Genomic DNA, 262,500 nt, shown 5'->3' on the forward strand with positions numbered 1-262,500 from the left:
GTAAAAAAAAGTGTAGAAAAAAATCTTGACATTGTTACATGTTGTTGACAAAATCTTGGCAAAAACTTGTTTTTCGAAGCTGTCGGCGCCACTATCCAATTTGGGTCTAAATCCGGATGCGGCGCGACCCTCACAGTCTGGACATCAGACTGGGAACTCGACCCGGGCACCATAAATTACGATACTATTTATTAGAGTGCATTAAAAAGTGGCGAGACAATTAGAGGAAGGCTTATAGATTGAAGATAACCTTGATATATAAAATTTTTCTCCCAATGCTGCTCTGAGATCACCGAAGCCGATCTTAGTAGAAGACGTTTTTAAACAAAACCGTATTATCTCCGACTTGTAATAAGCCTTGATATGAAATGGACTCATATTAAGCTATATCCAACGTTTTTCTTACAGGAATACAACTAGTTGATTATTTTTGAAAACAAATAATGAATTGGTAAGCAATCAATTTGGTATCGTGTCGTGACTAAAAACAGAAGCGTTCAATAAGCACGCAAAAAGTGAACATTTATTTTTTTGGTTGCAAAATTAACAACAAATGAAATGAAATGAATTGGCAAATTAGCTGCGTCAAATTTCATGCGAGACATTACATGTCTAATTCACATGTTTTCTTCACATACTTCTTTATTGAAAAAAACTAGTATAAATCATCCAAACAGGATGTGAACGGTTATTACCAGAGCAGCGATAATATTTTACATATAATTTTTATAAAAATGTTTGTAGCAAAGCGCTGCGTGGTATGTTTTTTTTAGCACAAGAACAGGGGAAAACAACCGACTAGATTTCCTTCAAAAAATTCAGACTTTTGAAGTTTTGTAAAAAAGGTCTTTTGCTGATTTAAAGATATTTTGCCACAATGAGTGAACAGTTGCTGAAAAGTAAAAGTATTTTTGCTGTATATTGTGAAGTAACACTGTAAAGGGATACAACCCACGAGAAATTCTCCGAAACTTTTCGGCTTTTTGCTGTTTTTTTGATCAAAAGTATTTTCGAGCCCAGTGACGGCCAATAAAGAGCTATCTTCGTGGAATACGGGAGTGATTCAATTTTTATTACGTGAAGGCTGAAAAAAATGATACGATGATTCATTCAATCAATCAGTTAAAAAAATCTGCTTTTTGTCCATTTGATTGATAGTTTGAGCCATTTGCCCATTTAAGTAACAAATTCTTTAAAAGCTCACCATTAAAAATAAAAGTGTAAAAAAATGACATGTTATATGTTCTAGACAAAATCTTGACCAAAATTTGTCCTTTCCCAATCATAAATTTTTCCGCAGTTTATTTAACTGAAACAACAAAATTTTACTGAAAACGCTTAAAATCCAAATTCTCTCGATTTCAAGTCTATTTCAATTCCAAAACCAATGGGTGTATTGGTGTACGGAGCCAATTACAATGAGTTAGGGAACACTGAAGTCGGCAACAAATTTTTGGCAGTTTAGAAAAACTGCTTTCAAGAATTTCAGAGGAGACGTTTCAGATATCTCATTCAAACCGTTATCCTTCAGGAATTTCACCTAAAGTCTCCTGTTAGCTTGAAATTGGCCAAGAGACAGTTGGATACCCCCGGACTCCTTAGTGGGTTCGAAAAAGGCGCGACACCACGGATCCATACACGCAAGTGCACTCGTATTGAGATGAGAAGCTTCCATGTCAAGGGAGGAGATTGATTGTTTTATTGTGGACAAGTCCTTTTTAGGCAAAGTGTTCCAGCGACATTGCATTTTCGCATTCTCCAAATCAGACAACGCCGATTGTTTTCATTTCTCATCTGCTGTCAAAAGTTTTTAAGAACTTACGCATTGTTTTTTAATTGGATACACCCTTTTAACTTGACAAAAAACTTTCAAAAAAAACTGTTGTTGGTTTTTATTTTTTGGTTTTAGTGTCTTAACAGCTAGTTTAGTGTTCTAGCTTGAGTATTTGGCCAAATATGGGTGAGTTCGGAGAATTACACGAAGAGGTATGATTAACTTTTTTTACACTTTTTGTGTCATCCAATTCCCACCACCCCAAAAACTCTATAAACATCAATAGCGAGTATCGTTCAAATACCAAAATGACTAATTTTTTTAAAAAATTTCTTGTGTTTGTGTTAAAATTTTGATTGCTGAGGTGGGATTTAATATAAAAGATTTTAATGATTTAAAAGATAGTTCAATATAGCTGGCTCGGTTGAATTGTTAAAATTAGAACACGAAAACTGTAGAGATGCACAAGAAACACTATTCTATTTAAATGTTTTTTAATTTAAATTTGTTTTAAATGTTTTTTAATTTATTTAGTACAAGAAACACTATTCTATTTAAATGTTTTTTAATTTAAACGAAATATGAAAAAACTGTCGCAGCATATTTGAAGAGCCAAAGTGAAACAGAGCATTCAAAACCGTATTTCCGTCTTTAAACGGGTAGTGGCTACTTTTTTTTTCGTGAGTGAATGGGCTTGAGTCCCGGGAAGGGCATAGTGCTGGAAATTGTGAAACTAATTGGCAGACATCCTCACAACTGCTAATTTCTCAACCACAAGAAGCAACTCTTTCGCAATAAAATGAAATAAGTATATATTTTATTATAGTTGCAATTGCTTCTTAATTGTTCTGATATAATATTTGGTTACCTTGAATAGATAACATTTCAGCCGTGTGATTGCTTGGAAAATTCAGTAGTAAAGTTGTCAGAGTTTATGAAAAGAGTACCCAAATGTTTTGAAAGAACTTTCGAAGAAAACAGCTTTTAAAATCAATTTAAAAAAAACTAAATTAAAACGTTTAAAACATAACTCCTAAGAGACTGATCCGAGTGGCGGGACGGAGTTAAGAAGAAGACGGCTGACTAACAGGTGGATGAGAACAAGCGGGAGCAGCAACTGCGGGACGAGTTGATGCGTCGGGTGGCATACCTCGCATTGGAGAAGAAGAAGGTTGAAAACAACAAGTACATCCGGGTTGATCAGAATGTTCAACTATAAGTCGCACCTTGCATGTTTCCCTGGAGGGTATGAAAAAATTTCAACGTAGTTTTATGTTAACATAACACATTTTCCATGAATGACGCTACGTATGTTTGAACATTTTTTTAATGAGGGAGACTTCAAGTTAAACAATATTGATCATTTTATCAGAGCTGTTAACAAGTGGTATGTCATCATGGACACCAGCTAACTTACCGAGGAACCATAAAAGACTCAATGTAAAGAAATTGAGAAATTAACTAAATTCAGTTTTATCTTGGGCTTCTAAAAGTTGCTCTGAATGACCTTAAAGACATTTTCGTCAGTCAGAGAAAACAGTATTAAAACTTACTTGATAATACAGAAAATTTTACATGATGATGTCAGAAAAGTTATCTGGTGACGCTTGAAAATTTGTTATAAAAAAGAAAACAAACATTTCAGATACGCACGAAATGATTCATGCACGTAACAATATGTATGATTAAAATATTTGAATTTTCTCCAAAAAAATGATAAAAAGCACAGATACAAAGCACAAACCAAAACTACAAACTTGATCAATTAAAACCACTAAACAGGGCTATGGATACCAAATTGAGACAACTGATGTACTACAATAAACAACAGTTTTTAGTGCTTAGATAAAAATTGTTTAAGAATTTTTCGAAAATTTTATTCAATAAATTTTTTGAAGCAATTTTTCGGTAATTTTTTTGTTGCAGTACAACAATTAATAACAATTAAAGGCGACTAAACAGGTTGCAATTTAGTTTTTGCAAAAAAGTTTCGTAGTACTTCGATAAAAAATCGAACCAGAAATTTTCGAAAATTTTGTTCAGCAAAACTTTCATGCAATTTGTCAGTTAATTTTTTGATGCAGTATACCAAGTTAATACGACTGAAGTGCTCCAATAAACAACAGTTCTTAGCGCTTAGATAACAACTTGAAAAAATCCCTAGAATTTCTGTTAAGTCCCTATAAATGTTTTCTTTCTTTGAGATGTTCTCGCTTTCTTTTGGAAGTCTGAAATCTGGTTGGCTGATTTTTTTCGCCCACTCGGGATTTCGCCTATGAAAAATTCCGCCTAAAAATTAATAGAAACCAAAAACCAAAAATTCTTTTCCGTTCAATTAGCACTGATTGTTCGGAAAACGCTTTTAAGTATTTCGATAAAAAATTGAATTACAAATTTTTGAAAAATTTGGTTCCAAAAAATTTTCAAGCAATTTTTCAATAACATTTTTGATACAGTATATCAATTTGAGGTGACTCAGAAGGTTGCAATTTAAATTTTGCACAACTGTGTTTCAATTTTTTGATAAAAGTTGAATCAGAAATTTTCAAAATTTTTGTTCAATAAAATTTTTGAGGTATTTTTCACTTAATTTTTTTGATACAGTAGAACAAATTAAAGCGACTGAAAAAGATGCCGAAAATTTTCGAAAATTTTTTTGAGTAAAATTTTCAAGCATTTTTCTGTTAGTTTTTGATACAGAATACCAAAAAAGAGTGCAATTTAGTTTTTGCACAACAGTTTTTTCAGTGCTTCGAAGAAAATGAATCAAAGTTTTTAAAAATTTGGTCCAAAAAAATTTTCAAGCAATTTGTAAGTAAGTTTTTTGATGGAAAATTAAGGTGACTGAAAAGGGTACCTTTTAGTTTTTGCACAGTTTTTTTTCAGTTCTTTGATATAAATTGAATCAGAAATTTTCAAAAATTTTGTTCAAAAAAAATTTCCAAGCTATTTTTCAGTTAATTTTTTCAAAACAGTATATCAACTTAAGAGGATTGAAAAAAAAGCTTGAAATTTTCAAAAACTTTGTTGAATAAAGTTTTCAAGCATTCTTTAAGTTAATTTTTTTACAGCATACCAAAGGGTGCAATTTTTTTTTGCACAACAGTTTTTCAGTGCTTCGAAAAAAAACTGAATCAGAATTTTCCTAAAACTTCGTTCAAAAAATTTTCAAATAATTTTTCAGTAAATTTTTCTTTACAATATACCAATTTAAGGCGACTGAAGTGCTACAATAAACAACAGTTGCTTAGTGCTTAGATAAAAAATTGTTTATAACTTTTTCCAAATTTTTGTTCAATAAATTTTTGAAGCAATTTGTCAGTAATTTGTTTGGTGGTGCAATTTGGTTTTGGCTCAACAGTTTCTTAGTTCTTCGATAAAAAATTGAATCAAATTTTTTTGAAAACTTTTTCAATAAATTTCAAGCAGTTTGTCACTAGATTTTTTTGATACCGTATACCAAAATAAGGTGACTGAAAAGGGTGCATTTTAAAATCAAAAAATGAGCGGTAGTGGTAGTTTTACAAGTGTTAAATTTAAAGTGGAACATAATTGGGAGATCAGCGTTCTGTCAAAACTGCGTGCATTTAGTCTGAAACTTGAAAATATATAAATTATTTTTTCTGGAGGCAGAGGCTGTTTTTTAATTTTTGGTTTCCATTTCTCGACTAACAAAGGTGAAGCTGGCTAATAACAAAAACATGATGCCACAATTGAGTTCATTGAGGCCTCTCTTCAGTTACCTAAAATTAGGGTTGGGTCGAACAAAACATTTTCCGGTAAAATTTAGCCAAAACTATTTGATGCTCGAAGTTAAAGATAATCATATCACAACCAGTTTAGCCTTTTTTGTGATTTTTGCAACCAAATACACACACACACACACACACGCACATATATATATATATATATATATATATATATATATATATATATATATATATATCATAAACATGTAGTGTAGCTTGGGGCTTAGTAACAACCTCAGATGTTTAAAGGCACTAAATTTCATGCTAAAATTCACTAGCGTAACGAGGGAGAAGCAGCTTCACACATTTCTAGTTGTTAAATTTTTGGCCGTTTTTTTACGACAACCGTTTGTGGCGAATAATCAGAAAACTTTTTAACGAGAGCCTGCGGCGCCAAAAGAATTTACGTTTCAGATGAGGATTGCTCTCCGAAAAAACGCGAACTTTTGTGAAAATTTTTCAAAATGCTGAGAAGTTTTTTGATATTTACTTTTTGCATTCAGTCTTCACTTGATAAGGTACATAATTCTTGCTAGAAACTCAAATACAAAAATTGAAGTACTGAACTGTAATGGATGGGCGTAATCTTATGATGGAGGGACCGAATGATGAAAAACTCTTAAGCAATTACAATCGTGCGACGTTTTTATTTGCTAAATGGTTTTGCACAAAACCAAAGTTATTGCTAACATTCATTGAATTGAAGCAGCACAGTTATGTTTTGCTTCAAAATTTGTGCAGATTTTAAATACACTTTTTGTTCATTGTTTTAAAATAAGTTTCAAGTATTTCACATTTCCCTTCTTCGATTTAACACTGATTGAAAGTCTTCTCATTTAATTGGTCAATTTCAAATTTAATGGCCTCGTTTGATTTGCTGTTTGATTTTTTTTCTGGGAAATTTTCAATTACTCAATTCTGATTGGCTGAAAAAAACTAAATTATTTTTTTTTTCAAAATTGGGCCCCTTCATCTTGAGGTGCCCACCCTAATGATTTAGATATAAGCTTAGAGAATGCGTTATAGATAGCAACTTTAGCAACAACTACTATTATACTGTTAGTCTGAGACGTCGGAGATGTACACACGGAAAGTCCCTCCCTCAGGTAGAGTCCTCAGAGCATAATGCAGTCCGTCGTCTGTCGAAAAAGTAATCATATCACCCTCTTCGTCCTTCCATTGAAGTTTAACGCTCGAACTAATTTGTAACGTATGCGTTGAAATCAATAAGCCTTCCTCCTACAAGAAATGAAGAAAACCTCGCACTATTTATTTCAGTGCTCCTGGCGCATTCCCGCGCTACATGTTCATGACTGCTGCTATCTTCATACACTTGGGGGTAGGGGAGGGGGATCTTTCTCATGGTCGTCTAAAATCTTTGGGGGTTACGAGGGCTAAAACCGGATACGATCTGAAAATGAAAATTGTGTGATATCATAAACATTAGCGGGTTCTTCGTCTGATGAAAATTTTTTGATCCATGAAGTTTAGTCCTCCTTCCTTAAGTTTTATCCGAGACTTTCCAAATTACAACGTTCAAAGCTTGAAAAAAAATGAATTTCAAATATAACGAGTCTATTCATTTTTTAACGAGAATAAAACTTCGGTTTCAGGCACACCTATTTTAATTAATTTTTTGTCCGTCTCTTTGTGTTTTTCCTAATTGTTGTCAGTTTTGATCAAACAATTAAAAACCTAAAAATCTAATTGTGGAAGCCCACAAAAAGTTCAAAAAAGTACACTTACTATAAAAAAAATTGTCTTTTTTCTCCGATAATAAAAAAAAATTTGATTAAGAAAATCTTCAAACTGTACTCTCAATAGTTTGAAAAATGATACATCTGTTGCAAACTGTATTGTAAAAACTTCTTGTTCACCATCACTAGTTTCATATACATTAGGTAACCCGAAAGAAATACACAAAAACAAGACTTGAAAATCACAGTAAAAAGAAACGCAGAAAAACAAACTTAGAATTTCTTGCACTCTTAGAAGAACAAAAAAAAACATTGAAAAACAAAACAAAACTCACCTTAAAAAAAAAACTAATTCTCTTTAGAAGCTGCTCTTTATGTTTCAAATTACACAAATCTTTCCATTACTTAACTACAAAATTATTTCAATTTCTTTTTAGTGGCAATTCCATCGTAAAAAATTTTGGCTACTATTGTCTTATCAGACTCATCAACTATTCTTTAATCATTTTTTATTTTCAATGAATTTTCTGATCCTTACCCTCTTATTGTTATCAATTTCAAGGTGATTCTTACCCTCTTGTTGTTATCAATTTCAAGGTGATTCTTACCCTCTTGTTGTTATCAATTTAAAGGTGATATAACAGCATGAAAAAAAAAACAATTATTTATGATTATTACTGTATCAAAAACCAAGCTAGCTTATTTTTTATGATCATTGTGATCACCCTCATCAACAGCATCTTCATCAAAAATTTACAAAGCATAATTGACTTTGATTTGTGCATGATTTTCATGTTTTTTTGCTGAATTTTTTTTTGTTAGTTTTTGAAGTTTCATGGGCATTTCAGCGCCCGTTAGATTTTTCGAACTCCTGCTTATTATTCAGGTACAAGGAGTTCCTAGCAATTGTACACTCTACGATTCATGGTTGACATTTTTTATGTATCAAACTCATTAAAATTAGAAAAATCGAACAATCAGAAGAAAAATTTTTTATCAAAAACCAATTTAGTTATTAGTAGTAGGCATTTGTTTTTTTTTTCGCTTACGTAATTTGCCTCTTCAGTTAACTGTTCCTTATCGTTAAAATCCTAAGTCCTATGTCTTGCTATTCAAAAACAAGAACTGAAAATGAAGCTCCATTTTCTCCTGGTTTTTTCTGTAGACCCATTGTTCAACCAATCATATTAGGTTTTTCATTTTTTGACTTTTTGCAATTTTTAGAGATTTTGTGAGAAAATTGTTCGCAGAGTCCTGAAACTTTAAGAAAAATACTTTTTCACTGAGTTAAAACTAACTTTTACGAGTTTCTATTTGGAATCCTGAATAGTGAGTTCGCGTGTCAAATACATTTGGTTTTTTCGGTTTTCCAGTAAAATTTTTGGTGAAATGAAGTTGATCGTAAAGCGCTCTACCGAAACTGTTTTTGGGTTTTCCAGTTTTCCAGTGAAAATCTTGGTAAAATGAAGTTGTTGGTGAAGCGCTCTACCGAAACTGCTTAGCAGAACTTGTCAAGTATTTCCGAGCATTATGCTCTAGTTTTTGAAGGGAGTTAAAGCCGAGTTATTAAAAAATTTAAATGTATTTGTTAATCTCAGAGAAGTAGCTTATACTTATCGTATTAACTAAATTTCTAACAATTTTTTTTTCTAATTTCATTTTTAGCATGACTGTAAACTCAGTTTTCTTGCAAAAGATAAATTTTTAGATTTTTCATTTTTGACGAAAAACGGGATTTTATTCAAAATAAACTTTATGAACAAAACCCGCGGCACCCGCGAAGCAAAACCCGAGTATTTTAATTACTTATAAAAAAAAATTTTTCAATACAACGCAACTGAAAACTAATTTTGATGATTGCAGCTCTCAGCGTTTTTTGTCAAGTTAAAGATGATATCATGAACCATTCTCTTTCAAATAGAAAAACGGTTCAGTTACTTACCCGCACTGAAGTTTCATGGATACTAATCGATTATATTGAATTTTCATTGTCAATCTCTATAAAAACAACAAAACTAATCGATTATAATCGATTGAAAATGGATTATAATTGCTACTTTTTAAGCAATAAAATCCCACTATAATCGATTATAATCGAGTACTTTCAAAAAATTCTATCAAAAGAAAAGAAATCCATTTTAATCGATTATAATGGATTATAATCCATTTATTCAAATCTTTTTGTGTGTTGTTGAGGGGGGTGTAGGTTGGGGGGGGGGGGTTGACCTGAGGAACTGGTCAAAAATGCTGTTTTTGGTCACTTTTCGGAAAATTACTACATATTGGCCGCCCCTGGATGAACGTGTTCGTTCGAGTTTTGCAGAAAGTTGCAGGAGTGACAAACATTATTTACAAAATTTAATCAATGTTCATAGATTTTATGTACAAAAAATACTCCATTATATTGAAAACTAAAATTGATTATAAACGATTATAATGGGTTATAATGGATTTAAATTGTTCCAAAATAATCGATTATAATCCATTAAAAATCGATGACCTAGTCTAAATTTGCCATGATAATCGATTATAGAGACAACATTTTAGTCAATGAAAATCTATTATAATCGATTATTCCCCATGAAACTTCGGTGCTGATAATGATCTTTTTACACAATTAGTGGACAATTTTGTTTTGAATTTATTATCTTTTTGTACCAGTGATCCAGAACACTGGGACAATCTATTATTATCTGGATAGTAAAATCCGCTAGTAACGGAGAAGTTATTATGCTTTGGTTTTCGGCTCAAACTGTTCTGTGCCCCTCCCCTCCTAAAATTTTCAGGTTGGTCCCTCTCCTTAAAAATTACCGAAAAGCCCATGGTGGATCCCTTGTATACTCTCATGTATTGTTTTGAAAACTGCTACGTGTTCAAAATTGTGCCAGTAAATTTCAGACTGTCGCGTCATGAAGACCAATTTTGAGGCTATCGAGACCAAAAATCGAGATTTTCGGGTTTTTTCCGCAGCTAGAAAACTTGTCCAGGCTCAATGAGTTTCCGTGACGCGGTTGTCTACCTACGTAAAGTTACTTCTCGGTTCAATAAAGCAAAATTAAGCATTCAAAACACACGCATCGATACTTTTATACGTCGAAGCTATTTAACAAAATGATGAAAAGCGCCAAATCAATCAGAGGAAGGCTTAAGTTGAATACATTTTTTCGACGGATGTATCAGGAAACGCGTCTACTAAATCTCGACTGAATGACTGAAAAATGAACCCTCGCGGTTAGAATTGAAATCGTCGTATCTCCGTTTTGTAATAAGCCTTGACTTCGATAAAAGACATTTTAAGCTCGTCAGCGTTTAACTTACACGATTAACTAGATTAACTGAATATTGATTATAACTAAAAACAACTAACAATCTGCTCGTTTCAAGGCAAAGCCCTGAATGTTCCGACTGCCAATTAAAATCTATGGAAAATTTAGGCTTTAAGAAAAACTGATGAAAACAATGACAACTTTTTGAAAATTTTTGTATGGTTTTTTGGAGCTTGTTAACTATTTCTCCTCTATTTCGATTTTCAGAATTTCAACTTTGGCTTTCACGTCTTCAATAGCTTGAGACAATTTTCAGAAAATATAATTAATTTTAAAAAAATTTGAAGGTACGATATAAGTAGTAGCTAATACAAATACGAACGCTCGAAAACAAAAGCCCAATTAATTTTTGACACTTTTTAAATGCATATTTTATACAAAAATGCATGTCAAATAGAATACATGCATAGAGGGGGGGGGGGGGGGGTAAATAGTTAACAAGGTCCGTTTTTTTCTCGAGAATCATCCCACCAAATGCTATCTAAAACACAAAGTGATACATGAAATGTATGTTTCGCACTATCAAATAGAACAAATAGCTTGCCTCAATTCATTTTGGAGCAATTGTTTTTGGACCTATCTAGGCGCTAGGTGAAAACTTGAGACCAAGACAACAACACCCTAAACCCCCGCTAAGAAGTTAATAGCACGAAAAATATCGCGCGTTAATTGTCGCAGTTGGTCAAGTTAAATTGGTAGTCTTTAACCCCATAACTATACGAAAACATATTACAAATGAAAAAGCTTTTTAAAAAAACAATGCTTTTCTGATTGTAAAAAAAGTTTTGTTAAAAATAGCTCGTTAAAAAGTCGAAGTTTATCTGCCGAACATTCAGAGCGCAAATAATCCACCATTTTCTTCAGAAATCGGAGCATTAACTGAATATTAACTGCAGTTGACCAGTATTTGAAAAGCGTTGAATAAAATTGAATTTTTCTGAAAAATGTAAACAGGGCTGTAGTTAAATCGAATACGAGGTTCACTTATAACAGTTTAAAAGAAACGGGTTAGTAGGAGACCGATTTTTCACACAAAAGAGAAAAAAGTTTTCTGATTGACCTATTATTAAATATATTGACCAAATAGTACATTGAATGTTGCATGAAAAAGAAAAGCGCATAGTTTACGGCTGAGTTTACCTAATTAAAAGGGGCAGTACAACAGTGCCGAAAAATAACAGTGCAGAAAAAAATTAGTTCAACAGTGCCAAAAATGAAAACTTTGCTCAACAGTGCGGCAAAAATGAACAAATCTCGCGGGCTATTCTCATGCGCGATGAACCGAATGCGCAAAAAATTCGTATGCGAAAGACCGAAAACAAAATTAGCCGAAAATCAATTTTTAAAAAGAAGCAATTGGCGTTCAATTAAAATTAATTAAATGAATAAGCAATTTTTTGCTTCTTTCATTATGGAACCCTTGAAATCAAAAATGTGTCCCAATTTTGCGGCGCTCAATGACAATTTGAAAATTTTGTATAATTCTGCCGTTTTTATAATCAACCAGGGGCTCCCTCTCAAAGTTAGTATATATTGGCGCCAAAGGCGCCTTTAGAAAAATTTAAGGGTCGGTCGGCCAAAAATGGATTTCTGAAAAAGTATCAAAGGGGGGACACTTTGGGTCGGCAGGGGGTCGAATCCCTGAGGGGTGGCGTCCGATCTCCCCCCACCGCCCTCCCCCTAAATCCGCCCCTGACTCCTGTCCCTGGAAAGGTTTACTTTCTTTCCAAATTTTATACGGTGGCGTTCCTCATGCTTGAAGGACCGAATGCTTGAAATTTATTTCAGCTTACTTTCAGCTAGTAAGAATTGAGTAAATCTCAAAGTAAATCTCTTGTAATCTCAAAGTAAATCGTGAAAATCTCAAATTAATTAGTGTTATTACTGACCGATTAGATAATAAGCAGATGAGTTTTCAAGACTGAAAAAATTTTATGAACTTGAACTCATAAATATCGATGTTTATCTGAATCGTTTTGCGGTTGTAACAGGCAAGTTATAATTTTTTTGATAACTTTCCACTGATTTAAAATATTTTCTGTTGATATTGACTTCGATTTTGTGAGAAAAGCATTTAGCGATTTTGACTGGTTGAAACTTTTCAAGCATTCGGTCCTTTAAACATGAGAAAACGCCCCCTTTTATATCACTGAAATCTGATTGGCTGATTTTTATTTTTGCGCATTTGGTCCTTCGCGCATGAGGGATTCCACCCAAATTTCAACATATTAAGTGCGGCAATCAAAAATTAAACGGCGACCGTTTACAATCTTAAGTGACAGAAAAAACTTGCAATTTAGACTTTTGGCGCAAAAATAAATGTTTAATTTGCAGATGCAGACATTTTGGCGCCAAAATTGGAGTGACTATCTTTGTTAATTAGCGTCAGTAATTTTTCCCGCTTTTAGAAAATGCGTGTAAATTTTTCTGAAATTAACCTGCCTTTTTCGGCACAGTTGTACTTCGGCACTGATGAACGCCCCAGTTAAAACAATCAATTCACAATTTTTTAAGAAAAACCCAAGAAAAAGGAACTAGTTAAGCAGCAAATTCTAATTTAACTGCACATTTTTTTTGTACCCGACATACCACAAATTTTTCTTAAACAATCTACGTTTGAATTTAATATTGTGACTTCACAATTATTTTGAACCTTCTAAAAAACCGGTCTGCTAAAACACGTTTCCAAAAAACCAAGCCCTACAACTTAAGTAATAACAATTTAAAATTGAGATATTGACTGTGGGATTATAATTCAAAACCAAATGAAGTGAGAAAAGACAATTTAACTAAATTTGTAATTTTTAAAGACAAGAAGGGTGTAGAAATGGCCAACACAGAACAAAATTAATCTTTTCTTCTGCTTGTTTTGTAGATTACAAAATCCGCGTGAGAATAAATGAAACTGTTCCAGTTTGTGACAAAGATTGTTTGACAGCATTTGATAAATATCCGTCATGCGCTATCGGGTTTCAAGGTCAGTTGTTGATGTGAAATCAACTGCTTTTGCATTCCAATTTAGAGCATGTTTCAATTCTTGTATCTGGAACCCAATTGCTATTCACAACAGAAATATGTTATTCATTTTCATCATATGTATGTGATGAAATGTATCAGAAGAAACAGGCAGGGACAAAAATGGTATCGGATCGATTTAAATTGATTTTAAATCGATTTTAAATCGATCCAAATTGATTAACAATGTACATTTTACGAACTTAAAATGTACATTGAAAATTTTAAATCGATTTAAGTGTCTAAAAACTCGATTTAAATCAATTTCAATGGATTTTCCGACTCATTAAAATCCATCCAAATCTCACTTAAATCTATTTTTAATCGATTTAAATCGATCTTTCTTCAAATCTTTCGATCGATTTGAGTGTCTAAAAAATCAGTTTAAATCGATTTCGATGGATTTTCAGACTCACAAAATTCACTTTTTTTTGCTAACACGGCGAAAAAGCAACCCTTTAAAAAATTGTTGGAATTTGATACTCTCGATTTTTTGAAAACAAACACTCGTGCCAGATGTTATAGAATTCAATAAAATGACCCACATAAATCAGATTTTAAGCTCGAAAACAGGCAATGAAATTATAGAAAACTATTTTAGATCAGATTCTGCAAAATCTTATGTAACAAACAAAAAAATGGTCAGAATGAATTAAAATTTGATCTCATTATTATGCAATTAAATCATAGAAAATTTTGAAGATAAATCATATTTTGGGCAAAACATATAAAACGAATCAGGAAAAGTATCAAAATAGATCAGTTTTTGAACACAGAATATGCAAGAAAATCATAGAATTTTATCAATTTTTTTGGTGTTTTTATTTGATCTTTTTTATTCAACTGATATGGATATAAAATGAAATATGATAGGCAATGAATGAATGCAATAAAACTTCGAAACACTGATAAATCTCGAATGACAAAAATCGTTTTAAATTGATTTAAATCCGTTTTAATCCCCTTAAATATAAAAACAAACTCAGACTGGAAAAAAAAGCGATTTGGATCAATTTTTTAGCTGGGATTTAAGATCAAATTAAATCGATTTTAAATCGATCCAAATCAATCTTAATCTTTCTTATTTAATCTTCGTACTTTTTTCATACTAAAATTGATCTAAATTTAATCAATGTACTTTTTTCATACCAAAATTGATCCTAATCCATTTTTGTCAGTGCGGGTAGGCTAAATCGCACCGCTCGCATTTTTTATATCAAACATTTATCAACAAATTCTCAAAAAACAAAATGTTTTTCATAGTTCTGTAGTGTTGCAAATACTACACGGACATAAAAGACTATTGTTTTAACTGTTTGCATAAGATTAGAGTGGACTCTTTTAAATTGCCAATCCTTTATATATTAATTCGCATTTTTTCATTCTTTCAAAGCTGAATTCTTTTTAAAACATTCAATAGTTTTCCACAGACAATTTTTTTTGGATATCAAAAACAAATGTGTCGCCATACAGGCTGACCGGTTAAAATGCTCTGCTTTGAAAAGCAGACATTATAGCGATAAGAATCCGGTCTTTGGAGCCTAACAAAGACACAAAAAATAAAACACCTGCAAATCAGAGATGGAATGAATAACGGCTTTTTAATATTAAAAATTTCAAAATTGAGACTACTGAAAACTTTCCAAAGACCTGGAAGATGAAAGATATCCGATGAAACAAAGTCTTTGGAGATTAAAGTTAGACAAAGGTACTTTGAAGCGTTCTTGCTTTAAAATTGGACCTGTCTAAAATCTTCATAATTTTTTATTCCACGCTCATTTCAACTCGCTCAGTCGAGTTAATTTTTTCCGGAACAAATTTATTTCTTTCTTTTTGTTTCGTTTGCTTTTATAAAATTATTAAGATACGATCTTAGAATTTTTATAATTTCCCGAAAAATAACAGCAGCAGCACTGATGACCCAATACTCTGAGAAGCATTAGGTGGACAAATAAATCAGCAATCTAGACGTGGACTACAGGCAAACGAAGTGTTAGTTTAAATGTTAAAACTAGGTTTTGATCCCATCCCCATTGGTACTAAAGACAGTTGTTCATTAAATGCTTAAATCATTCATACTCAACTATCCATTATATAAGTTCATAATATTTTCTAACTAAACTTTTAAACTATAACTATTGTCAAGAAACAAGGTGAGACGTATAATTTACGATAGATTACTAAGCAATCAACCATTAATGAACGCTTAGTAAAGTTCCTATTTCTCTGTTATGAGACTGGTGCATCCAAAAAATCGTACGAAGAAATTGGATGAGTATATAATTTTCTGGAGTTTTTTTTTGGAGTTTTTATTTTAGTAATATCTTTATTTTATATTTTCTATTACAAAACAATGTGCATCTAGTAACTCATACAAAGAACCTGGATGAATATACATTTAGATTAAATTTTTTCAGTACTATCTCGGAAAACTTTCATTGAAGAAGTAATCAGTTGTTTTTTTTGCAAAGTTCTCAATATTTTTGCAAATTGCTTGTCTTGCAATTGTACTGGCAGGGTAAATCGTTACGGTCGCAAAACCAATTATTATCAAACTTTGTTCTTACCGTCAAAGACTCAGATAAGAAGTTTGTATTATTACGAATTGCAAAAGAAAACTACTTGATTGAAAAACGTAAAACTGAGAAAAAAGACGACAAAATAATTAGCTTGAGTTTAAAATGATTTAAAGTACAATGCAGACAAAAAATGGAATAAAAACCCTTTTACTTGAATAAATGGTTGATAATTTTTTCAATGATAATTTGAGATTGAGCTGACAATAATCTAGTACATTCGTCATTTTTGCCCTCGGAAATGTTCACAGTACAACCCTTGTTAGTCAAGTTTAACTAAAATTACTTTGATAAGTTAAATTTACTTGGAGAATGACAAGGACTAGTCAACCTCCTTCGACAAGAAACTTTTAAAAAACAACGACCAGCCGATGTCCTTGATTCATCAGATGTGAATTCCAGTCCGGGACATGATCAACATAAACAATCGACCAACTCCTTCCATCAGCAGACTTCAAGTTGCTTTTCCGTAGCCAAATTTTCAAAAAGTGACCTCAGGACAACCGATAAGTCTCATCTTGGCATCATACGAAGCTCATCTCGACAACCGACGACTTCAATTTAGACAGCCAACTCGACAAGCTAACACACTTTGCTTGACATAGCTTTTACTTAGCGATATTTTCCGCAGCTATAAAACCTAACAAGGTTAAATGAGTTTCCATGGCGCGGTTGTCTACCCACGTCAAGTTTCTTCTCGGTTCAATTAGGCAAAATTAAGCATCCAAAACACACGCATCGATACTAATATACGTCGAAGCTATTTAACAAAATGATAAAAGCGCCAAATCAATCAGAGGAAGGCTTAAGTTGAATATATTTTTTCGACGGATGTATCAGGAAACGCGTGTGCTAACTGTCGAATGAATGTTTTAAAGTAGTTCAAACTTTGCGGATAGATCTGAAATTGTCGTATCTCCGTTTTGTAATGGGCCTTGACTTCGACTAAAGGCATTTTAAGCTCGTCAGCGTTTACCTTACACGATTAACTAGATTAACTGAATTTTGATTATAACTAAAAACAACTAAGAATCTGCTCGTTTCAAGGCAAAGCCCTGAATGTTCCGACTGCCTATCAAGTTTTATGGAAATTTTACGCTTTAAGAAAAATTGCTGAAAACAATGACAACTTTTTGAAAATTTTGGTATGGTTTTTTAGAGCTTGTTAACTATTCCCCCCTAATTCGATTTTCGAAAAACTCAAAATTGTCTTTTACAAATTCAATAGCTTGAGACAATTTTCAGAAAACATATTTAATTAAAAATTTTTATGAGGGTACTATATAAGCAGTAGCTAATACAAATACGACCGTACGAATGCTCGAAAACAAAAATCCAACTAATTTTTGACACTTTTTAAATGCATATTTTTTACAGAAATGCATGTCAAAAAGAAAACATGCATAGGGGGGGGGGGAGTAAATAGTTTACAAGGTCCAAAAGGGAGGGACATAGTTAACAATGTCCATTTTTTTCTCGAGAATCATCCCCCCAAATGCTATCTAAAACACAAAGTGATACATGAAATATATGTTTCGCACTATCAAATAGAACAAATAGCTTGCCTCAATTCATTTTGAAGCAATTGTTTTTGGACCTATCTAGGCGCTAGGTGAAAACTTGAGACCAAGACAACAACACCCTAAACATCCGCTAAGAAGTTAATAGCACGGAAAATATCGCGCGTTAATTGTCGCAGTTGGTCAAGTTAAATTGGTAGTCTTTAACCCCATAACTATACGAAAACATATTACAAATGAAAAAGCTTTTTAAAAAAACAATGCTTTTCTGATTGTAAAAAAGTTTTGTTAAAAATAGCTCGTTAAAAAGTCGAAGTTTATCTGCCGAACATTCAGAGCGCAAATAATCCACCATTTTCTTCAGAAATCGGAGCATTAACTGAATATTAACTGCAGTTGACCAGTATTTGAAAAGCGTTGAATAAAATTGAATTTTTCTGAAAAATGTAAACAGGGCTGTAGTTAAATCGAATACGAGGTTCACTTATAACAGTTTAAAAGAAACGGGTTAGTAGGAGACCGATTTTTAACACAAAAGAGAAAAAAGTTTTCTGATTGACCTATTATTAAATATGTTGACCAAATAGTACATTGAATGTTGCACGAAAAAGAAAAGCGCATAGTTTACGGCTGAGTTTACCTAATTAAAAGGGGCAGTACAACAGTGCCGAAAAATAACAGTGCAGAAAAAAATTAGTTCAACAGTGCCAAAAATGAAAACTTTGCTCAACAGTGCGGAAAAAATGAACAAATCTCGCGGGCTATTCTCATGCGCGATGAACCGAATGCGCAAAAAATTCGTATGCGAAAGACCGAAAACAAAATTAGCCGAAAATCAATTTTTAAAAAGAAGCAATTGCCGTTCAATTAAAATGAATTAAATGAATAAGCAATTTTTTTTCATTATGGAAGCCTTGAAATCAAAAATTTGTCCCAATTTTGCGGCGCTCAATGACAATTTGAAAATTTTGTATATTTTTGCCGTTTTTATAATCAGCCAAAATTAACACTCCTGTCAGGAGCGGATCCAGGACTTTCTCGAGGGAGGGGTCTCGATCGGATTTTCAAGAAAAATTGGAAAATTTTGACGACTTTTTTTAGGTCGACCAAATTGGTTTTTCGAGCTCTGACAAAGCACTGATTTGCCCCTATTTTGGCTAAATTATCTGCACCGCAGGAAAATGTTTGAAAAAACAGTCAAAAAAGCCGTTTTTGGGCTTTTTTTGAAAAATTTTGACAAAAAAAATTCGTTTTTTTTTTTGGCGGGCGCTCCCTCTCAAAGTTAGTATATATTGGCGCCAAAGGCGCCTTTAGAAAAATTTAAGGGTCGGACAGCCAAAAATGGAAATCTGAAAAAATATCAAAGGCGTGACCCTTTGGGTCGGCAGGGGGTCGAATCCCTGAGGGGGAGCGTCCGAACACCCCCCACCCCCACCCCTAAATCCGCCTCCGACTCCTGTCCCTGGAAATGTTTACTTTCTTTCCAACTTTTATATGGTGGCGTCCCTCATGCTTGAAGGGTCGAATGCTTGAAGCTTATTTCAGCTTTCTTTCAGCCAATAAGAATTGAGTATTCAAAATCTCGAAGTAAATCATGAAAATCTCAAATTATTTATTGTAAATACTGACCGATTAGATAATAAGCAGATGAATTTTCAAGATTGAAAAATTTTTATGAACTTGAACTCAAAAATTTTGATGTTTATCTAAACAGTATTGCGGTTGTAACAGGCAAGTTGTAGTTTTTTTGATATTTTTCCACTGATTTAAAATATTTTCTGTTAATATTGACTTTGAATTTGTGAGAAAGGCATTTAGCGATTTTGATTGGTTGAAACTTTTCAAGCATTTGGTCCTTCAAACATGAGAAACCTCCCCCTTTTATATCACTGAAATCTGATTGGCTGATTTTTAATTTTGCGCATTTGGTTCTTCGCGCTTGAGGGATTCCACCCAAATTTCAACTTATTAAGTGCGGCAATCAAAAATTAAACGGCGACCGTGTACAATCTGAAAGGGCAGAGAAAACTTGCAATTTAGAATTTTGGCGCAAAAATAAATGTTTAATTTGCAGATGCAGACATTTTGGCGCCAAAATTGGAGTGACTATCTTTGTTAATTAGCGTCAGTAATTTCCCGCTTTTAGAAATTGCGTGTAAATTATTCTGAAATTACCCTGCTTTTTTCGGCACAGTTGTACTTCGGCACTGATGAACGCCCCAGTTATAACAATAAATTCGCAATTTGTCAGGAAAAACCCCAAAAAATCAACTAGTTATGCAGCAAATTCTAATTTAATTGCACATTTTTTTTGTACCCAACGTACCACAAATTTTTCTTAAACAATCTACGCTTGAATTTAACATTGTGACTTCACAATTGTTTTGAACCTTCTAAAAAACTGGTCTGCTAAAACACGTTTCCAAAAAACCACGCCCTACAACTTAATTAATAACATTTTAAAATTGAGATATTATCTGTGGGATTATAATTCAAAACCAAATGAAGTGAGAAAAGACAATTTAACTAAATTTATAAATTTTAAAGACAAGAAGGGTGTAGAAATGGCCAACACAGAACAAAATTAATCTTTTCTTCTGCTTGTTTTGTAGATTACAAAAACCGCGTGAGAATAAATGAAACTGTTCCAGTATGTGTGACAAAGATTGTTTGACAGCATTTGATAAATATCCGTCATGCGCTATTGGGTTTCAAGGTCAGTTGTTGATGTGAAATCAACTGCTTTTGCATTTCAACTTAGAGCATGTTTCAGTTCTTGTATCTGGAACTGTTCTCATTATAAAATGAAAAATAAACCTAAATTTTTTGTGCTCACAAAGCGTGACGCCGCCGCCACTATAAAAAATGTTTTTATCTCTTTGAAAAATGAATGGGAAAGCAATTGGAAAAACCAGTATAACGTTTTAAGCCTTGAAAATTAAAACGACTATTCTCTTTAAATACAAATACTAACGATTCCTCTCGTAAACACGAATATACGAACGACTCTTCTGGTGAAACAAGAATGTACGGATAACATTCACGAGAAATTACGAAGTTAAAAAACAAGTTCTTACTTGCTACGAGATTTCCCAATTAAGTATAAATAGAAGCTAAAAACTACTGAAACTCATTCCAACAATTTTCAACAAAAAACCAGCAACTTTCTATTCAACCACCCTTTCCTATAAAATACTATCCATTTTCAGTCAAAATATTTCAAATTCCACTCTTGAAAAACATATTGGGTCAGAAGGCAACTTGCAGTAAATTTCAACTTCTTTTCTGATAAAATTATTCTCAGCAAATTTTAGATTTACTTTCTAAGACCAAAATCTTAGACCTATTTGCAGTTCCACTTCCTATTCTATTGATAAAACTCCTAATCCTTCTACTAGTCGATCTGCCACCGCCGCCACAATAGCCGCAGTATCAGTCCTAACATTAGTCATTCAAATGAATTTGGCAGCCGCCACCCCAATATTACAACACAAAGTAATATTCCCAGTCCCCTGATTTCTTTCGTTTATCTGAATCATGAAATAGCTTTGCTGAGAGAAAAAATATCCTCATAGCTCTCAGGAAAGCTTCCATGGAAACACCTCGCGCCGCACTTGGACAACTTTTAATCAAAAAGACCTAAACGGACAACTAGTCCTACAAACTTTTATTAACTACTATTCCATCTAGTCTAATTGGTAAATTTAAAAATAGATTTGAACATTAACTGTTTATTTGGCCAAATAAATGATTTTTTTATACTGTTTTTATGGCTTTTCTCTTTTGTAATAAATCTTTTTTAACAAAACACTAAAAACTCAAAAACAATTTATATACATTAAAATTAAAATGTTTTTGTATAAAGTGGCGAATTTATATCCGCAAAGGATTTGTTATATTTCAGTGCTGCCATTTTTTCTAGAGAGTTCTCCGCAGCATTACCCAGGCTTCTCACTGCAAACTGCAAAGCTGAATAAGGCTGCCACCATGCTTGGTAGCTCTCCTCCATCATTATGTCAAATTGCACTTTTCTTTTGAAGTCGTCTTGTCATTCAGGCAATTTAAAGAGTTCCTCTTGAAGTTAAAACAAAAAAACACTCTTTATATAATTTTTTTGTTGTCGCCTTTCCACTTAGAGAAAAAATTTTCTATGTAATTTTTATTATGGATGGATAGCTGACGAAACTTACATCCTGTCCAAGATTTAAGGACAAAAAATTCATTGTCTCCACTGAGACTAAATCAACTGCGATCCACGGACTCCATACCTTTTTCGCGTGGTATTGACTCTTGAGTGAGCCCAGCTCGAACAGCTCCTCAGAACTTAAGACAGGGTAGCTCGGATGAAACTCCTGTTCATCCAGTGCATCGTCTCTATCGGTGTCAACTTTGGACCCTTTCTCACCAACCCATCGTAAATACAAACCCTCTTTTCGACTTTCTTGTACTCCAGCAAAATCTTCGTGAGTAAAATCCAACTCCTCTCTGAAATTTAAAAATCCCTCAGGAAAATAAACTAATTTATCTTTAGGCCCGACAAAATTCATTTTTAAAAAAGAAATAGTAAAATTTTTTTCATAACAACAGACAAATTTTAAACAAATTAGCTGAGAATGATGTTGCTTTTAGTTCTCTTTTTTGAAGAGATGCTTTTTTTTCTTTCGTCTTCCAATCGGGAAGTGTTAATGAAGTTGTTACAATTTAACAACCGCAAAAAAAGAAGAAAAAAAGTTCAACCGCTGCATCTTAACAAACCGCAAAAACGAGCAGAAAAACCACGATATTGAACACGAGTGGAAGAATCCACACCATTAAAAAACTAGTGCCGAAGAAAAAACGTCCTAAAACGAGTCACCTCTGAAAAAAAGCCGAATAAAAACGTCCACTTACAGCTTAGAATTGCGAAAGAGCAAAAACAGCCTATAAAAACTAACTGATACATAGTCACTTTCATTCCAAGTCAATTTCATCTTTTGCATTCTAACCTCCTCTCTCCAATAAATAAAGCTCCTGAATTCCTCAACTAAAAAAATCAATCTAACTCAGATTCCTCATCGGAAAAAAAATCCACAAAAAGACAAATCCTAACATTGAACAAGAGGAAGGTGAACTGATGGATCAAGAGCCCAATCTAACAAACATCAAGTTTTTGCTTTATATGAGTACTTTAAGAAATCCTTAGCTCTCATTAATCACCAATAAAAAATGACAACAAATTTATTTGGTTGGTCGTTTAATTTTAATACTCTATTATATCAGACCTCAGCTTTTGATCCGAAAGAACAATTGTATGCAAATACTGCAAATAATCTTCGGGTCGCTCATTTTGATTGTCAATTAATGACTTCTAACAAAATGTTCTCTCTAAACAAAGTTGCCTCTTGCAAAATTCAACCAGAAAATATTAAAGTAACCCATGCTTATGATACTCTTTATCAGAGACATTATCGCACTAAAGTAAATGCAACAATGTGTCGAATCAAACGCCAATCAACGCGTTGGTTCTTCAATTCATTTGATTTGAGTGGTATGGACGCTCGACAAAACGTAATCACTACTGATCTCTCTTTATCTGCCGATCAATTTAAATCGGCCGCCGACAGAGGTTATCTTAATCTAATGCCAGTGTTGGAAGTATTCCTTCTAAATTCAGCGTTAAAACAATAACTAATGCCCATGCTGGCAAAGTTGACGGTGTAAATCATAATGAATGTGATGGCCGTTCATCGATCAAACTAGACTCTTTTGAAACTTACCTGCAAAATGTAACTTTAACTGTTAACATCAAAGATGGAACAGTCAACAATTGGCAAAACATTCCCTTGTCCTGTCCAGTGTCTAGTAATGTATGTGAAACAAAATTCGTAGATGCATTTCCATATACCTCGGAAGAACCCAAAAATTGCGTTTTCACTGTTTTAAACAGATTTCGTGCTAAAATGATTCGAAACGAAGAATCTTACTACATAATGAAAGACATTTCTAGCCCACCTCTTCACTCTACCCAAACAAGGAACTCTCAAATATTACCGTATAATCAAAGAAATTTCTAGCCCATCTATTCACTCTACCCAAACAAGGGACTCTCAAATAGTACCGCAAGCTCTTTGTGGCTATCCCAGAAATATGTATCCAACTTTATAAGATTCACTTTTTATTGCATATGCTGAAGGTCTCAACATGGATACTGGAATCCAAGTTAAACCACCCCAGAAACGGGAACTATTCATAATGGCGTCAACCAAATTCTAGTTTTCTCACAACAAGTGAAGATTCGCCGCCACGTAACTTCTTAACTAATCAAATTGACTACGAAGCTCATAAAAGAAACAAAATGGACTATATTATGCAATTTCAATGTGAGCTAGAACGCTCCTCAATCTTATATACCTTAAGGCTTTCAATTGAAAGCTCACGTTTGACTGGCTACATTTTAACTCAGAACGGTTCTATGTTCTTAGAGACCAATGGCAATGTTGCCAGGCTCTACCATTGTCCAAAATTTTATTCACCTTTGCAACTGATGGATCGATACTATATTCATACTACCATAATGTATAAGGAAAATATCCAACTTGTCGATCCAATTACGCGACAACATTTCAGTCGGCAGACTTACAAGACTGTTCCGATAAACATTTAAATCAACAAGATGTTGATTATGACCATTCCTGGATTGAATTAACCCACCAAATTTCATGGTCTACAGGAACATATCGCTTTAAACCAAAACAGATAGTTCAGCAAACTAAGCATTCTTTAGCATCCAGTCGAGGTGCTTCCATTTACACTTATGCTCAAACGCAAAAGTTTTGGAATATGATTTCTGATCATTCAGAAATGAACGTGATACTAAAAAAGTATCTAGATCCTTTCTAAATGCCCAAAAACTTCTTTTCTCAAAGTATTGTTTGCCGCCTCATACAATATACTTTTCACTTCAGTTTAACAAACTGAGAAACTAGAAGAATTTCATCATAAAGTACAAACACATCTTCTAGAAGAAGTTGATAAAATTAACCAGGATCGCATGTATCCTCATATCCAATTAAGATCCAATAAAAGAAATCAAAACGGGTTCTTGGACATGTCGACAGACATGTCGACAGATTAATTGACACCAACTATCGACTCAACACTTAACGATGACTTGCGAGGTTTTGAGGATCTTCTCTCCCTCCTACCACCCATCAATCCACTGGAATTGCAACAACACCAACTCAACAACCAACTACTTCCACTACAACGGCCTCTACTACACCACCGGCTTCTCCACGATCCTTCACTGTACCACTCCCTAACACAACTTCAGCTGTCGCAAAAGCTACAACTTCAAAGCCACCACTTCTAAAAAATTCATCCCCTCATTTTAAAATACCCCTGGTTCCTTCAAATTCTAGCATTGAGAAACGAACTCAAATATTGAGACCATATAAAAAACTAAAGGCAAATACGCCGGTATCAACTTCCCCGAACCTAATGACCTACACCCTACTGAACTAAATACCAAACTATTTACTCAGTTAGATAGAGAACGCCACATAAATTCCAAAAGTAAACAAGAAGCTTATCCCCCCTTAAAGAAAATGTACTCAATAACCAATTCCCTTCTTGAGTATCAAAAAATATATGTTCCCACAAAAATCCAACGGCAAAAATGCAAACCCCCGAGTTAGAGGAATACACTGAAAAAATCCAACGCAGCCACATACATGAGACCCACCAAATCCGGGAGCTCAAAAAACAAATCAACAATTTAAAAACAAAAACCACCACCACAATTTAAAACAAACACGGTTGAAGGAAAAATTATAAAAAAAATTATCCTACCATGTTATTATAGCCATGTAGCATAGCTACTAATTTGTCTTTTTACCAAATCCGATTTTGAATAAAAAAAAACAACAAAATACACCCTTTCATATGAATAACATTCACGAAAGATTACGAAGTTTAAAAAAAACTTCTTATTTGCTACGAAAAAGCTAAAAACTACTGAAACTTACATACATACATACATACATACATACATACATACATACATACATACATACATACATACATACATACATACATACATACATACATACATACATACATACATACATACATACATACATACATACATACATACATACATACATACATACATACATACATACATACATACATACATACATACATACATACATACATACATACATACATACATACATACATACATACATACATACATACATACATACATACATACATACATACATACATACATACATACATACATACATACATACATACATACATACATACATACATACATACATACATACATACATACATACATACATACATACATACATACATACATACATACATACATACATACATACATACATACATACATACATACATACATACATACATACATACATACATACATACATACATACATACATACATACATACATACATACATACATACATACATACATACATACATACATACATACATACATACATACATACATACATACATACATACATACATACATACATACATACATACATACATACATACATACATACATACATACATACATACATACATACATACATACATATATACATACATACATACATACATACATACATACATACATACATACATACATACATACATACATACATACATACATACATACATACATACATACATACATACATACATACATACATACATACATACATACATACATACATACATACATACATACATACATACATACATACATACATACATACATACGTACATACATACCTACATACATACATACATACACATTTACATACATACATACATACATACATACATACTTACATATATACTTACATACATTCATACATACATACATACATACATACATACATACATACATACATACATACATACATACATACATACATACATACATACATATATACATACATACATATATACATACATACATACCTACAAACACACACACATATATACATACATAGATACTTACATAGATACATACAAATAAGCATGCGTACATAGATGCATCCTTTAGTTCGCACATATACATAGATAATTTTAACCTTGATTGCACTCAACTGCATTTTTTTTGTGAGATGCACAAATTGCTACATTGTCTCGCTAACTTTTTTGGTCAGGCAAAGTCGTAAGATACCCATTTTGAGTTTCATTGATTGCATTATAAGTCCCCGATCGCAGCCAGGGTAGTTGTCCCAAAAACAGCGTCGAGAAAGTAGAGTTTGATATCAACAGTTGAAAATTTGAGCACTTTGTCCTCTCAAAAAGCCCAAAATACAAAATTGACTTCATGTAGTTCCAAATTCATTTCTAATTGAAGGCGCTATTTTCGCTTTCAGCTTTTTGTATCTTGTTTGACCTTTCTGCACCTGGAACTGCAATCAAAATATTTTTGACAAAAAAAACCGCTTCTGACATGATAGAGCATTTCAAATCAATTTCCAAAAATTCGTTTCTATATCCATCAATTTTTGTTGGCAGTTTGAGTTTGTTCTTTTTATCGCAGGAATCAGTAAGTTCGAACATTACTCTTTGGTTGCTAAAAAGTGCTCGAATCAGCCGTTACTGATATGATTCCTAAAAATAAAATTATTGAGTTTAGTGGCCCAGAAATAAAATTAATTTTTTTCCTTCTGATGAATTATTGATGCAGCAGTTAAAATTGAAATGTTACGTTTGAATTGAGATGAGCAAACCGTTTGTTTCACTTGCAAAAAACGAACCGCAATTAGCGGTTTAGTTCACTATCTCAATCTTTCCATTGTCTTACCAACAAATTTATTCAAAAACTACAAAATGTTTTGACAAATGCAATTTTTCCGGGTCTCAAAATTGTTCAGGTCAAGGTTTCATAGTTAAAAAGAGCAAATGGATATGAAACATTTTACTTTTGCGTCTTTTGACTTTTCTCAGGTCAGAAAAAGGCATCAATTAGTGACAAGCGTAATCAAGCTAGTCAAAAAATTCTCCACGGTTTTTCCAATAACTAAAGTTTTTCCAATAAACATGACATTGTATGAAAAAACTAGATTGCGATAAACTTTCTTTATTTTGTTTTATTTATAAGAGTTTTTGCATCGAACAAAATTCAAAACAAAAAGTAAGCCATGAAAATTTAGGTTGGAAACAATTTATTACATGATTAGCCTAAGCTTTTTTGAAGCTAAGCCATACTTTAAAAAAATCAAAATCTTTACCAGGACAAAAAAGTCTTCAAAGCCCACTTGACACCGCGTAGTTTTTCTGAAATAACTAACATTTGGTGCCTCAAAAACACAACCGAATTAAATGGATAACTGCATTCGGTTGTGTTATTGCGCGAAAATTTCAAGCGTACAATTTTTGGGTTCAATTGACACTTAAAAGAAGTATCTGTATTGTTTTACCCTAAATTATTTCCCACCTCTGCAGGCAAAAAGTAGCGGAAATATTATGTGTTTTTTCATATTAGTTCAAAAAGAAACGTGAAAAAAGTACTGACCTAGCACCGAAATCTCAAATGGCGCTTGTGTTAATTTAATGTTATCGAGTCCCGCAACAGATTTAGTTGTACACTCCTAAAAATGTTCCCGTGTTTTTACAATAAATTTTTTACAATAAATTTCGTTCTTATGTCTAATCGAGCAACACGAGCGCCATTTGAGATTTCGGTGCTAGGCTAGGAAACCGATGTATCAGCAAACAAAAAAGGCGAAAGCCAGACCGGTAAACCAAAAAGACAATTTTCAATTAAATAATTGCATCATAATTACATAATTACGTAAATCCGTTTATTGATCTGGTAGTTTGCTGACACATCGGTTTACTGAACGCAGCTCGAAATCTCAAACACTTAATTTGTCTACTAAGTGTTTACTTCTTCTGTAAACTCGAGAACAAACGCATTTTTTTCGGGTTTTTGTAACGTTCACGCTTAAAAACACAATTTTGAAACCTAACAACGTTTTATTTTCAAAAAACGTTAAAATTGAGGTGCACAAAGGCACTCAAGAGTCTCAGAATACAACAAACAAAAAGGCAAGTGAGAACTATCACATCTAATTTTTTTACGTTTTTACAGTCCGCTCGCACCGAGAGCCCATGGATACTAATCGACTATAATGGAATCCGGAGAAAAATTACTCCTTTTTAATTCATTACAGATCTAAAATTTTGACCACGAAATTGATTATATTGCCATTATGATCGAGTATTTTGATGGAAAAAATTCCATTATAATCCATTAAAATTGATTGTATTACATTATTTTTGGCACTGAAATCGATAATTTTTGTCAAGGTAATCCATCAAAAAAGATTATTTTGGAAATAAAATCCATTATAACCTATTCTAATCGATTACATCTATTTTATGAGATCTAATTTTAATTATTTTTGCAGAAAAATTACAAATTTTGCAGGAAGTTTGCAAAATATATGCTATGTTTTTTTTACTGAATGGCATGTCTGAACGTCATCGCCTTAAGTTTTTTTCTACCTCCCCCCAACGCAATTATTAACCCCCTCCCGGAAATTCTATTGATTTAAGGGGGGAGGTTGTTCGCATGGTCCCTATAGTTAGTCAGTTAATTCAGCGTCAACCCCTAGTCAACCCGTGTACCAAATTTCAAAGTCTCACTAGAAGAAAGACTCACAATGAGAAAAAAATCAAAGAGCTTAACAATTTTTTTGTATCACCGATTGCAAAAATTTAAACGAGAAAAAAATAAGGCGCGATAAAATCAAACTCTCTGCTTTCAAATTTCACCATGCAAAGTGAAGCTGAAAAACCACTTTTGACTTCTTTCTCAAAATGACTCAAAACTCACCAAACAGAAGAGTTGAAATTTTCACTCTCGCTACTATAGTAGGGTTTCTTGGAACAATGTACTTCCTGTTATTTCGGGACCTGGAAAGAGGGTGCTGGCTTGAAAAAAGACGAGCAATTGCAGATTGCGTGACCGAAGGTGACTCCTTTCCAATTTATCGACCCCTCGTAAAATTACAGAGATAGAGCTGTTTACAAATTGCTCGTGGCTTTTCTCCATTGCACCCACCCCTTCCCTCGCCAAGCCTGGTTACAGAAAATTACGGTTCGTTTGTTTCCAAGACCCTCTTTGAAATATTTGTTCCCAATTATATTTTCAGTTATTTTTGCTTTTATAAAACATACAATAATAGGTCAGCGTAAGCAAACCAAAAGGTTTGAGTAAATTTTCTATGATGCAAATTACGTTTGAATAGTTTTCAGGCAATTTAATTTTGTAATTTTGCAAAAGGTCAAAAACTGACAACTACAGTCCTAAAACATTAGTGTTTTTGTATTATGGGGTTATGATCTGTGGGGGGGGGGGGGTTTGGGAGAGAGAAGGGAGGAGGGAGGGGGCTATGTCGGAAGCGAGACACTTCTCCAGCCCCTTGTTCCCCTGTTCTGTGATTTTACTTATATGAGGGGGGCCTTAAAAACTCTGGGTGAGAATAGGGCTATAATGAGAAAACATGAATCTTTTCCACTTTTCCACCACATTTAGGCTTCAGGCTTGAAAAACTATTTTTAAGTTGTCCTACAATTGTAAACAGATTTGATCTCCAGACTTAACATTGTAACATCACGCATTTAGCCATAATAATAGTTAAGACAGCTGAGAAAATGGAAAATTTGAATTGTGGGGGGAGGGAGGGGAGTAGAAACGGAAAAATAGCTTCTTTTCAACAGCTAATTCACCAATTTATTTTTTCTGAGACACCTGTGAACAGACTTGTTTTTCCAATGAAACTCTCAAATTGTAAACTTTATTTAATTAAATATCCACAAAGGAACTGCCCGAATACAGTTTCTAATTATGATTATTATGAAATGCTTTCAGCCAGGCGCGGATCTAGGAATTTCTCGAGGGCGGGGGGGGGGGGGGGTTGGGTGTTGCGGATTTTCAAAAAAAAAAAATTGAAAAATTTGTCCATTTTTTTGATTTCCTGAGCTCTCTCTGAAACCACTATAAAGACCCTACATCGCCCAAATTTTCTGCGCCGCTGGCAAAATTTTGAAAAAATGCGTTTTTAGGCTCTTTTTGGAAAAGTTCGACCAAAAAATCGCGTTTTTTGGCGCGCGGTCCCCCATCAAAAAAGTATAAATTGGCACCGAAGGCGCCATTAGAAAAATTTTACGGCCCGTCAGCCAAAAATGGATATCTCAAAATAGTACAAAGGGGTCGGCATTTCTCGATGGAATAACCCCCCGCCCCCTAAATCCGCTACTGCTTTTAGCTAAGTTAAAAAGGAAGACGAACTGGAATATGTTTTTCCAGGTACCTCAGTGAGCGAATGGTCTGTTTGCATTGAGGGCAAAATGGGGGGACCTTACAAACAGTGCAAGTGTGCAGTTGATGCAACTGTTCGATGCCTGTATCACCCCCACTACGCGAAGACGGCGGGTTACCACCAGAACACGGACAAAACCTCCCTCAAATTCTGCTTGGAAGTTGGCGAGACGGTTTACAACAAGGGAACTTGTACTCACGGGCAGGGTAAAGATCAGGACGAAGGACCGGGTTTCATGTCGTCTTCCAAAAAGCCAGTCATTTCCGGATTCTGGTTGGCAGTTAGCCTTATACCGGCTCTAATCTTCTGGAAGTGGTTAAATAAAAATTCTTGAACAACGTAACAAACTATTTGAGGGTCAGAATAAAATTATATTGAGTGCTGATATAATTGAAAACTTAATGTTAATTGAAAAATAAAATTATATTTCCACATTCGAAAATGATTTTTATTGAAATTTAATGTTTAATTGTACTAGTACGGTAGTAGACCAAACTAAACGCAAGTTCAGGCCTTCTTTAAATATAATGCCTAGTTTGAAGGACCACTTTTAAATAAACTTACTTGGAATTCTAGAGCAAATGACAACAATTTACCTTCTATAAAAAACCACCATAAGAGGCAGATATCGAATGTACTTCTCAAAAGTTATAATTCTATAATTTTAAGTTATTTTCAAAAAATCAGCACAAAACTATGAAAACAACTATATTCCAATTTGTATGGGATAGACAAAAAAACGTTGAGCGCCCTTTGAAAGTCTAGAGCATTTCCAAAATGACAAAACTTAAATCAAAAATACTTCTTAATAATACTCTAAAACTAGGTATTCCAAAAATTCTTGATTACTTGAAAATTCAGTTTTTGAAAATTTGGACTCAAATTGTATTTTTTTTCAAGCAAGTTCACTTGAACAAAAATTAATGAGTAGTTACCCTGACCTTTTTTTTCGAGTAGAAAAAATTGAAGATCACCTTTTCAGGCTAATTTTGGAACTTATAGAGGACCACTGTTTCATTTTTTAGACAAAATTTCTCGAGTTTTTTGGCATGGAATTATTATTTTTTGAGACAAAAGAATTTTCTCATTAGATGGAAGACTTTGGAAGATTGTCTTTTCTTTGCCAAATTTCATCAGCTTCAAAAGTTTGCTTGATATCGTTTAACTACTACTCACGACAAAAAGATATTTATCATTGAGTCATACATTATGTCAGTCTTTGTCTGCATGATTCAAAAAATTGCCTGCATAATTTAAAAGTCTAAATCAAAAATTTAGCAAATCACACTGGTATGAATTAAGTTTCAAGATCTTAATAATTTTAAGAAAATTGCTTAAAATCATCATGTTCTTCTCTGATGTAGGTGTTTCAAAATGATTTTCTTCAAACGAGTGGATTTGATTTAAAAAGGAGATATTTGTTCTATCCAATACACAAGGAAATTACATTCTGTCATTGATTGATAGAGTATCAATTTTGCAATAATAACAAAGATTTTGGAATAAATGAACTTGTTGGAATCAAACACCGCTATTTTTCTATTCGTTACAAAATACACAAAAGTTTAGATTTGAAGATTTTAGCAAGAGAAGGACTAAAAGCCTTTTTTTGCAATCAAATGCAATAATTCGCACAAAAAATTTTTGAAACGATTGTCGAACAAATTCGAAACATTTTTTTGCATACTATATTAGTAAAAAATCTCAAAAACCAATTGACTTTTATACTACCGCAGGTAAAAACTTAACGAAAGCTTAGGAAAGAATGAGCCCAAGTTTTGTAGGCATTCAACCATTTATCTGATTACTTACATGAACTCAAACAACTCTGTTGCATAAAAAACTGTCAAACGTATTGTAAATTCTGTAGTTTCCGGTGTTTTTTTCAGAAAGACAAATTAGATCAAATGACTCAAAGTTTTTGTCATATCGATAAAAAAGCTTCATGTTATTTCCATCGACTCTAAGTCTTAACGATTCCACAACAGCCAAATTGATAATTACACAGCAAAACAGTTCAATGACCGATAGTGCATGAGCTAATCAAAAAAATTGCTGCAATAAAACGACATTCGAAGACAGTTATTTAGATTTTTTATGCTCTGTTTTTAAAATTGGCAAGGTTTTTGGTAACTTGAGAAAAAAGAGCCAGCTGATTGTTTGATTACAATTGTGCTTTAACTACAGGATGAAACTCAAACCAATCCTAATAAGAAGCAAGTTAAAACCTATCACATTTGGTTAGCTGGCACTATTTCTATTTTTTTTGAAGAAAAAGTAAAAAATAAAAGGGATTGATCGGCCTCTTAAACGTGCACAACTGGTTTTAAGTCAGGTGTCAACTCAGCAAACTTTACACTTACTTTTCAAAAGAGCACAGAAGACCACTCAGAATCAATTTACGCTCAGATAAATTGGTTCCAGTTGTGGAGACAACAGCTACCTCTGATCTACTTTACAATCTCCCCCCCCCCTTTCAAGAAAGGGAGGAGATTGTTAAGTAGGCACAATAGGGGGGGGGAGGGGAGATTGTTAAGTAGATCCCCAGGGATCTACTTAACAATCTGCTCCTTTCAAGAAAGGGGGTAGATTCTTTAGTAGGTACAATAGGGGGGATATTGTTAAGTATATCCGCTACCTTGAACCTTGACTAAAATCGTGTCTTTTGCAGTTATTCGTATTTGACATTTGATTTTTATAAATTATTTTCTAAAAATTTTTATTTTGTAATTATAATGTTGTTTTTTCCTTTCTAATGCCCATTCATGAAACATCTTTTCACCTGGTATTGGGTATTGATCTTTGTATTGCTACCAGATTTGTAAGTTCTAGGTTTCATTTAAAAGTTTTATAATCATAATACTAATCTAAACGTGAAAAAGATTTGGTTTTGATTTTCTTCAGTGAGTTTTCTTGCAAATAATAATCACAAAACTTCAATGATTCAAATATGTCTTTAATTAATTTTGTACATCATCTTCATCATATCATACAAAACTAGAAATAATTAATCAGTTCTCCTTTGTCGGTGACAAAGACATATCATGATATGCATTTGCTGTTAAATGACAATCGGTTACCAAATCAAATGGAAAATTACAAGAAAAACTTTATACCTCAATCAATTCTTTCTGTCGCTTTTTTAAATCGTTCTGGTTATGGAATATGATCGAAACAAATTTTGGAGGCAAAACAACTTGGATTCAAATTTGTGCAAAAAGTTTGAACCCAGTCGCAGTTATTGAGTGTAACCATGTTTGATGAAGATTATCATATTGTAGTACTTTCTCACGGAAAGTACCTGGTGGAACATGTGATTGTTCCGACCATTGAAAATGAGGAGGGAACTTTGTATTCGGGTAAGTTTTAATTTTTTTTCTTCTTGTTTTCCAGGCAAATTCAGGTACCACAAATAATGATCGAACTGCGTTGAGTGATATATCATATGAAAACCCTAACAGTCATGATTCGAACCGCAATAAAAATTTTCACAAGATATTCCCAGTGTAGAGAAAAACAGGTTTGAAAGTTTCGGTTTTTCGTCTTATTTCGAGCTAAAGAAGCGAGCGAACTGTCTTATTTCAATTACTTAAAAGCTAACGATAGCCTAATTTAAAACTTTACAACTTTGTTTTCATTGGGTAACGTTTTTTTCGTATTTATAATAATTTTTCTCCATTTTTTTCCAATTTGCTTATTTTAGTATAGCTGTCGAATATAATTTATCCCCAGTTTTTCGTTCGGTTCCTTTTATCAAGCCATGTGCTATTTGAACAATAAACCGGTTATGATTTTTGTTTGAGGGAAAAAGTTTATGAATTGATATGATTTTTCTGGTTGATTCACGGATCCTTAATTATTGACATTATCAATTTTCGTCATAATTAAATAATTTTTCAAAAAAAAAAAACAACCGGAGAACGGAGATTATTTTCAAGTGTTTCCAAATTGTTTGGCTGTATGCTGGTTCCAACGTACTTTCAGTTAGCCAAGTTTTTGTCAAACAAAAAATATTATAAAAGACTCAAAACTAATTAGAAATGATTTTGATCCAATACAGTCTCTCTTCCGCAAACATACCAACTTGATCGATCGCAAACCTTAAAATCGCAAGTTTTCTTAGCTCATCTGAACTAACATTGCGTTTATAACCAGATTTCCATTTTTTCATAAATATTTGTTTCTTTTTTAAAATTTGGAATGTGTTTTTGAGGTTTGCCTTTTTTCCCGTCCTCACATTTTTTGTTGCTTCGAACTACCACTAAGTTTCCTGTTCTTGATATACTGTCTTTAATTGCCGCCTGAAAGGAGCTCTTACTTTGTACTTTGATGTCTTCTAGCAACTTCGGTATCCGTAACTAATTACCTCATATGTAATGCTAATTATTTTTTCAGTAACAAAAGAATTGTTTTTTTTTTCGATAACTTGTAATTTTGTTAATGGATAGCGGAGGTTGAAGAATACATGTTATATGATTCAACTGTACCAATCAACAAATAAGTTCAATTCAATCAAGGCTGGCTTCTAAACAATATTACAATAATTAACTATAAGGTAAATGTGAGAATTATAGATTCATTTATGGTTCAGTAACCCCAATGTTTTTGTTACCTGGTAGGTACTAAATCAATTGAGTGTATTAAAATTTTACTATTTGCGACTAAATAGAAGATCAAGTAAAAACTTGAAAAGAAAGTTGAAACAATGAGTCAAGTTACTTTTTGCTGTAGAAAAAATAAACATAATTTAGCAGATGATGATGGTGATGCTGAAAAAGTCAGCGAATGAATCACATCGCTTAGATATCAAACCCCAGAGGCGATGCTTCTATGAACTGCCAATGTGAAGCCGGAAAAATTCAACTTTCCCTATATCCATGAATTTTTCTCTACTACAGCATAGGAATAGGAGTTCTAGATTGAAGATTTCCGCATCCTGATTTTGTAGATTGAGTCTTTAAATCAAATTTAGCCAGCAGATTTCAAAAATAGTGACAAAATTTCTTCAAAAAAAGTTGAAACTTTGAAATTAAATTTTTCTGATTTCCATATTCCATAACAGCTTTTTTAATTTGAAAAACAGGTCAAAGCAGATTAGACAGGCAAAATCCAAGCGCCTTTTTATTTTAATGAACTATCAACCTCAGATTCAACAGGTTAGTTTTTAAAAAATAAAATAAGTTTCTTAAAAACGGTCAAAGTTTCAAAAATTAGACATTTTCTAAATCCATACTCCATAATCTCTTAAAAGGCAGGGCATAGTCGCTTGGCCAAATACGATTCGCATTACTGGTTTTAATTTTCAGTTAAATTCCTAATATCTGATTTTGCAGGGAAGTTTTTGAGAAAAAAAACGAAAGGTTTAAAAATTAACCAAAATGTCAAACAATGAGCTTGTTTGAGGCCATAAATTTTTTCTACCGAATATAGGTAATAGAATAGGGGAGACAAGGGGATATCCCATTATTTCTTTTATTGTAACATTCAACTCTGATTTGTGCACTTAGTATTTGAGACCATGAAAAATTTCAAAAAAAAAGTAGGCCAAAAATCCCCCTGCTGAAAATTTCGAAGGCCGTAGAACGTGAGGTAAAATCAAAAGAGACTATCGAAATATGGCACAAAGAACGGCAGCCGAATTTTCCATTGATACCATTTAATTTAAAATCGGCCCAGTAGTTTTTGAGATTTTTGAGAAAAAATGAAATTTCTGCGGAAAGTGCAAAAACAATTCCAAATTGTTGCAAAACAAAACAAAAAAACGGCAAATCACATACATTTTCATATTACAGGATTATTTAAATAGCACCTAACATAGCCAAAAACAAAGCAGTAACATATTCCATTAAATTGTTCATGCTTAGATAAGACTAAAATATGATTAAATTAAAATATACTTAGAGTGCCACCAAATGAGCATTTTTATTTGCGACTTGGACTGGAAAAAAAATAAGTTTTGTACTAATACACTCGCTTCGCAAGTGTAATAAACAATAAAACTGAAAAAAAAATACGATAAATTATTTTTTCACCGCAGTTGAAGGAAACCATCGCAATCATTGCAAACAGCACAGAAAAAAATCTGACAAATAGTTTAAAATGAATTCACGCATTCATTCATTAAAAATTGCTGAAAATAACTATCAAGGAAAAAAATTCATTGAATGTTGTATCAACTCATTTTCCCTATAGAAAAATAACGAGGGAGCTCCAAAGTTCCATGTAATTTTCTCGATTAAATTTAACAATGATAACATTTAATTCAAAATCAGCTTTGAATACTTTCAAGTGAATACTTTTTTGTACTATTTCCAATGAAACTGAGGGGAAATATTTATTAAACATGGTGGAAGTTTCACAAAAAAAATTGAAAAAAGTAATCAACTCAAAAATTCTTGTTTGAAAATCTTTAACTTTGCTTAGAAATGGAAATATGAACCCCTCGCGCAGGATCTATGTTCATCTAATGACGGCACAAGTGATTCAAATGAATGTGCCAAATCAGACACTGCATTTCAATAGATTATAAATAAGCTATTATCAAGCTATCGAATGATTTAGAAACTTAATGATTATAACTGATTATATATCAAGCAATCAATTTGTCCAGTGAAAAATTGGATGCCAAACAAGGTTCCTGTAGACAAAGTGCTAGATGCAGCCGTAACATAGAGGGCAAGATTACCTATATAAGTTGAAGCTGCACTGCGCAAACAGAAACGAGGAAACATCAAACAAAATAAGAAAAAATATATAAAACATGCTGTGAAAAAAATTGCTATCTACCGGAAGCAAAGCTCCGACCTGGAGGTTCTGAGTTTAATTTCTTCTCATATTTGTCATGTGCCATTCAAACACGTAGTCTCACCAACAACCAATGAGAACATGCGAGTAAAATCACGGCTACTAAGGGAAAGGATGTTTTGTTCCTATTGCCACGACAGACCTGACTGTGTTACCAGTTTAGGCAGCAAAAATGAAAAACTTTGACTTATTTGTCCGTGTTGGGTTAAGAAATATTCAGTTTATAACACTATATTCAATAATTTGCTAGTGGAATGATACAAAAAAAACTATAGGACACGTTTCAATTTTTTTTGCTTATAATATAATTTGTTAGAGATCATAATGCTCAACAATTATATGAATGAACTCAATCAATTAAAAGTCCGTGCAGATTTTCATACTATCATACAGGCTCGGATCTAGGAATTTTTCAAAGGGGGCGCGTTTTCAAAAAAAATTTTGGAAACTTTGTCGACATTTTTTAAGGTCGACCAAATTGGTTTTCTGAGCTCTCTCAAACGACCAAACCACTATAAAGACCCTAATTTAACCAACGTTTCTGCGCCGCAGGCAAATTTTCGGAACAAAATCAAAAAAGGTGTTTTTAGGCACTTTTTGGAAAATTTCAACCAAAAAATTGTGTTTTTTCGGCGCGCACTCCCCCTCAGTATTTTTTTGTACTTGGAAATAAAAATGCGTAGCCACGCGGATGATCCAAGAAAATTAAAACCATCAGTTTAAGCAAATAGAGGCAATAGTAGGCCGATCTAAGTTATGCTAAAAACTGTTCCGCAAAAAAAAAATGATTTTGACAGTGCTTTATCCAGTGCTTTTGACAAAAAAATTTTTACCGACACAGAACTTTTATCGAAAAAGAGCGGTTAAAAGTCAAATTTTCCGGATCAACTTAGCAATCTCCCCTCTTCATGAAAGGGGGGGATTGTTACGTAGCTAAAAATGGTCGATCTTTCTACCAATCAGAACACAGCAAAATTTAAACTCTCAATACAAACTCGGGTGCTATTTTACTGTATTTATTTATAGGGGTGGAGTTTCTTTAGATACCACAGGGGGTGGAGAGAGGGCATTCGATTGTTAAGTGGATCTGAGTTTCTTTTTGATTACTGGAAATATATTTTGCAATTGCTTGTATAGGAATGATAATTTTATCATGGCAGATATGTTGTGTTAGAAAACCGCGGTGTTTCGAACTCCTCACTTTTTTTGAAGTTTAATCGAAAACTCGCGACGATTTGATCAAGCAACGTTTTGATACCTCAAAGACATCTTGCTGAACTATATATCCCATAAAATATCAATTACAGGGACAAACATCAGGACCTACTTAACAATCTCCACCCTTTCAAGAAAGGGGGGGATATTGTTCAGTAGATTATAATGGTCGATTTTTCCACCAATCAGAATGCAGCAAAATTTGAGTTCTCAATAGAAAGCTCAGTGCTAATTTACTGTATTTATTTATAGCGGTGGTGATTCTTAAGTAGGTACAATAAGGGGCGGGGAAATCCAAATATCAATCACAGTGACTTCAAAAAGCCAATTATATCAAAAATCCGATGATCCAAAAAAGCGATTTAACAAAAAAAAACCCTATTGTACGCTAAAAACCAGGCGCGGATCTAGGAATTTCTCGAGAGGGGGTGAAATTCGGGGCGGATTTTCAAAATTTTTTTAAAAGCTTTGTCGACTTTTTTTAGGTTGACCAGATTGTGTTTCTGAGCTCTCCCAAACCACTATAAAGACCTTTATTTGACGAAATTTTCTGCACCGCAGGCAAATTTTAAAAACCAAAAAGCTTTTAGGCACTTTTTGGAAAATGTCGACCAAAAAATCGCATTTTTTCGGCGCGCGCTCCACCCTCAAAACTAGTATAGATTGGCGCCAAAGGCGCATTTAGAAAAACTTTAAGGTCAGTCAGCCATAAACGGATATCTCAAAATAGCACAAAGGGGGACCCTTTGGGTCGGCAGAGGATCGAATCCCTGCGGGGGGCATCCGCTCCCACCCCCCTAAATCCGCAACTGCTCAAAAATGCAAGGAAATCGAAGAATCTGAAGAATTAGTCGCCACACATGCAACTTAAAACTTGAGTTTAGGAGGTTCAGATAAACAATCAACTTCTATAGCACTTACTCAAAACATCAGTTTGAGAAAAATAAATTGAGATAAGGCACTTCTATCTAAATCAAAGCCACAAAAACAAGAGCTTGGACAAACACAATTCAAAGCAGCAATATTTATTTTACAAAGAAGCAAAATTTACAGGAAAGTCAGTTGACAGGTTAAGATCTGAATAAATACTGTATCTACTAATTTACTTTATCATATGCTAAAACTCGAGATGACAAACGGTTTGAAAAATTCAGTAATTCATCAACTAACAATAAATTTCGAGTTTTTATCCTTTCTTAACAACAGAATAAGTAGAATATTTAAACTAAAAGAAACGAATCAAATCAAAATGATTTGATAAAACAGGCGGACAATAGGCCAACTATCAGAGTTTAATTAACAATAAGCGAGGGTCCGCTTTAGTTTGATAAATAAGAGTGATAAATACAGTTTTTTTTCTACTTTTCTTTCTTTAGTCTTCTCAGAAAAGTTCTACGTTCTGATATGAACAGAACTGAGTGATCACGTCTACCAGATTGAACAGCTCTTCTGCAGCTGCATAGTCTCCGAACGAGGGTCGATCAGCGACGTTGAACTTCCAACACTTCTTCATGAACTTATAAATAGCGTCCGGGTAGTCTCTCGTTTTCAGATTGGGTCCCAGTCCATGCGGATCCTGCTTTGGCTCCATTTTGGGCAACACTTTTCCGTCCAACACGTACTGGATGACATCTCTATTGCTGATTCCACAGTAAGGTTTCATGCCCAGAGAGTATATCTCCCACATGACTACTCCGAACTGCCAGACATCTGACTTGAGGTAGTACTTCACCTCACTCAACATCTCAGGAGGCAGCCAGCGCAGAGGCAAGTCTGAGTCATCGTTCACTCTACACAATCATCGCTACTATCAATCATATCACGATTTGATGATATAATGAAACAGATGGCATATTTACTCTAAATAGCTGGATTGCTCGTTGTTATACTTCGAGCACTATTTATAGCTTTAACTCGAGCACTATTTAATACAGTATTCTGCCAGATAAAAGTCAAATTATTTGCAAAAAAGCGTAAATTTGAATTTTTGAATACAATTCTATCTATCTGGCAGAAAAATGTATTCGAAAAAAGTATCTTAGTAGAATGGACAACTGACTGAATATGAAAATGACTAGATTCGTATTTAAATTATTTTTGAAAATTTAATAGTTATCAAAAGTTTCATCTTTCACCACGCAAATTGTGTTAATGTCTATGCCGAAACTTTCCACCAATTTTGCTTTTTCAAAATTTCCCAGGCCACAAACAGACGAAGATGATACTTATGGCTTTTTACACTGTAATCTTATCTTCGGACAAATATTTTACCCTTCAAAAGACAAACATTACTACAGGGAAGGGGGTAAGCTTTAGACACTGCTTTTTACGCGTTCAGATGAGTAACTTTTCACAGCAAAAGGAGCAGTTTTAGGTTACTTAACTTAGCTCAGATTCGTTCGCTGAAAAGAATATTATAAAAATTTGGCATTTACCAGAACAAAAAATCAAGGAGATACTCACTGGATAAAGTCATCCAGAGACTGGAGCTGTTCCGCAAACCCAAAATCACCCAATTTGACTGTAACCGCATTTGCCAACAGACAATTCCTAGTGGCCAGATCCCTATGGACAATTAGTCTCTCACTCAAGTAGTTCATCCCATTCCAGATCTGCTGGCTGAAGCTGTGCAATCTGTAGAGGGAGAGGGATTCATTGTCTCTCTGTTTCTGTCTCAGGAATGAGTTCAAGTTCCCGTAAGATTGATACTCGATTAGAATCTGGAACGGGGCTGCTCGACTTGTGCTCACTACGCCGATCAGTTTGGCGATCTGAAAAAATAGCGAAATAGTTAAAACCACTTTCATTGTGCACCGTTTCAAAATTACTGTTAGATTTAATAATACGGGTAAAAATACACAAATCGACAAATTATCCTACTACTGCAAATTTTGATTTTTTAACTGATATTTGGAGCAGCATAAATTATTACTCATTTGCATAAGGATACCTCGCCAAAGTTAAAGCTTTCAAAAAGACTTTTCCTGCAATCTACAGAATCTTTTTTCCGCAAAAACAAAGATGGCTTTTTATTGCTGTTTTTAACGCGAGTTATCCACGTGCGAAAGGTCCAATATTCGAGCTGTTCAGCTCATTACAGCGAATCGCTGTTGTGCCCCTGCTTAAGAACTACATGCAATTTTTTAGGTTATTTTTCTGGGCTGGGTAATGTTGCTTCACCCTCAAGCAACAGATCATGGTCGGCCTCGAACATCCGACCTTTCGATTGAGAAGCGGAGACTTAACCACTTCACTACCGCTTACCATGACCTCAAAGCTCTTTGAGTTCGAAGAACAAGTGAAACTTTTTTTGATAAAAGTAACCCAACTTTAGACAATTGGTTCATAAGATAAATTTATATTCCGCTGGAAAATTCAAAACTAAATCAAAACTAGGCGCTAGGTGTTTTAGCAGACCGGTTTTTTAGCAGACCAGTTTTTTTAGCGGACTCATAACAATTAACGCTAACTTCGAACGCGGCATTGACAAAGTAGCAACCGATTGCTCCGCTACGCTCACATTCGGCACGAGAGATATTGGGCGCGTGAATCTGTGTTTGAAGTGTTTTTTTTTTTTGAGAAACCGCGAGATAAATAATTTTTAAGGGAAGCTCAACCCAAGACTACGCGCTTTTGTACGTCTGACAAACAAGTATGCTTCAGTTGTTTTTTGCTGGCATCTGAAATCCGACTAAGTGAACAGAAAAACTACTATTGAAATTTTGCAGGCGGGGTAAAAAGGGAAAAGAGCAAGGGTAATAATGGGGAAAGAGAGCAAATTGTGAACTGACATTTGGATGTCTGAGAGGGTGCATGATCTGGGCCTCTTTCCTCAACTTCGCTTCTGCCTCTCTGCACTCTAAACTAGTCGAGAGACAACTGAAGTTAGTGGCCGCCATCTTCACTGCCACGTGCTCCCCTGCAACCAAAAAACGAAGGCGGTTAACGCCAAACAGACATATCTGGTGCGACAGCTTACACTTGCAGTAAATTTAAGCAAAGTAGAAGTAACAAATTATAGAGTAAGCGTTTCAGTAAGCGAAATGGCTTTTAGACAAAAACATATGCTTGGGCGCTATTGCAAAAAACGGCTTTTCCAGTTTAGACCCCCTTGTAAAACAACAAAATAAAGCTGTTCAAAAATTGTTCATACAGCAATTCGCATGACTGAAATTTTGTAAAAATTTGCTTAGCGTGCTCAAATTCAAATTGTCACACACGTTATGTCTTAGTAAAGGTCACCTTGCGGACTAGCACTTCGAATTCAAGCAAAGCCTTTTTGAGTCCGGCTTGCGGATGTATCTAAGCAGCTTTATGCAAAATTCATCAGCCTTACCGTACAATGGGTCAATTATTGACACTATTTTGTGCCTATCAATTCTTGACCGGATGCGGCCACCCTAAAATTTTTCTAGTTGAATTTATATTTTTTGTAACACTCGCAGTTTTTGGTCAAACCCTTCGAAATTACCAAAAACTAAAATTAATTTCCTGGCGAACATTATGCACCACTTAAGTCTTTCGTCATATCTTTGGAAACTCCAAGTCTAATGTTTTTTTTTCCATTTGCAAGCTTCATAAAATATCTATACCTGTAGTGGTGATAATAGCCAGAGATACCTTTCCGTATTCGCCACTGTCAAGCTGCCTTAGCTGTACCACTTTATCCGCCGCAAATTCAAAGTTCGGTCCCAACAAAGCATAATCCAGACCAACATACGTTGAAACTGTCCTGTCACTAACCGCATTACTACACAACCTCGAACGGTAATTGTTATTTACTGATGATAATGTGCAGTAGATTTCATTATACGTGTTTTCCGCATTTGAACACGAAGGTTGATGAATTCGATGCATCACAACTACGTTTTGATTATGCAGATCCACAACACCATCACGACGCCAACCTCTGTTACTTTGATAATCATCCGAACCCCTGTTAGATTTCGCTCTCAGTTTGACAAACGCGAGTGTACAAGCCGAAATCACAATGATTAAGAATAGGACAGTAATCACGACTGTTACACCTCCTATTTTAGTTATTTTGTAAGAAGACCCGTCATCTGATTGATGCAGCAAGAATGAAAGCAGAGGCAACTTTTCCTCTCTTGGGAGGTTGCGCAACATACTCTGCTCCTGGATCAGATTTCTGAGAACAAAAAACACCCATAAACAAATTAAAAATATCATTTCTCTTTCAATCACCTTCTAAACTATAACGGCATAGCATAAAAACACCACGGCGAACTTCCAATCTGCATACATTAGCCAGAAAAACTACAAACTCTGAATTAGAGAAGCTTCAATGAATTTCGGGAAAAAAAGATTTGGGTAATTCATGTCTCCGGGATTCGAACGCCAGGTCAAAAGCAATTCAAATAGCAGAAAAAAATTAGGCTTTGAATTTTAAAAAGGAATTTGATTAAAGAAAAAAATGAACTAGCAAATCTTTAAGCAAAATGTGAAAAACTAAGCAAAAACTGGCATAAATACAAGATACTTAGAGGTTTCAAATTTCGTTTAAACCAATTGATCAATGAAAAAAATTGTCCAACAAAAACTTAGCAGACATCCGGACACAAATCATTTTTTCTACAAAAAAAAATAACTAACGCGTGTAATAGAACTCTCCGAGACACTGATATTCGAACCCCGGCCTATAAACTAGGAAGCACTGACATTCAACATTAGAACATAGTTAAGCACATTTTTTTGCATCTACTTTCTTAAAATCTACCGATGAAACCTGTGCGGAGACATGTCGGTTTTGCATTGAAATAACTTCTATCGCCTTTACGTTCGCTACACATTCATTTCGTCGATGCCAAAAAATATCGCAAATTAATTGTCCCAAATTGTCAATCATTAAACCCCCATCACTTTACGAAAAATGATCACAGGCAAAATATGTTTTTTAAAAGTTGAGCTCAAGACAACAATACCTTTCCAGTGATATTTAAGAAAAATTGTCAAAAGTGGCTAGTTAAAGAGCAAAGTTTGCCTGGAGAACAAAACAAAGCCCGAGCACAAATACTCCATCCTTTCTTCGGAAGTCGAAAGAACAGTTTTTCTGGTCAACCATTTTAAACAAAATATAAGAAAAAATAGTTGGAAAAGTGTAAATAAACGAAAGGAAACGAAAGAAATTATTGACTTTATTTGTTTTTTTTTTCATTTTTGAACTTCGAAGAAAACAATAGATGGCTTCAGAGCTCAATGAATTATAGAAATATTTTATCATTGACACTTTTTTTAAAAATTAAAACTCTAAAACTTGGAATCTAATTAAAAAACTAGAAATCGCTAACTTTTTTCTAGCCATTATCACTTTTGCAATTGCAGAGCAATAAAGTCCTTCCTTTAAGCAAAGGAATTTGAACTGAACTTTCAAAAATTTCATACGTTTGTCTCGAATAATGTTCAATTTGTGGAAAACATGTCGCTACATAAACATAACCATCTGAGAGTCGAAAAAAAGTCAAGAAAGCCAAGAAAACAGAAAAAATATACCGACCTGTTTTTTTTTAAACAATCTCAACTTTCGAATGTCGAACACAAATAGATGAAATCAAAGTTCTTCGAATTTCTAGCACAATTTATGATTGACACTTTTTTTCAAATTCAACACAATGAGAAAACTGAAACCATGGGTAAATTTATATTTCGCTGAGAAATCTGATAATTAAATTCGATTTTCGAAATTAGAAGTCGATCACGTTTTTCGTTATCTCTACGCTGTCGCTTTTTGATAGTGGAATTTGCCTAAAAATAAAGAGAAATGAACTTGAAAAAAAATCAAAAGGCAAACAGTTAAGAAGAAAATTTGAGCCTAAACAAATTTTACCTGAAAAAACAACCTTAAAAATTATCACGACCTATATAAGAGTCTGAACAAAATTTATCAACTCTTAATAAACCTAGCGTTAAATAAGCGTTCAAAAATTATCGAGCAAAAACTGAGCCGACAATATTTTGGTACATGCCAGTCAAACCGAATTTAATGTCATAACAAATTTATAGCTGTTAATTTCGTTCCTGTCAGGAAAACAATCGAAGAAAATCTTCTTCTTTTTCAAACAGCACAATATTAGATGACTGATTCGATATAGTATAAATTGAAATCAATGCATAGAAGCTACGCTCGACAAGATGTTTGCATGGAAAACCTCTTTGATCCGATTAAAAAAATCTTGCTAATTGCAAGCTCAATAGAACTGAAAACTGTTCAGTTGTGATTCACAATACCATGGATAATTAGAAGAAAGCCATCTGTTCTAAGATGAGACAAACACCACTCATTTACAATTATCGATCAGAAAAAAAACAGAACTCATTAACTTCATTAGTATAAAAACAACCTATTCTGAAAGCTCAATTATTGTCAAAAAAATTTACAAAAAACTTTCATAAAATTCTGCAAAAAACTTCATAAGTATCTTATCAAAATTATTTATTAATCACTATTGTAATCAGATCCTTCTTTTCTGTTTGCAAATATACCAGTTATCCTTTTTACATTATGATTCGTGTCCCAATTAACTTTAAAAAAAAATCATGAATTTTTTTTCAATATTATCTGAATGATTTAATTGCTTACTTCACGAGATAGTGACACTGACGAAAACGGTTCGCACGCCTGGAAAAGCAAAACCATCGCTCGCCACTCCAAAGACGAAAGCAGTGGTTGTTATCAACTAAGGGTAGTAACTGCTTATCCCGCTCAACCATCAGTCTTGAATCTGTCCAGCTGAGACAGTCGTCGACCTGGAAAAATATGAATTAATCATGATATTTGAAACCCTAAATTATTGATGGAGCCGAAGAAAAAGTATAGCATTAAAATTTTCTGAAAAATCCAGCACATTATCTTAGATGGCAATTTTGACACTTTTCATCGAAATTGTTGCGACCCATCTATCATAATAATTTTCAGAACCAATATATTGAATATTCGGCTGATCAAAAAAGGAAATAGCATAATATAAACTTCGTTCGAACATTTCAGGGTCGACTACTAACACAAATTTTGCAGTTCTAATTACCAAAGCTTAGATAAAGGCACACGTTTCGTTAATCTAATTTGCATTTATAGCTCAGAAAAACTGGCACACATTTATTGACACAGAGGCGATGCTATGAAACTTCCAATGCTACAGATCGTGCTTGTAACAAAACTGCCACCAAATAAGTGAACACTTTTAATGAACACTTTTATTTGCGAATTAGGTTAGAAAAAAAGAAGGTTCGTACTAATGCACTAACGCTCACTAGTGTAAAAAAAAAGATAATTATCAACCATTTCATTCGGAGGTGAAGCCATGTCATCGAATATGAACTCGTCTGCCTGCAGTTCGCCGTAGACCTCTTCGTAACTACATGTATCATCAATATCCACAACCTCAGAACAGTTAAAAGACGAATGTTCAAGCAGCCAATCACAAGTCCTCGAACACAACTTCGGTTGAAACTCCAAATCGGTAGTTGAGAGATTTTTGCAAATGCTGTCTAGATATGGGATCCAGTTAATAATCAATCAAAATTTCTTATTGATCGAAAAAAAAACGCTATATTACTATAATCTTACCACTTTTATATTACAATATTACATTACCACTATTACAAACAGAATATCAAAAAATTGTTTAAATCAGGAAATGCACATATAATAAGTATAAAAAAACCATCAGACTCAACGGGTGTGACGTGTAAAGAATATTGCTTAGAAAGAAAAGGATGATTGTTAAATAGATCCCTAGAATTTTCAAGTATTGAGGATCCCCGACAACCGTTCGATATCTCGGTTGCATACATCGCCATTGTAGTTCAGTCATAGAGAAAACATGATAGAAATAACATCTGAAACTTTTGTCACAATTCTCGAAAGCGACGCGAAAACTTTTCGAAGACAGGTTGTGGTAAGTTTGAAAATCTAAATTGACTTCGACTAAATTAGTTCCAGGTTTCACCGTCCCATGTTTACGTGCCTGCTCGTTAAAAACAACTTCAACACTGCAGGATTCGGAAGCGTTTTGAAAAATAACTTGAGCGCGTGCAGGCCAAGTTGTAAGACTGACTCCATCCAGACAATTTCCGGCAACTGTGGCACCAAAAAAGAAGAGAATTAAGACCAAAGAATCAAACAAACGCATCATTTTGGACATTCCATCTTATGAAAGGTTTTGAGTAGCCTCTTCAATCAATAACTGCCAGACCACATTTTAAAGGATACTCTCACGTGCTATAAAATCAAGACATTAAAACAATCTAAAAAGGGGAACATTTCAAATACAACGGAAGACACACAAAAACTCCACTTGGATAATAAAATCATGAAAATTTAACGCAATTGATTCAAATTTCTCCAGTTTTTCCTATGCTTAAAGCATTCAGCGAGTCGCGCAAACACTTTTTAGTAACAAGTTCATGTGGGAGGATTTTCTCGGGAGGGGGATTTTCAAAATTTTAGTCGACATTTTCGAATTTCTTTAGGTCAACCATATTGATTTCCGAGCTCTCCCAAATCACCAAAAAGACTGTTTTTACCAAATTTCTGCGCCGCTCTTTGGATAATTAGACTAAAAAATTGAGCTCTTCCCCTCAAAAATTGTAGACATTGGCGCCGAAGGCCTCTTTAAAAAAAATTCGGGTAGTCAGGCAAAAAGGGATACCTCAAAATTGTACAAAGGGGTTGGCAGGGGTCGAACTCCTGAAGAGGGGGCGTCCACCTCCCTTAAATCAGCTAACGATTAAGGTTCCTTGCTTGGTATTCAGTATATTTCAGCTCTTTCTGGATGAAACAAATAAATTTGGAGAAAGCTACATGGGGCAACATTAATACACTACGAGAACGCCCTATGCCACTCTTTAATTGATACATCTGCTCTCTGTTTTCTATCTTTTGCATTCTCAAGATAGTTCCACATTGCTTCTTTAAATAGAGGATTTCTTCTTGTTTTGAAAAAAAAAACATTGCCAGTTCAAGTTACATTGAAATTTTATTAGACAGCCGCATATAGGACTCGGGCAGCAAGAAAAATGGTCGGCAGTGAAGTAAAAAAAAATCAGCTTCGCGGCATTTGCTAGAGCTACTCAGCTATCAAGTGCACGTCAACTTCAGAACTCTACTTTTAACATCTTGAACCTGCCGCTTCACAGCTGAACACATTAACACACCGGATCACTTAGAGGTCTTTTCGGTTATACCCACCCCACCCATCCACCCCCCCCCCCCCCCCTCTAAACGATGAAAAAAATAAAAAACTTTTTTTTTAGTAATACCGATCCAATTGAAAACTTGATTTTTCCAAACGGTAAACGCCAATTGAAATTTAATTTAGCGCTTTCTTGACCATAAAAAACTTCAAAGTAAAAATTATTGAGCAAAAAACTCCCAAATATTTTTTTTTGTCTGTTTTTCATTATTTTTTAAGTCAACTGTTCAAGATTAAGCCTAATTGGTTAAGTTTATACGTGTTTGCGCAGTTCTCTCATCACACTATGGACAAAAAACGACATTAAAATGAAAACTAGCCAATCGAAAATTAAAAAAGAGTAATGAACGCAAGTAAACATACGAAAAATTAGGTGTACGCAAGTAAACATACAAAAAATAAGTAAACATACAAAAACTTTCGAATTTCTAAAAAATTAGATGCTCCTTAAGCTCTTTGAAATTCTAGAAAAATTTATGACCGGCGTTTTTTCGATAACATGAACACAACTAGAGAAAACTGGATCAATAGGTAAAGTTTTTATTCCGCTGGAAATCAAAAATTAAATTGCACTTTCGAAACTAGAAAATACTCGTTTTTTCGCGCCATTTCCACGTTCTTATGTGAAGAGTGCTATTTACAGTTTCAATTGAATTCAAAAAGTGCATATATACTTAAGTGCATTCATAAATGCATCAATATGTATGAATGCACATCTGTAGTTATTAGAGACTTTTAGGACTTCTTCCTGAAAAAAAAACCAACAAAAAATCAGCAAGACCTATATAAGAGTCTTCACTACCTTGATTAATCTTTAAAAAAATCATTTTTTGAATTTTTTTATGAATATAGGCGGATCATTCTGTGCTATCCTTGTTAGAGTTCGGCATCATTAGAAAAAAATTAATTTGTTTCTGCAAATCAGTTAATTTGCTAAATAAAAGCGGTTATAAATTTTACATAATTTATAAGCTTGCAAAGCGTAATGTTCAACGAAAACCATCTACTTTGGTCACGCCACCATAATTCAGTAAAGAATAGAAAAATTTGCGTTGAATTCTGGATCATATTATGTTATTATTCTAGAGATATTGCAAAATGTTTCATTTATGACTGGTGTATGTAGTAGCTCGTTTATTTTTCGGCTGGTTTATATGATCCGGGTTCCGCCGGCGATAATTTTTGGTGATTTGAATTGATATGATTTACTGCAAGGTATATTGATTAAGAGGACAAAACAGCTTTCAAATTGTCGTAAAGCTAATACAGTCAAACTGCTCGTGTATTTTCCCGTCACTGTTTCTGATTGGAGTGAATGGCATCGCTAGTTAATTGACACTGGCGAAGTGAACGTTTGACCTTTGCATATCTCTTCAAGTCCCTGAAAAAACTCTTGTCTGACTGTTAGAACAAAAACAGACGAAAACTTTGCTAGTAAAAAGTTATTCTTACAGCAAATACTGGTGCTAATTTAAAATAACATAAAATAACAGGACAAAATGAAAAAAGTTGGAAACTTAAGACGGGTTTTTCTCGCATTGGATTGACATTAGACAAAACTGATGAGAAGAAAAACCTAAGTTGCTTATTAATCTATTAGAATGTGGTACGAAATTATTTTGCGAATTTCGGGCCCATAATTTCAACCCAAAATTCAATATATTAGAATGATGCGCAAACTTAATTTGTAAAACTCAGGCCACAAATTGGATCTTTCAGTTAAAAACAACTTACCAGATCGCAAAATACACCGGGTCATATGGTTAGCAAATTATATCAAAAGGAAATTCTTATCTAACAAACTATACAAAGGCTAAGCTACTAAGTTTTTTTTTGCTATATGCCGGATCGCACCTCGGACCTGGTGATGAAGAGTCTTACGTCCTCGCATCTGCGCCATATTTGCTTGGGATTCACCAAACGTTCGCCATTAAACAGCCGATAGACAACTCAACTGCTATTAAGCTGCCAATGCTACCTGCTCTAACAGCTTCACAGAGAGTAGCAAATGTTTGCGACTTAAGTTTAAAAAAGTGCTTCAGTGTAAAACTACGCTCTGCGCGTGTAAAGAAAAAAGTTATCTTCAAAATTTGCTCAGCTAATTTAAAACAGTTACAAACGAAAACTATTGATATTTTATACGAAAAATGACATTTTATACCAATCAAACAAAAAATATTAATTTATACAAATTAACCAGATAAAACCCTCCCTAAACTCTGTTGAGCTACAAGAGAACCTCGCTTTACTATAATTGGCTCATCAATCGACCCGATAAATTTAGGGCAACTTTTAACTGACCTAAAAGCCAAAAAGGATCCATTTTTGATAAATAGTATACGTTTTTGGACCCGAATTTCGTTAAACAAATCGCAATATAATAATTCGGTTTCAATTAAGCGCAACTTTTGTTCTTATCAATTTTTCTTCAACTTCAACCCAATTTGAGACAAATGCTCATTTCCAATTTCGTTTGTTTTGTCCGGGAAATTTGAATCATCACTTTTTTTTAAACAAAGAAACATTTCGTGGCCACTATTTGATATTCACGGTTCCTAATCTTGTGTGTACTGCAAATATATCTTCTACTATAACATATTCTAAGTACCTATGAAATGAAAAAAGTGCCAGACAATTAGGAAAGTTTCAATGAACTTAAAAAACGATTGTTTATTCTTTAGTTAACTTTCAAAAATTTTCTTTTCAGATAAATATAGCCGGTATGAAAACTCTTTGAATTTCAAGATTCTTCTATGATTGACATTTTCCCAAAACTAAATTGATAGACAAAACTGGATCAGTAGGTAAATTTCGAACCGGCTCGGAAGTCTATAAACTACAGTCCACTTTCGAAACTGCAAGTAATTCAAGTTTTTTTGCTCAATTTCCACTTTCGTAATTAGATAGCGCAAATTTCTTTGCTTTCATGAAACGAATTTTAATTGAGCTGAAAAAAATCAAAGCTCAAATCTCAGAAAACTAACTTTAAGCGTAAACAAATTTCAACTACCGGCAAAACAAAGAAAAAATCATCGAAATCTTTATAAGAGTCTTCCCTACGTTCATTACTTTAAATAAGATTCAAGCTAACCTCTCCTGCGTATGACACCAATGGTGATATCTCGCATTGAATTTTCTGCTGGCAACTTGTCAGTGCTTCAGTGTCGCTGAAAACAATTCCATTAAACTAATTTGTTGAAAAAAATTTATTAACCGTGCAAAAACTGTCCGTCGACTACAGTAACTACACTAGTGGACAAAACTAAGCGCAAATTCAAGTTTTTACTCTCTAAAATGTATGTTTTCAATGTCAATTTTGGACAACAATTCCTTCGAATTTCAGTAAAACGTTTACATAAACCCAGAGCAAATAATCAGAGCTACCCTCTATGAAACTATCAAGATTTGGTTTCGAAGACTTTCCAATGAAATCCGGGTCTGAAATAGCAGATTTCTTCATCTGCACTAAGCTTTGCATTGTAGTGAACTCTTTCTCGATAAGCGGAATTAAAAAGTTGTTCATGTGACACAAAAGATTCTCAGCGAGAAAATTGAAATAATAGGTGTGAGACTTTTATTGAACTTGGCAGTTTCTTAGTTTTTCACGCGGATTGAAAAACTTAGAGCTGGTGAAAAAATCGGGCTTTTTCACACCCGGATTACATTGGTATGTTTTTCAAACCAAATCTTGATAGTTTCATGATTTGCCCTGATCATTTGCTTAGTCTATCTAAAAACTTTTCGGAAATTCGAAAGAAATTTTGTCTAAAATTGACATTGAAAAGAAACATTTAAGAAAAAATCCCGAGTTTGTGTTTAATTTTGTTCACTATTGTAATAAACGTTCTTTAAATCAGCGTTAGTTCAACGACAATACGTGAAACCTCAATCTTTCATTCTCAGATGATACACAAGTATTGGCGATCATCCACATTTAGAAAGATGTTCAGTTTTACTTTGATAATTTCATGAGTGTTTTTTTAAATGTCGCAAAGGTCAGACTACCCAATAAGTACTGTAATCAGCCACAATTTAATAAACTCGATATCATTCATCAACAAACGGATGAGAAATTAAAAATGAGCACATTCTTCGATTAGACAGCCCTTTCCTAAATTCCCTCTTCTTAGTAAAACTACAAAATAATTGTCTGAAAGTGGCATGCAATTTGCATGTAACATTAAAATCTTCAAATCTGATTCAATTTCACACTGTTAAAAATTAATTCAATTTTTGACAGCAAAATTTCATTTAAATTGCAGTTACGAAATCCTACTAAAGCAGAAATCGAAGGGGGTGGAAAATATACGAGTATGACCATAACCATACCTTATCAAAACTTTGGAAGATTTAGCTTCAGAGCAACCATCACCAGAGCTAAACAATTTAAATTAAGTTTTAGTATGCTATTTTTAAATTTAAGAAAACTGCAATAGATACATAATAGCGCCCCAAGAACAGACAATTATGAAAGATTGTTCCGCCATTTTTATGAAAACCTTTAAAAACAAACACAAATAATTAAAAGAACCGCATCCGAAAATTTTCGGGCTGCATTCTATTTGTTTTTTTCTTCAGATATACAACTATATTCACAGGCCAAACTGTCATACTTGTCCACTACGTTAATTCCAGGAAAAACTTACCTAGATGATGGAGAAATTTGGCCTCCATTTTGGATGACCCATTTAGCATGTAGAGACAGTATAGAGTCTCTGGCTGTATTGGGACACTCTGAACCAGCTTGATTGGAGTTCTTCAAGGGAGAAAATTCACATTCTCTATCGACCTCCAGCATTGCGAACTTCCTAAACACAAATTATTTCTCTACACCCGGAAACGCTAAAAAACCTCACAGATCTATTTAGAATTTTGATGACAAGCAATATCAATTAGGATAACAAGTTTTGAAAATTTTTCATCTTCTATTTATTCACAACCAAAATAGTTTCATAATCTCAACTATCGTAAGGAAACCATAAGGTTTTTTCCAGTTTTTTATTCACTCCCCTCAAAAAACTAAAAGATCAAAACCTTACTAACAACTGTTATACCTTCTGTATGTGAAGGCATTTGTTCAAATCTGTTCATTCTTAACATTGACCTGTTTTATGATAATTTAAAAACTTCATTTTAAGAGCAATTCAAAGGTCTTTCGGGGTAACACACTTCAGCATTATACCAAAAAAAGAACTTGAAAAGAGCCAACTTGAATAAAGAATTTGGAATAAATCAAAAACAATAACAAAATTGTCAGGAAACTGAATTTATTTTTTCATCTGTATACACTAAGTGATGGTAATATCGCAAGCCAGAACGTTTGAACACTGAAATTTAGAAGTTTCAAAGATTCTAACTTGGTGAATGGGAAGACATCGAATACGAATTTCTCCCTCTTGATTCCTGTGTTCGTTTCGGGAGCTGCGATTAATTTCCCTGACGACAGATCAACATAGGGAATCTTCTTGCAGGCCTCGTGGTAGAGAAGCAGGGATGACTCATCTCTGAAAAAAAAGCAACTACCTCATGAAATCTTTTTGCATCACTTAATTTTAGCCCTATATGCACTCCTATCGCACTTATATTTTCACACAGTAAACCTCGAAGGGAGCAAAGGGCAAAAGTTTCGAATACACTTTTAAAAACTGTTTCTTTCTGTTTTGATTCGCTTTTTGATTGATTTCCAGGAAAGTCATTCAGTTTACACAAAATTGGCCGTTCAGATATAGATCTTAAAACATTCAGCATTTTCACTACTTCTTAACTTAACATCGCGAAGCCGTCAATACAGGATTCTTTGGGACTACGGAAAAAATGGCACCAAAATCAAACAATCATAGCTAAGAGATTTTTTGGCTCTGAGAAAATTGGGTTACCTATTTTCCTTTTATTCTAATCACTGGAAGTTCCCAAATAGTCAACATTAAAAAGTCAAACTTAAATTTTGAAACTTAAAGTAATTTGCCATTTTCTCAGTTTTCATGAAGAATTTTAGTGTCACTTCGTCTCCCAAATTGGAGAGCAATTTTCATTTGAGCTTACATGTCTAGTTTCAACTGAAAGTCACTTAAGAACCAAAAACTGAAAAAAGAAGTTGAAATGTAATGAAGACTTTTCCGGGAAAAACTTCGCTAATCAACACTTAATGACAATCACCTCAAACTCTTCGTTTTATGAGGAGCCTCGTTTAAAATGAAATTGCTCTCATATTAGCTACCCAGTAAAACATAGCCGCCCCCATAACATTAACATCCCAGTTTGTGGTGGTCTTTTCATCTTTTTTTTTTGTTACTAGACTACGGGTTGTCGTAGAATCCTTTTTCAAAAAAAGAGGGTAGACCCAATGATAAGTAGACTTTAGAAAATTAGGATCTACTTAACAATTGCCCTCCCTTTGGTACCTACTTAAGAATTGCCACCCCTATTAATAAAAGCAGTAAATTAGCGCTAGAGCTTTGTATTGACACTTCTAATTTTGCTGCAATCTGATTGGTCGAAAATGCGTTATTTTAATCTACTTAACAATTGCCCCCTTTCTTAAAAGGGAGGTAATTGTTAAGTAGATCCAAAAGCTACAACCTACCGACACATTTCAAGGGCGAATTGGAAAGACAAGTAGTGGTTGACTATGTTGGATGCCCCGTAGAGCAGTCGGTTGGTCTCAGGGTCCCGCATCTCAGACACTTCCTTCGGAATCTCACTGTACTCCACTACCTAAACACTCATAGTAAGTAAAAGTACACACTCAATTGACCAACAATGAAACATGAATTTTAACATGAATTAAAATTTTGGAAAAGAATCAAAACAAACTATTCTCCGAATGGTTACGTAGCAGTATTTAGACAACTGCGTATTCAGACTCGTCAGTATTTTGACAAATACTGTATTAGCCAATCAGAATCGAGACAAGTAAGAAATGAATAATTATTTATTTCGTAAATTTGCTTTCTCATCTCGATTCTGATTAGTTAATATGATAATTGTCTGCTTACTGACGAGTATGAATACGCGGTTGTCTAAATACAGACCGCACTCCTCTCCGAATTTGGAGGGACCGACCTTTAACCAGACTAAAATATGGACCTTCTAAAACATGAGAAAAAGTTGAAACATGGACCTTTTACCAGACTTGATAAACAATTTTGATTGACAGATGTAATAAAGCCGTTTAGTCTGGTTAAAGACGATGATCTAACGGTTTCTCAGTGAAAGTTTGTCTGTTCTAACCACTTTCTTTTCAAATCTTCCACGTATTTTAGATTATCTTAGATGAATTATTGCATTGTGGTCTGGTAAAAGGTCGGTCTGGTAAAAATCTGGTCCAAGAAGAGACCTAGCCCCCAATTTGGCATCTACAAAGTTCCACAGAGACTTCTCAGATTTCAGATACATAAAGAAACACTCTCGACAATTTGAATCACGCGCAAAAGAAAAAAGACTAAAGTAAATATCAGAAATAAAAGAAATTCATTCATTTATAAGAAAAATAGCAGTTTTAGGTTCACCTTTTCCTAAAGGCAGCAATAAATGCAATTTAAATTTGACAACAATCCTTCGATGTATGAAATTGAACTGGAAAACTGAAAAAAAAACATGCAGAAACTGCAATACAAAACTTGTGCGACTTTGATTGGAAAAAAAATAATAAAATAACACAGGCTCCACTAGATACGGTACGTATTTTTTCAAATTTAAGCAACTCTTTATTCATAACAAATTGAAGAATTAAATGAGGTGTATGTACTTCATTGAACAAAAACAAGAGAAAATAAATGAAAACAAGAATAGCCGGTTACAGTGCAAATAGCAAAAAAAAATCCGACCACAATTAACAAAAAATTTCTATTGCCAAAAGAAACTTTCTCCGCTTAAAGAAACTTCACTAATTTTAATGGAGTAAGACTTAAATTTTCAAGGCTCAAATAAAAGCGTATCCTCCGATTATAAGCATATTCGGTCGCTTAATTCACTCGAAAGACTTAAAATTTCAAAACGGTTTTTCTCGACAGAAAATTGTTCTTAACTTTTTATATTTTGTTCGAGTCACTGCTGAAAGGGCTAAAATATCACTCAACCACGATGTTATTTAAGATGCCTAATTTTGCGTGAGACACGAAGGCAAATTTCCTCCCAGTTTCGGTTGTCAGAACAAAAAATATTCAATGGTTAACTCACACAAGCCTGACTCATATCATTTGCGTAAATGTTAAATTCTTTTTTAAAAACAAACAAACAAACACTTCATTCAAAATAAACCAGAGAAATTGAATTGGTGAATCCTACAATATTGAACAATAAAAAACCGATAAATAATTTGAAAAAAAACAGCAGCACCATCTCAACTTTCGATTTTTAAGACAGTAAAAGCGAGCACACCTTGTACGCGTTGTCTACTTTGCAGACCACTCCCACTTTCTCATGCGGATCTTTCTTCAGCAGCACCTGAAAAATTAAATCATCAAGCTCAAAGAACGTACTCGATAAAACTTCGGCGACATTTAGCTTTGGTTAACTATAAGGGCGAAATTCAACTTACCAGATCCCGGATTTCGACAACAATTAACACATTTTCTGAATGCTTTAAGTGCATATTCGTAATCTGACTTTAAAAATGGTGAAAACTAACAACAACAAAAATTATTCATATTTCCACGTTATTTCAGAGCTGCAAAAATTTTTAAGAACGCTTCAAGACAGTAGAGCGCTTATCGCTCACGCCACATAACCCGACCATATAACTTGGCATCAGTACTGAAGTTATGGACTTTTTTATTCTAGTGGACAAATAACATCATTGTTGAACTATAAAGTTTTAAATAAGTAATTGAAACAAATATACAAAAGCGTAACTAGATGAACTCACGAATATCTATGTCTACACGCGTTCATGTAGTTATGCTTTTGTGTATTTGTTTCAATTATTTATTTAAAATTTTATAACTCAACAATGATGTTATTCGTCCAAAAGAATAAAAGAGCCCATAACTACTCTATTGGTGCCTGTTTTAGTTGTTCACATGCCACTGGCTAAATTCTTTCACGTTCATGCAAATTTTCACGTTTCAAGATATCAACGGTATTTCAAATGAAAATTATTACCGTTTGAAAGCGTTAAAAATTCTTTAAAAAATCTTTTGGGTCCATTGCCAGCCTAAATTTTACTTTTCACTAAATATTACTGCAGGCTCAAACTTAGGCGGCTTTGAGGAGTCTTCTGATACTTGAGAGAATCCGGGATCCGGTAAGTTGAATTTCACCCCTTTTCTTCTCCTTATTGTCATCCAAGTACCTTGTTGGCGCACTCTGCCTGTCTTGTGATGGCGAATCCGACGAACAGGGGGTCGGCCAGCCTGACCAGGATGTTGTCCACTCCATAGATGTTTATGTGCTCCACCCCCCTACTCTGCATGTCCTCCAGAATGCCACACTCCCGCATCGCCCTATACAGACCCCCGTTGCCATCTGAAACAAACAACAGTACTAGTTCAGTTCAGATCAGGGAGGGATTTATGGGAGTTAGGTGGGAGTGAGGGTCTAGATCAGACTTCAGAGATTCGACCCCCTCGCCACCCAGAGGATCCCCTTTAATACTATTTTACGACACCCCTATTCGGCCGACCGACTCTTAAATGTTTCTAAAGGAGCATTAGAAACACTAATATATAGTTTTTGACGAGTATGAAATGAAAGGTTCTCCACTTTATGAGCGAACTCCCTGAAAATTGAAGGAAGATTGTTTTTTTTTTGGATAATAGACTTATCGTGATATATTCGTCGATAACAATTGGTTTAAAACTCAATTGTTATTAACGAAGATATCACTATATCACAATTAAAAAGTAGATCACAATAATGGCCTGTTGATGTGCAAGGAGATTAGAAAGTTCCAATCACAGTAATTTTTGCAAACAAACTATATGCTAAATCATATGCTATATTTTTGCAAACAAACTATATGCTATAGGATCATTTTTTGAATCATTCGAATTTCGTAAAGATTAAGTTAAGAAGTGAATATTCCATACCTGGACTTCTTGCAATTTTACTCTTCGATTCCAGTAAAATTTTCCCTTTCATGTCTATACACGGAATCATATTCTGCTCGAAGAACACGACATTTGTCTTTTCAAGTCCAAAGTACCCCTTGCTCTCGAAAAACTGCTGAGTTGCTTCTTTTGTGTGTTCGGATGTCATGATGTACCAAGGCACTACAGATGTTGGACTGGAATGGTTTGCATGTTTGTCAGCTAACTGCTGGATTTTGATGATTCGCTCGGCTTGGATTTGATACAATGTTTTATTAGACGGAAGGCCGACATTGTACATTCCCTGAAAGCCAACTTTATTATTAAGGGCTAATAATCAAAACTAACTTAATAATGAAAGAACAATATTTCAGCGTTGTATCGGGCGTATTATCGGGGCCAAAAAAACTGATGAAAGCAAAATTTTGAGTGTAGTAAAACCATCACTTGAGAGCGTACCATAAGATTAAAAATCTATCTTCAATTTGAGCATCAGATATTGGCTGCAAAAAAGAAAGGATGTCTTTCGGGCCAATTGAAAAGAAAATTCTTTCCTAACGGTTGGAAATGATGACTGCGAATTAAAAAAAGTTTAGAGTAAAGAAATAAACAGGCGGTTAGTTTACCTTAGGGTAATCGACTCCCAGTCTAGTGCCCTGGCCTCCAGCTAGTAGGAGTACACATACAGAACTAGATGCGATGGCTGATAGTCCTAATGACTTGTATTCGGGTGCCTGTTCGTCGTGCACAGATCCCGTGATGTCTCTTTCTACTGGAGCGAGACGACACGCTTCTGTGACTCCATGTTTCTAAATTATAATTCCGGCTAATTTCATAACTAAAAAATCCGAACGCCACAAAATTTTCAACCAATCAAAGTCCTTCAAACTGTTTTCAAAAACCCTGATTTTCACGCCTCTTTTTACAAATTTTTTAGTAATGATTGGCTGTCGTAACTTTTGAGCATTGGGTCCCGGAGATTCCCCATGTCAAACAATGTAGTCGATTACTTTTTACGATAAGATTATACAACATATCCGCCGTGACAGAACGTAAGACGGTGAAATATTCCACATGCGTGTTAGATTGTGTGAATAAATGGAGAGATTCAGCATTCATCAATTGCTGGACCAGGCCAGAAAGAATTTAGTTCGGATCTATTCAACTATCAGCCCATCCTATGGTACATAGGTAGAGAATAACCGCAATTAGTAAGGACTAGATAAACGGTTAATTATTAGCGAGTAATCTACCCACCAAATGCACCCCTAAGAAAAAAAAGCGAGATACTTACAGATTTTTTAAATTTCTGTCATATACTAATTTAACAAAGATAATGAACTATCAAAATATCATATTATTAACATTTTTCACATGTCATTGCAAAATCCTGAGCTATTTTTGAAACCCTTCTAACTGCTCTGACGTAACTTGAAAAAGATTTAGAAAAATGACAACTTATTTTCATAATTTAGTCCCTCGGTTCTTACCTTTCACAAGGCTTCTTTATTAATCAGCTGTTATGCTTAATAACTATTCGATGCTTTTCAACTGGCTAACTGTTTATTCAAGTGTTCATTTTAAACCATGCTTTTCATTTCATGCTTTTCCTTTTAAACCAAAACATCTACGAAAAACATCAGAAGTTAGAAAAAAATAGACTACCAATTGCCAATTTAATAGTGAAGGAAATAGAGAAAACAATTGGCAAAATTTACAACAGAAAGTTACTCAAAACTAACTAAGTCGTGCAAACTCCCATGCCACATATTACCTGATCGAAATCGACTTTCGCGACCTGTAATGGAAACATAAAAATCATATTATTCATGTTATTATTTTTGGCATTAAAAAACTTTTGATAAATCATCTTTCGCTTTCATTATATGAACTTATGAACTACAAAGCAAAAATTGTAGATTATTATTTCATCACATTTTAATTAATAGCGACGTTCTCGAAGAACATTCTGACATCTCAGAGAAAATTTTGCACCACCTTAGTAAACACCGACCTTCTCAAAGAACTCGCTGACATCTTTGAAGTCAACTGTTGAAATATCAGCCAACAACTTTTCCTTTTCTCCGTCGCTCAGCTCTTCGTAAAATTGCATCAAATGCGACTGGTCGTATTGCTTCAGTTTGGCCCTAATTTCATCTTCTGACATGACTGGATGTGTTTTGTCTGTCTTTGAATGACTATGACCATTTGATATAGTACTATTCGGATGAACAATATCTCCGTTTTCCAACATAATTAACCTGAAATGCTTGATTTCTCAATACAAAACATAGCCATTTGACAGTTGGAAAAGAGAAATGAACGCAATGAAACTAAAACTGAAACAAAAACGGACTTGTTTTTTTTTCAAAAATCTTCAACTTTGAAGAAAAAAACAAATGGCCTTAAAGCTCTCTGAATTTGTAGAACAATTTATGATGGACACTTTTTTGTTAAAAGCAACCCAATTTGAGAAAACTGGATCAATAGGTAAGTCTTTTATCTCACTGGGAAATCTGATAATTAATTTCCATTTTCAATATTAGAAGTCGATCACGTTTTTCGTGACCTTTACATTTTTGCTGTTCGATAGTGGAGTTTGCCTTCCTTTTAATATATGAAAGGGACTGAACTAAAGAAGAAATCATAAATCAAACCGCGAAAAATCAAAATTGCGTGTGAACAAACTCCAAGACTTTTTCCTAAAAACAAAAAAAAATCACCAAGACCTATACAACTACGTTCATTACTCTTAAAAACAATTCTGTATATTGAAATAAGTTACAACGCGGAGAAGCCATGGAAAATTTTTGCAAATAGTTTAACTAAAACCTGTCAGTCAATAGAAAAAAAACATGAATTCATTATGGTAGTCCCTTATTCAAACCCGGCTACAAGAATCTACTCAGCAGCAAAGTTGCACTTCAAAAAAAAACGGCTCTAAAAAGGTATAAAACGGATAAACAAAGAAAAGGTTTTAAAAATCAGCTTTGAAAAATAAAACTTTTGCTAGCAAAGTGCCGGAATTGAACAACCGACCTGAACATAATGAATATCACGTCCTCGCATCTGCGCCATAGTTTATTGAAAATTTTCATTTACTAGCCACTAATAAAGCAGATAGAACAGAAGCTATTAAATTTCCAATGCAATGCAGCAAACGTGCCACCAAAAGAGCACTTTTATTTGCGAGTTGGGTTAGTGTAAATAAAACACAAGCTTTCGAGAGAACTATATAGCCTTTCAACCTCAACTTAAACATTTTCGCAAAAAAAAAACAATTTCGCCTTTCTACATTATCGTAAAAACTGGCAGTTTTACATCAGACAGACGCGCGGTTGCAAATCAAGCGCGGTTGCAAATTCTTTTTTGATTTTCTCCAAACTCTCCAAAATATCATTCAAGCCGAATTAATGGACAGCAATAAACCAGATACAAAGCTATGCAGCAAAAATGCACCAAATAATGATGTTGCTGTAAAAAAGCCACTAAATAAATGGTGCATATACAAACCAGTCCAATACAAATTGGTCCAAAAAATCATATAAGGAAGAAAAAAAACAGTCCAATACAAAACAGTCCGGTTTAAGGTCGCCGGTGGGCGCGCTTTGCGTCGATAACCGGCTCTAAATTTCGTATAACTCCTCTCCTCTGTTGGCAAGCTCGCAACACATTGGCAGGACTGCGGCGCTCACTATTTTGTTCTTTATGTTTGTTGAACAAAGGACAATTCTCGGCCTACCGGCTTGTTAAAACAATTATAGGACTGTTTTGTACAAAATGAGCGTTTTTGTTTGAGAGTTTGGATGGGAAAAATTGGACTTCGCAATATGACACTATGCTCACTAAGCTCGCTCCGATAATTCCTTCGGCCAACAACCAGACACGTACTTGGATAGTAATTACTGGGCAGCAATGCATGCGCTTCATTAAAGCGGATTTAACTCATCCTATTATTTCTCCAAATGTATTATATTCTGTGAGCTAACATTGAACTACAACACAGAAAGTAGCGGCTTCAATTGAAGAAAAGTGGTGGACTTCCCCAAGTGGTGAAAAATTTGTTAATACATCTGACGACCAAAATAAGAGCGAGCCTACACTACGTTCAGTTAGACTTAATACGATAAGTTTTCTTCGCAGCTACAACACTGCTCTTTATTCAGAAATACTAATGGACTATCTGCAAAGGAATTTATCGTTCGAACTCAGTCCGAGTGACGAAATTCGCATTTGAGTCACAAAACTTTGATTTGAAAACTTAATATGTAAATCAAGACTAAGTTTGTATTAGTTTTAAGGCAGACATCTGGAATCCGGACAGACAAACCATGTATTTTATAGTCAGTTTATCACGTGTGTTTTATCTGAACATTGGAAAAACGAATGCGTGTTGTAAATTGACAGGCGGTTTCTCTGGATCAGTCATGGCCTCTTTGACGTCTGTCTCGATTAAGTCCCAAGTGTCCGTGTTCGAGTTTTGAAACTGTTTAGTGTCTGTGTTCACGTGAACATCAACTAGAATCAGCTCGTCTGTCTTCATTTCTCTATCTGTCGTTTCCAATGGGTCTCCAACATTTGCATCTTGGCATTCAATTTCGACCTAAACAGAGCAGCTCAATCCTGTTCACAAATTGGAAACTAGAACTCCACTAATACTTACAATTGACTAAGCAGTGCCAATTTCAATAGTTAACTATTTTTTCATTAATCAGTGATTTATAGCTTTTCTCAGCAAACCGTACCCGGAAATTTCAACATTTTCAAGTCATTTTACTCAATTCATCTACTCTTGATTAACTTTCAAAGCCCGCTGTTTTTGTGAATGGGGGTTCCTGCAAGCGTAGTGAAGTTGTTTGCAAAAGCACAATATGGTACTAACCATAACACTCTTATCCTCTTTATTGGCCTCTTGATCTCTCTTTCTTCTCTCGTCCTCCTCCCTTTTAGTTTTCTCCGTCTCCTCTTTCGCCTTTTGCTCCTCCTTCAATCTATAGAGCTGACTCCTCAGGTCTTCATTGTCGTCCACAAGTTCTCGGTTCCTCGCGAGCACCCCTTGCATCTCGTCACGTGCCTTCTCGAACTGGTTCAAAAGAGACTTCTGTTCCTGCTCCATGCGAACACGATTGGCTTCTTCCTGTTTCAGTCGAGACTCTTCCCAGTTCGATCCTTGTTTCTAGAAATATTGAGACAATTATAATGACGACGAGCAGTTGGCTCACTTCCAATTCTCTTCCCCTTGACTTTTTTTTACGGAACCCTATTTATTAAGACCCCCTTTTCAAATGACATTTCAAAATCAAAACTGCAACAAGGATAGCCGGTTACTATGCAAGTTGCGCAGACTGCTTCGACCATAGTCTTAAAAATACAAAAAAAAACGTTTTTTTTTTTCAAATTATATTCGTTTTTTTTCTCCGTGGTGTGATAAAAGAATCTGAACAAAAAACTAGAGCTTAGGCATACTCGACAGTCAAAGTAAAAAAAAGCAAACTGGAAAACCATTTTTCAAGAAAAATGACTAGAAAAAAAAACAGTTTTTCAAGTTTTTGTTTCCAAAAAGACACTAAAATACTCAAAAAACAAACTGTAATCGAGTAAAACTAAATAATTGTAAGCTTTTAAGTTGATAAACAAAGGCGAAGTTGCACTTAGCAAACACAAAAAAAATGACCGATAACGTCACTGGAAAAAACTTAATGAATATAACTTTGAGTCTACAAAATTTCTTATGTGACACACGCCAATTATAAGTCCACTTAATTGCTTAGTAACGCCAGCCAATTATAACGCATTAGCAGTACCAGTAAATTTGAAACAAAAAGAAATTAACCAACTAACATGCCTCAATTTACAGAGCGGACGCATTTTAACTAGTATACGAAAAAGTTCATTAAAATCATCCGACCCTGCCCAGGTTCGAACCTTCTTATTTTGTCGCGGATCTCCTTCCCTACTTCCCCGCTACAGATCCATGATACATTGAAGCTTAAGTACTATTTGTAACATAATAGTCTGTTAATATCCTTAGCATTGGCTGTACTTAATAGCTGGTTATTGATCAAAACTACTTTCAAAAAGAACACTTTTTGTCGCAACAATATTTTGTACTTTAGTTGGAAAATAAGAGAGTTCATACTATCACACAAGCTTTGCTTGTAAAAACAAACTGCTGTAAGCCTGCTCGCTCAATAGAACTTGAAAAAAAATCAAAAGTTTCAAATCGGTTTTTCTCAACACTCGCCAAGTTTTTGAATTTTTTTTAACTATCGTTCGAAACACGACTGAAAGAGCTTTGAAATGATATATCATTCAACTACCTCCGATGAAAATTTGTGGTAGCTGATTTTGCGTGGAAAACAAAATTAGAAAAAAACTAAAAACACCCGAATACAAAGTTCCTCCCCATTTTTCGATAACACGCGCTGGAAAAATCTCGACTTTATTTTTAGCATGGAGAGAACAATTTTTCACTCAACCCAACTAAACACTAAATCATCAAGCTTTAGCGGGCTTAGAAGACGCACGCCATCCACTTCAGAAATCGACACCGTATCATTCCGCAGCGTCCCTATAATTTGGTACTATTGTAAATCCACTTTTGGCGTAAGCCTTGATTAGATTGAGGCGCCATTATTAATTATTTTTGGAAGGAACGCATAACGAAGAACGCATTTTTTTAATCAAAGCGTGCCAAAAACAGTATTTTTGTCTCAATTTTTACCAATTGTTTGTGAAGTTCTAACTCAAAAAACAATAAAACTTTTAATCATAACTAAACAAAACAAAGCCAACCATCTAAATAACGATGAAAACAAGTTCGTTATTTCACTCTTTAGAAATCAGAGACCATTGCAACGCTCCTCGATAAAGACACTACCTTCCAAAAATTTATCCATTTTAAATATCCTACCTTCATTTCTCGCTCTTTCTGCAGTTCTTTCTCCTTGAACATACTTGCAACCAGAACTAGCTTCGTCTCCAACTCCGAAATCCTCAGATTTAAATCTCTGTTCTCATCCATCGCTTTCTCGGCCTCCAACGCCAACACTTTGTTCATCTTCTCGTAATACTCCACTGTATCATACGACAACTTTTGACTCTGGCGGTAAGTTTCCGCAACATCGCGTCGGGTCGGCTTCGTCGCCGTCGGCGGCAAACCCGTTTCGGTTGTATTGTTATCGTTATCGGATAGTTCCGTAAGCTCGGTTTTCTTTGCGCGGCGAGAATCATGTACATCAGGAAGCGAATCTTTTTTGCCATTTTCTTTTCTGCTATCTCTTCTAAGAGATGAATCGTTATCCTCTGCCGATCGCGATTTGTCTTTTCCTCTTCTAGACGATTTTTCTTGAGATGTTTTCACGTCTGGACGTGTGTGTTTTCCGGATACATCCAACGACAAATCTATCTTTTTGCCTTGCTTGGAATCCAAATCATCTTTGAACACAACTTTAGACATTACAAACAGCCAGTTTTATAATAAAAATGCTTTTTTTTAAATAAACTCAGCTCTTTACATGCTTGCTGTTTATATTCTAGCGAGCAACGTACAGAATTTGGTTCGTTATTTATATATGCTACATTATAAAACAAGTTTTGACTTACAAATTTTTTTAATCCTCAAAGAAAAACCGTTGAGCTGTAAAAATATATTGATAAGAGCAAGCATTATCAAAGTGAACTAACAATTCAACATGAAGCACAAATAAGTAGTCTCAATAATTCTATAAATCTGAGCAACAAAATATAAGCTTGATTTTTTGTCCTCGTTAGCAAAACTGGATCTTCTTCAATAAGTTTCTTTTACAAGCAAGTCGTTGGCCTGAAAGCATCAACTAATACAATCTCATTTACAGATTCTTTCGAACGTGAGCTTCGTCCAAGAACTTTATTAACCACTTCTTTTTGCTGTTTTTTGTTTTTCATGCCTCTCAACTGCGGGTAAAACTCACTAAACAACGAAGTCGCATTTGAGCACGATAGTTTCAGATCTCTCTGCATATCTGTGGCCGTCCCGTGCTTCGGTTTCTTCAACTTAGCTCGACATCTGAAGTTCATAATCATCATGTGGAACTCGGTATCATTTTGGAACTTGTTGTACAGATTCTGAACCATGTCATCGACACCTGTTTCTTTGAACGTTAACGTCGAATATCTCGAGCGACTGCCACTACGACTAAACCGACTGAAAAAAGAACCACGGCGTGACGATTGTTCGTTGGCAGTCGGCGAACCAAGTCGATCTCCAAACGCCTCGATGTCAACGCTTCTTCGTTTTCGACTGGGCGTTTTTCTGTCCTTCTTTCGAAGCAGGCTAAAGAACCTTCTAGATGATTTTCGTTTTTGGGTATCAGTTCTAGATGCAGTCTCGTAATGACTGTAGTGGCTTTCAGGAACCATGGTTGACACGCGAGTTCGTCTGGTTACATCCACTGAAAACGAACTTGATTCCCCGCCTTCAGTGGCATTGTTTTGGTTATCGTCTGAGCTATTTTTCTCTTTGCTCGTTGAATCAAACCCACTAACAGATGATATTCCTGCGTCCATATCTCGGTTCAAACTACCGACCAAAACTTGTTTAGATGTCTGCGTATGATTAGAAGCTGAGTCTAGATCTAGAGATTGCAATGTCGCGTTTGCTTGTAGAAACCTCTCAACACTAACACAGTGCTGTGCTTTGTTGAACACCGCTCTACTAGTTCCTGCATTTCCCACTATTCGCGCAATTTCTGCATAATGTTCGTGATCAAGCGTCGTTAAAGTCCGATTAGCTGTCACCGTGACCGGAACCGCTTTCGGATCTATGACATAGTACTGCTCTTTGATTTCAGCTGCGTCGAGTTCAAGCCTTGCGTTCGGAGTATGTTCTGGAGTTTTAAACGTCTCGACTTCCTTTGAATCATCAATTGACGCTTCTAGTTTCGGCGAGATACATTCCGTGACAATCCAGGGAACCAGAACTTTCCTCTTCGAAGACACACGGGGGAGGATTTTAATAGCATCGTACCGTAGATTGGCCATAACTGAATAGACAATGTGGAATCTGAAGCGTTTGTTTGGAAGTAGACAGGAGCTGCGGAACATCTCGATTGGACTGGGAGCTATTCTCTCGTGCACTTGACATGTAGTGGTGGATTGAGGCAGGCCTCGTTCAGAGTTACTCCTAAAATGTATTAAGTGAGTATTACAATCTATAAAAAAATAGTGATATATAAGCAGGCGAAATAAAATCTTCTGTAAAAATAACTTAACCAGCTTGTGTTTTAAGTAACACGGACATAGACTCTATGACCTGACTCTATAGACTCTACATACACTTTTCAACTGTCATGGACAACATACAGTTGAAAAGTCTAAAGGAACCTAATAAAAAACGAAAAAAAAAACGTTATGTTTTTTGAAATTATGACCTTTTTATATTTTAAAATCTCTTATGATGCTCAGCCAACTTACGCTCCGGACTCCACAGTGTAAACAGCGTGTGATGACTTGTCATTGGAGTTGTCGTATCTGACGCTGTCATAGAGGGACTGGAAATCAGACCCATTGGACAGGGCACTGGCATAGGACACACTGTTGTATTGTATCGAGTACACTGGGGGCGACTTCAGGGCATTCGCACTTGACAAGAGCTCGTCCTTACCACTAAAAAATAATAACTGTGTTATGCCGATCTACAAAATTATTTTATGAAAAATTGCATGGTTATTGATTTACACAGCTTGGAAACAAACTATTACTCAGTAACTGTTTCTCCAGAAGAAAAATGATAAAAAGATTTTCTGATTTCTGACCTGAAATATAGTGTAATCATCTCGTAGAATTTCAGTACTTCACATTCCAACTCTCAATTTTCTTAAATTATCTCTTATTCGCTTTTGAAGAATCGTCGAGAAACTTCCTTCAGAGCTCTTTTTTAAATCACCGAAGAGCTTTCAAATAGTATAAAAGACAATAAAAAGAAAACAACTCGTAGCGACTACTCACTGAAGTGGGCGTATGTTGTCGTAAGTTGCGATCGTATCCGTGATGTGAACAAACTCAGCCAGCTCAGCCGCCGAGTGGAAATCCTGGCCTCCCATCGTGTCCTCGGCAAACTCCCCCTCGGTCGCCGATCCACTTCCCCCCGTCGCCCCACTCCCACTCCCACTGTTACTACCCTCAAGGTCAAATATCTTTTCATCTCCTAAGCATTAATTTCCAGTTTAACACCACCCCACCCGGATCTACTAAACAATCGCCCTCCCTTTGGTATCTACTAAAGAATTGCCACCCCTATAAATAAGAGCAGTAAATTAGCACTAGAGCGTTGCATTTAAAATTTGCAATTGTCAAGTAGATCCCCCAGCCCGTATTAAATTACAATCACAAGTTGCCAAAAACCGTCAATTTTGTTCGTAGGTCAAGTTGCGTTTCGAAACGGTTGTTCAAATCTATTCACATGCAGACACTACATTTGTATAATTTATAGCATCTAATCTTGTTTCAAAACGCCATTTGAGGTTCAATTTAGGCAAAAAGGAAACAAAATGATGGGGAAAATTTGAAAAAATCTCGCCTGTGAAGCCAGCGTTAGACGCATTGGTGACAAAAGACCAATTTTCATAACTCTCAGACGAAGTACTCATTTCGACATCATCATGAGTAAGAAGTCCGGTGTCCAGGGACGGGTTGTCGCCCCGACTTAACCCGCCAGTGTCGAAAGTGCTGTTGGTTCCGAAGGCTGCATTTCCGAGTGAGGTGGTCGAGAATTGTGGTTCGGGTTCCGGTCGGGGAGTCGGAACCTCGGCAGGAGTGGGCGAGGTGAAGGTTGTTTGTTTCTCGTATTCATCTGAAAAAAAGGCTAATGATCTTCACTAAATAAACTTTGAATCAAGTTATCAGTCCAATCATTGTTGCCTAGGTTCTTGGTTGGCATTTTCAGTCTATCAGAATCGAGACATTTAACACGCAAAGCTAAGCAAATTTAATCCAAATTAAATTCTGGGTCAAAGATCTTAACTTGATTTATCTTGATCCTTGCATTTTATGCAAACTAATAATAAACAATCTTAAAATTAAGTCTTTCTTTTCCAGGTAAAAATTGAGTTTTCACAATTATCTAAGCAATTAATTCAATATTCATTAAACAAAAAACCTCTATTTCACTTGTTGAAAAATTGTTCAGATAGCTTTTGCAAGTGAGAAACCAGTTGTTCGTGATGATGACTCATTTTCATTCGTAGAAAACCGCAACAAGTTCCTATTCGCTGAACGCTTTATGTTAAAACAAAAAACGTCAAGCTGCAATAAAAACCGATACTAGAAAAATAACTTCAGCCAATGTGATTTGGCTATTCAAAAATCGAAAAAAAGTGCGAAAATATCAAAGAACGCAAATTAATTCAGAGGCAAAAAACAAGATAGTGCAATAAGGCTGATACGTGTTGCGAGCTTGTCAGAAGAGAATCAAACAAGTTTATGAAACCTCCAGTCAGGCCACATAACTGCATTCTGTCACTTTCACTTTCGTTTTTTTTTGCATGAAGCGTTCAGCGAATAGGAACTTAAAACTGTTTTTCATTATTCTTATAGAAGGCAGCTTTCCATCATTTGGTCACTTCATTATGCACTCAAACGCTTCTAGGGTTTTCAAAAAATTGTAATTACCAAAAATATCAAAACATAGCCAACTGAAATTTGGAAAAGTGTAATGAACGCAAGGAAACAGAAAAAAAGCTGGCTTCCTCGTTCGAACTTTAAAGAAAAACATATGCCCTTAGAGCTCTTTGAATTTCAAAAACCATTTATGATTGATGCTTTTTCAATAAAAGTAATCCAATTTGAGAAACCTGCATCAATAGGTTTTTATGCTGGGAAATCTACAATATAAAGTTCTGTTTTCAAAACTAGAAGCCGTTCACATTTTTCCGCCATTCCTAAGCTTTATTTGGAGAGTGAACTTAACCTAACTCGCAGCCAAGTAATTTAAATTGAACTCAAAATCTGAATGCATTAATACTAGGGGCCCAGCTGAAAGCTGGAGAGACCTGTTTGATTATTTTAATATTGATTATTTTAAAAATGTTTTAAAATTTCAGGTTTCTCAAGTCGATAGCGCCCTTCCTACGCAAAAAAAGTGAAAGAGAAGCTTATGCATTCATTATGCAAATCTGGATGGGTAGTTTTTGAAGAAATCGAAAAAGTTTGAAAAAATGGCCTAAAAACCGAAAAATTGACTATTCCTAAGTGTATAGCTCTTCCCCTAGATAAATTAGGGACGAGCCGTTTGTGTAGGGGGGGTTCCTACAACCTGGTCTATCGATTAAACCCTTAATCCCAAATCTGGACGGGTAGTTTTTGAGGAAATCAGAAAGATTTGAAAAAAGGCCAAAAAAGTCAAAAAAGTGACTTTTCCTAAGTCTATAGCTCTTCCCCTAGGCAAGTTAAGGACCAGCCGCTTGTGCGGGGGAGTTTCCTACAACCTGGTCTATCGATTAAACCCTTAATTCCAAATCTGGATGGGTAGTTTTTGAGGAAATCGATAATTTCCGAAAAAATAGGCAAAAAAATCAAAAAAGTGACTTTTCCTAAGTCTATAGCTCTTCCCCTAAGCAAATTAGGGACCAGCCGCTTGGGCAGGGGAGTTTCCTACAACCTGGTCTATCGACTAAACCCTTAATCCCAAATCTGGATGGGTAGTTTTTGAAGAAATCGAAAAAGTTTGGAAAAATGGCCTAAAAAACGAAAAATTGACTATTCCTAAGTGTATAGCTCTTCCCCTAGACAAATTAGGGACAAGCCGTTTGTGTAGGGAGGGTTCCTACAACCTGGTCTATCGATTAAACCCTTAATCCCAAATCTGGACGGGTAGTTTTTGAGGAAATCGGAAAGATTTGAAAAAAGGCCAAAAAAGTGACTTTTCCTAAGTCTATAGCTCTTCCCCTAGGCAAGTTAAGGACCAGTCGCTTGTGCGGGGGAGTTTCCTACAACCTGGTCTATCGATTAAACCCTTAATTCCAAATCTGGATGGGTAGTTTTTGAGGAAATCGATAATTTCCGAAAAAATAGGCAAAAAAATCAAAAAAGTGACTTTTCCTAAGTCTATAGCTCTTCCCCTAAGCAAATTAGGGACCAGCCGCTTGTGCATGGGAGTTTCCTACAACCTGGTCTATCGATTAAACCCTTAATCCCAAATCTATACGGGTAGTTTTTGAGGAAATCGAAAATTTCCGAAAAAATGGGCAAAAAGTGAAAAAAGTACCGAGTTGTGAAGCTTTTCTAAGACCGTAGGGGGTGGGGTAGGGTAAAAATTGCCCTAAATTTCATGCAGGCAGGTAGGTGAAACGCTACTGAATCCATTGGTACCACTTTTATTAGAATCTGACTGGTAGTTTTTTGGGAAAGCGAATTTTTCGAAAAAGCGTCTCAAAAAAAATAATAATAAAAAAAAAAAAAAAAAAACCAGATCTCATCTGAAAAAAAAAAACGTTTTCATAATACCTGTTTAATAAATCAAACAGGAATGTATGAACGCACATCTGTAGTTATTCGAGCATATGAAAGACTTTTTTCTGAACAAAATAAAAAATGACCAAGATCTATAAAAGCGTCTTAACTTTGTTCATTACTCTTAATAATTAGCGAAAATTCAAAACGTCAAAAAAAACATGAACATAGCTAGCAGAGTTGGTAAAGATTCAACGAACAAGGAAAGCCAAAAATAACGGGTTTTTTTCAAATAATAGCCTAGTGAGACCAAAATTATAACTCCTATCACTTTGATTTTAATACGATGGAGGTCTAAAACTAGTTGCCGCTATGACAAGACAGAGCCAAAAACGATGTTTTTTTTTCCATTTTAATTTTAAGCTATTTGAAGTTCAAGTAATTTTTGTGTATTTTTTCTATAAAATAGCCGAGAGACAGTTGGAAAAGTCTCAATAAACTCTGGGAGACTGAAAAAATGAGTAGATAAATTTGAAACTCTTTCAATTTTTGTTACCAAAAAGTTAAATTTATTGGCTTAAGCTCTTTAATATTTATGAATACTTTCTTTTTGAAATTTTTAGATAAGCTAATTAATTTGAGAAAACTGGATCATTAATTTTTTTTATTCATATGGGAATTCTGAAAAAAGTCGTTCAAGTTTTTTTCGCCTCATATGCACTTTCGTAATCAGAGCAGAAATTGGCTTCCATTGAGCTAATGATACTGAAGTGACTGGCTCTTTTTCCCTTTCATTCCACCTTCAAATTTTTACAAGTAAAATTTTGTTCACCTCATCCGAATGTTACATAATTGGCACGCGAACTAATTAGGTCATGACAAACACATATGGTATTCATATTTAACCTTATAAACTCTCTCGTTACACCATAACATTGATGCTTATGTGAGGTGGGGGCCAATTGGAGCAAAAAGAAGCTATCTAAAAATGATGAATAATTAACACCTAATAAAACCACTCACACCAAATTGTCGTACTCGAAATTTTTCAAGGACCGAAATAAATATGGTTCTAAACACAGTCACCCGAAACCAATTAAGTCCTGTCTATTGGGTCAATCTCAAAAAAGCCAGTAGAAAAAAGCAGATTTTTATAACTTATTTATTCAACTAATATGCGATTGGTATTGAGCTTGAACACTAAACTTATACATTTACAGCTGTTCTAATGCTGAAATGATTATATTTTACCTGGAAGTAAAGGCATTTTGGCTCTTTTCCAGTTTACCCCCCCCCCCCTTTGTTAAATTACAAAAAGAGATATTCAAAAATTGTTCACACGGCAATTTTCATGTTGGAAATGTTGTTAAAATTTGTTCAGCTGTTCACGCTGACACGTTTTAATGCAGTTTATAACAAAAATTATTTTAAAAAGACTTTCATGTAATGAATTTCAGAAAAAATGAAAGGGGGGGGGTAAACTGGAAAAGAGCCGGCATTTTTACTACTACACTTCTTAACACGGTTTCTATCACACTGGCAAGGCTGCACTTAGAAAACACAAGCTCTTAAATGTGGCTCTAAAAAAAATGAAACATAGACGCAAAAACATGCCTAGAAGAATAACTTTCGCCATGAGCAAGAATCGAATCCCAACCTCGAGATTAAGAGTCTAACGCCCTAGAATCTGCGCCTGTGCTCTTACAAAATCAGCACTTTTCCATGGAAGTTTGACTGAAAAAAAAACCAGTATTTAAATACAATGCTCGGAAACTTGTTTTAACAAGCACCAGCTCTTTTCCAATCCCCCACCTTTCAAATTTTCAATTTTGCAATTTTTACATGTAATTATGGCTAAACGCATAAGGTTATGCAGTAAAGCATGAAAAACAAATCTGTTCACAATTGTCATTTTGTTCACCATGCCAAGTGTCATTGCATAAAGACAATGTTAAAGTAGTTTTTCAAAGTTGAATTCGAATGTCGGGTTAAGTGTAAAAGAGCCCAAACACCTACCGATTGTTTTGCAAATACTGGAATACGGATGAAACATCGTGTGCTTTTGTCAGTGTACCCAAGTAATCGCTTTCTACAAAAATTTTCAAACGAGTGAAACCAGATTTCTGAAACTTGATGTAATAGATGACTATTTAGACTTTTTGGCTCTTTTCGTGACAATTCTGAACAGATTTGTTCTTCATACTTTACAACGTGACATCATGCATTTAGCCGTAATAACACGTAAAACAAAAATAAAACTCGGTATTTTGAAAGGGGGGACACTGGAACAGAGCCGACTTTTTCCAGCATATTTGCTCTGGATATCTAACCATTTTAAATGACTCGTTACGCAATAAAGGTAATGGTAATGTGAGATGAAGGATAGGCAAAAAAGCCATCTGTCGTGTTTTATTATAACTTTTGTCGCTCTAACCTACAACAAAACATGACATATCGTCAATCTTAATCAGCGGGACTGCAACTTTTGAACAGCTTTAAGCACAGTTGGAATTGAAACACTAGCAAACAAAAAACCACACGATGTAAAAAAAAGTGTCGTCACTTCGGTCAGTGATATTTGAAAAGCTATTCCAAAAACATATGAGTCTTGCTTAACCATATATCGCCAATCGTTTACACCATAAAGTTGATGCTTCTGTGAGGAGAGATAACGGATGAGAAAAAAGCCCCAAGAACTAATTTATTCTCAAATGAAAAAAATTGTACCTATACTTAAGCTCAGGAGCAGTCAACATTTCGCTAATCTTAAAACTGCCAGCTGAAATGACCAGCATCTAGACTCGATAGCCGAGTTTACTAGACATTCGAATAATGAAAGCAATAGAAAATACAAGAAAACAAACATTTAATGCATCTTGATTAGTAACGGCATTTCAATCGTGTTTTGTGAAAAATGGCATGCAGCGCAGAAATTTTTGGCATCAAGGTGCATTTTTATCGGGTTTCCGGACCTAGAAAAATGTTGACAAAAGATTCTAAAAGTTTTTGGAAATCAACCTAGAGAAAATCCTAGATCCCCTCCAATAAACTACTCATTTTTGGCTGGTTCATATTCAACTCCAGTATTCTCACTAACATGTTGGCGTTTTTTCGTCTTGGAGCAGTCTAGCAGAGATAGGCACTAGCAGACTGGCACACGATTCAACAACTGCAGACGTGCCTACTACTACTTTCGACACCTGGTCAATTTGACCCGAGCGACTCCCGTCGACAACTTCAAACGAGTTGCTGAAGTGACAATTGCTCAAACTCACAGTTGACCTTGACATACTCTGTGACCACTAGCCAATCATAACTTGCATGATAATTGATGATAAATAGTTAGTAGTTATATTTGGTTGTGAATCTCTCTCTTGGTTACTTTAGTCCATGAACTGTTTACATTCTGAGAAGTAGGAAGTCACATGACTTGTCAGTGCTGCTTATTAACACGTGCACAATAACTTCAAAACTAATTTACCGAAACAAGTCAATGAAAAAATTTCAAGTACTTTGCAGAAAATAAAAAATCTTATTACTTGCTAAAACCGCAGTTTTATACCACGTGCGAAAGGAGACAAATAGTTCCATCATACAGCAATTAGAATATCCTCTTCTTCAATCAAACAAATATCTTCGAAAAACCACAGTATTTTAGGCTATCGGCTCTTTATCCTTTAACTGCCTGCAAATTTTGACAAAAAAAATAATTGTTCGCATTATCCGATTGTTATGAAAATTGACACGCGGACTAACTAAGCAATGGGCTCTTTTTCCTTTTCCACACCGGCAATTTTTTTTTTACTAGTATAGCTACTGTTCACATTGTTCGATAGTTATGAAAATTGACATGCGGACTAAATAAGAAGTGCCAAACATACTTGATCTTCAAAATTAACCTTGTAAAACCACTCGTTACACCATAAAAATGATGTTCGTGTGAGGTGGGGCGTGGGGGGGGAGGAAAAAGAGCCAAGCAATGACAAACATATTTGGTCGTCACATCTATCTTTTTTCCTCCCCCCCCCCCCCGCTACACCTCGCGTGATCATCGGTTTTGTGATGTAACTAGTGGTAGTTACACACCACAAAACCGATAATCACGTGAGGTGTAGCGGGGGGAAGGAAAAAAGATAGATATGAAAACCAAATATGTTTGTCATTGCTTGGCTCTTTTTCCTCCCCCCCCCCCCCCCCCCCACGCCTTCAAAATCGTTTTTTTTTCAATAAAAAAATATATAAAATAGCAAAAGCGCAAAATATCCGATTTTTTTTAAAAGACCTTTCTGCGCAACTAAGCTAACAAAAATAATCAGTCAGACTATAATCTAAACTAGACGAAAATTTTGAGTTGCAAAAAAAACAGTTCTTGACTGGAATCGAACTCCCGGTCGTTGTAGTTTTATGCATGGGTGTTACAGTGTAGAATTGGTGATTCTACTGTAAAACATGCAATATTAACCTGAGCGTAAGGTTGAATCGTCATTAAGTTAAGTAGTACAGGAAACAAAGGGTAAAGTTCGAAAAAGTTCAATCTTCGAAGATATCGTCCCTCCTATGCCAGAAAACAAAATTTGACAAAATCGGCGAACCCCCCCCCCCCACCCCCTACTAAATAAGAACTACAGTGGCTAGGTTTATGAAACTCATCGGACGGATACTAGAGATGATTTGAACCGGGCATGCAAAAATCCATAACCCTCTGATCCCCCGGCCCCAAGTGATAACGGTTCCCGGAAGTGTAAATGGCCCTATCAGAACTCGAAAACTAGCGGCGGTGTTGGGCTCAAATTCTAGTATGTTGTAGGCCTAGTTAAGGGGAGCTTAAGTTTGGAAACCCAGACCCCTCAGAACCCCACTTCCGGTTTTATGCCCTAAGTAAACAAACCCACCCCTAACTTCCGGAAGTCGTTTCTCCAATATCGCAGGGAGCTGAAACTTAAAGGGATTATAGGTAGCACTGAAGTACATCAGCTGTTATAATTTGAACCAAATCAGGCGGTTGGGCCGGAAGCTATTAGCACTTGGAAAAACACTCCCTTAGACCGGAAATAGGCAATTTACGCGAAATAATGAGCGAGGGCATACTGATTTTATGGCGGCATCAGATACTACAACTCATCCCCGAAAAAAGACAACTAGCGAGTGAAAACCCTCCGGCGACTCCTTCCGGTGTTAATAGCCTTTTTCTGGAAAAAGTGAAAATGTGTCTTAGAAATGGGATAACTTGTGAAAAACTAATGGGATATGGATGAAACTTGGTAGTTAGAGATTCTGCAGTTGACCTTTAAGTCATTTTGACCTGAAGTTGACCTTTGGTCATTTTGATCCCAAAACTGCATAGAAAACCCCGAGATTACCACCGGAAAGTGGCGTATTCCCCAGCCCAACCCCTGGAAATAAAAAAGGGTTTCCTTGCTAAAAGTTGCGAGGAAACTTGTATATTGAAAACTAGAGCAGAAGCTGAGAGATATATAGTTTACATTGCAACTTTGGAGAAGTAGAGTTAATTCCAAGTGGACTTGGAGAATATTGGGTTCAGTTAAGCTTGGCAAATGATCTATTAATAGCAATTCAATTAGACTTAAGAAAAGTAGTCCCAGAGGAAATTGATAATATGACCGCAGCATGAAAATTAACTCTCCTAAATAGTATGAACGGACGGGGAGTTTACTTGGCTCCCCGGAGGTGACTTTTGGGTTTATTTTGACCCCTAAAAGACGAACTACGTTACCCTGATAGCTAGAAGCTCGGGACTGGAATAGAGTACAGATCAAAATTTTAGATACTTGGAATGAATCAGCTACCCATGAAAAGGGTCTCACCTACCCTTGGGAGGTCGGAACGTTAACGGGATAATTAACATAAAGACCTTGGGATGATTACAGAGTAAATATAGCAAGGTTTGGAGGTTGATTTGAACTCGAGGGCTGAAGTTCACTGAGTTCAGGAATTGGTTGAATAGAATCGTATGACATTTGTTTGCGTGGCCAAATTGCGACAGTTACCGCATACCGAGTATCTAATAAGTGTGAAAAAATTGATAAAAGAAACCAAAGTTGGCACATGGCAGAGTTGACAGGGGGAGGGATATATCCTTAAACATGTGCGGACGGGTGATTTAGGCGGATGTCAGGACTGATAGGGAATGGCGTGACTCAAATAAAACTGAGAGTAAAGAAAGATAAGGAATTGGAGGGTACCGGAGAGCCTTTAAGAGTCAGAACAGTGTTAGCTACCATTAAGAGTAGTTGGTTCTCGTCAGAGAAGAGAACAGTTGTTAGCTACTATTAAGAATAGTTGGTTCTCCGTTAGTTAGAGAGAACAATTTTTGCCAGTAAGTCAGGTAATTGGTTCTCGGAGTAAGAAACCAGTAGATAGTTAGTTCTCATCAGAGATTCTCCAGAGAGAGAGAATAGTTAGTGTTAGTGGAGTTAGTTGGAAGTTAATTACAATTAGGTAATTTGGCCGATAAATCGCGGGCCATTTCCTTTTGACTTGATTATTAGATTATATCCTGGCCACTCAGAGCCTTCTGTAATTGGACATATAATCATGTAAATTAATTTATCATTGGAAACTCTTGCGATTGTATCGAGTAGACAAGACAAGACAGCCGAAGAGCAATACACAGAGGGGCAAGCAACATAATACAATACAGAATTATTGCCACCAAAATAACTCTTTCTGGATTGTAGAAAGTAGTGAATCTCGGTCGCCCCGCTGAATTCACTGCCAAGGGACGACTTTGCAGTGTCGTTAGTAAGGTGAGAACGAACCTAGGGAAGAAATCCCCTAAATATACATACAGCACCTTGATGGAAGCTGAAAGTTCCACAAAAGTCGGGCTACAGCAACTAAGCCGACAAAAATTACTTACGGACGAAATTACTCTGGCTTGCAACAAATCAGGCTTGCAACATAAGAAACAAGCATACCGTACCATAAGAAACAAGCATAAGGCTTTCCGAAGGAATTTTATTTCGCTTATCTTTCAGTTAAGCGTTTTTCTAAAGTTTGCTCATGTCTAAAAAAAATCTGGCTCTCGGAAAAAGAAACCTGGCTTGCAATAAATCAGGAAGCGTTCGAATTCGAACTACAACCCTTCGCCGTTACGCCAGATGATCCGGATCATTGACTGAATTGAAATTTAAAACTACCAAAAGTAACAACGCCGAAAAAACCCCTATATACCGAAACAAATATCAAAAAAATGTCAAATTAAAAATAATCTGTTGAGTCCCTTTTCCCCTAAGAAGACACAAACGCACGCAAAAAATTTTTTCGGCCATCAAACGACGTAATAGGAGGCCACCAAGTTGATATAAAGATAATCGGAAACTTATTAAGCCAAACAAAGAGAAAAAAAATGAAAACTAACAAAACAAGTTCGTAAAACTACAACACAAAAAGCAAATTTCGATAAGGCAAGATAATTTAAATGTTAACATGCTCAGGGCATGTGTGTTGCAACAGAAAAACCCAGTAGTTGAATGAGTCCAGGAGAACAAAATTCTAGTACCTCGATTGCAATACACTTGCTTATTGCACAGTTAACAATCCTCTGTAAACTGAATTTCAAAAAGTCACAGGTGGAGCTGGTAAATCTTACAGAAAACATAAAATTTTTTAAAAAAGATCTTTTTAAATTTTCATGTTTGTTTTAAGCGACACAACGGCTAAATGCGTTTTGAGCTTTCCTAAACCACCTGCAGTTTTTTTAAAGTAATTTTTCTGTTCTTATGTCCAAATGCTACACCTATTGGCATGCAAACACTAATCGGACAATAGTAGTATATGAGTGAGGTGATCAGGGGGGGTGGGTGCTGACCCCCATGTATTAACATAGGCTATAGAGTACCATACAGTATCCGGTCAGCACCCTATGTATTAACATAGGCTATATATTTCCCAATGTATTAAGATAGGAAAAAGGTTTCCCCAATGTATTAAGATACGAGGTTTCAGATGGTAAGATGGTAAGTTTTCTTCGGCGCCCGAATTTCCCATGTATAGATTTCCCTATGTATAAGAATATCATTGTAGGGAATAAGAACTCATTAGGGAATAGATTTCCCTATGTATTAAGATAGGGAATAGGTTTCCTATGTATTAAGATGGTAAGGTTTCAGATGGTAAGATGGTGAAGTTTCAGATGGTAAGATGGTAAGTTTCAAAAAAAATTTGGCAACCGAGTTTTTGAGCTCGATTTTGTCGATACTTGCGTTTCTTAGCTAGCTTCTACGGTTTAGATGTTTTGATTATTATTTTACAGGTTTGATTCAACGAGAAAACCATCTAAAGCTATACTGAAACCTAACGAAACTTCGAGAAAAAAAATCATATTTTTTGAAAAAAAAAAATTGGTTCTTGTGTGGAAATGTCTAGTTTTTTTTGCAAAAATTTTGGCTCGGATGATCTAATTGTTAGTTAATACTGGTTAATTACGTGTAGGTTGTTAAATTAAGGTTATGTATTCAGTTTTCTTGTACATGGTAAGTCAATGGTAAGAGTTTTTGGGCTAAAACTTGGAGTTTTTGTCACAAAAATTGAAAATTTTTTCTAAAAACTTTAAAACAAAATAAGTTTTATTGTAATTCGATCTAATTTATTAGATAATCTTACTTTCTATCTACCTGAATTTATGCCAAAACTTACTGAAACTTCGAAAAAAGTCAAATTTTTGGAAAAAATTGCAAAAAATTCAAGTTTTTGGGAAAAAAAAAACAAAAATTTCAAAGTTTTCGGAAAAAATTGCAAAAATTTCAAAGTTTTTGGAACAAACTGCAAATTTTTGGAAACAACTGCAAAAATCTCAAGATTATGGCTAGTTTTTTGTTGCTTCTGAACTAATTGAATAAAAAGTAAATACGTTTAGAGTTTAAAATTAAGCTCAAATTGTATTTCAATTGGCATCATGTTGAGACACTGATACAAAACTTTGAATAGAAATATGGATTTTTCCAAATTTTTCACACAAAAAATTGACATACGAGAAATTTTAGCATCACTTGAGTAACAAAGCGGGTTAATTAAAGCTCTCAACATTAACAAGAAAGCTCATAAAAGCTGAATCGAAATTGAAACTTGCGGAAGATAGTGAAAATAATCGTAATTTTCAAGAAAGTAAAATAAAAATTATTGAAACTTGTCAAAATTTTCCTTTTTCAACCTTTTAATTGGATAATTAACTGACTTTTTGTCCAATTCAGGTAGAATTGAAAAAGGACTCTCAATACAAATGAACATTAAGAGCAATATTTCATAAAACTTCTAGATTTTTGCTCAATGCTTAACCCAAATTTGTACAAAAATTACAAATTTAGAGAAGTTATTCACCTTAATAGTACAAAAATTCAGATCAATGATGAAAAATGAACAGTTAATTGCTAAAATTGACTAAAATTGAGATAGATTTTTCTTAAAAATTTATTCGATATTGGCTCAAATTCAACGAAATCTTCTTCATAACTGATGATTATCTCTCTGTTGCTTCTGCAACATAATTTTCAAGATTTTCCGTAGAAAGGTTCAATTCTTAAAGGTTATTCTTACTTTCTGTTTAATACACGGTTTCGCTATTGAACAAATTTTGCAAGAAAATTTGTCAGAATTGGAGAATTTAGGGGGAAATTAGTATCAATCGAACGAACAATTTGCAAGCAGAGATGAAATTAGAACTGATTCCGCCTGATTATTACGATAAAAATTGTAAATGTCTTCCTCAAGTTTCCCTTGTTAGGTGCTACAGTAAACTATTTAAGCAAAAATACAACTTATGGGATCAATAACTATCACTTTTCGGGAAAAAAAGTCAGTTTTTCATAATTTTCTCTCGAAATGTTCTATATTTTAAGGTTATTCTTGCTTTCTGCTTAATACATGTTTTCGTTATTGAACATACTTTACAAGAAAATTTAGTCAGAACTGGAGAATTTAGGAGGAAAGTAGTATCAATTGAACAAACAATTTGCAGGCAGAGATGAAATTAGAACTGATACCGTCTGAATATTACGATAAAAATTGTAAATGTCTTCCTCAAGGTTCCCTTGTTCAGTTGCTGCCGTGAACTATTTAAGCAAAAACACAACTTTTGGGATCAATAACTATCATTTTTCTTGCAAAATAGTTATTAAATCGCTTTTTTTTCTTATTTATGAGGGAAGTTTTCTCAAAAATATCCAAGTGAGAAAGAATCGGTGCTGGTTAAAACATTCAAAAAAATATGTAAAAAATGAGAATATAAATGTGTTTTTACAATTTAAGAACAAATTAGGAGCAGCTCTATTAGTTATATTCTGAAAACCTCCGGAAATACGCAAGGGAACCTAGTTCCTAACATCTAAAATATCTAATAACTTCTAAAAGAGCGCGTCTCAAAAAATTGATTTAGCAAAAGAAATCAAGGTGCAAACTGGAACAATCGTGTAATTTTCGGATTTTTATTAAGCAAACGAAAACTCTACATAGTTTAAAAAATATTGAAATGTAGATCTTGAAAGCTATTTTTGCTTTATGCTTCAGGTATCTTCTTCCAAAAGATGTCGGATTGAGTTTACTTTACAAAAACTATCCTCAAAACATCTGATTTTTCATAAAAAGTTACCTTTTATATCAAATGATAGAAAACTTTTCTTATGAATTACACATAAATACCAATCTTTGACACTTTTTATGTCGGAGTTTTTCTCAAAATATGGTTTATAAGTTAAATTTTAGTAAAATTATCTCAAAACTCCTAATGAAATAAATTGAGTTTCTATCTCATTTTCTCAGTTTCTGCTTCATCTTCTATCTATCAAACTAATCCAATTTGAACAAAATTTTTTTTTTGAAAATTGAACTTTTGATGGAAAAATGTATCGTTTCAACGAACGTTCAACAATCCGAAGCTGAATTAAAACCATGAATCTTTTGCTAAACGTCTTTAAATGATTTTAAGGATAATTTGATAATTTTATATTGCTGTTTATGAAACTCATCGGACGGATACTAGAGATGATTTGAACCGGGCATGCAAAAATCCATAACCCTCTGATCCCCCGGCCCCAAGTGATAACGGTTCCCGGAAGTGTAAATGGCCCTATCAGAACTCGAAAACTAGCGGCGGTGTTGGGCTCAAATTCTAGTATGTTGTAGGCCTAGTTAAGGGGAGCTTAAGTTTGGAAACCCAGACCCCTCAGAACCCCACTTCCGGTTTTATGCCCTAAGTAAACAAACCCACCCCTAACTTCCGGAAGTCGTTTCTCCAATATCGCAGGGAGCTGAAACTTAAAGGGATTATAGGTAGCACTGAAGTACATCAGCTGTTATAATTTGAACCAAATCAGGCGGTTGGGCCGGAAGCTATTAGCACTTGGAAAAACACTCCCTTAGACCGGAAATAGGCAATTTACGCGAAATAATGAGCGAGGGCATACTGATTTTATGGCGGCATCAGATACTACAACTCATCCCCGAAAAAAGACAACTAGCGAGTGAAAACCCTCCGGCGACTCCTTCCGGTGTTAATAGCCTTTTTCCGGAAAAAGTGTGTCTTAGAAATGGGATAACTTGTGAAAAACTAATGGGATATGGATGAAACTTGGTAGTTAGAGATTCTGCAGTTGACCTTTAAGTCATTTTGACCTGAAGTTGACCTTTGGTCATTTTGATCCCAAAACTGCATAGAAAACCCCGAGATTACCACCGGAAAGTGGCGTATTCCCCAGCCCAACCCCTGGAAATAAAAAAGGGTTTCCTTGCTAAAAGTTGCGAGGGAACTTGTATATTGAAAACTACAGCAGAAGCTGAGAGATATATAGTTTACATTGCAACTTTGGAGAAGTAGAGTTAATTCCAAGTGGACTTGGAGAATATTGGGTTCAGTTAAGCTTGGCAAATGATCTATTAATAGCAATTCAATTAGACTTAAGAAAAGTAGTCCCAGAGGAAATTGATAATATGACCGCAGCATGAAAATTAACTCTCCTAAATAGTATGAACGGACGGGGAGTTTACTTGGCTCCCCGGAGGTGACTTTTGGGTTTATTTTGACCCCTAAAAGACGAACTACGTTACCCTGATAGCTAGAAGCTCGGGACTGGAATAGAGTACAGATCAAAATTTTAGATACTTGGAATGAATCAGCTACCCATGAAAAGGGTCTCACCTACCCTTGGGAGGTCGGAACGTTAACGGGATAATTAACATAAAGACCTTGGGATGATTACAGAGTAAATATAGCAAGGTTTGGAGGTTGATTTGAACTCGAGGGCTGAAGTTCACTGAGTTCAGGAATTGGTTGAATAGAATCGTATGACATTTGTTTGCGTGGTCAAATTGCGACAGTTACCGCATACCGAGTATCTAATAAGTGTGAAAAAATTGATAAAAGAAACCAAAGTTGGCACATGGCAGAGTTGACAGGGGGAGGGATATATCCTTAAACATGTGCGGACGGGTGATTTAGGCGGATGTCAGGACTGATAGGGAATGGCGTGACTCAAATAAAACTGAGAGTAAAGAAAGATAAGGAATTGGAGGGTACCGGAGAGCCTTTAAGAGTCAGAACAGTGTTAGCTACCATTAAGAGTAGTTGGTTCTCGTCAGAGAAGAGAACAGTTGTTAGCTACTATTAAGAATAGTTGGTTCTCCGTTAGTTAGAGAGAACAATTTTTGCCAGTAAGTCAGGTAATTGGTTCTCGGAGTAAGAAACCAGTAGATAGTTAGTTCTCATCAGAGATTCTCCAGAGAGAGAGAATAGTTAGTGTTAGTGGAGTTAGTTGGAAGTTAATTACAATTAGGTAATTTGGCCGATAAATCGCGGGCCATTTCCTTTTGACTTGATTATTAGATTATATCCTGGCCACTCAGAGCCTTCTGTAATTGGACATATAATCATGTAAATTAATTTATCATTGGAAACTCTTGCGATTGTATCGAGTAGACAAGACAAGACAGCCGAAGAGCAATACACAGAGGGGCAAGCAACATAATACAATACAGAATTATTGCCACCAAAATAACTCTTTCTGGATTGTAGAAAGTAGTGAATCTCGGTCGCCCCGCTGAATTCACTGCCAAGGGACGACTTTGCAGTGTCGTTAGTAAGGTGAGAACGAACCTAGGGAAGAAATCCCCTAAATATACATACAGCACCTTGATGGAAGCTGAAAGTTCCACAAAAGTCGGGCTACAGCAACTAAGCCGACAAAAATTACTTACGGACGAAATTACTCTGGCTTGCAACAAATCAGGCTTGCAACATAAGAAACAAGCATACCGTACCATAAGAAACAAGCATAAGGCTTTCCGAAGGAATTTTATTTCGCTTATCTTTCAGTTAAGCGTTTTTCTAAAGTTTGCTCATGTCTAAAAAAAATCTGGCTCTCGGAAAAAGAAACCTGGCTTGCAATAAATCAGGAAGCGTTCGAATTCGAACTACAACCCTTCGCCGTTACGCCAGATGATCCGGATCATTGACTGAATTGAAATTTAAAACTACCAAAAGTAACAACGCCGAAAAAACCCTATATACCGAAACAAATATCAAAAAAATGTCAAATTAAAAATAATCTGTTGAGTCCCTTTTCCCCTAAGAAGACACAAACGCACGCAAAAAATTTTTTCGGCCATCAAACGACGTAATAGGAGGCCACCAAGTTGATATAAAGATAATCGGAAACTTATTAAGCCAAACAAAGAGAAAAAAAATGAAAACTAACAAAACAAGTTCGTAAAACTACAACACAAAAAGCAAATTTCGATAAGGCAAGATAATTTAAATGTTAACATGCTCAGGGCATGTGTGTTGCAACAGAAAAACCCAGTAGTTGAATGAGTCCAGGAGAACAAAATTCTAGTACCTCGATTGCAATACACTTGCTTATTGCACAGTTAACAATCCTCTGTAAACTGAATTTCAAAAAGTCACAGGTGGAGCTGGTAAATCTTACAGAAAACATAAAATTTTTTAAAAAAGATCTTTTTAAATTTTCATGTTTGTTTTAAGCGACACAACGGCTAAATGCGTTTTGAGCTTTCCTAAACCACCTGCAGTTTTTTTAAAGTAATTTTTCTGTTCTTATGTCCAAATGCTACACAAATTGGCATGCAAACACTAATCGGACAATAGTAGTATATGAGTGAGGTGATCAGGGGGGGTGGGTGCTGACCCCCATGTATTAACATAGGCTATAGAGTACCATACAGTATCCGGTCAGCACCCTATGTATTAACATAGGCTATATATTTCCCAATGTATTAAGATAGGAAAAAGGTTTCCCCAATGTATTAAGATACGAGGTTTCAGATGGTAAGATGGTAAGTTTTCTTCGGCGCCCGAATTTCCCATGTATAGATTTCCCTATGTATAAGAATATCATTGTAGGGAATAAGAACTCATTAGGGAATAGATTTCCCTATGTATTAAGATAGGGAATAGGTTTCCTATGTATTAAGATGGTAAGGTTTCAGATGGTAAGATGGTGAAGTTTCAGATGGTAAGATGGTAAGTTTCAAAAAAAATTTGGCAACCGAGTTTTTGAGCTCGATTTTGTCGATACTTGCGTTTCTTAGCTAGCTTCTACGGTTTAGATGTTTTGATTATTATTTTACAGGTTTGATTCAACGAGAAAACCATCTAAAGCTATACTGAAACCTAACGAAACTTCGAGAAAAAAAATCATATTTTTTGAAAAAAAAAATTGGTTCTTGTGTGGAAATGTCTAGTTTTTTTTGCAAAAATTTTGGCTCGGATGATCTAATTGTTAGTTAATACTGGTTAATTACGTGTAGGTTGTTAAATTAAGGTTATGTATTCAGTTTTCTTGTACATGGTAAGTCAATGGTAAGAGTTTTTGGGCTAAAACTTGGAGTTTTTGTCACAAAAATTGAAAATTTTTTCTAAAAACTTTAAAACAAAATAAGTTTTATTGTAATTCGATCTAATTTATTAGATAATCTTACTTTCTATCTACCTGAATTTATGCCAAAACTTACTGAAACTTCGAAAAAAGTCAAATTTTTGGAAAAAATTGCAAAAAATTCAAGTTTTTGGGAAAAAAAAACAAAAATTTCAAAGTTTTCGGAAAAAATTGCAAAAATTTCAAAGTTTTTGGAACAAACTGCAAATTTTTGGAAACAACTGCAAAAATCTCAAGATTATGGCTAGTTTTTTGTTGCTTCTGAACTAATTGAATAAAAAGTAAATACGTTTAGAGTTTAAAATTAAGCTCAAATTGTATTTCAATTGGCATCATGTTGAGACACTGATACAAAACTTTGAATAGAAATATGGATTTTTCCAAATTTTTCACACAAAAAATTGACATACGAGAAATTTTAGCATCACTTGAGTAACAAAGCGGGTTAATTAAAGCTCTCAACATTAACAAGAAAGCTCATAAAAGCTGAATCGAAATTGAAACTTGCGGAAGATAGTGAAAATAATCGTAATTTTCAAGAAAGTAAAATAAAAATTATTGAAAATTGTCAAAATTTTCCTTTTTCAACCTTTTAATTGGATAATTAACTGACTTTTTGTCCAATTCAGGTAGAATTGAAAAAGGACTCTCAATACAAATGAACATTAAGAGCAATATTTCATAAAACTTAGATTTTTGCTCAATGATTAACCCAAATTTGTACAAAAATTACAAATTTAGAGAAGTTATTCACCTTAATAGTACAAAAATTCAGATCAATGATGAAAAATGAACAGTTAATTGCTAAAATTGACTAAAATTGAGATAGATTTTTCTTAAAAATTTATTCGATATTGGCTCAAATTCAACGAAATCTTCTTCATAACTGATGATTATCTCTCTGTTGCTTCTGCAACATAATTTTCAAGATTTTCCGTAGAAAGGTTCAATTCTTAAAGGTTATTCTTACTTTCTGTTTAATACACGGTTTCGCTATTGAACAAATTTTGCAAGAAAATTTGTCAGAATTGGAGAATTTAGGGGGAAATTAGTATCAATCGAACGAACAATTTGCAAGCAGAGATGAAATTAGAACTGATTCCGCCTGATTATTACGATAAAAATTGTAAATGTCTTCCTCAAGTTTCCCTTGTTAGGTGCTACAGTAAACTATTTAAGCAAAAATACAACTTATGGGATCAATAACTATCACTTTTCGGGAAAAAAAGTCAGTTTTTCATGATTTTCTCTCGAAATGTTCTATATTTTAAGGTTATTCTTGCTTTCTGCTTAATACATGTTTTCGTTATTGAACATACTTTACAAGAAAATTTAGTCAGAACTGGAGAATTTAGGAGGAAAGTAGTATCAATTGAACAAACAATTTGCTGGCAGAGATGAAATTAGAACTGATACCGTCTGAATATTACGATAAAAATTGTAAATGTCTTCCTCAAGGTTCCCTTGTTCAGTTGCTGCCGTGAACTATTTAAGCAAAAACACAACTTTTGGGATCAATAACTATCATTTTTCTTGCAAAATAGTTATTAAATCGCTTTTTTTTCTTATTTATGAGGGAAGTTTTCTCAAAAATATCCAAGTGAGAAAGAATCGGTGCTGGTTAAAACATTCAAAAAAATATGTAAAAAATGAGAATATACCGAGAGTACCATACAGTATCCGGTCAGCACCCTATGTATTAACATAGGCTATATATTTCCCAATGTATTAAGATAGGAAAAAGGTTTCCCCAATGTATTAAGATACGAGGTTTCAGATGGTAAGATGGTAAGTTTTCTTCGGCGCCCGAATTTCCCATGTATAGATTTCCCTATGTATAAGAATATCATTGTAGGGAATAAGAACTCATTAGGGAATAGATTTCCCTATGTATTAAGATAGGGAATAGGTTTCCTATGTATTAAGATGGTAAGGTTTCAGATGGTAAGATGGTGAAGTTTCAGATGGTAAGATGGTAAGTTTCAAAAAAAATTTGGCAACCGAGTTTTTGAGCTCGATTTTGTCGATACTTGCGTTTCTTAGCTAGCTTCTACGGTTTAGATGTTTTGATTATTATTTTACAGGTTTGATTCAACGAGAAAACCATCTAAAGCTATACTGAAACCTAACGAAACTTCGAGAAAAAAAATCATATTTTTTGAAAAAAAAAATTGGTTCTTGTGTGGAAATGTCTAGTTTTTTTTGCAAAAATTTTGGCTCGGATGATCTAATTGTTAGTTAATACTGGTTAATTACGTGTAGGTTGTTAAATTAAGGTTATGTATTCAGTTTTCTTGTACATGGTAAGTCAATGGTAAGAGTTTTTGGGCTAAAACTTGGAGTTTTTGTCACAAAAATTGAAAATTTTTTCTAAAAACTTTAAAACGAAATAAGTTTTATTGTAATTCGATCTAATTTATTAGATAATCTTACTTTCTATCTACCTGAATTTATGCCAAAACTTACTGAAACTTCGAAAAAGTCAAATTTTTGGAAAAAATTGCAAAAAATTCAAGTTTTTGGGAAAAAAAAACAAAAATTTCAAAGTTTTCGGAAAAAATTGCAAAAATTTCAAAGTTTTTGGAACAAACTGCAAATTTTTGGAAACAACTGCAAAAATCTCAAGATTATGGCTAGTTTTTTGTTGCTTCTGAACTAATTGAATAAAAAGTAAATACGTTTAGAGTTTAAAATTAAGCTCAAATTGTATTTCAATTGGCATCATGTTGAGACACTGATACAAAACTTTGAATAGAAATATGGATTTTTCCAAATTTTTCACACAAAAAATTGACATACGAGAAATTTTAGCATCACTTGAGTAACAAAGCGGGTTAATTAAAGCTCTCAACATTAACAAGAAAGCTCATAAAAGCTGAATCGAAATTGAAACTTGCGGAAGATAGTGAAAATAATCGTAATTTTCAAGAAAGTAAAATAAAAATTATTGAAAATTGTCAAAATTTTCCTTTTTCAACCTTTTAATTGGATAATTAACTGACTTTTTGTCCAATTCAGGTAGAATTGAAAAAGGACTCTCAATACAAATGAACATTAAGAGCAATATTTCATAAAACTTCTAGATTTTTGCTCAATGATTAACCCAAATTTGTACAAAAATTACAAATTTAGAGAAGTTATTCACCTTAATAGTACAAAAATTCAGATCAATGATGAAAAATGAACAGTTAATTGCTAAAATTGACTAAAATTGAGATAGATTTTTCTTAAAAATTTATTCGATATTGGCTCAAATTCAACGAAATCTTCTTCATAACTGATGATTATCTCTCTGTTGCTTCTGCAACATAATTTTCAAGATTTTCCGTAGAAAGGTTCAATTCTTAAAGGTTATTCTTACTTTCTGTTTAATACACGGTTTCGCTATTGAACAAATTTTGCAAGAAAATTTGTCAGAATTGGAGAATTTAGGGGGAAATTAGTATCAATCGAACGAACAATTTGCAAGCAGAGATGAAACTAGAACTGATTCCGCCTGATTATTACGATAAAAATTGTAAATGTCTTCCTCAAGTTTCCCTTGTTAGGTGCTACAGTAAACTATTTAAGCAAAAATACAACTTATGGGATCAATAACTATCACTTTTCGGGAAAAAAAGTCAGTTTTTCATGATTTTCTCTCGAAATGTTCTATATTTTAAGGTTATTCTTGCTTTCTGCTTAATACATGTTTTCGTTATTGAACATACTTTACAAGAAAATTTAGTCAGAACTGGAGAATTTAGGAGGAAAGTAGTATCAATTGAACAAACAATTTGCTGGCAGAGATGAAATTAGAACTGATACCGTCTGAATATTACGATAAAAATTGTAAATGTCTTCCTCAAGGTTCCCTTGTTCAGTTGCTGCCGTGAACTATTTAAGCAAAAACACAACTTTTGGGATCAATAACTATCATTTTTCTTGCAAAATAGTTATTAAATCGCTTTTTTTTCTTATTTATGAGGGAAGTTTTCTCAAAAATATCCAAGTGAGAAAGAATCGGTGCTGGTTAAAACATTCAAAAAAATATGTAAAAAATGAGAATATAAATGTGTTTTTACAATTTAAGAACAAATTAGGAGCAGCTCTATTAGTTATATTCTGAAAACCTCCGGAAATACGCAAGGGAACCTAGTTCCTAACATCTAAAATATCTAAAAACTTCTAAAAGAGCGCGTCTCAAAAAATTGATTTAGCAAAAGAAATCAAGGTGCAAACTGGAACAATCGTGTAATTTTCGGATTTTTATTAAGCAAACGAAAACTCTACATAGTTTAAAAAATATTGAAATGTAGATCTTGAAAGCTATTTTTGCTTTATGCTTCAGGTATCTTCTTCCAAAAGATGTCGGATTGAGTTTACTTTACAAAAACTATCCTCAAAACATCTGATTTTTCATAAAAAGTTACCTTTTATATCAAATGATAGAAAACTTTTCTAATGAATTACACATAAATACCAATCTTTGACACTTTTTATGTCGGAGTTTTTCTCAAAATATGGTTTATAAGTTAAATTTTAGTAAAATTATCTCAAAACTCCTAATGAAATAAGTTGAGTTTCTATCTCATTTTCTCAGTTTCTGCTTCATCTTCTATCTATCAAACTAATCCAATTTGAACAAAATTTTTTTTTTGAAAATTGAACTTTTGATGGAAAAATGTATCGTTTCAACGAACGTTCAACAATCCGAAGCTGAATTAAAACCATGAATCCTTTGCTAAACGTCTTTAAATGATTTTTAAGATAATTTGATAATTTTATATTGCTGTTTGATAATTTTATATTGCTGTTTCAACTCTGAATTTCTATTTTGAAGTAAATTTTTGGTTGAGAATGATGTATATTATTATCTTGAAATTTTCAAATGTCAGCAGAAGATACATTTTCCAGGACAGCTATCAATTTTTTTCTGAATCGTAGAAAAAAAGCAAAAGAAAACCATAATTCTTAGTAAATCAATCCCCAATATCTGCTACGCACTATTCTATGATAACTCTTACAAACACTAAGCAAGGAAAACCTTAAAATAGTTACTAGGTAAAACCTTTCAATAAATCAATGTTTTATAACTATCCAGTTTTTTATAGTAATTCAACAAATACTTAGGCACTCCTTAGCATATGTGATTCACTATTACTACAAATTTATCGCAACAAAATCCCCGCAAGCTGGCAACCCATGGAGTTTTTACAGTAGATGGAAGATTTTCGGATCGATTTCCATTGAAAGTTTCAAGACAATTTGAACTCGGTTGTTGCTGGTTTTATCATCAATCAGAACCTTTGAACATGACAAAACAGAATAATGATGATAAAACTGTAAATTTTTTTACTAGAAGTTTTTTAAATTTAGTGTATAGTCTTCAGATTCAGTAAAAAATTATTATTCAAAGTATTTTCTACTATGTTATTATTTAAAACATATCAATTTTACCTTCTCTTGGAGTGTTTTTGAGACTGCTGAGCACATAATGTAACATTATGTTGACAATGCTTCTTCTTGGTATGATTAGTAAGTTCCTCGCTGATATATGTATAAAAGTTACAATTGGAACACTTTAAAACGTCACAGTGCTTTCGATGTCTTGATGCGTGTAAGCGAGTGTATTCTCTTCCACATCAAGACATGCAATTCTTTCGTTTCTATTTAGTGACGGCATCTCAATAAGTAGAAAAAGAAAAAATGGGAGATTTAGAATGTCCCAAATTTTTAGAAAGGAAAAGTTGAATAACCTCAAAAAAAGAATTAAAAAAAGCAAACTTCTTAACCAATTGCTTTTAACAAGAAAAAATCAGAATGGATTTACTATTTAGTCTAGCTGAAATTAAATTTATCCAATCTAACCACGGAGTTTTCAAAAGTTTTGCTATCAACCAATCAGAATCGAGCATTAATTATAAGGAAAATTTGATCTTTTCTGATATCAACCAATCAGAATCGACTTTCAATGGTCATGGAAGTTTCAATAATTTTTATGTCACCCAATCAAAACGGAGTTCTACTTCTCATGTGTTTTTCAACAATTTCAATATCAAATGATCAGAATTGAATATGCTTTTAGTAACACTGTTTGTTGGAAATCATCCTATTAGAATCAAACATTTTCTAAAAGTGAACTGTTTTTTATTATAAAAAAAACTTAATCATTATTTGAAAAATGTCTATCAAAAAACATTTGAGCTTCCTCGAGTTACTTTATAAGAAAAAAGAAAAAATTCCAATTGATTTTCTTAATGATGAAATAGATGTTGACTCTTACTTTTTTCATAATTTTTTGGACGTCTTTATTGTGCAAAATAGAGTTATCCGACTAAGTAAATATCTCTTCAGAGAAACTTACTCAATCAAAGAGTTTACTTGTGATCCACATATTGCGTGTCAAAGCTTCAAATTTACGGCTGAATTACACCTCACAAGGAAAGAAATTTTGTTTTTCTCGAGAATTTGAAAATAATCAAAAAGTCGTACAACAATATATCAAAAAGTCTTTTTATCCCCTACCCAATATCCAAATTTGTAAAAAACCCCCAACAAAGTTCTTTATTCTTTCATTTCTTTAAGGATTTTCAAAGTTCAAAATCCTGCTTGATTCGGTTCGGAATCAGATTTCCAGAGGTTTGCTTTGAAAAATTTATCAAATTTGAGTTATCCTCCCAAATTTACATTAAAATTGAAGAACTTCTACTCAAACTGTTGATTTTTGACTATCTACTCAAAAATCAACAGTTTCTCATTTATTATATACAAAAAATTCAATTATCTTGATTAAAAAAATTGTAGAGATGCTACCTCTTCGCTATTATTTTGTTACTTATATCAGCAATATTTCTTATTTTTATTGCAAACAACTTTTGGTCATTTATTTTTGCAATTGTTTTTGTGTATATTTTTACTTATTTTGAAGATTTAAGTCCTTAAAAATTTCAATGATTGGATACGACAACTAGAACAAAAATGAACATTTTTGTGATTGGAAACAAAAATACCCAAAATGGAGCTATGTTTCCGATGGGACACGACTTTTATCCAAGAAAGCCATAAAAGGAAGTTGAAATCTGATTGGACACGACTACAATCCAAATAAGGAAAATCAATTCCGATTGGCCAAACCCACACATTCGAGTTGGAGGTACCCTTCTCTCTTAACTAAAAATCATTTTATTTTCAGCTTAACTACCGTCAACTACCTCCTCTTTCAGCTCTAAATACCTTGATTTCAACTTATCTTCCGTCAGCTACCGCCTCTCTCAGCTCTTTCTTGTTTTTACTCTTTAACTAAGTTTATTGCTCAAAATGATCTTCTAAGTGCAAAACAGCAACCTCATGTACTCTGTAGAATTTTCGTCTGATCTAGTACAAATTCAAGTACGAGAAACAGTCTCTGGTGTTTTTCTTGCACAAATGGACATCCCAATCCAAGTCTGGCACATGGTGGAAGTGATGCGAAGGGATTTCAACGAACATCATATGATGCAACTTCCCATCACAGAGAACCAACTTGAACAAATGCAAATGATGGAGGAAGTTTCTGATCATGTGGGCATGAACTACCCCGAGATTCCTGACTCAAGATTTGTAGCTCAACCAGTCGAAGACTTCGTATTTCCTTGGGAGTAGGCAGGATCAGCCGAAAACCCCATCACAATAGATGAAGATGAAGGTTTCTCAGAAACAATGACACCTCCAGCTCCACAACAACCACCAGCAATGGAACCTCGTCCAGCTCTGCGTTCTAAAGAGAACCTCCAGAACTCTTCTGCTGCTCGACAGCTCTTTGATTATAAGATTTTGTAAATAATTGTTGTTTGGTATTAATTTTGTTCTTTGTAATTAATTAATTTCTTCAATTTCATTTTAATTATGAGAATAGATGAGAGGTTCAGGGTAAACCATTGAAAAACAATTAAAACTTAATTTAGTGCTCTGAACTCGCACATATGTTAAGAAACTCGAATAATTTTTGCACACATATTCGGAAAAACACTAGAAAAATTGTACACAAGTTAAAAGTTACCTAAAGGTTTTTGCATCTTGTACACACTTTTCGCGCTTTGTAGAAAAAATGGAAACACATTTCGCATTTCGTCAAAAATATTGAAACACTTTTCGCATTTTGTAGGAAACAAGTGAAACACTTTTTGCATTTTGCAAAAAAATTGCAACACTTTCCGCATCTTGTCAAAAAATTTGAAACACTTCGGATTTTGTCGAAGAAAGTGAAACACTCTTCGCACTTTGTCAAAAAAAAAGTGAAACACTCTTCGCACTTTGTCAAAAAAAAAGTGAAACACTTTTCGCATTTGTAGTAAAAAAGTGAAACACTTTTCGCATCTTGTCAAAAAAAGTGAAACACTTTTCGCATCTTGTCAAAAAAATTGAAACACTTTTCGCGCCTTGTCAAAAAAATTGAAACACTTTTCGCATTTTGTCAAAAAAAATTAAAACACTTTTCGCATTTTGTCAAAAAAATTGAAACAATTTTCGCATTTGTACGAAAAAAGTGAAACACTTTTCGCATACGCTTCAAAAAAGTGAAACACTTTTCCCATCTTGACGAAATAAATCACAACAGTTTTTCTTGCACAGTTGATTACTAATCTTTATGAAATTTTTATTCAAAATTTAATCCTTCAGAAAAATAATTTTTGCATGTCTGTTGATCAGAAACAATTGAAAACCAAGGTAATAACATAGGGAATAGCAATGAAAGTCATCAATATAGAAGTTTTCTAAGCAATATGTCAACATGCTTTTTACATCAAAGTTTTGCGTTTTTTGCCTTATCCTTTAAAAAATTAAGTTAAAATTTTACATAATTTTTGAAAAACCAAGAAAAAACGTGCATTTTACCAAAAAAATCTTAGATTTTTTTGCATTTTTCAAAAACTCTTGAGAGAATTTTTGGTACAATTAAAAAAAATTATATACATTTTCATGTTAAAAACGGTTCAGGCTGGAAAAAAATTATTTTTGACAAAATTCTTGTAACAAATATTGAATTATCATAAGAAAAATTATTTGAAAAAGCCATTCAGAGGGTCTGACATGATTCCTCTACAGAGCTAAGAAGGTGTCTTTTGAATTATTTAGGTAATAAAAAAGTAATTCCACCTGAGAAAATGACGTCATTACACTTTAACTTTTATAGAACAGTAAAAGTTGTGGAATATTTCCACCAGAGAAGTTGACGTCATGATTCATTAAGTTCTAGAATCTTCTAATTTTTAGAATCTACAGATTAAATCCTAGAATTTTATAAGAAGTCATTACACATTAACAACTACATTTTTCTCAATCTTCTAAGTTCTAGATATAATCATTAAAACTTAACCAATCAGAATTCCAGAACTCACTCTTAAGGTGATGACATTGATAAAAAAAATTTGTGGATTTTATTTATTTTGCTAGTTTTTTAAATCTAAATAAAGAATACGCAACCAAGGTTGTAAATAATAAGAATAGTTTTCAATGAAATTCTTCTCTTTTGAAAAACCTTAGTCAACAAAAAATTCTTATTTTACAAAATCCTTCATAAATAATTCAATCAAGTGTTGCAAAATTTTTGGAGTTCAGTTTTTTATGAGAAAATCAGCAAAATCTACAGCTGAAAAAAAATTATATTTCACTCCTTTTGAAAATCTCATTAAAAGTCAATCAAGTGTTGCAACGTTTTTGGAGTTCAGTTTCTATGAGAAATTCAGCAAAGTCTACCGCTGAAAAAAAGAATATTTCATTTTATTTGAAAATCTCCTACAGTTCAGTTCATTTTACCAACATGGGAAAAATTTTTAGAAGAAACGGAAATCTATCTCAAACTTTGAAATCAATCATAATAGAACGGGCGAGTTACTGCATCCAGTTTGAAATTGGCACCAAAACTGTCAAGATTCTCAAATTTAATAAAATCTCCCAAGCTAGTGAGCAAATTATCAGAGGTCTTTCGGAATGGAGAGAACTCGAGAGTAAAAGAGTTAGAGATTTTAGAAAAGAATTGGCTATGTCTAAGTCACCTTCGAGAAAAAAGTACGGGTTTTCATATGATTCAGATGACAAATATTTTGATGAAGTTGTGGATCTGGGATACGGAAATAGTTTTCATTTGCTTACAGATGAACATTTACTACAAATGACTATTTTTGAAAAAAATGGTTGAATTTGACATCTTCTACAGAGATCCGAAGAAGTGTTTCAGTCCCTTAAGAAATTCCATACATGATTGGGGCAAAATTGAAACAATTCGTGATAGAAGGTACAAAAAAGAAAAATTGAAGGTTCAACTTCACAACTCAGCTCTGTTTAGAAGAAAACATGGTGTGGCACATGAAGAAGAAAGTGACAAGGAGCTCGAAAATTAAGTCATTTTTTAATTTTTGACACATTTTTCAAGTTTCCCATTGAATTTTAAATTGCTTTTTTTATCATTTGAATAAAGTGTTCCTGAACCAAAGCTTAGTTTTTAAAGATTTATCAGTATAAACTTTTAAGAGAACATTTGAAAACAATTTATTATTTTATCACAAAGCTTACACAATCACTATGCACAGAACCATGACAATCAATAAAGCAATCAATAATCTTAAACAAATCAGATTCATATTTTGAGTTTTGAATTTTTCGAATTCTATCCAGACGTAAAAAAAATTATATACATTTTTATGTTAAAAACGGTTCAGGCTGAAAAAATTAATTTTTGACAAAATTCTTGTAACAAATATTGAATTATCATAAGAAAAATTATTTGAAAAAGCCATTCAGAGGGTCTGACATGATTCCTCTACATAGCTAAGAAGGTGTCTTTTGAATTATTTAGGTAATAAAAAAGTAATTCCACCTGAGAAAATGACGTCATTACACTTTAACTTTTATAGAACAGTAAAAGTTGTGGAATATTTCCACCAGAGAAGTTGACGTCATGATTCATTAAGTTCTAGAATCTTCTATTTTTTAGAATCTACAGATTAAATCCTTGAATTTTATAAGAAGTCATTACACATTAACAACTACATTTTTCTCAATCTTCTAAGTTCTAGAAATAATCATTAAAACTTACCCAATCAGAATTCCAGAACTCACTCTTAAGGTGATGACATTGATAAAAAAAATTTGTGGATTTTATTTATTTTGCTAGTTTTTTAAATCTAAATAAAGAATACGCAACCAAGGTTGTAAATAATAAGAATAGTTTTCAATGAAATTCTTCTCTTTTGAAAAACCTTAGTCAACAAAAAATTCTTATTTTACAAAATCCTTCATAAATAATTCAATCAAGTGTTGCAAAATTTTTGGAGTTCAGTTTTTTATGAGAAATTCAGCAAAATCTACAGCTGAAAAAAATTATATTTCATTCCTTTTGAAAATCTCATTAAAAGTCAATCAAGTGTTGCAAAGTTTTTGGAGTTCAGTTTCTATGAGAAATTCAGCAAAGTCTACCGCTGAAAAAAATTATATTTCATTTTATTTGAAAATCTCCTACAGTTCAGTTCATTTTACCAAATGGGAAAATTTTTTAGAAGAAACGGAAATCTATCTCAAACTTTGAAATCAATCATAAGAGAACGGGCGAGTTACTGCATCCAGTTTGAAATTGGCACCAAAACTGTCAAGATTCTCAAATTTAATAAAATCTCCCAAGCTAGTGAGCAAATTATATCATAGATCTTTCGGAATGGAGAGAACTCGAGAGTAAAAGAGTTAGAGATTTTAGAAAAGAATTGGCTATGTCTAAGTCACCTTCGAGAAAAAAGTACGGGTTTTCATATGATTCAGATGACAAATATTTTGATGAAGTTGTGGATCTGGGATACGGAAATAGTTTTCATTTGCTTACAAATGAACATTTACTACAAATGACTATTTTTGAAGAAAATGGTTGAATTTGACATCTTCTACAGAGATCCGAAGAAGTGTTTCAGTCCCTTAAGAAATTCCATACATGATTGGTGCAAAATTTAAACAATTCGTGATAGAAGGTACAAGAAAGAAAAATTGAAGGTTCAACTTCACAACTTAGCTCTGTTTAGAAGAAAACATGGTGTGGCACATGAAGAAGAAAGTGACAAGGAGCTCGAAAATTAACTCATTTTTTAATTTTTGACACATTTTTTCAAGTTTCCCATTGAATTTTAAATTGCTTTTTTTATCATTTGAATAAAGTGTTCCTGAACCAAAGCTTAGTTTTTAAAGATTTATCAGTATAAACTTTTAAGAGAACATTTGAAAACAATTTATTATTTTATCACAAAGCTTACATAATCACTATGCACAGAACCATGACAATCAATAAAGCAATCAATAATCTTAAACAAATCAGATTCATATTTTGAGTTTTGAATTTTTCGAATTCTATCCAGAAACGCTGAACCAAGAGTTTGTATGGAAGCCAGTTTCTGGTTGGAACATAAATAATGTCTCTTGAATTTTTTCCGATTTAGTCGTTTCTTTGCAATACTAGGCATCTTTTCGGCTCCTTTCCATCGTAAATTATGTTGAACTGCTCGTCTAAGCTGATTGAACATTTCTCCGCTTGATGTAACAATACTTCAATAGAATCTGTGTTTGAACAAATTGTAAAGACAATCAATTTCTTGATGTATATATATAAACATATTTATCTAATCTCTGAAAAATTTGGCTAAGAGATATTCCTATAAAAACCAAATGGAACTTACAATTTTCCAAAGAACATAAAAAGTTGTGGGTAGAGACACAATAATCATGTGTTACTGTATTTTTCGTAAAAATCACTGGTAACGGAAATAAATAGCGATTTTTTACAATAATCTGAATAAAAGCTGGGAAGAGCTTGACACATAGCAGCAGCCATTGCGAAGAATGATTTTTGCTGAGAATTGTGGATTTATATAGGAGAAGTAACGCCTACCTGATTTCGGTATATGTAAACTTCGTACAAAACATTCCTCATTTGGTATAACTTCCTTATATAGAAATCATGATGAGTCATACTTCTTACTTCCATTTTCATTTAATCTCAAAATCATTTTTCTCATTTCTCTTCATCTGATCAGTCTGTTCTTCAAAAATGTACTCAAGAAAAGACACTAGTCCCAATTTTATTGAGTTCTCAAAAAATCAAACACGAATTGGGAGATTTGTTTGGTTCCAAAAATCCTACAAGGGGAAATTTTATTTTGAGCCCTGCTTTCAACTATTAAAAATTAACGATTTGGGACAATTTCAAAAGTCCCAACAAGTCTATCTTAGTGAAAAAGAAGGTGAAGCATTATCGAAAATCCGGAATAATGTTATTCATGATGCTGAAAACCTTGGACTCGTACCTATATATGAAGCCAAATCTGGCAAAGAATCAACTATGGATCAGGAGCTGGAGATCTGTAATAGAGTATATGAAATAGCAACATACAACATGAGGAGAGTTTGTGTCACAATCAAGAAGAACAGTGTGAACAAGCCACCCTACATTCAGATTCGACTCTTTACTGCAAAAGAGAATGAAACAATGAAACAAGTTGCCTATGTCAACTATACATTGAACGAATTCAAAGAACTGTCCCAAATTTTGGGAGACTTTATGTTTGTTGATAATTGTAAGCCTCAGTAAGGCTTCGAAATGTTTTGTATGTTGGTTAATTGAAATATTGTTGGTTCAAAACTATCTTTTGTCACTGAAGTGCACATTAAGAGCTGGGATATCTGAGGAAAAGTAAGACAAAACATAAAAATTTAATCAAAATTGACATAAACACGATCCAATTATCAATAGATTTTCCAGTATTTGTTTAGAAAATTACAAAAAAATTTATTTGATTACTGCTTTTATCAAAAGCTAAGTAAAATTTGTCTTATTTGAACAAAATTACAAACAAAATGTATAGTTAGTTGTAACATTATCATTATTTTTCGAAATTCTGAATTTCATTGGTTGTTTTCAATTGCCCTAATTTGAGGTTTTGATTGGCTACATGAATTTACTCGATACTAATCAGTCTCTAAATAAGGGAAAAACTTTTTAATTTGATTACAAAATAAGTAAAAATGGTTCAACAATTCGAGTTTTTCAAGTTTCTTTGTTAATTTCAGTAAGAAATATGTTTCTATCAAAAGCGTTTTCAGCGTCTGAAATGAACATTTATCAGCTTTTAAGGTTAAACTACTACAAAAAACAAAAAGAGTGGTGGACAGATGACATTGATGGAGATTGTATTAGTTTTAACTTGAATAGAAACACAGAAACTTCATTAATTCTGTTAAAAAGATGGCGAGGAGATTTCAGAAAAGAAGAGTACTGCCAGATTTATCAACAATGTTTTTATTTAGAAGAACTAACTTAAATTGAGTGGTCGATCGGTAAAAAACAAAAGAATGGGAGAGTCTATGAAACAAATTTTGAAGATAAGGAACATCATTTCGATTACTGTTTTGAATTTTATACAAATGCAAAATCTAGATTTGTCAGATTATCTTTTAATCGACTATCCAAATTTCAAAAACTTCCGGTTGTTTATATTACAATATACCAGAAAGAAAACAACAAAAATGTATATTTGGTAATTTCTTTTTTCACTGGTTAGAAATAGAACAAATCGAAAAAATTTTGATTGAAATTTCAAAATTTGAATTGAGCATCGAAAAAACAATATAAACCAGACAAGAAATATCATTTATCTCACTTTGGTGTCAATTGTATATGTTAGTTAGTCATTTTAGAGCAATTCAATTAAATTGATTGATTGGGAAATTTGATGAACATAGTTTGGTTCTGATCTACAAAGTATTTTAAAATCTGTGAAGACTTCATTCTGATTGGTTAATACCACAAATACTACCTGTGAAGAAGTCCTTGATATCTACAAACGATATCAAAATGGTTGAAAAACCCATGAGAAGTAGAACTCCGTTTTGATTGGTTAACATAAAATTTATTGAAAATTCCATGACCATTGAAAGTCGATTCTGATTGGTTGATATCAGAAAAGATAAAAATTTCCTTATAATTAATGCTCGATTCTGATTGGTTGATAGCAAAACTTTTAAAACTCCATGGTTAGATTGGATAAATTTAATTTCAGCTAGACTAAATAGTAAATCCATTCTGATTTTTTCTTGTTAAAAGCAATTGGTTAAGAAATTTGCTTTTTTTATTCATTTTTGTTCATTTTTTGAGGTTATTCAACTTTTCCTTTCTAAAAATTTGGGACATTCTAAATCTCCCATTTTTTCTTTTTCAACTTATTGAGATGCCGTCACTAAATAGAAACGAAAGAATTGCATGTCTTGATGTGGAAGAGAATACACTCGCTTACACGCATCAAGACATCGAAAGCACTGTGACGTTTTAAAGTGTTCCAATTGTACTTTTATACATATATCAGCGAGGAACTTACTAATCATATCAAGAAGAAGCATTGTCAACATAATGTTAAATTATGTGCTCAGCAGTCTCAAAACACACTCCAAGAGAAGGTAAAATTGATATGTTTTTAAAAAAAAACATAGAAAATACTTTGAATATTAATTTTTTACTGAATCTGAAAAGACTATACACTAAATTTAACTTATAATAAAAAAATTTACAGTTTTATCATCATTATTCTTGTTTTGTCATATTCAACGGTTCTGATTGATGATAAAACCAGCAACAACCGAGTTCAAATTGTCTTGAAACTTTCAATGGAAATCGATCCGAAAATCTTCCATCTACTGTAAAAACTCCATGGGTTGCCAGCTTGCGGGGATTTTGTTGCGATAAATTTGTAGTAAAAGTGAATCACACATGCTAAGGAGTGCCTTAGTATTTGTTGAAATACTATAAAAAACTGGATATTTATAAAACATTGATTTATTGAAAGGTTTTACCTAGTAACCATTTTAAAGTTTTCCTTGCTTAGTGCTTGTAAGAGTAATCATAGAATAGTGCGTAGCAGATATTGGGGATTGATTTCCTAAGAATTATGGTTTTTTGCTTTTTTTCTACGATTCAGAAAAGAAATTGATAGCTGTCCTGGAAAATATAACTTCTGCTGACATTTGAAAACTTCAAGATAATAATATACATCATTCTCAACCAAAAATTTACTTCAAAATAGAAATTCAGAGTTGAAACAGCAATATAAAATTATCAAACAGCAAAATAAAATTATCAAATTATCTTAAAAATCATTTAAAGACGTTTAGCAAAGGATTCATGGTTTTAATTCAGCTTCGGATTTTTGAAGGTTCGTTGAAACGATACATTTTTCCATCAAAAGTTCAATTTTCAAATAAAATTTTTTGTTCAAATTGGATTAATTTGATAGATAGAAGATGAAGCAGAAACTGAGAAAATGAGATTGAAACTCAATTTATTTCATTAGGAGTTTTGAGATAATTTTACTAAATTTTAGCTTATAAACCACATTTTGAGAAAAACTCCGGCATAAAAAGTGTCAAAGATTGGTATTTATGTGTAATTCATTAGAAAAGTTTGCTATCATTTGATATAAAAGGTAACTTTTTATGAAAAATCAGATGTTTTGAGGATAGTTTTTGTAAAGTAAACTCAATCCGACGTCTTTTGGAAGAAGATACCTGAAGCATAAAGCAAAAACAGCTTTCAAGTTCTATATTTCAAGATTTTTTAAACTATGTAGAGTTTTCGTTTGCTTAATAAAAATCCGAAAATTACACGATTGTTCCAGTTTGCACCTTGATTTCCTTTGCTAAATCAATTTTTTGAGACGCGCTCTTTTAGAAGTTTTTAGATATTGTAGATGTTAGGAACTAGGTTCCCTTGCGTATTTCCGGAGGTTTTCAGAATACAACTAATAGAGCTGCTCCTAATTTGTTCTTAAATTGTAAAAACACAGTTATACTCTCATTTTTTACATATTTTTTTGAAAGTTTTAACCAGCACCGATTCTTTCTCACTTGGATATTTTTGAGAAAACTTCCCTCATAAATAAGAAAAAAAAAGCGATTTAATAACTATTTTGCAAGAAAAGTGATAGTTATTGATCCCAAAAGTTGTGTTTTTGCTTAAATAGTTCACGGCAGCAACTGAACAAGGGAACCTTGAGGAAGACATTTACAATTTTTATCGTAATATTCAGACGGTATCAGTTCTAATTTCATCTCTGCCAGCAAATTGTTTGTTCAAGTGATACTATTTTCCTCCTAAATTCTCCAGTTCTGACTAAATTTTCTTGTAAAGTATGTTCAATAACGAAAACATGTATTAAGCAGAAAGCAAGAATAACCTTAAAATATAGAACATTTCGAGAGAAAATCATAAAAAACTGACTTTTTTCCCGAAAAGTGATAGTTATTGATCCCATAAGTTGTATTTTTGCTTAAATAGTTTACTGTAGCACCTAAAAAAGGAAATTTGAGGAAGACATGTTCTAATTTCATCTTTGCCAGCAAATTGTTCGTTCAATTGATACTATTTTCCTCCTAAATTCTCCAGTTCTGACTAAACTTTCCTGCAAAGTGTTTTCAATAGCGAAACCATGCATTAAGCAGAAAGCAGGAATAACCTTAAAACATAGAACATTTCTACAGAAGATCACGAAAAAAAGAATATTTTTCCAGAAAAGTGATAGTTATTTATCCCAAAAGTTGTATTTTTGCTTAAATAGTTTACTGTAGCACCTAACAAGGGAAACTTGAGGAAGAAATTTACAATTTTTATCGTAATAATCAGGCGGAATCAGTTCTAATTTCATCTCTTCTTGCAATAGCGTTGAATATTAATTTTTTACTGAATCTGAAAAGACTATACACTAAATTTAACTTATAATAAAAAAATTTACAGTTTTATCATCATTATTCTTGTTTTGTCATATTCAACGGTTCTGATTGATGATAAAACCAGCAACAACCGAGTTCAAATTGTCTTGAAACTTTCAATGGAAATCTATCCGAAAATCTTCCATCTACTGTAAAAACTCCATGGGTTGCCAGCTTGCGGGGATTTTGTTGCGATAAATTTGTAGTAAAAGTGAATCACACATGCTAAGGAGTGCCTTAGTATTTGTTGAAATACTATAAAAAACTGGATATTTATAAAACATTGATTTATTGAAAGGTTTTACCTAGTAACCATTTTAAAGTTTTCCTTGCTTAGTGCTTGTAAGAGTAATCATAGAATAGTGCGTAGCAGATATTGGGGATTGATTTCCTAAGAATTATGGTTTTTTGCTTTTTTTCTACGATTCAGAAAAGAAATTGATAGCTGTCCTGGAAAATATAACTTCTGCTGACATTTGAAAACTTCAAGATAATAATATACATCATTCTCAACCAAAAATTTACTTCAAAATAGAAATTCAGAGTTGAAACAGCAATATAAAATTATCAAACAGCAAAATAAAATTATCAAATTATCTTAAAAATCATTTAAAGACGTTTAGCAAAGGATTCATGGTTTTAATTCAGCTTCGGATTTTTGAAGGTTCGTTGAAACGATACATTTTTCCATCAAAAGTTCAATTTTCAAATAAAATTTTTTGTTCAAATTGGATTAATTTGATAGATAGAAGATGAAGCAGAAACTGAGAAAATGAGATAGAAACTCAACTTATTTCATTAGGAGTTTTGAGATAATTTTACTAAAATTTAACTTATAAACCATATTTTGAGAAAAACTCCGACATAAAAAGTGTCAAAGATTGGTATTTATGTGTAATTCATTAGAAAAGTTTTCTATCATTTGATATAAAAGGTAACTTTTTATGAAAAATCAGATGTTTTGAGGATAGTTTTTGTAAAGTAAACTCAATCCGACATCTTTTGGAAGAAGATACCTGAAGCATAAAGCAAAAATAGCTTTCAAGATCTACATTTCAATATTTTTTAAACTATGTAGAGTTTTCGTTTGCTTAATAAAAATCCGAAAATTACACGATTGTTCCAGTTTGCACCTTGATTTCTTTTGCTAAATCAATTTTTTGAGACGCGCTCTTTTAGAAGTTTTTAGATATTTTAGATGTTAGGAACTAGGTTCCCTTGCGTATTTCCGGAGGTTTTCAGAATATAACTAATAGAGCTGCTCCTAATTTGTTCTTAAATTGTAAAAACACATTTATATTCTCATTTTTTACATATTTTTTTGAATGTTTTAACCAGCACCGATTCTTTCTCACTTGGATATTTTTGAGAAAACTTCCCTCATAAATAAGAAAAAAAAGCGATTTAATAACTATTTTGCAAGAAAAATGATAGTTATTGATCCCAAAAGTTGTGTTTTTGCTTAAATAGTTCACGGCAGCAACTGAACAAGGGAACCTTGAGGAAGACATTTACAATTTTTATCGTAATATTCAGACGGTATCAGTTCTAATTTCATCTCTGCCAGCAAATTGTTTGTTCAAGTGATACTATTTTCCTCCTAAATTCTCCAGTTCTGACTAAATTTTCTTGTAAAGTATGTTCAATAACGAAAACATGTATTAAGCAGAAAGCAAGAATAACCTTAAAATATAGAACATTTCGAGAGAAAATCATAAAAAACTGACTTTTTTCCCGAAAAGTGATAGTTATTGATCCCATAAGTTGTATTTTTGCTTAAATAGTTTACTGTAGCACCTAAAAAAGGAAATTTGAGGAAGACATGTTCTAATTTCATCTTTGCCAGCAAATTGTTCGTTCAATTGATACTATTTTCCTCCTAAATTCTCCAGTTCTGACTAAACTTTCCTGCAAAGTGTTTTCAATAGCGAAATCATGCATTAAGCAGAAAGCAGGAATAACCTTAAAACATAGAACATTTCTACAGAAGATCACGAAAAAAAGAATATTTTTCCAGAAAAGTGATAGTTATTTATCCCAAAAGTTGTATTTTTGCTTAAATAGTTTACTGTAGCACCTAACAAGGGAAACTTGAGGAAGAAATTTACAATTTTTATCGTAATAATCAGGCGTAATCAGTTCTAATTTCATCTCTTCTTGCAAATTGTTCGTTCGATTGATACTATTTTTCCCCCAAATTCTCCAGTTCTGACAAATTTTCTTGCAAAATTTGTTCAATAGCGAAACCGTGTATTAAACAGAAAGTAAGAATAACCTATAAGAATAGAACCTTTCTACGGAAAATCGTGAAAATTATGTTGCAGAAGCAACAGAGAGATAATCATCAGTTATGAAGAAGATTTCGTTGAATTTGAGCCAATATCGAATAAATTTTTAAGAAAAATTTATCTCAATTTTAGTCAATTTTAGCAATTAACTGTTCATTTTTCATCATTGATCTGAAATTCTGTACTATTAAGGTGAATAACTTCTCTGAATTTGTAATTTTTGTATAAATTTGGGTTAATCATTGAGCAAAAATCAAGAAGTTTTATGAAATATTGCTCTTAATGTTCATTTGTATTGAGAGTCCTATTTCAATTCTCCCTGAATTGGACAAAAAGTCAGTTAATTATCCAAATAAAAGGTTGAAAATGGAAAATTTTTGACAAGTTTGAATAATTTTTATTTTACTTTCTTGAAAATTACGGTTATTTTCACTATCTTCCGCACGTTTCAATTTCGATTCAGCTTTTATGAGCTTTCTTGTTAATGTTGAGAGCTTTAATTAACCCGCTTTGTTACTCAAATAATGCTAAAATTTCGTATTTCAATTTTTTGTGTGAAAAATTTGGAAAAATCCATACTTCTATTCAAAGTTTTGTATTAGTGTCTCAACATGATGCCAATTGTAATACAATTTGAGCTTAATTTTAAACTCTAAACGTATTTACTTCTTATTCAATTAGATCAGAAGCAACAAAAAACTAGCCATAATCTTGAGATTTTTGCAGTTCTTTCCAAAAATTTGTATTTTTTCCCAAAAACTTGAATTTTTTGCAATTTTTTCCAAAAAGTTGACTTTTTTCGAAGTTTCAGTAGGTTTTGGTATAAATTCAGGTAGATAGAAAGTAAGATTATCGAATAAATTAGATCGAATTACAATAAAACTTAGTGTTTTAAAGTTTTTATAAAAAATTTTCAATTTTTCTGACAAAAAACTCCAAGTTTTTGCCCAAAAACTCTTACCATTGACTTACCATGTACAAAAAAACTGAATACATAACCTTAATTTTACAACCTACACGTAATTAACCAGTATTAACTAACAATTAGATCAACCGAGCCAAAATTTTTGCAAAAAAACTAGGTATTTCCGCACAAGAACCAATTTTTTTTTTCAAAAAATATGATTTTTTTCTCGAAGTTTCGTTAGGTTTCAGTATAGCTTTAGATGGTTTTCTCGTTGAATCAAACCTGTAAAATAATAATCAAAACCTCTAAACCGTAGAAGCTAGCTAAGAAACGCAAGTATCGACAAAATCGAGCTCAAAAACTCGGTTGCCAAAATTTTGTTGAAACTTACCATCTTACCATCTGAAACTTCACCATCTTACCATCTGAAACCTTACCATCTTAATACATAGGAAACCTATTCCCTATCTTAATACATAGGGAAATCTATTCCCTAATGAGTTCTTATTCCCTACAATGAAATTCTTATACATAGGGAAATCTATACATGGGAAATTCGGGCGCCGAAAAAAACTTACCATCTTACCATCTGAAACCTCGTATCTTAACACATTGGGAAACCTGTTCCCTATCTTAATACATTGGGAAATATATAGCCTATGTTAATACATAGGGTGCTGACCGGATACTGTATGGTACTCTATAGCCTATGTTAATACATGGGGGTCAGCACCCACCCCCCCCCCCCCCTGATCACCTCACTCATATACTACTGACAATGACAAAATATATCGAAAAAAAAACCAATGAACCTATCAATGAGAAACGGTTTGTGCATGTTTATCAGGTATTCTGATTTAATTATAAGCCCTATCAAGTTCGTTATCTTAATATCACTCGTTAACATTCAAGTAAGGCTAAGTTGGGCAATGAATAGTTCGGCTTGTAAAAACTGGGATTCAAGAAGTAGATAGCGTGCATGATCATTTTCTGCAAAGATACCACAATTTACTTTCCCAATTATTTTGTCTATTTATTTTAGACATGAGCAAACTTTAGAAAAACGCTTAACTGAAAGATAAGCGAAGTAAAATTCCTTCGGAAAGCATTATGCTTGTTTCTTATGGTACGATATGTCGCAAGCAACAAAATTGATTTTAAAACTTATTTAACTCAGCTGAAAATAAATATTCTTGTCTTTTAAAACCCAAAAATACTTGGCATGCTCTTTTGCGGAAATTGTTCTCTGTAAATACTACTTTCTTAACTACTCGCCATCTGTTCTATCAACAGTTAGGAAAAAGATATTCAAATAGTCAGGAACTTTCTCTAGTGTTTCTAGCATCGACGTTCATCAGACAAAAATTGATCTTTCTGTTCATAGATTCTTTTTCATGAGCAAATTACATTAAAATCACTTTTTATTGATTTTTTCAAATAATAAGTTAACAAAGAACGACAGCCAATGGTCCCAAAACAGATTTTGTGGCACGCAATGATTGAGTATTTCCCAGTCAGAATAATAATTTTTTTAAGTTTCACACACTGTTTTCAGCCTCAAAAAGCATTCATTTTGCAATATTCCAAAAAAAATTGTTATGGAAATGAAAACTTTGGCAAGATCTAAAAAATAACACTATTTTTTTCATTGATCCATGCTTTTCGAATTCTTTTCGGTAAGAGAGATAAGCTTAAGTGCAAGTGGTGGAAGCTTAATAATGAATTTAGTTTGAAATGTACCATGAAATGTTTTGAAGACAAGCGTTCGAAAATTTTTGATAACTTGTTTGTCACACAAACTGCCTTGTTATTTGATCAAGCTATTTAAATAAATTTTTGAAACAGGTGATATCTAGCAAGCTTACCTTGTTGAAGGCAGCAAAATTGTATTCCCATAGGCCCTCGAGATTTATTTGAAAAAACATGATTTATCAAGTCTGATAGCCAGATAACATCATTTGTGTTCTTTTTGTCAATTTCCAAAACTAATTCGCTAATAATTACTGAATTCTGATTACTGTTTTTCATTAGTTTTCTTTATAAGATTAAATTAATTTCTATTACTGGAAAACTGATAAACTTTTCAATTTGATAGAAAAAATTTTGTCTTCATACTGAAACTTGTAGAGCCCCTCAGTGCACCAAAAAATCATGCCTTTGTGATTGTCAGAATTCAAAGAAACTTGGAATGGTGAAGAAATCAAAAATTGTGAAGAGATTTGTTACTGATACCTTGCTTCGTAACATCACGCGTTTAGCTTTAAAAGCACGTAAAAAAAATTTAAAAACTTGAAAGGTGGGGGAAGATAAAAAGAGCCAATTGTACTTTTTTGCTTTCAGTTTAGGAAAGTATATGAGTCAGATTTTTCGGAAGTTTCTTAGGAAGTTTCTTTCAGAATAATCGGAAGTTTCTTATGAGTCTGAAGTTTATAAACCCTCATTTCCGGAACCACCTCAATTATTTGTTTTACAATACACAAGAAGACAAACATTTGCAATCGCTCAAAATCAATTGTAGCTAGATCAAGAGAAATTTAAGTAATTGCGAATAAAGCAGTTTCAAATTTGTTTTGCATTTTGATGAATCATTTACTTGCATTTTTCTAGAAAACCGGGGCTTCCCATTTTAGTCTCTCAGCAAGTCCCCCATTATGGTAAAATGAGGACATAGAGGTGCATCAATTTTTTGTTACTGGATAAGGTGGCTCTATTAAGAAAACTCCCAAAAAAACCGAACAACAAACTTTAACAGACGATTTAAAATAGAATCGTTTTGCAGTTTTTAAACCTCACGCAATAACTAAAGTTTGAAAGTGATTTCATGACAAAATCTCTTACAATTGTAGTTTTTTTAGCTACACTTTATCTTTAGATATTAAAAATTATTTCTATTTGTACATAGTGATTCAAATAAATAAAGAGATTGCTGAACTGAGAGCTCATTAGAGGGTTTTATTTCTGTTTTTTGTTTTCAATCAAAACTTAGGTTATTTTTCTATAATGAAGGAGTGCCTATTATAGCAGTAAAACTGAATAACTTCAAAAATCGAGAAAAGGTAAGAATTATGAAAAAACTTGATAAACCCTTTAAAAATAAGGCACTGCAGACCGATTGTTCAAACCGACCTGCTATGGTACAGTTTACAGTCAAACACCTTTGAAACAGAGTCGGAGCGTTGCTTCGCAAACACTAGCGAGAACACGCCAAAATGCAGCTCTATAAAAAGCAATAAGAAAAACTAGAAATAAGCCTCGAATTAGTAAATAATTTGCAAATTTTTGCAAATAATAATTTGGAATATGACAAACTGAAGACGTCCACGCTAACTATGCATGATACAAATCGAAAAGCATAAAACCAAATTATGTATAAATTAAGCATTTCAAAAAACTGCGAGATATTGAGTTAGAAAATTTCTGAAATCGAGTTTTCATTATTTTTGTTGTTTGAAACAAATAACTTTTTTCGGTTCATCGAAAAAACCGAAAATGTCGAAAAACTAGATCTATCATAATGAACAAGGCTAATTTTGAAACAAAAACAGGCAGAGAGAATAGAATGAGAAAGTAGCATCAAAAGATAATTTATTGTTATGTTGTTAGAAACAAATAGCTTTTTTCGGTTCATCGAAAAAATAGAAAATGTCGAAAAAAGTAGATCTATCATAATGAATAAGGCTAGTTTTGAAACAAAACATGCAGAGAGAAAGAAATGTGAAATTAGCATCAGAAGGTAACTTACCAAGCAGTAAGAAATACCTTGGCAGAAACCTTTTAAGACGAAAAAAAATCAACAAGATTTAAGATTTATGAAAAGTCCCCCTCGCCCTCAAAACACTTAAAAAACATTATTTGCTCGTCAAATGAAACAATATGAGACAACTAAGCCGATATAATATAGCACGAGACATAAGATGCCCAAAAAACGAAACAAAAGAACACAGCCAATCGAAGATTGGAAAAGAGTATTGAACGCAAGTATACATTAAAAAAACACTGATTTTGTTGAAAAAAGCTCACTTTCGAATTTCAAAGAAAAAATAGATGCCCTTTAATCTCTTTGAATTTCTAGAACAATTTATGATTGACGCTTTTTTTTATAACATTAAGCCAATTTGAAAAACCTGGATCAACACATACCTGAAAGCATTCATAAATGCATCAATATGTATGAATGCAGATCTGTAGTTATTAGAGCATTTTAAGACTTCTCTGGAAAAAAATATATATAGCAAGACCCATATAAGAGTCTTCACTACGTTCATTACTCTTAAAAATTGACAAAAAGTTAGACCAATAAGAAGTTATCAAGCCCCCCTCGCACACAGACACACAAAAAAATTTCGCTCGTCGAAGGACGCAATATGAGGCCGATATAATATAGTCCGAAAACTATCAAGCCGAAAAAGCAAAAAAATGCGATAAAAAAATAATTGTCATGAAAAATTTGAATTATAATTTCTATTAAGATGTTTAGCATTATATTCAATCGACAGAGAAGCATAAAAATATGTTTCCATTGAAACAACTCAAAATTAGGTCACTAAGCCGATAAAAAAGGCCGAAATCATTTGGGCAGAATAAAGTTTTTAATCGATAAAAAAAAGAACAAAAAATGGAAATATATACAAGATTTATAAAAAAAATTACAACGAGGTAAATCAGAATACTAAAAGCAACTATTTTGTTTAAAAAATTAATAATTCAAATGAGCAATTTAGTTGGATGGTAAAAACAAAGCGGAAACTAAGCCGACAAAAAGTAAAACCGAAAGCTACGAAGTCGATAATTCAAAAATACCAAAGAAATTGCATTTAAAAAATTTGGACTGCGAATTTATTGGAGTAAAACTAACCAGGAAGCACAGTGAGAGTAATGGACCAATGAGCGCAAATATACGACCCCAATACTGCATGCATGTCGTGTACTGCATGCATGCTGGAATCTGTGGACAAAGTTGTTTACGGGAAAAGTCTAGTACCCGATTGCAATACTCTTAAGCACTTCGTACATATCAATTCTTCACAAGACTTACAATAATCAAGGCATAACTGTTTGTGTTCGCTACAAATAGCTGGCTCCAGATTTCGGTTATCCACAATTTGATGACCTTTTTTGACATGAATGACAGTTATACACGTATCGCAGAAGATCTCAGGAGGCTTGCTTGTCCCATCTGTCAAATTACACTGTAAACACTTAAAAGAACACTCAACGTTCAGCGGTTCTTCGCAGTGCGAGCAATTGCTTTCACAAATATCTTCACAAGTACCGCCAGTTGCCATTATAGGATGTACATTCCGGTCATCTGAAACGATTTTAAATAGTTTAAATCTGAGAAATTCCGCGGGTGAGTTTGACCAGCTGACCACCCAAAGGTACTATTACACGACATTCATTTTTTGCGGACATGTTTTTCAAAATTTTTCTTCCGGTTTTTCAAAAACTTGCCCTCGATGCAGAAAATTTGGTCGAAATGGGGTTTTGATCGTGTCGGCAAAAAGATCGATAAAAATGTTCAAAAAGTGAATGTCCACCCCACTCGAGAAAATAATAGATCCGCCCCTGAGACATGGCCAAATAAATTATACCCAAACGGCATAACGAAAATTTCTCATGTCTAAGTAAACATTACAACACAGATGCAAAGCAGAGCTTCGCATCACTTGCGATAAAACACAAGCTGCATGAAAAACTAGCAGACAGAACGTGAGTCGAAAGTCGAAAAAAATTTTTTTCAAAAAAACGAGAAAAACTAGATCTACCAAAATTTTTGACTCTTGTCTTGAATATAGTTCTTATAAAAAAAACATGACATAAAAGAAAATCAAAATTTACATTTGCAAAGAAACAAAGCCGACAATTTTTGAGTAGACATCTGTTCAGCTAAAAAAAAATAATTTCAAAAAAAACCTTAAAACTTCCAAAAAAATATTGGGAAATTATCCCTCTAACTACTCACACGCATAGTAAACTTGTTTCGCTTATCAAAAAGCAATATTATGCCACTAAGCCGGTTGAGTATAAACCAAAAAAAAATCAAAATCCTAAAAAATACTAAAAAACGCTTGATAAAATTAAAAATAACAAATCAAGCAAAATTGCGAAAAAATCTTGTAACTGAATTAACTCTACCAATGGTGCTTTGAAAATGGCTTTCAGGGATTTACAAGAGAACTGAACTTTCAAAAAGAGTCTGTGTTACGTGAACTGAGCCGACAAAAATAAGCAGACGGACGATAGTCCGAAAATGCTGAAAAAATCTAATTTGAAAAAAAAACAGAACCCCGTCCGGATTCGAACCTCAAGGATTTGCCGTCTTAAGCATGTGTGATACTTCTACACCAGATGGGCCGAATGGTTGATTCGACTTTCTACAAATCTAAAACAGTTTTCCTGCCAAAAATGGGGGCGTTGATTCTTGCGCAAAGAAAAGTCACACAACGTGTTCCTTCGCTTGAACCTCAATCTCAGATTTGGCAGGATAGTTTTCGAATAAAAAAAATCAATTAAATGGGTCAAGATTCGCCTATTAAAAATTTCGAAAGGAGAGCAAGTCAATATGCAGGCACACAGGCAAGCAGTTGTTTTTTTTTATTGGTACCACTTTATAAAAAAAACCGGTAGAGTAATTCTGAAAAAATGAAAAAAAAAAAAACTTCGAAAGTGTCTCAGATAAAAAAAAATCATGTTAAAAAAGAAAAACTTAACTCACTACACTTCCAGGAATCCTGATGATTTGCAGGAATTTGAAGATTTGATTTTTTGGTGATGATTATATTATGCCAAAACAGCTTTTCTCATGTTTTTATCAGGCTCGGATCTAGAAATTCCTGGAGGCTTGGATTATGATACTTTCTTTATAGCCGCTAAAAAAAGCCAGCAGACATATGGAAAAAAGTCTAAGAACGCAAAGAAACAAAAAAAAAATTTTTTTGAAAAAAAAAACAAATTTCGAGATTTAAAATAAAATTTGCCCTTTTAGCTTTTTGAATTTCGAACAACATCATGCTTGGCATCTTGTTGATAAAACTAACTCAATTTAGAGACAACTAGATTAGAAGAAAGTTTATAATCGGCTGGGAAACCTTATGATTTAAAATCCACTTTCGAAACTAGAAATCGATCACGTTTTTAGTACCTTTACATTTTGCTTTTCAGAAGTGGTATTTTTTTTACTGTTAACAAAGGAAATGAACTGAATTTCAAAAAGAATCAGAAGTAAAACAGCAAAACAAAATCAAATTTGAGCAAGAATAAATTTGTAAGAATTTGCTTGAAGAAAAATTTTAAAATCATCAATACCTATATCAGAATGTTCATTACGTTTAAAAATAGTTGCAGAAAAAAACCGCAATTCTTCGTTACCGAGCAAGGAAGATTATATTATGGCCAACAGACACTTGGAAAAGAGTCATGAATGCAAGGAAACAGAACGAGCTTGACTCTTTTTTCAATTTCAAAATTCAAAATTTTTGAATTTTAAAGAAAAAACAAATGCCTTTAAAGCTTTATGAATTTCTAGATTAATTTATGACTAACTCTTTTGTGACAAAACCAACCCAATATGAGAGAAACAATTGGATCATTAAGCAAAATTTTTTTTCGCTGGGAAATTCGATATTTGAACTCGACTTTCGAAACTAGAAGTCGGTCACGTTTTACGTGACTTTTCCATTTTTGCTGTTCGATAGTGGAGTTTGCCTTCATTTTAACAAAGGAAATGCACTGAACTTAAAAAAAAACAAATCCAAACCGCGAATTTTGATCCTCAATAAACTTTAAGATTTTCTGAAAAAAAAAATCATCGCGACATAAAAAAAGTCTGAACTACGTTTATCGGCTCTTAAAAAAAACTTATAGGGGCAAGTATCCAGAAAAAATGATTTATTTGCTAGGGAAGGACCAACATAGAAGCTGTTCGGCTCTTTGCCGACAACCGCTGTTTAGCACCTGGCTAACTGCATGCAATTTTAAACTTGAAAACCTTTTTTACAAAAATTAGAAAGGCAATTTTATTACACAGCGTAATAAACCTGATCTAAAAGGAAAAAAATCGATCAATCTACAATTTTTTATTACGCTGAGAAATGTAAGAAATGAAAACTAATTCGTAACTTAAATTCAACCACATTTCAAAAAATTTCCAAAAAAAATTCAAAGTTTCAAACTTCGACTTGTTTGGAGGCCATAACTTTTTCTTCAGCAAAATGAGCATAGCCAAATAAAAACTAGGCTTTCAACAACCTGTTGTTTTGATCAAACCTATGATATCAGATTTGGCAGGATGGTTAGCGAGAAAGGTCCAAAAAACGGTCAACAAACCAAAATTTTGACATTTGCGAGAATCATAGCTTTCTGAGTGAAAAAATTTGGCGTAGCCGCTTTTGAAAAAGATATTCACTCAAGCGGTTAATATTCACTCAAGCGGTTAGAAAACTTGAGCATAGAACTCAGAGAACAAGCATCGAATCACAACATCTGTACAACAGATCAATTGCGAAGCAATTGTTACTGTTAATTCGATTGAACCCAAAATCTCAGATTTGAGAAACTTTGTTATAAAAAGGTCAAAATATCAAAATTTTGACCATTTCGAGGTCCAAATTTTTTGGTGTCCAAACATTCGAGAGTAGCCGCGAAAGCAAATGAGCTTCTTACATCTCGTTCTTCGAATTGAATCCAAAATCTCATATGCCAGGGTATTTTTCGATAATTTTCAAAATAATTAACACAAAAAGTCATAAAATCAAAAAATTGACTTTTCCGAGGGCGATAACTTTTTGCGTAAAAAACTTTGTTGAGTGGCCACTTATGTAGGGGAGCTTCTCACTACCTTTCAAATCCATTAAACCAACAATATCAGATTAAAGAGGTTAATTTTCGAGATAAATCAAAATGGTCAAAAACCAAAATTTGACTATTCCGAGGGCCATTATTCTATATGAAAGAAATTTGGGCGCAACCGCTCAGGCAGGGAGCTGTTTAAAAGCATTCTTATCATTAAAATCAAAAACTCAGATTTGAGACGGGCAATTTTCGAGAACACAAAAAAAATCAATATTAAGGGTCAAATATTCCCCCACAGACTTTTCGAAGACTGTAGACAGAGGGGTCAGTAAAAAGAGACTTTATGGAAGTATATAGTCACACAGCGGAGTATGCGATCTTTCAATTGATACCTTTTTTTGAAAATCAGTAAATTTCTGAGAAACACTAAAATTTCCAATAAATTTGGAAATAATTTCCCAGAATGAGAAAAGAAGAAATTTCAATAAACCGATTGTTAAGCAAACAACCAACTTGAAATGGGCGGAAGGGAAGATGATGATTGTGCTTTCTTTGAAACGACCCATAATTAGGTCAAAAGCCGATAAAAAATAGACCAAAATGATTTGGCGAAACAAAAAAAAACAAAGAAAAACCATATGCCTGAGTAAATCAAACAATAAAAGAAACATTGAAGAAAAATGAACGCAGCAAAAAAAACTGATTCCAAGATGTGACAACTAAACCGAAAACAGACAAAAAAATTGGCCGAACCCAAGACCTTTGCTGCCCAGGCACATAAGGTACCTCCAGGCTCCAAGTTGACGGGAACGCATTGATGTTTGTATTCTTCATGAACCAAGATACAAGTGATTCAAGTGAGTCTGTTAAACAAGTTATTAACCCAAAAAAAGTCTATATTTCGGTTTGATAGCGCTTGCGTAAACAATTCTGAAAACAAATATCAATTATTTAAACTAACAATTTATAAACATTAATCAGCACTCAAACTTTTATTGGTGCACATCAACTATCCAATCTTCTTTCACAATTGAGACGCCTCTCATGTAGGTTTTTGTGGTCTGTACCAGCTCATTGTAGATCACAGCCGACGGGAGCTTCTTATGCAAAACAGATGAGGGGTGGATATCCACTTGCACGTGGCCAGCACTGGTGTAGTACTTCTTCTCGCCTCCCAGGAGCGCGAGGCGTTGTCTGAAGGCTTTGTAAAGACACAGTCTGACTTTCTCGAAGCCAGATCCACTGCTCGTTAGTTTCCAACCCAAAGACAGACAAATCTGAACAAAAAAGCCATTAACTAAGATTCAAAAGCAGTTTAAATTTATCAGCTACTTCTTCACTTGACATGTTTCCATTTATAGCGAATGCGGATGAATTAGAATTTTAAACTCTAAACGTATTTACTTTTTATTCAATTAGATCAGAAGCAACAAAAAACTAGCCATAATCTTGAGATTTTTGCAGTTCTTTCCAAAAATTTGTATTTTTTCCCAAAAACTTGAATTTTTTGCAATTTTTTCCAAAAAGTTGACTTTTTTCGAAGTTTCAGTAGGTTTTGGTATAAATTCAGGTAGATAGAAAGTAAGATTATCGAATAAATTAGATCGAATTACAATAAAACTTAGTGTTTTAAAGTTTTTATAAAAAATTTTTAATTTTTCTGACAAAAAACTCCAAGTTTTTGCCCAAAAACTCTTACCATTGACTTACCATGTACAAGAAAACTGAATACATAACCTTAATTTTACAACCTACACGTAATTAACCAGTATTAACTAACAATTAGATCAACCGAGCCAAAATTTTTGCAAAAAAAAACTAGGTATTTCCACACAAGAACCAATTTTTTTTTCAAAAAATATGATTTTTTTCTCGAAGTTTCGTTAGGTTTCAGTATAGCTTTAGATGGTTTTCTCGTTGAATCAAACCTGTAAAATAATAATCAAAACATCTAAACCGTAGAAGCTAGCTAAGAAACGCAAGTATCGACAAAATCGAGCTCAAAAACTCGGTTGCCAAAATTTTGCTGAAACTTACCATCTTACCATCTGAAACTTCACCATCTTACCATCTGAAACCTTACCATCTTAATACATAGGAAACCTATTCCCTATCTTAATACATAGGGAAATCTATTCCCTAATGAGTTCTTATTCCCTACAATGAAATTCTTATACATAGGGAAATCTATACATGGGAAATTCGGGCGCCGAAAAAAACTTACCATCTGAAACCTCGTATCTTAACACATTGGGAAACCTGTTCCCTATCTTAATACATTGGGAAATATATAGCCTATGTTAATACATAGGGTGCTGACCGGATACTGTATGGTACTCTATAGCCTATGTTAATACATGGGGGTCAGCACCCACCCCCCCCCCCCCCCCCCTGATCACCTCACTCATATACTACTGACAATGACAAAATATATCGAAAAAAAAACCAATGAACCTATCAATGAGAACCAGTTTGTGCATGTTTATCAGGTATTCTGATTTAATTATAAGCCCTATCAAGTTCGTTATCTTAATATCACTCGTTAACATTCAAGTAAGGCTAAGTTGGGCAATGAATAGTTCGGCTTGTAAAAACTGGGATTCAAGAAGTAGATAGCGTGCATGATCATTTTCTGCAAAGATACCACAATTTACTTTCCCAATTATTTTGTCTATTTATTTTAGACATGAGCAAACTTTAGAAAAACGCCTAACTGAAAGATAAGCGAAGTAAAATTCCTTCGGAAAGCATTATGCTTGTTTCTTATGGTACGATATGTCGCAAGCAACAAAATTGATTTTAAAACTTATTTAACTCAGCTGAAAATAAATATTCTTGTCTTTTAAAACCCAAAAATACTTGGCATCCTCTTTTGCGGAAATTGTTCTCTGTAAATACTACTTTCTTAACTACTCGCCATCTGTTCTATCAACAGTTAGGAAAAAGATATTCAAATAGTCAGGAACTTTCTCTAGTGTTTCTAGCATCGACGTTCATAAGACAAAAATTGATCTTTCTGTTCATAGATTCTTTTTCATGAGCAAATTACACTAAAATCACTTTTTATTGATTTTTTCAAATAATAAGTTAACAAAGAACGACAGCCAATGGTCCCAAAACAGATTTTGTGGCACGCAATGATTGAGTATTTCCCAGTCAGAACAATAATTTTTTTAAGTTTCACACACTGTTTTCAGCCTCAAAAAGTATCCTTCAGATTTGATGCATTATTGCTTAATGCATTCATTTTGCAATATTCCAAAAAAAATTATTATGGAAATGAAAACTTTGGCAAGATCTAAAAAATAACACTATTTTTTTCATTGATCCATGCTTTTCGAATTCTTTTCGGTAAGAGTGATAAGCTTAAGTGCAAGTGGTGGAAGCTTAATAATGAATTTAGTTTGAAATGTACCATGAAATGTTTTGAAGACAAGCGTTGGAAAATTTTTGATAACTTGTTTGTCACACAAACTGCCTTGTTATTTGATCAAGCTATTTAAATAAATTTTTGAAACAGGTGATATCTAGCAAGCTTACCTTGTTGAAGGCAGCAAAATTGTATTCCCATAGCCCCTCGAGATTTATTTGAAAAAACATGATTTATCAAGTCTGATAGCCAGATAACATCATTTGTGTTCTTTTTGTCATTTTCCAAAACTAATTCGCTAATAATTACTGAATTCTGATTACTGTTTTTCATTAGTTTTCTTTATAAGATTAAATTAATTTTTATTACTGGAAAACTGATAAACTTTTCAATTTGATAGAAAAAATTTTGTCTTCATACTGAAACTTGTAGAGCCCCTCAGTGCACCAAAAAATTATGCCTTTGTGATTGTCAGAATTCAAAGAAACTTGGAATGGTGAAGAAATCAAAAATTGTGAAGAGATTTGTTACTGATACCTTGCTTCGTAACATCACGCGTTTAGCTTTAATAGCACGTAAAAAAATTTAAAAAACTTGAAAGGTGGGGGAAGATAAAAAGAGCCAATTGTACTTTTTTGCTTTCAGTTTAGGAAAGTATATGAGTCAGATTTTTCGGAAGTTTCTTAGGAAGTTTCTTTCAGAATAATCGGAAGTTTCTTATGAGTCTGAAGTTTATAAACCCTCATTTCCGGAACCACCTCAATTATTTGTTTTACAATACACAAGAAGACAAACATTTGCAATCGCTCAAAATCAATTGTAGCTAGATCAAGAGAAATTTAAGTAATTGCGAATAAAGCAGTTTCAAATTTGTTTTGCATTTTGATGAATCATTTACTTGCATTTTACTAGAAAACCGGGGCTTCCCATTTTAGTCTCTCAGCAAGTCCCCCATTATGGTAAAATGAGGACATAGAGGGGCATCAATTTTTTGTTACTGGATAAGGTGGCTCTATTAAGAAAACTCCCAAAAAAAACCGAACAACAAACTTTAACAGACGATTTAAAATAGAATCGTTTTGCAGTTTTTAAACCTCACGCAATAACTAAAGTTTGAAAGTGATTTCATGACAAAATCTCTTACAATTGTAGTTTTTTTAGCTACACTTTATCTTTAGATATTAAAAATTATTTCTATTTGTACATAGTGATTCAAATAAATAAAGAGATTGCTGAACTGAGAGCTCATTAGAGGGTTTTATTTCTGTTTTTTGTTTTCAATCAAAACTTAGGTTATTTTTCTATAATGAAGGAGTGCCTATTATAGCAGTAAAACTGAATAACTTCAAAAATCGAGAAAAGGTAAGAATTATGAAAAAACTTGATAAACCCTTTAAAAATAAGGCACTGCAGACCGATTGTTCAAACCGACCTGCTATGGTACAGTTTACAGTCAAACACCTTTGAAACAGAGTCGAAGCGTTGCTTCGCAAACACTAGCGAGAACACGCCAAAATGCAGCTCTATAAAAAGCAATAAGAAAAACTAGAAATAAGCCTCGAATTAGTAAATAATTTGCAAATTTTTGCAAATAATAATTTGGAATATGACAAACTGAAGACGTCCACGCTAACTATGCATGATACAAATCGAAAAGCATAAAACCAAATTATGTATAAATTAAGCATTTCAAAAAACTGCGAGATATTGAGTTAGAAAATTTCTGAAATCGAGTTTTCATTATTTTTGTTGTTTGAAACAAATAACTTTTTTCGGTTCATCGAAAAAACCGAAAATGTCGAAAAACTAGATCTATCATAATGAACAAGGCTAATTTTGAAACAAAAACAGGCAGAGAGAATAGAATGAGAAAGTAGCATCAAAAGATAATTTATTGTTATGTTGTTAGAAACAAATAGCTTTTTTCGGTTCATCGAAAAAATAGAAAATGTCGAAAAAAGTAGATCTATCATAATGAATAAGGCTAGTTTTGAAACAAAACATGCAGAGAGAAAGAAATGTGAAATTAGCATCAGAAGGTAACTTACCAAGCAGTAAGAAATACCTTGGCAGAAACCTTTTAAGACGAAAAAAAATCAACAAGATTTAAGATTTATGAAAAGTCCCCCTCGCCCTCAAAACACTTAAAAAACATTATTTGCTCGTCAAATGAAACAATATGAGACAACTAAGCCGATATAATATAGCACGAGACATAAGATGCCCAAAAAACGAAACAAAAGAACACAGCCAATCGAAGATTGGAAAAGAGTATTGAACGCAAGTATACATTAAAAAAACACTGGTTTTGCTGAAAAAAGCTCACTTTCGAATTTCAAAGAAAAAATAGATGCCCTTTAATCTCTTTGAATTTCTAGAACAATTTATGATTGACGCTTTTTTTTTATAACATTAAGCCAATTTGAAAAACCTGGATCAACACATACCTGAAAGCATTCATAAATGCATCAATATGTATGAATGCAGATCTGTAGTTATTAGAGCATTTTAAGACTTCTCTGGAAAAAAAAATATATAGCAAGACCCATATAAGAGTCTTCACTACGTTAATTACTCTTAAAAATTGACAAAAAGTTAGACCAATAAGAAGTTATCAAGCCCCCCTCGCACACAGACACACAAAAAAATTTCGCTCGTCGAAGGACGCAATATGAGGCCGATATAATATAGTCCGAAAACTATCAAGTTGAAAAAGCAAAAAAATGCGATAAAAAAATAATTGTCATGAAAAATTTGAATTATAATTTCTATTAAGATGTTTAGCATTATATTCAATCGACAGAGAAGCATAAAAATATGTTTCCATTGAAACAACTCAAAATTAGGTCACTAAGCCGATAAAAAAGGCCGAAATCATTTGGGCAGAATAAAGTTTTTAATCGATAAAAAAAGAACAAAAAATGGAAATATATACAAGATTTATAAAAAAAATTACAACGAGGTAAATCAGAATACTAAAAGCAACTATTTTGTTTAAAAAATTAATAATTCAAATGAGCAATTTAGTTGGATGGTAAAAACAAAGCGGAAACTAAGCCGACAAAAAGTAAAACCGAAAGCTACGAAGTCGATAATTCAAAAATACCAAAGAAATTGCATTTAAAAAATTTGGACTGCGAATTTATTGGAGTAAAACTAACCAGGAAGCACAGTGAGAGTAATGGACCAATGAGCGCAAATATACGACCCCAATACTGCATGCATGTCGTGTACTGCATGCATGCTGGAATCTGTGGACAAAGTTGTTTACGGGAAAAGTCTAGTACCCGATTGCAATACTCTTGCTTATCGCAGGGGTAAGCATTACAATTTTAATTCTACAGATAAGTGAAAGATTTTCATATTTAACTTTTGATTGAAACATTGGCTGAAAATAATCAAAATAAAGATCTATTTTTTCAGATCGAATTACAATGCACAAATTTTCATTTTACAAATATGCTTTGAGGTATGCGAGATGTGGAAAAGCATATTATGCACCATTTCAATGTTAGCGTTGCATTAGTAGAAACAAATTTTTGCTCCCTTTTTCTCCATTTTCTTCACTAGCGATATGTCTTATAACAAAACGAGGGTACTCAACAGGCATTTCATAAACGTTCCAATTGATTCTTTTGCAGTATGACCATCTCTTTTTTGGTGGTCTTCGAAGATAAACTGAAGATGATTTCGATTCAGACGAGTAAGTTACTAAAGCAAGCTCCCTTCTTATGGTGTAGAATGTCGATGTACAGTCAATACTTTCAGCGTATTCATGATTCTGTTTCTCCCAAATTTGCATATCTCCATCAAACGTCACAATAGTTTGAGCATCTCGATCGTAAAAGCAAACGTAATTGACAGATGTTACGGATGTGTTAAATGGCTTGCTGTTGAGTGTAGCTAGCGTGGATCCGTTTTGAAGCGAACGCCCATCCCATCTACGAATTTGTTTGAGCCCACCGTCCCAGCAAAGCCATTGAACTGTACTGTCTCTGCTTTTATTTACATAGGGTGCCAATACTTCTAATTCAGACGGATAACTTATCTGCCTAAAAACTGGATCATATACTGAGATTGTCAGCGCTCGTTTCGATCCATTGATTATGTTGGAGAAAACAATTATTGTCATCCCATCAATCCAATACACATTTTCGACCGATTCTTGCTCAAACCTTTGGGATGCGAGAGTCTTTCTTGCTTCATTTTTTCCAAAATCGATTGTTCGATACGCAACAATTTCATCTCTCTGCTCGATTTCAAAACATTTATCAAAAAAAATTCCAACGACAAATTTAGAGTTCGCACTTCGGGTAAAGTTAATATTTTCGTCTGAAAACAATTCGTCTTTCGGTTTTTGAGGACTCTCAGAATCTTTGTTTTCACTGAACAAACTTGACAATTTTATGGCAGATATTATTTGAAGGATCAAATCCTGACTTAGTGTTTCAAAGTCTTTGAGCTCTTCGAATTTCGAATGGGTCAATTGAAGCCCATCAATGTTTCCATCAGTTTCTCTCAGGGCATCTATGTTTGTCTTCACAATGGGAAATTGACTAATCATTGCTCCGGTTGATACGCCAAGCAAACATCTCAGATCAGTTTGGGTCTTGCCGATTGTTTCCACGCGTTCTTTTGATTTATTTTCAATCTCCTTAAACGCATTCAATTTCGCTCTTATTTTTTCGGTAATGCTTTTTTTCGCTTGATCCAACACCTCTTCAATATTTTGAATCAGCGCACTAGCATCTGTTTCATAATTTTCGACAACAACCAAAATTGATTCGGCAGTTTTGATTGCGTCCTTTTCATTTTTCTCCCATTCCGACAGCAGTTCAAACACTTCTCGTCTAACTTCGGAGCCCTTTTCAGTCAGCGGAACTGAATCGTGCTTTCTATGCAGTCTTAAGCACTTCGTACATATCAACGCTTCACAAGACTTACAATAGTCCAGGCATAACTGTTTGTGTTCGCTACAAATAGCTGGCTCCAGATTTCGGTTATCCACAATTTGATGACCTTTCTTGACATGAATGACAGTTATACACGTATCGCAGAAGATCTCAGGAGGCTTGCTTGTCCCATCTGTCAAATTACACTGTAAACACTTAAAAGAACACTCAACGTTCAGCGGTTCCTCGCAGTGCGAGCAATTGCTTTGACAAATATCTTCACAAGTACCGCCAGTTGCCATTATATGGTGTACATTCCGATCATCTGAAACGATTTTAAATAGTTTAAATCTGAGAAATTCCGCGGGTGAATTTGACCACCTGACCACCCAAAGGGTCCCCATTCGGTACTATTACACGACATTCATTTTTTTGCTGACATGATTTTCAAAATTTTTCTTCCGGTTTTTCATAAACTTGCCCAGAAAAATTTTCAAAAACTTGCAGTGCAGAAAAATTTGGTCGAAATGGGGCTTTGATCGTGTCGGCAAAAATATCGATAAAAATGTTCAAAAAGTGAATGTCCACCCCACACGAGAAAATATTAGATCCGCCCCTCAGACATGGCCAAATAAATTATACCCAAACAGCATAACCAAAATTTCTCATGTCTAAGAAAACATTACAACACAGATGCAAAGCAGAGCTGCTTTGCATCACTTGCGATAAAACACAAGCAGCATGACAAACTAGCAGACAGAACGTGAGTCGAAAGTCGAAAAAAAAAAACGTTTTCAAAGTCGAGAAAAACTAGATCTACCAAAATTTTAAATTCTTGTCTTCAATACAGTTCTTATAAAAAAACATGACACTTAATAAAATCGAAATTTACATTTGCAAAGAAACAGAGCCGACGATTTTTGACCAGACATCTGTTCAGCCAAAAAAAATGTTTTCAAAAAAATTGAAAATTTAAAAAAATAATTAAAGTAAAATTCCGAAAAAACCTTGTAACTCAATTACCTCCACCAATGGTGCTTTAAAAATTGCTTTCAGGGATTTACAAGGAAACTGAACTTTCAAAAAGAGTCTGTGCTACGTGATCTGAGCCGACAAAAAGAAACAGACGGACGATAGTCCGAAAAAGCAGAAAAAAAATCTAATTTGAAGAAAAAAAACAGTACCCCGTCCGGATTCGAACCTCAAGAATTTGCCGCCTTAAGCATGTGTGATACTTCTACGCCAGATGGGCCGAATGGTTGATTGGACTTTCTACAAATCAAAAATGGTTTTCAAGCCAAAAATGGGGGCGTTGATTCTTGCGCAAAGAGAAGTCACACTTGTGTTCCTTCGCATAAACCTCAATCTCAGATTTGGCAGAATAGTTTACGAGAAAAAATTCAAACAAAATGGGTCAAGTTTCGCCCATTAAAAATTTCGAAAGGAGACACTATCGAAAGTTCGAAAGGCACACAGGCAAGCAATCGTTCTTTTCATTGGTACCACTTTTTAAAAACTGGTAGATTAGTTCTGAAAAAATGAAATAGTTTGCAGAAAAATTTGTAAAAAACTTCCAAATTGTCCCAGATAAAAACAATCATGTAGAAAAATGAAGGAATCGAATCCCCTACACTTCCAGAAATCCTGAAAGTTTGCAGGAATTTGAAGATTTGATTTATTGGTGATGATTATATTATGCCAAAACAGCTTTTCTCATGTGTTATCAGGCTCGGAGCAAGAACTTGCTTGAGGCTTAGATTAGGCTACTCTCTTCATAGCCGTTAAAAAGCCAACAGACATATGGAAAAAAAACCAAAGAACGCAAAGAAACAGAAAAACTTTCGCAATTTAAAAGAAAACTTGCCCTTTAAGCTTTTTTAATTTCGAACAAATTCATGATTGGCACCTTGTTGATATAACTAACTCAATTTAAGACAAATAGAGCAGAAGAAAATTGGGAAACCCAAAGATTTAAATTCCACTTTCGAAACTGGAAATCGTTCACGTTTTTCATTACTTTTACATTTAACTCTTCAATAGTGGTAATTTTTTTAACTTTTAACAAAGGAAAAGAACTGAACTTAAAAGAGCATCAAAAGTAAAACAGTAAAACAAAAATAATTTGAGCAAGGAAGACTATAGCCAAACGACACTTGGAAAAAAGTCATAAATGCAAGGAAACAACAAATCTGACTCTTTTTTCAATTTCGAAATTCAAAACTTTTGAATTTCAAAGAAAAAAACTAATGCCTTTAAAGCTTCTCGAATTTTTAGATCAATTTATGGCTGACTCTTTTTTGATAAAACTAACCCAATTGAGAGAAAAAATTGGATCATTAACCAAAATTTCGCTGGGAAATTCGATTTTTAAACTCCACTTTCGAAACTAGAAGTCGGTCATGTTTTACGTGACTTTTCCATTTTTGCTGTTCGATAGTGTTTGCCTTCATTTCAGCAAAAGAACTGCACTGAAATTTTTTTAAAAAATCAAAGTGGAACCGCGAATTTTGAGCTCGAATAAACTTAAGACTCCCTGAAAAAAAGAAAATCATCGCAACCTATAAAAAAATCTGAACAACGTTTATCGACTCTTAAAAACTAATTAATTTTTTCGCGGTTGAAAATCTAAAAACCTAGCTTTCAGCTGAAACTTATGTATTCATATACACACATGCGGACTGTATATAGACAGACGACTTTAAGCATCAAGGGGCAAGTATGCAGAAAAGATGATATATTTGCGAGGGAAGGACCAACATAGAAGCTGTTCAGCTCTTTGCCAAGAACCTCAGTTTAGCACCTGGCTAACTGCATGCAATTTCAAACTTGAAAATCTCTTTGAAAAATTTAGCAAGGTAACTTTATTACACAGCGTAATAAAACTGGTCTGAAAGCAAAAAAAAGCGATCAATATACAATTCTTTATTACGCTGGGAAATGTAAGAAATGAAAACTATTTCATAACTAAAAGTCAGTCAAATTTTTTGCGCGGTTTGCAGTTTCGTCATTAAAGAGCACAATTTGCCTCATCTATTAGCCACTTACTTCGAATTAAATTTAGAAAAAGATCAAAGTCATACGTTAGAAAACATTTTTTTTTGAATAGGAATATCTACTTTCCGATATTTTAAGTCAAATTTAACAGCCTTTAAATATGGCAGGCTTGCTTATTTGAAACAGAAGCGAAGCAGAGCTTCGCACCACTTGCGATACAACACAAACATAAAATAAAATGAAAAAAAATAGATGTTGAACGAAACTAGGTGAATCGAAATTTTCGTATGTTTTGATTTAAAAAATAACAAGGGGCCCAGCAAAAGCCCCATCTTATTGCAATTCAATTCGGAAAAAAACTTGAAAAAAATCATAAATATTTTTTTTCTGCAAAATGCACGCTGCTTAAGCAGAGAAGACTCTCAAAACCGGGTTTCTCGATTGAACACAACCTGAGAAAGTTTCCAAAAAATGTCAAAGTTTTAAAACTTCGACTTGTTTGAAGGCCATCATTTTTTTCTGAAGTAAACTGGGCATGGCCAAATAAAAACTAAGCTTTCAACAACCTATTGTTTCGATCCTACCTATGATATCAGATTTGGCAGGATAGGTAGCGAAAAAAGTCCAAAAAACGGTCAACAAATCAAGATTTTGACTTTGCGAGAATCATAGCTTTTTGTGTCAAAACATTAGGCAAAGCCGCTTTTACAAAAGATATTCACTCAAGCATTTAATTCGATTGAACTCAAAATCTCAGATTTGGAAGTGTAGTTCTCGAGAAAAGTCAAAAAAATTGTTCAAAAAACGGCCAAAAAATCAAAATTTTGACTTTTCCGAGGGCGATAACGTTTGATGTCCGATATATTTGAGTAGCCGCGAAAGCAAATGAGCTTCTCACATCTCGTTCTTCGAATTGAATCCAAAATCTCAGATATGGCAGGGTAGTTTTCGAGAATTTTCAAAATGTTTAAAACAAACGGTCAAAAAAAAACAAAAATTTGATATCTCCGAGGGCGATAGCTTTTTGCGTAAAAAAGTAAAAAAACTTTGTTGAGTGGCCGCTAACGCAGGGGAGCTTCTCACTACCTTTCAACTCCAATAAACCCACAATATCAGATTTGAGAGGTTAATTTTCGAGATAAGTCAAAACGGTCAAAAACCAAAATTTGACTATTCCGAGGGCCATAATTTTACATGTTAAAAAAAAGTGGGCGCTACCGCTTATACAGGGAGCTGTTTAAAAGCAATCTTGTCATTGAAATCAAAAACTCAGATTTGAAATGGACAATTTTCGAGAAAACAAAAAAATCAACAATATGGTTCAAACATTCCCCCACAGACTTTTCGAAGGCTGTAGACAGAGGGTCAGTAAAAAAAGACTTTCTGGTATACATTCACACACGGGAGTAAGCGATCTTTCAATTGATACCCTTTTTTTGAAAATCATAAATTTGGAAATAATTTATTGAAATTGCATATTGAAATGTGCAGAAGGGAATGTAATAATTGTTGCTGTCTTTGAAACGACCTAAAATTAGGTAATTAAGCCGATAAAAAATAGGCCGAAAAAATTTGAGCCGAAGGAGTACTTTTAGCGAAACAAAAAACAAAGGAAATACCATCTAAATAAAAGCTATCATTAAAGAAAAATGCGCGCAGCAAAAAAAAACGATTCCAAGATGTGACAACTAAGCCGACAACAGATAGCAGACAAATAATTGGCCGAAAACTTTAATTGAAACTGAAAATTTTCCGTTTGAAAAAAAAAACAGGTCCTGGTCAGATTCGAACCCCAGACCTTTGCCGCCCAGGCACATAGGTTACCTCCAGCCTAAGTTGGCGGGAACGCATAGAAGTTGTATTTTTTATGAACCAAGATACAAGTGATTCAAGTGAGTCTGTTAGATAATTTATTAACCCAAAAAAAGTCTATATTTCGGTTTGATAGCGCTTGCGTAAACAATTCTGAAAACAAATCTCAATTATTTAAACTAACAATTTATAAACATTAATCAGCACACAAATTTTTATTGGTGCACATCAACTATCCAATCTTCGTTCACAATTGAGACGCCTCTCATGTAGGTTTTAGTGGTCTGTACCAGCTCATTGTAAATCACAGCCGACGGGAGCTTCTTATGCAAAACAGATGAGGGGTGGATATCCACTTGCACGTGGCCAGCACTGTTGTAGTACTTCTTCTCGCCTCCCAGGAGCGCGAGGCGTTGTCTGAAGGCTTTGTAGAGACACAGTCTGACTTTCTCGAAGCCAGATCCACTACTCGTTAGTTTCCAACCCAAAGATAGACAAATCTAAACAAAATAGATTAAATACAAAATTAAAAGCAGTTTCAAATTAATCAGATAATTCGTCACTTGACATGTTTTCATTTATATCTTCATCAGCCGGTATTATTGATTCCTTTCATTGTGCTCATTCTTTTAGAAAACAAACCGATGTTAGTTAGGTCATATTTTTTTGTACAATTTTCGTTTTCAATACATACTTCTACAACCCGTAATTTACGATTCTTGGGTCTTTTCGGCTAATACCTCGTAAGTCATAAAAAAAGGAAAATTATCATTTTTTACTCTCGGCTGAAATCCAAAAAGACTAAAACCCCATACATGCTCGTCTGACATCCCGTGCGTTAAGTCAATTTAGAACTGCGCATCAAATGCAATGTCAAAAACCCCAATTTAAAAAACGCTTGGCACAAATCGATGTTAAATTCAGTAGCTGTCAGCAAACGCAACGTTTCCCAATTAGCGCGTTAAAAAACTAAAAACGAAACAAGCGATTGACTACAAGTGAGTGGAAATCCCTTTGTAAAATATTGATTTCAAATACCTCCCCCCCCCTAAATCCGCCCCTGCCCTTGCTTATAGCAAGGGTAATCCTCATTAATAGGGTAAGCAGAACGGAAAAACAGAATGGAAGCTAAACCGTAAAAATGAAAGACCTAAATACATACTCAGCGAAAACACAAGATCCTGTCATGACTCGAACCCCAGATCTTAGGAATCTCAGGCACACATTTACCACTACATTAAGTCCACAGATGCACGAAATTAATAGATGTTAATCAAGGTCAATTTCTTTTACATTTTGAAAAAAAAATTGTAAATGGAGAAATTCTGGTTCCTGCTGACACTACACTTGCTCTCGCTGAGGCAATTAATTAAATGATATGTTGGTATTTTAACTCAAACAAACCTACCTTTGCGAGCTGTGCTCTAATCAGCATTGCTTGTTTGATACTCTTCGGGTTCAAAAAATTCTCCCAGCACACTTTTTGAAGACTCATTTTCTTTTCGTTTTGATTCACATATCTGAACATCAGCAGCAGACCAATCAAATCACCACTGCCATGCTTGAATTTAGACCAACATTTAACCGCTTCAGTCGCCTCGCCTTCTTCAGATTCCAAATTAAACCTTGAATGAACAGCCTGTTGAGCCGCTCTTCTATTGAACAAATTCTCAACCGAAAGCATGCTCACAATCGATAACATATCGTCCAAACATCCGTCTTCGTTACCAAACACTAACGTCAAAGCGTATTCAGGTCTCAGTGGGAACTTGCTGATAACTTTTCCTAACTTAGTCAATTGGAATCCAATGTCGCTTCCGATTTTACCATCGCTCGTTTTCTCACAAATCGCCTCCAACTCAACTAGCAATTTCAGAGCCGCTTTCACAGAATCATTTGGCGGTCTTTCAATGAAGTCAAACTCAAGAACATTGGATATTCCCAATGAAATCATCAACAAAACTACACTTTCAAGGTTCGATTTCAGTATTTCAGCCTCTGTCGTTTCTTTGAACTCCTTGTCAAATTTCTCTTTAGAAAACAAATAATAACACTCTCCAGGGCCAAGTCGTCCGGCTCTGCCTGAACGTTGTTTTGCCTGTGCTTTTGACTCGTTATTCACCTGAAGCAAATATATCCATTTAAATGAAAAACCAAAACAAAAATGCATTTATTTCCATTGCATGTACATGTAAGAGTAATAAATCTATCCTGAAAATATAAAAATTGCTTATCAAATAAACAAAAATTCCACTACATTATTAATATTTTAATGCTCCAACTAAAAACCACATTAAAGCTACTTTTCATGTCAAAGTGCAGCGAAATAAAAAAAATAGCACCTGCAAGCCGACTTGACTTATCTGGATACAATTTAAATTAGTTTTCATTTCAATTAATGAATTTTTTTATTTAACTACACTGACCTGAAGATATTCCACTCCTGTTTTTGGATTAAAACACTTCTGTTTAACCTTTCCACTGTCAACCACATACTTGATATTGGGAATAGTCACAGATGTTTCCGCAATATTTGTACTTAAGACCACTCTTCTCAAGCCCTTGTCCAGCTCTCGTTTGTCTTTTTGTCTGAATGCCAACATTTGAGCTTCTGGAGACAGGGCCGAATATAGAGGCACGGCTTGCAGACCATTGCAGTTCAACTCGTTCTGAAGGCTCTAAATAGTAAACCCATTTACATTTTTAGGACGATTTATCCTTAAGGGAAAGAATCAATTATGAGCTGCTCAGTTCTTTCCGAAGAGCCGCTACTATGAAGTGCTTAAGAATTCCACTCCTGATGATATTTTGAATATACACGAGGCCTGGCCGGAGCTGCTTCAAACTCTCAATGTTGTTCTCAGTCATCAAAAAGTCATAACAAGCTTGATGCTGTGCAATGTCAAGGGAATCCTAGTGAGACATCAGACATTCAGGTATTACGCACATCTTAACATCTTTCGGCGCAGAGGCACATGAGCAAACCTGAGTCCAAAGAAGAGTTGACACAGCTGCACCTGCTTGCGGGCGTTGATCTCGGGGTTGTGTCTATTATTCTGCGTTCAATGAATAATCTTTGGCGAGTGGCTAAAAAGTTGAGGTCTAAGAAACAGAAAGAAGGGAACAACACATGGAACAAGAAGAGGAAACAGCTAGTGTCACACACAGTGCGTGTTTTTGTGGCAAGAGCCTTTGATTTCTCCAGAGGGACTCGGCTGCTCGGAAGTTTCCTTGACTATTTATATGTTGCGACTGTTTTTCGTTCGCCTTTCTTTTTCATTAGTGTCTCCAGAGGTTCCCGGTTCCTCGGAGGATTCCCAGTGACTCGGTTTTTTCAGTCGCGGCGCCTATTCTGAAAAAAAATTGACTCCTGGAAATACCTGCAACGATACGGCGAGCTTAAGAAAATGCGATGATACCCGTGGACGCGTCACCTTACTGAGAAAAGAGGTTGAGGCGGCCCATCAACAATCGCTGGAGGTTAAGGAAGCTCTGGCGGCAACTAGCGAAAAACTGAAGAAATGCCTACCTGCTTCTTCAGGGCACAACCAACTCGTCTGTATGGCTTAACGAAATTGTACAAGAATAGCAAAATTCTTAGACCGGTGCTATCTCTCCCTGGTAGCTGTTATAACAAAATCAACAAGTGGCTTGCCAACCTATTCTCGAACTTTAAAAGAGCAAAAATCAAGACTTCGATTGCCATGAAAACACGATTTGCACAAGTACAGCTTGATTACTCCGAGGAAGTCTTCACTCTTGATGTCAAAAGCTTATACACAAATGTCCCGGTCAATGACGCGATCAGAGTAGCCATCATTGCCATCTAAACGTCCGACAGTTCGCCTGATTTTGACCGCCATATTCAACCGTGATTCGTTAGAGCTAGCTGTTACCAATGTCCATTTCATTTGCGGTTACAAATGGTACGTACATAAAGATGGCGTTGCAGCGGCCACAGAGATGGCAGTAACACTGGCCCACTTGATGAACCAGTTTGAAGACTGCATCGCCTCCGATGATACTGAAGCTGAATTGAGAGGCAACTGCAATGCCAGCTCCGTTTGCCTAGTATGCGATAAGAATGTTACTCGCAGAGGCTACTTGATTCGCTGCATTTGTTTTCAGTACTGGCTCCACAGGAGGTGTACTGGCATTCCCCTAGAGGACATCCGCACAATGAAAAACTCCGATTGGATGTATCTTTCCCCTTTGATTCCACAGACGAACGCGACGACACGCGCTAAAATCTTGGATCGTTAGGTGGACGCTATTTTCAGGACAGCTGCTAGAGACAAAATTGATTGGAAATTTTGCAATATGTTACCTCCCTGCATCCGAATCTGGATTTCACCAATAAACATCTCGGAGATGGTGGTATCCCCTTCTTTGACATGTACGTGAAATGCGCCGGCTTTCACATTGAGACATCTTGGTACCAGAAACCCACTGACAGGAGTTTTGATACTCTCCTTCAGCCTTGGCGCCGACGACATACAAGCGAAACATCACAAAATGGTGCATCTACCGGTTTTCCAACAATCTCTAGCTGGGCCCAGTTCGATGCGGCCGTTAGGCAAGCTGAAAGTATATGGAAACTAATCAAAATCCGCCGCAGTTCTTTGATCCTATCATCTTAAGCACACTGACAAGATTTATGGTGATGAAAAATTGACTCGCCCAGGAGAGAAGCACCAGAAAAAAGTATGATCTTAATCACCCTCCACAATCGCGGCCCGCGCAGTGGCACTTTCAAACGCAGGCTTTGAAGTGCGGTTCAAGTTCCCGTCATTTTTACCACTCGTTAACTGAAGACAGATCTTCGACGACTGAAATCCAAAACTCAGAGTTACCTATGTAGACACGTGGTTTACCAAATCAATTTTCCTGGTTGTGAAGCCAGCTACGTTGTGCAAACAACTCGACACATGAAAAACCGCATGCATGAGCACTCTCGTATCTCTTCTCCCGTTGGTGCAACAGCGGTAAAATATGAGCAACGATTATTGACAAACCAAGTGACACGGCACGGTCAAATACTAAGACTCGAGCCTTAGATATCACCAATAGAAAGGAGGAGAACTTCTCACGCAAGCTCAATCTGGATCAATAATTTCATTGCCTCATTTTGTTTGATGAAATAATAACTTGTTATTCGTGTGTTATTTTTATGGCTGTATTTTATTTGTCTTTTCATGTAATTTCTAATGTCTAATTGTTCTCCTAGAAACATAAAATTGTACGCTCACACATTTGTTTTTAGAGTGATTACGATCTGTATTGACCGAAAGCGTTTTCAATGAAGATTCCACATTGATCGTTTTCCCTGAGCATCAACATAGTCATACTTCTATATTGATCCTTGCATCCGATTTTCAAAACTTTGTCCTCGTAAAAACCATCGGAGATTTGTCGAAAGCTAACTCTATCGACAGGGTTCGGAAAAAAAAACGTTTTTCTATTGAAAAAATCAATTAAACAGCGTTTTTTTTTTAATTTAAAAAACGTGTTTTATTGTTTCTTTACAGTTTGTTCAGTTAGAGAAACAAAAACTTGCCACGTGTTTGAGTTTCCATTTGGTTTCTTAACTTTTCATACGTGAGAAATAATGAATAACACACGTATACGTTATATCATTCAATCAAACAACCGAATCTAACCAAAAATTGTAGTGCAAGTGGAAAGGGAAGGCGGCTCATACCCTTATCGTAACGGTTCGACTCCCTGACAATGCTGGTTTTTTACGATGAAAATTTTAAAATGAAAAACACCGCTTTTTATTTTCTGTTTTGAAACGTGTTTTAAAACCTCCCCAACCCTGTCTATCGAAGCAATCATCAATGCACTGAAAAATCAAATTTCAAATTAGAAAATCAAGGATCAGCCAACATCCGAATATTTTTGCTGCGACAGAATATTTCGAAACCACCATTGCATTACCGAATAACTTCCAAGGAGTTTTCGGTTTGGGCGACTTTTTGAGATCTATTTCCAGAATGCAAGGACCACTTTGTTTTTGTTCCGACATCGACGACACTTTTGACAGCTTGCTATACGAAACAAGCGACAAGGAAAACTGGAAGACATAAATAGATGGGGATCCTATTAGAGTGCTGTCACTCAGTTCATTCAAAAGTACTCAACGCAACTGGTCATGTTGAAAAACTGCAGCAGCAGTTATTTCGAGACAGTGTTTGATGAAAAGTCAAAATTTAGCCATTGAGTTTGAGACGGATTGGCTGTATTTGGGGAAAGACAAACAAAAACAGCAATCGAAATCGGGCTATCATGAGAAAAGTAGAGACTTCGATTCGAAACAAGTTCACCAGACATTGACACAATTGTTGCCCACTTTCAACCTTATGTTACACTCATTTAGCATTAGTTTTTGACGAAAAGCTTGGCGGATCAGAGTCCACGAGTATACTTAGATATAATTTTCGCAGTGTGAGTTACCTTCCCAAATGTATTGTAAGAAAATTTTGAAGAGTTTAAAAAGAGCTCAACTGTGACGAGAAACCCAATGAAACGCGAAATCTCATAACTGAATGATGAAGTTTTAGGATGCCTGGAGTTTAAAATTGAAGCAGATTTTAGAACGGTTTCATCATACAACCAGCAATTTAAACTGAATAACAAACATACGCCAATAGAACTACGTTACATGCCCTGATTAAGAACTTCATACTATTTTTTGGTTATATTTCTAGGCTTGATGGTGTTACCTTACCCTCAAGCAATAAGCACGGATTATGATGGGTCTTGAACATCCGACAATTCGATTGAGAAGCGGAGACGCTACCACTTCAACGCCGTTCCCCTAACTTCGCCACATTTAGCCAAAATTTCAAATCTTCGGCTAACAACTTTAACTTATATGGGTTATAACAACAATATTACAAAATGAAAACAAAAGATTGTAGACACTAATCTAGAAATCTGTTTTTTTTCTGATAACTCCAATGAAGTAATAATATGCACTCCTTAGACTTAAGAAAACAAATAGTTAGAAGATATATAAGAAGAGAGAGAGAGAGAGAGAGAGAGAGGGGACACTTTATTGTTTCAATATACTTATGCAGTTGCAGAACTGATTGTATAAGAATCTAGTGTACAATATTACGCAATGGTTATATAACATAACAAGAAAAAACATAAATTACTACGAGGTTGAATCAAATATTTGATTTAACAAAATAAATGTCCTTGGATACGGAAAGACTCTCCTTATTGGGTAACAGGGTGTCATCTTTTCCTATGATGAAATTTTTAATCAGAGTTTTTGTCAATGTGTACGGCAGTTTTCGATTTAACAAGGTTCGGATTATTGTGTTAAGGTTCCTGATTGATGTAAATAAGAAAGACTTACGAAGGAAATCAGTTTTACATGTTAAAGGGAACAGTAATGTTCCAGTTCGATGGTTATAGCGGAATTCAGAATTTGGGAATCTTATATGCGTGAAAGCTGGGGCATCGTTTCGGCATAACCTGTGAAGGTAGTGTGCTGATCGGTACTCGATAATATTCCGAGCAGTAGGAATTTTGTGCTGTTTCCTTAGAAGTGTAACGGAATCTCGTTTGCTTATATTCATTATTATCCTGATTCCCCATTTTATTTGTTTTTCGAGTTTCTCAATATTATCTTGCGTACATCCGTTTAAGAGCATGCATGGATAGTGCAAATGGCTCAGTACAAGAGTATTTAACAGGAGAATTCTAGTACGCAGAGGGATTTCGTCACGGATGCATTTTATCGTTTGGATTGCTGTAGCCATTTTTTGTAAAATTTTGTTAATTTCTTTGTCGAATGTTAAGCTTATGTCAATATTGACGCCGAAGAAATTTAACTGTCTCTGTTAAATTAACTTGATAGTTTCCAACTTTCAATGAAAGAGTTTCAGTTAGTTTCTTTTTCGACGGTGCAGAAAATACAATGAACTGAGTTTTGTCTACATTAATCATTAATCGATTTAAGTGAAAATACAAAAGAATTTTATTGAAATTGTTTTCAATGCTCTTTGTTGCTGTTTCGGGATCTGAATGAAAACTAAGCAGAGTCGTGTCGTCGGCATATTGTACTAACGTACATGATTTGTCTATTGTTTGTGGTAAGTCATTTACATACAAGTTGAACAGCAGTGGTCCTAGTACAGTACCTTGGGGAACACCTTGCTCTAATTTAAGCCAATCTGAGTGTTCGCCGTTTACTATTGTCAATTGCTGTCTGTTTTCTAGAAATGACTTAATAAGAGTTGTTGCTGACTGTTCAAAGCCAATGTGACTTAGTTTCCTTTCAAGGACTGAATGAGAGAGTGAATCAAATGCTTTAGATAAATCAAGAAATGCAGCCGCTGCTATGTTATTTTTATCGAGATGGAATCTGATTTTTTCTGTTGTGTATAAAAGAGCATCATTAGTTGAATAACCTGGACGAAAGCCAAATTGTTTTGGATTTAGAATATTGGAATTTGCTAAGAATTCGTGAATTTGGGATGAAAAATTTTTTTCAAACAACTTCGATAGAGTGGGTGTAATAGAAATTGGACGATAATTTACTGGATCTGTCGAGTCGCCTTTTTTGAATATGGGAAAAACGTGTGCCTTTTTTAAGGTATATGGGAATACGGATTTCGAGATGCATTCATTGATAATCATCGTAAGAATTGGGTTTACAGTATTAATGCTGTCTTTTAGAGCCCAAGCAGGGATTTTGCTTGGTCCTAATGGCTTGTTTAAGGGAAGTAATAAAATTGCATCTTTCATTTCTTTGTGACTTATGAACCTGAATTGAAAGTGCCTATTTGTTTTGCTGTGTACACTGTACTCAGTTGGTACATCTATGGGAGGATCTGCGTTTTTGTATTCTCCTAATGTTGAGAACCTGTAGTTAAGGAAATTTGCTTTCTTCTTATTTTCAATTATAGTGTCGCCAAACGAATTCCGTAGATCACCTATTTGCGTTGACTGTTTGCGTGTTCCTGTTTCATGGTGTTCCTGATAGAGTTTATGAAATTCCATTGTTTTTTTGGACAGTCAAGCATTTTGAATTGAGCTGTTTTCTCTTTCTTGTATAAATGTTTTAGATGATTGTTGTATTTATTTCTTATTCGTTTATAGTTTTCAAAATTGGCATCTGTTCTTGATAATTGATATGCCTTTAGAAGATTTTCTTTTTCCTGTTTTAATGGTCTATTGACTGAGTTAAGTACTTTACCAGACAGCTGTAGCTGCGGTTTATTTCGGATATACTTCTGCTCTAGTGGTGCGTGAGCGTTTAGGGCATGCGAGAAAATATCTTCAAATTTTATTAACATTTTAGAGATATCGTTTTCTTGGTAGACGAGAAACCATGGACTCTGTTTAAGTTCCTCGCAGAACCTATTTTTACAATAATTGGTTTTATTGAAGCGAAAAGTTCGAATTCAAAAGTACTCAACGCAACTGGTCACCCAACGTAACCATGTTGAAAATTTGCAGCAGCAGTTATTTCGAGACAGTGTTTGATGAAAAGTCAAAATTTAGCCATTGAGTTTCAGACGGATTGTCTGTATTTGGGGAAAGACAAACAAAAACAGCAAGCGAAATCGGGCTATTATGAGAAACATAGAGACTTCGATTCGCAACAAGTTCACCAGACATTGACACAATTGTTGCCCACTTTCAACCTTATGTTACACTCATTTAGCATTTTTTTTGACGAAAAGCTTGGCGGATCAGAGTCCACGAGTATACTTAGATATAATTTTCGCAGTGTGAGTTACCTTCCCAAATGTATTGTAAGAAAATTTTGAAGAGTTTAAAAAGAGCTCAACTGTGACGAGAAACCCAATGAAACGCGAAATCTCATAACTGAATGATGAAGTTTTAGGATGCCTGGAGTTTAAAATTGAAGCAGATTTTAGAACGGTTTCATCATACAACCAGCAATTTAAACTGAATAACAAACATACGCCAATAGAACTACGTTACATGCCCTGATTAAGAACTTCATACTATTTTTTGGTTATATTTCTAGGCTTGATGGTGTTACCTTACCCTCAAGCAATAAGCACGGATTATGATGGGTCTTGAACATCCGACAATTCGATTGAGAAGCGGAGACGCTACCACTTCAACGCCGTTCCCCTAACTTCGCCACATTTAGCCAAAATTTCAAATCTTCGGCTAACAACTTTAACTTATATGGGTTATAACAACAATATTACAAAATGAAAAAAAAAGATTGTAGACACTAATCTAGAAATCTGTTTTTTTTTCTGATAACTCCAATGAAGTAATAATATGCACTCCTTAGACTTAAGAAAACAAATAGTTAGAAGATATATAAGAAGAGAGAGAGAGAGAGAGAGAGAGAGAGAGGGGACACTTTATTGTTTCAATATACTTATGCAGTTGCAGAACTGATTGTATAAGAATCTAGTGTACAATATTACGCAATGGTTATATAACATAACAAGAAAAAACATAAATTACTACGAGGTTGAATCAAATATTTGATTTAACAAAATAAATGTCCTTGGATACGGAAAGACTCTCCTTATTGGGTAACAGGGTGTCATCTTTTCCTATGATGAAATTTTTAATCAGAGTTTTTGTCAATGTGTACGGCAGTTTTCGATTTAACAAGGTTCGGATTATTGTGTTAAGGTTCCTGATTGATGTAAATAAGAAAGACTTACGAAGGAAATCAGTTTTACATGTTAAAGGGAACAGTAATGTTCCAGTTCGATGGTTATAGCGGAATTCAGAATTTGGGAATCTTATATGCGTGAAAGCTGGGGCATCGTTTCGGCATAACCTGTGAAGGTAGTGTGCTGATCGGTACTCGATAATATTCCGAGCAGTAGGAATTTTGTGCTGTTTCCTTAGAAGTGTAACGGAATCTCGTTTGCTTATATTCATTATTATCCTGATTCCCCATTTTATTTGTTTTTCGAGTTTCTCAATATTATCTTGCGTACATCCGTTTAAGAGCATGCATGGATAGTGCAAATGGCTCAGTACAAGAGTATTTAACAGGAGAATTCTAGTACGCAGAGGGATTTCGTCACGGATGCATTTTATCGTTTGGATTGCTGTAGCCATTTTTTGTAAAATTTTGTTAATTTCTTTGTCGAATGTTAAGCTTATGTCAATATTGACGCCGAGAAATTTAACTGTCTCTGTTAAATTAACTTGATAGTTTCCAACTTTCAATGAAAGATTTTCAGTTAGTTTCTTTTTCGACGGTGCAGAAAATACAATGAACTGAGTTTTGTCTACATTAATCATTAATCGATTTAAGTGAAAATACAAAAGAATTTTATTGAAATTGTTTTCAATGCTCTTTGTTGCTGTTTCGGGATCTGAATGAAAACTAAGCAGAGTCGTGTCGTCGGCATATTGTACTAACGTACATGATTTGTCTATTGTTTGTGGTAAGTCATTTACATACAAGTTGAACAGCAGTGGTCCTAGTACAGTACCTTGGGGAACACCTTGCTCTAATTTAAGCCAATCTGAGTGTTCGCCGTTTACTATTGTCAATTGCTGTCTGTTTTCTAGAAATGACTTAATAAGAGTTGTTGCTGACTGTTCAAAGCCAATGTGACTTAGTTTCCTTTCACGGACTGAATGAGAGAGTGAATCAAATGCTTTAGATAAATCAAGAAATGCAGCCGCTGCTATGTTATTTTTATCGAGATGGAATCTGATTTTTTCTGTTGTGTATAAAAGAGCATCATTAGTTGAATAACCTGGACGAAAGCCAAATTGTTTTGGATTTAGAATATTGGAATTTGCTAAGAATTCGTGAATTTGGGATGAAAAATTTTTTTCAAACAACTTCGATAGAGTGGGTGTAATAGAAATTGGACGATAATTTACTGGATCTGTCGAGTCGCCTTTTTTGAATATGGGAAAAACGTGTGCCTTTTTTAAGGTATATGGGAATACGGATTTCGAGATGCATTCATTGATAATCATCGTAAGAATTGGGTTTACAGTATTAATGCTGTCTTTTAGAGCCCAAGCAGGGATTTTGCTTGGTCCTAATGGCTTGTTTAAGGGAAGTAATAAAATTGCATCTTTCATTTCTTTGTGACTTATGAACCTGAATTGAAAGTGCCTATTTGTTTTGCTGTGTACACTGTACTCAGTTGGTACATCTATGGGAGGATCTGCGTTTTTGTATTCTCCTAATGTTGAGAACCTGTAGTTAAGGGAATTTGCTTTCTTCTTATTTTCAATTATAGTGTCGCCAAACGAATTCCGTAGATCACCTATTTGCGTTGACTGTTTGCGTGTTCCTGTTTCATGGTGTTCCTGATAGAGTTTATGAAATTCCATTGTTTTTTTGGACAGTCAAGCATTTTGAATTGAGCTGTTTTCTCTTTCTTGTATAAATGTTTTAGATGATTGTTGTATTTATTTCTTATTCGTTTATAGTTTTCAAAATTGGCATCTGTTCTTGATAATTGATATGCCTTTAGAAGATTTTCTTTTTCCTGTTTTAATGGTCTATTGACTGAGTTAAGTACTTTACCAGACAGCTGTAGCTGCGGTTTATTTCGGATATACTTCTGCTCTAGTGGTGCGTGAGCGTTTAGGGCATGCGAGAAAATATCTTCAAATTTTATTAACATTTTAGAGATATCGTTTTCTTGGTAGACGAGAAACCATGGACTCTGTTTAAGTTCCTCGCAGAACCTATTTTTACAATAATTGGTTTTATTGAAGCGAAAAGTTCGAATTCAAAAGTACTCAACGCAACTGGTCACCCAACGTAATCATGTTGAAAATTTGCAGCAGCAGTTATTTCGAGACAGTGTTTGATGAAAAGTCAAAATTTAGCCATTGAGTTTCAGACGGATTGTCTGTATTTGGGGAAAGACAAACAAAAACAGCAAGCGAAATCGGGCTATTATGAGAAACATAGAGACTTCGATTCGCAACAAGTTCACCAGACATTGACACAATTGTTGCCCACTTTCAACCTTATGTTACACTCATTTAGCATTTTTTTTGACGAAAAGCTTGGCGGATCAGAGTCCACGAGTATACTTAGATATAATTTTCGCAGTGTGAGTTACCTTCCCAAATGTATTGTAAGAAAATTTTGAAGAGTTTAAAAAGAGCTCAACTGTGACGAGAAACCCAATGAAACGCGAAATCTCATAACTGAATGATGAAGTTTTAGGATGCCTGGAGTTTAAAATTGAAGCAGATTTTAGAACGGTTTCATCATACAACCAGCAATTTAAACTGAATAACAAACATACGCCAATAGAACTACGTTACATGCCCTGATTAAGAACTTCATACTATTTTTTGGTTATATTTCTAGGCTTGATGGTGTTACCTTACCCTCAAGCAATAAGCACGGATTATGATGGGTCTTGAACATCCGACAATTCGATTGAGAAGCGGAGACGCTACCACTTCAACGCCGTTCCCCTAACTTCGCCACATTTAGCCAAAATTTCAAATCTTCGGCTAACAACTTTAACTTATATGGGTTATAACAACAATATTACAAAATGAAAAAAAAAGATTGTAGACACTAATCTAGAAATCTGTTTTTTTTTCTGATAACTCCAATGAAGTAATAATATGCACTCCTTAGACTTAAGAAAACAAATAGTTAGAAGATATATAAGAAGAGAGAGAGAGAGAGAGAGAGAGAGAGAGGGGACACTTTATTGTTTCAATATACTTATGCAGTTGCAGAACTGATTGTATAAGAATCTAGTGTACAATATTACGCAATGGTTATATAACATAACAAGAAAAAACATAAATTACTACGAGGTTGAATCAAATATTTGATTTAACAAAATAAATGTCCTTGGATACGGAAAGACTCTCCTTATTGGGTAACAGGGTGTCATCTTTTCCTATGATGAAATTTTTAATCAGAGTTTTTGTCAATGTGTACGGCAGTTTTCGATTTAACAAGGTTCGGATTATTGTGTTAAGGTTCCTGATTGATGTAAATAAGAAAGACTTACGAAGGAAATCAGTTTTACATGTTAAAGGGAACAGTAATGTTCCAGTTCGATGGTTATAGCGGAATTCAGAATTTGGGAATCTTATATGCGTGAAAGCTGGGGCATCGTTTCGGCATAACCTGTGAAGGTAGTGTGCTGATCGGTACTCGATAATATTCCGAGCAGTAGGAATTTTGTGCTGTTTCCTTAGAAGTGTAACGGAATCTCGTTTGCTTATATTCATTATTATCCTGATTCCCCATTTTATTTGTTTTTCGAGTTTCTCAATATTATCTTGCGTACATCCGTTTAAGAGCATGCATGGATAGTGCAAATGGCTCAGTACAAGAGTATTTAACAGGAGAATTCTAGTACGCAGAGGGATTTCGTCACGGATGCATTTTATCGTTTGGATTGCTGTAGCCATTTTTTGTAAAATTTTGTTAATTTCTTTGTCGAATGTTAAGCTTATGTCAATATTGACGCCGAGAAATTTAACTGTCTCTGTTAAATTAACTTGATAGTTTCCAACTTTCAATGAAAGATTTTCAGTTAGTTTCTTTTTCGACGGTGCAGAAAATACAATGAACTGAGTTTTGTCTACATTAATCATTAATCGATTTAAGTGAAAATACAAAAGAATTTTATTGAAATTGTTTTCAATGCTCTTTGTTGCTGTTTCGGGATCTGAATGAAAACTAAGCAGAGTCGTGTCGTCGGCATATTGTACTAACGTACATGATTTGTCTATTGTTTGTGGTAAGTCATTTACATACAAGTTGAACAGCAGTGGTCCTAGTACAGTACCTTGGGGAACACCTTGCTCTAATTTAAGCCAATCTGAGTGTTCGCCGTTTACTATTGTCAATTGCTGTCTGTTTTCTAGAAATGACTTAATAAGAGTTGTTGCTGACTGTTCAAAGCCAATGTGACTTAGTTTCCTTTCACGGACTGAATGAGAGAGTGAATCAAATGCTTTAGATAAATCAAGAAATGCAGCCGCTGCTATGTTATTTTTATCGAGATGGAATCTGATTTTTTCTGTTGTGTATAAAAGAGCATCATTAGTTGAATAACCTGGACGAAAGCCAAATTGTTTTGGATTTAGAATATTGGAATTTGCTAAGAATTCGTGAATTTGGGATGAAAAATTTTTTTCAAACAACTTCGATAGAGTGGGTGTAATAGAAATTGGACGATAATTTACTGGATCTGTCGAGTCGCCTTTTTTGAATATGGGAAAAACGTGTGCCTTTTTTAAGGTATATGGGAATACGGATTTCGAGATGCATTCATTGATAATCATCGTAAGAATTGGGTTTACAGTATTAATGCTGTCTTTTAGAGCCCAAGCAGGGATTTTGCTTGGTCCTAATGGCTTGTTTAAGGGAAGTAATAAAATTGCATCTTTCATTTCTTTGTGACTTATGAACCTGAATTGAAAGTGCCTATTTGTTTTGCTGTGTACACTGTACTCAGTTGGTACATCTATGGGAGGATCTGCGTTTTTGTATTCTCCTAATGTTGAGAACCTGTAGTTAAGGAAATTTGCTTTCTTCTTATTTTCAATTATAGTGTCGCCAAACGAATTCCGTAGATCACCTATTTGCGTTGACTGTTTGCGTGTTCCTGTTTCATGGTGTTCCTGATAGAGTTTATGAAATTCCATTGTTTTTTTGGACAGTCAAGCATTTTGAATTGAGCTGTTTTCTCTTTCTTGTATAAATGTTTTAGATGATTGTTGTATTTATTTCTTATTCGTTTATAGTTTTCAAAATTGGCATCTGTTCTTGATAATTGATATGCCTTTAGAAGATTTTCTTTTTCCTGTTTTAATGGTCTATTGACTGAGTTAAGTACTTTACCAGACAGCTGTAGCGGCGGTTTATTTCGGATATACTTCTGCTCTAGTGGTGCGTGAGCGTTTAGGGCATGCGAGAAAATATCTTCAAATTTTATTAACATTTTAGAGATATCGTTTTCTTGGTAGACGAGAAACCATGGACTCTGTTTAAGTTCCTCGCAGAACCTATTTTTACAATAATTGGTTTTATTGAAGCGAAAAGTTCGAATTGGAATGGCTTTTTCGAATCGTTTTAGTTTGCTAATACACATTGTTATTAAATGGTCCGTGTTTATAGGTGGTTCTGCTACAATAGTTTCTTTACAAAGAGATTTGGTTGCTATAATGTTATCTAAAATGGATTGGCTGTTTTTAGAGTTGTATGTCGGTATCGACTTATTGGTTATTGACAAATTGTATGGTTTAATAGAATCGCTGAGAAATTTAGCTTCATGTTTATTCAAGTAGTTAATATTGAAATCTCCCAAAATCGTAACATCTCGCGCTTCGGAGGCAGCGTAATCGATACCCTTTAGTGTATCTTCTATAAAAATTTCCTTGAATTGTTTGTGTGGATTGTAGGCAATAGCAATTATGTCTTTTTGATTTTTTTGAGATGATTGGGCTATATTCCACCCAGAGTCCTTCAAAATGGGAGGGACGTAGATAATTTAAATCTTCTCGAATCTTAGGGTTAAATTTTTTCGGAATAAGAAGAAGAGTACCACCACCTGCGTGTTGACCAGTGCATTTTTTGTTACGGTCGCATCTTAAAATTTCATGGGTTGTTTTGCAGAATGAATAAGTTTGATGATCGCATGTTTCGTCAAGCCAGGTTTCCGTAAGACCGATAATTGTGTTTGAGTCAACTATTTCTGACAAGTAACGCATTTCCATGTGTTTGTTCTTTATGCTTCTACAATTTAGAGTTATATATTTGAGGAAGTTGTGGTGTTCCTTTGCTTTGTTTGCCAGGATTTCATATGAAAGTGCGGGACCTGGATTGACTTCGATGTCCCCACATTGAAGAAGCAGGATTTCCAATATTCCAATCTGAAAGGTTAGTATCACAACTGCGCAATAGATGCCAGCTGTGAATCTAAAGTGGCGGTTAGACGTCATGTTTCTAGTTTTGAGTAGTGCGGTGCTGTTGGGTTCATTGTACTTAATGGGAATGCTAGTTAAAAGGGAGAAAATTAGGAGAGTCTTTAAAAGCCATTGGCTAAACATAAATTTGATAGATCCAGATCATTGGGTAATTGACTACTAAAACAGCATTAGTATGGATAGTATCTATTATGGCGTAAGTCATAATTACTACGATTGGTATTCATATAATTGTAGGTTTGATTGTTGCTGAAACCATGGCTCTCAAGACTCTTTGGGTGCTCGGGGCCCCACGAGACTTGGCTTGAACCAGGTTTCATACGATTCCTCTGAGGGTGCGCTGGGCCCCTAGAGTTGGAAGTATTCGGAGAAACAACTCGAGGTGATAAGCTGGATAATGGTAGCACCTTTTCCATGATTGCATTTTTTAAAGTACTAACAGAACGCATCAAATGTACTTCATCAAAGAAGATTGACTGATAGTCGTTTATGCTGACAATTTTATCGTATATAGGAACAATTTGATACTTTTTTTTCTTAAATTTATGAGCAATAAGGCTGTTGAATTCAGTTATACGTTTACCACTTACAGAATCGGGTCCCGATTTCACAGGCGGGACTTGGCATATATTGATTATTGTAGGTGAAAACTTTGTCTCAATTTCACTAATGGTGGCGCAAAAAGTTTCAAATATATCATCTACAGGTTTGTGTAGTTCCCTTGTGAGTGAATTGGTGCCGTCCTGGAAGGTTACTGATTTCAGCTCAGTATCGTCGTACTTTTTCACAACTGATTGTTTCTCGCTGCAAAATGACCCGCGGTAAGAATGAACGGCCACGTCTTTGAGCAGCTCCTTCGTGTCAAACTCCGCTAAAAAACTCGAACCAATAATCAAGTTTTGAGTATCAGTGGGGATTACTTTGGCAGCAAAATCAATAGGTGCTCTGAGTCCTTTTGCGTTTTGATTACTGTTTGGAGGATTACTGGATGTTGCTAGTACATTGACAAGGTTATATATTTGAACGTAGTACGTATCTTTTTGTTCGGGATTGAGTTTCGTGAAGTCGTCGGGCAGCATCAGAAGCATTGGTGTTGACATTGTGTGAAGCCAGGAAAATGCCAGGAATAATGGTGCTGTTGGTGTCAACGATAATATGCTGAAGTTAGTAGTCAGTGCCCAAAGAATGGCAACTAGTGTTTCATCACTCTCTGAAACTATTTAATAAGTTTATCACAACAATTAGGCTATAAAGAAGGGAGTCTTGGAAATGTCGGAGGCTTGATTACAAGTAGGTAGGCTGTGAAAACGAGCAAAATGGTTTGAAAAACAATTCTTGTACTTTCGGGACAGAGTTAGGACTCAATATTAGGCGAAGTCTCGAAAAACAATTGCTCAAAAAATGATGTCTTAGTAGACTTTTTGGATATTTTAGGATGAATCGACCAAATATTGAGGTCATAGAATAGTACCAAAGAGGGCAGAGATCAAACAGACCTATTTTTTACTTTCTATAACACGATAGAGATGCAAAAAAAGCTGTTCAGCTTCACAAGATACAACCCTCAAATTTACCTTCGATACTTCTCGCAACGTTCGCACGGCACTTTCGATTTCCTCCTCGCCGGTCAAGAACACCAAAATATCTCCATCGTTCGGATTAGCTCTGTGAACTTGCACGACTGCCACCATCGTCCTCCAAAGATAGTCCTGTTCAACTTTGGCCTCTTCTTCAGAAATGTTATACGTAGTTACCGGATGCAATCTGCCGTGAACGTATAAAATAGGCGCCTCGTCAAAATATGAAGAAAAAAGATCGACCGATAACGTAGCTGACATCACTATTACCTTCAGTACCATGCTTGAACTGTAGCCAAATGATTTCCGCTTTTGTTGTGCTTTTTTAACAACGCCTAATAAAATATCGGTTTGAAGAGAACGCTCATGAGCCTCGTCGATGATTATGACTGAATATCGTTTAAGTAAAGGGTCTGACATTGCCTCACGCAGAATAATACCATCAGTCGCGTATTTGATTTTCGTATGCTGACTTGTGACATCTTCGAAACGGACTGAGTAGCCAACTAGCTCGCCCAATTTGGTCTGTAGTTCCCCTAAAACGATGAAAACGTTTTGATGGAATAGTTAATTTCCTCAAACAACAATAAATTTCTGGTGAGATCAGGCGTATTGACAACGCAATTTTACACACAGGCGAAGCAGAGCTTCGAATCACTAGCAAAAAATAACGTAACATGGCAGCTAGTCGAAACAAAACTGACATGAAAGCCATGGAGTCGAAAAAAAAGAGAAAAAATCCGGAAAAAACATCAACCATACATTTGTCTCGAAATAAATTTGATTTGACGAAAATGTGTCAATTACAAGAAAAAAATTTTAGCAGCGTTAATTAAGCGTCAATACAAAACTTAGCTGCCGGTGACAAAGCAATTAAAATAAACTAGCGCGTCAATCGCACCTCCGGTGCTACAAAACCATTCTTCAGAAAACTGACAAACCATAATTCTCAAAAAATGAAAGAATTGAGCACTCATACTTGAACACCAGATTTCCAACCCCTGAATGTATCCTGACAGCACCTCACTATAGGGTTGAGAAATTCAAGTTCGGTAAAGTTTTTTTCTCTAAATTTTTTTGGGAAAAAAAGGAAAAATTATTTGAAAAGCCATATCTCAAAAACCAAACAGATTTGAGCAGTCAAACTTTGACGCTAGATTTGCAGCCTTTGAAGATACCCTGATAGCACCCCACTATAGGGTTGAGAATTTCAAGTTTGGTTAGTTTTTTTATATCTAAGTTTTTTGAAAAAAAAAAATGAAAAAATTTTAAAAAACGCCGTATCTCGAAAACTATAAGGATTTGAGCAGTCATACTTGGACGCTAGATTTTTGCAACTCAGGAGTGTACGCCGATAGGACCCCACTATAGGGTTGAGAAAACCAAGTTCGGTTAGTTTTTTTATATCTAAGTTTTTTGAAAAAAAAAACGAAAATATCATAAAAAACGCCATATCTCGAAAACCATAAGGATTTGAGCAGTCATATTTGGACGCTAGATTTGTAATTCTTGAGGCTACACTGATAGCACCCCGATTTAGGGTTGAGAAATTCTAATTCGGCTAGTTTCTTTTTATATCTGAGTTTTTTGGAAAAAAAAATCATTAAAAAAAAATTCATTAAATCATTTTAAAAAATCATAAAAAACGCTATATCTCAAAAACCATACAGATTTGAGCAGTCGTACTTTGACGCTAGATTTACAGCTCTTGAGCGTACTCCGATAGGGCCCCCATATAGGGGGTTGAGAAAATCGAAAATCAAATTTTTTTATATCTTAGTTTTTTGAGAATAAAATGAAAAATCATAAAAAGGCCATATCTCGAAAACCATAAAGATTTGAGTAGTCATACTTGAACGCTAGATTTGTAGCCATCGAGTGTGACCCGATAGCACCCCACTATACGGTTGAGAGATTCAAGTTCGGTTAGCTTTTTTATATCTAATTTTTTTGAAAAAAAAACGAAAAAATCATAAAAAACGCCATATCTCGAAAACCATGGGGATCTGAGCAGTCGTACCTGGACGCTAGATTTGGAGCCCTTTAGTGTACCCCGATAGGACCCCATTATATGGTTGAGAAAATCAAGTTCGGTTAAATTTTTTAAATCTAAGTTTTTTGAAGAAAAAAAAAGAATGAAAAAACATAAAAAATGCCATATCTCAAAAACCATGGGGATCTGAGCAGTCATACTTGGACGCTAGATTTGCAGTCCTCAAAATCACCCCGATAGCACCCCAGTTAAGGGTTGAGAAATTTAAGTTCGATTAGTTTTTTTATATCTAAGTTTTTTGAAAAAATAAAGTAAAAAAAATAGCAAAGACTCCATATCTCGAAAACCAAAAAGATTTGAGCAGTCATACTTGGACGCTAGATTCGCAGCCCTCGTGTGTACCCCGATAGCCTCTCACTATAGGGTTGAGAGATTCAAGTTCGGTTAGTTTTTTTATATCTAACTTTTTTGGAAAAAAAATAATAGAAAAAATCATAAAATCATAAGAAAAATCATAAAAAACGCTATATCTCGAAAACCCTACAGATTTGAGCAGTCATACTTTGACGCTAGATTTGCAGCTCTTGAGCGTACTCCGATAGATCCCCAATATAGGGGGTTGAGAAAATCGAAAATCAAGTTCGGTAAAATTTTTTATATCTAAGTTTTTTGAGAATAAAATGAAAAATCATAAAAAGACCATATCTCGAAAACCATAAGAATTTGAGCAGTTATACTTGGACGCTAGATTTGTAGCCATCGAGTGTACCCCGATAGCACCCCACTATAGGGTTGAGAAGCTCAAGTTCGATTAGCTTTTTTATATCTAAATTTTTTGAAGAAAAAAAAAAGAATGAAAAATCTTAAAAAACGCCATATCTCGAAAATCATAATGATTTGAGCAGTCATACTTGGACGCTAGATCTGTAGCCATCGAGTGTACCCCGATAGCCTCCCACTATAGGGTTGAAAAATTCAAGTTCGGTTAGTTTTTTATATCTAATTTTTTTGAAAAAAAAAAAAGAAATTTTTTTTTAAAAAAGGCCATATCTCGAAAACTATGATGATTTGAGCAGTCATACTTGGACGCTAGATTCGCAGCCCTCGAGGGTACCCGATAATACCCCACTATAGGGTTGAGAGATTCGAGTTCGTTTAATTTTTTTTATATCTAAGTTTTTTGAAAAAAAAATGAAAAACTCTTAAAAAACGCCATATCTCGATAAACCATAAGGATTTGAGCAGTCGTACCTGTACGCTAGATTTGGAGCCCTTGAGTGTACCCCGATAGGACCCCACTATAGGGTTGAGAAAATCAAGTTCGGTTAAATTTTTTATATCTAATTTTTTTGAAAGAAAAAGAATGAAAAATCATAAAAAATGCCATATCTCGAAAACCATAAGGATTTGAGCAGTCATACTTGGACGCCAGATTTGCAGTCCTTGAGTGTACCCTGATAGCACCCCACTATGGGGTTGCGAAATTCAAAATTATGTAAGTAATCTGTGAAAGAAAAACTGTGATAGTTATACGTTGCGCATAAAGGAAAAAATGTAAAGAGTTTTGAAGCATTCGAGCTCCATCAGAATCGAAAGGCTGACTTGAGTAAACTTTTCAACCCTTGCATGTTTTGGCCTTTTATTAGACCAGCATAAGGACTTCTTAAACCTCTGCTAAATGAAATGTTTTGAGCGTTTTAATATACGATATAGCTTAAACGTGCAAAAAACACTTTCGTTAAACATGCAAAAAATAATACGTTGAAAAGTTTAAACATGAAAAGATAGAGTTTTCTTAAACATGTCAACATAGGGACTTCTTAAACATGTGTCACATGAAACGCCAATTAAATAATAGATAGATAGATAGAAGATAGATAGATAGATAGATAGATGAGCAGTCGCCCGTTGAGCCGCAAAAATAGTCAACAAAATTCGGCTATAAAAATTTTGAACATGGAGGCGAAGTGGAACTTCGCATCACTTTCAATACAACGAAAGCCTAGCATTGCAAGCTACCAAACATACAGAGCAAAAAAAATAAATTAAGACGAAAAAGGAATTACTTTGGAAAAATGCAATCTCAGAAAACGGATGAGAAACAACCACTAGCACTAACCAAACTTTTAGCATTTTCCGAGCAATTACTAAACCAACAACACATCGGAGGAAACTATCAGCCAGCGCAGAGAAATATCAATCACAAAGATTGTTTTATCAGGAACATTAGCCAACAGAATGATAAAAATATGTCATGAAAATACTGAAACAGAAGAATTTTCATTTTTCGACAAAAACAATACATTACACTAATACGCTCTTTGAATTACAAAGATATTTGATGATTGGATTTTTTTTCCAGGAAGCTAACTCAATTAAACCTGGGTCAATCGAGTTTTTCTATTCCGCCGGATAGCCTTTAAGTTAAAGCAACTTTCATTCATCAACTAAAATCATTCACGTAAGAACCTAAGCCATTGTGGACAATTTGCCCTTTCGTATTTGGAAAGCTAAATTCGCCTTCCTTTAAGCAAACGCAATTGAATTCAACAAATTTCGCACAATTTGCCCTTTCGTAGAATTTGCCCTTTCGTATTTGGAAAGCTAAATTCGCCTTCCTTTAAGCAAACGCATTTGAATTGAACAAAAACTAAATCAAAAATCAATGTGAACGTGGCAATTTTTACTACGCTCTGCTTCCCTGTGTTCACTGAAACTTAAGAAGCAAAAGACCTCACCAGCCATAAAAGTTGCCACAGTGATTGCTGCGACTCTCCTAGGCTGTGTGCATAAAATACAGCCACTAGATCCGATTCCCGCTTCGTAGAGAAACTCGGGAATACGAGTTGTTTTTCCACTTGCAGTTTCTCCGATCACTACACATGTTGGGGACTTTGAAAAGTACTTCAGAAGCTCATCCTTCGCGGAGAAAATTGGCAGTTGACTACTATGAGGCATTAGTGTCTGAAACCAATCACTTGTCGAGTTAGCAGAAAATTGAAACAACACAGGCGAAACAGAGCTAGAGAAAATTGAAAGATCCTTACGAAAAGCAGTTGAGCCGAAGATCTGTACCCTCTATGAGCTTTGGAAATGCTATAAAGAAGGCAAGTTTTCTGCGGTACTAAGCAGACAAAAAAGCAGATAAAACAATCTTAACTAGCGTGTAACGCACCCCCGGTGCTTCGAAACTTAACAACTCACAGAAAAACCGCATACAATGGAAATAAGAACTGCATCCTTCGTGTGTACTCTGACAGTACCCAACTAAAAGGTTGGTAATTTCAATTTTTGTAAAGTTTTTTTTATTTCAAAATTTGGAAAACCATAAATTTTTGTGAATTTTTTTAATATCTAAGTTCTTTGAAAAACTTTAAAAAGACATGAAAAATCTCACATCTCGTAAAACAAAAGCAATTGAGCAGTCACATTTGGAGGCAAAATTTGCAATCCTTGGGAGTTCTCTGACAGCGCACCCTTACAGGGTTGGTAACTTCAAACTTTATTAATTAATATATATTTTGAGTTTACTGAAATTTCATGAAAAACTGCAAAAATTGTCGTTCTCGTACGCAATGATTTAGGCATTCATAAGTGGAGGCCAAACTCGCAACCCCTGGAGAAATCCTGTCACCATCTAACAATTTAGTGTCTTATTTCCATTTCGAAGAAAAAAACACTGAACTCAAACTGGAAAATCGAAAACAAACTCTGACCCATTGTAATAAAGATAGATAGAAAAGACTTAAATTACTCTTACGAGGTAAATCACAGTCGCGTTAATTTAGAGGGTTCACGTATACAAAATAAAAACCTTGAGCAAGTTGTCATTGAAAATTGTTCAACAAGGGTGAGGGCATAGCAGCGTATGCGGGACTTGAATACCGCAGGTTCTTCCAGAATTGATATGCCAGTCTCTTTGACTAGAGCGTTTGCAAGGAGGGGTGCTCGAACTACAAATTGCTCATCCGTCTTCTTAATTCTCGTTGAGGGAACCTCAAATAGGTGGAGGTTTCTGGATCTCAGAGAGTAGGTGGAATTTCTCTGAAGAGATATCCGTTTAGATGCGTCATAGTCTACATGGCCACGCGTAAGTTTGTCGAGGAGGTCTGAAACCTGATGCTGGAAAGACACAGGTAAAAAGGACAAACTCTTAAACTCTTTAAACGAGACGTGTATCCCGAATGGTTTGAAATCCATCTGGTAGCCCTCTTTTGGAACATTTCTAGCTTTCTGAACATGTCTAGATTCGGCAGCCATACAGGAGAGCTGTACATCAAACTGGAAAGGAAATACGATCTATATATTTGTAGTTTGGTCTGCAATGGCAGGGAAGAAGGGAGTTCTCGCTTTAACTGGATGAACATGTGGTTCATATGTTGAAGGCGATTTCGTAGAAGACATTCCCAGCACAGACCAGATGTTATACTGACACCAAGATCTCGGGTATTCAATCAGCATTATGAGAGAGAGAGAGAGAAAAAGTTTAATTGAAACACCTCAAATGAGATAAATGAGTTTTAAAGTAAAACCATAATGTTCACTGTCTATGAAGGGTTTTCACCAACCGCGTTCTAGTTTGTAGATCCTTGAGATACGAGCAGTTGTCTAGCAGGTGGTTGTAGTTATCAGCTGGAGAGTCACAATATTTACAATCACATGAGCAGTCCGGTTTGTAGCAGCGTTCAGTCTTACATGAATGAATGATATCAAGAGCGCATTAAGGTTATAATGTTCTTGCGAAAGCTTTTTCTTCCAGGATGTGGACGTCTTCGGTCTGGAAATCCTTTCTGAAGGTCTTCAATAGGTTGGCTGGTTTCTGTCCTTTTCCTTTTCGTTTGGGTAGAGTTTGCACGTGTTCGTAGATTTGCTTGATGGTCGTGTCTCGTCGTAATACGTGTCCCAGGTGCTTGCGTCTTCGCTCAGTCACAAATTCTGAAAGAGGTACAGTTCTCGTTACCTCGTACAACACATCATTCGAAATGATTTTCGGGTAATGAATGTTCAGTACCCTTCTCAGGTGTTTTCTGTGAAGAATATCAAGTTTATCGTTCGTGTCCTTGTTAGCATGCCAGGTTGAGCAGTTGTAGGTTAGTATGGACCGTACATACGTCGTGTAAATACTTACCTTGTTACATACTTTCACATACGGATTTTTCCAGATTTTTTGGTATTTGCTCAGGGCAATGGTAGCTAGTTGATTGCGTCGTTTGATATCTGCTTGGTCATCTAAAATAGAGCCAAGTTTTTTGGTGTTGGAGAGGTCTGCTGTTTTGGCTAAGATCGTCACTTCCGTCTTGTCGTTGTTGAGTTTAAGCTTGTATTTCTCAAAGGTCTTTTCCGTGACATCAAGTAGTTCTTCTTTGCTGATGTCCTTCACAGTGATGAAATCGACATCGTCTGCATATTCCATTAGCAGCGGCAGGACTGGAGATTGAAGGCAGTATGTGTGATCTAACTGTGTACCTTTTCTACTTCCGTCGACTTCTTTTATCGCTTTGTCGAGATAGTAGGTGAAGAGTTTCGGGGAAATAGAGTCTCCTTGGGGGACCCCGATGTTTGTGGTAAAGATGGCACCAATTTCTTTACCAATTTTTACTGCGAGAGTAGTTTCGGTAAACAATAGCTTCACGAGGTTTAAGGTTCCCTCGTCTTGTATCTCATCACCGAGCATCGTCAGCAAACGGTTACGGTCCACAGTATCATAGGCTTTCGACATGTCAATGCCTATTATGGTGGGATCAAATTCGCGTTCAATACTGGCGGCTAGGAGGATTTTGTGCGCCAGAACTACATCGCTGGTGCTCTTGTCTTTACAGTAGGCATGTTGGGATCTGTCTGTTGCCTCATCAAGCTCTGGTCCAATCCTTTGCAGAAGGATGAGGGATAACAGTTTCCGCCAAGCTGAGAGTAGTATAATCGGTCTGTAACTTGATGCTACTGCGGTATTTTTTGATGGTTTGAGTATTGGTGCAATGATGCGGTGGACAAAGGATGGATCTTTGTTGGCGATGAGTTCATTGAGGTGTTCTGTGATGGCGTTGTCGTCCATGCTTTTGATGTCTTCAGCGGTAACTCCATCAGCTCCTGGCGCTTTTTTGTTTTGGAGTTTGTGCTTGTTCGTTTTCACTTCATCTGCCGATATGGGTGTGATAACTCCTGCGATATGGCTTTGGTTGCGGCCTCGTTCGTCACAGTTGAAGGTGTTACGAAAATGCTTTGTCATGTCGATCATGCTTGGCATTTTCGATGACAGTTTGCGTTTTTTGAACAGCTTTTTGATGGCTAGCGCTGTTTGTGCACTGTCCTTCGCTTTGTTGATCTGCTCTGATTCATCCAGAAGAGCTTCAACAGCGATTTCTGCATTTCTCCGCTTGATTTGGTTGAGTAGTTGTTGTCTTTCTTTCTTCCATGTGTTAATGTTGTGTGGATTGGTCGATTGGAATATTTTTTCTCTCAATTCCTTCTGTCGTTTGGAGAGGCTTTCCAAGACTGTATCCACTGTCTTCGGTTTTCTTTTCTTCTGCTTTCCTGTCTCATAATCAAGTTTGTACAGCATCCGTGTGACAACCAGTCTGTGGTCGGTATCTACTTGATTGTTGATGTAACTTCTGGCATTGGTTAATGAGCTTTTCCTGTTCTTTTGCACGAGAATGAAATCGATTTGGTTGAAGATTCTGATGTTGATGCTTTTCGCTTCGAAAGTAGTGACGTGGCAGGCTTTATGCTTGAAAAAGGTGTTACTTGCTATCATTCCTTCGCTTAGCATAAAGGTGTGCATTTGATCCCCATTCTCATTTCGTTTCCCTCTTGAATGTGAACCAATGCATGAATCGCCTGTGTCATGCTTTCCCAATTTGGCGTTGAAATCACCAAGTACCACACGATCGCAGCCTTTGAACTGTTTTACAGTATTTCGGAGATCTCTGTAGAATGCTTCGCCTTCTTCGGGGTTTTTGACTATTCTTCCCATGTGTGGTGCGTAGAAGTTGATGATGATTAATTTGGATTGCTTTTTCTGTATTCGGGAAATTTTGATGCCATTCGGTGTTGGTCTGGCTTTGAATTTGGTTTTACAAACCGCGTTATGTAGGCCGTTGTTATAGTAGCTGGTTATGGCTCTGCGCGTTTGCCCAGTTGATTTTTCGATGTTCAGAAGTCGTTCTCAAAAATGTGATGTAGCAGTCGGCTAGTAGACGCATATGTGCCAGTCGGTCATATTCGGAAGTTTGACCTTGAGAGAAGCAAAAAACACTTGATTTTGGAGTGAAATTTAGTTTTTCAAAATTTCGAATGGAACCTGTCATGCACGATTTTCTCGCGATAACTGAAAATCAGAAAAGAGAAGTCAGAACGTTCGAGTAAAAAACGCGGGAAAGTTGCAAGAGAAATCGGTAGGAAATTGCTATTCGCAATTTCCATCATAGTGAACAAGAGTAGAGCTGTCCCATCTGAAATAGAGGACAGAGTATTCCCGAGAGAACGATTATTTGAGCTGGACCAGAGTGAACCTTCGACGGAAAGGTGGACAACTTGAGTGTCCCAATGGTTCACGAGAAACTATATCCTAGAGTTAAGACTTGTCCTCGTTATTGAAACTGATAAACATTAAAACTCATTTAGTTACATTATTTAATTCTTGAGTTAATTACCGACTGAAGTACTTCCCCTTCTTGAGTGTGCTACAATGTGAGTACTAATTTAAAATTCTAGAGTGTGTTTTATAATTGTTATGTTGAGGTAAGGCGAGTTTTAGGTTGATCCATCTGAAATGGATCAAAGTTCCACTGTCTAATAAAAAGTGACTTAACGGATTGTTCCAACCCGGTTTTTAACGGCGTTCATGTATTTTGGGTATCTAGAGACCTAAGTATGGGGACGTTTCTAATTCTAGAGTGGGGGGATATTTTAGTAGTAGCCTTTAAGCTGTAACGGGTCGTAGTCTCATGTCACAAACGAACCGAACTGGCTCCGACCGTTCTTGAGGTAGAAAAACACAAGAGATGGTGTCCCTGACCCTTGAGCCAGTGGTTATAGGGCCTATTTTTCTTAAGCCTCATGTGTGACTGCAGTAGACGAATGTTACATAGTGTTTTTATGGCGCTCCTGGGTGTTTACGACATCAAGACTACGGAGTCGAACCCACTTGGGACAGCTTCGGGCTGAATGCCCATTCTAGAGTACCGGCGGTACGGTTCGACAGGAACGTGCAAACCTTCCGGTTGTACCGTGATAGCTTTTTAAGAAAACTCAAGAAAACTTCCTGGTACGCTCTCCGAACGAGGCTTAGCTAACCGAGTAAAGGGGGGCAACTAGGGGGACAAAAACACGAGCAAAAAGACAAAAAGCGAAACAAAAACCATAAAACGAAAAAAGACAGTGACTTTGACACCAGATTAGTTGGATCAAACCTTTATATTAATTAAATAGTATACCCATACTGTTTTACAAGTTCGATCGTTTCGATCAACCTAGCAATTTAACCCAGTAACCTCAATAAAGAGCCCGAGTGTGGGGCGTTGTCAAGGGTTTTTAGATAGCTTGGAACTTAGCTGGACAACAAGGAGACTTGACTGGAAGAGGTGACCAGCCGAGTGGGAAAGTGGTTCAGGAGCACTTGAGCTGAACCAATAGGAGACTTGACTGGAAGAGGTGACCAGCCGAGTGGGAAAGTGGTTCAGGAGCACTTGAGCTGAACCAATAGGAGACTGGACTGGAACAGGTGACCAGTCGAGTGGGAAAGCAGCCAAGAAGGATTTGGCAATTCTCGAGTTCTCAAGTTGGGCAGAACGGGTATCGTTAAAATCCACATTACATTATAGGAGATAAGTGTAAAATAGGATAAGCGACATCCCCCGGTTTTGAGGAACGTTTTTACTTGAGCAGGCCTGGAGACAGGTCTACGGTTTTCTCTTGAGAGGTTTAGCACCCGGCGCTTAAGGTGATTTTAGGCTTAAGAAGGGGGGCTAAAAAGGGGGGAGGTTAGAAGGGGGGCTGGTTAAGTTAGAGGTTGGCGGTTGTAAATTGTAAAGAGGGGGAAATTAGAGTAACTAACTAGTCGACATCGTTGACTTAGTTACATTAGACATTAACACGCGTTGGTAATATTAGGTGGATATCGAAATTTGAACTCGAGTTAAGGAAGGTACCCTGGTCGGATTGGTAGGGGGGAAGGGACATAGACAGTTTTTGTAATACCTTATAAGATCGCTAGCAGGGGGGAAGGAAACGCGTGGCAATTAGGTACCAGACATTTTTTTCGATAGAAGGTAGACATTTGTCACCTTTGAATTTTAGGTGGGCTCATCTTTCTGTTTTTATTACTTTTTCTTGCTTAGATTTTTGTTGCATTTTGGTGAGGATTTGTGTTAAAATTTTGTACGAACAGGTGATCACAAGATACCTGCGCACAGGTTTTGTTCTCAAGTTACTTGGAACATTGAAATAGAGGTAGCCAAAAAGAGAAATAAGAAAAAGGGGGGTCAGCATTTGGCTTTTAAGAGAGGATTTTGGGAAAATTTAACTACAGCTTGAGTGGTGGTACAAGGTACGGCGAATCAATAAGTCCCCATAACGAAGAGGAAAGAAGTCCCACCACCCAGACACTTGTCAACAGTCTTGGGACAGTGCCGAAGAAGTCTTAGGACAGAGCAGTCTGGGGACAGTCTTGGGACAGTACAGTCTTGGGACAGTGGTCTTGGGACAGGGTCTTGGGACAAGGTCTTGGGACAGGGTCTTGGGACAGGGTCTTGGGACAAGGTCTTGGGACAGGGTCTTGGGACAAGGTCTTGGGACGGGGTCTTGGGACAAGGTCTTGGGACAAGGGTCTTGGGACAGGGTCTTGGGACAGGGTCTTGGGACAAGGTCTTGGGACAGGGTCTTGGGACAAGGTCTTGGGACAGGGTCTTGGGACAAGGTCTTGGGACAAGGTCTTGGGACGAGGGTCTTGGGACAGGGTCTTGGGACAGGGTCTTGGGACAGAGTCTTGGGACAAGGGTCTTGGGACAAGGATCTTGGGACAGGGTCTTGGGACGGGAGTCTTGGGACAGTAGTCTTGGGACACTAGTCTTGGGACAGTAGTCTTGGGACACTAGTCTTGGGACACTAGTCTTGGGACAGTAGTCTTGGGACACTAGTCTTGGGACACTAGTCTTGGGACAGTAGTCTTGGGACACTGGCCTTGGGACAGTAGTCTTGGACAAGAGTCTTGGGACACTGCCGGAAAGTACTGGGACGGTACCGAACAGTCTTGGGACAGGAGAAAGAAGCCTGGGACGGTACAAAGAAGAGTAGGGACGGCAATTGGAAGTCTTGGGACAGTATAAAAATTGAAGTAAAATTACAAGAAGTGTTTTAAGACAGAATTAAGATAGAACAAGACTAATTGGAACCAGGTACGGTTGAGACCACAAATAAGGAAAGTTTCTCGAAAAGTTAATAAAGAGAACTGAAACAAGGTTTTCACCACGTTGTATATTTTTTTTTATTTTAAGAAATTTTTTTTTCTCGAAAGATTTTATTCTTAGAATAGGATTGTGTATATAGTAAAATTGTAAATAAGAACAATTGTAAATAGAAATAATGAGGCGGAGCAGGGTACCGGTAGCTGAAAAAAGACCTACCGAAGCAAAGTATAATTCGTCGCTACGCAAAACAACATCAATGGGCCCAAAGATAACAAAGAAGAACTTTTCAGTTAACATGGTCAGCACAAGGAGTACAACGGAGAGAGCAAGAGAGGGCATGGAAGGGGAACGAGTAGAACCCACCATCGAGATTGATCTAGAGACACCTGATCAAAGTGTTGATGAAACAAGGAAAATAGCGACGGAGTCAACTCCAATGCCCAATGCAGAAGAACCAAACTCGAAACCCATAGAATTCTCACCAATAGACAACGTGGAAGATGCAATAGGCAACACCGAAGAAACGGTGAAAGAAGACTCTCAAGTAAAAAAGACATCTTTTACAGAAAGGTTGGCGATGATGGTCGGAATAAAAACGAAAGAGAACGTGACTGAAGAACCGAAAGCTGAAAGAGCACGAACATTTGGAACAGTAAGCACGAAGACGACAGAAGCCAATCCGAGAGAGGAACAAACTAGAGCAGAAGCGACGGCCGAAGAAAGACCGACGGCTGACCATGAAGAGGCTACTCTTGAGCTAGGTGACTTGATGGCGAAACTGAATCAGATCGACAAAAAGCTGAAGCACAGCGAAGAGGACAGAGAAGTGATAAGAAAAGAATTAAGATACAACAAAAACGAGTATCTGGATAGTTATTTTAACCTGGCCAAGGCAACAGAAGAGAGACTCAAGGAGATGTCAGATAATGTAGAAACTACCAATGAAGAACGAGATAAGAACATCAAAAAAGATTTGCAACAGTTAAAAAACCGATATGATGATGTCAGCAGCCAATTAGGTAGCCTGGAAAAGAGAATGGACACAATGAGCAAAAATCAGGCCGAGAGTTTGTGTGCAATACAGGCGAAATTGGATGCAATCTTGAGTAATTCTACCTCACAAGAAAGACCGGCAGCGGATCGCACGCAAGGCACCAGAGTTGACTTTGTGGAACCACAAAGGAACAAACGGCAATCGACACCGTTGCCGTTAACCCGGGATACGGTGGGCATAGCACCAACAGCTGCTAAAACAATCATGAAGAATGGAATGTCAAGTACAACGACTGGTCCGGGGGACTCAACAGCTAACAGCAACGCAGGTCCGGATGCTATGACATGGGCAAACACTTGGGAGATGATGAACAGGACTCTAGAGGCCTTCGCCACGAGGAACACTAACTCGAGCGATAGGAGAGATGGGAAATCAAGAAAAACATTCAAGAAGCCAAAAGAATTCAAAGACGACTCAGATGGATGCATTGACACATGGGTGGAAGTGATGAGATTACATCTAGAGCAAGACAACTTGAACGATGAAAGACAAGCATGCACAGCCATACTCAGCAATTTAGAAGGCACAGCATTAAAATGCGTGGTTGCGAAGAAAGAAGAAGAACGCGATACCGCGGAAAAGATCTTCGAGATATTGCTGAATCGATTCGGGTCAGGCATGAAGGGTCACCAAGCGATGATGCGATTTGAAAAGAGAAGGCAGAGGGACGACGAGTCAATAGATTGGTTCCTAGATGATCTCGAGAGCTTGAGAAGAAGGAGTGACCCAGAGGAGTCGACTAACAGAAGAAACTTTAGCATTGCCTCGAAGTTCATTGATGGGGTAAAAAGTGACGACTTAAGGACAATGTTAGCAACATACTACACATTGTCGAAAGACAGCGCACCAACCCCAGAAGAAATGAGACAGAAATCAAGGGAATACATGCTGATGAAACCCAAGAAATACTCGTATTCAGAAAACAGGAACACGCAAGGGGGAAGTCAACCGCAGAGGTCGTCATGGTACAAACCTAGAGATGACATGGACAAGCGCAGATCATGCGCGAACTGCGGGTCGGCGGATCACCACGTGGCTGACTGCACAACATACAAACAAGGCATGAAGAGTCTAGGATATGCACCAGATGAGGAGGACATGAGCCAGATGGAGGAACACGAGTACTATAGTGGCATAATCATCAAGATAGGCGCAAGATGCTTCTTCTGTAACCAGGAGGGGCACTTCCGAATGGATTGTCCCTTGTTCTGGGAAGCGGTCAAGGACCAGAGTCACCCTAAACATAAGTTGGCATTAGCGGCGGTGCAGAATCAGCGGAACAGGCAAAACGAATTTGAATAGAGGAACTTAGGAGCACCAAGCACGGAATTGCCGACGAAGACAGTGAAAGCTGTATCACATGTTAATGATGCCATAGAATCCTCGGCAGGGAACTCTCTAGAGATAAATTATGAGAAAGCGGCGACGGAAGCAATTGCCAAAGTGAAACAGGATCTGGCTGCGAAAGAAATAGAGCAACGACTAAAGCTGGAGATAGAAAGACAGAATTTTAACGAAGCATTAACTGGATCGAAACAAATACCAGAGGCTGTACCAGGCTCAACAAAGACCGGGAATTGCAATACTGTGAAAATGGTGACAGGTAAACCTTTTGGCATATCGAAAATCGGGGCAAGGATAATGTCGATAATCACAGTGGGCGGCCACGAGGTAACCAGAAACTTGAGCGAGCCGAGCGACCAGACGATAATGCACATTGACGTGTATGCAGACTATTTGAGTGGTATAAGCCCACAAACGACTTCTAGAGCACTGAGAGCACTACTCATGAGAGGGGGCAGCAAGTCGGTACGTGTTGATAGCAGATATACTGAAGCTTACGGTCCACACGAGGTGATGCTAAATATAGATGGGATTAACATCTATACCAAGACGATGATAACATGTGACGAAGACCTAATTGGACAAATCTACGTAGGGAAAGAAGAATTGAAAGTGAGATCGATTGGACACTGCGCCATGCTTGAGGAAGATGCAATGCACATCGGGACGGAGGCAGATGTGACAGGGCACGTGCTGGATATAAGTGGCAAAAAGACTCAGTTGCGTGGGTTGCTTGACACGGGAGCAGTCTTGAGCGTTATACCAATCGAAACTTGGGAGAAGATGGGCTTTGACAAAGGTGACTTGATAGACTCGAGAATACGGCTGTCAGCTGCAAACAAAGGGGCCCTACGGGTGCTGGGCAGGACGCCGATAATAGCCCTCAATTTGGGGGAACGTAACCTGTGGATGAGCTTTATCGTGGTAGAAAACCTAGATGAATCTGACCAATTCATTTTGGGCAGAGACTTCATCAGGAATTTCGACGTAACAATTGATTTAAATTACGCAATGTTCAGGATACGGAATCCGGATAGGAGGTACGCAATCAAACCGGTAAATTTAATAATGGCAAATGAAAACAAAGCACCGGTATTCTTGAGTAGGAGGGTGAGGCTAAAAGCTAATGAAGCGGCAATTGTAAGTTTGAGGATGAAAAATTACAATGAACTAAGTGACAACAAGCAAGTATGCATAGTTCCGAATCCTAACAGTCAAAGTGCTGCTGTTTTAGGAAGATCATTTTCGATAACGAAGAGCGGCCTCTGCGTCAGTGTCTTGTTGAATACCCTTGATATACCGATCACGATACAGAGAGGGAGGAAACTGCGATATGCTTTACCGGTTAAAACTCGATATGAAACAATTGAGAACTCAAAACAAAATGAAGTTGTTGATTGTCCCAATCACAGGGACAAAATTTGTATCTTGAGACGATTGCAGAAAATAAAAGATTCTTCAGGTCTTATTAAATCACTTAAGTCAGAAACGGATGATGGTCTTTCGAGCTGTTCGAACTTTCCAGAGCGACCCACACTAGATGAAATGCAAAATGAGAAACCGGTCCTGCCGGAGATTGAACATTTGAGGGGCAAACTGAAAGATGAACAGCTCGAAGCCATCAAGGACGTACTAGAGCGGAACGAGGAAGTTTTTTCGAGGCATAAGGCGGATATCGGGTGTTGTAATTTCGTTGAGCATGAAATAGAACTTGAGGAAAACGCGGTACCACACAGGGAGGGGGCGAGGCGCATGACCCCACACAAATCGGACGCGTGTAGAAAAGAGATCGAGACGTTACTAGAGTATGACATGATAGAACCATCCAAGTCACCGTGGGCGTGTGGAGTAGTGATGGCCAAAAAGAAAGGCGACCAGTTGAGGTTTTGTTGTGACTTTCGATACCTGAACTCCGTCACGGTGAAGGATGCCTATCCCATACCTAGGATTGATGAGAGCCTCTCGAAGTTAGGTGATGCAAAATTTTTTACGACTCTTGATTTAGGCTCGGCCTTTTGGCAAGTACCACTAAGGAAGCAGGACAGGGACAAGACAGGGTTTGCCTGCGAGTTGGGTCTGTTTCAATGGAAACGGATGCCGTTTGGACTTTGCAATGCCACAGCCACGTTTCAGCGGTTGATGGCACACGCGCTGATAGGCGTAACGAAGAAGTATGGCAACCTGGTAATGTGCTACGTGGATGACGTGGTAATAGCGACGCCAACACTGGAAGACCACATTGAGAGACTAGACGAAGTGTTTGCATGCATGAAGAGGTCGGGGCTAAAGTGTAAACCATCAAAGTGCGAGATACTCAAGGACTCAATAAAATACTTGGGCAGGATGGTAGACAAGCACGGCATCAGACCTGATACGGACGCCGTGGAAGCAGTCCTGACCTGGAAATCACCGAAGACAGAGCACCAGTTGATGAGCTTCCTGGGTTTCGCTAACTATTATAGAGAGTTCATCAAAGGCTATGCAGACAAGGTATACCCGATGCAACAATTAATGAGACACAAGGGCAAGAAGTTCACGTGGAACAACGCAGCAGAAGAGTCATTCCAGAGGATAAAGAAAGAGCTATGTGAGGCACCAGTACTGGGTATGCCGACTGAGAAAGGGATGTACGTGCTGGACACGGATGCGTCGGTGGTCGCGATTTCTGGGATTCTCCACCAAGAACAAGAATGGAATGGGAAGACAGTCTTGAGACCAATAGCGTACGGGAGCAAAGTCCTGAGTGACACGGAAATGAAGTACGGAGCACCGAAAGCTGAGATGTTCGCGGTGGTTACCTTTGTCGAGAAATACAGGGCATACCTGGGCAGTGAGCCATTCAAGTTGCGAGTCGACAACAGAGCACTGAGCTGGCTGAAAACGTACTCAATGGACCAAAGTTACATTGGGAGGTGGATAGTTCGCCTGGACGGATACAACATGATAATTGAGCATAGAACGCGAGATAAACATCAGAATGCCGACAGCTTGAGTAAGAAGACGGAGTTCTATGAGAGACAAGAGCAAAGAGAAGCAGACAGACCTGAAATCAAAGATGGCTTCTCATTCATGGACAAGGAAACGTACGACAGTCTTCCACTCACGAGATGGCTGGAAAAGTCAGGCAAACCGATAGAAGATCATCCTGAATTGCCTAAAGAGCCTCCAGAGAAGACCATCTTGAGGAAGAGCAAGAGGATTCCGATTGAGATTATACTCAAGTCGAAGATCGTGAGGGAGACGCTCAAGGCAAAAGGCTATGATCTTAACCAGGTGGAAGCAGGAACTGCACAGATAGATGATGACTTAATGAGGTTGCTCGAGAAACTATCAGATGATAAGCCAGTGATCCAGGAGAAGGGTACAGAGAAACCGGAATTCACTATACTTCGGAGAAAAGAGACAGTGAACGATACTGACTCATCAAGAGGAAGCGTCACTGACAGCAAAGATGTCGTGCGGTCACTAGTTGACAAAATCCCCGAAGACATTCTGGAGCAGACCAGGGTTAGGAAAAAGAAAGTGACGTTCAAGGAAGATACTGAACACCTGGGACTAGGTCAAGAGTCCGGGGAGTGTTCCAGGTTCACGGAAGAAGGAACCGGAGAAGGAAAATTGTCCGGGGAGCGTGAAGGATGGGATGAAGACTCGGATGAGAGCAGCGAAAACCAGGACAGTCTGTGCATGATACTGGCGGAAAAGAAGACAAGGCACCACGACAGGGAGTTACCGACGGATCCATCTTCAGGAACATACAACATGGACATACAGGAGATGCGAGGTGGTGAGGAACTTGAGAAAATTGCGGTCGCAAGGAAACCATTCAGGGAACTATCATGCAACTCAAACATCAGAACGAATCTGGTGCCAGAAGATGATATGAAAATCGTGAAAAGGATGATATGCGTGAAACTGAGTGATGACATCCACAACCCTGGTGAGATGAATGGACAGATCATGGCGCTAAAGGAGCATGTCAAGGCAAGATATAGGCTGTCAGACCTAATAAGAGCCCAGAAGAATGACAAAATGACAAGTAACCTCTCCAAATGGATCCAGTCGGGGGTCAAGGAGAAGGGGGAACTTGAGGAAGACAGCTACAAGATCTTGAGCCAGTTCTACAAAGAAAAGAAAGACTTACTTTATCACACAGCTGATGGAGTGGTAGCGTGCAAGAGGAGAGATGAGGAAAAGATATTACACAAACACAACCTCATCATACTACCACAATTGTACCAGACAGAGGTGCTTTTCAGATCACACGACCAGATGGGTCACCAGGGGATAGACAAAGTACAACAAAGGATACTTCACAGATTTGATTGGCCAGGAATGAGAAAAGCTTGCGAGAGATGGGTGAATGCCTGCCTGGCATGTCTCCAGGTAAAAGACCCAAGGAAGATGAAGTTTCCCCTCAAGTCCGTTGAGAGCTCGGAGTTCAATGAAGTGGTGCAGATAGACCATCAAAAAATCTGCATGACAGAGTCGGGATACAACCAGATACTGGTTATAATAGATCACTTCACAAAGTTGGCGGAAGCGGTTCCGTGCCAGACAGCCTCGGCCGAAGAGACATGTGATCATCTGATAACGCATTGGATATCGCGGTATGGTTGTCCAATGACTTTCCAGTCGGACAACGGCAAAGCTTTTGTGGGGGACTTGACAAAAGAATTGATGAAGAGATCGCACATTGCTCAAGCACACTCGACGACCTATCACCCGCAGACCAATGGGTTGGTAGAGAGACAAAACAGGACACTGGTCAACATGTTAAGGGTGTACTGCTCAAGATACATGACGGACTGGGACAAATACCTGCCACAGGTAGTAGGAGCCTACAACAGTACACAGCACTCAACTACGGGCATCAGTCCTTTCATGATGTTGACGGGCAGGGAGAGAGCAATGCCTCTGACATTCTTTTACCCGGAATACGAGGGGAAAAGGACGTCGCCTCAGGCATACGTGAAAGAAGCGATCAAAAGACAACAGGAGTTGAACGAGCTATGCAGGAGGAACACGGCGCAAGCGCAAATGAGGCAACGCAGTAAATACGACGAAAAAATATTAAGAGCAAAGCCATATGAAGTGGGCCAATACGTGTGGGTCTTCCAAAATGTAATACCGCCCAAGGGAACAAAGAAACTACTCAAGAAGTGGAGGGGACCATTCATGATAACGGAGGTTCATCAACAAGGACGGTTCTATCGCTTGAGTACTGGGCGAGCGGCACATTATGAGAATCTGAAGCCTCACGTCCCGTCCCCAGAGGATTGGTGCATACCGAAGGACATGGAGGGTCTTGAGTACCTGGTGGTAGAGCCAGCGTGTGAAGTGAATGAGAAAGGTACTCGAGAGAAAAATGATGGTAATGAGAACTTGAGTTTGGACGACAATGAAAAGATAGGAGTGGGGTCTGATGCAGGATCATTTGTAGAAGAAGACTGGAACGACCCGGAGCAAGACGAGGTGCCGAAGTGGATGGAGCCGGATCGACCAACACCACCAGAAACCAGGACTGGCAATCGTAAACGCACCGGCATGAGGTACAACAGGTACGGGGATGACTTCTTGATCGATAAGATACAGCCAGACAATTTGGGCGAGGAATTACTGAAGGCAGGCGAACTGGAAGCCGGAGAGGAATGGCAGGTCATTGACGATGGTGGTCATTATCCGCAGGATGATTACTCGACGCCAGAAGTAGAAACGGATCTCGAACAGAGTGAGATAGAGAGGAGGGAGAACACGAACTTGAGGATTCTAGAGTGGATGCGTGATGTCAAAGACGATAGCCGCGAAGGACAAAGCATTCAGCAAGTCGATGTATCAGCAGCAAATTACATGAAGACAGAGGACCCTCTTTTCGGATGGACGGCAACAGACAGGCCACTGGACATTCCTCAGGACAATTCAGACCCGACAACATCGACGGGGACGTCGATAAATATTTTTGTCCGGGGAGTGGGGGTAGGACTTTGACCCACACCGAAAATTTGATGATAAAGAAGCTCAAGGAAGTGAGAGAAACGAGCGAATTGGAACTGGAGGAAGAAGAGCCAGAGCCTACTATAGGTCGGAATTTCAAAACGAAATTCGAAATACCCAATGAATACTCGGAGAACATCATGATAACAGATAGCGACTTCATCCTGTCAAACAGGACCAAAGCGATCTGCATCACGGCGGACATGAGTTTCAAATCAAGATTGGAAGCTGACTTCAAAAGAGAGTACCAGAATGTAGAGTTTCTGTTCAGACAGAGACCAGGACTGGGAGGGATGGCAGCGCTTCCACCGTCAGTGGCACAAGTCCCGGGCAAATATCTGTGCTTCCTAGTAACGAGGGTCAATGACAGGAACACAATCGATCCCGAACACGTGATATTGGCACTAACAAGATTACGAGACTTCATGATTGAAAGAGGGATAACAGAAGTCTCAATGCCGGTGTATGACCCAAACAGGGGCAAACTGAGCCCGAGGGAATTGTACGCTATCCTACATGTGGTCTTTGCAGAAACTGAGATAATGGTGTATCTTCATAAGAAGTACTACTTGAGCATCGCCTGAGTCGGGTACATGGAGGTATCGAGTCGGGTGTGAGGGAGGAGTCTTGAGTTAGGTACTGGGGTGCGGCGCAGGTAAAGGGATCTTAAGATATGATTGGCATGACAATTAAATTTTAAAACGAGTTAACGGTGCTAAAACATAAAATGAATCTGCATGCTTTTAAGGGAATTCCAATTGAATTGTTTTAAGTGATATGAAAATGATAAGATTTTAACCATACTGGTAAAAGGGGGGTCTCTAGGTTAGGAACATGACATGTCAAGTTTCAATATGCTTTCTGTTTTCAGATCAAGTTTGAAAAACAAAGTTGAAAATCCAACTATACTCAAGCGAGAAACAGAGAGAGAAACCTTGATTGAACTCGCGATAATCGGCACTTACGGCAAGTATTTGCAAGGGAACATTTCGAGAGAATTCTTGAGTTGGGTAATACTTGAGTCGGTAAGGTAATTCTTGAGCTGGTAAGGTAATTCTTGAGCTGGTTAACACATACCTGTATACATCCCGAAGTCACGAAGAATGGCAGACCGATTATGGAAATCCGTGCCCGCGGCCCTGAAGAAGCCCACTCTTGATGAGCTGTACAGACGCCTGACGGACTTGGACTACACCCAAATAGACGAGAGAATGGCGGTGATGCTGAATGCCATCCTCCAGTTGGAGGACCAGGGTGAGTGCAGGGAGTCTGCAACGGAGGCTGTCTTGATGATCGGCTACACCACCGAGGGAATATCGAACCAAGAACAGACCAGATGGTTGTCTTGGAATGTGGATGGAGGAGTAAGGGGTTTTGACTTGGCAAGGAATCCTGGCCTGAATAACAATACCGAATATGGCGCAGGGGAATTCCCACTACCGACTAGGCCAACAGTAAGATCCACAAGCCAGAGCTCGAGTAGGGTGCCATCGATGTCACGAACGCAACAGACGACCGAGGCATATCCGGATCTAGGTGTTCTAAAGAAAGAGCTCGAGAAGACGCAGAAGGAAAGGAATAAGGCGAACCTCGATCGGGATCAGGCAAAGCTGGATCGGGAGAAGGTTCAGCTGGAAAGGGACCAGGCGGTCAACGAGCGAGACCAGGCTCTGAGGTTGCTTGAGATGCAAAAAGCTGAACATCAACAGGAGTTAAGGGTGCGGGAGAACGCCGCAAATCGTGATCAATTGAGGTCGGAATTGGACAGAATAGAACAACGACAACGCGAGCTTGATGCACAGAAGGGAGCCAGGCCGAAGGAGCGAGTGGTCACCAGCTCGAGGCCAGAGTCACGTATGGAGGTGGATGAAGCCCCCAGAGCAAGAGCACGGTTCAACCTTGACCGCGAGGCCCGAGAACACATGAGTGAAGGGTTGGAAGTTTGGATACCGAATGACGCAACGTCTTCCTTGCGTAGCCTAGAGACGCAACCCATACGCCCACTGATGGATGTGGAGCTGCCGGGATATACCCCAACCTCGACCTCGAGTGACAGTCAGGTGAGCGGCGGCTCATCGCGTCTGAGAGAACTGGGCGAGAGATTGCGACAAAAGAGTCGTGAGAGTTCGGCAAGACCGGAGCTTCCCCCGACGTGGAGGGAACAGCCGGTTAGGAGTGTCGTGATCTCGAGTTATAAGAAGAATACAGAGGGGAGGTACCACAGGCACAATCGGCTGGACTGGAGTGCGGAGCAGAAAGCTAGGAGAGACTGCTTTCATGATGCGGCCTGGGTGCAGTACTTGGCGCCACCCCGGGTACCAGAAGGTGCGGTTCACCTAATCGTAGGGGACAGCCTGGTGCGGGTGTTGACCCGGATCCGATCGCACTGGCAGACGGGAATCTTGAGTTTCGCTGGAGCTGCCACGCCACAGATGTTGGCAACGCTTGACATGCTGGGGATGACCAAAGTATACACGGTGACCCTGATGGTCGGGACCAACGATGTATCAAGGGGTGAAGCGAGGAAAATAACAAGGCTGCACGATAAGGTGAGCTGCCTTCTTGAGGAACTGAGGATTCAGATGGACCCCATCCTGTTGACGATATGTACTGTCCCCTACAACATGATGTTTGATCAGCACGCCTTGGAGATGAACGAGAAGGTGCGGAACCTAAACAAGGTGATAAGAGACATCCACCGGAAGAGTGTGCTCCCTGTCAGACTGTTGGACGTGGCAGAGCGCATGGAGAAAGAGGGATTCCCTGAAGACACCTCCAGTGATGGAATCCATTTTGATAGACCGAGGGGAGCAGAGTGGCTAAACGACGTCTTCCAAGAACACATAAACGCGCTGGAGGCGGATCTGCTAGAGACAGCCCAATTCACATTAGGACCACCTCCGAACCCACCATTCCTTGCCTCAAGGGCCTTGTCTGGTCGCTTGGGACCGAGAGTTGACACTAGAGACAGTTCAAGGAGCAGCCAGACCAGATTGCAGAGTGCCACGCCAATGGAGTCTGAGGAGGTGACGTCATCAACACCTCCAGGCTCGGCGATATCCTCAGTGGTAGTGGCAGAGAGCAAACGGGAAAAGAAGTCTATGGAGACCGCTCGCTTGAGATATCCTGAGAAGGTGAAAGAACTGGATCTAGAGAGTTTGGAATGCAGGCGAGAATTGGCGGAAACCCTGGGGATCGAACGAGTGTCACACGAGGATTTGAATAGGCATCATTGCGTGGACTGGTTGAAAGCTCATGAGGCGCACTTCTCGAGAGCGAAGTTGATGGAGACCACAGACCTGACTGGAATTCCCACAAAAGCGATCATGGGACCCATTAACTACAGACCTCTCAAGCTGCTGGGGAGTCCTGGACTTATAGCAGAACCTCCCAAGCACCGAACTAGCATCGCCAGGATCAGGTTGGCAACCCCGGCACAGTTAAAGGTGGTAGACAAGCTACTCAATCCGGGAGGAACGGGATTGCCAGATGCCGCTTACGAAGGCTCGAAATTGGCGGAAGATCCCAGGTACGGGAAGCCCTGTGGGAGTACCCAGCTGGCCAAAACCCTGGCAGTTTATGATAGAGCAGATCCAGCTGCTGCGAGAGTAGTCATTGTGGCGAGATCAGACTTCGAAGGAACGTCTCCCAAGTTGTTCTGGCCGGAGACTTTGATATACTCTTTGCCAGGAGCTGAATTAAATCAGATGTTAACTCTGGTGGTGGCAATAAAGTCGGAGATGCCCTGTGAACCTGAGCTGCTGTTGTTTGCAGGAATGAATGATCACCTGCACGCGATGGGACTTCTTGAGCAACTAAAGGGCGATGAAATTCCGACATCGAGGAAGATATGGGAAGCCATTCAAGCAATGTTTGCGGCGATGAATGAAGTGCAAGAGAATGTTGTCTCGAGATTCGGGTCCAAGACGAAGGTGGTGTTTACCACATCCCCTGGATACGCGAATATGCCACCCGCCCTACAGTTCGTGTACGCGGTCTTGATCCTGATAGCAGAAGGGAATGAATGGCGGATTCTAATGGCAGCTCCCAATCGGGAGTTGGAGCCATCGAACCTGAGGCTTCGCAAGTCAGAATTGGCGGCGGCATGGGCGGACATATCTCATGCACTGAGGGGCTTTTATGAACTAGCCGACATCCTGATCGTATTAGACGAGGTGCTCTTGCTAGAGATATCGAACTTTGCCAGGCAACTCAAGTTCAGCCCAGTCATTGGGGACGATCACCCGGCGATAAGCAAATTAACGGCCAGCTTGTGGTTTCGGAGTATGGATGTGAAGATCACAAACTCCACCAGCAAGTCTAGAGGTCCCAGTAACGAGAGAAGAAATGTGGCCGAGACGGAAAAGCAATTAGAATCGATGAAATATCGTTTGACTCAAGAGAATGGCTGGTGGCCATTTTTGACACCAAGGCTGGAGAACGCCACGAACAAGACAAGGGAGGAAGCACCACCCCTCGTGAAACAAGTCTGGAGTTTTCTGGAGAAACAACTGGAGCTGGCCGAAACAAGAGACATGACGGTGGCTGGATTTGTCTCGGCCGCCAATGAAGTGACGATTGGAGGGTTCTGGAGAGAGCACGCCAAAGGCGAATTAAAGACTAGGAGGGGTTACGAGATTCTCAAGTTCTTGAGTCCTTGCTGGGAGAAGGAATTCTTGGCAGGAATATTCGGTAGCACGGCGACTATCTTTGGAGCCTTCGTGCAGGAGATACTGGGCATGCCCATCAGCCTGCTCTTGGCCCTGTATTTGGTCTACCCCAGATACTTGTTCAACATGGGCCCAGCATACATGTTTAGTCGGGGAGTGGAGACACTTCGAGTTGATGGGTATCTGGCACTAGTACTCTTGACCCATGGGGAATTGGTGTCGTTTCATCGATTAATGGAATATGGAGAGCCTCTGTCTATGGGGAGAGTCCACACGAGCATCGAAACCAGCTCCTACAAGTGTGCCGCAGGGTTGAAGACGTTGCTAGTACAAAACCTCATGATGCAAAATCGGCACATGACGGGTGAAGATGGGAATCCAACTTCGAGAGAAGAATGGAAGAAGACGAACAGAGGGATGCCTCTGCTGACGGACCTATGCCTGGCAATGAGGTCGGACCCAATGGGGATAATCCGGGGCCTAGAGGAGGTGGTGACCTGCATTTATGGTCCAGCAGTGACGTACGCGTTCCCAGACCCCCTGGTGACAACGTATCGTCACTCTGTAACGCACTTGAGTCTTATCAGTATACTGGATGGGACGGCGTTAAATTGGTGTCAGCAGGAGGTGCTCAGAGGGCGAATGAGCAACACGGTACTCTTTGGAAAGGTGAAATATGCCGAGCTAATAGTGTACAACTTCAGGGGGCAAATGCAATGTAGAATGGGAGGCAAGCGAGAGGGTCCCATCGAAATGTATCCCAAATTCTGGAACTTGAACCCATTGACGGCGGACGGACCAGAAATCTTGAGAATTCCTGCCTGGAAGGAGTGCTTCGCACTGGTGAAGAGGGAGCTGGAGACCATAATGGAGAAAGAAATCCTCCCAGCCACCATGCCTGAGTTCCCAATAGTCAGGAGGATGACCTTAGGAATGAATAGTCCCTTGGTAGTTCCCTCCATAATGGCGAGGATGACGACGGAGGAAATGCAGAAGGATTTCACTGATGGCTGGGACACCCTGTTCAGTGGCTACACGGCGGCGGTCTACTTCCATACCAGCGAGACGAAGGTAAATTCGTGGACGACGCAAGCGAAAAAGAGTAGAGGTTCGCAGCCCCCAGGGTATGAGGTGCGGAAGGTCTTGAGAACTCTAGAGAAGGAGGGACTTGAGAACATGTTACCCATATGGGATGATGGCAGGATGATCGTGATGGAGGGGCACGTCGCATTGGTGGACGACATGAAATTTGCCACGAGAAAATATAAGGCACCCTATGGCTTGGAACAGGTGGAAATAAGACAGGAGGGAACAGAACTAGATGCAGCAGGTCAACTGCATGTAGCACTGACGGAATACAAAAAGCTGGATCCTACGACACCATCACCACTGTCCGTGGACACGCCTGGAGACAAGAGGAGTGGACCCGTCGAGGACCGATTTAAGAAAATTCTCGAGAGAAGGAGACATGAGTCAGAAGAAGAGAGTATGGATGAAACTCTCAGTGAAGCCGGTGAAGACATGGAAGTGGGGAATACGCCTGAACCAGGGCCATCAGGGGAGGAGCTCACCACTCAAGAGCTGTTGAAAGACTTGAGCGAGGAGAATTGGGCAGATACTGCCACACCACCCCTGATTCCGTCCCCCCGGAAGGATCTGGAATTGCCATTGGCAAGTGAGACCTTCAATATGGGGATGATACTCTTGAGCTCGGAGGAAAGGGAAAAGAACACTTTCGAAGGGAACAGGGACATATTCCTGGGATCACTGAAGGACGATGCTTGGCAGGAGTTCTTGGAAGAATTCAATCAAGAAGTGGGCAGCGAGACGACGCTGGACAAATTCAAGGAGGAACTGTGGGACACAGTCGTAAGATTTGGAGAACCGCTTCTGATAGGAACGGGCCTGGATGAGAAGGCGAGAAAAGAGCTACTGAGCAAGCTGGTAGAGCTGAGGAATTCACGATCGAAGACTAGAGAAGAAAAATGTGAGGACAGCTCTACTCGGAGACAAAAAACTGTAGATAAAATGGTTAATGATATAAAAAGGGATAAGGTTGGGACTAGTAATATGATTAAAAGTACTAATATCCTTAAGGCTCGAGCAGGGGGGAGGCAAGAGTTGGAAGGAGTGGATGGAGAGGTCGAATCAGTGATGGTAGCCACAACACCCTCAAGTAGAGATGTGAAGACTCGCAAGAGGAAGAGAGAAGTGGAAGGATTGGGTAGTCCTTCAGTGGATGCTGTTTCGGAAGGAAACTTGAGAGAGACGGCGCCCATGGTTTTGGCTCGATGCAAGACGGCGGCATACAAGAGCAGCTCGGAGCTCAGAAGACCACTTGAAGTAGAGAGGGAAATAGAGGTTTCCACCAGTTCGACATCGGAGGAAGACTTCAAGCCTCAGAAGATAAACGTGAAGAGAGGTTCAACGAACGGACAGACATGGGAAATAGATGTCGGCAAAGAATGGATCTCGAAGGCACACCAGGCCACGGGCAAGCGAGTGACAAGTGATCCATTGGAAAGGAACAAGACGAGGAACACCTCCCGGACGTGGTGGGTGGCCCTTGAAACATTGAAAGAAATGGAGGACTGCTGGAAGAAGTTGGACAGTGGAGTAGCTCGCAAGCGACGCAATTGGGCCACCCAGCAAAAGGCCGAGGTTAATAGAATAGAAATGGCAAATCATCTGAAGAGGTCCTGGCAGAGTTTGTTGAAGGATCATTTTGAAGAAGCAATGAGGACACCCTCATCAGCACCACCATTAATGGCGAATCCCTTCGTTAGAACTGCAGGACAGTTAATGTTCACCTGAAGTCTGGTGGGGATAGAGTTGGAAACACTGACCTCGTATGACAGGCTGAAGTTGGGAAGCAAGAAGCTAGATGTGTATCAGGCACTGATGCAACACGTAGCCAGGGACAACTCAGGCTTGAGCCTGGCCAGAAGAAAGGATGCCACGTGTTTCTTGAGATGGATAATGTCGATGATGTCTGATAGCACCATCCTGGCATGCCAACAGAGAACAAGCGTAAGCAAAACCATGGAAAAAAGAGTCTCAACTGTCATCTTGAACGTGTATCAGAGCACAGGAATAGAAAAGGAAGAGGGTTCCAGACTATCCCTAGAGAACCATAGGAAGCTAGACGAGGTACGGAGGTTTTATAATAAGAAGCTCGAAGAAGAACATGATGTTCACCGTAACCTGGCCTCGTCAGAGCAGTACTCGAGAATCAGCGAGAAGGGGGAATACCAATATGTGTCTGGAGTGATGGGAATGGCCTACAACCCCTTCTTAGACTCGGAAGCTGGAGGCGCCCACCGGAACCATGAGGTAGCGGAGCTACTGAAGTTTTGGACAGAAAGAATAATGGAAATAGACGCGGTGGAAAAAGAGGGGCCGAGCCTGGGCCTGATTCTTGAGAAAACACCAGAGGTGGTGAGCATACCGCGTTCAAACAAGAGAATTGAAGTGAACATGGGCGATGGAAATGGCTTGTTAACCACGAACTTGGGAGTGATATGGAAGCTATTAAGACCCTCCTGGTGTCCACATCCCCACGCGAGTCTGATCGAGGAAACCACCGAGCGAGTGAGGTTAGCACCAACGGAAGATGAAGATCTGGCAAAGTTGAGTGTGCTGCATAAGCTAACTTCACCTCAGATGCAAGAGCCAAGCGAAAAGACTAGTAATCCCGGGTCAGCAAAGAAATTGGAGCCGGGTAGCTGTCTGGATTCGACGTGTGGAAACGGAGAGCACACCTGCGATGGACGGTCATGCGTTAGAATACTGTCATTTCAAAAAGAAGACCTGGTCACTTGGTTCGAAGACATAACAGAAAGGGAGAAAAGTGAAGTGCAAATAGTAGCGGAGTGTTACGCGAGAACCACGGTGAATATAGCGACAGCTCTCGGATTCTTCTCGAGAATGCGTAGTCTGCAGTCACTGGAAAGACTAGAATCCTGAACATCATTTAGTGACGGCGTTGAGCGTAGAATCATGGCCCGGGGTGTTGCAGGTGACTCAAAAACACATCCGGAGCTGGAAGGTTGGTCTCGAGGCGGAAATGGGATTTCCCATGAGCGAAGCTTATGGCTTGCCATTGAACGCGAAATCGCTGATAGGGTCAATGATGGCCAACTTGTGCGGAAGTCACTACCCACTGCACATGGTGATGGTGGAAGCATCCAGCCAGAGAGTACTGGTGGACAAGGCCTTCTCAGTGCCCAAGTGCGTGAGGTTGGCTCGGATATCGCATCACTCGCACAAGTTGTTGAGAAAAATCAGAGGGACAGTACCAAAAGAATTGAGAGATGACTTGAGAGAAATCTGGGGAGAAGAACTTTTGAAGTTGGAGAGAGAGAACACAAGCGATCACGAGAGACAAAACGTGATCGGAAAACCTATGGGAAGTGCTCCAAACCTGGAAGATAACGACACGATGCATGAGAAAATGATGGAGCTTGAGCCTCTCTTGGAAGCCTCGGGGGAGCGTAACCTCAGGAGCATTGAAATCACCCATGGAGAATGCCCATGCCACTGTTTAGCGCAAACGGTGTGGTATCCAGATCACAAGAACCTTTGCCTGGTGTGGGATATGGAAGAAATCCGGTCGATCGGACTACCGGATCACCGACAGAAGGTGACGATCTTGGTAGTGAGTACGATCTTGGCTCTGAGATGGATAGAAGAGAATATAACGAAGTATCGGGAAGCGGGGACGCCAACGGCAGAGTCAATATACGCGATAGACTACAGTAGGAGACTCGAGTTGTTTGAGACTGCGTGCAAGGTATTCGCCATACCAACGGAAGTCAGACATGTCTGGAGCCGTTTGAGGTACTTCCCATGGTTTCGGGCGACGCTGACGTCCTGGTTGTACATGACAACGAAAGATCACATGAGAAAACATCAAAAGGAGTATCGACAGTTCCAGGCCGAGATTGGGCCGGAAGCTTTCAAGAGACCCCTGTTAACCCATCGTAATGCAATCACGACAGGATGGAAGAGAGTGGGTAAAATGTCTAGAGACAACACCAAGGCGAGGGAATCGATACTAGAGGAGGACCTGGCGAAGAACGTGAGCTTGAGCCTGCACAACTCCTTTTGTTTGAACCGGGAATCTAGGGTGAAGGCACTACCCAACCAAGCAAAGAGGTTGCAAGAACAAAGAGAATGGATGCGATCCTACGAGCAGCTGAAGGCTTGGGAGGAGATTGTGATTAGCTCCGATGATGAAGAGGAACTGTTGAGACAGTTTGCCGTATCTAGTACTTCAGGGTGCAGTACCTCCAAGGCGAAGAGTGCGAGATGAGCAGGTGGCTCGAATGGATCTTGAGTCTTGAGAGGGAAAGGGGGGCTTGAGCGTGGATCCGGGTGAAACTTGGATTCACGAAAAAGAAGTCTTAACAAAGCAAATATTGTTATTAATATACTATATTTATTATATAAATCAAAATGCTGCATGACAATTTCCTGATTGAATAGGACAAAAGAAATTTTAAATGATTGGCTTGGAAAGCAAGAATTCAAGGGTGCAGGTGTGTGCAGATTTTGATTGCTGTTTAGCGATAGTGTGAAAATTTTACATGGCTGTGAATTTTGGGGTGTAGATAAGCTTAAGTCTGCTGCAAACTTCTGTAAATGACCACTGGCACTGTATCTTGAGTAACACTCGGTTTTCTGGGACTCACTGGCAGAAGACAGCACGCGATGAGGACATCGATCTCGAGTCCGGGGAGTATGTGCCAGTCGGTCATATTCGGAAGTTTGACCTTGAGAGAAGCAAAAAACAATTGATTTTGGAGTGAAATTTAGTTTTTCAAAATTTCGAATGGAACCTGTCATGCACGATTTTCTCGCGATAACTGAAAATCAGAAAAGAGAAGTCAGAACGTTCGAGTAAAAAACGCGGGAAAGTTGCAAGAGAAATCGGTAGGAAATTGCTATTCGCAATTTCCATCATAGTGAACAAGAGTAGAGCTGTCCCATCTGAAATAGAGGACAGAGTGTTCCCGAGAGAACGATTATTTGAGCTGGACCAGAGTGAACCTTCGACGGAAAGGTGGACAACTTGAGTGTCCCAATGGTTCACGAGAAACTATATCCTAGAGTTAAGACTTGTCCTCGTTATTGAAACTGATAAACATTAAAACTCATTTAGTTACATTATTTAATTCTTGAGTTAATTACCGACTGAAGTACTTTCCCTTCTTGAGTGTGCTACAATGTGAGTACTAATTTAAAATTCTAGAGTGTGTTTTATAATTGTTATGTTGAGGTAAGGCGAGTTTTAGGTTGATCCATCTGAAATGGATCAAAGTTCCACTGTCTAATAAAAAGTGACTTAACGGATTGTTCCAACCCGGTTTTTAACGGCGTTCATGTATTTTGGGTATCTAGAGACCTAAGTATGGGGACGTTTCTAATTCTAGAGTGGGGGGATATTTTAGTAGTAGCCTTTAAGCTGTAACGGGTCGTAGTCTCATGTCACAAACGAACCGAACTGGCTCCGACCGTTCTTGAGGTAGAAAAACACAAGAGATGGTGTCCCTGACCCTTGAGCCAGTGGTTATAGGGCCTATTTTTCTTAAGCCTCATGTGTGACTGCAGTAGACGAATGTTACAATATTTGGACAACCCAGACCAGCGTTTCCAGAAGTACCCTGCAACTGGTTTCGCGTGCTCTAAACTGTCTGTAAAAATGCTGCAACCGTAAGCAACCGAGGGCACAATAACACTCATGAATAGTCTATGTGCATGCTGGAGCTGTAGTTTCTGAATATTGACTTTTGCAAACAAGGCGTTGATGTTGTTTATACCTTTTCTCCGTCTTTCATCCAAGTGGGCGGTTTTCTCGTTGGTGGCCGTCAGAATAACCCCCAAGTATTCGAAGGAGTTGGTGAAATCAATGTCTTCCCCCATGTAGTAGATGCGATCTGTACTCTTCAATCTGCCTCACCGGCGAAATTTTATGACTTTAGTCTTACCGACATTGACGTTCATGTTGTTGTTTTTACAGTAAATACCGAGCCTGTAAAGTGCCAACTGGATGTCAAACGGGGATGATGAAGTGATTACTACAGCGTCTGCATAGAATATGCAGAAACACTTACACTGAATAAAAATTTCTGACAAATCAGCAATAAACAGGGAAAACAAAAGAGGAGAGAGTTTGTCTCCTTGTGGTAGACCAAGCCGCTGGAGTATCGGGGAAGATAGATTACCATCATTAACGACATGTACCATATTGTGACGTAGGATATCATGTAGGACGAGCAGAAAAATGTTGGATACCCCCGTCTTCGCCAATTTTTGTAATAAATAGAGCGATCACTGCTGTCGAAAGCCTTACGGAAATCGATGAAGCGCGCATAGAGGTGGCCATTTGTTGCGATTGATGTGTCAATGTTCTCCCTGTGAATGCTAATATTATGAATGGTTGATCTACCTCTACGGAAGCCATACTGGACGTCAGGAATTTTTCCATGCTGTTCGCACCAAGTAGCTAGTCGGTTGTGGATTATCGATGTTTAACATTTATATATACTGTAAAATATATTATATATAAAATAAACTTTATTATATAAATTATATATATATATATATATATATATATATATATATAATATAAATTATTATATAAAATATACTATATATAACATTTAGATTTTGGTAATGAAACTGTTGTCCATATATCACAGCCGTCGCTGGAGCACCCTATTTCTTTCTTTTTGTAATTGTTGGAATCTTGTCAAGTAATCATTGTCGCAGATGCTGGCTATGATAAAGATCAATCTTACTATTACTTATCTGAAGCTATTTAATAAGTTTATCACAACAATTAGGCTAAAAATCAACATTAGGCTGAAAATCAACTTTATACGAAAGTTAAAATGTTAATTCAAACGCTTTCGCACAATATGTGCATCATCAGGATTGTGCAAAGATCTGAAAAATTGGAAACATGTTTAAAAATACTGTAAAACTTTTTGACCAATGAAAATTAAAAAAAACTGTAATTACATAATAAAATAAGTAATCATCGTTAACATTTTCTTAGATTTTTTAGTTTTTTTTGTTCTTTCATGATTAGAAAAATTCAATTTGAGAATACATTTGATTCTGACGTGAAGGTTTTTTGACTTTTAGCCATGTTATACATAGTTTATAATGTTAGTGTTAGTTCCCGGCTCCTGAATTCATCGCGTGTGTTGATCCTCATCCTTTCCCTGCAAATATGCAAAGCCTCTAGTGCGAATAGCTTATGAGTGTTGGCTGTTTGTTCTATAATCTCTGACTTCAGCTCAGCAGTACCGCGCACCTCCTTATTAGATTCTAATAAGTGTTGCCCTACTGGTGTTCAGCCCCTTTGCGGTGCTCATCGACCCTCGTCGCTAAATGTCGGACTGTCTGGCCGACATAGGTGGAGTTACATCCACTACATGTGAGCTTATACAACACTTTGGATCTCAATTCACGAGCAAAGGAAGTTTTGAGGGATAGCAAGCATGTTTTCAAATTTCTTGTTGTAGAAATTTTCTGTGCACCGAATATTTGCCGAACCTTTGCAGTTAACAATTGAGATGGATTATTTTGATATTGCATTGTAAAAAAAGGGGCTGGAGTCTTTTAATAATTTGTCATTTCTTGGTTCTGATACATTCACCTCTAAGCTTTTCTTTCCCTCAATGATCTTGGCAAGAGTTTCAAACACTACCCTGTCTGACCAATTTTTGGATATTGATTTTCAATCCATTGTTTCAAGTTTTTTCCAATGCCTGGTCAAAATTTTTCCAGTTTGAAGTACTTCTGAAAACCCCATGAGCCGTCCCTTCAATAACGTTTCTTTTGTGCTGCAAAGGTGCGCAACCGCTGAAATTTAGAGTGGTGCCGGTATCAGTGGGTTTTTGGTTTTACCCACATGTGACCTTTTTTCCTTAGTCCACGTTGACATTTAAATCCAAAAAGGCCAAATAACCGTTACTATCAAGTTCTTCTAGGGCGAACTGCAAGTTTGGAAGCAACTTATGGGCAGCCCCGAGAACTACCGCAGGATCACCCTTGACAGTTCTAACTATAACGTCCACATATCTTAGAAAATCGTTAACTCCATTTTCAGCCCGATCTGCTTATTGTTGTTTTTGCATGTAATGCAATACCATACTGTTTCAGCGATGTCTTCGTGTTCAGATTCCGATATGTTACCAATGATATGGTACCATCTCAAACATGCTTCTTATTCTACCCCTTTCGTCTAATATAACACCTTTTTCTGACATCCAGGGCAGACCTCCTTGTTAACCTCTTTTTGCGCAGTCAATTTTGGTACTTCTTGCTGGAAGGCGGGTTTGTGTCTTTGAGCCACAAATTGGCCAGTATTACTGCAAGTGAGGCACCCATTGCTAAGACGTCTTTTTGAACATACCACAAACCTTTTCATTTAAAGTGTACCTTACTCACTGCCAATTTCAGTAGTTTTTTCATGGTCTTAGTGAGATGTTTCCGGAGGGTTGACTTGCTCATATAGTCTCATCAGGGCTATTTCAACCGCTCATGAGAAACTGGATGCGCTCTTGAGAAACTTTATTGCTCATGAGAAAACAATACCAAACAAAACAGAGTAAACTAAAAGCAATTAAGCAGTCTCATTTGGAGGCAAGTTTTGCAACCCTTGGGATTTCCGTTGGAAACACCGTTTCGGGGTTGATAACTTCAAACTTTGTTAACTAATTTTTATTTTGCGTGTAATGAAAATTCATGAAAAAACTGCAAAAATTGTCGTATCTCGTATGCAATTATTTAGGCATTCATAATTGGAGGCCAAACTCGCATCTCACGGAGAAATGCTGACACCATCCAACAATTGAGTGTCTTATCTTCATTTCGAAGAAAAAAACACTGAACTCAAACTGGAAAATCGAAAACAAATTCTGAACCATTGCATTATAGATAGATAGAAAAGACTTGAAATGATATCAGTTTAGATGCGTCATTGTCTACATGGCCTCGCGTAAGTTTGTTGAGGAGTAATAGGTCTGAAACCTGATGCTGGAAAGACACAGCTAAAAGGGACAAACTCTCAAACTCTTTAAACAAGACGTGTATCCCGAATGGTTTAAAATCTATCTGGTAGCCCTCTTTTGGAACACTTCTAACTTTCTGAAAACGCCTAATCTTAGCAGCCATACAGGAGAGCTGTAAATCAAACTGGAAAGGAAATACGATCTATAAATTTGTAGTTTGGTCTGCCATGGCAGGGAAGAAGGGAGTTCTCGCTTTAACCGGTTGAACATGTGGTTCATATGTTGAAGGCAATTTCGTGGAAGACTTTACCAGCACAGACCAGATGTTATACTGATACCAAGATCTCGCGTAGACCTGATGTCTGAATTTTGTTGCCTCTAAATGAAAAAGAACATTCGGCGTGCGATAAAGTCAACAATACAGTTTTGTCAGTATTGAACTCCTTATTGAATTCTCCAGTATTGAATTCTTTCTAGCCTATTCAATCAACATTATAAAAAAAATTAAATTGTTAATTCAAACGCTTTCGCACATTTTGCGCATCATCAGGATTGTACATCATCAAAGATCTGAAACATAAAAAACATGTTTTAAAATGCTGTAAAACTTTTTGACCAATGAAATTCGAACAACTAAAATTACATAATAAATTAAGTAATCATTGTTAACCTTTTCTTAGATTTTTTTTTTTTGTTCTTCGATTATTAGAAAATTTCGATTTGAGAATACTTTTGATTCTGACATGTCAGTTTTTTGAATTTTAGCCATGTTATACATAGACTATAGTATAAGTGTTAGTTCCCTGCTCCTGAATTCATTGCGTGTGTTGATCCTTGGCCTTTCTCTGCAAATATGCAAAGCCTCTAGTGCGAGAAAAAAAGGACCATCAATCAAATATAACTGCATCGAAGTATTCTGGTCGAAATAAACTTGGTTGTGCTTGCCATTTTCTAGTAATCAAAACATTGTGCTTGAAAGTCTGGGTCTAATTCCTTGAAAAGTATCATAGTAACCTCGTTTACTTTGATGCTTTTGACCTTCTGTTTATAATAAATAAAAAAATAATGCTACACAAAATTGCTGAAATTTGGATTTGAATGAACTAATTGAAATTCTAAATATAAATTATTTGAAGGGGAATAATTTACAACTAAATGTGAGACATTATTTCCTTTGAAACTATTAATTTTTGAGACAGGAAAAATTTGTGTGACATTCGACCAGAATGGACAAAAATGCAAATGCAGCAGTTTCGAGTTTTTAGCAGCGAACCTTCCGAATTGGCGGTTTTGAAGGAACAAGAGCGTTATTCGGATGATTGGACAAATCGTGAAGGCTGAAGGATTCGGAAATTCGTAAATATTAAAAATTCGAATTGATGAGGTAATAATTCTAAGAAACGTCAAAAACAGCCATTTTGGGAGAAAAACCAAAAAAAAGACACAACAACGATAGTTGCGACAACGACAACAACGGAAAAATTGAGAATCGGAAACAGAAAAAGCAGAAGAAGCAGAGACCGCTCCGAGTTGCAACTATTGTGCCGCTACAATAGTTGCAAGGCTGTTGCGAACAACGGTGTAGGGTGTGAGGCAGCCTTCCGGAAGGAGAATAGGAGTCTTATTTCGCCGGATTCAAGAATCCGGAGGGGTCTTGGGATTTGGACTGAAACTGTTTTATATAAACATTTAGTTTCCCTAATATGCCCTGAGTTGAATTTAATTAACATCTGAATTCATTTTCCAAGGATGAGAAGCTAGGAGTTGGGGGGAAGGGTTGATCCATCTTCGATGGAGTTGATGATTTTTATCTACTGAGCAAAAACAATAATAATTCAATAAATAGTAGTAGCCCTGTTTTTAGGAGTGACCTCGTGGTCTGGGGATACTGAGCCCCAGCCATGAGCTCACTGTTTCTGCATGTAATTCAGTTAATTTGAGCGTTCTGGTCGAAGCCGGAGAACAGTAACGAAAAGACCACCAAAAGAACTGGCTTGGTAGAGACGGTGAAAAGCATGTAGAGCTCTGTTTAGACGTTGTCCAGTCGTCTTAGAACCTAGCTTTATTTTCCGTCGATAAGTATCTTCCGGGCGAATGTTACATAGATGTTTTTATGGCGCTCCTGGGTGTTATATATTTTTTAACATCATGAACGGCACAACCGTTAACGAGCACTCCGCGCCGAGCGGATGCTCATATTAACGCCCTTAATAGACCAAAACCGCCGGGGAAGAAGGGTAGTTTCGGAAGCGGAAGCCTTCCGGATTACCGTGAATAGCTTTTTAACCTAATTAAGACCGAAAATTCACGAACCAGGAAGGGTGGGGGGATTCGCGGTCCCGTCATCTCCTGAGTGGTCCCTGACCAAAAACGCTTAAAGATATATATAAAACCAAACAAAAAGTAGTATAGTACCCAAGAAAAACAAAAAACATAAAAAATAACCGAAAAAACCAAAAACAGTACAAAAGTTTAAAAAAATCAGTAGAAATCATCCCCCCAGACAAGATGTGATCCGACCCTCCCATTTGTTGTTGACAGATATATTGTTGTTATAGGCATTTATATCAATCAGATCGTTACGATCATTTTTGTAGCCCGTTTTTGAGGCTTGTACTGTAGGGTTGTTTGAGTATTTAAGCACGTTAATTCTAATTTGCGCTCAATCCGGGAAGGGTCTGCTGATTTGCGCTCAATCCGGAGGGGTCTTGGGAGAAGATTGATCCGGCAAGCAGTACAAGGAGCGACAAGAAGTGGCTCAACGACAACAACAATCGACTGTTGGGTAACGTTAACAAGTTTTGTATCCCTTTTGGTACAAAAATTAAGATAGTAATCTGTGGGGGGCTCGACAGTGCTGCACTGTAGTGACCCTTCACCGAACTGCGAATATCCGAGTTAAGCACCTTAATTCGGATATTGAACAAATCCGGAGGGGTATAGTTTTACTAATATTATTACTTATATAGCCCATATTAATACTCCTATATCGTTTTTCAGTGAAAAAACAAAGAAAACAGACCGGTTTTTAGGGTCAAAATAGCGATATTTTGATCCCCCCATAAATCGCGATTTTTGACATATCGACATTTTTTGAAACGAAAAAAAGCTTTAAATTAGTGCGTTACATCGTAATTGCACTACTATAGTAGGTAGAACCGGTTATGTTTAGTTCGGAAGTGGTTGGAACTATTTTGGTACCAAAAACCGAATTTTCGTGATTTTTGAGAAAACGGAATACTATAAAATCAAAAAGTTTTTTGAAATTTTTGAGTTAGGACAGTAAAAAGATTTTTTAAAAAAATTTTTACAAAACGGGAGGGGTCAATTTTTTTTCTTTCTCTCCTAATTCGGAGGGGTCCTAATCCGGAGGGGTCTTATATTTGCTACCCGAGAGGGGTCCCAATACTGAGGGGTCTCAATTTTGCCAATCCGGAGGTGTACTGTTTTTTTTGTCAACCCGGAGGGGTACTATTTTGTTTAAGGACTTAAGTAAACAGAAGAAAAGATAATAGTGAGGGGTGTTAGGTTATTAAGAGACAGGCTAGGAACCAGTGACTGCACTGGTAACTTGCCTCTAAAGAAAAAGACCAGACCAAAACAAAACAGGTCCAAACTCGGATATTCGCGACACTAAGTCTAAATTAAAAAGAAGTGTGTAACTGATTGGTGTGGACTGAAATCCAAAACGTTTTTGAGAAAAGTGACTACCCTGAGGGTTTTAGTAGGTCTAGCTCGGTCAGCCCGAAGGCAAATAGGTAACACAGTACTCGGTGGGTGCAATAGAAGCCCACCTGAGAAAATTACTGCCTTCAAGTTTTGTCTGTTTGGTGCAGCACCAAGCAGGAAAAGTTCTTTTTTTATAAAAACAAGTTCGACTATTGTACTGCGACCGACTAAAAATACAATACACATACGTTTTTCATAAAATTATTCTTATTTTGTTATATCTGGTTTTAAATCAACAATTTGTGCTTAATTGGGCAGTTAATACACTATCTTTTAAATTGACTGATATCATCATATTGTGCTAGTTCTCAAATCTTACGACTAATAATCGATTATTGTGAATAAGTTGTGAATAAGCTGTGCCGTGATAACATACAAGGATTCGTGGTCACTATTTAATAGAAATTTTTAGAAATTATTGTGTTGTGTTATTTTTATCGATGGTCAAACTAGAAGGTCACCACCAATCGAATTGAGTGTAGAGACATTAAGAAGTGATAAATTGAGGATGAGTCTAGACAAGTCAAGAATACCTAAACGAGGTAATAGCTCTAGGAAATTCATAGCTAAAAAGCAAAGAAGAGCAATGACCGACCCTTTTTTGGAACGGATCACACAAGCCCGGACCGACAAAGGGGAGACGGTTTCAGGCAGAATGGTTGAAACCAGGAGTCAGAAGTCCTCAAAAGAGCGAAAAGCTATGCTAGAAGTGGAGGTCCATCCGGACCAGGCCATGAATGAGAACCAGGAAATACATGGACCGGAGGGGAGAGACAGAAGGCTGGCGAGTGAATCTACTCCGGTAGAGCAAGGCCAAGATTTTGCCACTTCCACCGGGACACTGGACAGAGAGGAGATGTCGGAACTGTCCGACATCTCTACTGAAAATGTGGCAACTATAAGATCTCCCACAGATAACACCATGATGGCAGGCGTGACGGAGAAACAGACAACGTCCTCATCGTTCTCAGAAAGAATGAAGAACACTTTCGGAAACATCTTTCCATTCACCATGGGAGTAGGCACAGGAAATGAAAGTGAATCCCAGGAGGAAGAAGAGGACGAAGGCGAGCAAGTGGACTTTGGATCTCATCTCAGCCTCAATAGTTCGAGCCAGGAGAATGAGGCATACGTCGAAAGAGAGACTGGAACTAAGGACAAATTTGATGTGGTGAGAACGATAAGCAAAGACGCAAACACACCAGGCCAGTCGAGAGGCTTTGCGAGTATGACAAATTCAGAGACGCGAACTGGGGAGAGTAGAAACAAAGGGCTAGGCAACGCATTGGCGGCTCCTGAAGTGGATAATGAAAAGACGCCGAGGCAGAGAATCAACGCCCGAATCTCGACCAGCACGAAGCTACCTGGGATCGACAGGGTGACACCGCCACTAGTGACGCAACTAGTGGAAAAGGGGGCAGCATTATAAGAAGCCTTGAACAACATAGTGGGCAGTATAGGAGAACAAAATGATGTCCATAAGCATGAGTGAACTGGAAAGAGCAGTCCACATTGAAAGAGAAAGTCTCTGGGAAGAAATAAAACGCAGTAGACAAGAAGTTGGTAGGAGCGAAAAACGCTTGAAGGAAAGAACGGACGAGCACATAGCGAAGAACTTGTCGCGAATGACAAGAGAAGCGGAACAAAGAGAGTTACGCTTAAGAGACGACATGGAGAAGTTAAGAATTCAGCAAGAGCAGTCTTTTGGGACTCTTGACACAAAGATAGATGCGATGATGGAGAAGCGAACTCAAGCTATCATGGATAGGTTGGACGGGCTACTAGGCAGCAAGAGTGGACCAAAAGAAGGGGAACCTAACTCGGGAGGTCCCAGCAGGGAGCCGAAGGTGAACTTCAATGACCATCAAAGGAGGAGGACATATGGATCCACTAGAAGTAGGGGTAGTTCATCAGGCTATGCCACAAGGGATAATAGAACATGGGGCCCAAACAGTAGAGCAAGTTCAACTGGGAACAGACAGACCTCAAACGAACGACCGACGCAAGGCACACATGCGACTGGGAGAGGTGATTCAGGTAACAGGAGACATGCGAGCCCAGGGAGGAGTCATGTGGGCCAAGGGGGAAACAGTCACGGCGATTCGGATTGCAGGGATGCACCGAATACAGAGCCCTTAACAAGGTGCGATGATACTCGGGCGGGGCACTCAAGAGATGCTACGGCAAGGGCCACAGCCTTCGAACCCCCGAACAGGTCTTTGGAGACATTCCTGACGAGGTTATCCAGAACCAATGAACGCAGTGAGAAGTCCAGAAGAGTCTTTAAAAAACCAAGATGCTACAAAGACAAATCTGATGGCTGTATTGATACGTGGATTTAAACTGCATTTCGAGGAAGAGGATTTATCGGAAAGACAAGAATGCAGTGCGCCTACCAGTAACTTGGAAGGGACAGCCCTGAACTGTGTCATGGCCAAGAAGCAATATCAGCGAGACACAGCTAAGAAAATTTTCGAAATCAGGGGTGCAGGGGCACCAGGCAATGATGCGCTTCGAGAAACGGAGGCAAAGAGAAGATGAAACGATAGACAAATTTCTAGATGACTTGGAAATGCTGAGAAGACGCAGCCAACCGGATGAGTCTAAGAGGAGGATGAACCTGGCAGTAGCCTTAAAATTCATCGATGATGTGAAGAATGATGAACTTCGGACAATGGTAGCAACGCATTACACACCACTATCAACCAATGCGCCAACACCAGAGGAGTTAAGGCTCAAGTCAAAAGAATATCTTTTGTTGAAACCTCCTTCGAGATCTGGATATTATAAGAACATTTATGGCAATTTTAACAATGGACCAGCAAACCAAGGGAACAACTGGTACAAACCGAGGGATGATATGGACAAGAGACGCTCTTGTGCCAATTGCAGTTCAACGGACCATCATGTGTCAGCATGCCCAACTTATAAACAGGGCATGAAAGCAATAGGCTTTAGCCTCGAGGACGAAGATACGTCAGAGGTCAATCATGAAGATTTCATGAGGGGAATAATTGCAAAATTCGGCCCGAGGTGTTTATTTTGCAACTTGGAAGGTCATTTTAAATCGGATTGTCCGCAATTCTGGCATGCTGTAGCAGACATCAAGCATCCAAGGCATGAAGAAGCTTTATCAGGAAGGAAAGCCAGCAAGGCTCGCCTATTGACTGAAGCGGAGGCGCGCAGAAAAGACAAACCGCAAGAGCTGGCGACGAAGAAAATGCAAGCGGTTACAGAAGAGATATGCGAACCGGGACCAGTGACTGCGGCCGATGACTTCAAGACTGATTATAGGGCAGCCGCAAGGGATGCTCTAAATAGAGTGCAGCAGGAACTGGTGACAAATGAAATCGAACAGAAAGTGAAACTCGAACTGGAAAATGAGAAACTACAGGAAAAACTGAATACCTTTGAGGCGACAGAAGTCGAAGAGACAAAGGCACCAAGCAGTTTGAGCATGAAACTTAATGTGATCTCCGGTCGGAGGTTCGGCATGGTGCCGCAAGGAAGCAAAATACAGTCAATAATCTCGGTAGCAGGACACCAGGTAATCAGAAATCTGAGTGAACCATCGGAGTTCACTTTGACGCATTTGGACACCTATACAGATTATCTGAGGCAGGTGGAGCCACGCACTGAGTCAAAAACGGTGCGAGCACTACTGACAACGGGTGGTCCTCGAATAAAGAAGCTTCATGGACGCTACGTGGAAGTCTATGGGCCGTATCAAGTGATGCTGAACGTGGATGGAATCAGTATCTACACTAGGACATATGTGACAACAGACAGTGACCAAATAGGGCAGATCTATTTGGGTGAGGAGGAACTCAAAGTCCGCAGGATAGGCCATTACGCCATGATGGAACAAGATGCAGTACACATTGGGTACGAAGCAGATGTGACCGCACATCTGCTCGACACCAACGGAAAGAAAATTGGAGTCACAGGGCTTCTGGACACAGGAGCGGTAGTAAGTGTGATGCCGATAAAAACTTGGGAAAGAATGGGCTTCACGAGGGAAGATCTAATTCCAACGAATCTCCGACTGTTCGCCGCCAGTCGAGGAGCGATTTACGTAGCCGGAAGAACACCAATAACGGTTCTCCACATGGGAGGACGGGATCTTTGGATGAGCTTCCTGGTGATAGAGAATTTGGACGACGCCGAACAATTCATCTTGGGCAGAGATTTCGTCAGAAATTTTGACGTGATGATCGACTTGAACAACGTACTAATAAGAATTAGGAACCCAAATGAAAGTATGTTAAGAAACCAATTAATAGGATAATAACAGACAAAAACAAAGTACTAATTTTTTTAGACAGAAAAGTAAAACTACAGCCAGGGCAAGCCGTGGTAGCAATTTTTAAATAAGAAATTTAAATTCGTTACGTGATGTAAACAGGTTTGCTTGGTACCGAATCCAAATAGTCAAATTTCAGTGATTTTAGGCCGGAGCTTCTCGGTAACGCGAAACGGACTGTGTGTCAGTGTGTTATTGAACACACTGGACACCACGGTTTCAATCCAGCGTAGAAAGAAGCTTGGTTACGCTTTGCCGATGAGGACCGACTATGAAGAGACACAGAAATTGAAGAAGATCCTTATCATGCCAATAAAGAGAAATTTTTAAAACGAATTTAAAAATCAAAATCTATTCATAAGTTGTTTTCAATGAAGTCCGACACGGACGACGGCTTATCGAGCTGCTCGAATTTTCCGGAACGCCCCTCGTCATATGAACTAGAGTCTGACAAACCGGTTTTGCCAGAGATAGAACACTTAAAAGGGAATATAGGCGAGGGAGATTTCGAGCTACTACGGGAGGTTTTAAATCGGAACGCGGATGTATTTTCAAGACATAAGCTGGATATCGGTTGCTGTATTTTCGTCGAACACGAAATCGAACTTGAGGAGGGCGTTGTTCCCCATAGGTAAGGCGCAAGACGAATGACGCCACATAAATCGGAAGCGTGCCGAGCGGAAATAGAAATGTTGCTCGAATACGACATGATAGAACCCTCAAGATTGCCATGGGCTTCCGGGGTAGTAATGGCGAAAAAGAAAGCGGGGCAGCTTAGGTTTTGTTGCGACTTTCGCTACTTGAACGCGGTAACGATAAAAGATGCATACCCGATACCGCGAATAGACGAGAGCCTCTCTAAACTTGTTGATGCCAAGTTCTTCACAACATTGGACTTGGGTTCTGCCCTGCGGAAGAAGGATAGAGAAAAGACCGGATTCGCGTGTGAGTTGGGTGACCAGAGTGACAAAGAAGTACGGGAATCTTGTGATGTGTCACGTGGACGACGTAGTCATAGCAACACCGACCCTGGAAGACCACATTGATCGGCTCGATGAGGTCTTTGGATGTATGAAAAGAGCAGGCTTGAAGTGCAAACCATCGAAATGTGAAATCCTTAGGGATTCAATCAAATACCTGGGAAGAATGGTGGACAGGCATGGTGTGAGGCCGGACCCAGAAGCAGTAGAAGCAGTGTTGACATGGAAGGCTCCCAGAACGGACACACAGCTCCTGAGCTTCCTAGGGTTTGCCAACTACTACCGTGAATTCTTTAAAGGATATGCAGACAAGGTGTATCCGATGCAGAAGCTGATGCGCAACAAAGGGAAAAAGTTCGAATGGAGCGATGAAGCACAAGTTGCCTTCGAGAACTTAAAGCGGGAACTGTGTGAATCACCAGTGCTAGGCATGCCTACAAAAAAGGGCATGTATGTTCTTGACACAGACGCATCGGTAGTAGCCATCTCAGGAATATTGCATCAGGAGCATGAATGGAATGGAAGAACGGTTCTCCGTCCCATTGCATACGGCAGCAAGGTCTTGAGTGACACTGAGATGAAATATGGTGCACCAAAGCAGAAATGTTTGCAGTAGTCACATTTGTGGAAAAATACCGCGCATACTTGGGGAGCGCTCTCATTAAGTTACGCGTAGACAACAGAGCGTTATCCTGGTTGAAGACCTACTCGATGGATCAGAGTTATATTGGTAGATGGATAGTAAGATTGGATGGCTACCACATGATAATCGAGCACAAGATGCGTGATAAACACCAGAATGCTGACAGCCTCAGCAAGAAAACTGAGTTCTATGAAAGATTGGAGCAGAAGCAAGCCAATCAAGCAGAAATAAAGGAAGGATTCTCGTTTCTGGACAAAGAAACTTATAAAGCGCTTCCCTTAACGAGATGGTTGAACAAGTCTGGACATCCAATTCCAGGACATCCTGAGTTACCTGTAGAGAAAGCAGCCGAGATAAAGATCCTATCCAAGGAGGACCCGGTCCCCTTGGATCTGTTGCTGCGCTCAAACCTGGTCCAGCAAGAACTCTATCGCATGAACATAAACAGCCTCTCATTTTTGGATAAAACGGTGCAGGTCACACCGCAAGTGATGCGGATGCTGGGTGGATTGTTAGAAAGAGAAGTGACCAGAGATGACCCCGAGTGGACAGCAGCAGTGGCATCACTGACAGTCAGGGAGAAGGTGAAGATCATGCCGTCCAGACGACAACACGAAGAGAACGGGAGGGATTGTAGGACAATAGTTCAGCAACTAGTATCCTCAATACCACACGAGGTTTTAACCAGTACTTGTTACGGACGGAAAGAACAGAGGAGCAATACGCGAAGGAAAACCGTTACCTTTGTGGACCAGGATAAAAAAGGTGAAAAGGTAGAACGAAACCTGGTGCATGATCGTTTGTCCGGGGAGACGAACGAGGAGAAGAGCCAGCGAGTTCAAGATCAACACCCGGGACAACGAAGTTTGTCCGGGGAGTCTGATGTAGATGAGGAAGTTCCTGATGGGAAGCAGGACCTGGGGAACAAAGTTCTGTCCGGGGAGTTCAGATGGGTGAGAAGAAAGCACAGAACTGAGCCAGGAGATGATGCAGACTCCGTCGCAGACTCTGCAACAGATGACAACTCCCGAAACTCAAGAATTGACACCTACTCAGACAGGAACTCGAGCTCAGGATCGGAACTGTCAGAATTAGCAATCCACACACTACTAGTGGAAACTCGAGCTAGGGATCTGGATAGAGAGGTATACCAGGACCCTGATAGCGATCGCTACCTCATACCAGGTGAAAGAGTCTTTGACAACGCAGCGGATGATTTGGAAACAATAGCGGTACCGAAACGTTCGATAAGTCTGTTGCCACAAAAAGAGGTAGTCAGGACTGATCTTCAGCCGTTCAAGCAAGAAACACAGCCATTGGCGAAGATTTGGTGCGTTAAGATGGAAGAAGACACACACCAGCCCAATGAGACTCTCGGATCTTCTAAGGGCGCAAAGAAATGATCGCATGACAAGCAACCTAAAAAGGTGGATCGAGAATGTTTTTCCGGATAAAGGAGATCTCGAGGAAGACAGTTACCGTATCCTGAGACAGTATTTCATGCAGAAAGAGGGAAGGTTATACTTGAACAAGGACGGGATTGTGGCTTGCAAGAGAAGAGATGATGACAAAGTCCTATACAAGTATAACGCGATAGTGCTGCCGCAACTCTATCAGACAGAACTCTTGTTCAAGTCGCATGATCAGATGGGCCTTCAGGGGATCGACAAAGTGTATCAGAGGATCCTGAGGCGCTTTGAGTGGCCTGGAAAGAAAAAAGCATGCGAGAAGTGGTTAACAGCATGTCTGTCATGCCAACAGGTCAAGGATCCAAGCAAAATTGCGATTTCCCTTGCAATCGATCGAGTCGTCTGAATTCAACGAGGTGGTGCAGATAGATCATCAAAAGATATGCATGACAGACAGTGGTTATAATCAGGTATTGGTCATGATAGATCACTTCACGAAGTCTGCAGAGGCCGTGCCCTGTATAACTGCCTCGGCGGAAGAGACGTGCGACCACCTGATCAATACGTGGATAGCGAGACACGGTTGTCCGATGACGTTTCAATCGGATAACAGAACAGCTTTTGTGGGAGAACCCACGAAAGAGCTAATGAGACGCTCGCAAGTTGCTCAAGCTCACTCCACGACATACCATCCACAGACAAATGGCTTAGTGGAAAGGCAGAATCGGACGCTAGTGTCGATGCTGAGGGTATATTGTTCCAGGTACATGACCGATTGGGACAGATATCTTCCATAGGTGATGGGAGCTTACAATAGCACACAACATTCCACCACCGGAGTCAGCCCACATATGATGCTGACAGGGCACGAGAAGTCTTTGCCCTTGACTTTCTTCTACCCAGAGTATGAGGGGAAGAAGACGTCACCACAGGTCTTTGTGAGGGATGTAATTAGACGTCAGCAAGAGTTGAACGACTTGTGTAGACGAAATACTCAGCAAGCACAGGCAAGGCAGAGGAAAAGATTTGACAAGAAAGCAACTGGTGCAAAAGCTTACTCGGTAGGAGATTACGTATGGGTATTTCAGAACGTGATACCACCGAAAGGAACGAAAAAGCTTTTAAAAAAGTGGAGGGGTCCCTTCATGATTACGGAGGTGCACCAGGAGGGATGCTTTTATAGACTGAGTACTGGCCGAGCCGCTCATTACGAAAACATTAAGCCACACAATCCATCGACAGAAGACTGGTGTATACCTGCAGACATAGAAGAAGGGGAATATCTATTGATGGACCCTGCTTGTGAGGTCAAGGAGAAGGGCACCAGGGAAAAGAACGATGGATATTAGGTCATAGAGGAAGGAACAAGTACACCACTGGACCTGGACCCAAATGACGTGATTGAAGCGGACGATGAAACTTTAACCTACGCAGAGGAGGACTGGCATTACATTGAACAAAGGGAGGTTCCTAAGAACTTGGAACTGGATCTTCCGTTCACGATACAGACTCGTCAGAATGACAGGACAATATCCAAGAAGAAATATAATCCTTACGGCGATGATTTTGTAGTGGACGGGATAGACCTAAAGAAGATAGGGGAAGAACTAGTGGGTCTAGAAGAAATAACTGTGTCACAGGACATTGACATAGTCGATGATAACGACGATGAGTGGGTCGATGACCGGTCGAAACCCGAGGTAGAATTCGACGACGAGCAACAGCAGTCATATGAACAAGACTTGACGAATCTGCGTGTCTTGGAATGGCTGAACGAAATGACGTCGGACCAAAAGGAGACCGGTGTCACGATTCAAGATGTAGATCGTGAAAGCATAAAATACATGAAAACCGAGCGAGAAGATCCTTCCTGGGCTGCCCAGGAGGGGCGACTACTCATTCCGGCTTCCAATCTCGATTTGATACCCGGTATGCGATCGACGGGGACGTCGATGGATATTTTTGAGCGGGGAGTGGGGGTAGGACTTACCCACACTGAAAATTTATTAATAAAAAAAATACGAATAGGAAGAGAGACAGGAGACTTAGAAGCAGAAACAGGCGAAGAACCTAAGAAACCTGACATAGGCAGGGTAGTTGAGTCATATTTTAACTTACCAAATGAATATTCAAGTAGCATAATACTAACAGACAGTGATTTCATACTCACAAATAGAACATGTGCGATAGCAATCACAGCAGACATGAGTTTTAGGACAGCGTTAGCGGCAGATTTTAAGAGAGAATATAAAAACATAGAATTTCTTTGGAAGCAAAGACCAGGAGTAGGGGGCGTAGCAGCCTTGCCTCCGGCGGCGTCACAGATACCGGGAAAATACCTATGTTTCCTAGTGACACGGGCGACGGAGAAGCGGCACGTAGACCCAGAAAACCTAGTCTTGTCCATGACGAGATTGAGAGACTTCCTCGTGGAAAGGGATGGGAAGGAGCTTTCGCTTCCAGTGTACGACCCGAACAGAGGACGACTGCATCCTCGAGAATTGTACGCGCTTATACATGTAATCTTCTCTGATACTAATATACAAGTATATTTACATAAGAAATATTACTTAAGTATAGGCTGAGTGACGTGCAAGAGTGTGTTAGACTAAATTAGGTAGTGTGTGATATGTGTGTTATGTTATGTTATGTGTTATGTTATGTTATTAAGATCTTGGGTAAGAAGGGGTTAGTGACCACGAACAACTGAATAACGATCTTAGGAATAGATCCAAAGTTTGCACTGTCCAATCTTAGGTCGAATTCCAAATTTTTAGAGACCGATTGATTTTAATAAATTTTAGGATCAAAATCTTTTTATCTGACTGTTTTTAAATAAATTTTAGCGAGAAATTAAGGTGAAACTGACAAGTGTGATATTCGTGACCTCTTTTCTAGATCCTGATTGATCGTTTAATTGCTCACTTGAGTCAAATCATAGAATCGAATCAAATCAAACCTGGAAAGATAATGGATAAATTCAACTTGGTTGAATTGATGGACCTGGCAGAGGCATATGTAGGACCGATGATAGATGCGATCTATCGTCGGCTAATGGATCGAGACTTCGCTCTGGAGGACTCAGAGGTAGTCATGTTACTGACAGCCCTGATAAACATCTTGGGGCATGACAACCGTGGGGACCGCCCCACGGAAGTCCTATTGATGGTAGCATACGGAGAGAGGGGAGTACTAGACCGCCCGAACATGAAAGTGATGAGGGGGAGAAACGGGGCTCTCTCAGGGAGTGACTTGGCGAAAGAGCCTGGATTGGGAAGTTCTAGGACTTATCAACCAGGTAAAATGCCTTTGCCCTCCAAGCCCAAGCCTGGGCTGACGAGAATGCATTGAGAAATGAACAGCGAAGCTGCCTCGTCTGGTTCACCACTGAGAGCAGCTGTGCCACCAAAGAGGGCAAAAGTAGAACAAAAGGTTCAGACGAACCAAACTATGCAAGATCTGGATGGAATGAAGGATGAGCTGGAAAGGACCAGGAAGGAGCTGGATGAAGTGACTAAGGCCATGCTCATTGCGGAGGACGAGAGAGACATGTGGAAGAGATTGTTCGAAGACTGCAACAAAAAGCAGGGTGAAGAAATTGAGCGCTTGAGGCGGGACTACAAGGAGCGATCGGAACGGGCGGCATTGACTACAGCCGTGGAAAAAGCGATACCTACAAGGAGTATTCCTCGTGGGCAGTCCCCGATGGAGCTCTTGACGCCTCGAGAGATGAGTCAGACAACGGAAACGAGAACCCCGACAACAACAGGTCGAGTGAGGATCCCGGACCGGAGTGACACCTTGGGTGACCCAGTCGTGGAACAAACGGTGAGGAAGCTGATAGAGACAGCTGGACGACTAGTCGCCATGAAGAATGCGCCAGGTTCCGGGGTGACTGCACCCTATGGAACGATCGACGATACGGGCAGAGTACGACTCTCCCAAAACGTGATGACCAGACAGGGAGTTAGCGACACAACGCCACCAATGGGAGCTCTAAGGTCCCAGAGAGGAAGATACGAAAGATGCCGGCGAAGAAAGTTCCACGTGTAATAGATGTATAGAAGATTAATCAGTTGAAATATAACTTCACGAGAGTTCCGGAGGCGGATCCGAGAGCTTGCTTCAATCGAGCGACCTGGAACCCGGCAGTGAACCTGCAACAACCACCGCTAGGGACATCGCATCTGATACTGGGAGATAGCTTATCAGAGTGCTCTCGAACTTGAGGACCTCTTGGGTGACCACGGTGATGGCCTTCGGAGGCGCGACCATAGCCCAGTTATTTCGGATGGTGGAATTGATGAACCCAGGGAGGATCCCTAATGTAATGATCCTAGTTGGGACAAATAACATCTCAAGAAGCTCGGATGAGGAGGAAGCACTATGGGAGTCAATGATGGTGTGCTTGTTTACTACTCTCTGGCAGAATTGCGCGGTACTGACCGTTTGCATTGTACCAATGAATGCAAGGAGTTTCACTGCAACAGGGAGAAGGCACAACGAAGGAGTAGTCAGGTGGAATAACATCCTAAGGAATCTCGCAAGTCGGAATGCCGGAAGGATGATCCTCATGGACATCGAACATGAGTTGAGAGCTATGGATTAGGCCAGGCTGACTACGGACGGCATCCACTTCGATATTATAGAAGGACAGGCTTGGTTGAACAGGAACAAGTACACCACTGGACCTGGACCCAAATGACGTGATTGAAGCGGACGATGAAACTTTACCCTACGCAGAGGAGGACTGGCATTACATTGAACAAAGGGAGGTTCCTAAGAACTTGGAACTGGATCTTCCGTTCACGATACAGACTCGTCAGAATGACAGGACAATATCCAAGAAGAAATATAATCCTTACGACGATGATTTTGTAGTGGACGGGATAGACCTAAAGAAGATAGGGGAAGAACTAGTGGGTCTAGAAGAAATAACTGTGTCACAGGACATTGACATAGTCGATGATAACGACGATGAGTGGGTCGATGACCGGTCGAAACCCGAGGTAGAATTCGACGACGAGCAACAGCAGTCATATGAACAAGACTTGACGAATCTGCGTGTCTTGGAATGGCTGAACGAAATGACGTCGGACCCAAAGGAGACCGGTGTCACGATTCAAGATGTAGATCGTGAAAGCATAAAATACATGAAAACCGAGCGAGAAGATCCTTCCTGGGCTGCCCAGGAGGGGCGACTACTCATTCCGGCTTCCAATCTCGATTTGATACCCGGTATGCGATCGACGGGGACGTCGATGGATATTTTTGAGCGGGGAGTGGGGGTAGGACTTAACCACACTGAAAATTTAATAATAAAAAAAATACGAATAGGAAGAGAGACAGGAGACTTAGAAGCAGAAACAGGCGAAGAACCTAAGAAACCTGACATAGGCAGGGTAGTTGAGTCATATTTTAACTTACCAAATGAATATTCAAGTAGCATAATACTAACAGACAGTGATTTCATACTCACAAATAGAACATGTGCGATAGCAATCACAGCAGACATGAGTTTTAGGACAGCGTTAGCGGCAGATTTTAAGAGAGAATATAAAAACATAGAATTTCTTTGGAAGCAAAGACCAGGAGTAGGGGGCGTAGCAGCCTTGCCTCCGGCGGCGTCACAGATACCGGGAAAATACCTATGTTTCCTAGTGACACGGGCGACGGAGAAGCGGCACGTAGACCCAGAAAACCTAGTCTTGTCCATGACGAGATTGAGAGACTTCCTCGTGGAAAGGGATGTGAAGGAGCTTTCGCTTCCAGTGTACGACCTGAACAGAGGACGACTGCATCCTCGAGAATTGTACGCGCTTATACATGTAATCTTCTCTGATACTAATATACAAGTATATTTACATAAGAAATATTACTTAAGTATAGGCTGAGTGACGTGCAAGAGTGTGTTAGACTAAATTAGGTAGTGTGTGATATGTGTGTTATGTTATGTTATGTGTTATGTTATGTTATTAAGATCTTGGGTAAGAAGGGGTTAGTGACCACGAACAACTGAATAACGATCTTAGGAATAGATCCAAAGTTTGCACTGTCCAATCTTAGGTCGAATTCCAAATTTTTAGAGACCGATTGATTTTAATAAATTTTAGGATCAAAATCTTTTTATCTGACTGTTTTAAATAAATTTTAGCGAGAAATTAAGGTGAAACTGACAAGTGTGATATTCGTGACCTCTTTTCTAGATCCTGATTGATCGTTTAATTGCTCACTTGAGCAAATCATAGAATCGAATCAAATCAAACCTGGAAAGATAATGGATAAATTCAACTTGGTTGAATTGATGGACCTGGCAGAGGCATATGTAGGACCGATGATAGATGCGATCTATCGTCGGCTAATGGATCGAGACCTCGCTCTGGAGGACTCAGAGGTAGTCATGTTACTGACAGCCCTGATAAACATCTTGGGGCATGACAACCGTGGGGACCGCCCCACGGAAGTCCTATTGATGGTAGCATACGGAGAGAGGGGAGTACTAGACCGCCCGAACATGAAAGTGATGAGGGGGAGAAACGGGGCTCTCTCAGGGAGTGACTTGGCGAAAGAGCCTGGATTGGGAAGTTCTAGGACTTATCAACCAGGTAAAATGCCTTTGCCCTCCAAGCCCAAGCCTGGGCTGACGAGAATGCATTGAGAAATGAACAGCGAAGCTGCCTCGTCTGGTTCACCACTGAGAGCAGCTGTGCCACCAAAGAGGGCAAAAGTAGAACAAAAGGTTCAGACGAACCAAACTATGCAAGATCTGGATGGAATGAAGGATGAGCTGGAAAGGACCAGGAAGGAGCTGGATGAAGTGACTAAGGCCATGCTCATTGCGGAGGACGAGAGAGACATGTGGAAGAGATTGTTCGAAGACTGCAACAAAAAGCAGGGTGAAGAAATTGAGCGCTTGAGGCGGGACTACAAGGAGCGATCGGAACGGGCGGCATTGACTACAGCCGTGGAAAAAGCGATACCTACAAGGAGTATTCCTCGTGGGCAGTCCCCGATGGAGCTCTTGACGCCTCGAGAGATGAGTCAGACAACGGAAACGAGAACCCCGACAACAACAGGTCGAGTGAGGATCCCGGACCGGAGTGACACCTTGGGTGACCCAGTCGTGGAACAAACGGTGAGGAAGCTGATAGAGACAGCTGGACGACTAGTCGCCATGAAGAATGCGCCCTTCCGGGGTGACTGCACCCTATGGAACGATCGACGATACGGGCAGAGTACGACTCTCCCAAAACGTGATGACCAGACAGGGAGTTAGCGACACAACGCCACCAATGGGAGCTCTAAGGTCCCAGAGAGGAAGATACGAAAGATGCCGGCGAAGAAAGTTCCACGTGTAATAGATGTATAGAAGATTAATCAGTTGAAATATAACTTCACGAGAGTTCCGGAGGCGGATCCGAGAGCTTGCTTCAATCGAGCGACCTGGAACCCGGCAGTGAACCTGCAACAACCACCGCTAGGGACATCGCATCTGATACTGGGAGATAGCTTATCAGAGTGCTCTCGAACTTGAGGACCTCTTGGGTGACCACGGTGATGGCCTTCGGAGGCGCGACCATAGCCCAGTTATTTCGGATGGTGGAATTGATGAACCCAGGGAGGATCCCTAATGTAATGATCCTAGTTGGGACAAATAACATCTCAAGAAGCTCGGATGAGGAGGAAGCACTATGGGAGTCAATGATGGTGTGCTTGTTTACTACTCTCTGGCAGAATTGCGCGGTACTGACCGTTTGCATTGTACCAATGAATGCAAGGAGTTTCACTGCAACAGGGAGAAGGCACAACGAAGGAGTAGTCAGGTGGAATAACATCCTAAGGAATCTCGCAAGTCGGAATGCCGGAAGGATGATCCTCATGGACATCGAACATGAGTTGAGAGCTATGGATCAGGCCAGGCTGACTACGGACGGCATCCACTTCGATATTATAGAAGGACAGGCTTGGTTGAACAGAGTCTTCCAAGAGCGATTGGATGAGTTGGTAGTAGAACTCTTTGACACCTGAGTGCTAAAGGAGGAGGGAGCATTGAACGAACCTGTGATTACCACCTTTGTGCCTCCTGGCCTGGAAGCACGCTTGGGGACGGTCCCGGCCGTGACGAGCTATAGACAGCAGAGCTCTAGCGAACCAGGTCAAAGAACAGACGTTCAAGATCGGCTGGGAGAAGCGCCAATGAGGAGGACCATTAATCCTAGGAGAAGATTAGGGCCTCTCAACCCGAGGGCAGCCAGCACCTCTGGATCGGACACGAGGTCGGAGACGACCAGGACCAGTCAAGAGGAAAGACGCCCTAAGAGGAGGTCTCTAATGTGGTCGAGGCCAGTTCCTTCTCCATGGCACATATACAAGGATGACCTGATGAAACTGAACCTTCAGACGGTGAGCTTCGCAGCGGATGCCATGAGGATGCTGAGCGGAGCAAGGTTATCGGTCAGCGGATTGTACTCGATAACAGGAGTGGACTGGTTGATAGCGGCTGGCATAAACTTCAGCTCTACCACTGCCTTGAGGTTTGCTGACCTAGAGGGACTGCCCTCTAATAACACAATGGGACCAGTGAACGCCCGACCGTTACAAGACGTAAAACTGAATCATGATGAGGGGAATTGAGAAGAGAGACCTTGAAGATTTCTGATAACGAGGGCGCCGATTCGACAACATGTGAAGATGTTCAGGCAGTTGAGCACATCTCCAGGTCATGTGAAAGAAAGAGTGTACCCGAAGCAAGTGAATCAGGAAGGTGATGCCCAAAAATACGGCAAATTGAAAGCGATAAAGAAAGATGAGACCATCTTCGCCGCGTACGACAAAGCAGAAATGAGGAAAGCCATGATTATGATAGTAGCAAATTCAGAGTTCGTACACACTTCCAAGTCCCTGTTTTGGCCGGACGTCATTATGTTGGCAGCGGTCGATCTGGACCTACTGCAATCCGTGTCAATGGCTATCGGAGTGCAAAGACAGACGGATATGAATCCAATCACGATCGTGTTTGCTGGCATCAACGACCATCTACACAGTAGAGGTTTCCTGAGCAGACTCAGAGAGCCTACAACGGCAGAGAATGCTGTTTCGCCAGCAATAAAAGACATCCTCGAGTCAATGGGTGAAGTGGTGGATGCGACGAAGGAGGGGTCGTCCACCAAGGTGACACCGAAAGTAGTGTTCGCGCTGTCTCCGGGGTATGCATGTCTCCCGGATGGATTGAAATTCGTGTATGCGATCGTGACCTTGCTTTCGGAAGGGAAATATGATGTGATCATATCAGCCCCAAATCGCATGATAGAGAAGGAGAACCTGAGAATACTCAGGGCTGAACTACCTGCAGTGTGGTCAGATATCTCGAACGCGATGAGAGGATTCAAGGACCATGCGCTGCACATGTTAGTGTTGGTTGAGGTGCTGCGGTTTGAACTGTCCAATTTCAGTCGACAGCTCAAACTTAAACCGGGGATAGACGACGACCATCGAGTGATCATAGCGATGTCGAAAGACTTATGGTTCCGAGCAATGGAAGTGACAGGTGAAAAAGCGAGAAGGAAAAATTCCAAGGAGACTAGAGCTCATTTGGAGGCGATGGTTTTAAGGACCAAACCGGAGGCCAACCAGTGGTTACATCTAAGTCCTTGAGTAGCGGCATTGGGTGCAGATGCTTTTGAGCAAGGCCCCATAATGATCAAGAAGATCCATGCCTACTTGTTAAAGGAGGTGAACCTGGCGGAGAATGCCGGAGAAAAGACAGCCGAAATCGTAAATCGAGTGTGCCAAATTACCCTGAAAACTTTCTGGACTGAGAAGGTGACGGGAGAAGAAGGCTTCGAAGGGACTGATAGCATGCTGGAAGGGCTGGGAGCCGGATGGACCGCGTCCTTCTTGGCAAAAGTCTACCCAAAACTCTCTCGATACTTGATAAAAGAATTCCTTTAAGCAGTAGTGGAAGTATCAATCGTTGAACTACTAGCCTTGTTCGTGACGTTTGGAGCAGAGAGCTTCGTGAAGGGACCGTTGATGCTACTCACCGAAGGAATCCAGAACTTGCGGTTAGATGGGCTTCTAACATTGATTGCGATTACCCATGGAAACTTGGGAGGACTAGTGAAACTGACACGTTACCCGGAACAGATGATAGGGGATGTGAAGAAATTTGATGTGAAGAAAGCCACAGATTCGTGGAAAAAGATAAGAGACCTGAGACACACTCTTATCCAGTATCTGCTGCAGCAAAATTGCTTTAGAACGGGAGAGGATGAGACGATTGAGAGGGAGGAAGACGTGAGACGACATGTTGGGGGCATGCCCCTACTAACTAATCTAAGCTTGGCTATGAGGACCGATCCCTTAGCGTTGATCAGGGGAGCCACAGAGTTTGTGACAATGACTTATGGGCCAGCAGTCACGTTTGCGTTCCCTGATGTCAAGGTGGAAGCATACAGGAGGTCGGTGCTGCACCTGAACCTCATATCAGCAGTGGACGGTAGTGCGCTGAACTGGTGTGGGCAGCACGTATTGCGGGAGCTCATGAGCGAAAATCTGTTATTTGCGAAAACATCAGAGCCAAAAATGACAGTCATCAATTTTGACGATCACTTCCGTGATCGCATGGGAGAAGTAGAGAGAGGGCACATTGAGGTGTTTCCGAAGCTCTGGAATCTAAGACCCTATGGTAGGACGAATGGTGAAATGACCAGAGTTCCTCGTCTCACTGCAGCATATCACAAGGTGAGAGAAGAGAAGAAAGATTGGGGTGATTACGAGAAGCTGCCAGAAGAACTCCCTGAATTCCCTCTGATAAGAAGGATGTTGCTCGGAGCAGTCTCCGTAGTACAAACTCTTAGACTAAGAGCATTTGAAACCAATGAAAGGAGGATAGAGAATTTCGTGGGAACGATGGATCCATACTTTGTGGGGAGGAATGCCGCCGTGTTGCAATACACACGATTTGCCGACACGAATCAAGCGACAAGGAGACGAATAAGCAACGCTGCGACTCCCAAGCCTGGAGGATTTGATAAGGAATGGGCGAGGTTAGACTTAGCGCCTATGAAGATGAGAGGCAGAGCCGAACTGCCTGAGGCCTCCTTGATCCTGACTAGTGTGAAACCGGAGTTGACGGTAGGAGGAACGCTGCAGACGAGAACCTTCCTGGCACCCTTCGGCCATGAGGAAATCAAAGTGGTCCATGGAGAGGAGGAAGATGAATCGGCCGGCATACTGATCATACCAAAATTTCCGGAATGGGCCGAGACGGAAAAACAAGGACCCTCAAGCTCAGAAAAGATACATCAGAAGGAGATGATGGGCAGGGAGGAAGCCGTCGAACGGAGGAACCCAGGTAACGATCAAGCAGATAGGGAAGACGACAAGGCATCGACAGGAGGAATATACAGCCTGGATTTCAATTTCCTCAGTGACTTTGAGAATAATGCGGATATGTTGGAAGCTGCTGAGCCAGCAGACGAAGGCACTTCGACACTGGAACCTCCGTCGGCCTTTATGGAAATGAAACGGAATTTGCCGGAGAGCAGCTCTCCGGGCAATTCAAAAGACAATGAACAGAGACTCCTCATGGAATCACAGAGGAGAAGAAGAATAGAAGGCGCTGCCAGAGTACCTTTCTTGGAACGTTGCCAGAGGAAGAGTGGGAAGTGCACCACCGAGACCATGAGAATAGGACGGGATGTCAATTGGACAGAGTGGCGTTCATGGAAGAAGTCTGGACAGTAGTTCAGAGCTACAGGACCCAGTCCATTTTGAAAGTGGGTCTCAACCGACCATTGATGCGGGAAGTTCTCGACAAACTTGATGAGTGTGAAGGGAGATTGAGTGAGTTGTTGATTGACTCAGCCACTGACGAAAGTGAGGCGAACTCTCCCATCAAGATGACACCGCAGGAGGGTAAAGGAGAAGTGGTGTATCTGTCAAGGACCAGGAAAGGAACGATGCGATCGAAACTGGTGATCGATAAGATCAACGAGATGAAGATGAAATTAGGCAGTAAAGTGATACCGAGGAGAGCAGGAAAGACGAAGATGGATTCGGAGATACGATAAGATCTGTCAATTCAGCGAAAAGGAAACGAGTCGAAGAGGCCATGGATTTGGGACAAGGTGATTATCAATTGCCTGGCACGGACAGGGTGTTAAGTGATGTAGCAATGGTGCCACCCATTCTCATGGCAGGGATAAAGTCAACAGGTTACAAATCCAAAAGGAGTGACCGCACTCTGACAGGAGCAACCATGGAAATGGAGATACTCAGCCAATGTGGAGAAAGTACCATGAAAGACTTTAAACCGTCTCCCATGAACCACGGAAAGGGAAGTGTCGCAGGACAACTAGTACCAGTGGAGTATAACCGAATGACAGTGTCGGAGACTGTCTCAATAGATGAACCCTCCGGTGGATACATGGAGATGTTGGAAAACCGAAGCTCGGCTAGAGAGTATGTGATGACTCTGGAAGACAAGAGTGCCATGGAAGGTTATCTGGAAATAATGTTGCAAGGCACCACCCTCAAGCAGAAGGCGTACGGGACTCTAGCGTCGTCGGAGATGCAAGAGGAAACGATTGAGCAATTAGTGAGCCTTCTATGGAAAGCAGTGGTGTTGAGGTACTTTGAAGAGGAAATGAGGACTACGCCGAGAATACACGCTGTCATGGCAGTACCGTACGTGAGAACCGAATTACAACTGAGGTTCGCCTGGTGCATGATGGGATTAACTCGCGGGGAATATGACTCAGAAGAAAGGAAAAGGTCAAAAGAAGAAAAGATATTCCTGATGACGAGCCTGAGGGATCTGATAATCCAGGAGGGAATGGCAGTAGCGTGCGCGAAGCGGAGAGACGCTCTCTGTTTCGTTCGATTCCTGATAGAGCAGATTTCAGTTCCAGCATTGAATACCTGTGTCAAGACGCTGAAAGAGGGTGATGAACGAGCAAAAGCCTAACTCTTGCTAGCACTGCTGGCTATGCATCAGAGCAAGCCAATGAGAATGAATATGAAAGAGCCTGAGGAGCTGGAACTCATGAGAAAAATAGATGAAATCAGGAGATTCTCAAACGAGGAGCTGAGACTCACTAAAGAATCTATGGGGGCACTGCCGAAGTCCAGTGAGTACTGTGGACTGATCAGAAATAAGTCATACAGCTACGTGTCCGGAGTCATAGGGATAGCGTACAACCCTTTCCTGAGTGAAGACATACGTGATTGCTCCTTTGATTACGAGCAAGCAGTGTTGCTAAGGTTCTGGACGTCGAGAATTGCAACGATTAAAAGCGCTACTAATCCGCAAACCAAGTTGGGACTAGTCCTGGAAGAAAAATTGACTGCACCTTCCGTGTCAAAATCCGACAAACAAGTGGAGTTTGGATTGGGATTCTCAAATGAATTACTGAGAACGAGCTTGATGGTAGTGTGGGAACTGATGAGACCATCATGGTGTCCTAGTCTCAATGCTGACTCGATACTACGAGCGACACAAGACGTGCAGAGGGAACTAAATGCAGACTGTAACCTGCGTGACCTGAACATCATATATAATGTGATGACAACCGCCTCTAGGAGCAACGGGGAAGACAAAGTGGAGTTGCCTGGCTGGGGACCAGAAGACTGGGTCAAACCTGGTAGCTGTCTGGCAGAAATCTGTGGACTGGAAGGTCACGTTTGTGGAAGTATGGATTGCGTGAAAACCCTAGAGAGACAACACAAGCAGTTGACGATATTGTTTGGGAACGTTGTGATGAAAACAAGGACGGAAACGGAACTGATCGCAGATTTCCATGGAGGAACCGAGGTGAATCTAGTGACTGCACTAGGATTCTACAGCTTATTTGGTTCTTTGAAGTCACTATTGAATCTAGAACAGAAACATGAGATGGTCACAGCCATCAGTGTAGAAGTGTTCCCAGGAGTTCTGCAAACTGAGCAAAAGTACATAGGAAAATGGAGGGAAGCGATCGAGAAAGAAATGAACATCCGACACAGTGAAACTTATCGTAGACTTTCAGGAGCACGATATTTGGTGGGATCGACATTAGCTCCAATGTGCAAGAGCAGATATCCGGTGCATTTTGTAGCTGTGGATGTAAAGAGTACGAGAACGATCGTGGAGCAAGCCTTCTCAGTGCCAAAGTGTGTGAGACTAGCGAGAATGTCGGAAAAATCTTATGAGTTTCTGTGTAAGATGTTCTCAGCAGTTCCAGAGAGATCAAAGGAGGAGTTGGAATCAATACTGGGGAAGAAATTCATGGGAAACGTGAATGGGAACTTCAGTGACTTTGAGAGACAGAAACAGAGAGGATCAATCGTTACAGATTACAATACAGTAGACGAGAATGATGAAGTCTACCGAGTGATGATGGAAGTGGAACCATTACTGGAAGCTTCGGGAAAGCGTAATTGGAGGAGCATCCTGTTGACACATGATGAGTTTCCCTGCCATTGCTTGCTGCAGATGTGGTGGTATCCCGAGCGTAGTAATCTGGTGTTGATCTGGGACTCTGGAGAGCTGCTCTCCATGGGTTTACCAGACTCATCACGGCCCATAACAGTAGTGATAGTGGGAGTCATGATGGCGATACGATGGCTGGAAGCTCATGTGAGGGAGAACAATAGACAGGAGGCACCAACGAGAGAACAATTGCAGAAATTGGATTGTCTAAAAGATTTAGATCTTTTTGAGACAACGTGCAAGATTCTGAACACTCCTATAGAAGTGAAAAAGATATGGGCAAGAAGACGACTGATGCCATGGTTTAGAGCCAACATGACTGCATGGTTGTAGGAGTATGCAAAAAAGCGTATGTCGAAGCACGGCAGAGTGTATAGTGGGTATCAGCTACACATTGGGGCAGGAGCTTTCAAGCGAGCTTTCGTGACTCATCGGAGTGCAGTGACCACTGCGGTGAAGAGAATTTCCAGGACAAGTGAACGTAGTGGAAAGGAAGAGCTGTTGAAGGAAGATTTCGAGAGAAACGTGACGTTGTGTCTCCACAACTGCTTCTGCCGGAACAGAGAATCTAATGTGGATCCCCTACTTTGTTGTAAACAGAGGGTAGAAGAGCAGAAGTGTTGGAAGACTGCTTCCAACAGCGTCAGAATAGCTAACGATGTGTTGCAAGACACAGAAACTGAAAGTGCAGAGTCAATGTCGCAGGAGGAGGAGATGGAGCATTGACAAATGGCCAAAAAACAAGACGCAAAAAGAACCCTACTAACTAATCTAAGCTTGGCTATGAGGACCAATCCCTTAGCGTTGATCAGGGGAGCCACAGAGTTTGTGACAATGACGTATGGGCCAGCAGTCACGTTTGCGTTCCCTGATGTCAAGGTGGAAGCATACAGGAGGTCGGTGCTGCACCTGAACCTCATATCAGCAGTGGACGGTAGTGCGCTGAACTGGTGTGGGCAGCACGTATTGCGGGAGCTCATGAGCGAAGATCTGTTCTTTGCGAAAATATCAGAGCCAGAAATGACAGTCATCAATTTTGACGATCATTTCCGTGATCGCATGGGAGAATTAGAGAGAGGGCACATTGAGGTGTTTCCGAAGCTCTGGAATCTAAGACCCTATGATAAGACGAATGGTGAAATGACCAGAGTTCCTCGTCTCACTGCAGCATATCACAAGGTGAGAGAAGAGACGAAAGATTGGGGTGATTACGAGAAGCTGCCAGAAAAAATCCCTGAATTCCCTCTGATGAGAAGGATGTTGCTCGGAGCAGTCTCCGTAGTAAAAACTCCTAGACTAAGAGCATTTGAAACCAATGAAAGGAGGATAGAGAAATTTTTGGGAACGATGGATCCATACTTTGTGGGGAGGAATGCCGCCGTGTTGCAATACACACGATTTGCCTACACGGATCAAGCGACGAGGAGACGAATAAGCAACGCCGCGACTCCCAAGCCTGGAGGATTGGATAAGGAATGGGCGAGGTTAGACTTAGCACCTATAAAGATGAGAGGCAGAGCCGAACTGCCTGAGGCCTCCTTGATCCTGACTAGTGTGAAACCGGAGTTGACGGTAGGAGGAACGCTGCAGACGAGAACCTTCCTGGCACCCTTCGGCTGTGAGGAAATCAAAGTGGTCCATGGAGAGGAGGAAGATGAATCGGCCGGCATACTGATCATACCAAAATTTCCGGAATGGGCCGAGACGGAAAAACAAGGACCCTCACGCTCGAGAAAAGCTAAATCAGAAGGAGATGATGTGCAGGGAGGAAGCCGTCAAACGGAGGAACCCAGGCAACAAGGTAACGATCAAGCAGATAGGGAAGACAACAAGGCATCGACAGGAGGAATATCCAGCCTGGATTTCAATTTCCTCAGTGACTTTGAGAATAATGCGGATATGTTGGAAGCTGCTGAGCCAGCAGACGAAGGCACTTCGACACTGGAACCTCCTTCGGCTTTTATAGAAATGAAACAGAATTTGCCGGAGAGCAGCTCTCTGGGCAATTCAAAAGACAATGAACAGAGACTCCCCATGGAATCACAGAGGAGAAGAAGAATAGAAGGCGCTGCCAGAGTACCTTTCTTGGGAACGTTGCCCGAAGAAGAGTGGGAAGTGCACCACCGAGACCATGAGAATAGGACGGGATGTAAATTGGACAGAGTGGCGTTCATGGAAGAAGTCTGGACAGTAGTTCAGAGCTACAGGACCAAGTCCATTTTGAAAGTGGGTCTCAACCGACCATTGATGCGGGAAGTTCTCGACAAACTTGATGAGTGTGAAGGGAGATTGAGTGAGTTGTTGATTGACTCAGCCACTGACGAAAGTGAGGCGAACTCTCCCATCAAGATGACACCGCAGGAGGGTAAAGGAGAAGTGGTGTATCTGTCAAGGACCAGGAAAGGAACGATGCGATCGAAACTGGTGATCGATAAGATCAACGAGATGAAGATGAAATTAGGCAGTAAAGTGATACCGAGGAGAGCAGGAAAGACGAAGATGGATTCGGAGATACGATAAGATTTGTCAATTCAGCGAAAAGGAAACGAGTCGAAGAGGCCATGGATTTGGGACAAGGTGATTATCAATTGCCTGGCACGGACAGGGTGTTAAGTGATGTAGCAATGGTGCCACCCATTCTCATGGCAGGGATAAAGTCAACAGGTTACAAATCCAAAAGGAGTGACCGCACTCTGACAGGAGCAACCATGGAAATGGAGATACTCAGCCAATGTGGAGAAAGTACCATGAAAGACTTTAAACCGTCTCCCATGAACCACGGAAAGGGAAGTGTCGCAGGACAACTAGTACCAGTGGAGTATAACCGAATGACAGTGTCGGAGACTGTCTCAATAGATGAACCCTCCGGTGGATACATGGAGATGTTGGAAAACCGAAGCTCGGCTAGAGAGTAAGTGATGACTCTGGAAGACAAGAGTGCCATGGAAGGTTATCTGGAAATAATGTTGCAAGGCACCACCCTCAAGCAGAAGGCGTACGGGACTCTAGCGTCGTCGGAGATGCAAGAGGAAACGATTGAGCAATTAGTGAGCCTTCTATGGAAAGCAGTGGTGTTGAGGTACTTTGAAGAGGAAATGAGGACTACGCCGAGAATACACGCTGTCATGGCAGTACCGTACGTGATAACCGAATTACAACTGAGGTTCGCCTGGTGCATGATGGGATTAACTCGCGGGGAATATGACTCAGAAGAAAGGAAAAGGTCAAAAGAAGAAAAGATATTCCTGATGGGGGGCCACAGAGTTTGTGACAATGACTTATGGGCCAGCAGTCACGTTTGCGTTCCCTGATGTCAAGGTGGAAGCATACAGGAGGTCGGTGCTGCACCTGAACCTCATATCAGCAGTGGACGGTAGTGCGCTGAACTGGTGTGGGCAGCACGTATTGCGGGCGCTCATGAGCGAAGATCTGTTATTTGCGAAAATATCAGAGCCAAAAATGACAGTCATCAATTTTGACGATCACTTCCGTGATCGCATGGGAGAAGTAGAGAGAGGGCACATTGAGGTGTTTCCGAAGCTCTGGAATCTAAGACCCTATGATAGGACGAATGGTGAAATGACCAGAGTTCCTCGTCTCACTGCAGCATATCACAAGGTGAGAGAAGAGACGAAAGATTGGGGTGATTACGAGAAGCTGCCAGAAGAAATCCCTGAATTCCCTCTGATAAGAAGGATGTTGCTCGGAGCAGTCTCCGTTGTACAAACTCCTAGACTAAGAGCATTTGAAACCAATGAAAGGAGGATAGAGAAATTCTTGGGAACGATGGATCCATACTTTTTGGGGAGGAATGCCGCCGTGTTGCAATACACACGATTTGCCGACACGAATCAAGCGACAAGGAGACGAATAAGCAACGCTGCGACTCCCAAGCCTGGAGGATTTGATAAGGAATGGGCGAGGTTAGACTTAGCGCCTATGAAGATGAGAGGCAGAGCCGAACTGCCTGAGGCCTCCTTGATCCTGACTAGTGTGAAACCGGAGTTGACATTAGGAGGAAAGCTGCAGACGAGAACCTTCCTGGCACCCTTCGGCTGTGAGGAAATCAAAGTGGTCCATGGAGAGGAGGAAGATGAATCGGCCGAAATCCAGTGAGTACTGTGGACCGATCAGAAAGAAGTCATACAGCTACGTGTCCGGAGTCATAGGGATAGCGTACAACCCTTTCCTGAGTGAAGACATACGTGATTGCTTCTTTGATTACGAGCAAGCAGTGTTGCTAAGGTTCTGGACGTCGAGAATTGCAACGATTATTAAAAGCGCTACCAATCCGCAAACCAAGTTGGGACTAGTCCTGGAAGAAAAGGTGACTGCACCTTCCGTGCCAAAATCCGACAAACGAGTGGAGTTTGGATTGGGATTCTCAAATGAATTACTGAGAACGAGCTTGATGGTAGTGTAGAAACTGATGAGACCATCATGTTGTCCTAGTCTCAATGCTGACTCGATACTACTAGCGACACAAGACGTGCAGAGGGAACTAAATGCAGACTGTAACCTGCGTGACCTGAACATCATATATAATGTGATGACAACAGCCTCTAGGAGCAACGGGGAAGACAAAGTGGAGTTGCCTGGCTGGGGACCAGAAGACTGGGTCAAGCCTGGTAGCTGTCTGGCAGAAATCTGTGGACAGGAAGGTCACGTTTGTGGAAGTCTGGATTGCGTGAAAACCCTAGAGAGACAACACAAGCAGTTGACGATATTGTTTGGGAACGTTGTGATGAAAACAAGGACGGAAACGGAACTGATCGCAGATTGCCATGGAGGAACCGAGGTGAATCTAGTGACTGCACTAGGATTCTACAGCTTATTTGGTTCTTTGAAGTCACTATTGAATCTAGAACAGAAACATGAGATGGTCACAGCCATCAGTGTAGAAGTGTTCCCAGGAGTTCTGCAAACTGAGCAAAAGTACATAGGAAAATGGAGGGAAGCGATCGAGAAAGAAATGAACATCGAACACAGTGAAACTTATCGTAGACTTTCAGGAGCACGATATTTGGTGGGATCGACATTAGCTCCAATGTGCAAGAGCAGATATCCGGTGCATTTTGTAGCTGTGGATGTAAAGAGTACGAGAACGATCGTGGATCAAGCCTTCTCAGTGCCAAAGTGTGTGAGACTAGCGAGAATGTCGGAAAAATCTTATGAGTTTCTGTGTAAGATGTTCTCAGCAGTTCCAGAGAGATCAAAGGAGGAGTTGGAATCAATACTGGGGAAGAAATTCATGGGAAACGTGAATGGGAACTTCAGTGACTTTGAGAGACAGAAACAGAGAGGATCAACCGTTACAGATTACAATACAGTAGACGAGAATGATGAAGTCCACCGAGTGATGATGGAAGTGGAACCATTACTGGAAGCTTCGGGAAAGCGTAATTGGAGGAGCATCCTGTTGACACATGATGAGTTTCCCTGCCATTGCTTGCTGCAGATGTGGTGGTATCCCGAGCGTAGTAATCTGGTGTTGATCTGGGACTCTGGAGAGCTGCTCTCCATGGGTTTACCAGACTCATCACGGCCCATAACAGTAGTGATAGTGGGAGTCATGATGGCGATACGATGGCTGGAAGCTCATGTGAGGGAGAACAATAGACAGGAGGCACCAACGAGAGAACAATTGCAGAAATTGGATTGTCTAAAAGATTTAGATCTTTTTGAGACAACGTGCAAGATTCTGAACACTCCTATAGAAGTGAAAAAGATATGGGCAAGAAGACGACTGATGCCATGGTTTAGAGCCAACATGACTGCATGGTTGTAGGAGTATGCAAAAAAGCGTATGTCGAAGCACGGCAGAGTGTATAGTGGGTATCAGCTACACATTGGGGCAGGAGCTTTCAAGCGAGCTTTCGTGACTCATCGGAGTGCAGTGACCACTGCGGTGAAGAGAATTTCCAGGACAAGTGAACGTAGTGGAAAGGAAGAGCTGTTGAAGGAAGATTTCGAGAGAAACGTGACGTTGTGTCTCCACAACAGCTTCTGCCGGAACAGAGAATCTAATGTGGATCCCCTACTTTGTTGTAAACAGAGGGTAGAAGAGCAGAAGTGTTGGAGGACTGCTTCCAACAGCGTCAGAATAGCTAACGATGTGTTGCAAGACACAGAAACTGAAAGTGCAGAGTCAATGTCGCAAGAGGAGGAGATGGAGCATTGACAAATGGCCGAAAAACAAGACGCAAAAATAAACGAAATTAGAAGAATTTAGAAGTTTTAGAACTTCTAAACGACAAAAAAAGAAGAAACAAAGAGGTGACAAAAGAAAAGAAGTTAAAACTCAGAATTGTTTTATATGTGTGATGAAGACTCAAGTGAGAAACTAAGCAACCAAGTTGTAATTGAAAACTGAAACATTTAGTTGAGTTTTGAACATTAAAGAGATTGTTGCATTTATAAATTTGCATTTTGATTTTAGTTAGTGGCTTTAGAGGCACTTACTGTTTATTTAGAAAGGCTTGAGTAAAGAATATATTTAAATATTCCAGCCTGCATGACTGTTTTTAATCAACTAGGAGAACTGATCACTTTGTGGTGACATGAAAGGCTTGGGTAATCTCTTGAAGAGGGAGATTGTTTCATTGTTCTTTCTAACCACGTAGTTCCTTAATTTCAATATTCAGGACAATAACAACTAAAATTTCCGAAGGGAAGAAGCATAGTAGGATAATTTTAGCTTGTTGGTTGGCAGGACTGTCCTGCAAACTTACAGCTTTTAAAACCTAGGAGAAAAAATTTTAATTTAGGGCGATGACTTTGAAAGTCAGAAAAAATGTTTTATCTTAAGTCATAGCCTCAAAGTGCAGATTAATGAATAAATTTAGAAGGCTATAGCAATGTAGTATGATGCCATTTATATTCTGCAGTGAGTCGATATGACGTAGATAAAAGTAATTTCGTGCATTTTGTAAATTCTGTTCGATGACACTGTACCGATTTTATGAATATAGCGAGATTCAATGGGGACGTTGACCGGGTTGTCGGGGGAGTATGTGACATTCGACCAGAATGGACAAAAATGCAAATGCAGCAGTTTCGAGTTTTTAGCAGCGAACCTTCCGAATTGGCGGTTCTGAAGGAATAAGAGCGATATTCGGATGATTGGACAAATCGTGAAGGCTGAAGGATTCGGAAGTTTCTAAATTTTAAAAGCTCGAATTGATGACGTAATAATTCTAAGAAACGTCAAAAACAGCCATTTTGGGAGAAAAACCAAAATATAGACACAACAACGATAGTTGCGACAACGACAACAACGGAAAAATTGAGAATCGGAATCAGAAAAAGCAGAAGAAGCAGAGACCGCTCCGAGTTGCAACTATTGTGCCGCTACAATAGTTGCAAGGCCGTTGCGAACAACGGTGAAGGGTAAGAGGCAGCCTTCCGGAAGGAGAATAGGAGTCTTATTTCGCCGGATTGAAGAATCCGGAGGGGTCTCGGGATTTGGACTGAAACTGTTTTATATAAACCTTTAGCTTCCCTATTATGCCCTGAGTTGAATTTAATTAACATTTGAATTCATTTTGCAAGGATGAGAAGCTAGGAGGTGGGGGGGGGGGGGAAGGGTTGATCCATCTTCGATGGAGATGATGATTTTTATCTACTGAGCAAAAACAATAATAATTCAATAAATAGTAGTAGCCTTGTTTTTAGGAGTGACCTCGTGGTCTGGGGATACTGAGACCCAGCCATGAGCTCACTATTTTTGCATGTAATTAAGTTAATTTGAACGTTCTGCTCGAAAGCGGAGAACAGTAACGTTTTTGTCGACCCGATGTTGAAAAGACCACCAAAAGACCTGGCTTGGTAGAGACGGTGAAAAGCATGTAGAGCTCTGTTTAGACGTTGGCCAGTCGTCTTAGAACCTAGATTTATTTTCCGTCGATATGTATCTTCCGGCGAATGTTACATTGCAACAATATCTTAAACAGGGAAAAGTTTAAAAATGATAAAGTTTTTTCAACCAGGATTTAAATTTCTAACAATTTTTCACAACCAATTTAAATTTCTAGCGATCAGTCGGTTCATTTTAATGTCTTATTTTTAATTTCGTTTTTAATCGCCAACATGTTTGACCTCGAATTTTTCCGAAATTTGAACGACGAAATGAAATACGAGCTGTATAAAGACTTGATCGAAAATGTTACTTATTTTAAACGATTTATCGAAAACTTAACTGTATCAACGAAAAATGAAGAAAAAGGAAACAAATTTTTGATCTAGAAAACTTTAAAAACACGGGCAATTCGAAAATTGCAGAAAACAAATTTTAAAATGAATGAAGCAAGATTGAAACTCGGAGCAGAAATCAGAACAAACGAAGCAAAAATAACCAAGAAAGCAAGAATAAGCAAGAAATCAAAATACAAGCAACCAATATTCAAGAAGAAAAATTCGACCAACAACGAAAACATTTAATTTTACCACGAGAAGGAGAATATTCTGGCCTATTACTGGGAGCCTCAATTGTTAACAGAATCAATGGGGAACAAATATCGGAAAATGTGTTGGCGAGAGGATTTGGTGGGCACAAAATTTCTGAATTGCTGGAACGCGTGAGAAACGGTAAATCGCGACATTTTAAACATGTAACTACGCTAATTGGAATAAATGACTGCCTCTCAAATGATTTCGACGCGAAGGAAGCCGCGAGTAGCTTAGAAAAACTAATTTATCTCGTAAATCATAAATTCTCCCCAGAAACAATTTCACTAAGTACTGTAACTCCCTTAGGCGCTTTTAGAAAAGATTTTAATCCAAATGTACAGAAGCTAAACAAGCAAATTCTTAATTTAATATGGAATGTAAAGGACTTGGGCGAAGTAATTTCGCATTTTTTCTTGGTGCAAACTTTGGCGATTATTTAATTTATTTAATTTTTTATGCTGAATATTAAATTCTGGTTGTTTTGTGCAATTTTTCTAATTTCCAAGGCTCAGATGGAAAATATAGAAAAAACCATTGTTTACTGGGGCTATCTAAGCTGCCATCAAAAGATATTATCATCGAAATGTGGGATAAATGAGCGGAGAGCTACCACACTGACTCATCTTTTCCTTTTTGCGTTGTTACTGACCCAAAGTGGGGTTGTTGAAAAAAACCCTGGTCCTATTGAAACCATTGAAACAGTCTACGGCATCTGCTCAAAAAATTGTGCAAATCTTAAATTTGTTCATTTGAATTTTCAAAGTATTATTAGAAAACGGATGCAATTGAAAAAATTTCTTGATGATATGGGCGAAAATACAATTATAGGAATTTCCGAAACGTGGCTTAAAAAAGAAGATAGTGACAATTTATGGAATCTCCACCCTAGAACGCATGCGATGTTCAGATATGATAGGCAATCAGCGGTAAAAAAGAAAGGCGGTGGCGTTTTGTTATATATACTAGTCAAATTGGCTCCAAAATTGAGGCCTGATTTAAATTTATTTGATAAAGAAAAATATGAGTCAGTGTGGGTTGAGTGCAAATCTACATTTAACATTTCCAGTAAGGAAAAAATGTTAGTTAATTTGTGTTATAATCCAAGCAGATCAAACTTTATTGATTTTTTGGAACAATTAACGCTTAACCTAGATAATGCATTTTCAGTTTCTAATAAAATTACGCTTCTGGGTGATTATAACATAAATTATCTGGATAGCAAAGAAAAAGAAAATTTAGATTCTATAATTATTCCATATGGATTGAAGGTTTTTTGTCCAAACGATGAGACCAGAATTAGTTCCTCAACTAAAACTCATATGGACTACATTATCAGTGAATATGAAACAAACGGCATTGAATTTTGTTTTGATACACCTTATAAAACCGACCATTTTGCTTCATTTATTTTGACGGACATAAAATGCGGCAAAAGTTTACCGAGGATAATTTCGACTTTCAATAAGAAAAATTATCAGAAAAATGAATTTTGCAATACACTCTCCGCTCTTCCTTGGTATCTCTTATATCAATGAACAGACGCACAAAACATGTTCTCGGCGATGATTTATTTAATTTCTAGTGCTCTTCAGCAACATGCTCCTATCGAAAAAAAATTTGTTTGTAATTTTAAACCAAAAAATGTATTGAAAGCGGAATGGTTCGATTCAGAATGTCGGCAATTGTTGAATAAGAAACAGAATTCACTCAAATCATATCGCAGTCAAAGCACAAGCGATAGTTGGTCAAAGTACCAGTTTTTACGTAATCAAATGAGCCAATTGATTAGAAGTAAGCAACTCGATCATTCAAAAAATTGTTTTTCACTTCTCAGCACTATCCAACAAAAATGGAAATATATTAACCAACTTAGAGGTACATGTTCTGGCAACAATCGAATTACAGTTCTACGAAATTCCTTCAGTGAAATGATAACCCAAGACGAAAAAATTGCCAATCATTTAAATTATATTTTTTCGAACTTAGGCGAATTTTTCGGCGCTAAAAAGCCTCCGAATTTCAACAAATCTGCCTCTGAATCTGCACCTTTCCATTTTCAACACATTACAGTGAAGCAATGCTTTGATATAATTCGAAAAATCAATGTTAGAAAACCTCTCGGACCTTGTACCGTACCTGCTTGGGCAATCATTGACGGTCAATCAGTTATAGTTCCACATTTAACTTTTGTCTTAAATACTTGCTTAGATGAGAACATTTTCCCGATCGAACTGAAAAAAAGCACACGTAACCCTTTTGTTTAAAAAAGATGACCCAATGGATGCAAAAAAATTATCGGCCAATATCAATAACTTGTGCCTTTTCTGAAACTTTTGAAAAAATTTTACATGCCAAAATAACAGAATATCTTGACAAATTTCAAATAATGACACCATTTCAATTCCGATTTCGCAAAAACATTTCAACACAAGATGCTCTTGTTTATGTGACAGAAAGTATTCGAAATCAAATAGATTCAAAAAAAATCGTACATGCAGCTTTATTCGATCTGTCCAAGGCTTTTGATTCTAATTCGCATGAAGTTTTAATTGAAAAAATGCTTTTTCTCGGTTTTTCAAATGGAGCAAATGCTTTAATTGCTAGCTTGCTAAACAAACGTATTCAAAGAGTAAACGTCAATGGAATCTTTTCAGACTGGATTGAAATCAAACGAGGTGTCCCACAAGGAACGGTACTTGGTCCGTTGTTGTTCAATTTATATGTTAATGACATACAAGAGCGATTATATGAAGGTTGTACTTTAGTTCAATATGCTGACGAATGTATGGTTTTTTCCTCTTCTATAATTTCTGAGGATGCTTTGAAACGATTGCAAAAATCACTTAATAATCTAACGGAATTTTTTGCAGAGAACCAATTGAATCTGAATGCATCTAAATTGGAATTTATAACATTTTGTCAAAAAAATGATAGCAAAAATGTAGATATTGATACAATAGTAATTAATGGGCATTATGTAGCCAAAAAATTAGAATGCAAGTATTTAGGCCTTGATCTTGATTCAAGTTTATCTTTTCATGCTCAAATCAAAACAATTCTCCAAAAAATGGCACAAGGAATTAAAACTATAGATACAATTGGACAACAACTGCCGACATTATCATTAGTTGCCTTGCTTCATTGTCTTGTTTTATCACATTTAGTTTATTCAGCAATATTTTTACAACAAATTAATGCTACTTTGATGCTATCTCTAGAGAAACAGCTGAACTGGGCGTTAAACAGAACATATTTCAGATCGAAATTTAAATCTTCTTCCCTTCTTCGCATTAGCAAATCGTTCATTGGAATCGAGAAAAGAATTGAGTTAAAGTGTATAACATACTTATACCAGTATCTTACAAACAAAAAGAAGGCTTTTCAAAATACATTGACACTACCGACTGCCAATTATAGGCTCAAAAAAAGAATGAAACAAATTATTTTTGACAAACAATGTTCAACCGCTTCTCTACAAAAATCATTTTTTCATTTGACTTCTAAAAAATGGAATTCACTGCCCATAATTTTGCGCAATTTTGAAAAATCGAGAACAGGATTCAAGAAAAAATTGAAAGAATTTTACGTGAGTGAATTGAGAAATAATCCAATATGTACAAATACAAATACGTGGCGTGATTTCCGTTTTTGCTAGTTTTATATGTTTTAATTTAGTTTAATTTTCCAGACATTTTTTGAAAGAGAATCTGTATATACTCTGTATATACGCTGTATGTTTGGACTATCTATAAAATCATTTGTAAAGTTTTGATACCAGCTCGTTCTTAATTCTTAAAACTGATGTTTTTTTAGTATCCGTAACTTCATATTATTTAATCAACCAATTTCTGAACTGTAACCGAACTTGTTTTGTTTTGTTTTGTTTATTGCTTGTTTTCTGATGTTGTGTTTTTGTTTGATGTAACCAATGAATTTTAACCAACTTTATTATTTACACTTTGCTATACTGATGCCTCGGCTTTTTACTGTATAGTAATTCAGGTGTTCTTTATTTTTTTTTTCTTAGGAAACCAATAGAAACTGAGACTCGGTTTCAGGCGGTGTTCATATATTGGTTTGATTCATTTTTAGATATTTAGATTAACACCTTCAAGACTACTTTTTAGCCGAGGGCTGCCTTGGTTTTTCAACTTCAGCTCTGTTTGAGGATCCTTAAGTTCAATTATTTTCCAGTTACCTCGTACTTGTAGCTAAAAGTCCATGCCTTGAAGACTCACCCATCGATTGTCTCATGCTTTTGATTGTATACCGAGCCAGAAACATTCAGAAATTTTGTTTAGGTTAATCTGCATGTCGACGGTTGAAGTGAAGTTTTTAAAAAGTCGTCCATTCAGCTTTCCACATGATTCGATGGTTTTCCTCCAGCTTTGGGGCTCCTTGACAAATTTGATCCATTTTGTGATCTCCGTGGGGACTCCATTGCACATAGACGAATCGGAAACGATATTATCAGAGAGCAAACGGGACCTGCCTTTCTTCCCGATGTGATCTATGTTGTTTAAAACCGTGCTATCTTCCCATTCGCCCCAGCTGTAGCCCACTTAAAACAAATGGTGTCTTAATAAATATTCTCTACTGATACGCATGGTACATTGTTTTGAAAATGTCAAAGGTGCCAAATTTTGTACCATGTAAGGAATCCCTCGGAAATGAACGGTCCAACCAGATGACATCAGGAGCGTATTTAATGGGGGTTGTTGTTTGGAACTCGGAAGTTTCCTCCGTAGGATTTCGACTCGTCACTACCCAGAGACCCCTTTGGTACGATTTTAAGACCTTCATTTTTGGCTGAATGACCCTAAAAGTTCTCTTAAGGCGCCTTTGGCGCCAATATATACCATTTATGAAGGAAGAGCGCGCACGAAAAAAAAATTGTCCAAAGGGTGCTTAAGAACGCCTTTTTGCATGTTCTTCAAAAATTTGTCTCCAGGGCAAAAAATATGGCCACAACAGGGTCTTTTTTAATGATTTTAGAAGTTAAAAATTGCCACACGGCTATCCCGTGTAGAAAGCGCCCGCCAATTCACACGCTGCCACACGGTTAGCCTTGACCGTTAAGAGTGTACTCGCCGATACACACGGTGCTTCTTTAGTTTAGCCCGCCGATTCACGCGCGCCGTCATCTGAAACTGCTCAAAATAGGTTTTTCTTAATCATCCCGCACACAGCCACGTAATGGTGTTTGATCCCGTAGTCATGATGTCGTAAAAACATCCAAGGGTGCCATAAAATACTATGTAACAGTCGTTCAGTCAACTCCCATATATGGTCAAGAAAAAAAGAACATTGGCTCAAGGGTCAAGTTTACTATCTCCTGTGCTTCTGTACCTCAATCAGTCGGAGTTATTTCACTGTTCGCTTATGACATGGAACTTTAGGATCGCTGCAGCCTAAAAGTCACTACCAGAATATCACTTCACTCTAGGTAGCAATAAATACGCCCCCATAGCTAGGTCTCTAATAAACTAACACGCGATCGCCGGTAAAAACAGGGTTGGGACCCCACATAAGCACCATTAGTTTTAATGGGACAGTGTATATCTGATCTATTTCAGATAGATCAACGTAATACTCTCCTCACCTCAACAGAACTATATAAAATGCACTCAAGCAATTAAACTCAGGTACTCACATCTTGACAACAACTCGGGAACTAAGTAACAGAACTAAGTTGCTCAAGCAAGTTCTGTACCATTTGGTCACTTCTGGGTGACCTGCCCAGTCAAGAGTCCTCGTGCTCCACAATTTGCACTCTTGTATCTACTCTTTGTCAGAAAAAAGACAAATCTACTCAAGCTTCATATCTACGGAGAAATTGCGAATAGCAATTTGACTCTCTGATTTTTTATCTACTTTCCAGCAATTGTTAATGCGACTGTTCTGATTATTGACTTTTGTATTTCAGTTGTCGCGAGAAACTTGAGCATGACAGGGTCAATTCGAAAGTTTGAAAAATTCCATTCGAACCAAGAAGAACTTCTTTCATATGACCGACTGGCACATTTCGGATAAAAATTGACCTTCGAACATGCCGATTTTTTTTTACTGTTTTTCTTACTATCCTAACGATATGAATGCCTTTGAGTGCGAAGGTATTTTGGTACTACTATGATAGACGGTTCCCCACATGTATATCACATGTGATAATTTGAAAACAGTGCATAAATAATTTCTTTCAAAAGTCTCGCGAATTATGTTGAATTCAAAAAGTCGAATTAGGGTAGCGTCAGTAAAAATATACTGTGACATGTTTGTGAATGGCAAATTTTTAATGATTCAGCGATTTAAGAGGTCTTGCTATCTTTTCCGAAGGGACCTGGTGAATTTCAAGGGGCCTGTCTATCATAATTGTACCGATGTTCCGCCTGTGATCAATTTTTGCAAAATTGCAGAAAAGTGTCAATTTGGAATTAATATCGCACGATTTCGTAAGCCGCGAATGAATCCGATTCATAAATCATTGTATATTGTTTTAGATAGGCTATTATTTCTGGTTTATATGGGTGTCAATTCTTTAGTAGATAACACAGAGGGCGATTGTTAAGTATATCCAATTTTTGTGCAGAACATCAGCCGACGGAGACCGAAACGTTCGAAGAGTCATAAATGATATGGGTGCAGGACATCAGCCGAAATTAAATTTCTGATTTGTACGTCACTATATATATCATTTTGTATTTGGATCTCTGTAACTGTTCCATCCTTTTGCAAAAGTGGAGGAGATTAGTTACTTACTAGGTAAAAAATTCGCATATGCGTAGCCGTTGAATTGTTTCATTATAGGGGCGGCAATTCGTTACTCGTTATCAGAGGGGGAATACTGAAAGAGATTCTCTATTTAGCATAACATGTGGAGGTGGTTTTTCATCTCTTTTAGAATTGAAATGTACTCGATAAGCGTTTAAGGGTAATCTGAACAACCAGGTTTATGCCGTGATGCGCGCGTATATGCTTGAATAAAACTCAGGTTATTGACGCACTGTAACTTTTGCACGTATATTTGGAGTGTCATGTCTTGTTTCTATAAATTCATGAGTTAATCTACTTCTTCCAATAAGTATTTACAGACGCGATTGTTCTTATCGGGTTTTTCAGGCGTAAATCATAGCGAATATTTTGAGATCATATTCTCTTTTTTATTATCAAAGGTCCAATTATATATTTAACTGGCAGCATATTTTTATTTGCTGTTTCTTAGATAAAATATAAAACCATTTAGTAAACGAACGTTCAAATTTCAGATTGATTAATTGTGTCGATAATCTTGATATGGCATCCACTGCTAAAGTAATTGAACATTTGCAGCAGAATCATAAGCTTTACGTTGAGAGGTTGAAAGAATGGGTAGCTATCCAGAGCGTGTCTGCCAGTCCCGCCCAGAGACCTGAAGTAATTCGAATGGTTAACTTTGTCAAAGCCGAATGGGATAAACTTGGTGCTGAAACCACATTGAAAGACATTGGCATGCAAAAGACTCCCGAGGGCGAAATTCCACTGCCTCCGATCCTTCTGGGAAAACTGGGAAACGACCCTAAAAAGAAGACAATCTGTGTGTACGGACATTTGGACGTACAACCAGCCGCTCTCTCCGATGGCTGGAACACGGAACCGTTTGATTTGACAATTGATGCTGAAGGTAGGATGTTTGGCAGAGGATCTTCCGATGACAAAGGTCCAGTACTTGGCTGGCTGAATGTAGTGGAAGCGTTTAAAGCGTGCGAAGTTGAGCTTCCAGTGAACCTGAAATTCATTTTTGAGGGCATGGAGGAAAGTGGATCTGATGGTCTTCAGGAATTAGTCTATGATGAAAAGGATAAGTTTCTGCAAGGCGTTGATTACGTGTGTATATCTGACAATTACTGGCTGGGCAAAAACAAACCCTGTTTGACTTATGGACTCCGTGGAATGGCATATTTCTTCGTGTCTGTCCAATGCGCATGCAAAGATCTTCATTCTGGTGTCTATGGAGGCGCAGTTTCGGAAGCCATGACTGATCTTGTAAACCTAATGTCAAGCCTGGTTGATAACAAAGGCAAAATTTTGGTGCCTGGAATTTACGATATGGTCGCACCAGTTTCAGAGGACGAAAAACTTGTGTACCCAAAACTTGACTTCGACCCGGAACATTTCAAGAACGAAATTGGAGCGACCAAATTGATCCACGATTCGAAAGAGTTGCTCATGATGAACAGATGGCGATTCCCATCTCTGTCACTCCATGGTATCGAAGGTGCTTTTGCGGATCCAGGGTCCAAAACGGTCATTCCTCGAAAGGTCACTGCGAAGTTTTCTATCCGACTTGTCCCAAACATGGACGAAGAAAAAGTGGAAAAACTTGTAAAGACTCATCTTGAAAGTGTTTTTGCGAAATTAGGCAGCCCGAATAAGTTAGAAATTGTATTGGAACACGGCGTCCAAGCATGGTTGGCAGATTTTAATGACCCACAGTTCAAAGCAGGACGAATTGCGTGTAAGAACGTGTTTGGAGAGGAGCCGGATCTGACGCGAGAAGGCGGGAGTATTCCAGTCACTCTTTTCTTCCAAGACGCCCTCAAGAAAAGTGTAATGTTGCTGCCAATGGGCGCATGTGACGACTCGGCCCACTCGCAAAACGAGAAGCTAGACCAGAGAAACTACTTCAAAGGAATGGAGTTGTTCGCTGAGTACCTGACTCAAGTTGCGCTAATTGATGCTTAAGTAAACTGATGAGAACTGAAATTGACTGTTGTGAATTATTCGAGATATACGCAGTGTAAATTAGAGCTTTATTCTTGCTTCTTCCTAATATGCTCAAATTAAACTATTTAGAATGCGCATTTTAGTAGAGTAGAAATGGCAGTTACGAAGAATTTCAAAATGACATTGGGTTGATTTGACATGCAAAGATAACATGATTACCATTGATGAAAAAATCCATATGAAAGTGCCATTGATTGATCCATAACTGTTCCACTCTCAGAGCAAAACCGGTTAAGAGAAAGTCATATAAATATTAAACTTGAAAAAGCACAAATTGCAGCTGAACAGTTTCGAGCGGATATGTTGCTATATTGGTAAAACATAGGTACCGATTGAAATGAAAACATTAGTAAGAAAACCGCTTCAAGCGAAAACTTTTTACATTTTCCCGAAAACAACCCTCCCAAATCTGAAATTTTGGGTTCAATGGATAGAACAGGTTGTGGGAAGCTCCCCCTGTACAAGCGGCTCCGCCCAATTTTTCTTACACAAAACGTTATGACCTTCACAAAAGTTTTAATTTTTTTAACCGTTTTTTGAAATTACCCTCCCGAATCTGTTTGGTTTCAATGCAGGGGCGGATCTAGGGTTTTCTCGAGAGGAGGGGGGATTTAAAAAAATTTTCGAAAATTTTGACGACCTTTTTTTTAGGTCGGCCAAATTGATTTTCCGAGCTCTCCTAAAGCACTAAAAAAACGCTGTTATGGCCCAATTAAAAAAAAACGGGCCAAAAAGCTGTTTTTAGGCACTTTTTAAAAAAAAGTTTACCAAAAAGTCGCGTTTTTTCGACGCGCGCTCCTCCATTAAATTTAGTTCATATTGGCGCCTTTAGAAAAATTTTAGGGTCGGTCGGCCAAAAGTGGATTTCCTAAAAAGTACCAAAGAGGGACCCTTTGGGTCGGCAGGAACAGCTCCTCTGCATAACTTGTTGCAACAAAATTTTTAAACACTAGAAGTTATGACCCTCTCAAATCTGATTTTTTTGGTTTCACTGGAAAAAATTGGTCGTTTTAAGCTTTACTGCATAAACAGCTCGCCCAACTTGTACACTAAAATTTTCTTTAAACCGTTTTTTTTTAAAAAAAAAATTTGACTTTTCTCGGAAACGACAAACCCAAATGTGAGGTTTTGAGTTCGCTCAAAAGAAAGGGTTGACACAAGCTCCTCTTTTGAGCAGCTAAGTTCAATTTTTTTAATGGCCCTCAGAAAGATTGTGGCCCTCAGAAAAAGAAGGATTTGATTTCATGTTTGTTTTTCAAACTTAACACTACTCAGCCGAATCTGATCTCAATTTTTTAAGCAAAACAAGTTGCCGGAAACTTCCGTGTAGAAAACTGCTACGCCCTTAAAATTGTAAGAAAAAAAATTATTCTTGGTAAAATTCCAAATTCTCAAAAATACCCACTCCTAATTATTTTATAAGAAAAACAACTAAGGTTTTGTGATACCCAATTTTTGAAAATTAGAAATTACCCGATTCATTCCGCATCGGTACAAAAAATTCAAAAGTTATCAAACAGGTACTTCCAGCTGTAGCTGGCCCCTAGCACGAAAAAATAATTTTTGGTAGACCTTTTTTTTCAAATTCTTTTGTTTTTGTTTGCCTATGTTTGGTAATCGCAGGTGGTGCGAAGCTCCGCTTCGCCTCTGTGTTTTAATTTTTTGTGCTGACAGTTTTTCCAAACTATTTAACCTTGCTAATAATCGATTTTTGCTGATTATTTTTTGAAATTTATGTAATGTCAGTAATTTGTTACCTCCAACAACAGGATTTGATATGTCTTATGTTTTGGGGGAAAAAGTACGCGCAATTTGGAGGATAGCAACCTTTCAGAAACATTCAACTTTGTTATAGTTTTAGTGAGTTTCGTTTTGTATTGCTATATTTTACTTTAATTTCTTAGTATGTTATCCGCAGGATTATATTTCACGAGAATCATACTGTGGTAAAAATTTTAGATCCCAATTTTGTTTGAAAATTGGCAAACGGCCGAATTTTTTTCTTTCAAGTTTGCCTGAAATGTCGAAAGAGAGCGAAGCTTCTTCTCAAAATTCACGTAATATCGAAGTTCTATGATACGTTATTAAATAGAACTCCTTTCAAAAATTATACGGTGTTAAAAAAATAATGAAATTTTTCATAAACGTAAGTTTTTAAATGATTTTTAGGAGGTGCACAGCATCTAATTTGATGAAAACTGAGCTCTACATTGTTTTAACCGAGCTTGTAGCCATGGATGAAACATAACTATAATTTTTTTCAGAATTTTTTTGTTGTTTTAAAACGAGTAATTGAAGCATAAGTGTTTTTCATGAACTGAAGTCAACGAGTTTACCGCTCAATTGCATAAAATATGAAATAACAATATTCCAAAACACCCACATGAAAATTACTGTTTGATTAAGGTAACGAAGGTTTTCAGTTTTTACAAGGACTAAAATTTTAATATACGTATCAACAATTAGGCTATATAAAAAGTTTGTTTTTACCGTATTGGTTGTTGCCTACCTTAACTAATAGTCTTTTGAGCCGACAAACAGAAAACGCAAATTTTGTTGACGATGCTACCTAATTGAAACGACAGGGCATGAAGACATTGTTTAAGATGACTAGAGATTTAGACGATAATCGAGGGGAGTCAATCAGCTTTGTTGTCTTCCAAAAATCGATGTCGCTCTTCAACGGTGGCCAATTTATAAACATCACACAAAATAATCTGTTTTAAATTTTTGTCAAATTGAAAATTAATAAACTGAATTTAAATTTTGCGATGTTTTTAAATTGGACACCGTTGAGTAACAGCATCCGTTTTTGGCAAAAAAATTGAACTCCATTTTTTTGGTTAACCTTGATCTAAAAAAAAACTTTGCAATCAATTACCAGACTTTTTTCAGGTAAATAACTTTGTTCACCAGATGGTCAAAAATAAAAAATGGTGAATTTAGTAAATTTAGGTTCAGTTCTTTATGAATTCACTTTTTTGCGTCTCCGGCGCACCTGGTCTTGAGGTAACGAAGGCGCCTGGGACAGAAAAACAATCTATTTAAAAAATAGTCGGTTTATTTTTGTTTGCTTATGTTTTTACGGTTTGGTTGCCATATTGTACATTCGTATAGAATTTTTTTATTTACCTTAAAAATGCTTTTAGAGTTCTGATTTACCTCTGCTTTTTGTAATGTTTTCAACCTTGACTTAGTATATTTGTTTTTGTTTTGTTTTCTTAAAAACTTCTTTTCGCCCAATAAAATTTAATTTTATATTTTATCAACTTAGTGACCTAATTTAGAGTCCTTTCAATGTGAGCATACTTTATAAAATGCTAAAAATCTCAATAGAATTTATAGTTCAAGTTTTTCATGACAACGTTTCTTTTTCGGTTGTTTTCTTCCTTATTTTTGGCTTGGTAGGTTTCGGCCTGTATTATATGGGACTATTGGCTTCAAATTGCATCTTTTGATGATCGAAAAAGGCTTGTGTATGCGTATCTGTTTTTAAGAGTGAGGGGGACTTAATAAATTCTGATTAGTCTGAATTTGTTTTTGTTTCTTTCGGCTTTTTTTTGTGGACCTAATATATTTCGGCCTAACTATATAGTCTTAGTGGCCCTCTACTGTTTCATTTGAAGCGCAAGGAAAGTGTTTTGAGGATGAGGAGACTTATTAATTTCTCACAAGGCTTAAGTCTGTTGGATTTTTTTTTCGGCTTAAAGGTTTGCTGCCAAGAAATTTTCGGCTTTTTTACCGCTGGCTGGGTTCATTATATTTCAATGCTAATTTCAGGTTCTATTGTCCTGGCATGTTTTTGTTTCAGAATTAGCTTTATTCTTTTTGATAGATCTAGTTTTTTCGACTTTTTCGTTTTTTTTTATGTTGAAAGAATGTGGAAATTACAACGGTTTTGCCTGAAAGTTAAATTGCATACAGTTTCTAGGTTTTTTAATTTTAGTTTATTCTCGTAAAAACGATTTTACGTTTTGAATTTAAACGACTGACGTTTGGGAAATTGTGTGTAGCGTCTTTTTAATGCTTCATCAAAATGGTTGTCCTTTTAAATTTCTTTTTTTATTTGCCGGACACTATCGTTTTTGTCTTTGTTTTCGAGTTTACTCGTTTTCTCATAGAAATTGCAAACGAGTTTCAAAAGTACAGCCTAGTTACAAAAAATTTTATGGGAGATGCGCGGATTAAAAATTTTAATTGCCTGGCGAAAGATTGATTGGCTCCAATTGATTAACTAAGTTTTTTCCTCGTCCGATTCCCTCTGTGAAATATTTTTACGTTTCAAGGCTTGATTTAGCTTGCTTAAGAAATGTTTTTCGTCATCCGATTAGCTCCATGAAATAACTCAAATGTTCAAAAGTTTATCACTTGAACGGCTTTAACAAAAAAACTTTAATTTTTCGCCATCTGATTCCTCACGTAAAATAACTTGAAAAACTTTTCTCGTATGATTTGCCTCATGGAATAACTTGAAGTATTTCAAAATTACATTGCCTGAATAGTTTGCTTAGAAATGCTTACTTATCGCTAATCGACATGGTCTATGAAGTTTAAAATTTTTTAAACCGACTCTTGATATGGCTTAACATGAATAGCTGGATCAGAACAACAACCAACTTGTTGCGAGCGATTGATTGACCATTGGAAACACGCTTGCTAGTTTTGTGCAATTGAGCTGGATTACTGTGATAGTTGTAGATATTCAAGTTTGCATGTATAAAACGTTAGAAATTCCGTACAAAAAGTGGCTGATGTTATCTTTGTATACCTTTTAGCTTTCAGTTTCAAAAAGTTTAACTATTTATCTATAAAGACAGCTTGCAAAAAACTTTGTTTTTGGAGGATTTCTTCAGATTATTCAAACAGGGGCGTATCTAAGGTTTTCTCAAGGGGGGATGGTGTTTAAGGTCGATCATATTGATAATCCGAGCTCTCCCAAAGCATTAATTTTAAGCGCCGCAGAGAAATTTTTGAAAAAACAGGCCAAAAAGGCGTTTTTAAGCTTTTTCTGGAAAAGTTTGACCAAAAATTGCGTTTTTTGGCTCGCGCTCCCCCCTCAAATTTAGTACATAAAGGCCCAAAAGCCTTCTTTATAAAATTTATAGTGTCCGTCACCAAAAATGGATATCTCAAAATAATTTAAAGAGGGGACCCTTTGTGTCAGCAGGGTGTCGAATCTCTGAGAGAGGGCGTCCGCCCCCACTCTAAACCCGCCCCTGATTTCAATTATTAGATAAAATAGCACAGAAGAAAATCTTTGACTTTATCATAACCGTAAGCCCTAAACAATTGAAAATTCAACCTGTGTCAATAAATATAGAAGCAAACTAGAACCAATTCTAAACTAGTATTTATAAAACAATTATATTATTGATAAAACTATCTCTATCAAATAATACTAACTAACCAATCATATTCCATCACTAACATTGACACTTATTTGTAAGTGCAGAAACTACTTGTAGTTTCAGCACCAGAACAATTTGAATAAATCTTTGAATACAGTTGTTCTCCTTCTGGATAAACTCCAAGAACTAACTCGCGAAAACCAGTATACACTAGATCTATTGAGACTAGGAGATATAAGAGTAAGATTAAGATTGGTATTAGACTAAGAAGTTGCACGAATCTATCCGGCCGAAAATATGATAGCGTGACGAACAGACGGTGAACTTTATCTGAAATTACTCTATGAGTACAGTACCTCGTACATAACTCAAAATAATCCTATTTTCAGTGCTTAAGTACAAAAGATTATTTAGGGGGCTGGGGGCTCTGAAAAAGTCAACCAAATAGCCCATAAAAAACCTTCCCGCACTGTTATTTTTACCCGTCATTTCACTGACTTCTTTTTTCTTGCTTTTCCAAACCGTACATAAGCCTCAAATGCCTGAAATCATGGATAAAAATATCTGAATTTCTTAAAAGTTTTTCTGATGTCAGACTTTTAGATAATTCAAGCTCAAAAAGTTGAAACTTATAGATACAGTTTTTCTGAAAAGGTATTATTTGTTCAAAATTTTAAAATTCATAAATTTTACTTCAAATTCAAAGAAATTTAGGGCAAAATAATTTTTTAACTGTCGCTTGCCAATGCGCCATAATATTAAAATAAGACAAAAATGAAATGGAAGCTTGAATTACTCATGATTTTTTTTGGCTCAACAACTTGATATTTTTGGTACAGTTTTTTTCAGGTACCTACTGGCTTTTTTGAAATTTCCCTAAATTGCTCTTGCGTCGATTCTTTTTACAAGTTTTTGAGATGTATATCTTTATAGAAGTTGGAATTAGCTCCTAAAAAATTCACAGATATTCCACCAATAACCGTTTTTTTTTTACAGTTTTACAGTTTGACTTCGAAAATTTTGGAAGAAAGACGAGATAGAAAACAAGCACCCTGGCAATGAACATTTTGATCCGCAGATGTGTTTTGCATCTGTAGCAAAATTTTGAGTAAGTTGTTTAAAACCTGCCAGTTGAATGCTTTATGACGTTGAAAAGTTAAAATTAGCCAACCTGAATTGCGTTTTCCGAAGTCTCATCAAAACCGCAAAATTTAAAAAGACTCTAAATAAATTAGAAACAATAAATTCACAAGTGGCCCTATACATAATAAGAAGATGGCTGCTACACAACCAGGGTGATACACAATTTAAAGCTTGCCAGAGCTGAGCCAGTTACTGTTTATGAAAACAACAATCGTTTTTCTGTGCACGAAGCAGGTAGCCAGGCGTTTTGGAGAGAATCATTTTTTTTTGCGGTGGGGAAATTGTGCTATCAGATTTTGCAAAAAAAAGCTAAGCGATTAGCAACTTGTTGCGGTTTCTGTTGATTCTTATGAAGTTGGATGTTAACTATTCTTTCTCGATATTCTCATCACACGAAGGGAAGGTCAGACTCCGGCCTGTGCCTCAACTATCACGCTGTGAGTCCGAGCAAGTACAAGCACTCGGTCGTTTGTGGTTTTGTACATCGAGTGTTTCGGAGTTGCTCTGCCTGGACTCATTTTGATGATTGTCTGAACAAGTTGAAGAACATTCTTGAGGGCAATCAATATCCACCTGGCGTTTACAATCCGATTATTCGCAAAGCAATCAACAATCTTTTAATGAACAAGTCGAAAAACGAGAAGCCTGGTGTTACCAAGACCCGAAAAACAGACAAACTGTTCTGTCGACTGCAGTATCGAGGTTTTGTTACTGACCAATTTATAAAAAAAGTTGACTAGAGATGCAAGTTATCAAAACTGGGACGCAGCAACGTAGTCCACAATATCACCTGTCCTGCGTGTAACGCATGCTACGTCGGTCAAACGACTAGACACTTGATGACATGTGCACGCGAACATTCTCAGAAAAACAGCCTGGTTGGCAGCCACTTCATCATCTGTGACGTTTCCCCTAAGGCTGATCTGGGATCAAAGAAAATTATAAACTCTCACGCCAACCAGCATACTTTGCTGCTCTAGAAGCACTAGAAACAGCTCAAAGACTACCGAAAATCAATACCAAGGACGAGTACAGAAAGAAAGAGCTGACAATCAAGTTCTCAGGAGCAGTAGACGAACAAACAGAGCATGTTGTGTATTGTGTTATGGTGACTTCGACCTCAATATGCGTTTAATAAATTTTATTTTTAATTCTTAGTTTTAGCATCTTACAAACTTTATGTGCAGTTTTTGTTTTATTTCAGAATTTTCTGATGATGGTTTTTAACGAAATGCATTGTACCTCATCGGAATCAGAGTTTTTCCCTCAGCTATCGTACTATCGGATTGTGCTTATCCCTTACCGACTATACGTCTTGATTTTATGGATGTATGACTCGTTGTCAACGTTCAAAAAATACAGAAGCTCGTATGAAAAGCGCGTTAAATGCTCTTTCCGCATCAAGTTTTTGAAGAAGTGTTATTCAAACGACCTTGTGCTTCCCGTACCTTGTACTTGCGGCACATTTTAAAACATTGGAACAAGAAACTTGGTTTGAAAAAAAAACTGTTTGAGTAATCATTCGGTATTTGAGTAATTATGAGAAATGCGTACAGTTTTTTTTCAGAAAGGGTTTCCACTGAGCTAATCTCAGATCTGAAAATTTAATTTTCATAGCTGTTTCAGTTCCGGTTTTTTAAAATCAGAACTCTGAAATAACAAACTTCCAGTCTGAGAAACAATTTATGTTATGAATAAAGTATTTCAGATCTTGTATATTCACTAAGTAGGGGGAGCCACTCAGATTTATGCAGTAAAAATTCCTTTTCTTCAGGTGAATACACAGTTCTAGGTAGACTTGGGGTAACTTAAGGTAAATTTCGAGGTAATTTCACCTGAATTTTTAATGTAAAGTTGAGGTGAGTTAAGGTAACAGTTTAGGTGGCTTAAGGTAGTTTTACCTATTTAGTTAAGGTAACTTTTTCCGGTAAACAGGAGGTGACTTGAGATAAAAGTTAAGGTAGTTCCCCGCAAGTTTTAAGATTAATTTGAGGTGAGTTAAGGTAGTAGTTGAGGTGGCTTGAGCTAAGGTTGAGCTGAGCACTATTACTCTCAACTGTTGAGGTAATTTAAGGTACTTTTTAAGGTAAATTTACCTCAACTTTTTTTTAGAGTGTTCGCATTCATTGACTAATTGCTTTTGTCGAAAGTTTCTTAAAAACCCCACTTTAAAATTTCATTACATTCTCTCGAACCTTGGTAGCAATTAAAACATCCTTCAAATAACAATTGGTAAAACTGAATCAGTCTAAAATTGCGTTTTTACCCTTTGGAATTTATCAGCGATATCACTTATCCGTAAAATTTGGGTTAAAACGAAGTGGCCTTTGAAATTTTCAGTTATTTTGCGCGTTTGATTTGACATTCAAAAATGACTGTAACTTTTTTCCAATCTAAAGTGATTAGTTGGAACCAACTTTTTCACGGTTCCTAAGAAATGAGCTACCATATCGACTTTGATGCAAATTACGCAAAAGTTGTTTAATTACTTTGTATGGGAAATAATAGAGATTTCTCTTGAGCATATCAGTTCCAATTTTTAGTACAAAGTGTTACCTAGCATCTTCGCATCCGTGCTATCGTTGAGTTAAACTATGATGTCACGCAAGTTCTCGGAGCACTTTTTTTTTCGAGCTACAATCTCATACGTAAAGGTGATCATCAGATCGTTAAACTAAGGTAGAAATTCTAGTGTTTTTAAGCTATCTATGGTGAAAATGTGGGACGCGCATTCTGCTTCGAAAAAATACAGCTAGCCTAGTGTATTTGCTTCAATTATTAAATTTTGTGTTTTGGTTTCTAAGAATTTGTTCATTTCATCATTGAGATTTTTTTTCATTTCTTCATTTTGACATCTTTAAGAGTCGTGGCATTCAGAACCGACTGTTTGTTGGAACCGGAGCCTTCTGTCCAGCTTACCATCTAGTCAATTCAATGAATAGGACCGGCTGAAATATAATTTTTTCTTATCGGCCTGGGTGAGCGAGTTTTGGACGAAGCATAAAATTTTAAAACAAAAAAAATTCGTTTTTTCATTTATGGAAAAATTGCTTATACAATTTCATCCTATGAAAAAATGCGTAACAACTTACTGCTACAAAAAAAGCGCTTTTGCTTTTCATAAGTTTTTTGTGATATAAATTTGACAAAAAGCTCGCTATTTAATTCCAAATTGTGGCAAAAGATGCTTTCACCCTATGGAAAAAATGCTTGTCATGCTATTTTTATACTATGTTTTAGGTATTTGAAACAGTATGAAAAAGTATCATAAGATTTTTTTCATAGGATGAAATTGTATGATACGATTTTTTGTAGTATGAAATTGTATGATAGGTTTTTTTGTCAAACCGCGGGTGTTCACTTATTTCTTCCTCTCCTACATGGACGTACTAAACTTCAATTATACACATTGCGCCTTTTCTGGGCGGATATTCAAAGCCTTTTGCTGAAAATTTTGCAAATTAAATGGAGTTGTAGTTTGACTAAATTTGCTGTTTTTGGACAATATTGCAAGTGGTTCACTAAATTGCCGTTAAAATTTAGTTTTGTCCTTGTTATGAAAAATAAACAATTTTTATTTCCAGAGCAATGTTTAGTTTTTATCAAAAGCTATATTTAAGAATTTACATGTTTGAAATTTGAATAAAGGAAAACTAGATGGAATGGTTGAAATCTTGGTTATGATAATTTTGTGACTAATCGAATTTTATCCATGCTTGCCTGAAGCGTAGAAAAATTATATATGAAACTCCTTTTTCTGCCTCGATCTGATCATTCGCGTTATAATGTTTTCTACGGTTGTCTGAATAACAATCTCAGGTACAAGGTATCAATTTCCTTGCTATAATGTTATATATTTCACTTTCTGTAAGGCCCAAATAAGTTTACTTTGTTATCAAAACGTTGGCCCAAGTTGCAAAAAATCTTCACTTAACAAAAAAAAACGACATGACGGAAAACATATTTTTACGCAGGGGCGGATCTTGAGCGGTTTTTTTTTCGGGGTTGGGGGATTTTCAAAAAATTTTGTTGACTTTTTTTGAGGATCGATCGAATTGAGTTTTCGACCTCTCCCAAAGCTCTAGAAAGACCCCGTTTCTGCTTAATTGTCTGCGCCTTTCGAAAATTTTGACCAAAAAATTGCGGTTTTTCGGCGCGAACTCCCCCCTCAAAATATGTATATACTGGCGCCCAAGGCGCGTTTAGAAATATTTCAGCGTCCGTCACCAAAAATGGATATTTCAAAATAGTACGAAGGGGGGAACCTTTGGCTCGGCAGGTGGTCAAATCCCTAAATCCGCCCCTGTCCTTGCCTTCAAAATGCTTCAAACCAAAACTTGGTTCATGATATCAATTTTCTAAAGCTTTTTAGTGTTTTTTTTATCATGTTTTTGTCATGCTGGTCGGCTATATTTACTTATCAAACAATAATATATCAAAAATTTATGAATTAAATCTTCAATAAGTTGCTGTTTTTAGCTTTTTGACGATTATTTGTAGCATCTAAAAAATATTGTCATTAATCGCAAATCTCTAAGTTTATTTATAATTTTTTTTTGAAGGTATCTAGTCAAACTGTATGGAAATTTCTTAACCTTGTGGCTTAATGTCAAGCAATCTAAGCCTTTCCTTTAGCAACCATTATGCTAAAACTAAAATCAGAAATGTCACGCAAGATGGCATAAGTTTGTCTATTTACATAGTTTACAATTCGTAAACATAATGTTTGTTCCAACATCCGGTTTGCGCATATGAATGACCCTTTTATGTTGCCAAATGCGCCCAAACCTCAAATGTATAATTTCCAAACCCAGAACATTTGCACTAACTCTTAGCTTGATTAAGCACATTAATTTGAAGACAACTCCTCCAAACATAAACTGCGATTCTTCAACTCAAATTTAAGGTTATTTGTTCATAAAGTAGTCACCCCTTTTCGAAAGTCCGAAAAGTTATCGCTGTCTTAAAACAACTCAGAAACAGTCTTATCCTTTTGAATTTAATTTGGTGAACCGAATAAAAATTGAAAATATTTCCGAAAATGACTAGTGATTCTCCGAATACTTTGATGGTCTACGTGCAGTCCATAATCCTCCTGCTCCTTGCTTACTCCTACTACATTGGTATGTCTCATTCTATAATCTCACGATTCGGTTTCATTTCCCGTCGGCTTGATGCCCGTTAATTATGTTTGATTAAGAAACTCTATAAAAAATTGTTCTTTTGAATAATTCAGATTTAAAAAAATGTTTCGACACCGCCTTTGATACTTTTTTATGATATCTATTTTTGGTAAACCAGCCCAAAGTGTTACTAAAAGCGACCTTGGCGCCAATTTTTTTTTAAACGCCAATAAAACGCGATTTTTTGGAGAAAAAAAAACATCTAAAAGTGATGTTTTGTAGCTATATTTGAGCACGACTGAAAATGCATTAATTTTAGTAGAAAAATTTTGATCCTCTCGCATGAAATTTTTAAAGAATTTCATTAAAAATAATTGTACATCTTTCTGGATTAATCGCTCTATCTGAAGCAGCGAGCTCAGCTCACAGTGGGATTCGAACCCTCAACCTTTAAACAGGAAGGCCGGAAGATTGAAAGTAAACAAACCAGCCGAAGTAAAAACCAGCCGAAAATTTACGTGATATGAATGAAAATTGCATGCATTTCGTAACTGTTACATAATTGTTACATAACTATCATAACTCAGTTGCGTATTTTCGACTTGTTTATACTTCGGCTGGCTTACACTTCGGCTGGTTTATATAGCACCGGACGATTAACCACTGTTGTCTTCAGTTTATTTTGTTTGGAGTTTTTTTAAAGGGTATGGATGGTACACTCTGGATAGTCCAAATGGAGAGCCCTACTACTACCTGAGCCCTCTGAGCAGCTGTCTGTTCCGCGCCTCGTACAGCTTCCAGTTCCAGGACTTCCTCCAGATGGGCATCTGCCAGCCGACAGTCGAGTTCTCACAACATATCTCAAAAAACGCCAGTGAAGCCGACGTGAAGGAAATGGCCATTCAGGTGTGATATGAAAAGTAGTGTTTAAAGTAGTATTAATAATAAAATTAAACTGATTTATAAATAGTGCCAAATTTTTGGCAAAGAGTTTTTCAGCCAATTAAAAAATTTCACGAAATCAAGCGCACCTTTAGTAACCAGAAAAGAAAGTTTTCGACCTTTTAGAAATTGGTGAACGTGTAATGATGATCTGTAATTTTCGAAAATTTTGACGATTTTTTTTAGGTCGACCAAATTGATTTTCCGAGCTCTCCTCAAACATTAAAAAGACTGTTTTGGTCAAATATTCTGCGCCTCATTTTTAAAATTTTGACAAAAAAATCGCGTTTTTTTGCGCGCGCTCCCCTTCAAAATTAGTACATATTGGCGCCAAAGGCGCCTTTAGAAAAATTTTAGGGTCGGTCGTCCAAAAATGGATTTCTTGAAAAGTACCAAAGGGTACTTGTTTATGAGTTGAAATACTGGAAAAAGTGAGCAGACGGCAAACAGAGCAGTTTTAGGTTAATTAAAAAAACAACAAATATTATTCAAAGCTTACAGGCAGTGTAGAAACTGATTTTTTTGACAAGGACAATAGGCAAATTATGGTGTGTCCAAATTTCAATATTTGGCAAATTTAAAACTCCAACATAAAATTTTACCCTTGCGTTTTTTTATTACAAACTGTAATAAAAAAAATCAGTTTCTACACTGCCTGTAAGCTATGAATAATATTTGTTCTTTTTTAAATTAACCTAAAACTGCTCTGTTTGCCGTCTGCTCACTTTTTCCAGTATTTCAGCTCACAAACAAAAAAATCTGGTTAACCAAAGCATTGATTCTTGAGGGATTTAGCAGCTCAAGTTCACCGATTTTGCCAACAATTTGGTCTTAACTATAATGAAATATATTTAATGACCTTTTCAAGAAAGAAAGAAATATTTCTCAAAACTTATTCCTCTAAAACGAAAAACTTATTTTGAACATAGGCAGATAGCTTGTTTGAAATAATTCTCTTTGTTTTTTTCAGTTTGGCTTTTTCTATAAAAACACTCAAAGGGCAGAAACAGTGACATTAAAAAATGTTCCTTTTATCCAGTTTTCTCATTTTGTAGCGAGCAAGATATTTTTGTTCTGATGACCACTCCTATGAGTTTGAAGAAAACATGGACCTAAGCTGAGTTTTAGCAACCTTCAGTCGTTTTTTGGATTCTTAAAAAATTGAAAACAAATTTCCCAGTGTCGGGAAAAACTAGTCCGGACACTTGGATTTGTTCGAGGCTCTCTTGTCATGAGGCGATGTTCGGTACCTCGTTCACTCTATAGTTATCTATATTAATATGTGTACTTATTGATGTGCTATTGTCTCATATAACTCACCTGTTAAAGTGTGATGCCGCTGAAATATGCATTTATGCATTATGCGCAATAAACTTAACAAGATACAGTCCTATTCTACATTGCTGATGTAAATTAACCGGACAAAACGAATAAATTTTGAAATTCAAACGCGTTTTTCTCAAATTGGGTTAAGATTAGACAAAAAATGAAGGGAAAAAAATTGCCTAAGGTTTCACCAGAGTTAATATACACAGCGCAACAAAGTTACAGAAAGGTTGAATCTCCAAAAAATTGAGTAAATTGTTTAAAATTTGTTTTTAAGCAAAGATTTTGGGTTTTATATATAAAAAAATCACGTTTCTTGACTACCACGCAAAAATAGTTTCTCTTATACAGGTTTTTGGAGATTCAACCTTTCTGGATCTTGGTTGGGCTGTTTAAAAGACTTCTTGTGATATATATTTCAAATAACAAATTAGTTTCAGCGCAATTTTTGATTAGCCAAAACGACCCATTTTTGGGTCGTATGAAAAAAAGCCAAAACGACCCATTTTTGGGGTAACATTTTGGTTGATATTTTCAAAGAAAAAATTGCACCATATTGATTCTGGTGAAATTCGAAGCAACTTTCGTTATCTTCATTTTTGTCTTATCTTAACCCAATTTGAGAAAAATGCGTTTGAAAATTCGAGTTTTTTTTATTTTGTCCGGTTAATTTAAATCAACAGTGCATACCGAGTGCCTTATTTTCATAATATATAACGTTTCAAATCACTCTTTCAAAATTGCTTTTATGAGAATTTCAGTTCAGATTCAGGTTCAGGGGCGGATTTAGGCGGCGGGGGGAGGGGTTGTTGGGGGCGGATGCCCCTCCACAGGTATTCGACCCCTTGCCGATCTACAGGGTACCCCTTTGTACTATTTTGAGTTATCCATTTTGTGAGTGACGGACCCTAAATGTTTTCTGAAAGCGCCTCAGGCGCCAGTACTTACCAATTTTGAGGGGGGAGCGCGCGCCGAAGAAACGCAATTTTTTGTTCAAAATTTTCCAAAAAATGCTCAAAACGCCTTTTGTGTCTTTTTTTTTCAAATTTTTGCCTGCGCCGCAGATAATTTGGCCAAAACAGGGTCTTTTTGGAGCTCTAGGAGAGCTGCGAAAATCAATTTGGTTGACTTAAAAAAAGTTCGACAAAATGTTTGAAAGTTGTTTGAAAATCCGCTCCCTCCTCCGCTTGTTGTTATCTATATCATAGCTTTTTTCATTCATAACTCCTGAGAAAATGGCTCCAAACTTCAACAAAAAATTGAAAACATTTTCGGAAATTCATTGAATTTTCGTAGTGCTCTGTTGTTTTTTTTTGTTGGATTACTGTGCTCGGAACATTTTGTGCCTATACTGTTTCGGTTGATTAAGTTATTTTTTTTTTAAAATGTACTGTTATGAAATATTCGGATGCCTGTCAAGACACTGACTCTCTTTGTTTAAAAATCGAAACCAAAGCTTTCAACAGCTGTCTCAATGGATCATTTAGGTCCAGTTTCTGGCTCGCTTCATGGTCGGCTGTGCCACTTTGTCTCTCGTCCTCTTCATGGCCGAACTGTTCTCCCATCAGCTGAACCGGATGGTGAAAACATCTCTGGCTACATTCTCTGGCGCTTTGGTTCTGATCCAGTTCACAGCCCAGATGAGACTGTTTTCTGCCATGTGGCAATTGGTTGAAGAGATCAGAAAAAATGCAGACAAGGATGTCAGGATTGTGGGACCAGAATTTGACTTCGACGATGGTAAGTGATATTTTTCGACTTCGACTATATTTTTTCGGTATTAGCAGAATGAAACAAATTTGATTATTTTAACTGAAACAAGTTTTTTCGTTGGCCGCGTTTTTCAGTGTATTGAAGATTGCAAGGAAACAATTTCGGATCACCGTAACTATTTCCCGCTTAGGATACCTAGTAACTAATTGCCACCCCTATAAAGAAATAATTCAATGGTTGAGCATTTGTAAATTTTGGACCTAGTAACAAACAAACACACCTCTACCCCCGCCCCTCTCCCTTAGTATTGTAAATCTAAAAACTGTTTCTGTTATCATAAATTTTTAGACACTTTATCCACTAATATACCGTTTTTATTTACTGATACGGTTTTTGACCTATTTTTTTTTCAAAATTTTAGTCTTTATAGGGTTCTGGGAGTGCTCTGAAAATCCATTTTGTTGACCTAGAAAAAGGTCAAATTAAAGTTTTCGAAATTTTTTTCCCAAATACAAACACACCCCCCCCCCCCCCCCCCACCCCGAGAAAATTCTAGATCCGCCCCTGAATATACAAACTGCTTAGCTCTTTAAACAGAACCGTCATTGTTACACTGGTTTAGATCCATGGAATTAATTTGTTGTTTCTTGAACTAGGATATGTTATTGATTGAATAATTGTTATTAATTGAACAATGATTATTTTGTTAACTATTTAATTCATTTTTAATGGTTGACATATTGCTCAACAAAAAATCTCAGTCTGGAATGTGGGAAATGAAAAGAAAACGGGCTATGCTTATACAGGCTACAAGGCCTTTCATATAGATCCTCTGCGAATCGCAGAAACTCCAGTTATTAATTATTAATAAATATATTGATGAATATGTTCAGACCTTGGCGCCTCGTTTGCGCTCGGATTCTTCATTGCCCTGTTTGCCTCTTGCCTGTATGTGGGATCCTTCAGCTACTCCATCTACCGGGTGGTCCAGATTGTGCTGGATGTCAACGAGGACCCCTTTGCCATCACGTCCAAAAAGTCCACTGCGTCCAAGATGCCAAGGTATCCCAAGTCCATCAATCTTTGCCTCTAAGATCATTTATCCACGAGGGATAGGACCAACATACGAGCTGTACAGCTCATCACGGCGAACCGCTGTTGTACCCTGCTTAAGAACTACATGCAATTGTTTTGGTTATTTTTCTGGGCTGGGTAATGTTGCCTCACCCTCAAGCAACGAGCATCAATCTTTGATATCTTTGAAAAGTCTTGGAGAATCTTGGTTAAATCTTAAAGAAAATCTTGGCTGTTTTGGCAAGTTCTTGCCAAAGAATCTTGAAATATATCAAAGATTCTTCAAGAAAATTCAAATACCTTCGCTTTTTAAGAACAATTTCGTATTTTGCATTTTATAATTTTAATAATACTCCTCTGGAAGAACTCCATCCTCTTAAAGTGCCCAAGCGTTATTTAAACATTTCACAACCCCGTTTTAGATCTGGAATTTAGATCTGAAAAAGATTATTTCAGATCTGAATTAGAAAATTTGCAGGGTACAGCCATTAGGGCACCTAATAAAGAATTGTCACCCCTATTATGAACCAAATCAAGGATTAAGGACAGAGGAAATCGGTACCTTGTAGCAGATGTCCCCGTTTTGCAACATTGGGGCGGGGGGGGGGGTTTATTTGGCAAGATCCTAATTTTCGTATGATTGAGAACAAAAAACTATTTCACATCGAATAGATCATCTCAAATGTGAACTAACGCTTCTGAACTTTCAAAATGCGCTCAAGATGAAATTGCAACTCGAATTTAAGTTTCTAAACCGTTTTTGACACATAAACATAAGCTTGGCAGATGAACCTGATCTGATCCTGGTATTACAGAAAATTTTGTTTTTATTTTCTATTTCAGTTAATATTTTATAAAAAAAATATCAATATTACCATCGAGTTTTGAGAATTATTTAAAAAAAGTAAACTGTCTTTCGAAGTTGATTTGTTTGTTCTAATTTGAAATACTCTCGTGGTTATGAATGGTGCTGTTTTTAATAAAACTGATTTAATAATATAAATTAATAACTCATCGAATAATTATACTCATTAGCAAATTTAGGGGGGGGGGATTTCTTAGGGGTTCAACCCCCTGCCGACACAAAGGATCCCCCATTGTACTTTTTTGAGATATCCGTTTTTGCCCGACCTACCCTAAAATTTTTCTAGAGGCACCTAATAGTATTTCTGAGAAATATAGTTTTCTTAAATTCGAACATCTCACTCAACATGTTTTAAATCTCATTTGTCGACTTTTTGTCATGTCGTTTTTATGTCCTGTCGAGTTACTTACCTAGCATTGTGGCCTTGTTTCCAGGTACATCAGTGCCACTACGAAGAATGGCTATCAGAAGATAGATGACGAGTCTCTCAATGGTCGAAACAGCGGACTGTTGATCAGTGGAAGCAGCGAGCACTTTTAAGCGACTCCAATAACGAGAAAGAGACAGTTATTGATGAGCAAATACTTCAGTTTCAAAATTATAACGACGTTGACAGTGGTGTAAATAAAAACCAACCGAATCATATGGACTACAAACCTTGTTATCAATTAACCCTCCCCTTTGCAAAAGATTGGGGGGGGGGGGGGGGTTCGGTACAAAATGTAGAATTGGAGATTCTATCAAAAATTCGGCTAAATTGAAATTTTGTCTTAGATAGCATTACCTTGGATTTATAGAGGTACAGAACTGTACACTACGATAAAGTAATGGGCCAGTTGAGCGATTATTAGCCTAAGGTGCACGAATCGGAACAATCAAAATTTAAACAAGTTCAGGTTTTAAAGTCATTATCGATACTTTTCTAAAAACACAATTTAGGTCTTTATATATCTTTCACCCTCACACGCCCCACCTAGCACTAATAAGGTCCTGAAAGAAGTTGGCTCAATAGGAAAATTCAACTTCTCAAATTCTACTGTATTGAGATAAGCTATAAAAAATTAGCCATCCCCCGCCAACATGAAGGCTGAATCCCCAAAAGTTTTACCACCGAGCACGTTTTTAGAACCAATGAGGCACATGTAGAAGCCCGGAGCAGGAGGAAACCAATACTTCATAAAATCTCGAAAAAGCCACCTGTTGCCTAATTATTAACATTAGGTATTAAAACTTTCAGGCCCCCCGCCAGCACGGTGGATGGATTTCGTAAAAGTTAACGCCGATTACCCTTATGGTTCTATTAAGAAACAAATGCAACCTTAGAAGACCGGGAGATAAGAACTTCAGGATATACAGCTCGACAATTTCCCTGAGTAAAAAGTCCCCCATCCTTGACTTCTGGAAGTCGTTTCTCGGCCCCACTGAACGCAGGGAACTAAAACGTTGGCATATGGTAGGTATTGTGAAAGTACATGTATTTTAATTTGAACCCAATCGGACGGGTGGCCCGGAAGTTACTAACACTTGGAAAAACGCAATAGACCGGTAGGGGGAAGTTTACGCAAAAAATTGAGAGAGGGCATATTGATTTTATGATGGCAATAGACACTAGAACCTTCCCGGGAAAAATGATAATGGACCTAAAAATTGAGAAAACTTTGGAAGTATTGACGGGATATGGGTGAAAATTCGTAGGCAGGACCACATTGGGATTCTGAACCGGAAAGTAGAAGATTTAGCCTGGGCGACCCCGGGATGACCTTTAATTGAACTTTGGGCGTTCAGGACCAAATTTTTACAGGAAACCTCAGGATCAACGCAGGAAAGTGGCGTATTCCCCCAGCCCCAGCCCTTTGGGAATGAGAAGTGGTCACCTTGCCAATAACTGAGAAGAAACTTATCTATTGGGAACTGAACCAAAAGCTGAACGGGATATAGCTTTTACAGTGTAAAATTGAATTAGTGGAATAAAATAAAGTGGGCTTGGCAACCAGTGAGTTCAACTTAACTGGGCGAAAAAGCTATTTTTATACATTCAATCAGGCTACTTAAAACTAAGCCCAGAGGAAATTCACAATGGTAGGAGCTGGGCATAAGAAAACAGTCCCCCAAAAACTTGAATGGACGGGACTTTCATTTAGATAACCGGAGTTGGTTTTTTGCCACACTTTGACCCCTAGTAAGCGAATTACGTTCTCTTGATAGCTAGATGGTAAGGATTGGAATAGAGTATAGACGGAAATTTTAGAAGCTTGAAAAAACAAAAAAGTGTATTACCCTAACAACGGGAGATCGGAATTTTATTAGGATAACTACCTTGGAAGATTGATTAATCAAACTTAACTTGGTTTAGAAGTGAAATTGGACTTGATGTTTGCGCAACTTAGATACAGATAGCTAAAGTGAAATAGGAATTTAGAACTTGTGTCGTCAGATAAAGAATTCAGTTCTTACTTTTCGAAAAGGTTACTAAAATAAAAAAAAAGACTTGTAGGGACAACATAACTCTAAATCTAGCTAAAACTCAATAGGTAAAGATTATAGAGATTAACAAATAGCCTACCCTTAGGCATAACAACTAGAGCGAAGTTAGTAGATAGTTGGTTCTCAGAGTTAGAGAGCGAGAAACTGTGAAGTCAGAGAGATCATTTAAAGTTCGTCTAAGGATTAGTGGTCCCTAGAGACAGTAATAATTTCAGCAGGTGGAACTGAGTAGTTTTGTGGAATTACAGCGTGTAATTGTTTAGTTGGTTTCTCTAGAGAAACAAGATCTTAGAGTTAAGTCAATCGGGAGTTAATTAATAATTAAGAAATTGTGCTGATAGATCGCGGACCCTCTCTTTTGATTAGATTATTAGATTATATTTTTGCCCCTTATAGCTTTCTGTATTTGGATTTATTTTGTCTGAATTCAACTTTCTGTGGAAATTCTTGTGAATATGTCGAGCGGACGCGACAGATCGAAGAGCAGTTCACAAAGGCGGCAAGTAACAGAGTACAGTACGAAATAGTAGTGAATCTCGATCGCCCAGAAAGTTAGTAACCCAAATGACCAATATGCGATACCCTCAAGTTAGAGTGTGTGAACGGACCTCGAGAAGCAGTGCCCTGAATATAAAATGGCGCTCCTGGTTGGGCCATGTTCTGGATTGTAGCTGCGAAGTACGTGCTGTTATTGAACGAGAGGAATTCGACAGAAGATGAATGACGAAGAGCGTGCATTGATGACCGAGGCTGCAGTAGCAGCGGCCAATGCTCTCGGCAGGCAACAGGGGATGTTCGGATTCGGAACGATCCGACCCGACCGATTTTCTTCCAACAGCTATCAGAATCAGGCGGACTGTAGGAAACACTTCGCTTGGGTTGCCGATGCCAACCGGTGGGAAGACGAGCAGTCTAGGATGGCGTTGCCCACCTTTTTGTCGGCTGAGTTCTTGGCGAAACTACAAGCATGCCGGCCCACTTCAGGGAGGAAGTCGGCGGTTTGTTTCCCCGACCCCACTTTAGCGAGAATGTTGAATGACCTCGACCAGCAAACGATGCCTTTCCAGACTCAAGCAGCAGTCAGAGCAGAGCTCGTAAGTCTAAAATCTGATGCAAAGTGATAAGGAAGCACTGAGAGAGTTTTCCTGGCGTCTCAGATTTCCTGGTAATTTGGAAAAAGCAAATGGCAGTGCCTAGGCTAGACTGATGGACTCTACGAACTTCTTGAGGGACTGTACGACGTGGAGTTGCAGGATTTCCTCCTATGAGAAGAGTTGGGGAGTTTGGCCCAGGCAGTGGCCCGCACTCAGGCTCTGGAACTAGTGAAAAATTTGCTCCGAGATAGGAACAGGAAGAGGCTGCACCTTGCGAGAGTGGCAGGGGATGTACTGGCGCCATTTGCCGAGACCAGTCGTGGGAGACCGGTGCAGAAAGCTCAAACTATCCAAGTGGTGGCCGGTGCTGCGCGACAACCAGTGGGTACTGACTCAATGAACGACAAAATGGTGAGATTCTGACGCAGATGCAGAAGATTACATTAATGATGGATAGATTTGTCAATTCCAACATTACCGCCCCCACCCGGGATTCTACCCCGAACCGACCAGACCCAACGGCCTCGAAAGCTGTTCGACACTTACCTTGGCAAGGACCGTTGAAGCTACCAGAACAACTATGTCGGACGCTACGGAGTGAAAAACCAGGTTATCGGCGGCAACTGCTATGCATGCCGTCAGTCATAAAAGTTTGAGAAGAAATGCCCCCAGAAAGTCGCGGATCATTCAAACTACTGAGTGCCAGGACAGTGAGCGGATTCCAAGGAGGGTTTTTCCCGGCAGCCTTTGAGAACCAACAAAAAAGAGTTGGCTCTTTACTTCTAAGAACCAACAGAGTCAGGACGGCTCTCCCAAACAAAAACCCTGATTTCCCAGATGTCCGATCGGATTCGGCAACGCGGCGGCTGGATGACTCTATCGGAGCAAGTGCGGTCACTTTTCCATCAACTTCTACCTCCCACAGCGGTGGTTTCTAAAGCAGATGTTCAGTACCCAGTGCCAGACGGAGACATCATTGGAATTTGTTGGTGTATGTCATGTACCCGAAGCACCCTTTCGATTGATAGCAGACGCTCGTGTCGAAAGAACTCCAGTGAAAGCGTTAGTGGATATTGTAGCTATCCTCAACTTCATCAGAAGCGATGTACATAGAAAACTTGTAGCGGCATCGGCCCTCCGGCTAAACAAGGGTTCCCTCGAGACAGCGGTTGGATGCCCGGTGAATATCGATGGCTGGGTTACAACGAACCTGAAACTAGAATCGATAGACGATGACATCGGGGCGTTTGTAGTCCGCGATTTGAAGGCGGGTGTGATCCCTGGCATGCGATCACTCAAGGAATACGAATGCGCACTGGGTTTCCACGGCGAAAGCTTGTGGACAGGACCAAAAGAAGGGTCGATAGTTCCCCTGCATTACGAACCGCTGCGAACCTCAGTCGCGGGCACCCCTACCCAAACCGACAGTTTCAGAGGCTCGCGAAGATCCCCAGCAGCCTATATACGGTTGAGACTTAGTGAAGGGTTTGACCGACTACAAAAAAATCACGTGGTCCAGGCAGTTAGCGACATGGGCGAAAACGATCTACAGGCGCAAGCGGGACGTCATTTGGAGGAGGACGTTGAGAAGATCCTGAAGCTGGCTGCCCCTGGCGTGACAGGCATGGAGAAAGACAAATTAGCAGAACTCATCCGGTCACACAGAGACTTGTTCGCCCTAACAGACGCACTTGGGGCAAAGAGTTGGGGCAAACTAAAGAGTTGGGGCAAACCATTTTAGGATCTCATCGAATCGACATGGGGGATACGGGCCCCATCAAGATTCCTCCTCATCGCGCGTCTGCAGCGAATATGCCGATTATCTAGGAGGAAGTGCAGAGCATGCTGGAGAAAGAAGTAATCCATCCGTCCAAAAGTCCCTACAGTGCCCCAATCATTCTACAGAAGAAGAAGTACGGGAGCTGGTTGTTCTTTGTGGATTATCGAATGCTGAACGATGTAACGATTAAAGATGCTTTCCCCATTCCCCGGATACAATAGACTTTTGACGCTTTGAAGAGACAGAAATATTTTTCGTCTTTAGATTTGGCCAGCGGATAATGGCAAGTACACGTGGCAGAAGAAGATCGCCGCAAGACGGCTTCCGTTACCGCCGTCGGAAGGTTTTACGAGTATGCCATGATGCCATTTGGACTATCTAACGCCCCAGGGACCTTCCTGAGATTAATGAACGAGCTGTTGAAGTGGGCGCTAGTGTTTCTCGACGATGTACTAATCTACAGATAGTCCGACGATGATCACTTCTCCCACTTTCAGGCTACGTTTCAGCTATTGAGGGCCGCGCATCTGAAGCTAAAGCCAAAGAAGTGCATACTAGTGCAGAAAGAGGGTGCTCTCAAAGACTGAGACGAATTACTCGACGACCAAGAAGGATGCTCTAGCAGTTGTGCAGGCAGTCAAATGGTTCGAGTCGTACATCTGGGGAGAGAAGTTCGTACTGAGAACGGACCACTCAAGCCTGCAGTGGCTTTTCAAACAAAAGGACCCCGACCGGATTACATTCAGAATGCAGCAGCAGCTGCAGGAGTTTGACTCCTAAGTGGTCTACCGCGCTGGCTCGAAGCATGGCAACGCGGATGGCCTTTCGAGGATGTGGGAAGAGGGCCCGGACTGGCTTCTGGGTGAGAGGGAAGAGGCGTTTGGACCATACCCGGAACCTGTCTCTTGAGGAAGCCTTGCAAAGGGTCTCCCGGCCGCAATCGGAGACAGTCGCGGCCCTGGAAGACGGGCGAGAAGAGGACGGGGACGAGGTAATCTCCTGGACGAGAACGCCCACTGAGGTTTCCGCTCTACAGAGGGAGGACGAAGCGATACCCAGGTGTTTTATTGGGCGCAGACGGAGGAGGAGACAAGCGATCTGCCGTCGCTAAGGACGACCCTTATCCCGAAGGCGCAAGCAATCCAGTACGGCCCTAAGGCCCGGTCATACTGGTCGAGATGGAACGAACTGAGCGTCGGGGGCGGGGTCCTCTACAAAAGGTGGTTCTTCAAGAATGACTCGCGGCCAGTCCTTCAGATGGTTGTTCCTACAGCCGAACCAGTGAGGGATATTTTGCTAGACGCTAGCTAGGATACGCCAGCGATTCTGGTGGCCTACGATGAGGACAGACATTGAAAAAAAGGTCCAGTGGTATCTGACTTGCGCAGCCCGAAGCACAGGAGGCAAGAAAAGAGTTGCTGGACTGGTCCTTTCCAAGGTGGGAACTCGATTCAACACGGTGGCAGCAGATATTTTTGGACCCGTGACCCTTGCCACCCGGACAACGGCGAAGCCAATCTTGGTCGTGACGGACCTTCTCACTAAGTACGTGGTTGCGGTACCCTTGGTGTCAACCGACTCGGCGGAGGTAGCCCGAGAGATAGTAGAGAACTGGGTGCGGAATAATTGGGAGAGAACTTATCTATTGCGAATTGAAGGAAAAGCTGAAAAGGATATATTTTCTTACTTTATGACATTGAACTAGTGGACTTAAAGAAAGTGGACTTAGCAAACATTGGTTCCAAATTAGCTTGGCGAATGCGCTTTTTTTTAGAAATTCTCTCAGGCTAGAAAAAGTAGTCCAAGAGGAAATTGGCGGTAATAGGAGCTTCGCATAAGAAGTAGCTCTCCTAAAAGAATCAAAGGACGGAATAATTATTTAGCTCCCCGTAGGTGTTTTTTTTTCGACATAATTTGACCCCTAAGAAGCAAAATCTGCTTCCTTGATGGCTAGAAGGTGGGATTTCGAATAGAGTATAGATCGGATTTTTGGACGCTTGGAATGAATTTGCAAGCCACAGAAAAAGTGTTTTCCTACCCCCGTGAGGTTGAAACGTTAATGGGATAACTAAATAAAACCTTGGGAGACTTGTTAATTAAACATAACTCGGTTTAGAGGTGAAATCAGACTTGATAATTGCACAACTTAGTTAGAGATATCTATATTGAACTTGTAACTTAAGACTAGTGTCGTCAGAGGAAGAATTCAGTTAAGACCTTGCGGAAGGTGTGGTAAAAAATGGCAGGACTTGTAGGGACGACATAACTCTAACTATAGCTTAAAATCAAATTGACAAATTTTATAGAGATTAACAAATAGCCTACCCTCAGTCAGAACAACGAGAGCGAAGTTAGTAGATAGGTGGTTCTCATAGTTAGAGAACGAGAACTTGTGAAGTTAGAGAGATCAGTTAAAGTACCTCAGAGAATTTATTTTCCGAAAGGGACACTAGTAATTTTAGCAGGTCGAATTGAAAAGTTGTGTGGAATAACTGTGTGTAACTGTTTAGTTGGGATTCTCTAGAGAGAGAGAGAATCATGTAGTTAAGTCGATTAAGATCATAGGAGTTGATTAGTAATTGGAAACTGTGTTAATTATCAGGAAACTGTGCTGATAGATTGCGGACCCTCTCCTTTTATTAGATTATTAGATTTTTGTTGGCCCATTATTGCCCTCTGTGTTTGGAATTATATTATCTGAGTTCAATTACCATTGAAAATTGTTGTGATAGTGTCGGACGAGACAGCTCAAAGAGCAGGACACTAAGAGGGCAATTAACCAAATACAATACGGATTAATTGCCCCCAACTTAAGCTTTCAGGATTGTGGATAGTAGTGAATCTCGGTCGCCCCGCTCAATTCATTACCCAAGGGAGCACTTTGCGGTACCTTTAAGTTAGAGTGTGTTAATGGACCTAGAGAACCCCTAAATCTACACCGCCATAGGAAAAAATCCCGCATTTTTGTTTTAATATCCCCCACATTAGTGTAAAGCAAATGAATGTCCATTAGTTTCGTCCATAGTGTTGTCATGAGTTCAAGAGCGTGATGAAAAGTTTTCTTGTTATGTTTATACAAAAAAGCAAGCATGTATCAAAACATATGACGCTAGTTGTGACTGGTCTATGCTCACTTTCGGTTGATTATTCTTTCGGCTGGTTTACCGACTCTTGATATTGATGCTGATTTGAATAATCTTTTGGAGAAATTAGTTTTGTTAAAGACTACACTTGGTATAGATCTGAATCAATATTGCGTTTTGGTAGTCATAATTTCATCTGAATTTAAACTTTTAGTTCACTGTTTTATCTATGATTTCTCATGTAGTGATGGATGTTTGTCATGTAAGCGATTTCTTTTTTGCTTGTCGAAGAATTAGAATTCTCTGAAAAAATTGGGTGCTGATGAAAAAACGATTCAAAAGCTTTTCACTAATATGTGTAAAGAGATTTTGGTCTTTTATGTGAGGAAACAAAATGAAATCTGTGGCAAACTCATTAAGGACTAATCTTAATTGTAGACAAGAAACCTCAAAATCAGAAGTTTTTTTTGTTTTATAGCTCAAATCTTTTACTGTTGTTTTTTTTTGAACATTTGGTTATGTTGCTTAAAATGATTGGTTAAAATTAATCAAAATTAGAAAAAAAATCTTTTTAGAGCAAGTTTTACTTAATTTTGCGCCATATGACAGAAAACATTTGACTCAAATTTGCATTGTCAAAAGCAAGAGATGTCTAAGGGAAAATAAAAAAAAAGCAGGGCTTATGATTCGCACTGACGACCACGCAAAGGGTTCCTCTTTCGCTATACTGCGAAATTGTTTTTGCTTAGCTGACCTCAGTTTTCTAAAATAAAATCTTAGTGCAAGTTACAGTAAATGGCCCATGAAAACAAACCTCACCCCACCCCCCCTCCCCCCTTGCCCCCACTCAACTAAACAAAAGAACAATCTCCACTCTAAAACTAAATCTCCCATCAAGCAGTAAGGCCTGCTTGTTCAATGCTCAACTCTGATTGTCTGAAAAAAAAATTACTTTTAATCAAATGAACGAGCTGATCCCTTGGCGGTGTATCGACTAGCATATAAAATTCGACTTGCATAAATGTTTTGAAAAATGCCACATAATAATTTTGAAAATTGATTTCGCACCAAATATTCATTTCAGTCAGCTTGAAAAAACTGTTCAAAAGGAATACCTATTTTGGTTACATGACAAAAGATCCCTTACCTTAAGATCCCAAACGAGAAGATCCCAGTCAATAAGATACCAATCCAAAAGATACCTCGTTCTAAAATTGCTCACGACATAAGATACCATAATAAAATAACAAAGAACCTGAGAATTGAAAATAAAGCGGTTAATCGATCAAAGCAAAAGCAAAGCGTCGGTTAAAATCAAAGAAACGGCAAAATTCTTGCTGCTCAAATTTCGAACATAAATGACCTTGCTAATCACTTGGCCTTTAAAATGAAATTCAAATTTCAAAACAGCTTAGACTATAATTGAACTTGAAAAAGATTTCCAATTAATCAAAACCAACTTTGCCAAAAATGGCCTGATTTTCCTGACAACTCAAGTCGGTACAAAACTGAAATTGAGTTTTTGCAAAATTCTAAAGCTTTGAAATCATTTTTATTACGAATCACTTGCCATTCTATTTGATAAAAAGTATCAATTCTCAATTTTGATCAATTTTTTTTCGCTAGGCGCAATACTCAAAGGGCCGTCAGGCCCCTACCCCCAACCTAGCGTCCCGTAAATAAGAGCAATTGCTCTGGTATCAAATTGCTAGAGATATTATTTTCGAATGCGAGTCGTAGTATTGCGTTTCGGCGTTCTCCGGGAGGCTGCAAGGAGACGTCTATAAAAAAGTTGATCAAACAAAAATTTAAATTTAGGAAAAATTAGGCAAGAACTAAAACAAAATTTAATAGGTTAAATGGGCAAGTGAACGGATATAAGACAATAAGTTAGAGTCTGTGTATGAACTTGTTATCTGCTGAACTTTTTCATTCAGATCACGGTACTTCAGAAATAAGAAAAAGTGTTTTTCGGCCAATGAAATCCCCTCTAATGTACGTTTTTTGGAAATAAGCAGTGAGCTCGTCTAATTTTTCGAGATCGTTTTGTGAAATATCCAGTTTGGTTGCCACACTGCATATTTCCTCAATGACTAGGTCGAACCCGATTTCCACTTTTGACTCCGGCACAAAACTAAGCGCAGGAATCATATTCAGCGCTAAGACTAGCTCGCTGTTTGATTCGTACGTCTTTTTAAGGCCCAATTCGGATTTTTTTCGCATAAAACTCTGACAGAGGTGAAAATAGCATCCCTTAAGGTCAGTTTCGTAAGGAGAGGTAAAAGCACTCAGAGCCGCAATTTCAAAGTCGATCAAAACTCTTTCCGGGGTTACGTCACCAATAAGCGATTTGAGTGCGGTTAGGAATTTGTTATAGGTTGATTGTTTGTTTTCCGCTATCAAAAAGACAAAATTGCTTAAAACGATCGGGTATTTCGAAATGACGGTCATCTGTGGCAATAGTGGGCAGGGATGTCGTTTGTTTACTTCTGTTTAAAATTCGTGTTAGCGCCGACCGGGAGGGCAAAGACAGTTGGGTTGCTTTTTCGTCCTGCACCAATTGCAAACTAGCTGCGATTATCTGGCTGTTTACTGGATTTAATTGATTCCTAACTGTCTCCTTCATTTGTTGAACTAGTTGCCGAGCTTCTGAGCGTCCTGCGTTGAGCTCATGACTATGCTCGTTGCTCTGTGAGATTATATCGCTCCCAGAAGTGATTAAAGTTTTCGGGCATTTATACGATCTCCATTTGCTGCAGCGCCAGTGTGTCGTTGTCTTCGTATCGCGTTTCTTTTGGAATTCATGGCCATCAAGAATAATCAGAGTTTGACCTTTTTGTGAGGTTCCCCTAGTGAAAGAATTCATTTTTGACTTATCAATGAGGTAAAGAGGGAGATAATGAATGCAGAGTGTTTACATTTTCAATTAAGTTGTTCTAATTCAATGCCATATTAACACTAAACTAAACACATGTTGGCACTATGTTATTCCCAAAAATGAGTCCAGTTTAAATTTAGTTATCTTAAATTTGCATTGTTTTTCAATAGCGCGAACCTAATTGAGATATCATTACTCTAGATTTTTTTCTGCTTACACTTTGATCATGATTTTTGTTCATAATTCATGGGATCTTTTAATTGGCATGGGATTTTATGGTATGGGCGATTTTTATACAAGGGAGCTTTTGGTATGGTATCTTTTGTCCTGACACCCTTATTTTATACTGTTAATTAACCAAATTGTTATTCAAATATCAATTCAATTCGTCTTCAAAGTTCATATAGGAAAAATCTGTATTTTATCTCCCCTAAATCGACTAGGGGGAAATTGCACGGTTTATTCACATCCTCCTCCTCCCACTAAGTAAACTACCGCAGATTATCCCCCTCAGCCAAGTTGAAATTTCGAAAACTATGTCTGTATAAAATATACTTTTCGAACGAACTCATTAACTAAATTGGACCAAGTTAAAAATTAACAACCTACGGATCTCTTTAACTATATCAGCTTTTTTGCAAGATGGGTATATAATTAAAAAATCCATTCCTCCCCCAACCCAAAGCCGTTTTGGGGAGGATGTTAACGGTTCTAATTCAATTCGAATTTCTGGCCAATCATAATAGAGCATTTTACAAGCAGCGCTTAGAAACTTTAATTTATATTGAACGCTGGTGTGGAGAATCTTAACTTGATCGATTAAATTTGTTTAGTCCACCCCTTTACATAAATATATCACATTAGAATTAGAGATTTTTCTCTTGAGAATTTTAACTCGACCTACTTAACAATCTCCAACGACCCGGGTTGACCAAAAATGCGTATCGTACAATTTTCATATATGACGAAATGCTTATCATATAATTTCGTACAATTCCATAGATACAGAAAACTTTAAGAGAACTCTAAGATAAGCATTTTTCTATTCATGAAAATTGAAGGACAAGTATTTTTTCATAAAGCAAAAAATTAATTTTTTTAAAAAAATTTTCTCAAAACTTTGGGGATGTGTTCGTGAGCGAGCACAAGTGACTAAAACCATGGTTTACTCAAAACCAGAGTCACCAAAAGGTAAATCGTCAGGTATTTACAATGCATTGGAAACGACCTGAATTGTGTAAGTGTTGTTTTCACAAATCATATACTGGAAGTATCAAACTTTTAAATTTTAGCAAAAATTTTTAAAGATGGTTTTTTTTAAATTAGAATTTTCAAATTATCAGTCATTGGCTCTTTTTCATTTTTCCCCACCTGCATTTGTTTACGCGTAAATTTTTTGATGACATGGTCCGATTGATATGCAAATTGACATGCAGACTAATAAGGCCACGGCAAACATAATTGGCAATAATCAGCCTCATAAAATCACTCATTACACTAAAAAATTGAAGCTCGGGTGAGGTGGGGGAAAGTAAAAGGAGCCCAGACATTGATCAAGGCAGATATAAGATATAAACACGCCACACAAAAAAAAATAGGAGTTAGCCTGTTTGAAAAAATTTATCCAGAGAAATGGGAAAAAAATCCTATTTTTCTGCATCCAGGACTACGTTAATCCTATTGAAATTTGCATGCAAATTTTTTTTTATGGAGAAGGTTTGCTTGATTACAAAATTCGATTTGCGGTTGAAAAAAATGCAAGTCATACAAATTTCAAAAACAGAAACTGTAAGATAACTATTTTTTTTCCAAAAAAGAAACATAGTTTTCATCACCAGACAGTTTCAGTTGGTTCAAATAGCCGCAGCAGAAACCAGTTCAAATCTTCTTTCAATGATTTCTTCAATGAAATTTTATGAAAGTTGTATTATCAGCATTTTTCCATACATTTGATTTATGGAATTATATGATAAGCATTTTTGGTTTATGGAGTTCAACCCGGGCACTTTCTTGAGGGGGGGGGGGGGTTGTATGTTAGAGAAGTGAGCGAATAACTTTTAAGTTGAACCATTCGATTTGCTAGTTGATTGCTCAATTTTAAATTTGCTCAACTTTCTTTCTCAGTAACGTAAGTTTGTTTCAATTTGAAAGGATTATATTATAATATACCCAAAATATCACCGCTCCCTTTTTTTAAATAGGGGTAAAATATATCAGCTTTTCGCACTATATCTATCTAGATACTATACGTTAGACGCCCCCCCCCCCCCTCAGCCCCCTTTATGGATTCCACCCCATCGCCAACTAATGGATTCTCCTTTTGATATGTTTTGCGGCCTCCATTTTGGCTGACTGACCCCTATAATATACTAAGAATAATAAATCCTTGGGAGGAGTTTTAAGAGCGTCAAAACTTCAGAAGAGTGCTTAAAAACGCCATTTTTGGCCTGTTTATCAAGAATTTTCCTGCGTCGCTGAAATTTTGCAGTCATTTGGATTTGGTATTTATAAAGATTTGGAAAATCTCGGAAAATCAATTTGGTCGACCTAAAAATAGGTTGACAAAGTTTTCAAAACTTTCTGGAGACCCGCACCCGAAAAAATCCAGGATCGCCCCTGGTTATTCACTTTTGAATCTTTGCATGACGACTTTGAGAGGTTAAATATCCCAATTAAAATTTTTATTGTCGGTTTTATATTTCAAATTCCCAATCAAACTATAATCGTATAATTTCAAATACGAAGAAAAATATTGTGATTCAATATTCAAAATTCACATTTGTGGGAGACAACAGAACAGTTTCGTGCTTTCGTGTAAAACATAAACAGTTTGATAGCAGGGCTTGATTCATATTTAAATTCGACACTAATGAAAATAAGTGCTAACAAAACTGCCTATGCTATTGAATGATCTTCTGTCGATAACAAAATCACTTCAATCCAAAGTTCGAGATTTGTACGACGCGAGAACTTAGGGATCTATTATATCCCTATATTACCTTGTAAGAAATCTCTCTCCCTCCCTATAAAAAGAATTGGACAGTTAAGCATAAATGAATTTAATTTGGTACCTTATAACGAATCTCCCCCTATTGCAATAGGGGGGAATTGTCAACAAGATCCGAATTAAGTTTGACGCAGTTTTGGCGAAATTTGACAATTAGATTTGACAATGAGATTTGACGCATTTGTCAGATCAATTATTGAGAGCTAGCCAACAGAGGGTAAGGTTCTATCCAAGAAAGAGACCCAAAGCGTATAGTCAACAAAATAACACGAAATGTTTTTTTCTTCGCAAATCTTTTATGCTTAACTCTTCATTACGAGGCCAAACTGTGCTTTTTGTGAATTGTAAGCGGATTCCGCATCACGGACGCTCCCTTTTTTCTTCATTTGTTCTTTCATTTTCTTTGATCAATCCGACAAAGTTTTGTCATCTTTAAAGACTTGTCTCTGGAACTCAGGAAAACACAGACACAAAATTGTGCTCCTATCCAGTGCACAGTTTGGCCTCGTACTGTTTTTATAGACCTTTTTTGGATATCCTGATAATGCCTTTCAAACGACCGCTCTATACTCAAAGCACGATGGATGTCAAGGAGCATTTGATTTATAAAACTCATTTTCTTGCAAAAATGTCGGGTATTGGTACCCACATCCAGTTTCAAGCGTTAATAGTTACGCTTGCGATTAGCAAGCGTTATCAAACTGGAATATAGAGTTTTTTCTAGTTAAATCATTTGCTGACTATGCAGCTGACTTCTTTTTACTTCTGTTCTATTAACATATTGCTCTCCCCCGTGACTCGGAGATAATTACGCTACCTTTTCACCCTGGGGTCTTGATTTTTCGTTTATTTGCTCAAGTTTTGTCTAAGTTGCCCCAACGGATTTTGCTTGTGCTTTAGAAAGTTTTCATTGTAGTTAAAAATGTGTTGTTTATTTTAATTTCAGGTGGGGGATTGAATGTTTAAACCTTTTTTTCATAAAATCCTTTTTTTTCTCGGTTCAAGTGGTTTCAGCTCAAGATTGGCTGAGTTACCACATCACTTATTTTATCTTAAGCTGTAAATAATTGTGCATTGTAGAAAAATTGTGCATTGTTGTTTAAAGTGGCACTTTAAACTTTTTTCCTAAAACATATTTTTCTTGCTCAATTTGTGTCTGCTCAAAATGTGTCAGCTTTGTTTCTTTTCGTAATTTTTTTCCGTTTTTGCTGCTTGAAAACTCAAGTGTCTGGCATGTTCCTTTTTTCGGCTTTCTATCTTTATGATTGTGTTGTATCTCAAGTGGTGCTAAGCTGCCCTTTGCCTCTGTCTCATTTATTTTGTTATTTTAGTTCCAGTCTTTCTAAAAAAGAGAAAAGATTGCTTTTAATCAAATAAAAAATGATTATAATCTCTCTTTTTGAAATCAAATTATAATCAATTTGAAAAAGGTTTAATCAATAACGATCGATAATTAATCCATCCATATTTTGATAAAACTATAGTCAATTTTAAACGATTTTAATTGATAATTTTAATCCCAATTTCTAATTCATATGTTGAGCAAAAAAATCCATAATAATTGATTTTGGGCCCCTAATTTTGATAATTATAATCAATTATCAAACCATAATTTTCAATGTTTTTTTTCACAAATTGCCGCCAAACATTATAATCGGAACGATAAACTGTTAAAAGGAGCAAAACGAAGAAGAGAAAGCTGAGAGAATTACATGATAAAAGAGAAAAAAACAGACAAAATCCCAAGAAACAATTGCACTATATGATCACGCCTAAAGCAAAGTGCATTGAAACTGGAAACTTAACTGCTAAAACTATTTGATTTCAACCAAATTTATCTGTAAACCCGAGTAGCTCGAGTTTATCTGTTTGATGAACTAACCAGTCGCGAATTTTTATTGAACTCATAAACAGTCTAGGAAAATCAATGTTCAAGACGTAAAATTGAAGTTAAATCAGGGGCTCACGGATAGTAAAAGTGATTTTCTGGATTTTTTAAACAGTTAATGGCAGTATACTAGTACTCTCATTGGTTTTTGAATTAAGAAGCGTAAAAAACAACTGTTGATTCTGCTGTAAAACATTTGGTTTTTTTTGCGTTTGATGGCTTTTTTCCCGCGCCGCAATAACTTAAGCCATGTGGGCACCTTTGATTAACTCATAGATTTTTTCATTTTTTTCTCCCCATCTCACCCCTCACCCACCTCATTTTTCAATTGGTGAAAGGTTTGCACATTTTGCAAGAAATGATCTGATTTCATATTGAAACAGAAATATAGAATGGATTGTGCTCACAAATCGTGACGGCGCGGCCACCATAAACTCAATCTGTTTATATCCCTTTGCAAAATGAATGGAAACCAATGCTTAAAGTATTTAGAATAACTCGTAAAACGTTTAAATTATTGGGAATAAAAAACTACCGTTCTAGTGAAAGACGAACGTACAAACGACTTTATTCGTAAAATACGAATGCACGAATGACTATCATGAGAGATAACAAAGCTAAAAACTAACCTCTCATTTGCTACGAGAAATTGAGAGATGTCTCAATAGAAATAGAAGCTGAAAACTATTAAAATTCTTTCCAACAGTTTTCTCTTAAATCATTCCAACTTTTTTCTCCTAAAAACACCAATCAATGTATCTCAGAATCTTAGCCAAAAAATCTTCAATCTTCAATCTCACCCTGAAAACTTAATATCGAGTCTAAAAGTAACTTGTTGTAATTTCATACTAAGTTCTTTTCTTATCAGATATTTTCCAGCGAAGTTTAGATTTACTTACTAAGATAGAAAGTAGAAAAGACCCTATATTGTTAGCAAGCGTTTTGTCCGACGTACATAAGTATTGCTAATGTAAAAGAAGTTAAGCAGGAAACAATGAAAAAAATGCAAATATGGAAAAAAGGCATGCGTTTTAATAGCTGATGTTCTGCTGTTTGTGAGGTGTTCCATATTGATTTTCGAAACCAAGATGGTTCTGAACAGAAAAACCGACGGCTTGTGTGCAAAATGGTAAAAACGATGCGTTCACGTAATCCGCAGAGTCCGCTGTCCAATAATTTTTTTCGCTCTATTTGCTTCGATTTTATGCATTTGCGGTCTTTAATCCAAATGGCGACAATCATGAATTGAAAAATGCATAAAAATTGCAAGCTCTCAGGCCAATTCTAGGCCGACTATAATTTTCATGATTACTCTACAAACTGCCACAAAACAATATTTTTGGTGCAAGCAGTTCAATGGATCGCTTCAAGGAGCCAAACGAAGAAGAAGCTGCGAGGGATGAATGATACCAGAGAAAAACCGTCGCGAATCAAACACCATTTAAAAAAGACAAGAAATGATGAAAAAGTGCTATTATTGATCATGTTCAAAGCAGAACACATTGAAGATAAGCTGCTGAAATTTTTTGATCTCAATTGACGTGCTAACTCGATTTTTTGAAATTGGTCTGTTTGATAAACAGTTGCGAACTTTTTTGTCATA

The 262,500-nt window shown here is 37.5% G+C and overlaps 8 protein-coding genes across 9 annotated transcripts; 2 read left to right on the forward strand and 6 right to left on the reverse strand.

Moving 5' to 3' along the window:
• Positions 1 to 39,979: 39,979 nt before the first annotated feature.
• LOC134857026 (tyrosine-protein kinase CSK-like) lies at positions 39,980 to 47,613 on the reverse strand. The gene is made up of 6 exons (XM_063873357.1): positions 47,347 to 47,613; positions 46,648 to 46,814; positions 43,643 to 44,199; positions 42,842 to 42,969; positions 41,514 to 41,821; positions 39,980 to 40,840 (listed from the first exon to the last, which is right to left on the reverse strand). Exons 1-6 carry the CDS (start codon positions 47,368 to 47,370, stop codon positions 40,432 to 40,434), a joined length of 1,593 nt encoding a protein of 530 aa, XP_063729427.1. The 5' UTR covers positions 47,371 to 47,613; the 3' UTR covers positions 39,980 to 40,431.
• A 2,537-nt stretch (positions 47,614 to 50,150) lies between these two features.
• On the reverse strand, positions 50,151 to 148,584 carry LOC134857035 (UDP-N-acetylhexosamine pyrophosphorylase-like). Its single transcript, XM_063873366.1, has 13 exons — positions 148,561 to 148,584; positions 61,304 to 61,550; positions 61,064 to 61,087; positions 59,916 to 60,098; positions 59,290 to 59,593; positions 58,554 to 58,726; positions 57,641 to 57,706; positions 55,845 to 55,975; positions 54,619 to 54,765; positions 53,908 to 54,069; positions 53,591 to 53,638; positions 52,353 to 52,428; positions 50,151 to 50,642 (listed from the first exon to the last, which is right to left on the reverse strand). Exons 2-13 carry the CDS (start codon positions 61,541 to 61,543, stop codon positions 50,586 to 50,588), a joined length of 1,611 nt encoding a protein of 536 aa, XP_063729436.1. The 5' UTR covers positions 61,544 to 61,550; positions 148,561 to 148,584; the 3' UTR covers positions 50,151 to 50,585.
• On the reverse strand, positions 63,522 to 66,983 carry LOC134857036 (uncharacterized). 2 transcript variants are annotated; one of them, XM_063873368.1, is made up of 4 exons: positions 66,895 to 66,983; positions 66,203 to 66,726; positions 64,172 to 64,465; positions 63,522 to 63,892 (listed from the first exon to the last, which is right to left on the reverse strand). In XM_063873368.1, exons 1-4 carry the CDS (start codon positions 66,956 to 66,958, stop codon positions 63,653 to 63,655), a joined length of 1,122 nt encoding a protein of 373 aa, XP_063729438.1. In that variant the 5' UTR covers positions 66,959 to 66,983; the 3' UTR covers positions 63,522 to 63,652. The 2 variants fall into 2 exon arrangements, with proteins under 2 accessions (XP_063729438.1, XP_063729439.1); XM_063873369.1 differs by lacking the exon at positions 66,895 to 66,983 and having other exon boundaries at positions 66,203 to 66,829.
• On the reverse strand, positions 67,085 to 113,876 carry LOC134857033 (uncharacterized). The gene is made up of 5 exons (XM_063873364.1): positions 113,605 to 113,876; positions 69,848 to 70,120; positions 69,277 to 69,475; positions 68,743 to 68,934; positions 67,085 to 68,452 (listed from the first exon to the last, which is right to left on the reverse strand). Exons 1-5 carry the CDS (start codon positions 113,852 to 113,854, stop codon positions 67,093 to 67,095), a joined length of 2,274 nt encoding a protein of 757 aa, XP_063729434.1. The 5' UTR covers positions 113,855 to 113,876; the 3' UTR covers positions 67,085 to 67,092.
• Positions 118,352 to 125,923, reverse strand: LOC134842034 (tripartite motif-containing protein 42-like). Its single transcript, XM_063858219.1, has 2 exons — positions 125,018 to 125,923; positions 118,352 to 118,636 (listed from the first exon to the last, which is right to left on the reverse strand). The coding sequence occupies exons 1-2, from the start codon at positions 125,921 to 125,923 to the stop codon at positions 118,352 to 118,354; spliced, it is 1,191 nt and encodes a 396-aa protein (XP_063714289.1).
• On the reverse strand, positions 130,513 to 182,223 carry LOC134857034 (ATP-dependent RNA helicase DHX33-like). The gene is made up of 6 exons (XM_063873365.1): positions 182,198 to 182,223; positions 153,653 to 153,878; positions 148,919 to 149,457; positions 132,854 to 133,105; positions 131,836 to 132,549; positions 130,513 to 130,927 (listed from the first exon to the last, which is right to left on the reverse strand). The coding sequence occupies exons 2-6, from the start codon at positions 153,870 to 153,872 to the stop codon at positions 130,643 to 130,645; spliced, it is 2,010 nt and encodes a 669-aa protein (XP_063729435.1). The 5' UTR covers positions 153,873 to 153,878; positions 182,198 to 182,223; the 3' UTR covers positions 130,513 to 130,642.
• A 43,367-nt stretch (positions 182,224 to 225,590) lies between these two features.
• On the forward strand, positions 225,591 to 227,224 carry LOC134853690 (cytosolic non-specific dipeptidase-like). The gene has a single exon (XM_063869692.1). The coding sequence runs from the start codon at positions 225,680 to 225,682 to the stop codon at positions 227,105 to 227,107; it is 1,428 nt and encodes a 475-aa protein (XP_063725762.1). The 5' UTR covers positions 225,591 to 225,679; the 3' UTR covers positions 227,108 to 227,224.
• An 11,199-nt stretch (positions 227,225 to 238,423) lies between these two features.
• LOC134853701 (uncharacterized) lies at positions 238,424 to 245,377 on the forward strand. Its single transcript, XM_063869703.1, has 5 exons — positions 238,424 to 238,763; positions 239,467 to 239,669; positions 242,519 to 242,771; positions 243,638 to 243,806; positions 245,118 to 245,377. The coding sequence occupies exons 1-5, from the start codon at positions 238,682 to 238,684 to the stop codon at positions 245,221 to 245,223; spliced, it is 813 nt and encodes a 270-aa protein (XP_063725773.1). The 5' UTR covers positions 238,424 to 238,681; the 3' UTR covers positions 245,224 to 245,377.
• Positions 245,378 to 262,500: the final 17,123 nt, after the last annotated feature.

The sequence above is a fragment of the Symsagittifera roscoffensis genome, chromosome 1 (genome assembly GCF_963678635.1).
Source record: "Symsagittifera roscoffensis chromosome 1, txSymRosc1.1, whole genome shotgun sequence".
In the NCBI taxonomy this organism is placed as follows: domain Eukaryota; kingdom Metazoa; phylum Xenacoelomorpha; order Acoela; family Convolutidae; genus Symsagittifera; species Symsagittifera roscoffensis.

Bases quoted from the DNA above. Each gene is read 5' to 3' on its own strand.
- LOC134857033 (XM_063873364.1), bottom strand. From the start codon at position 113,854: ATGGCAACTGGCGGTACTTGTGAAGATATTTGTGAAAGCAATTGCTCG. The intron at 70,121-113,604 runs GTAAGTCTTGTG...CCTTTTTTTCAG, and splicing joins ACAGTTATGCCTTGATTATT to ATGAATACGAGAAACAAACA. The intron at 69,476-69,847 runs GCGAGATTTTTT...ATTAATGCTTAG, and splicing joins GTCTAACGCTGGCTTCACAG to GAGATGAAAAGATATTTGAC.
- LOC134857026 (XM_063873357.1), bottom strand. From the start codon at position 47,370: ATGGCTTCACCTCCGAATGAAATG. The intron at 41,822-42,841 runs GTCAGTTCACAA...CTATTTTTTCAG, and splicing joins ACCCTCTCAGACATCCAAAT to ATCGCCAAACTGATCGGCGT. The intron at 40,841-41,513 runs GTGAGTATCTCC...ATGATTGTGTAG, and splicing joins TCTCTGGATGACTTTATCCA to AGTGAACGATGACTCAGACT.
- LOC134853701 (XM_063869703.1), top strand. From the start codon at position 238,682: ATGACTAGTGATTCTCCGAATACTTTGATGGTCTACGTGCAGTCCATA. The intron at 238,764-239,466 runs GTATGTCTCATT...GTTTTTTTAAAG, and splicing joins TGCTTACTCCTACTACATTG to GGTATGGATGGTACACTCTG. The intron at 242,772-243,637 runs GTAAGTGATATT...GAATATGTTCAG, and splicing joins AGAATTTGACTTCGACGATG to ACCTTGGCGCCTCGTTTGCG.
- LOC134853690 (XM_063869692.1), top strand. From the start codon at position 225,680: ATGGCATCCACTGCTAAAGTAATTGAACATTTGCAGCAGAATCATAAG.
- LOC134857034 (XM_063873365.1), bottom strand. From the start codon at position 153,872: ATGCCTCATAGTAGTCAACTGCCAATTTTCTCCGCGAAGGATGAGCTT. The intron at 133,106-148,918 runs GTAAATTTGAGG...TTTACTATTTAG, and splicing joins CGTTGCGAGAAGTATCGAAG to AGCCTTCAGAACGAGTTGAA. The intron at 130,928-131,835 runs GTAGGTTTGTTT...TATTTTGTTTAG, and splicing joins TTAGAGCACAGCTCGCAAAG to ATTTGTCTATCTTTGGGTTG.
- LOC134857035 (XM_063873366.1), bottom strand. From the start codon at position 61,543: ATGTTGGAAAACGGAGATATTGTTCATCCGAATAGTACTATATCAAAT. The intron at 57,707-58,553 runs GTACTTGGATGA...TTAATTTTTCAG, and splicing joins AGGCAGAGTGCGCCAACAAG to GTGCTGCTGAAGAAAGATCC. The intron at 54,766-55,844 runs GTAGGTTGTAGC...CTTTTTTTTCAG, and splicing joins TTCGCCCTTGAAATGTGTCG to AGATGAGTCATCCCTGCTTC.
- LOC134842034 (XM_063858219.1), bottom strand. From the start codon at position 125,923: ATGGCAACTGGCGGTACTTGTGAAGATATTTGTCAAAGCAATTGCTCG. The intron at 118,637-125,017 runs GTTGGAATTTTT...TTTTTTGTTCAG, and splicing joins GTGCGAACTCTAAATTTGTC to ATTTGTCTGTCTTTGGGTTG.
- LOC134857036 (XM_063873368.1), bottom strand. From the start codon at position 66,958: ATGCTTGCTCTTATCAATATATTTTTACAGCTCAACGGTTTTTCTTTG. The intron at 64,466-66,202 runs GTAGGATATTTA...CAATATTTCTAG, and splicing joins AGAAAGAGCGAGAAATGAAG to AAACAAGGATCGAACTGGGA. The intron at 63,893-64,171 runs GTTAGTACCATA...TGCTCTGTTTAG, and splicing joins AAGAGGATAAGAGTGTTATG to GTCGAAATTGAATGCCAAGA.